At 46.3% G+C, this 288,358-nt stretch overlaps 4 protein-coding genes and 1 non-coding gene across 8 annotated transcripts; 2 read left to right on the top strand and 3 right to left on the bottom strand.

Annotated features, from left to right (window-relative positions):
* Positions 1–58,728: 58,728 nt before the first annotated feature.
* Positions 58,729–58,801, bottom strand: TRNAR-UCG (transfer RNA arginine (anticodon UCG)). The gene has a single exon. It is a non-coding gene; the product is annotated as a tRNA-Arg (tRNA).
* A 224-nt stretch (positions 58,802–59,025) lies between these two features.
* On the top strand, positions 59,026–75,794 carry POLG (DNA polymerase gamma, catalytic subunit). Of its 2 annotated transcripts, none has more exons than XM_069559693.1 (23): positions 59,026–59,200; positions 59,928–60,698; positions 63,533–63,728; positions 64,611–64,769; positions 64,866–65,012; positions 65,161–65,240; positions 65,702–65,884; positions 65,990–66,144; positions 66,359–66,485; positions 67,403–67,639; positions 68,554–68,674; positions 68,827–68,913; positions 69,215–69,322; positions 70,074–70,234; positions 70,935–70,988; positions 71,094–71,211; positions 71,601–71,736; positions 71,836–72,082; positions 73,034–73,156; positions 73,276–73,444; positions 73,568–73,776; positions 74,600–74,760; positions 75,280–75,794. In XM_069559693.1, the coding sequence occupies exons 2-23, from the start codon at positions 60,088–60,090 to the stop codon at positions 75,336–75,338; spliced, it is 3,648 nt and encodes a 1,215-aa protein (XP_069415794.1). In that variant the 5' UTR covers positions 59,026–59,200; positions 59,928–60,087; the 3' UTR covers positions 75,339–75,794. The 2 variants fall into 2 exon arrangements, with proteins under 2 accessions (XP_069415794.1, XP_069415795.1); XM_069559694.1 differs by having other exon boundaries at positions 59,036–59,161.
* Positions 75,016–138,261, bottom strand: FANCI (FA complementation group I). Of its 2 annotated transcripts, XM_069559691.1 has the most exons (38): positions 138,112–138,261; positions 135,399–135,501; positions 130,026–130,098; positions 125,370–125,500; positions 124,784–124,940; positions 124,646–124,703; positions 123,117–123,158; positions 122,671–122,794; positions 122,173–122,258; positions 120,490–120,616; positions 117,261–117,350; positions 116,488–116,624; positions 113,422–113,602; positions 111,993–112,080; positions 106,348–106,478; positions 105,811–105,881; positions 104,902–105,016; positions 103,278–103,400; positions 99,515–99,583; positions 95,797–95,898; positions 94,722–94,892; positions 94,524–94,645; positions 93,840–94,004; positions 93,087–93,266; positions 88,438–88,604; positions 88,035–88,105; positions 86,928–87,044; positions 84,519–84,570; positions 83,568–83,695; positions 83,400–83,468; positions 83,120–83,213; positions 82,649–82,836; positions 81,196–81,249; positions 81,054–81,113; positions 78,628–78,696; positions 77,024–77,119; positions 76,631–76,741; positions 75,016–75,704 (listed from the first exon to the last, which is right to left on the bottom strand). In XM_069559691.1, the coding sequence occupies exons 2-38, from the start codon at positions 135,480–135,482 to the stop codon at positions 75,624–75,626; spliced, it is 3,984 nt and encodes a 1,327-aa protein (XP_069415792.1). In that variant the 5' UTR covers positions 135,483–135,501; positions 138,112–138,261; the 3' UTR covers positions 75,016–75,623. The 2 variants fall into 2 exon arrangements, with proteins under 2 accessions (XP_069415792.1, XP_069415793.1); XM_069559692.1 differs by lacking the exons at positions 135,399–135,501; positions 138,112–138,261 and adding an exon at positions 133,306–133,471.
* Positions 138,262–147,986: 9,725 nt separating this feature from the next.
* Positions 147,987–162,639, top strand: RLBP1 (retinaldehyde binding protein 1). Of its 2 annotated transcripts, none has more exons than XM_069560288.1 (8): positions 147,987–148,239; positions 151,044–151,132; positions 151,381–151,509; positions 153,469–153,673; positions 155,531–155,709; positions 159,856–160,014; positions 161,643–161,753; positions 162,069–162,430. In XM_069560288.1, exons 2-8 carry the CDS (start codon positions 151,121–151,123, stop codon positions 162,225–162,227), a joined length of 954 nt encoding a protein of 317 aa, XP_069416389.1. In that variant the 5' UTR covers positions 147,987–148,239; positions 151,044–151,120; the 3' UTR covers positions 162,228–162,430. The 2 variants fall into 2 exon arrangements, with proteins under 2 accessions (XP_069416389.1, XP_069416387.1); XM_069560286.1 differs by having other exon boundaries at positions 147,989–148,239; positions 151,040–151,132; positions 162,069–162,639.
* A 4,560-nt stretch (positions 162,640–167,199) lies between these two features.
* Positions 167,200–277,524, bottom strand: ABHD2 (abhydrolase domain containing 2, acylglycerol lipase). The gene is made up of 11 exons (XM_069560285.1): positions 277,177–277,524; positions 248,285–248,388; positions 245,107–245,306; positions 206,877–207,052; positions 203,819–203,986; positions 190,953–191,136; positions 182,253–182,345; positions 178,984–179,094; positions 177,094–177,163; positions 175,525–175,609; positions 167,200–173,419 (listed from the first exon to the last, which is right to left on the bottom strand). Exons 3-11 carry the CDS (start codon positions 245,298–245,300, stop codon positions 173,223–173,225), a joined length of 1,278 nt encoding a protein of 425 aa, XP_069416386.1. The 5' UTR covers positions 245,301–245,306; positions 248,285–248,388; positions 277,177–277,524; the 3' UTR covers positions 167,200–173,222.
* Between the last annotated feature and the right edge of the window lie 10,834 nt (positions 277,525–288,358).

Here is a 288,358-nt window from a genome sequence, read left to right as displayed (position 1 = left end):
TCATGTTCCAGGTCCTCACTCCCTGACCTTCCAGCATTTCTGTGCGGGGCTGTGCAGATCTGGAAACTCTGACCCATATAGTCATCTGAAGGCCCAGCCCAGCAGGCATCCAGCCCCTCGTCCTCCATGCCAGGGCCTGCAGGGGGCGACCGGGACACACCCAGGGCCTCGGTCAGCAACTGCTCTCACTCCCGTTTCTCCTTTGCCTCCACTGCCAGGCTCCACTCTGCCAGCCGGGGCCTGCTTGCCACCACTGCAGGGCAAGGGCAGAGGAGGAGAGCCTGCGGGCCTGGGGGCAGGGGTGGTTCTGCGAGGACCTGGGCACAGAGGCTCTACCTGCTCCTAGGGCAGAGGGCCACACTCCAGTGTCCGCAGGGGTAAAATCTTTCCTCTAAGGTCCGCTCACTGCCCGCCAGAATCCACTGGTCCCACCCCCGTCGTCGTGCTCAGGGAGTGCGAAATCAACACAGGTTCGAAACGATCACAACCACCACAGACTTTCTGAGTTAGAAGGAACCAAGAGATTCCTGAAGTTCTCCTCGCTCACTGTGCCAGGGAGAACACCGGCCTCCCTGGGGTCACGCAGCAAGCACGTGCTCCTGCCGCATCTGCTCAGGGCCAGGCTCCTGCGAGGGCCTAAAAGAGGTCTTCTCCGTTATACCCCAAACGAGATCCTGGCCCAACTGTGGGCGGCGGGGGTCTGGGGCCAGGGGAGGCCGTAATGCGATAAGCAGACTGGCCATCTGGCTTGGGGATGGAGGAGACTGGCCGCTTCTGCTGCCTGGTCCCGGGGGGCCCTGTGTCGCGAGAGACAGACGGCCAGATGGACGGGCGCTGGCCCGGGTCTGGGTGGAAGCCAGTGAGTTCCCTGTAGCCAGAGCTAACCAACTCGCAGACATGGCAGGGTGGGAATAGAGAAGGCATGGCCCAGGCGCCGCCAGGCCCCTCTAAAATGGCAGACAGGAAAGCAGGCTGGGGAGCCGAGATTCCCGCCCAGGCACAGAGCCTGACTCCCCAGGTGAGCCCTGACCCAGCTCAGCTCCACAGCCATAAGCAGGTCCCCCTCCCAGGGAAAGGCAAACGCGTCTCCCCTGGCACCTTCTCAGACATGCATGCAAAACTAATTAACATGGGGAGACATGTGAGCAGCCGGCCAGCTCCACACCCTCGAGTCCACGCAAACAAGGCGAGCCCTTGTCCGGGGGACGTGCACAAAGCTTTGTTGCTAATTTAGGCATCTGTCTCTGTCTGGTCTGGTCCTCCTGCCTGCGCTGGGGTTTTTCCCAGCCCCTCGGACAATGCTGGGAACAGGCCTGCCGATCCCTTATTCAAATCACACCCAGGACAATGAGCTCATTGTGCAGGCCACAGAAAAAGGGATGCTGTGGCGGGGGGCGGTGTGTGTCGGGGGTGGGCAGTGGAACCGGGCATCGGGAATGGAGAAGGGTGGGGTGGTGAAGAAAATGGGAACCCAGGAGAGTGTTTACTAACACAGCCCCTGCAGCTGCCTTGGGCCCCGCTCCCTTCCCCCACCAGGCTGGCAGCCTGGGAGAAGTCCTGGGACTTGAATCAGAGGTGGGGGTCCCCACGGTAGATGAGAGGCCTTGAATCTACTGGGCTGGTGGATACAAAGTCTGGCTCAAATCTTTGCCTTGTCGCCCCCTCCCACCTTTAGCAGTCTACAGCTACCTCGAGTGTCCATGGCCGGTGTGCCTCTTGTAACTCGGTTTGGGGGTTTTTTCTCTTACAGCAGAATGTAGAGATCCGGACTGCAGACAAGGAGATGGGGCTGGGGGGAGAGGTGCTGGCGGCTGCTCGGGGTGGGACCTGCTGTCTCGGCTATTGTCTTCAGGCAACATTTCATTTACTCCTCCTTCCCGGCTAATAAATTAGAGAGGAGGCTGTGAGCTTCGAAGGGACAGGCTCCCCACGGACGGCGGGCAGGCAGGTGGGAAGGCAAGTCTGTGAGCTCTTGGCAGATGGGGCTCACCCAGCGCTCGGCTGCTCACGCCACACCTGGTCAGACACTTGCACAGAGCCCAACAATGACCAGCATAAAAATACCGTGTGTGTGTGTGTGTGTGCGCGCGCGCGCGCGCGCGCGCGTGCTCAGTCGTGTCTGACTTGCCCTACAAGCTACAGCCCACCTGGCTCCATGGGATTCTCCAGGCAAGAATACTGGAGTGTCATTTCCTCCTCCAGGGGATTTTTCCAACCCAGGGATCAAACCTGTGTCTCCTGCCTTGGCAGGCGGGTTCTTTACCACTTGAGCCATCGGGGAAGGCCCATATATATATATATATATATATATATACATATATACACACACGTATGTATTTTTAAATGTATGTAAATTTATATACAGTATACAAATCCCCCAAGGTTCCTGAAGGGGTGATCTGGGGCTTGAGCCCTTCGTCTTAACAGTTCCCCAGCTCGTCGTCGCACTGAGCCCACCTAGACAGGCCGACGTAAACAGACATGCACAGCCTGACACTGACACGCAGACATACAAAGAAACACAAACACCCAGAGGCAGCCCCAGACACACACTGACAATGGTGTAATGAATGCAGGACGGCGAGAGCATTCAGTCCAAAGCCCACACCGCTGGTCGCCCAGCACCAGGGTGGCTCAAAGGTTATGGAGCAGCTGCAGGCCACCTCCCCACAGTCTCCTGTCCCAGGCTCTCGGCTCTGCGGAGCTGAGGTGCAACACCATGCCAGGCACCCAGGTGGGAGCAAATGTCTCCTGAGACAGAAAGGCTTAGAACTGGACTCAGCCCATAGTCAGGGCAGTCTGAGCTGCCCTGAAGGTTTTTCTTAACAGTGAAAGAAAAGGTGTTTATTAAACGTCTTCTCGATTGTCCTGCATTTTGACACGTCTTGAAGTTGGGGCAAAGTGGAAATGCCATACAAGATCACCAATAGTTGATCTATCAAAAAGTTTATGATCACAAGATCTATCAAAAAGAAATTTCATATGGGCCAACCTAACAGGAGGAGAAGGCAATGGCACCCCACTCCAGTACTCTTGCCTAGAAAATCCCTTGGATGGAGGAGCCTGGTGGGCTGCAGTCCATGGGTTCGCTAAGAGTCGGACACGACTGAGCGATGTCACTTTCACTTTTCACTTTCACGCTTTGGAGAAGGAAATGGCAACCCACTTCAGTGTTCTTGCCTGGAAAATCCCAGGGACGGGGGAGCCTGGTGGGCTGCCGTCTATGGGGTCGCACAGAGTCGGACACGACTGAAGTGACTTAGCAGAAGCAGCAACCTAATAGGCAACTGGCTGCAAGAACTAGTGGGTGTATTTTCCCTTTTGAAATTTCCTCTCCAGACTGGGTTATTTTATTCTGAAAGAAGAAAAGAAAAAACACACCCAATAATGCAAGCCTCAGATCTACTTTTGGAGCATCTGCCTATAGCCACATAACCATATCATGCAGAGCCGTCACAGTAGCCACTGGAATGACCTGTGAACACACACACGCGCGCGCGCGCACAGCCTGCGGCCTGTATCAGGCCAAGACCCACATCCAGGCTCCCCCACCAGGGCTCCTGCTTCTCCTTCCCCCATTGTCTGGCTCTGGAGCATGTCCTGGGGAGGACGGAAGGAACAGGAGACTAGGATGGCATGGGCAATGGGGCAGCCGCACTACTGGCTTCTTCTCCGGCGAGGTGTCCGGGCTAGCTGAGAGTCTGTGCATGCACTGGAGGAAACACCAACCATACAGCTTTGAGACTAAAGCGTGCACTATCAACTGGCCACCAAGTATAAACCCAACTGTGCAACTCTGTGCATATGACACTCACTCCAACTCCCTGTAGGAGAGCCATGCCCAGGAAACTAGAAGGGTGCAAGGCCACCCAGTGTGAGGGAGGCCCACTCCTTGCCAGCAGTTGAACATTTATGGTCCTGTCGCTCACAGAACACAGAACGTACCACATCTTCCCAAGAAATCACTCTCGCCAATCTCTCTGGAGTTTCTCAGAGGAGGAAAGACGGAAGGTTTCAGAAGCAGAGTCCAGCAATGCTCTGCATCTCACTACCTGCTTCTTAGTTGTCCGGAGAGGAAGGCCTGTTTCACAGATGCTCATCTTGCCCACCAGTGACGGCTGGCCCATCCCTATAGAAGCTGAGAGCAAGATCCTTCCTTGAGAGTCTCCAGGTGACCTGGGATTCCAGTTCCAGACTTCCATGCAGCAGGAAGTCGCATGGTCTCTCTCACACCTCTGACAAAGTACTCTGACCACAAATGCCCTGTAACTCCTAGTGTTACCGCGTTAACTTTCTAAACACATACTACATTAACCTCAACAAGAAAACCACCAAAACACAACCACCAACAGCCACAGTAAGATGAAATCTGTTTGGCCTTCCCTCTCCTGAGAGGCAAGTGAGAGAATGCGAGCCTGAAGCCAGGGCTTGAGAGATGGCAGTTGCATTTGCACGGTGGGCTCCAATCTAGCGGCTACCTGGATGACTCTTCCAAATAACACAAGTGTTGAGAGCAGGTATCTGGGTGCCCACCACTGCTACCTTATAGGCAGGTTCACCTCCCAACCTCTGCACTCAGGGTCTAGTCTGAGCAGAACCAGGAGAGAATTCTGGCCTTGAGGTCCCAAACAGTGTTGGATTTCTTCTGAGGAAAAACCTTCTGCACAAGAATTAGAGGTAATTTATCATTTGATTGCATTTAAGATGTTCTTTACCAATCTCAGGGACTTCTCTGGTGGCTCAGACAGTAAAGAGTCTGCCTACAATGCGGGAGACCTGGGTTCTATCCCTGGGTCGGGAAGATTGCCTGGAGGAGGACACAGCAACCCAACCCACTAGATAATCCCATGGACAGAGGAGCCTGGCGGGATACAGTCTAGCCTCAAATGCAGATCTTGATAGGTGACTGCTATGCTGATTCCTAGGATCAAAGCTGTGTTTTAAATGAAGAAAAGGCAATTGAAACATCACAGTTCTATAAAGAATCAATGGAATCTGGAAAATTAAAATTCTAGGCCAGACTAAATGGCAGCTTAAGGTCACCAAGGGCAAAACATGACATGGCCCCTACCAGGCTCTGGGTGTGTGGAGAGGGGCAGGGAAGCCAGGAAGCTGCAAATGGGTGAGAGCTGTCACACCCCCAGCACCCGCTAATCCAACACCCCCTGCCCAGGGCCTAGCCTTCCAGTCATGAGTGAATAGATGAAATTCTGTATCGCACAAGCTTTAAAGGGCTGGGCAAGGGACTGTGGTTTTCTTCTCTTTATCCTCAAGGCCTTGCCCAGAGCCTGACACGGAATGCTTGGTCAATGAAACTTGAATGAACAAATGAATGAAGTAGAAAAAAAAAAACAGTCTGGTATGGGAAGACTTCCAATTCCTGAGCGCCACGGTTGCCTTGCTAACTGGGGTATGGTTCCATGCACAGCCCTAGAAGCGCTGAAATCCAGGCCAGGAGCCAGCAGAGGTGAGAGGCCCAGGGTGGATGTGTCTACCCGACTCAGGCTGGCCTGGCAGCATACACACCCACCGTGCACAGGGTGACAAGACCACTGCCCTTAGCCTGCCCTCCACTGTCACTGTTCTTGCCTCCACCATCTGACCTATTTTTCATATCCAAATTTCTAGGTCAGTCCTGTAAGACTCATGCCTATACCTGAGCCTCTGTTCAGGGAGTCCTGCCCCTCCTCAGCCCAGAAGACCTCTTTGGCTACAGTGATCCTGCTCTGATGCTCTGCCCCACATAAATCCCTCCTCTCCTGACTCTGATGGCCTGAGTCAGGCTCTGCACGTCTCCAATGTGTGCACCCTTAAGCTGCTTTCTGCCCCGTGGGCTTAGGGGACAGGTCAGGGCTTCTCCTCAGTTCTCTCTGGACCTCGGAGCTGGTGCGGTTAGGACACCATGGCTTACTGTAGACTGGCTGAGCCTGATCCCTTGCTCACTGCATTCCCTGCTGCTCCCCTCATCCCACATGTTTGGCCCACCAGTGAGATGGCTCCCTGAAGAACCTTGCTGGTTCCTCCTCCCCACACACACACATCCACTCCAGGACAGCAGGTGGGGGATGCAAACTGACACTTCTTGAGAGCCACAAGGTTAAGTATTACTATCCTCGGTGCTACAGATGGGAGAACTGGCTGGGAGAGAGAGAGAGTGTGCAGGTCAGACAGACCCCCAAAGCCCACTGAGCCACATGCACTTCCTTACACCACCATGACCTTGAAGCCTGCAATCCAACAGCAGAAGAGAGAGAAACAGACTGGAAACAACTAAAAATGGGGTAAGAGAAGCTGCAGACTCAAAGGGCGGGGATGGCTGTAAACTGGAGACCTCCTCCTGTTTACTCTCAGTCTCCCAGCACTGCCCACATGGCACACCCTCAGGGGCACGCACCACCTTCCCTGTCCTGCGCCGCCAAACTGGGTGAACGGGAAGTGGGTCTAAGGGTCTCTGCTTAAGGATAAGATTAGACAGAAGACGTGGAGACCTTTGCCTTCTCCAGAAGACACAAGTCTGGGACTTCCCTGGGGGTTCAGTGGTTAAAAATCCATGTTCCAATGCAGAAGACAGCATGCCACCTCAGGGCATGTAACAGGGCAGAAAGCAGAGCTTCTATCTTGTCCTGGGGAAGGTGTAATCCCTTGGCACCATGGGCAGACTGGTGGGCTTGAATCCACCCCTGACTTCACAGACTGAAGCATAGCCAGGCTACGGACCACATGGACAAGTAGGAGAAAGTCAGGGCTGGTGGGTTCTTCTCACCCCTCTGAGCACCTCACCAAGACTCCCAGGGGCCCAGCACTCAGCCTTCCTACCTGAATCATCCAGATATAATACCAGCCCAAAACGAAGACACTACAGAGCCATCCCCTGGCAGCCCAAGTGAGCTCCTGCTGCTTCCTAAAGCCCAGGCTGACTCCTAAGGACACAAGGACTCACGGGGGACTCAGGCACCCCCAGGCAATCACCCAATGCCTCTAGCTTCTGCGACACACCTCACGTGAACACCCCAATGGCATCTGGCTTAGAAAAGAAGGGCAGATTCTAGATTACTTTTATCACTCTCTCTGCTCCCCAAGAGACAGGCCTTAAAGGAGATAAAGTATGCAGAGCGTTAGCGCGGAACTTGGCACAACGTAAGTGCTCAATAAATGGCTCCCGTCACCATTATCATGACTCATTACGGTCTCCTGGCTGCCCACTCCTCACCTCCCGGCTCGTGTGAGGAGCCCTCTTTTCATAACCTCGAGGCTTAACGGAGCTCAGAGGCCCTTAGCCCAGCCCAGGGTTTCCAGGGCAGGAAGTTTCAGAGATGGGGAGGTAACTGGGAGTGAGGCTGGACCCAAGGTCAGGGTCCTCCGAGGTGAGAAGGCCCCTCTGCCCTCTGACAGTAGGATGGGCCCAGCGCCTCCCCAGAAAATCTCACTGAAGACTGGAGGCTTGGCAGAGAGCCAGGGCAGGAGGCTTCTCCAAGATGCTGGCTCCGAGCCAAGGCGCATCCCAGAAGCTTCAGCTCCCAGAGAGCAGCAGAGGCGGAGACGAGAAGGGGTCACCAGAAGAGGGGCAACGAGGATCCCTCAAGCCAAAGGAAACCTGCTGCAAGTGGGTCTGGCGTGAACCTGGGATGCACGGCTGTCTGCTCGTGCCCTGAGGGCTCCACACATCTGGGAGACGATGAAACGATGAAATCACTTCGAGGACAGGAGTTGATGGGGGGGGTGTTCCACCCCAGGACCACCCTCCTGTCATCTACATCTGTGCCCCTACAAACTCCACCAGGCACCACTAAACCGCCAAGCAAAGACTCTTCTGGGGTTCCCCACTGGCTCTCTTCTCCCCACCCATCCTAAAACCTAAGAAACACATGCTGCCTGTAGATTCAGGTCTTCTGTCTCTAAGGACTGAGGGGTGAAAAGTGTTAGTTACTCAGTCGTGTCCTACTCTTTGTGACTCCATGGACTGTAGCCCACCAGGCTCCTCTGTCCATGGGATTTTCCAGGCAAGAAAACTGGAGTGGGTAGTCAATCCCTTCTCCAGGGGATGTTCCCGAGCCAGGGATCAAACCTGGGTCTCCTGCATTGCAGGCAGATTCTTTACCATCTGAGACATCAGGTCTTCTGCGTCAAAGGACTGAGGGGTAATCCCCATTTAAAAGGCTGTACCAGCCTCCTGTCTGGCTTTTCCATGCACAGATATCTCATGGCCAGAGAGCTTTCAGGGGTAGATCAGCATTAGTTACTGAGTGCTGGGGCTGGAAGACGTCTTAATTCTCTAGTCTAGCTCAATGAAAATATGAGTGGCATGTATCACCTTAAAATTTCCTAGATACTTCCCTGCTGATCCAGTATATCTATTTCTGAGACTCTGTGCTCCCAATGCAGGGGGCCCAGGTTTGATCCCAATCAGGGAACTAGAACCCATATGCTACAACTAAAGATCCTGCATGCCCCAACTAAGACCTGGCAAAGTCAAATTAATTAAAAATTTCTGGAAGACACACCAAAAAGTAAGAACAGTTAAAAACCAATTTATTTTATTTTTTAAATATTTACTTGACCGTGCTGGGTCTTAGGTGCAGCATGCAAACGCTTAGTTGTGGCATGTGGGATCTAGTTCCATGGCCAGAAACTGAACCCGCGCCCCCTGCATCCGGAGTGTGGAGTCTTAGCCACTGGACTAACAGAGAAGTCCAAAATTGACTTTTATTAAAAAAATTTTTAAATGCAGGAGGCTTTTAATAGTAAAGGGATGATTAATATAAGCTGCATGTGTGCATGCTCAAGTCACTGTCATGTCCGACTCTTTGCAACCAAATGGCCTGTAGCCCATCAGGCTCCTCTGTCTGTGGGATTTTCCCAGCAAGAATACTGGAATGGGTTGCCATTTCCTTCTCCCTAAAATTAACTTTAATAACATATTTTAACTCAGTATTATCATTTCAGCTTGTTGCACTCACTACAACTCATGAGACCAACAGTGGTTAGCACACCGGACAGTGCAACTCTTGACTCCAGCAACTGCCCCCATTTTTGGAGAAGGATGTGGCCCCAGTATCTGAGGAGGGGGCACTGGGTTAGAAAGGGAGGCCCCAAACTCGATCATTATAGCTGGGCCCATCGGCCTTTCCCTTCAGCCTCCTGGTAAATACTTGTGGCCTATGAAATAGATCATTTTATGATAAATACAATCCAAGGGGCCTGCGATTTAAACCTACTTGAAATAGACAAGCTGGAGAGGAGCAGAAATAGATATACTTGACATCACGCGCTCTGCTCCGGAACAAAGACCAACAGGAAGGAACAGACGGGAGGTTCTGGGAGATCTCTGCATGGGAGGCAAGTCTTGATGAGGACCTCTGTGTGTGGCATCCGTGAGCAGGGCCACCTGGCTCCTACAGGCTGTAAATACCCACACTCCAGCCCCGGGTCTAGTGATTCTGCTACCACGTCTCCCTGGAGGAACTACCCACAAAAGCTTCTCTCTGCTTTAGGAGGCAAGAACAAGTCGTGCATTTACCCAGTGCTTCTAGTCTTCTTACTCGGAGTCGCCATGCCAACACACAGTCATAATTACCGAGGAACGCGCCAATAGTGGCAGCATTGACAAAGACACTATATCAGGGCCTGTGAGCTAAGCAAGGTCAGGCTCCTCGCAGCCCCCAGCTTCCTGCCCACTTCCTTTATTCCACTCTGATCCATCTCTTTCCCTTCATTCTTTCTCTCCCACCCAGATGGTCTTTGATTATATTTTCTCTGCAAAGAAAGGCGCTATGGCTCAGTGTATAAAACACTTTTATAGCAATTAGGAGACAGGTTCTCCTTTGAGCCCCGATTTTAACTTGTGGGAAAAGTCACTTGAACATCTAGGCCTCAGTTATTTCTCTGTGAATCGGGAGAATATTTTTCGGACAGTGTCTATTCAGTGGGTGGGCGCCTGCATCTAATTTACCTACTAAATTTAGAGGCTGATGCGTGTCCAGTCAACTCTAAGATCTTCTTTATGATTAGCCCCAGAGGTACCAGAAGCTCAGGGAAACAAAAGAAGGTTCAGATCAGAGAGGGAGCTGGTTCTATCTAATACCCTGAGAACAGCAGGGCTTATATCTCCCCCCAGGAAGGGTGCAAATCTCAGAAAAGGAGCCAGGGGCCGCTGAATGGTGGCCTCTATCCGATTATAAAAAGATGAGTGGGATGGATGAGGACTATCAGACTAAGTGGCAAGCATACTGAGGCCCCTGTGAGAACAGGGACATGCACCCATTTAAAATGAGAGGTCAGGAAAAGAAGGCAGACAGCCATCACCCGGGCCCAGCACAAGAGCGCCCCGATTTCAGAACACCCAGTGCACCAACATCTGAACTTACAAAGGAGATAAATTGGAGGCTGATGATTAGCATCACAAAATGATTATTCCCTTTGTAAAAGGCTTCACTGCAGGACTGCTTTAAATAGTGCATTTAAACCATGATCTGATTTGCTAAATTCGATTTATACACATCTACTGCCTAAGCTGGCGTGCGGCTGTATTTACATGTCTTCCCTTGGCACGGAGAAGGGGAGAGGCCAGCCATTATTTGGGGCCTTTAATCCTTGTAGACAGTAACTAAGCTGGGGAGCTGGACCCTGTTTTTCTTCCACAGCTGGGGCTTTAGCTGTAGACTGGCCTCAGCTCTCCACTCTGCTATGCCTGGGCAGAGCTGGCCCAAACACAGATAGGGTCTGTTGGAGCCTTGCTGATTCCATGGGGGCTCCTCACCAAGAAGCAGACCCCTCCCACTTCCCCTCCAACCCCCCCCCCCCACCACACACACAGGGGTGACAACTTTCTAGTACAAATTTCCAGAGAATCTGGTCTATGACATGCTCACTAAATTTATTTAGCACGAACAGTTATCATGCCAGGGGTGCAAAGGCTACCTTTTGGGAGCCATGGAAATCTGCTAATCTGTATCAGTTCTGGGGATCTGATGAGCCACAGTCTGTGACTTGTACTTAAGCTGCAGGAACCAAACCTGAGCAGGCTCAGAAAGGCTGGCTTTGCACCCAAAGAAGACAAAAGAATGGGTCCACCAGGTCTCATAGCAGCTGCGTGTGCCGGGGCCATGGGAAAACTCTCCTTACTTCACAAAAAGACACTTGCAGGTCTCTCTGATGACATGTCCCTTCAAGAGAGAAATGACCCAGGGACTTCCCTGGTGGTCCAGTGGTGAGGACCCCGTGCTTCCACTGCAGGTGGCACGAGTTCACTCCCTGGTCAGGGAACTAAGATCCCACACACAACGGAGCCAGAACAAAATAAAAACGAGAGAGAAGTGGCCCCTTCCTGTTAGGTCCAACAATGTGATAGGAGCTGGACAACTACCAAAAGGGGGAAATCACCTAATTTACACCATCTGCCAAGAGAGGTCTAGGCAATACATGGGCTCAGGGATGCTCAAGAAACAAAGCCCTTCCAGGGGACTGAAACCAGAATGTCTCTCTACCACCAGATATTCACAGATACCCACAATGAGGAGACCAGCCTAGCACTAGGAACCAGGGCAAACAAATTTATAGTGGGGATGGAGCAGTCACTAAACACAACTAAACCATTGCTGAGAACCCCACGAAAGCCGCTCATTAGAGGATGGAAACTGGACTGGGAATCAGGACTCCTGGGTTCCATTCTTTGCTAAGCAAACTTCATGACTTTGGGGGAAATGAATCTTTCTGGGCTGGATCCTCGTCTGTGACATAAGCCGCTGACCTATGTAATCACCAAGCCTTAAATTTTCTATAAATCTTCTAGAGGAAATAGAAGTCCCTATCTCTAAAAATCCTGATGAGCTTCCTTTTTTGAACAAGGTTATTAATCATCACGCTTTTTTCTTTCTCTTGGCTGCCAGGAGGCTCAGAATCACAATATTAAATTAGAACATCTGTTTTAGGCTCAGACAACAAAGAATCTGCCTGCACTGCAGGAGACCCAGTTCAATCTCTGGGTCCAGAAGATCCCCTGAAGAAGGGAATGGCTACCCATTCCAGTATTCTTGCCTGGAGAATTCCATGGACGGAGGAACCTGGCAGGCTAACAGGACTGAGCGACTAACACATTTAGGCCAAGAGGTTGGGGATGATGGGGTGACAGGAGAGTCCTCTTTTGTGAGCCCTCTTAGGTGATGTGGGGATGAGGGCTTGGATTCAGGACAGGCTTGGTGTGTGTTTGAGAGATGAGACCACAACAGATGAATCCATGAGTCTGCTGTTATTTATGCAAGTGCAGTCTGTGGGTAAGAACTCAGGCTTTGGGGAAGACAGGCCTGAATCCACCTCCTGGCTCTGCCACATCTTAGCTATATACCCAAAATCACGAAGAAGGAATCATCACCTTATGTATCAAGCTGAGACTCCGATGCATGCTTAGCAGCGGGCCAGGCACAAAGCAGGACTCAAACACAGAGAACATTACTGGAATTTCTTAGTCTGCACAAACGCATAAGCGTGGAACCTGCTTTAGGGCAGCGGTAGGACTGAGTTTAATTTTTCAACCAGGTGGACGGGGTTGGGGGTGCATTAGAGCCATAGCTCTGGCTTTGGGGCCGAGACCTGGAGGGGCCGACCTCAAAGTGGCTCCAACTGGCCAGCGGAGGACGCGACGGCCCCGAAGCAGTCCCGGATGATGAGAGCGGTGCCTCCAGGCCCGTCTTGTCCCCCACCACCGCGGCGCTGCGGAGACCCTCCGAGAGACTGCCGCCCCCATCGGCGGGGCTCTCTGCTCCTCAGCCCCCTCTGTCCCTCTCTTGCGCTCCGGCGCACAGCCAGTCCAGGGAAGAGTGGCTACGGTGAGCTCGCCACTCGGGCCTCGCCGTTTCAAGAAAACCGGACGTCAGAAATGAGTGCGAAGCGGGCCCGCGGCTCCAGGTTCCAACATAACCTCCCTGTCCCGCCCGGTCCGCTCCAGCCCTGCCGCAGCCGGCTCGGGCCGAGGGGGAAGGCCGTCTCGGCCCCCGTCTGATGCAGGTTAAGTGAGGCGAGCTCCGGCCTGGCGCCTCTTTTTTCGGCCGCAATGCGCAACCGCCGGGCTCCGCGTCTCCGGCCGGGTGGGAGCGCACGGAGCGGCCTGGGGACCGGGGGAGCCGCGACGGAAGGTCCGGGCGGGAGCTGGGAAGGAGGACGGCGGCCGTTCCCCTCGCCAGCCGCCCCACTCCCCGGGGTAATTAAGGCCCGAGGGCCTGCCCGGGGCGAGCGGCGGCCGGGACGCAGAGGGCCGGGCGCGCTCGACGCGCTTCCCGCTTCTGTGGGCCTGCGGCCCGGCAAGCGCAAGGAGGGACGAGGAGGAGCTCGGCGGGGCCGCGACGCCGCGACCTACCTGGTGCCCACGCAGCCATCTTGCCGCCGCTCCTCGCGCTCTCAAAATGGCCTCCCGGGCCCCGCAGCGCGCCCCACCCGAGTCTCGGCGCCTGCCAGGAGGTCACGGCTGCGGGCTCGCCGCCGCCTTTCCCGCCGACCTCGGCCCGCCCCGAGGGCCTCCCGTTAGCTCAGCCCCCTTCCTCAGAGCCCGCGCTGCGCGGCCCGTGGGCGCGTCTGGTTCCGAAGGCCGCAGGCCCAGGCAGTGCCCCGGGTATACACGAGGTGTGAAGGCTTACAAAGGAGTCTCGCTCAGCTTAGGCTCGCGCCCCGCTGCGGCCCTCGAATCTGTGCCGGGGACTCCATTTTCTTCAGCTGCACCCTTCCCGGGCCAGCCGCGCACTCCCAGGCGGAGGGGCAAGGCGCGGGCTACTGGGGGCCTCGGCCTCCCGCAGAAAGCCGACGGGAGGGGGGGGCGAGACCTGGTGTCCAAGAAGCCAAAGCCAGAAGCGTCAGGGCCGCCATTTACGTGAGGCCTACTGTGTGCTACCCGCCTGCTCTGCGCCAGCCCTGCCGAATTGTATCACAAAGCACCGCAAGCCAGACAGTGTGTTGTTAATGGCATCTCACAGGGCGTTGGGCGTGTGTGTGTGTGTGTGTGTGTGTGTGTGTGTGCGCGCGCGCGCGCCATTGGATCTGGGCTTAGGGAGGAGGGGACGCCTTTCTGGTGACCCCAGGTTAAAACACAGCCGCTCCACCGTCCTGAGCTGGGAATCGCCCAACCCCCAGGCTGCCGGCCGGCCGGCTCTTGGAGACAACTCAGGGCAGAGGTGGGGTGCAGGAGGACAGTTCCTCCTTCCATTCCCTGGCTCTTGGCCACTCACCTTGCCTCCGGCGCGCCCTCCTACGACAGAGCCCGTGCCCACTGCTACTTCGTGCCGGCGAAGAGGGCGCCGAGCGCAGGCGGAACGGCGCCAGGAGGCAAGCGCTTGCAGGGCAGTAGCTGCAAAACAGAGCGGAGAATCAGGAGCCCCCGCCTCCCCTTCTCAACCCATGCCGGCCCAGAAGGGCGCCCGCGTCCACTCGAAGGTCAGGTAGAGGCGTATGCGTCCTCCAGGTCAAGACCACAGCCCAGGGAGGCCTCTGGGCGCTCTCCGCGAGTCTCTCACTTGTCTGCCCAGGACTCAGGAGGAAGACAGGGCGGAGGGGAGGGGACACTGGTGTACCGGCCAAGGGGGATTCCGGCCCGGCCCAGAGCTCCATACGGCCAGTGGGCCAGGCATCCACCCACCAACGAGAGTGCCTTGAACCCCTAGGAGGGTCTCTAAGAGCTGGAGCTCCAGAAATGGAGAATCGTGAGTGGGGCACCTGGGTTAATGCAGAGGCTACAGCGCCCCAAAACACTCCTGGCTCCCCTCACAGATGTTCATGAATCCTGAGATTCAGAATCTGCCAGAGCTGGGATGCCAGGCGCCTACTGTTAGGAATCCCCAACCCCCGAACTGACAAGGACCAATTGGTTATGCCCTCTTGGCGAGAAAGTCAATCCCTATACTGCTCCCTTCAAGTCTGTAGACATTGGTGTGTCCTCCCCAGCCTGCCAAGCTTGGGCCTTTATACCCGGTCTAGCGCCGCGCCCCCCCCATCCCCCAGAAAACTGGGTGCACCTTGGAGTCTTGTTTCGCCTCTTAATTCAGGGGCCTGGGGGCTAATGGCAGGCACTGGTCAGTTCTCCCAGGGGGTTCTGGACATCCACTGGTGCTTTCACTGTCTCCAGCAGGTGGAGGTTTGAATTTCAGATCCAAGTATTCATGTGCACCCCGGTTTGACCCTGAAGGTAGCTATCATTGACTTAGCACCTACATATGCCAGGCGCTTTATTTGTATATTTTACTTAATTCTTACAGGACCCCTGGATGTGTGGGGAATATTATTCCCATTTCACAGATGGGGAAACAGAAGCCCACAAAGATGGTGTGACTTGTCAAGGATACACTTGAGCTGTAATGGCTAAAGCATGTCCTCAAATCCTGCCTCACAGGCATGGGCAGCCCCACCCCACCCGCAGCTGCTGCCCTTCTGAAATCTGGACTGCTGCATTATTAACCCATTCCAGGATAGTACTGAGCCCTCCACCCTAGTGCCTCAACTCAGGATTGTCACGCGGAGGGGCAGAAAGGGTCACAGAGGAGAACATGTCATCCTGCTCTCCCCATGACCTGTGATGGGGAAATTCTGCAACTCTTCTGCCCCCCAGCCACCCCCCCCCCGCCGTCCCAGAGGCATTTCCACCCTCTTTAGACTGGGTCCAGAACCTTGAGGGAACCTAGCAAAGCCTCAGACTGGCCATTAATCCGCTCCTGAGTTTTAAAATCCCAGTCTACACAGTCAAAGAATTGGGTGACCTGTATTATAATCAAGATAATTCAAACAGGAGAAAATGAGATGAAGGGGCAGGAGGGCATGATATTTTTACACATAACCCCAGTGGAGACCTGGGGGGATTCAGGAGCTATAAAGACGAGAGTTATGAGGAAATTCCCCTGTCTCTGTTTATCTGCAAGAGATTTCAATCCCAATTGATAATCAGACAGGAAGCTAGCTATAACTCCCCCAGCCTTCAAGCTGAGAGGTGCTTTTTTCTTTAAATGACGTTAATGTGACGTTAACGTTTTTTTTCTTTCTCTCGTTCTTTTTTATGAAACCTCTACAAGAAACTTCTAATAATTAAAAAATTATGTCCATTGAACCAGAGGTGAAAGAAAGATAAAGCAAAATGGTGAGGGGGAAGTTTGGGCTTTTTCAGAAGAGGACCAGGGAGACAGCCCCACCCTCAGCTGCCTGACACAGCAAAGATGGCAGCTGAAGGTTGCGATGGGGTGGGTACAGCCAGACTGGAGAGACACTAGGGAACAGGGGAAATGGAGGGAACAAGAATCTGAAGTCACACTCTCTCCAGGGGACAGAGGAGAAAGGTTCCTTTCAAAATAAACTCAAGTGGAAGAGTGGGAGACCAGCCTAACTTGGGACAATGGCCGTGGTACCCAGCCCCCCACCCCGGTCCAGTTTGCAGTCCATCCCCACCCTAACAAGACAGAGAAGGTTGGAGAAATGGCACTCCGCACATCCCTGCAACACACAAAGAACCCGGGTTTGGCCAGAGACAGAGGAGAGCAGCTCCACTCACAGTACCTCCTAATTCACGGGGGGACACAAACGAGGTTGCATGCTGGTTGCGGGGCGGGGGGCGGTGAGGCTGGCCAGTGAGGGGCTCCAGCGCTTGTGCAGATGGAGAAAGGAAGCTCTAATTAGCACAAAGCCGGCACCTTCCATTAATCGCTCTCCATCAGCTCCTGGCTGCTACTGATGGGAAGCAAGTTGCAAAGGCAAGTGTGAGCTTCACCTGTCCCCCGTCGTTAACAGACCTTAGGTGAGATCAGGGCTGTCGTGAAGGAAGACCACCCCAATCCAGCTGCCCCACCCAAACAAATCTAATTACAGGTCGGGCTTCTGGACTCACTCAAGGGGAGCGTGTTTAACTTGACACGTCCACAGACATGAAATCTCTAAGAAGTCCTGGCACACACTCTATGCATATGACACTAGATGGGTCAAACAGATCCCTGGTAGGTGATAGCAGAAGAGGGTTGGGCAGGGATTGACTGGGAAGAGGCAGGAGGGAAGTTTCTAGAATGAGGGAAATGCTGTCTTGAGTGTTGGTTACATGGATGTAAATGCACTGTACACCTATAGCTGTTTCAATGTGTAAATTTCACTTCTAATAATATATATGTAGGTGTAGACGTATGTGGCAGTATATCTCAAACATATGCACACAAAGGTCTCAGCTGATGACCGATTTCTCCATAGCCTGTGATCTCCTGGACGTGAATGTTCACACCCTTTTCAAGGGTCACAGTAGAGAAAGGGGTCGGAGCAGATGGGGAAGTGGAGCCGGGCACATCTCCCAGACACAGGGCCTGGGCTGGCTGGGTAGGGAGGTTGAAGGTCTGAATTGAATCAATTAGCTGCAGAAAACTTCAGAAAAGAAGTAAGGCCCTTCATAAAAACAAAGCCCCCTCCTTAATCCCCAAAGGCAATCCTCTCCCCCATTCCCATGGCCATTCCTCAGTAAACAAAGAAATCCCTCCTTCGACATCCACACCTCAATATTCATTAGGAGCGGACGTTAGAGACTGCATTCCAGCCTCCCTGAGTGCCCTAACGACTGGAAACCCAAAGGTAGAGGACTGAGGGGGGTCTCCTCTCTCGGTCTCTCCCTCTGCTTTCTCTCCACAGTTCCTCTCCCCTTCTTACGGAGGTCTGTCCTTTTTCTCCTCCCCTCTCTCCCTTTCTTTTCCTCCTTTTCTTCAAATTAGTGAATCAGCAAATCAAGGCAAAGACATCACTAACTGTACTTTGTTCATTTATTTTGACAAGTGCAGTTTAATTTTAATTATTTATGATAATACTTCATAGTAGACGAGTAAATGTGCTGGGGTATATTTGGTAACATTAATGAAGTCTGCCTAATAGGAACCTTCACTCCAGCACCCTGCCTGGAGAGCTGCCTGCTGGAGAAGTGGGGTGAGACCAGTGATCTGTGATAGGGTTTGCAATTTTTTTTGTGGGGGCAGGGGTGGGAGTGGGATGAGGAACTTAATGGGTTTGAGGATTAGCGAAGGGAAAATTAACCCAATTCTAGAGAAGAGGCAAATATGCGAGCCCATAATCATGTATCGATGTGGACTGTGTATTTAAACACCAAGAGAGCACACTTTGTGATAAGGAAGCCCAGGCATGCACACATCGCACATGCATATTTACACATGAATCTCAAATATGCAAATCAGCAGAGGCCCAAAGAAATTAGGCTCTGGGCAATTAAAAATTGAAATAAAAATGGAAAATGGGATACACAGAGTTCTACATCTCTTCAAAGTATCTTCTTCCTACTTATCCTTCGTTTCAAGTGGGCAAACATGGTGCAAAATGTGGAAAATAATAAGAAAGGTAGAGAGGGTTTCCTTCACTGGTGACTACTTGGGAATATTCCCTCCAGTACACAATGAACCATGAAAAACTGGTCTCAATCAATGCAGTGTTTGAAATGGGAGTGATCTTTTTACGGCTCTTCCTTAACCCTGCTGCCATCCTTAACATAACTGACTGTCATATAAGTGTATGATTCAGTTTACAGATCACATATATACACGAATGGGTATACTGTACACACAGATGTTCAGTCATTTGGTCCACGCACACAGATATCTGGTACACCTCAAGACATAAGCCTCCAAAGCATTTACGTTATTATCTACAATGATGATAGACTTATCATAATACAATCAATGCTTAATTTTTAATGTAAAGAAATAGTTGACCCTTCATTTAAAAATAATAGGGGAAAAAAAAAAAGTACCTCAAGGTTCCCTGTTTCCCATCTCTGTCTTGCTTGCTCATACTCAGGGTGGTGTAAGGACATTTCAAGAGACAGAAGTGGGTTACCTTAAGACCAACTCCACTGCCTGCCTCAAGAAGAGACCAGGATTCTCCCACAGTCTACAGACTAAATTTGGTCCAGCTCTGGGGTCAAGAATGAAAACTCAGCGATTGCTGGTTTCTCTTACTGGATGATTGCAGTGGAAAAAACCAAGGCTGCTCCTCAAATAAGGTGTGCCAAAGGCGCAGATAAAGGGGCGCTTTTTTTGGCATAGCCATGTGTGTGAGAGAGGGTTAGTAGAACCTGCCTGCACCCATGAAATGCCTTATAACAACTCCCTGACCTCCAACCAGAGGGATATCTTGGCCATTAGAGCAGGATCATCAGCTGGAGACACCTGGCTCCCAGCCTTTTCGCCTGGCTCCAAGCTCCTCAAGCCCGTCTCCTTAAAGCCGTGGCCTGGCTCTGGCGTGGGAAAGGCAGTTTGGAGCTTTTCACAAATCCAGTATCCCCTTGAACCAAAACCAATTAGCCTGGCCCAAGGTCCTGTCATTGAGGCCCTGGCCCTCTTTTCAAACCCCTGCGGCTCAATTGCGGTGAGGGGCTGGCCAGTGAATGCCCGGACCACTTAAAGTGGTGCTTAAGCCGAACCGGCCTGGAAGGAAGGAGCCAGCACTATAGGAACTGCAGCGGCCCATTCTCAGAGCCACTGACCAAGGTTTTGTTCCAGGCACAGCCCCCCACCCCCGACTCTATTTTGAAAAACCCTCCCCTCCTCTCCAGTTCCCAGCTGTCTAGAAGAGAGATGAAAAGCTGGCTCTAGGAAGCCAGGAGACACCCAAACTTGGCTACCCCAGACAGAGAAGACATCCCTGAGTTCTGTCCCCAGTCACCTTGCCCTCCCTGCTAAAGAAGGAGGTCTAACATTGATAGAGCTCCTACTGTGCACTATGATCCATCATGAGCCTGCACACCAGCCCACCTTATGGATGACATTAAATCTAAGAGGATGTGACTTGCCCCAAATCACAGCACCTGAGAGCAAGGCAATTTGGAGGGGGGGATCTCTGAGAGCCCCAGAACACCACTCTCTGAGAAAGAGAGACACAGAAGAGGGTAAGAGGTTGACCAAGATGAGAGACAGAAGGGAACACCACCTGGAAGAATGGGAAAACTCCTGAAAGAGCAATTCCCAGCAAGCTCAGGTCTCCACCAAGGCACTGCCCACATCATCCATTCTCCCCCTGCCTGACCCAAGCTGAACTGGGATAGGAGTAAGGATGAGGTGCCACAGCCTTCCTCCAACCCCCACCTGTCACCACCTTCCTGTCCAGGCGGATTGAAGACTCACCCTCTGTGATGGGCGGCACTGCCAGGGCGCCCTGACTGTCGCCATGGTGACGCGCATCCCACCCTAGGCCAGAGCTGATTGGTCACTCCATCCAGGCTGATGGAGGGGGGCTAAAGTCTAGGCGGGATGGGGGACCGAGACACCCCGACACACACACACACACACACACACACGCGAGAAAGACAAATGCCAAGGGGGAACTGAAGGCTATTAAAATGGCGCCGCGGCCTCTAAGGGGCCGCTGCGCTGGGTGCGCATAACCGGGTTGGAGAAATCTGGGCGGTTTTCTTGACCGCGCCGCGTCGCCTGGGACCTGGAGGACGCATAAATCCCGCTGGGGCTGCCCCGGGGCTCGGAGCAGACCACTCCCTGCCTCTCCCCGACCTAGGCGTACAGGACTGCACACCCCAGCTGGCCGGATCCGCTCTGCGCACGGCACGTTCGGGCTGGGCGAGCGCGGCGGATTAGCCCTGAGCCCACAGACCCGAGGGCGCGGGGCCCGCGCGTTTGGGGGTGTGAGGGCGGGGCGGGACGGCGGCCGCGCCTCTAATCCCAGCGCTGCGTGTGGGAGCGGCCGGATCAGGGAATTAGCGCTGTAACTTCGGATTAGTAACGCTCGCTAAATGAGCGCCTAATTCCGACCCTTCATGCTTTTCAGCGTCGCGGCTGGGCCCTGAGAGGCCTTCTGGCCTCGCTCCCTCCGCGCTCAGGTCCCATTTCCCGGGAGGTCAGCCCGCGACCGTGGAGAGCTCCCTGACCACCCTAGATCAGGCCTCTAGCCGTGCCGCAGCCTGATTTTCGGCGGCGCCCAGCGATGCCAGCTTTTCATTCGCTGGGCAGAGGCCCCAGCAGGCACTCTCGGTTGGGAGTTCGTGGACTACTGAGCAGGAAACCCTTTACGTCTCACTCACCACGGCGGCTACCCTGTTCCTTGCCCTACTAGTGGCTTGCCGTGCGACCTTTGGCGAGAAACCGGGCCTTACCGAGCTCGCTGTTACAGATGTCAAATCGAAGAGGTTAGGTAAAGAGCATCTTTGAGACACCAACCACTCCCAGCTTCCAAGCTCCATCTTTAATTGCGTTCTCAGGCTCCCTAAAGCCTTTTTGAGTGGGTAGCAGACATGTGGGGCAAAAATGAAGCCCAAACATGGGGAGCCTAGTGGCCAGAGGAGGCTTGGGGGAAGGCCTCCCTGGGGCATGGGGAGAAGAGCCAAGAAGGGCCAAGGCCCAGCCGGCTCCTCCAGGCCCGGGCAAGCCAGATAAGGTTTGATGGGGTGAGGCATCGATTTTGACTCTGTGCCTCAGGCTTTCAGTGTCCAGAGGGGATGTCAGTATGGCTCTGTTAGGGCCGGACATTCATACCCTGAAGCCCAAATCCGGCAGGTTGGCCTCTTTAGGAGGGGCACTTCTTAGTGGGTGTAGGGTGGGGTCCAGGAGATTAGGATGCAGGCGCTCTCTGTCTGCCAAAGCCCCGCCATGATCCTTTCCCTGACCCAGGGGTTTGCATCAACGAATTTTCGTAATAAGCGGAAAGAAAACCGTATTCTCTCCTGCTCAGACTCCTCCTCCCCTGACCTAGATTTCAGGACTGACCAGAGGGTTTGAGACCCTAGTGTTTAAAAACAAACAAACAACTCATTTGAATTGTGTAGACACAGCTGTGAAGGTGCAAAGCCATCAGGCTACTAGAAAGACTAGTTCTTGCAAAATAGCAAAGGATAGGGATGGTGGGAAGGGAAGATGGAAACCCGGGACCCAGGGCCAGCTGGCTGGGAATGGAGGCAGGAAGGGCTGTTCTGGTTTCTTCCGAAATGGGGTCACAATCATTGCACAGACTCCCAGGTGTGCTGAGAGGGGAGGACCGACCCCAGGGATGCTGCCTGTGGCCTCCAGGATCCTGAAACAAGATAGCCATCCCCTCCCTGCCTCTTCCCAGGGAAAAAGGGGAGACCGGCCTTTAAAAATGGGAGGCGGGTATCACACAGGATCCGTGAAAACCTTCTACCTGGTGATTATCTCTAGGGAGGAGAAGGGGGACAGAGGGAGGATAACTTGAACTTCCCTGCCTAATCTTTTGTTTTCTTCTTTAATTTTGTGTTCAATAACTAACACATTCAAGTGGTTCATAATTCAAAAGGTGATGTAGTGGAAAGTCTCCATCCACCATTAATCTTAGCCTCACAGTTCCTCTCCAGAAGGCCGACAGACTTCCTTTCTGTACTGTTTGAATTTTTGCCTTTTACACATATAACCCATTAAAAAATTTTTTTGTTGTTGTTAAGCAAAGACAAAACAAAAAGGCTTACAGGGATAAAAAATGGAAAAAGATTTCTGTAATTAAAAGAGGACTGGGCAGGTTCTGGGTAAGATGATGGGAATGATAAGCCATATAAACACCTGAGGGAGATGGTCTGGGGAGTGAAGTGGGCAGAGGTGGGAACAAGACCTGGGCCCAGCTCTGCAATTCTGAGCTGGGAGACCCTGCAGGAATCACTCCAGGCCTCCTGATTTGTTTCCCCCTGTATAAAAGGGTAATAGGATGGAGGGCCATGTCTAAACAGTGGCTCAAGTTCATTCCGCCTGCCTGTCATAGCACTCACACAAGTACATTCCTAGAAACCCCCCCAAACCATCAGGAGATCTGAACCCACATTGGCTGCTTTCTTTTCTGAAGCATGGCATGGTGCAGGGCTGGGTCTACAGCCACTCATCCCTGGGAGCTCGGGAGGTTCCAGGGCTTCCAGGACAAGTCAGTTGCCAGGGAGGAAAGTGACCTGGAGGCAGATGAGGACCGCAGGAGGGACCCCAGCGCTGTGTGCTGTGTGGGAGCCTGATACCCATGCAGTGAGCAGGGGTGCGTCCCCACACCCCCACACCCAGCTAAGAGGGGCTGGGAGCCTGAGTGGCCGGGTGTGCTGCATTGGGTTGCCATGGGAACGGAATGCAGATTTCCCCCAATTGCTTTTTTATTTGCTAGACATTGTAATACATCTTATGTTGCAAAGGGGTTGCAAAGGGGTTGCAAAGGGGTTGCGGGGGGGGGGGGGTGCGGGAGACTAGTGGGAAGGCGCCGGGAGCCTGCCTGCACCCTAACCACTCCGGGAAGTTGGGGAGGCGCGGGCAGGAATGGCCGAGCCAGGGCTAGTGCAGAGGTTGGCGGGGTTGAGCTCCGTCCTTCCCGCCCGCTGGCTGGCCAGCGCTCGGTTTGTATGCAGGGCAGAGCCGGCCCGTCGGGGAGGGAGGCCCCCCGCCCCAGCCCCTAGCCATTGAGCGCACTCCTCGCCGGTTCTGCTCCGCTTCACGCTGCACACAGACCCCCCAACTGCACACAAAGGCAGCTGCCAGAGCCCGTGAAAAGTGATCAAATTATCAAGAACTTGACCTCACCGAGGGGCGAGGCTCCGGCAACCCCCAAGCCGTATGCTAATGACGCTCAGGGACTGACTCGTCGAATAATTCGATAAAGGGCGCATTGTTAGCGGCAGGGCAGCCCCCCTGCCCACCCTTTCACTTCCCCCCACTCCCACCCCCTACCGGCCACTGTCTCTCTCGGTCCACATTTGCATCCCAAAATCCCCGTCCGCAGCTCCGGGAGAGGATTGTTCCAGCCTGATTTATGGGGTGAAGGCGAAGGCTGGCGCCTTCCCCGCCAGCGACCCCTCTGCAACCCCAACTCCCTTCCCCCAGCCCGCTCCACTTTGGGGTTCCAACTTCGGCGCTGGGGGATGGGTGGGGGCGGGGAAAGAGGAGGAGGAGTGGGGAAAGCAGGCGAGTTCCTCCAGGGTTCGGAAAGTGTCTCGGGGGACAGCCGAGGTCAGGTACCTGGTCCGGGCGCGGCCGCTCCGCCGGGCTGGAGTCCGCTGGGCCGGCACTGGGCTTCTTCGGGTTCCTCGGGCTGGTGGGGGCCGGGGCGGCCGGCAGGACGGGCGCTCGTCCGCAGAAGTTGTGAGAGTCATTTCTACTTTCGGTTATCTAGCTTTATGACGGCTCTGTGGCACTCATACAGCTAGATAACCAAAGAGAGAAACGGGCCTCCCTTCGCCACCGCCGCTGCCGCGCCGCTGGCCCCACGTGCCGCTGCCCACCGGGCGCGGAAACCGGAGCGGGCGCCGCTCTCGGAGCCGCGGGCGCACGCGGAGAGCCGAAGAGGACCGACAGACACACAGACACACTGACTCCCAACAGCCGAGGCCGGCAGCCCCCGCCCAGTCTCCTCCACCCCTCCCTTCTTCGCCCTCCTAGAGCGTTCCCGCCCGGCTCCCCGCGCTGTCCGTCCGGGCACCGACGCCGGCTGCCCGCTCCGACAGCGCCCCGGGGCGCACCGAGGGCACCCGCGCGGCGCTCGTCGGCAGCCCCGGGCGCCCCGGCCGCCCCCAGCGCTCTGGACTGCCAGTCCTCCTCTCTCAGGCTAATCGCCCCGCGGGGAAGTGACGTCAGTCCAGGGGTTGACCAATCACCGCCTCTCATTCAAATCCCAGCCCCCTTCCCGCGCTCCGTACCACCCAGCCTTACAATGGCCTCGGCGTTCACAGCTTCCCCTCCGCGAGCGCAGGGAGCGCCCCCTCTGCTCTCAAAAGCGCTGGGGCTGCGCGCCTGGGTGCGCACCGTCTGGCCTTTCCCCCCAACTCCTTTGCCTTCTCCCAAGTCCCTAGGAGCCTGGCAGCCACCGCGGACCAGCAGAGTTAGGAAGCTATGGTGACAGGTTTTGGGGACGCGCTCTTGGGGCGTGGTGAAGGTCTCCCTAGAACGGCCAGAGATACGCGCTTGGGAAGCCGATAGCCGAGACGAGGCGCTATTTCACCTTTAACTTCCCTTTCCTTCTCCCACGCCCTGCCCCTCACAGTCGACCCAGCCCACGCGCCTGCCGAGACTGAGTGAGAAGGGAGGGAGGAAGTAAATGTACTGGTGCGCGTGGGTCGGTGTCCCACCCATTGGTGCGTGCCTGGCACCCAGAGGCTCCGGAGCCGTACGACACTTGGGCCAGGCCCTGGCACTCAGTACCAGGCTGCTGGGTCCCTCCTCTCTCTGCAAGCCTGGGAACGTACAACCGATTGTGCCCGACCCCTTGGAGATGTCCCTGGCCCGAACTACGATGCTGGTTACATTTCTGTGCCACTGAAAAATGAAAGCACAAAGCCTTGCCTCGGCTCTCCTTCTAGGACTCTCAGCACCCGCCTGGCCTACTCACTGCAAGTAGCTCCACGGGGGAAGGGGCTGCCACCCAGGACCTCCCAGAGTCACCCCCAAGTAAGCCTGACACAGACCTGAAGGCCCCATTGTAGCCTTCCAGAGGTGCATGGCCAGGGGCAGCCTTTCTCACTCACTCCAGCCATCATCCCTTTCCTCCTTGATGCTGTGGCCACCCTCCAACCGTAGGAACTGAGATTCACCTTCCCACACCAGCCATCCCAGGGAGGCAAAAGATTAAATGTGAAAAAAATGTGTTATATTTGCTCCCAGATACCCCCCAGGGCGGGTAGTGAGTCCAAGAGCTAGGGAGAGATTTGGCAATGGAATAGGCAGGTGGATTCTCCACTTTCAGCAGCCAACACACCAGTTTTCTCTGACCGGAGACTGCTGCCACTGAGCAGAGCACCGGGGAGGTTGTGCGGAGGTACCCATGAGGATCTATTTTCCTAGGATCCAGGGGCGCTGAGCCACTCAGCCAGGCAAATCTCCATAGGATGTGTTCCAAACAGGAGGGCCAAAGAGGTGGCTTGGAAAGGATTTCATGATTTTTCTAAATATCTCTGATCTCCCTGATCTTTCCCTAAAAACAGGACACATTTCCATTTTGCCAAGTTCTCGATTTTGTCAATTCCTGTCGCCCCACCACTTGTCTCATCCTGAACCTAAATCCAAGGCAGCCTGCATCCCATTCCCATCCCAGTCCGCTTTTGCCAGACCAGACCTGGTGTTTACATATCTCCCCCCAAATCCCATTTTGCACATACATCCCTTTTCCCCCAGAAGGTGAACAAGAACTAGACAGAACCACAACGGACGGAAGAACAGAGCGTCTGACAGCAGCCTCCGGGAAGGAACCACCTGAATTTGGGCCTGAGACAGTTAATTTCAAAGGATTACCATAATTGGGAGGCGCCCCTTCCTTCCCCTCCTCCAGCAGCTCCAGGAACCCGCACCATCTCCCCTTCTTGGTGTGTGTGTGTGGGTGGCCTCCAGAGCCCTAGTCCTCTGGGCCACCCCGGGGTGGGAAGGGTGGGGCTGCAGAGGCAGGAAGGGGTGGAGAAGCACTGCTCACCTGCGGGAGAGGAAGGGGAGAGAGGGAGCGTGGGGGAAGAGAGCGAGGAAGGAGCCCCTCGGAGTGTGATTTAACCAGGATGCTGCACAAAATGGCTCCTCAGCGAGGCTCACGGTAACAGCGGCGGCGCCGGAGGCCCAACTGGCCTGCTGAGGGCGAGTAGGGGCTCTGGGAGGAAGAATTAAAAGCCCGATTTAGACTGAGTTCAGATGCGAGAGGTCACTGTCTTCAGGGCCACGTATCTGCCACCCTTTCTGAGAAATTGAGTCCCTTGGCGGGGAGCAGGTAAAGCCAGCCAGCAAAGGTCCCAGGCCCTGCCTGAGCGGGATGCTCCCAGAAGGAGTGACCCCTACACCTCACTTGCAGCTGGCCCTTTGAGCACTGCTCCCAAGAAGGAGGCTACAGAAAAATCTGACCTCGAGGGCACAGGCATTGGGAAGGAGACCACTCTTCGGGGTCAGGGCTGACCGTGTTCTCCTCAGGCTCGTGGCCGGCCTCCACGCACAGCTTACACCGGGGCCCAGGAAACGGTCCAGGTTGGAGCGCATCCGGTGGAGGTGCATTGTGTGGGCCTGACACCGACAACTGAGGTGGCAGGCTGTTGAGCAGGCCGATTCCAAGCCCGACTGGGGAGAACCCCATCTGCCCTGGCCCAGATCACTCTCTTCTCTGCACAGCAGACTGGGTCTGGCATCTACACGCTTTGTCCCACGCCAAGCCCCTGGCCTTGGCCTTATGGGGAAGCACACACTGGGGCTGACTTGAGTGCTGGGCAGGGAGATGCAGGCGGCAGTGGCGCGGCTGGGCCCTGGCCATGGTGCTGAGAAGCACTGGCCGGGTCTCTCTTGCCCCCACTCCCTTTGCCTTGATTGTCTTCAGCCTCTTCCCCCCACCCCACCCCGCCCCAGTCCTAAACCAAGCTCCAGGGACACAAGCAGCTACCAGGAAAAAAGGGAGCGACCCCTGAAGAGAGTCCTGTTGGCAGGTGACTCCTCAAGAGGAGGCTTCCCTCCTAGGCACCTCCCCCAAGGGCCAGAGATTTCATTTTTCATACTTGAGTCTCGTCAAAGGACAGAGAGGCCCATGGGCCCCTCACACCTGCATCTACAGAAATGCTCATTCCTGCTTCAGCCACATGTGCCCTGTAGCCCTGCAGAGCCACGCAACCCAAAAACCCCTCCTCCAAAACCTGGCCCAGGCACCAATTTAGCAGCCGGCCTAAGGCAGGTGGCAGGTCCCTTGCTCATGCAGGCACTTCTGTGCACAAGCGTTCTCATATCCACTGGCAACCTCAGCTGCTAGGGCTCCAAGTCGGCTTTGGCCCAAGCAACTGTTTCCTCTTGGTCGTTATAGCAGTCAGTGCGAGGGCCCTAACCACCCCACAGAAGTGTGACCCCCACGTTAAGACACAGTGAGTTAACTGGTTACATGGAAGGAGAGCGAGCAGTCCTGACTCCAGCCAGCAGCCTGCCAGGCCCATTTTCCTGCTGCCAGACTGGCCCTTATCCAGAGGCTGGGAGCCTGAGACCCACAGGGCTCCCCAAGCTCCAGCCCAGGCAGATGCAGCCACCGGACCTGAAATTCAGCCTGGATCTTGTGCTCCCTTCCTGAGCTCCTCTGGGACTAAAATAGGAGACGACATCCCTGGTCACAACCCAGGACAAGTCCAGAGTGCCCTTTCCGCACTCCCTCCCTTCCTTCCTCCTCCCTCAGGCTCAAGCTTTGATTAAAATGATCTTCCTATTGTCTGGAGTTTGGAAGTCCAACAGTGGACTGCCTTGGATGGACCCAGCTTCCTGCACCCAGGACCTCCACATCACCTTCATGTCCACGTGGTCAGCAGGGCTGTGGTGCTCTCTATGGCTGCCACATCCAGCCTCCGTTTCCTCAGCAGCTAAAGCTTAGACATCCAGGGTGTGGGCGCTGGGGTGACCCAGGAACCCAGAAACAGCCCTCCTGAAAAGATATGGGCAGAGCAGCTCCCCTCTCCGAGGTCCAGCTAGCATCACTGATAGAGGCTCCTGTGGTGGAGCTTTGCATATTACCCCCACCTCAGTGCCCACCTGTCTCACCTTCTGGCCTCTGTTCCTTGATTGAGAGCCAGGCCTCCAAACTTCATTCTCTCCCTCTACATAGCTAGAGAAACCACCTTTTTCAGGGTAGGGGTGGGGGAGCTCAGAAAGGAGTTCCCTTTCAGCCCCAGCATCTGTTTTTCAGTCACAAAGAATCACACTGTGTCTTTTCGGATGCATGTACAGTTCCCATGAACTGGCTGGGAGCCACTCCCAGCTTCTTCTACCTCCCTGCTTTTCTGGAGGGTCAGCCTGGCTACTGCCCCCACCCAGACTTCTCCCAGAGAAGGCCCTCACCAGAGCCTCAACCTCCACTGGCACCCTCATTCTTTCTCAGTTCACTGGAACCCAGGCTGGAGAAGGCTGCAGGCACCCCCAAACAGATCCAAGAGGCCTGTTCTGGGGCATGGAGAAGGGAGCAGAGCAGAAAGGGTTTCCCCACAACTTCCCATTACAGAAGGGGAAAGCCTGCCATAAATCTTGTCTAGAGTGGATGCTGTGGGTTGCAATATTCCTTAAAATATTTTCCCAGGAAACCACTTTCTGGATTGTTTTCTGTGAGATGGGAGGCAGGGATAAGAAGGAAGAGGAGCTTTAGGGGCGGGGTGGGGTGGGGAAGGGGGGGTTGGGGACTCCAGGGAACCTCACTTCGGAAACATTGCCTCCTCTGCTCAACCTGTCGGCCATCCCACAACTTCCGTCGGCCGTGCGCCCCTCCCCTCCCTGCACACCCAAAGTCCTCACCTCTGGGCGCTTCCCACTGCCCCACGACCCTTGACCTTGGCCTTGGTGATTTGTTGGGGATGGAGGGGGTGGGTCAGCCTCCAGAGGCCAATCCTGCCTTCCACCCGCAGTCGGAGCGCACCCCTCACCCCGCCCGGCGCCAACGGGAAGCCTGGAGCCGCCCGTGCTGCCCAAAGGGGCTGAGCAGGGGCGCCTCAGGCCCCTCTCCCAGTCCAGACCAGCTTCTTGAAGCTGCCCTAGGCGAGGCTACCGCCCTGGCGCCCGAGACCACGCTCCCCAGCTTCACTGACACACAGCCGGCAGCGGCACTTACGGACCGGGAAGGGGGCCGGGGGCCCGCGAGGCGGCGGCGGGGGTGGGGAGGCTGCGGGGACGGCGGCTCCGCGGTCCCTGATCTGGCGCGTCCCCGGGCTCAGGCCCGGCTCCGGCCGCTCTCCGGGCGCCCCGGCCCCGGCGGACGCACGGCCAAGAGCCTCCGGAGGCGAGCGTGGCAGCGGTGGTTCGGGGGCTCCCGGCGGTACGCGGCTTCTACGGCTCCGAGCCGCTCTCAGCGCCGCCTCCTCGGGCGGGCACGGCCCGCAGTGACGTCAGCGCGGCTCCCCCCCGTCCCCCCTCCCCTCACCCGGACCAGTGCGGAATGGAGGGGGCGGAGGCAAGCGGCGAGGGGCGCCCAGCCCCGCGCCCCGGCCCTTGCGCCCCCACCCCGCTCGCCTCCCAGCTTTTCCCGGGGAGTCGCGGCGCCATTCGAGCCCTCCTTTCCCCTCACGCCGCCTGACTCGTGCAGAGCCGACAACTGGAGGCTGCGGGCTGGAAGCCTCGCTGGCAGCTCTGAGCTCAGGGACCCGGGGAGAATGGAGAGCTAGGAGGATGGGGACGTCTCCCCTCCGTGCTGGAAGGGGACGTCTTACCTTGTTCCCTACGCGAGTGTGGGTTAGGGTGAGGATATCCACGCTGATAGGCCGGAGCCTCCGTGGGAGCTCATAAGGGATGTTTTAGCATGGGGAAACGTGTCCCGTGCAGAGCTCAGAGAGCCCTCCAGCCTGGGTCCTGCCTCTCCAACGCCCAAGACCTCCGCCTCCTCGTCCCCGCCGGCCCGCCCGGGGCTGTGCACCTACAAACTCCACGCTCTCGGCCGACGGCGCCCCGGAGCCGCTGTCCAAATGCTGAACCCGGCCTCCTTAGAGGCTGGCTCTGGAAGCCTCGTTCCGCTCGCCCAGAGTGCTCACAGGGGCCGGCAGGGGGTTCTGGGACACCCAGCGCGGAGTCCCGGGAAACTTTGGTGCTCCACGGAGAGGTCGGAAAGCTTCGAGGAAGGAGGCGAGCGGTTAAGGAAAGGAGGGAGCCGAGAGGGCCGGCAGAGCCGCGCGCCGTATCGGTCGCCCTGCCCTGTCGCCGAACCGCCGTCTTCCCCCGCGCGCCCTGGCCGCGCGTCCCGGGTCCCCTCTGCTTGTGCGTTTCTCCCGTCGCCACAGCAGGGGAGGTCCCTCCGGCTGAACTTGTCAGCGGGTTTCACCATCCATCACGAGCCAGACAGACAGGCCAAGTTCACGAGCAACGCTGTTAACCCCTTACAAACCGAGCGCCTCCCATAAAAAGGAGCTGCCTGACTGGGGCGCGCTCTCTCCGATTCTAGAGGCATTCATTGCCTCCCCAAAGCTGTGGTCGCCACAGCACTTTTTTTCTTTCCCATTTCTCTCTTTCCTGAATAACTCGGGAAAAGGGATGGAAGAGAGAAAGATGATTTGTCTCCCCATCCCACCACCCCCAACGCATTTCCTGACCATTTTCCTCCGTCATTTTGTTTACTGTTTTGGTCTCCATAACCTCTCCAGTTTCTCTTCTAAATTAATTTGACAGCAGTGTAACTGAGTGCTTTTCTAACTGGCTCCCCCCTTTTCTGCTTTATGACTGTTCATGGTGGGGGGGAATGAGATTTGGAAAAATATGAGATAAAAATAATAATTGGCCCTGATTCCTAACCTAGAGGCCTGACTTTCAAGGCAAAAGATAGAGAAAAAAATATTTTCATTAGAAGAATCTCGATTGCTGGTCCTGTGGGGGCGGGGATGGGGGTGCCAGCGGTCCTGTGAGCTGAGATTGGGAGGAAACCCATCCTTCCTGAAACGGATGGAGAAAGGAAAACAAAAATAAGCTTTCAGGAAAGGATCAGAGAGGAAGACCCCTCCAGATAGAGGAGCCTCAGAGAGAAACGGGGAGGTAGAGGGCTAGACACAGGGACCCAGAGAGAGAGGGTACATTTAGAATCTCTACTGGAGAACAAGGGCGGGGCCCAGTCACTCCATCCCCTCTGCCCACCCTTTGGCCCCCCCGCTCTAGCATTCAAAGTCCAAGAGAAGTTTTTTAGTCTCTCTGGGCAGCCCAGCTCCTGAGTCTGGTCCACAGCGAAAGCCTGGAGTCTGGATCCCTGCACTGGGCAAAGACTCAGTCCTGCTGGGGAACCCTAGCCTCCTCCAGGAGAACTTTCTCAGCCTCTCCCTGCCGTCCAGCAGACTTGGCCTCCCCCCACCCCCATTTCCTATTGAATTCCTGGCGTCTGGTAGCTGGCGGCAGCTAGGGAGACCTACCAACTTTTCCCCTGTGCATTTTCTCACCCCCTCCACCCCCCAGTGCTTTCTTTTCTTCTCCCAGAGCTCTTTGTGAAAGGAGGCACCCAGGCCCAGAACGTGTTCTGCAGTTTAACTACTTCCAAATTCTTTGTTCGGGTCACCCCGGGACTCCATTGTCCGCTATTGAGAGCTGGGGCAGGCGCTCTCCTGCCAGCGGGCCTGAATCCATTAGGCCGCTGCTCGGGTCCCTGCCGCCCATTGAGGCACCCGCCAGACCCGGGCTCCTGGCCCCCTCCAGTCCTCTCCACACCCGCACCTAGCTGCCCTTTTTGGAGCCCTCAGCAGAGTCCGCCCAGGGTTACGTGGGTCTCTCCCCTTCCGGAGGGAATGGGCGCGGATGCAGGCCTAGTATGATTCTTGCTGACCCTGTCCCAGCCTGCAGGTTCTCACCCTGGGGGTTGCCGAGACCCTGTCATCTGCCCTCCGGGGCAGCTTTCGAGGAGGCCGCAGTCTTGGCCTCAGGACTGGGCAGTGAGGGGACAGCCAGCACACACCGCTGCGACTCAACCACCTGCTCACCTGCTCTCCTGCAGCCCGTATTTCCCTTCCTCTCTTTCCTCCCGGCCCAGACCCCCAGCTTCCAGTTGATTCAAGCCTCTCCTGAGTTAAGGGAGTGAAAAAAGGCAGCCCAGTGTTAGAGGAGAAGCACAGAAGGGCACATCAGCTCTGTCCTGTGCCCACCAGGTGCCCTGTGTTCCCTCCAAAGGCCCGTCTCCTCAGCATGACAGGTCTTCTCTCAGATCACTAGGAAAAGAACGAGAGATGCTCCGGTCTGAGGCATGACTTTCAGGCTCCCAGGGTGCCAGAGCAGGCTCCCCAGTGGCCTCACCTCTCCTGCCTCAGGACCAGAGGAGAGAGAGTGCCCACGAACCCCTCCGAGGGCTCAGCTGGTGGTGCGAGCCTGGGAATCGGACTCCGATGCCTAGGCCCTACAGAGCGCTCCAGCGAGTGTCCCTTCCGGTCCTACAGGAAGGTGTTTGCCCTCTGAGCCCCGAAAATCCCAGGAGAGACTGAGAGTTCAGCTTGAAACCACGGGGAAAACCATCGAGATTCCAGAACCGGTGCCCAGGAAAGGGTCGATTTCTGTCAGCATGTCTTTTCCTGGCTCCCTAAGGTTCCCTTCCCGCAGCCCCCATCCTACCCTCCTACTCCAGGACTATGGGGTCCCCGAGTCCAGGGTGAATAGACGCCTGGCCCCAGAGGTCACTGAAACCTCTGGCTCGACCTGCTTCGTCCATTTCGAGGATCGGCACGCCCTTCCCAGGAGCAGAACTGGAGGGAAAGCGGTTAGACGAGCTCATAGGCGGGCCGGGGATAGGAGGACCAGACCTATCGCGGGAGAAGGGCCCGGGAGCGCAGAGGAAGGGCGCTGGATGGTGGTCTACACAGGCCGCGGAGGGAGGGAGGGCGGTTGGGCGGCCTCATTTGCACGATCTCTCCCAGGAAGCCCCGAGACTCGGACCCCGGGGCGGGGACCGCGGAGGGACGCGGAGACTTCGAGGAACCGACTGCGGCCTAGATTGATGGCGGAGAGGCCAGACTAGCGCCCCTGGCGTCTCTGCTGCAGCCCGCGCAATGCCACCTGGACATCCTCCTTGCCACAGGGTTCAAGACCCGAAGCTGGAGAGGCTGAAGCCCGCGCACGCCCAAGACCTGGCCATGCAATGCCAGCACTCTTGCAGGACGCAGGAGTTATGAGGATATCCCGGCCTCCCACCCTAAGCCCTCCTCCTGTTCTTTCCGTGTGTCCGCTGTCCTGTTCACTGTTCTGACCTCACCGCCCTCCGGAGCGCGGCTCTGCGCGCTGTCCAACAACGCCCTCTGGCGGCAGTTCCTGGGAAGTACAGGCGCACTGCGGCCCGGGCAGGAAAGCCTCCAGACCCGCCGGGCGCCAGCCTGATGGTTTAGGGTTGTCTCTTCTCACCCCTGGCTCCTCTAGTCTTCTCAGCCTGCACGCACATCACCCGCTCGCGTGCACCGGGCCCTCTCACGGGAAACAGGCACTCAGGTAGTGGGAACAACAGTGAGGCAGCCAGTCTGCAAGCCTAAAGCTCACCTGTTCTACCTGGGACTGGAGTCTCTGCTATTCTGGCCTCCTTCGGGAAGATCCCATGAAGACTGAGGGGGATCAGGCAGGCTCAGGACCTCACCCCCAGCGTTCTTGCAGCCAGGCAAGCTGTGCCCCTTGTCACTTCCCATCTTTCCCCTCCCCACTTCTGCAAAAACCCTGAAGAATGAGATTAGGTCTGAGGAATGAGAGATGGGCCAAGGGAACGGTGGAATCTGTGGGCAAAGCCTGGGGTTTGGAGAGTCTTGAGTTCCAAGAGAGTTGGAGTTGGAGAGTCTAAGCTCACACCTCCAGTGGTAGGAGCATCTCTGCCCCTGCAAGCATGGTGTTCTGCTTTCTGCCTGATCATGTGTTGATAGGTTCTTGACATGCATTCAGCAGAGCTGAGCTCCAACTACATGCCTCTGGGAACACAATTCAGAGAGGGGAGGTAACTTGCTGGAAGTCACAGCTAGAAATTTCTGGAGCCGGGATTCAGCTTCAGACGCATGCCACCCTACCTCCATCTCTCATCTTTCACCTGAATCATTTCAGAGGTCTCCTGGCTGGGGCTCCTCTTCAGAACTCAGCCCCCTCCAATATGTCATCTACACTTCTGGATGAGGACCCTTCTAAGATGCCAGTCTGGTTGGTCATGTCTCCTCCTTGCTCAGAATCCTTCAGAGGGTTCTGCTACTTTCAAAATAAAAGCCCAAGTTTCTCAGAAGCATTCAAGCTCCCCCCATGACCTGATCTGTGACCTCTCTTCTGGGTTCCCAACACTCCCACCATCTCAGATGTCTTCATTTCCCCAAGGCCCACACTTTTGCACCACTCACTCCCTACATTTGTGTGACCAACCCTTCCCCTGCCTGTAATACTCCTCTCTCCTGAGTATCTTTTGGATTCTAGGCAAATGTCACCTCCTCCATAAAACCTTCTGACTCAGACATAGCTCCCTTCAGATAAAGGACCAGATGGGCCTAAGTGGCCAGCTGGGGCTACTCTCTAGTTGCAGTGTGCAGGCTTCCCATTGTGGTGTCCTCTCCTGTTGGAGAGCCACAGGCTCTAGGGCACGTAGGTCTCAGTAGTTGAGGCGTGTGGACTTAGTTGCCCCAGTGCACGTGGAATCTTCCTGGACCAGGGATCGAACTTGCATCCCCTGCATTGGCAGGCAGATTCTTATCCACTGGTCCATCAGGGAAGTCCTAAGTGGTCACTTCTGCACCTCCTGCATTTTCTTCTCCGTGATGACCCACTGATTATATCAGGCATGGCCACTGGCCCCCTGAGGCTGATTTCTGGCCCAGGTGGAGTCTCTCCTGAGCACTGAAGTGAGAGTAGGCTGAGCAGGTCTGCATGGGCCTGATGGATGCTGTGTCAGCCCAGGCAATGGGAGCAGAGACGCTGAGAAGAGAATGGAGCCAGTAGACAGAGAAAAGGTCCCAGGGCTCCAGGATGAGAGGGCCTGAGACTTTCTCAGAGGGTTTCCGCCCCTCCCTGGCGGGAGAGTCTTGCAATAAGCCTGTATCCATTGGCCTGCTTGGCATAGGATTCTGTTCTCTGCCCCTGACAGCTTCCTGACCCAGAAAAAAACCCTCCTGTCAAGCCTGGCCTTCCTCCCTCGTGTGTGTGGGCACCTCTTGGCAATGGGCACATCTCACGGAAGCGGCCCTCTTGACCACCTGGCAAGAATCACACCTGGCGGCGTAGTGCGGGCGCTTCTGTTGCGCCTGCTGCGTAGCGCCACCGTGTGGCAATTCTGAGAAACACAGCCTGCCGTCCACTCGAGAGCCAGCCCAAGAAAGATGTCCTTATTGATTAACGTTTAAAACGTTTTAGGGTTTGCATTTTTCAGATTTGTTCACGGGGTGAGAATTTGCTAACAGTTAATTGAGTGAGAACAAACCAGTCGATCCTAAAGGAAATCAACCCTGAATACTCATTGGAAGGACTGTTGCTGAAGCCAAAGCTCCGATACTTTGGCCACCTGATGCAAAGAGCTGACTCACTGGAAAAGACCCTGATGCTGGGAAAGACTGAGGGAAGGAGGAGAAGGGGGCAACAGAGTATGAGATGGTTGGATGGCATCATCGACTCAATGAACTTGAGTTTGAGCCAACTCCTGGGAGATGGTGAAGGACAGGGAAGCCTGGCGTTCTGTAGTCCATAGGGTCACATCCAACACAACTTATCGACTGAACAGCAACAATAATTGAGTGAGTGTGCTGTCCCAGCACTTTATGATTAATCTTCACAGCCATCCTTATTCCAAGAGGGTCTTCCTCTCCTCATTCAACAGATAGGGAAACCGAGGTACAGAGAGGTTAAGTCATTTGCCCCATCACAGGTAGTCAGTCAGTGGCTGACGGGATGTGAATCCACAGTCCACCGTCTTTACCACTACGTGACACTGCCTCTTAGTAATAGTTTTGCATTGTCCCACTTCCTGTTCAAATCATCCAAATGTTCTTAAACAAACAAACCAGGCAGCACTTTTTATTGTTGTTTAATCGCTTCAGTTGTGTCCAATTCTTTGTGACCCCATGGGCTGTAGCCCGCCAGGCTCCTCTGTCCACGGGATTTCCCAGGCAAAGTGGACTGGAGTGGGTTGCCATTTCCTTCTCCAGGGGATCTTCCCGACCCAGGGATCGAACCTGCCTCTCCTGCCTCACCTACATAGGCCGGCAGATTCTTTACCTTATCAGACTCGGTTGTACATCTCATCTGTTTGCTCTACACGACTGTGAGCCCAGTGAGGGAAGAAGTCCTGTCTTACTCATCTCCACATTTTCGCTCCTAACACAGAAGACGCAGGCAGCCGCATCTCTAACAAATGACTTGCTTTTTTATTACTCTTATATCGATGGCTGCTCTGGGTCTTTGTTGCTTCTCGTGGGCTTTCTGTAGTTGTCAGCAGGGGGCGCTCTGCACTGCGGTGCGCAGGCCTCTCTTGGCAGTGGCTTCTCTTACTCTGGGACGTGGGCTCTAGGGTGTGTGGGCTTCCGTAGTCGCAGCTCCTGGACTCAGCAGCTGTGGCACACGGGCTTTAGCTGCTCCCACACATGTGGAATCTTCCCAGACCAGAGACTGAACCCGTGTCCCCTGTATTGACAGGTGGATTCCCATTCACTGCACCAACATCTCTAGAAGCTGCACCCTTCAAGAGATAAGAAGCTGCCGAAATGCTCTGCATATTTCTGCTTGTTTTCATTACTCCCGTGGCAAATTCTGGCATTTCTCTTCTGGAGACAGCAACAAGTCTTTGAATTATTGTTTGTAAATTTCCTCACATGGTGTACTTTAGAGGGGGGGAAAAAAAAACTGGAGCCTCCTTGTGGACCACAGGCTGCCCTCTCCTTCTTAGTGCACCCTGAGAGACTAGGACTATGCAAGTCAGAGATTTCAGGAACTTGATCTGCACAAACAGGAAATGGGCTTCCTGATGAGGTAGTGAGCTCCCTGTTTTTGCAGGTATGTAAGCAGAGTCAAGAGGTTGGGGGAGACAGACAGGGATGCCCTCAGGCCACAGTTCATCTGGGGCTTCAGGAACCATGTTGAAGTTCATGTGTTAAGCATCCAGCCGGTGCAGACCCCTCCCGGTTTTATTCTTTAATGGGTTGCTGGTCTCCCTTTCCTTGCTTTCATGCCCTCATTTTCTCTCTGCCAAGCCCTTGTGATTTGGCTGCCTCTCTGTCCCTTTTGGTGATTGAAGTCACCCTCTCAGCGAAGGCCAGGGGATGCCAGCCAAGGCCTGGATACCTCCCTCAGGCTTGAAACAAGGAGTCTCAGGTCCTTGCTCTGGCTTCAGAAGGAGCCTGGCAGGCACTCTTTCTCCCTGTCTGCAGACATCTCCGCCTGTCTTGGTGATTACAGCCCCCACACCTTGACAGTCCAGCTTTGACAGCTTGTAGAGTGGCCGTGTTCAGCTTGGATTTCCTCCCAAGCCAGGGTCACCAGGCACAGTCGCACAGGTTGGGTGCTGCATTTCTCCAGGGGGTGCCATTCATTTGCACCCCAGTGCTTACCCTCCCCAGGGTTGCATATTGCAGAGGGAGGGAAGCCTATCAGAACAACGGTGGTGGTTTGTCACTAAGTCATGTCTGACTCTGCGACCCCATAGACTGTAGCCCGCCAGGCTCCTCTGTCTATGGGATTTTCCAGGCAAGAACACTGGAGTGGGTTGCCGTGCCCTTCTCCAGGGGATCTTTCTGACCCAGGGGTGGAACCCGGATCTCTTGCATTGCAGGCAGATTCTTTAGCACTGAGCCACCAGGGAAGCCCCTTTGCTGCTGCCGCTGCTAAGTCGCTTCAGTCGTGTCCGACTCTGTGCGACCCCATAGACGGCAGCCCACCAGACTCCCCCGTCCCTGGGATTCTCCAGGCAAGAACACTGGAGTGGGTTGCCATGTCCTTCTCCAATGCATGTGCGACCCCATGGACAGCAGCCCACCAGGCTCCTCTGTCCACGGAATTCTCTAGGCAGGAGTACTGGAGTGGGTTGCCATGTCCTTCTCCAGGAAGCCCCTTTAGGTAAGGAGAAATGTCACTAAGAAACATATATCCAGGGTCTTCCTGGTGGTCCAGTGGTTAAGAATCTGCTTTCCAACACAGTTTGAAACCTGTTTGGGGAACTAGGATCCCACATGCCGAGGAGTAACTAAGCCTGAGCATAGCCACTGAGCCCACGTGCTGCAGCTAGAGAGTCTGTGCACCACGACAAAAATCCTGAGTGCTGCAACTGAGACCCGATGTAGTCAAATAAATCATAATATTTAAAATATAAATATATCCATTACTGGGACATAATTACCTTTTCAGAAAAATTAAATCCTTCGTTGTTTAGGCAAAACAACCGTAGAGAGTAAAGGGGAACTAAATCTTCTCTTCTGATGGGGTCTGTGGAGAAGATCTTGATTTTCAGTGGCGTGTGCAGCTGGCAGGGGAGGGCAGGAGACGTTTGTGTCTGTTAAAAGGTGATCAGAGGTTAGGACTCTGGACTTCCACTGCAGAGGGCCTGGATTTGATCCCTGGTCAAGGAACTAAGTTCCTGCGAGCTGCGTGGTGCAGAATGCACCCCCTACCCACCACCAAATAGATCGTAGAAGAATGTTAAGAAATCTGGTTGTCCCAAAGAGTGGACAAGCCCCTGGCTGACACTTCCGAGTGTCCAGCAGGAAGTGAATGCATTTTGGAGGGCACCAGACAGGCTGGGTGGGGGCCAAATGTGGTACAAAGGCAGGGGGCCTGGCCACCAGCAGGCGAGGTGGGCCAAGGGGTAGCTTTAAGCCCCATGTAACCTCCAACAGCCTTCAATAGCACCCCCCCAAGAATACCAATAATCACGATCCCACGCCGTGTAAAGGAGGAGGAAGAAAAGAACTGGCAGGGTGTTCCTGGCAGGGGTCACGTCAGTCTATCCACACTGCATCTTGCGTGCTCCACACCGTTCCAGGAACAGAGTCAGCACTTAGCAAATCAGAGTTGGTTTCCCCTGAGGCCCCTCTCCTTGCGGATGGCTGTCTTCTCTTCCCTGAGTTTTTACGTGGTCTCTCCCCTGCGCTGTCTGTGTCTTATCCCCTCTTCCTATCAGAACAGCAGTCAGACTGGATTACAGCCCACTCTGAGGACCTCACTGCAACCTGATTCCCAGCCTGCTGGGGCCAGTGTGGATTTGGGACAGAGGGGTCATCACCATGCAAAGACCATGCCCACCCGTGTCCTAGGGCGTGCGGTCCACGCCCACAGGTCTTACCTAGTCACCAGGTCACTGGACTCTCTTGCTCCCCCTCCCTGCTGAGTCCCCACCCCCATCCTTGCCTGAAGCCTGGTGTGTGTGGCTCCCTGAGGGACCCACTGTCATTTCCTGGTCCACACCCACCTGTCCTCACCCTGCACGTGCTCAGAAATCCGCCATCGGCTCCTTTTAGCCCTCAAGTCCCACACTCACCCTGGAAACTTGGACGGTTCCAGGCTGACACTGGCCCTGATTTCAGCCTGGTTGAGAAGAGAGGCTCTGTTATTTCACATTCCGCCTGCCCCTTCCCTGCTCTGTGGCCAGCCAGGGCCAGCAGCGGGCCTCGCCTCACTCCTAGCTAGAGCACGTCATAAGACGCCCCCCAAAGGCCTGTATTCATCTGTCCAAAGCCCCTCTGTCCTGGAGACAGGCTGCTTCTAGATCAGGACAGATTTTATGGCATAAACTCGGGCCACATTCCCAGCAGCCTGTGCAGCTGGCGTCCGTGGGTGTTTGCGTCTCAGCTAAAGGGAAAGGCAGCAATACCACCCTTCTGTGCCACTCGGGCGGCTCCCAGCCCTGCTCACGAGTTAGTCATCACCTTGGCAGAGCCCACGGATCCAAATAAACCATCTGGAATGAGGAAGGCCAAGTGAAGCGAGGAATCAGTGGAAAACAGCAGAGTGTCCAGGCAGTCGCTAATATTCGTGTGTAAAGGAATACATGCAGGCACAGAAAAATAATCACTCGATAGTGTCAGATGACAGACCGGGGTGTGGGTGCACGGCTCACACCGAAAATGACAAATGTAGCAACTTCACAAGGTGCACCCACCGAAGCGTCAGCGGCGATTATCTCCGGGGATGGGCTTGGAATATCTGAATTCTCTTTTTTTGTTTGTCAGTGTGGGGGTGGTGGTGAGGACCGGCTTGGGTCTAAATGGGATTCAGACAGCCTGGGCTGGACTTGTGGACTAAGCTATTTGCATGTGACCTCTGGGAACTACGATTCTAGTTCCACAATCCCGCCAACAAGGATTCTTCCTCTTCTTCTTTTTTTTTTTTTAACATCTATTTGTTTATTTGGCTGCTCTGGGTCTTAGTTGCATCATGCAGAATCTTTGTTCTGTGTGTGTGATCTTTAGTTGCACCACGTGGGAGCAAGTTCTCTGGCCAAGGATCGAAACCTGGCCCCCTGCATTGGGAGTGCAGAGTCTTAGCCACTGGACCACTGAGGAAGTCCCCACCAACCAGGATTCTGGTCACTGTTTCTAATGAGTGTAGGGGGTTCCCCCTCATCACCAGGCAATCTGTTGCTCACCAGCTGGGTGTCGTGTAATCCCACTTGATCTGACACTGTGGAGACAGCATCAGACTCCACAAGTTAAGGGCCCGGTCCCGCGAGATCACCTCCCCTGTGGGTGTCCCTTGCAAGTCCATGCCATCACCTGGGCTTCTGACCAACTGGCTATAAACCAGAGGTTTCCATGACCCCTTCCTTGGGTTTGATGAATTTGCTAGAATGGCTCACAGAACTCAGGAAACTCATTGACTCACTAGACCACTGGTATATTACCAAGGACATTAAAGAATGTGAATCAACAATCAGGGGAAGAGATTCACAGGACAAGACCCTGAATAAAGGAGCCTGTGTCCTCGAAAAGTCTGGGGAGTTTGGGGCCCAGCAAGGTAGCATGTGGAAGAGTTCTGGTTCGTCAGCCTGGAAGCTCCCTGAACCCTCTCTTTTTGGATTTTTCTGGCAGCTTCATGGCATATGCAGGATTGATTAATACATTGATCCCTGGTGATTGATTCCTCCTCCAGCCTCACTGTCTTTCCTGGAAATCAAGGGGTGGGACTGAAAGTTCCACCCCTCTGTTCAGTGTTGGTTCCTGTGGCCACCAGCTCCCCATCTCTAGAGGATTTCCCAAAGTCACCCCATTAGCATAAACCCAGTGGTGGTGGAAAGGGGCTTGTGAATGATGAGACAAACATTTCACTTTTACAGCTATGAAGTGATTTCAAGAACTGAGATTGGCTTGTTGATGTTTAGTCACTAAGTCGTATCCGACTCTCACATGGTTCTCCCATGAAAGCTGTGAGCCAGGAACCATGGATAAGGACCGAATGTACATTTCATACAAATCACAACATCACAGGAATCTTCTGAAAGTTTACAAACTCTACAATAATAGCTAACCTCATTGTAAGGGACTAGGTATTTGCCAAGCAGTTTGTTTGATTTTGATGCCTACATAACCTTGGTATCCCTATCTTACAGATGAGGAAACTGAGGCCAAGAGAGGTTGAGCAGCTCATCCACGGTCACACAGTGCTAAGAACCCAGCTTTTAACCATTCCATCCTCATGCTCAGTCACGTCCTACTCTCTGTGACCCCATGGACTGTAGCCTACCAGGCTCTTCTGTCCATGGAATTCTCCAGGCAAGAATGCCAGAGTGGGCTGCCATTTCCTCCTCCAGGGGATCTTCCTGACCCAGGAATCCAACCCACGTCTCCTGTGTCTCCTGCATTGCAGGCAGGTTCTTTACCCATTGAGACATCAGGAAAGCCCCACTCACTCTGACCACCCCTCACATTCCCCCGTGGTTTTGAGAATGACCTCCCTCCATCTTTCCATCAGAGAAGCCCGGCACTCGGGGTGCCATGCTGGGGGCCAGGTGGCATGCAGACAGGCCTCGGTGAACTGACAGACCCGTGTGACTTGTCCTTGAATCCGTGTGAGATGTCCCCAGAGGTTCTGAGGAGTACCTAGGGGTAAGGGCTGGGGTCATGGGTAACCTCATCCATCAGAGGGCAGAAAGAATGCATCTTCCCATACACAGGATGCTAAATTCCTTAACTTGTTACCTGAGCTTTGATATTCAGACGGCCTGCTCCCTTTGTTGCAAACCTGTATATAGCCTGACTTCCCCTCCTGCCTCTTTGGAACAGTTTTCTCAGAGCTACTGAGATGCTGTTTTCCAGGCTTGGAGTCCCAAACATACCTACCAAATAAAAATAACTCTCAACTTTCAAAAAAAAAAAAGAAAGAAAGAAAGAAAACCACAATCACAGAAAACTAACCAAACTGATCACATGGATCACAGCCTTGTCTAACTCAATAAAATGATGAGCCTCACTAGGTAGGGAAAATCAGTGATGTCGGTAATTCCAGCTGTACCCACTAGGTGCCACCACTAGGAGAAAGAGCTTACTTTTTTTTTTTTTTGAAGTTGCATGGAACTTTGTTCAGTCGCTCAGTCATGTCTAACTCCTTGCGACCTCATGGACTACAGCACGCCAGGCTTCCCTGTCCTTCACTATCTCCCAGAGTTTGCTCAAACTCGTGTCCACTGAGTTGATGATGCCATCCAACCATCTCATCCTCTGTCGTCCCCTTCTTCTCCCCAATCTTTCCCAGCATCAGGGTCTTTTCTGATTCAGCTCTTTGCATCAGGTGGCCAAAGTATCGGGAACTTCAGCTTCAGCATCAGTCCTTCCAATGAATATTCAGGGTCTATTTCCTTTAGGATTGACTGGTTTGATCTTCTTGCTGTCCAAGGGACTCTCAAGAGTCTTCTCCAACACCACAGTTCAAGAGCATCAATTCTTCAGTGCCTAGTATTTTTTATGGCCCAACTCACCCTGATCCATCACAGGGCAGACAGAGTGAAAACCACAATCACAAACTAACCAAACTGATCATATGGATCACAGCCTTGCCTAACTCAGTGAAACGATGAGCCGAGCCTTGTGTAGGCCGCCCAAGATGGACGGGTCATGGTGGAGAGTTCTGACAAAGTGTGGTCCACCAGAGAAAGGAATGGAAAACCACTTCAGCATTCTTGCCTTGAGAACCCCATGAACAGTATGAGGAGGGATGGAACTTCAGAAAATTACAAACGTGACGCACACCTCTCATAACAAAGCAGAGGTGTATAAAGAAAATACTTCATCATCCCCTCATCCCTTATTCTTCCCCAGGAAAGTCAGGTTGAACTTCTCCACTCTTCTCTGAGTTCCAACAAACATAAAACACAGAGGTGGAGGATTAAAAAAAAACCAAAACTTGGCTTTATTTGTTTATGTACTTTTTACAATATGGGGTCATCCTGTAGTCAGTACTTTTCAACCTTCAGTCTTCATTGAACTGTCGCGGGAATCCCTCTAAATTAGAGAACAGATCATGCTCATTATCCAGTAGTCATGCTCTGTAAAGACGCTCAAAAACAGAGAAGAAGCGAAGGCTGAACCACCTCTCCTAGGGTAACGTGGAGTTGGATTCTTGCCAACCTTCGGTCACTGCATTTTTCTCAGTGGATCAATAGGTAAGTATATAGCCTTGTTTGGGGGGATGTTTCTACTTAAAGACATCTTTTTAATGTGTACTGCTGGTTCATTAATGTTGCACTCAGGGTCAATAGCTCGATGACTTATGTCTGAACAGAGCTAATTGAATGACCGTATTTTCGCCTTAAGGCCCACTGCATGCTGAGTCCACTTAGGAACACTTGAGGGTACTTCATTCACCTCTAGGTTTGGGGGTCGTTATAGAGACCAAAATCACCTATGAAAAAAATGCATAAATGTGAAAAAAAATCATCCTGTGTAAATTACCAAAAGAACACTTGTTTGGGATCTGAGAGCTGAAAGGAGAAGGCAGAACTCTGTCTTACTGGACCTCAGCTAGAAACACCAGCACCTGGCTACTTAGGTTCTTCTCAGCTCTGCCCATGTTGGAGAATGACGGTGAAAATCCCACAGGTATCGATCTTGGGGGTTACAAGTACATGCTAGAGAACAGGTGAATTCACAAATACAGAATCCATGAGTTACAGGTATGGATTGTGTTTTTGTTTTTTTTTTTTTCCTTTTTTGGCTGCTCTGGGTCTTCCTGGCTGTGCGTGGGCTCTCTCTGGATCCAGTGAGCTGGGGCCGCTCTCTAGCTGTGGCTCGCGGGCTTCTCATGGAGGTGGCTTCTCCAGTTGCCGAGCCGGACTCTAGGTGTGTAGGCTCAGCAGCCGCGGCTCACAGGCCTGCTAGTTCGGGGCATGGGATCCCTAGACCAGGGATTGAACCAGTGTCCCCTGCATTGCCAGGAGGTCTCTTTTCAAAAAAGAAATGTGTCTATTTGCTTTTGACTGTGCGGGTCTTCGTTGCTGCACAGGCTTTTTCTCTAGCTGTGGCGAGTGGGGGCTGCTCTCTAGCTGTGGTGCTCAGGCGTCTCTGCTGCAGAGCACAGGCTCTGGGGCACGTGGGCTCAGTAGTTGGGGCACATGGGCTTAGGTGCTCCTAGCACATGAGATCATCTTGGACCAAGGATCAAACCCATGTCTCCTGCTTTGGCAGGTGGATTCTTTACCACTGAGCCACCAGGGAAGCCTGGCAGGAGGACTCTTAACCACTGGACCATCAGGGAAGTCCTGGATTGTATGCTGATTAAGACACATTTTCAAAAATTTCTACAGTTCATCTGTGGGTTGTTTTTTTTTTTTTTTTTTTAATGGGGAAGGGTGGTAAACAGAGAAAAAATATTGCTTACTTGGCAAAGGTTGGGGGAGTGGGTGTGCTTCACCTCTGCTATTAATTCCATCTGCCACCCTGGTCCTCCATGCAGAGTGAAAGTGGAAGCAGTCGCTTCAAATGGAGGGGGCCCTTGGCTTGGGCTGTGGCCAGCGGGTGAGGGGGTTGGAGGAGTGGGAGGCCACAACTCTGTCCACAAGGCACAGAGAACTCTGACGAGGGCAGGGAGCTGGGCAGTGTCCCAAGTCTTCCACTCCCGAGGGCTCAGCTGGTTGTGAGGGAGGCAAGGAGGCATTTTCTCCCCATTTCACAGATGAGCGACCATGGTTCTTAGAGGTCCCCTTCTGCAGTCACGTAGCACTGGATGTGGCCCACCACTGGCTCAGGCCTTTCACCGTGATGCTTTCTCCTGACATCCATGGAGTCAGTGCTGCTCTGGGGCCTCTGGGGGCTAAGTGAAAGTCACTCAGTCGTGTCAAACTCACTCAACCCCACGGACTATCCATGGGATTCTCCAGGCCAGAATACTGGAGTGGGTAGCCTTTCCCTTCTCCAGGGGATCTTCCCAACCTAGGGATCGAACCAAGGTCTCCCACATTGCAGGTGGATTCTTTACCAGCTGAGCCACCAGGGAAGCCCTTGGAAAATTCTGGGGGCTAAGCCCCTGGAAGATAGTGGGTTTTCCCCTTTCCTCCTAGGTGGGTCTGGCCTGGAGGGCCTAAGGGACTGCCCCCGAAAGCAACTGAGCCTGTAAGCAAGGCCAAGTAGAGGCTTATGAACAAAAGGAGTTTGAACCCTGACACCGCCTGTTGAAGCCGTGTGACCTCCAGAAGAATATGCTGGACCTCCCCGGGCCTGAGCCCTCCTCCCTAGAAGTGGGAAGCCTTGGCTCTAGAGGGAGCTTGTGAGGTTTCACTGCAGTAACAGGGGCTGATTCCCTACTCGGAAAGGCTCTGGTTGTGTTCCCCCTTCTCCTGGCCCAGCGGCAGGGCAGGTGATGGCAGGCTGAGGCTAGAGAAGGTAGCCAAACACCTTTTCGTCATTTGGCCCATCCTTCTGAATGCAGTGTCCCAAGAATGAGCCATTCCACCCAACACAGAGGGGGATGGTCTGTGTCATATCCAGGTCACACCCTGGCTCACTCCAGGGCGCAGGGCGTGGACTTTACAACCTCTGATACCAAAGCTACCAGGACACCCCCCCAACCCCGCTCCCAAGACCAGCCTGTTTAGCCCCTTTATTTTACAGAGGGCAAGACGAATCACTTATAATTCTTTTAGCTGCAAGCACCAGAAACCTGATTCACACCAGTTTTGGCAGACAAAGGGAAAATGTATTGGCTTTCCCAGCCAAACCGCAGAAAGGGAAGGACGACAGGAACCTGACGTCATCGGGGTCTCGTCAGGCTCTCCTCTCCTCTCCTCTCCCTGCGGGTCAGACCAGCTTTCTCCACACTGCAGATGCATGGCTGCAGCAGATCGGAGGCCTGACCCCCTCTTCTGCTGCTGCTGCTAAGTCACTTCAGTCGTGTCCGACTCTGTACGACCCCACTGATGGCAGCCCACCAGGCTCCCCCGTCCCTGGGATTCTCCAGGCAAGAACACTGGAGTGGGTTGCCATTTTCTTCTCCAATGCATGAAAGTGAAAAGTGAAAGTGAAGTCGCTCAGTCGTGCCTGACCCTCAGCGACCCCATGGACTGCAGCCTTCCAGGCTCCTCCGTCCATGGGATTTTCCAGGCAAGACCCCCTCTTCTAGCTGCCGTTTAAAGAAATTCCAGGCAAAGAGCCTGATGGGCTGCCTTTGACTCACCTGCCACCTTTAGATCAGTCCCTGTAGCCAAGGTGGGGCCTGCAGATCTTTACGGACTACCTGTGGGAATCCACGGCTCAAGTGGTAAAGAACCCACTTGCTCGGGTTCAATCCCTGGGTCGGGAATATTGCCTGGAGAAGGAAATGGCAACCCGCTCCAGTATTCTTGCTTGGAAAATCCCATGGACAGAGGATCCTGGCGGGCTACAGTCCATGGGGTCACACAGAATTGGACACAACTGCACACACACAGGCAGATTGTGGGAAGCCAGGTGTGTGCTCAGGGTGGGCGTGAAGTATAGCATGGAGGGACCTGCTTGAGGAACCGTAGTGACTTAACCGTCGCCTGCAGTTACGTCGAATGTATGTTAACCATGGAAGTAAGTGAAAGTCGCTCAGTCATGTCCGACTCTTTGCGACTCCATGGACTGTAGTCCGTGGAATTCTCCAGGCCAGAATACTGGAGTGGGTAGCCTTTTCCTCCTCTAGGGGATCTTCCCAACCCAGGGATTGAACTGCAGTCTCCTGCAGTACAGGCGGATTCTTTACCAGCTGAGCCACAGGAAAGCCCTAACCATGGGAGGAGGTAATAATAATATATGGAGGGGAAATCACTTCTTTTTCTCTTTAATCACTTCTTTCCTTTTAAGTTTTCTTTTTAGTATTATTTTTGAACAATAACAAGTTCATCGTTCAACATTCAAGAGCTGGGAATTCTCTGAAGGTCTGGCGGCTAAGGCTCCACGCTCTCAACACAGGGGGCCAGGGTTCGATCCCTGGTCAGGGAACTGGATCCCACATGCCTCATATAAGAGTTTGCATGCCACAGCTAAAGACGCCACACGCCACAGCTTAGACCTGGTGCAGCCAAATAAATAAATACTTAAAAAAAATTTTTTTTTAATTCAAAAGCTACCGCAGGATTGAAGTGAAGATTCTCCCTGTGTCCCGCCTGGGGGCATTGACGGCGCCAGTTTCTTGCATTCTGGGGGAAGGCGAGGAGCCCTGAGCACTCCCCTCAGGATGCCCAGGGTGGAGGGGAGGTCACGGAGAGAACCAGGCGCCAGGGTTTGTCTCTCCTATCAGGCCCTGGATGTGCCTGCTTTCTTGGTGGACCTGGCCTCCCCAGCTGAGCCCTGGGAGAAGCGTGGCAGACCCTGGCGCTGCGGTGTGTCAGCAGCTTCCTCAACGCCTTCCCCTTCCCACCCCTACCTGCTGGAGGGCTTAGGGTCCAATTTCTAAGGCTGACCTGATCATGGCCTGCCCCACCCCGGGGGCTCTTCACAGCCCTTCAGACCCAGGACTGGCAGGAGGCTGAAGCACCCAAACTGGGTGGCCAGACTCTGCCGTCTACCAGGTACGGGTAGCCGAGGGGACCTGACCCACTCAGGAGGCCCCGAAGCAGAACAGCCAGACCCCACGTGCCTCGATGGGTGAGGGGTGAGGGGCCCTGTGCCGGTGGGTCGGGGCAGCCGCCTTTGCTCTCTGACCCTGCAGTGAGGCCATCGTTTTCCCCTGGGCTCCTCCCTCTCACACACCAGTCACACTTCAGTGGCCTTGACTTCAGGGCCTCTCCATCTGGGAGTCACCAAGGCTCTCTGCAAACACAGGGAGGGGCAGCTGAGCCCTGTCTTCTCTTGCTGTCGTCCTGGGATTACACAGCCTGCCCAGGACCCCCACACCGGGGGTATAGTCCTTGTCTGGGGCCACCAGGCTTCCCCAGCAAAGTATTCTGAATTCTTCTGTTTGCCTGATCCAGGCCTGCCCTCCCGCCCGCTTGTGTCCTCTGCCTTCCAAGAGGTCACTGGTTCCTGAGCTGAGGTGCCTCAGGCCAGGCCTTCAGCTGCTCTTTCCTGCTGCCTCTCGACTCCTGTGAGTAGGGGTCAGGGGTTGGGGGGTGGTTTGCTGGCACTTTTTAGGAGTAGCCCAGCTGTCCCTCTCCTAGATCCTCATTCTTGGGAACCCACAGAAATCTGTGTGAGAACTTGGCCAGAAACCTCAGTGGAGCTCTTGTTGTCCTCAGAGCATGGGTCAGGCCCAGGGTAACGAAGAAACAGCTCCTGCCCTCAATGCTGGGAGCCAGTGTGCAGTTCCCAGAGGACCTTGCAGCTGGGGTTCTGGCTGTAATTTATATTCTGCCTGTGAGACACACATATGAGAGGCTTGAGAGGCCAGGGAGAGGCAGGGACCGCCTTCCTGGGGCCTCCGCACAGACCAGCACGCTCTGGCTGACATGACGGCTGTCGCAGCCCAACTCGGCGTGGCACTCTCTAGTCGCTGGATTCGCATTGTGGCAGCAGCCACAGTGGTAGCCGCGGCAACAGTGGCCTCCTTCCCTCTAGAATCTGGCTCCAGGTCCCCCGCTGCCGTGGTGTGACCTTGAAGCAAGTCACCCGAGACACCCACTCTGCCAGCCCGTCTGCCATCTTTATTCTTGCTGATGAAGTTCCGTACCAAATCTCCTCTTGCAGGAAATAGCCAGAGTGTTCCCTAGTTCCTACTCTGAATGATGTGGCTATGAAGGTGAAAAAGAATTTATTCTCACCGGGGAGATTCATTGGTCCATGCAACAAATACTGGCTGGGCACCTTCTTCCTGCAGGTTCTGTGCTGGGTGCTTGGGATATAAGGGAAACCAGACACAGCTCTCAGTGAGCTTGTGGCTGGGGTGGATGAAGGCAGCAGGGAACTTAAGCACACCATGACCATGTGATCCGTACCAGAGAGTGTGATGGGAGCCCAGAAGAGGGTCCTGGCATCAGTCAGCGTTCAGTTTCAGGAAACAAAGAGCTTTCCAGATATTTTTGTTGCTGTGTTCAGTCTCTCAGTCGTGTTCAACTCTTTGCGGCCCCATGGACTATAGTACACCAGGCTTCCCTGTCTTTCACTATCTCTGGAGTTTGCTCAAACTCATGTCCATTGAGTCGATGACGCCATCCAACCATCTCATCCTCTGTTGCCCTCTTTTCCTCCTGCCCCCAATCTTTCCCAACACCAGAGTCTTTTCCAATGAGTCAGCTCTTCGCATCAGGTAGCCAAAGTATTGGAGCTTCAGCTTCAGTGTCAGATTTTTTTAAATTTAATTGGAAGATAATTACAACATTTTGATGGTTTTTGCCATATATCAATACGAATCGGTCATAGGTATACGTGTGTTCCCTCCATCCTGAGCCCCCCCTCCCACCTCCCTCCTCACCTGATCCCTCCAGGTGTCACAGAGCACCAGCTTTGGGTGCCCTGAGTTATACATCAAACTTGCACTGGTTATCTGTTTTACATACGGTAATGTATATGTTTCAGTTCTTTCCCTTTCCAGATATTTTAATACACAACGGACTTAGCACAGGGAATTAGGTGCTTACAAATCTTGGGAAGGGCTGGAGGGTAGACTCTTATTTGGGCCTCTGGAACCAACTTCCAGAACTGACCCTCCAGCAAAGTGACCCTCCTGCCACAGTCACAGCCAGGCCTGCAATTCTGCATCACTCACAGGGGTACAGCGGTAGCTCTGGTGACCTCGGGCCTCTTGTGTTCTCAGATGAGAATGGCCAGGACCCCTTCACGCTTCCTGAAATAGGATGCATCAGGGACACTTGGTCACTGTCTGGTTTGGATCACCCCTGTGGGCTAAGCCTCACTGCATTGACATCTAGTCTCTTTCAAACCTGGCTGGCCCATAGCTACCTTGGCTGGGTACCTGCCTGAGCCCAGTCAGTCGAGGTCAGGGGAGCACAGCTGGTTTCCTGAGGGGTGGATCTTTGGGCATGGCAAATCTTTGGGCACCTTCTGGCAGGATCCCCTCCCCTGTGGCTGCTGATGCCACCAGACACTAACCTGAGCTGCTTCCTGGTTCTACGCTCTAACTAATGATTACCTGATCACAACTAACCTTGTTCAGTCACTAAGTTGTGTCCGACTCTTTGTGATCCCATGAACTGCAGCATGCCAGGCTTCCCTGTCCCTCAGCATCTCCTGGAGTTTGCTCAAACTGATGTCCATTGAGTCAGTGATGCCATCCAACCATCTCATCCTCTGTCACCCGCTTCTCCTCTTGCCTTCGGTCTTTTCCAGCATCATGGTCTTTTCCAGCACAACTAACCTCTGCCACCTTAAAGTGTTTCTGGGACAAAGCAGGGAGTAAAGAAATAGCCACACCAGTCTGAACTGAATGGCATATTACAATTACCAAATATGTCCGTCATTTCCCCTGAAGGACAGCAGACAGAATCTCAAAACCCTGACGATTAAATGGCAAGGCAGGATGACCATTTCCTTCCAAAAGTGGGGTACTAGAGATGTTCCCCTACATGAGAAAATCTGCTCTCAGAGAGTCTTGCTCTCATTTTTCCCCCATTGAATGAATAACTTAAACCTTGTTTGTTACTGGGATGGGATGGGGTGTGTCCTCTTTCAATAGGAGAGCAAGACTGTCTCTACAAAAATTCTTGGTGCTTGGAATTATAGCCCAGTATGACCCAGAAATCCCATTACTGGGCATATATACAGAGAAAACCATAATTTAAAAAAACATATGCACCCCAGTGTTCATTGCAGCACTATTTACGATAGCCAGGACATGAAGTGAAAGTGTTAGTTGCTCAGCCGTGTCCAACTCTTGGCAACCCCATGGGCTGTATTCCGCCAGGCTCCTCTGTCCGTGGGATTCTCCAGGCCAGAATACCGGAGTGGGCTGCTGTGCCCTCCTCCAGATCTTCCTGATGCACGTCTCCTGCACTGTGGGTAGATTCTTTACCATCTGAGCCACCAGGGAAGCTTTGCCAGGACATGGAAGCAACCTAAATGTCCATCAATGGAGGAATAGATAAAGATGTGGTTCATATATAAAATGGAGTATTACTAAGCCACAAAAAGGAACAAAATTGGGTCATTTGCAGAGATGGGATAAACCTAGAGACTGTTATACAGAATGAAGTCAGTCAGAAAGAGAAAAACAAATATTGTATATTAATGCGTGTACGTGGAATCTAGAAAAACGGTACAGATGACCTTATTTGCAAAGCAGAAGTAGAGACACAGACATAGAGAACAAGTGTGTGGACACTAAAAGGGAACGCGGGGTGGGAGGAACTGGGAGACTGCGACTGACGTATATACAGAATTGATAGGGTGTACAACATAGATGACTAATGAGAACCCTACTCTATGTTTGTGATGACCTGAATGAGAAGGAAATCTAAAAGAAGAGAGGCTATATGTATGTATATATATAACTGATTCACTTTGCTGTACAGTAGAAACTAACACCACTTTGTAAAGAAACTATACTCCAAAAAATTAGCTTAGAAAAGTAAAAGAGTTCAATCCAACATACTCCTCAGGAAATGTCTCTGCAGGAGAGAAATACACATTTCTTTTAATCCCACAGCTTATATTTTGAGCATAAAATCTTTAGAGAGAAACGAACGGCAGGAAACCCATTTGCCTTCTCCGGAGGGCGTGTGGAGTGGCCGCTGCAGGTCCAGGCTCTGTGCCGTCCTCACCCTGCAGGGGTCGCTGCTCACCAAGCCAGGCCAGGCCGGGAGCTAACAGATTAGGAAGTGGGATTTGTAATTTTGCAGCTGGCAAAACATGCCACAGGGCCTTTGCCAGGGCTCAGAGCCCATGGATATTTCAATCCTTCAGGAACTGAGGGTTTTGCCCTTCTCTGTCTGGAAGGACACACGGCACTGATGCCATGACCCCTAGGATGGATCCTTGTGGGGATTTTTTTTTCCCCCCAGCGATTTGTAGCACTGTCACTTCCAGAAGTTGGCATTTGTTTAGTGTATGAAGTATGTGTAAGGATGCTAATGTCTGTCAGAGAAGGCAGTTCGGTCGCCTTTCTGGTGGTGTGCACATGTGGACTGAGATGCCTGGAGCTGATGAATATTACCATTTTATATGTATATATATATATATGAAATGAAATTGTCTTGTTGACCCAGAACCTCCTCTTTATTTTAAGCTAAGCTATGTTAACTGTCTCCTTTCTGCAGAGTGTTCGTAACATTTCATTCTTCTGATGGAAGAACTTACTTTCAGGAGTGGGTTTATTTTTTTTAAGGATTTAAAAACTAACTTTATTTTTGTCTGTGCTGGACCTTTGCTGCTGTGAGGCCCGCTCTCTAGTCGCGGGCCTCGGGCTTCTCATCACGGTGGCTTTTCTTGCTGCAGAGCACAGGCTCTAGGGCACAAGGCTTTCAGTAGCTGCAATGAGTGGGCTCAGTAGCTGTGGCTTCCGGGCTCTAGACCACAGGCTCACTCGTTGTGGCACACGGGCCTAGTTGCACGTGGGATCTTCCCCAATCAGGGATCGAACCTGCGTCCCCTGCATTGGCAGGTGGATTCTTTAACCACTGAGCCGCCAGGGAAGCCCTCAGGTGTGGGTTTTTGTAAATCAGTTGAATTTCTTACTGGTGTTTGTTATTTTAAAATTGTATATGTTAAATTATAATTCAATGTATTTTAAATATATAAATTAGCCATTATATAGTCGTATATGTTGAAATTATATTTATGACGTGATAATTTTCAGCTTATGGTAGGAATAAATAGTTTTCTTTCTAAATGCTTCTCTGTATCAGAGATAGCTCCAGTATCATAAATTGCTGTGCAGCTAAGGTGAAATTAACAGCTGCAGAGCACATTGCAAATGGAAGAATCTCGTATACTGGCCTGGTGAAATTTACTTCAGTGAAATTTAGCTAAAGGTATATTTTTTAAAAAGCTCAAGCATTTATTCAGCAAATATTTAATGAGTGCTCAAGCCTGCTGGTCGAAACCACGGAGCCCCTGTGCCGCAACGAGAGAATCCACGTGCTGCAACGAAAGATCGGACACGATGCAACAAAACCCTGCAATGAGACCCGACGCAGCCAAGTAAGTGATTACTGAAAGCAGTTGCCCCTCTGAAATATGAAGCACACTTTGAAACTAGCCTATGCGTGTCATCCCGATTTTTACATCCATGCCAGGGTGATCCCACATGAGGTAGACAGAGACCTGGGACTCCACAGGAGCTGACCCCAAACGAGCACTCGACTCCCTTTACCATGTGCTTAGAAACAGCTCAAGAGAGATGGTTGTCTTCTGCCTTCTGAAGCCTGGAAGTGAAGGCCTTGTTATTTCAGGGACAGATGCCCTGGAGGTGCTCATAATGCTGGTACAGCTTTTACGGAGGTGCTGACGTAAGAATAATCACACACTGTATTTTGTGAGCGATTACTCTGGGCCAGGTTCTGTTCTCAGAGCTTTACACTTAGAACTCATTTGACCCTCACAGCAGATTCATGGTGCTGATGCTATAACTGCCCCGGTTTATGTATGAGGAGGCCCATGAACTGCATAGTAAATAATATTTGGTTAAGACACCTCCCCTACCCACTGCTTCATCCTGTTCCTCTCGTTCAGCTCCTTGGGGGGGTCCCACTGGTCAAGCACCAAGGAGGCAGTCTCATGAAAAATATTGCTACATTCACATGTAGTACACACTGCTGTATTTAAAATGAATAACCAACAAGGACCTACTGCATAGCACAGGGAAGGCTGCTCAATATTATGTAACAACCTAAATGAGAAAAGAATTTTAAAAAGAATAGATACATGTATATGTATAACTGAGTCATTTTGCTGTACACCTGAAACTATCACAACATTGTTGATTACCTATATCCAATATAAAAGAAAAAGCAAAAAAAAAAAAAAGACCTATATCACTCAGATACAAATGTAAAATGTTTTTGAAAAAATAAACTCACATTTGCTTTCCGACAAATATCAGAAGGCGCGCTATTGCTGTGACCTGGGATCTTACGCCAGTCACTCGGGGGCGGGATAGTAGCAAACCCAGGATCAGGGCTGACTTTTTGTCTTTTCAAACTTGCTTTCTTGCCTGTGGGGTGTTTAGTGGGCTCGAAGAAATGCCTGGTGGGTTGGGAATCATACGGTGCTTGGGTCCTAATCCAGGCCCTGCACTGACTATATGATTTTTGGATAAGTGAGTCAACATCATACTTATTACTGGAGACTTTCTTTTCTCCTCTGGTTCTCTGAGATGACCTAGAGGGGTGGGACGGGGAGAAGAGAGGGAGGCTCAAGAGGGAGGAGATATATACATAATTATAACTGATTTACATTGTTGTAAGTCAGAAACCAACACAACAGTATAAAGCAATTTCCCTGCAATTGAAAAAGAATTTTTTTTTAAAAAAGCAGAAATTCTGGGTATTAAAAAGAAAAAAATAAAGAACATCAACCGTACCTTTCTATTCTAAGATTCAATTAGTCCAACCCCAAATTATTACTTTAATATAATTAATATTAATATAACTATTATAGTAATATAATCACCCTAATAAAATAGTTAATATTGAAATAAACTAGTATTGTGTGCATGCATGCTAAGTTGCATCCAACTCTTTGCAACTCCATGGACTGTAGCCCACCAGGCTCCTCTGTTCATGGGATTCTCCAGGCAAGAATACTGAAGTGGGTTGCCATGCCCTTCTCCAGGGGATCTTCCCAACCCAGGGACTGAACCCAAGTCTCTTATGTCTCCTGCCTTGGCAGGCGGGCTCTTTACCACTAGTACCACCTAGGAAGCCCCATAAATATAGTTAAAAGAAAAATCAAATAATAATAGTACCTATGTGCTAGTGGTAAAGGACCCGCCTGCCAATGCCAGTTAGACATGAGAGACACAAGTTTGATCCCTGTGTCTGGAAGATCGGCTGGAGGAGGGTATGACAACCCACTCCAGTATTCTTGCCTGGAGAATTCCATGGACAGAGGAGCCTGGCGGGCTACAGTCCACAGGGTCAGACAGAGTCGGACACCACTGGAGCGACTTAGCACTCGCACACCAGTAGTACCAAAGGGGTCATTGGGCAGATTGAAGGAGATGCTACTCTAAAGCGTTCAGCTTGGTTCATTTGGCAGTGGTAGCTTTTGTTAAAGGCAGAACAGTGATAGTTTCTCTCTGAGGCAGAAACTGCTGAAGCTGGGCTTGGCATAGATGACACAAAAAGGTCATCAGGAAGGAAGCTCCCTAGAGGGACCGTGGAGGAGAAGGCAGTAACTGGAGAATCCCTTAGTCAGCAACAGTGATGCAGTCGCCCCAGCCTGCATCTCCAGCCTCAGCCTATGTCTGGCCCACAGCCTAGGAGCAGGGGTCCTCAGCTTTCAGGGTTAGTGGGTGGTCACCAAGTAATACAGTAGAGCAGGTCTCCCTGGGTTCAAATCTTGGGGAAGCTCTACTACTTATATGCTGTAGGGCTTTAGGCTCCCTGCTTTATCTCTCTGGGCCTCAGTGTCCTCATCAGTAAAAGGGGATAATAACAGAATCTCTATCCTAGGGTTAATGCCAGGATTAATTAATTTAGATGCCACAATCTGACATCTTAATATATGCTAATAGTTATTACGAAGCTCCAGCCAGGTCCTGGAGCAGAGCATCCAATGAGACACAAGGTCAGTCTTCCTGGGTATTTAACAGCAGTGGAAAGGGGAGATTTAAAAAAAAAAAATCAGCTTCTGTTACACCTGAGATTCGTGCTCTGCAAGAAAGTACAGAGTGTTTCCCTCTGGGCAGGGGGTTTCTAATGAATTTGTCTCTTGCTCTGTGGGAGGAGAGGTCCAAGGAATTGTAGGGAAATGTATGTGGTTTCTCAGGTATTATTCCCTTGGACAGCAAGGAGATCAAACCAGTCAGTCCTAAAGGAAATCAACCCTGAATATTTATTGGAAGAACTATTTATTGTGAAGAATTATTTATTGTGTCATCTATGCCAAGCCCAGCTTCAGCAGTTTCTGCCTCAGATAGAAACTATCACTGTTCTGCCTTTAACAAAAGCTACCACTGCCAAATGAACCAAGCTGAATGCTTTAGAGTAGCAACTCCTTCAATCTGCTCAATGACCGCTTTGGTACCATTGAAATTGAAGCTCCAATACTTTGGCCACCTGATGAGAAGAACTGACTCAATGGAAAAGTCCCTAATGCTGGGAAAGATTGAAGGCAGGAGGAGAAAGGGATGACAGAGGATGAGATGGTTGGATGGCATCATTGACTCAATGGACATGAGTTTGAGCAAACTCCAGGAGATGGTGAAGGGCAGAGAAGGCTGGCATGCTGCAGTCCATAGGGTCACAAAGAGCTGGACAGGACTGAAGCTACTTAGCACACAGCACAGTATACATACTAAATACGTCTAGAACAATGTATAAACAAGGTTTCATACTTAAAACTAAAGAAAGGGGAAATGTATGGAAGGATCTAGGTTCAGTGCTACTGTGCAGTCTTCAAGCCTTGTTCTGGGGCTTCTCACTGCCTCCCTGGGCGCGATCAGTTTGCAGGACCAGTGGGGCAGCGTGTTTTCCCCCTTGTTCAATGGCTAAGTCGAATGGGACTCTTTGTGACCCCATGGACTGCAGCGCACCAGGCTCCTCTGTCCTCCACTGTCTCCAGGAATCTGCTCAAATTCATGTCCATTGAGTTGGTGATGCTCTCTCACCATCTCATCCTCTGCTGCCACCTTCTCCTTTCCCTGGGTGTCCCCAAACCACACCCCTGAAAAATACTGAAGTCCCTTTCTCAAGTCAGTCAGTTCAGAGTGTCCTGGCACACCTATGGCCTAGGAAGTGGGGGCTGACTTTCTGCGAGGCCTGAATTTTGTCCCTAATCAGCTGTGTGTCCTCAGGCGTGTCTCAAACCTCTCCCAGCCCCCTTTCTTCATCCATGTGGCCGAGCCTCCAAGATCCAGCCTCCAGGCTCTCGTCGTCTTCGTGGGCCTGATTCTCTGCAGCACTTTACAGTTTATCAGAGGTACCTGGAGCAACAGGCGGTGGATGCAGACAGGAGACTGCGAAGATGGAAGGCTACCTCTGGTGACTCCTCCGGCAGGCGGGGTGAGCCAGATGGGTTGGCTGCTGTTGCTGCTGCTAAGTCCCATCTGTCGTGTCTGACTCTGCGACCCCATAGATGGCAGCCCATCAGGCTCCTCCGTCCATGGGATTTCCCAGGCAAGAGTACTGGAGTGGGGTGCCATTGCCTTCTCCTCAGACACGTTGGATGAGAGCTTAATATCTGGCGACAGATTCAGCTTCAAGGGAAGGCAGTATTTTTACTCATCAGAATTGACCAGGATGAAGAGAGGGAAGGGGCTTGCCTTCAAATGTGAATCTCTATGATTCCCACTTATCAGTTCAGTTCAGTCGCTCAGTCATGTCCGACTCTTTGTGACCCCATGAACCTCAGCACGCCAGGCCTCCCTGTCCATCACCAACTCCTGGAGTCCACCCAAACCCAAATCCATTGTGTCGGTGATGACATCCAACCGTCTCATCCTCTGTCGTCCCCTTCTGCTCCTGCCCTCAATCCTTCCCAGCATCAGGGTCTTTTCAAATGAGTCAGCTCTCCGCATCAGGTGGCCAAAGTATTGGAGATTCAGCTTCAAATCAGTCCCTCCAATGAACACCCAGGGTCCAGTTGATTTAAAATCGGGGTTTCCCCAAAGGATGCTCCTGCTTCTCTACCAGTGTGAGGGTATGAACACGGATGGTACGTTTTTAGAAATGGACCACCACTTCCGCTCACCTCCATGTAGCTGTAACAGGTAGAGGAAGAGTTTCACAAGGACACTGCCGGGTGGGATGTAGGTACAGTTACTTCGTCTGATTTGAGTGTTCCCAGATATCAACGAGGGGTGATAATCGGCAACAGTGTTTCCATACGGTTCTCTTACTTAAATTCCTAAGAAAGGATAAACCAAAAAGCAACTTTTCCCATCGCGACCGCGGCAGGACTCGAACCTGCAATCTTCTGATCCGAAGTCAGACGCCTTATCCATTAGGCCACGCGGCCGCCCGCTAACTAGCGCTCTTTGGACAATCTAAAAAGCATTATTACCGCCCACCAGCTTGCCTGGGACCAACCCACCTGCTTCTTGAGCAGGGGAGGTTGGACCTTGGTTCCCAGAGTTCCGCAGGGGAAGGTCCACCCGGAAGTCCTTTTTCCCCCCCTACGGGCGGACCGGTCTACTTGTGGCTCTCCTATTGGTCGCGCTAGGAGTCTCCCGCCTGCCTCTCGGGTAGCCGCGGGACCTAGCGGGGTACAGACGGGAAGTTGCCCCTGCCAGCGAGGCGGCTCGCTCGGGTGGAGGCCACGCGCCACCCCGAGGCTGCACAGGCCGCGCGGAGGGAGCCGGGGCGTCGCCAGCCTGGGGTCGGGAGCCGCAGACCGGGAGGCACCGGGCGGACTGAGGTTTCCGGCGGGTTCGGCGCTGGGGGGCAGGTGGCCGGGTCGCTGAGCGGCGGCGCGGCCCCTCCCTCTCCAGTCTGGGAGCGCGGCCCTGGGCTGGGCGGAGGCTCGTCCCAGCGCGCACCGCGGCGCGACCGCCGGGCTCAGGCTGGCGGCCGAGGGCTCCTGCGGCGCGCTGGGCCAGGGCTCCGGCGGGGGTGGGGCTCCCGCGGGACTGCCGCCCCCCTGGCGGGCTCGAACCCGGGCACTGGCCCCTAAGGGCGCTAGGCCCTCGGGCTGCGGCGGTGGGGGCACCGGCAGCCACCGTTTGCCGAGCACTTGCCGAGGGCCGTGCCCCGCGGCAGGTTCGCCCTGTGTGTCACCCGAACAGCAGTCCTGTATGACCGGTAGAACCCAGTCACCCCAATTTACAGAGTAGGGAAATGGGCCCAAGGCGCTTGCCCAAGGTCACACATCTCGGAAGAGCTGGAGCCGGGATTCAAACCCTCGTCCCCACCAGAGTCTTGCGCTCATAACCACTACCGTCTCCTTCTCTGATGAACTTAACCTGAACCTCGGTTTTCCGAGGGGTATTGGTATTTCCCAAGGTTGCTTGATTAACTGAGAACATGCACCTAAAGGCGCCTGGCACCCTGCTTTGGGACGCAGGCAGGGCTCGCGGAAGGAGGGCTGTTAAGATCGCGGGTGCTTTGCATGTAGTTGCTAACACTACATCATCTGTCTCCTTTAGGATTTGTGGGTGGAAGGCAGGCATGGTCAGAACCGTTTCCCTGGCAGGAAAGCGGAGACAGGACGTGTCCCTCTCCACGTCTCTCAGCCAGTGAACGCTGCCAAGCTGGAGCCCAAAGCCAGGTGTCCTGACGCCCACCGGGGGGCTCCCTGCACCCACCATGAGCCGCCTGCTCTGGAGGAAGGTGGCCGGCGCCACCGTCGGGCCAGGCCTGGTTCCAGCTCCGGGACGTTGGGTCTCCAGCTCCGCCTCCGACCCCGTCCCCAGCGACGGGCCGCCGCCGCCGCAGCCTGTGCCATCCTCGGTGGGCGGGCAGCTGCGGCACAACCCCTTGCACATCCAGATGCTCTCGAGAGGGCTCCACGAGCAGATCTTCGGGCCCGGCGGGGAGAGGCCCGACGAGGCCGCGGTGCGCCGCAGCGTGGAGCACCTGCAGAAGCACGGGCTTTGGGGGCAGCCGGCCGCGCCCTTGCCCGACGTGGAGCTGCGCCTGCCGCCCCTCCTCGGGGGCAGCCTGGACCAGCACTTCCGCCTCCTGGCGCAGAAGCAGAGCCTGCCCTACCTGGAGGCGGCCAACTCGCTCTTGCAGGCGCAGCTGCCCCCGCGGCCCCCGAGCTGGGCCTGGGCGGAGGGCTGGACCCGGTACGGCCCCGCGGGGGAGGCCGAACCCGTGGCCATCCCCGAGGAGCGGGCCCTGGTGTTCGACGTGGAGGTCTGCTTGGCAGAGGGAACCTGCCCCACGTTGGCGGTGGCCATATCCCCCTCGGCCTGGTGAGTAGGGAGGGGCCAGGGTCAGGGGACTTGAGCCCACGTGGGGGGCCCCCACTCTGTGTCTGGCGGGGGAGTTTCCAGGGACTGCAATCAGCTCGACCCCAGCTTTGATAGAGCTTACTTTCTGGTGGGGAAGGTGTAGGATGATAAAGGACACCCTAGCAAGTGTCAGGTGGTGACGGGCTCAGCAGAGTCCCAGTAATATGTTGTACTTGAGGCTGACTGGGAGACCAGTTGAGATTACCTTGATTTGATTCCTTTACCCCTTCCCCTAATAGCTTCCTGAAAAGTTAGTCTAAGACATTTGAACAGTGTTTCTATTTGGGGATGTCAGTGGTTATTTTGGGCAGGAGAAACTTCCCTTTGATGGGAATGTCCCAGGCAGTATAAGACACTTAGCGTCCCCAGCTGCTCCCTTAAGTGCCAGACCAAATCCCGCTCCATTTCAGTTTCCAAATACCCCTCCCCTCAGGTAACACCTTGCTGACCACCCCTAGCTGAGAAACACTTCTTCCATCCCCCAGCCTCCCAAGTAGGCCTGCAGGCATTTTGGTCCCCCAAATGTATATCCAGTCACTCTTTTCTTTTTGAGTAACTTTCTAAGTGCTACCCAAGTTTCTTTTTCAAACAATGATGGCAGTACTGTTTCTCCCCTTTTTTATTCTTCATTCCAGGATTAAAATACTATTTACAACCTTAATGCTTTCAGGCATGGCCAGCAAAAAAAAAGTTGGCAGTTTCTTTATTCCTATTGGAAGCTACATCTTTGTAAAGAAAGCTGCGAAATGTTAAATATGCAGTTGAAAATGGTGAAAACATGGCTAAATAGATAAGGTAGGCATTAACGGCTGAAAAGAGCAAAACCAGATGATTCCTTATTGATTAGTTCCAGTTAAGATGAGAATCTTAGAGCTTACTATGTAACTTGATGGTCAAACTAGAGGGAATACTGTCCATCATTTGAGAAAATAAAGTAGGCTGTGGTGGCTGAAAGGAAATTAGGAAACCAGTGATAAGAACTGTTTTTCGATCTTTGGGTCATTCTTGGTCAGTTTACCTCTAGTCCCCTTTTTCTTGTCTCTTCTTCCTCTGCTGACTGTTCACCTCTTTCTCTTCCTGTCCTTTCCATCATCCTCTCATTCTCATACCATTCTTGCCAGTGGTACTGGGGGGCGCCGCTCAGTTTGCCTGGCAGTGGAAGTCATTACTGAGGACCGGGCTCATACAGGGCCTTCCTCCTGGGAGCCTGACTGTGGCGGGGAGTGGGAGGCTGGGGCCCTGACAGCAGCCCACTTAACTTCGGCACATCCCTGGCACCTGGCTGTGTAACGTCAGATGCCTGAGCAGCCCACAGATTCCAGTGGAAGGGAGAAGCCTTGCACAGGCCAGAGGGCAGCTTCCCAAAGGCTGCAGGTGAGGGCTTTGGTCATCAGACCGGAGGGACATTGCACAGGCTGTCAGTGGCAAGCTGAGGCTCACAGGGAAAGTGTAGTGTTGGTTGGTTCTGACTCATCTTAAATATGCCAAAGGTGTTTGCATTTTGGCTTTCTTCTTTTTTATCACAAAAATTTAACAAGATGGCTCTCATGCACAGCTGCAGACCCCGATCTTGGCACCAGTCTGGCTTTTTATTGCAACCAAAGTCCCTATCATCCCCGTAGCCTCTGATATTTGACATCCTTCAGCCTTTTCTTCCGTGTTATTAAGGGCTTTGACATGCTGAATTGAGAGGGAAGGAGGTTGCAACTCGAATTCCTGAGTGTTTTCCCATCATTTGGGGTGTGGGTTAGGTCTCACCAGGTTTAAAATTAGGAACCACTTTTTGCTGGTAATGCCCTCCCTGAGAGAAACTAGTTTTATGTTTGTCATTAATTGTTGTGACAGATAACCCCTCCTCCCCTCCATAGGGACACAGGGAGCTTGTTTGCAGCTGTGGTGGCCACACAGGTGGCCTCGTCACTCACTTTGGTGCTGAGTGGCCTTGACCCTTTGGCGTGATCCATGGTTCACAAAGGCTTTTTGCTCAGTGGCCGTTTCCCCACACTTATCCTTGTGGATCTTGAGCAAACTCCAGCCTTTTCTCGAGTCAGTGTCAGGCCCCCAACAGACAGCACTCACCCCCTGTCCACCCCACCCCCCAGCTCCAGCACATACTTCTAGAACATGTGCATACATCTCCTCCTTTCTGGCACTTTCCTTGGTCTGTCACTGAGGGTGGTTGCTCAGAGGCCCAGCACCTTCTACAAGGTGCGTGACTTGCTCTTCGTCCTTCAGAATCTTCCAGCCGTCAGATGATTCATCCTGTACACATGTGCAGCATTTGTCTTTTTTTTTTGCCACTTTCAATTAAAAAAAGTTCCACTTTGGAACTTTATAATTTTATAATTGTAAAAGTTACAACTTTATGATTGTCTGTCCCCTTTATTAGCTCTTTGAACATGAGCTGTTTAGTGCTCATAGATGTGAGGGGTCGGTAACATTCATTAAGATACTTCAGAGCCAAGCACCGACTTGGTGAGCCCCGGACCTAACAGACATCTTGACGGCCAGGCTGCATGCCCGTCCGGGACACTGGGGACTGTGGCGCGTAGCTGCCTTCCTCTCTGTGGAGGTGGAGAAGTAAAGAAGGCTTTGTAACTCCTCCTCACTCCCAGCACGGCCCCGACAGCCCCCCACCTGACCTCCAGCCCTGTGAGGGTTAGGAGACCTCGTCCCCCTTGTGTCCCCAGCTGCTAGTGCAGGACCTGCATGTGGTGGAAGGTGTGCGCAGTGGGGCTTGTGGAGCAGGGCGTGCACGTCTTTGGGCTGAGCCTGCCCGCCTCTCACCTCCTCAGGTATTCCTGGTGCAGCCGGCGGCTGGTGGAAGAGCGTTACTCTTGGACCAGCCAGCTGTCGCCGGCTGACCTCATTCCCCTGGAGGTCCCTGCCAGTGCCGGTGGCCCTGCTCAGCGAGACCAGCAGGAGCGGTTAGTGGTGGGGCACAATGTATCCTTCGACCGAGCCCACATCCGGGAGCAGTACTTGATCCAGGTGAGGATCCTAGGGCTGAGTGCAGGTCCTGGCTCAGGGTGGGCTCAGAGCCCGGCTCTCAGTGGCTGGGGAAGGACTGCATGTCCTGGCTAGTGCCTCCATCGCCTTTGTAGCAACTTCAGGGACCCCTGTTGACCAGCCCTGCCCATGGTCCCTGTGCCCAGCTCTTGGGTCCCCAGGATCCCTGGCACAGGACCTGAGCTGTCACAGCACTAATGGCCCTTGTCTGTGTGCGGCATTTTAGAGCTTGACCTGGGCTTTGGAGGCCATGGGCCCCACAGCCTGGGCACACATCCTGTCTCAGCCACTGGTGAGCAGCATGTGCTTCTTGACACCCCTGAGCCTCAGTTTCCTCTTTTGTAAAAAGAGGGAGATAGCAGAAGTTACATCATAGAATTGCTGAGAGTTTGAACAGTGCACATGTCAGAACTATAGTGGAGGCACTTCTTGAGTTTGTGGAAAGTGCCCCAGGAGAGGTGGGGCAGGTGGGAGCAGCCTTTGCCTCCAGCTACAGATGCTGAGGCTTGGACAGCCTTGTTAACTTGCCCAGGGCCTCATAGCTGGTGAGTGGCAGGGCGGGGCAACCAAGCCTGATAGCTCGGAAGGCTTGGTTTAGGCCCCTCTGTTCCCAAGGCGCCTCTCAGTGCTGTTGCTGGGAAGGGCCTTGTGTTGGGACTGAGCCTGGCCTATGCCTTCCAGGGTGGCTAGGATCTAGAAGGCAGGCCCCTCACAGGCGGAGGAACAAGCACGAGCAAGTTTGAAGACACTGCATCTTGAGCATCCAGCTGTGTGCTGGGAGGAGGGTTGTGGTGGGGCTGGTGGGCTGAAGCACTGAGGTGAGGTGGGCAGGCCCCTCTGCTGCAGCCTCTCCCCACTCCTCAGGGTTCCCACATGCGCTTCCTGGACACCATGAGCATGCACATGGCCATCTCAGGGCTGAGCAGCTTCCAGCGCAGTCTGTGGATGGCCGCCAAGCAGGGCAAGCACAAGGCCCGGCCCCCTGCTCAACGAGGCCCGAAGAGCAGAGCCAACGGCCCAACGGTGAGGGTACAGTGGGCGTGGGGGGACCCCGTCACAAGCCTGCCCATCTGGCTCAAGGCCACGCTGACCTGCCATGTCCCTTGCTCTGGCCCCCAGATCTCGTCCTGGGACTGGCTGGACATCAGTAGTGTCAATAACCTGGCAGACGTGCACGGCCTCTACGTGGGGGGGCCTCGCCTGGAGAAGGAGCCCCGTGAGCTGTTTGTCAAGGGCAACATGAAGGACATCCGTGAGAACTTCCAGGTATGGTGGGGGGTGGGGGTGCTCTGGGGGTGCGGGCAGGGGCGGGCCCCAAGAGACCCTGGGAGTGTAGCTGCCACACCTGACCCTGGGCCCCAGCGGCAGCAGTGGGATGACTGCCCACCCTGCGCCTTCCTGTCGCCTGTGCCAGGACCTGATGCAGTACTGTGCCCAGGACGTGTGGGCCACCTATGAGGTTTTCCAGCAGCAGCTTCCGCTCTTCCTGGAGAGGTGAGGGAGTGCCCCTCTGGGAACCCCTGGGGGTCAGTGGGTTCCCGGTGGTACCTGGGCCCATTGTAGCCAGGTACCGCTGGGCCTTTCTCAGGCTGGGGCCCTCAGCCTTTCTGGCCCGAGAGCATAGAGCTGCTCTGTCCAGGGCTGGCCACCTGGCCCTTGGACTCTCGGGTGTCTAGAGTCCCAGAGGGGAGGACCCAGGCTGTGCTTATTCATGGTCCGCTCAGCGCCCTCTCTGAACCCAGAGCCTGAGCTAAGGGCTTCACGTCCATCTTGGTTATGTGTCCTAGGGAGTCAGTCTGATGATGCGGTCATCTGAAATAGAAGAGAGCTGGAGTTTAAACCCCTGTCTCTCTGATGTGGGTGGTTGGGTTGAGGATTGCCAGGCCGGCTCAGGGCTTGAGCCAGAGCCTTGCCTTCCGTGGTCATTTATGGCAGCCCTGGTGTTTGTCCTGAAGGTGTCCCCACCCGGTGACTCTGGCTGGCATGTTGGAGATGGGCGTCTCCTACCTGCCCGTCAACCAGAACTGGGAGCGTTACCTGGCGGAGGCACAGGGCACCTACGAGGAGCTCCAGCGGGAGATGAAGAAGTCGCTGATGGACCTGGCCAACGACGCCTGCCAATTGCTCTCGGGAGAGAGGTAGCCAGGCCCTTGGGTGGGCAGAGTCCCCCTGCAGGGGCCAGGCAGCAGGAGACCTGGCCTCTGGCATGGCCTTAGCCCTGCCCTGGTGAACTGGCTGTGCAGGTACAAAGAGGACCCCTGGCTCTGGGACCTGGAGTGGGATGTGCAGGAGTTCAAGCAGAAGAAGGCGAAGAAGGGGAAGAGGAGGGAGCCGGCTGCAGCCAGCAAGTTGCCTGTTGAGGGGGCTGACGCCCCTGGGGACCCCAGGGATCAGGAAGGTGGGGAACATGGGCGGGAGGCGGGGAAGGGAGGGGCCCTGGGAAGGGCCTGGGACCCGGGGGTCCCTTGGCAGTGGTGGCTCCAGCCTTCCAGAGGAGAACCCATGCCCCCTGCAGTGGAAGCACAGAATTCAAACCACTGGACTGGACCGCTGGGCAGGTCCTGGGAGGGTCTTTCTTCCCCGGTCCTGATTGTCCTCCCCGCCCTGTGCAGACCCCGGCCCCCCCAGTGAGGAGGAAGAGTTCCAGCGAGGCGTCACAGCCCGCACCTGCTTGGAGCAGCTGAGGGGGACCACAGAGCTCCTGCCCCAGCGGCCCCAGCACCTTCCTGGACACCCAGGGTGAGCCCTTACCCTCACATGGCCAGAAGCCCCCCTATCCCTCCCTCCGCCCCGAGACAGCCGTATTCCAGGCCCCAGCACAGCGGGTAGCATGCATATGCGCCCCTGCTAACATGCTGCCATTTGTCCCTGCCTTCTCCCGGTCCTGCTCTCACCCCCGGGTCACTGGGCTTGTTCACTACAAGTGCACTAAGCGCCTGCTGGGCTCTGGGCCTTACTGCAGCCTCTGAGGGGCAAGGAGAAGCACAACTCCTTTCTAGTAGCTTCTCCCTGGGAAGAGCCAGCCTGTGCTGGAGTTGAGATCCATCATAAGACAGGAGAGTCATCAGTGTCGAGGCAGAACCTAAAACTCTGCCTGGGGAAATCAAGGAAGGCTTCCTTGAGGAGATGACCTTCATTCTTGCCCCACAAAGTGGCAGAGATGGGAAAGTAGGGGCATCCAGACTGAACAGCAAGGGGCCAATTTTGTGTTTCCCTGAGAGGAGGCCTTCTTGAATCTGTGCCCTGAGTGCCTCACTTGCCTCGCTCTGGCATTGGCTCTGGTGAGCAGCCCGTGAGGGATGGAGCGCTGGAGGCCCTGGTATGCTTCTGGAGCAGCAGACGTCGGGCAGACCGGTGCACTGCTCTGGGCAGTTTCCCTGGTGAAGTGGAGTTTGCGAGGAGTCCTGCCCTGGGCAGTGTGTATGGGTCCTGGAACAGGGGGCTGACAGAGGATCTGTCCTTGGGGGATATTTGAATTATTCTAGGGGCCTCCATGGGGGGTCCTGGCTGAGTCCCAGAGGGAGGGGTGGTGATGTCAGGCTGAGGTCACCAGCAGGCCTTGGGATGGGTGGGCATTGTCATGGATGGAGAGAGCCTTCCTCGGTGCGTGCTGTCCCCCCCTGACTGCTGTGACGCGCTCTCTGCTGGCGGTGTAGGTGGTATCGGAAGCTGTGTCCCCGGCTCGATGACCCTGCGTGGACCCCTGGCCCCAGTCTCCTCAGCCTCCAGATGCGGGTCACACCTAAGCTCATGGCGCTGACCTGGGACGGCTTCCCCCTGCACTACTCGGAGCAGCATGGCTGGGGCTACCTGGTGCCCGGGCGGCGGGACAACCTGGCTCAGGTGCCGGCCGGCAGTGCCCCCACATCAGCTGGGGTGGCCTGCCCCCACACGTAAGGCTCTGGCTCGGGGAGGAAGGGGCTGGCATCTCGGGACCCTTCCCCTTGTTGGAGAGGCCAAGCCCAGCTCAGGCTAGGGTGAGGAGCCTGAGTCGGAGCGTCTGGCTTCTAGTTCTTTTTTGATGGCAGTCTTTCTGTCCAGGCCTCCGAGCCCTGTGGAGTTGAGGGCGTGGGGTTTGAGTGGGAAGGGCTAAGGCCCTGCTAAGGAGCCTGCAGCCCGGCTGCCCGCACAGGAACACGCAGAGGGCAGGCTGGAGGGCTGTTGAACGTGATGGGTCCACGGACTTTGTGTGCCTCCTTTGAGTATCATGTATTGAGCACTGGTTATATTCTGTGTTAATCCTTTACGGTGCTTCCCTCGTTTGTTCCCCAGGCAGCCACATGAGACAGGGTGGTTATCTTCATTTCAGAGCTGGCAGAAGAAAAGGCCATGGGGAAGTTAGTTTCTTGTCTGAGAACCCAGACCCTTGAGCTTTTGACAGGCAGGTGCTGGGGAGAAGCCGTAGTGTGTGAAGTGGCCCAGAATTAAAGGTCCTGGCTTGGCAGGGCAGTCTGACCCGCCTATGGGGCCTGAGGACAGAGGGATGGGGGTCGCCTGCGCCTGTGAGCTGAAGAGTGGGTGCGCGCGCAGGAGCCAGCCTGGGGCGGGCCTGGCCCTGACTCCCTGCTGCCCTGCTCCCCACACGCTCTTCTCCTGAGTCGGCCCGGGCCTCAAAGCCCAGCCTGCCAGCAGCGCGCTGTCGTTATCAGCTTGTCACTCGCTGTCTGTGAGCCAGGGAGCATGCTGTCCATTCCTGCCTCAGATCCGCTTCCGGGGACTGAACGGGGAACGGTGGAAGGCACCCAGTGGCGGCCTGGCCCGGAGGGGGCCTGCGGTAATCAGGCTGCGGCTGCCGTTCTCTGCGCAGAGCCATCGAGTCCCTGTACAGGAAGCACTGTCTTGAACAGGGGAAGCAGCAGCTGGAGCCGCCGCGGGCAGACCTGGCCGAGGAGTTCCTGCTGTCCGACAGCAGCGCCATGTGGCAGACGGTGAGGGTGGCTCTGGCTCCAGGACGGGGCAGCCTCTGGGTGGGGGCCAGGCGCCAGAGGCACTCGTCTGCTCACTCACCCCAGAGTGGGGCTGGCGAACGTGGGCCAGCCCTGCCCCCCGCTGTACTCACTTGGTACCTGGGCCCCTCCAGGTGGAAGAATTGGGCTGCTTGGAAGTGGAGGCTGAGGCAAAGATGGAGAACTCGCGAGAGGCAGTTCCAGGTCAACCGCTAGCTCCGGTGAGCTGGGCGCCTGCTCAGGGCTTCTCTGGGTGGGTGCTGGCTGGCCACGTCCTCCTCTTGAGCCCAGGTAGTGCTTTCCCCCTCAGTTCCCAAGGTTTTGCGGGGCTGGGAGATGACCGCCATGCCCTTGGGCAGCCCCACCCTTGTTGGAGGCCCGAGAGGGAGCCTGAGACCGCGTGGCCATCCTGTCGTTTCCCAGCTGCATGCCGTTTCAGGCCCTTTTCCCACCCCTACCCCATGGCCCTCGCTGAACGCAGGTGCTGGAGCAGGGCCTGATCTAGGTGTGTGGCCCCCACAGACTGCTGCTGGTGGCCCCAAAGCCAGCCAGCCAGCTTATCACCATGGCAACGGACCCTATAACGACGTGGATATCCCCGGCTGCTGGTTCTTCAAGCTGCCTCACAAGGTGTGTGTGCTGGTTCACACCCTGTTTTGTGGTGTTCTTGCTGCACTTGGGGCGCATAGTAGGCCTGCAGAGTGACTCAAACCAGGAGACGGCCTTGCTGTGGGAATGCCAGGAGTAGAGGGGCAGAGCATGATCTCTGACAAAAGTTGCCATCTCTGTGAGCCTTTGTTTTTCTTCTAAAAATTGGGTGGCAAGGGGCCTGGTTGGCAGAGTTAAATGACATAGGGCTAGAAAAAAGAGAAAAATGACATCGGGCATCTCTTTGTGACCCGCCAGGCTCCTCTGTCCATGGGGTTCTCCAGGCAAGAATACTGGAGTGGGTTTCCATTTCCTTCTCCAAGGGATCTTCCCCACAGGGATTGAACCTGGGTCTCCTGCACTGCAGGCAGATTGTCATCTGAGCCACCAGGGATGTCTTTGAGCCTTTTTTTTTCTTCTAAAAATTGAGTGGCAAGGGGTCTGGTGGCAGAATTACATGACATAGGGCGAGAAAAAAGAGAAAACTGGCATGGGGCGTGTCGGGCCTAGTGCCACACCTGGTGGCTGGTGGCTGTTCCTGGGAGGGGCTGGGTGTTCGCCTGTGTGTGGGTGTGTGTGTGTGTGCGCGCCTGTGTGTGTATGTATGTTGCAACCAGGGATTTGCCCCAGACTGCTCTGCTCTTGGGGCAGTCTGGGCTCGGTGTCGGGCAGTGCCTCGGGCACCGGGGATCTGCCGCACGCCTCCAGACCCCACTTTCTTTGCCCTCCACAGGACGGCAACAGCTGCAATGTGGGCAGCCCCTTTGCCAAAGACTTCCTGCCCAAGATGGAGGACGGCAGCCTGCAGGCTGGCCCGGGAGGCGCCAGCGGGCCCCGGGCCTTGGAAATCAATAAGATGATCTCATTTTGGAGGAACGCCCATAAGCGTATCAGGTGGGCTGTCGGGGAGGGCAGAGACTTGCTGCTATCCATGCCTCTGACCAGGTCACCGCTCTCCTGGGATCCCTCCCCGCCCACCGCCCCCCAACTCCTGGCCCCAACAGCCTGTACTACAGTGCAGGGCTCGCCCAGTCTGGAGGCCAGGCTCTCTGTGGTCCTGGTGCTGTGCGCCCGCGGGCCGGGCTCTTCCTCTCCAGCTTCAGTTTCCTTGTTACGTAAGAAGAGTGGTACTGTAGGTCTCCGAAGGCCCCTCCCAGTCCTGTGAGGCGCCTTCTGTGAAGGGCTAGTGGCCTGTAAGCTGTGTTGGGGGCTGGATCCCAGGCTGGGAATGGCAGATGGGTCAAAGTCTAGTTCCACGGCGGAGGTGGCTGCCAGCAGCACGCTCCTGTGAGAAGAGTCTGGCAAGGGCTGGTGACGCCTGCCCTGAGCGTGGAGGAGGCAGTGGTAGCAGGGCTGAAGCATGGTGCCTCATGGTCACCCCAGGATGCGGGCAGAAGCGGCCTCAGCTGCCTGGCCATCTCCCTGAGGGCTTGTGCTCCTGGGTGGTAGATGGCAGGGCCCAGCCCAGGTCAGGTCAGTGGAGAGGGTTGAGGCCGGGCACGGAGGGCATGCAGTAGAGCAAGGTGGTTGAGAGCTGTGTCATGAGGGGGTGGCTCCTGCCCCCGTGGTTGTGCTCAGCAGCGTGTCCCCACAGCTCCCAGATGGTGGTGTGGCTGCCCCGGTCTGTGCTGCCCCGGGCCGTGACCAGGTATGTCCTATCGGGGTTGTGGGAACAGGAAAGCTGAGTGAGGCGGGTCCTAAGACCAAAGCCAGCTGCGGAGATTCAGGTCCTTCCCCCCCTACACCCCCACAGGCACGCCAACTACGATGAGGAAGGCCGCTACGGGGCTATCCTGCCCCAGGTGGTGACGGCCGGCACCATCACTCGACGGGCCGTGGAGCCCACGTGGCTCACTGCCAGCAATGCCCGGGTGCGTGCTCTTTGTGTGTCTGGTCTCCCAGGCCTTCCTCTCCTGTCTCGAGAAGCTGGGGTTGCAATGGGCCTGTACTAAGATCTGAGTCTGGTGGGACTCAAGACCAAATCTGGCATCACAGCCCCTCCATTTGTTGGGCAGATAAGTTCTGGGCACCTGCTCCTGGCCAGGCATGCGTGGCACAGCTTTTGTGGTGTCTCCATGGGACCGAGTGTGAGCCAGGCATGGGGCAGGGGATCTTTACCTAGAACTGGCAGAGCTGGCTGCATTCCCTAAAACCACGCCCTAGGGAAGGGCCACCACATCTCAGTCTAGTCAGGCCCCGGGGTGAGCGAGAGGAGTCTCACCGGCCACCTACGTGGGGTATGACCTCCCTCTTCCCACAGCCTGACCGCGTAGGCAGTGAGTTGAAGGCCATGGTGCAGGCCCCGCCCGGTTACGTCCTCGTGGGTGCCGACGTGGACTCCCAGGAGCTATGGATCGCAGCTGTGCTGGGAGACGCCCACTTTGCCGGCATGCACGGTAAGCGGGAGCCCGGGCTGGAGCAGCGTGGAGGCGGCCTGATGTCTGGCCGGCGGAGCACTTCCAAAGCCGCCTCTCTCGCTGTCGCCCTGCCCCCAGGCTGCACGGCCTTCGGCTGGATGACCCTGCAGGGTAGGAAGAGCAGGGGCACCGATCTGCACAGCAAGACAGCGGCCACCGTGGGCATCAGCCGCGAGCATGCCAAGATCATCAACTACGGCCGCATCTATGGGGCCGGGCAGCCCTTTGCTGAGCGCCTGCTCATGCAGTTCAACCACCGACTCACGCGGCAGGAGGCGGCTGAGAAGGCCCAGCAGATGTATGCGGTCACCAAGGGCCTCCGCCGGTGAGTGTCCCCCCGCCACCGCTTCTCCATCCCTGGGCCTCAGGCTTGCTTTATTGTCTTTGCTGCACCTGTTTTTTTGACCTTCCCGTTGCCTGAGCCCTCATATGATCTCTGACCTAGCTCCAGGTGGGTTGTCCTTTGGTTGTGATGTTTGCTCGCTTCACAGTCCGTTTTCCTGATAAAGCTATGCATTTGTTATCACTGAGTGGTTGCAGGGTGCCTGTTCTGCTCTTGTAGAATAAACAGTAGTATGGGGTTTGCAAACCCACAGCCTCACAGGGCATGAGAGCAAGTGAGAGGGGGAGCAGAGTGTTGTCCAGGGAGGTGAGGGGGGAGACGGCGCTGGGGGGATGCACTAGGGTAGCGCAGGCAAGGCAGTGGCAACAGAGACGGCTGGGTCTTAGTCATGGAGACCTTTGAAGACTTCATGGTGTGGACTGAGGGTGGGTGGGGAAAGCTTGTGGCACCTCTGAGCAGGTGAGTGACATGACTGGCCAGCAGGGGGACTAGCCCAGTGTCGTCTGAAGCCGCAGTGAAGCTGGGAGTCTGGGCAGCGGGGACCGAGAAGAGTGAGCCAGGCCTGGCTGTATGTCCTGTCTTCTGCCTTTCTAAATGCTCTTCTCACCCCCACCCCAAAATGCAGGGTGGTAGCTTTCGCTGCCTGCTGGACTGACATGCCCTGTTGGTCACTGGGCAGTGCAGGGTTGAAGATTTAGGCAAGTAATGGTCCCCTGTCCTTTATCGGGCTACCCTCAGGTAGCCCATAGAATCCTGGGATCCTGTCTAGGCTCTGCTTCTGCCTGCTGTGCGATCCCAGAGTCACTTAGCATCTCTGAGCCTTTTGACCCCAGGGCGGTTGTGGAAATGGAGTGGTGTTGAACATGCCTAGCCCAGGGCTTGGCACAGAACAGGCATTCCCATGGGAGTGACGGTTGGAACGCTGCCTCCCAGGTACCGGCTGTCAGATGAGGGTGAGTGGCTGGTGAAGGAGTTGGACCTCCCTGTGGATAGGACCGAGGATGGCTGGGTTTCCCTGAAGGATCTGCGCAAGATCCAGAGAGAAGCTTCGAAGAAGTGAGAACCTTCTGTGTGTTCACGTCAGTGGGAGGGTTTGGGCTGGCCCGGGGAGAGCTGGCGTGCGTTTGCTCTGATAATGGTGGAACACACAGCTTGCCCCCCTCTTCGTTCCCCAGATCGAGATGGAAAAAGTGGGAGGTGGTTGCTGAGCGAGCCTGGATCGGGGGCACAGAGTCAGAAATGTTCAACAAGCTGGAGAGCATTGCCACATCTGACATACCGAGTACCCCGGTGCTGGGCTGCCGCATCAGCCGGGCCCTGGAACCCTGTGCTGTCCGAGGGGAGGTACCGCTGCCCTCGGAACGGGGCAACGGGGGCCTCAGGGAGGGCAGGGCTCCTGTGCCGCCTCCTGCTCCGGAGGGAGCTGCTTGTGGTCTGGCCCTCCTCACCTGTGCCTTCCCTCCCCAGTTTATGACCAGCCGAGTGAACTGGGTGGTGCAGAGTTCCGCGGTGGACTACCTGCACCTCATGCTTGTGGCCATGAAGTGGCTGTTTGAGGAGTTTGCCATTGACGGGCGCTTCTGCATCAGCATCCACGATGAGGTTCGCTACCTGGTGCGGGAGGAGGACCGATACCGCGCAGCCCTCGCCCTGCAAATCACCAACCTCCTGACCAGGTAGGCAGGGCCCATGGCTCCTCCGGCCTGAGCGTCTGCCAGATACATGGGGCTTGGACCACACTGAGCACAGTCTGAACTTTCATCCCCCCAGGAATAAGTGTTTCCACTTTTATCTCTGATTTTTAAAAACTGAGAAGTCTTAAAAAGACTGGCTCAATATTTAGAAAAGATTTTTGGAGACTGAAAGTGTATTGCCAGACTCGATCACTCGGGTGGTCAGGAGGTGGGAGAGCCCAGGGAGTAGGCTGAGAGTTCTCAAACTGTGCTCCCCTCAGAATACAACTTTGTTTTGAAAATCAAATGACAGGCTTTTCTCAACTCACAGAAAATTTAGATACTTTTTCATTTGTAAACATTTATTCTTAAGTGCCAAAAGTTTGTTACTGTTAGTAAACAGAAAACATTGTTAACAGGGAAGCTCAAGTATACATATTGAGTTGAATTTTCTTGTAGTAAAATCTCTAGTTTATATGGTTGGATTAACTGATGTTACAGTTCCATGTTGATCTGCTACTAAGAACCAGTTTGGGAACCGTGGCCTGTCCTGATTAATGGGTATATAATGAATGTTTACAGTGATCACTGCTGTTGCCCTCATCTTCTGACCAAAGTGGGAAAAAAGGTGTGTTTTGAGTCCACAGTTGTACACGAGTATCTCAGCAGGAGGTGTTGGGCTGCTGGGTGGAGGGCCGTGCTAGCCCTTCAGCTTTCTTTGCTTGAACAGAGTTGGCTGGGCAGGCCCTGCAGGTCATCTCCTGGAGAGACGGGCCTTTGTTATAGCAGGGACACAACTGTTGAAAGGAGATGGGGTCTCTTTCAGGTGCATGTTTGCCCACAAGCTGGGCCTGAATGACCTGCCCCAGTCAGTCGCGTTTTTCAGTACAGTTGATATTGACCAGTGCCTCAGGAAGGAAGTGACCATGGATTGTAAAACCCCTTCTAACCCAACTGGGATGGAAAGGCGATACGGGATTCCCCAGGGTGAGCACACCACCTTCCTTCCTACACATGGGATGGGAGGCGGACTAGAAAGTGGTCTTGGACAACAGAGGCTCAGGGCACTAGAGGATAATAACCCTCCTCGTGTGCTGTGTGCTGGGCTGTTTCGGTTTTTAGCAGACCCTGAGTCCAAAGTGCGCATAATGTTTGGATCACAAAGGCATGTGTTTCTAGGAAGGTGTTCCTAGTAAATGAAGTGTTTTGACTCTGGTTTCTTTCTTCAGCCACACACACACAGAAGATTTAAACAAGATTTATTGTTTAAAAGTCACAGTGTGTCCTTAGGTGACAAAATTATGCTCTGAATGCCAAACAAGTAAATTAGAAAGCTTAAAGTCTATTTAAAATGTATCTAAGACAAACTTATTTTATAAAGAAAACAGACCCTCCCCAAATATGACCCTACCATTCTTGGCAATCCTTTTTGACCTTAACATTAAGCTTTTCTCACTTCTGACTGCTTCATGAGGGGGCATCCTAACAAACTGCACTATTTTTCAGGTGAAGCGCTGGATATTTACCAGATAATTGAACTCACCAAAGGCTCCCTGGAGAAATGAAGCCAGCCTGGACTATAGCCCTACCTGGAGGCTCTGTATTTGCTCCCATGGAGCTTCATCGGGGCAGCGCAGGCTCCTAAAACTCAGGCTTTCAGCTCTGCTTTTTGCAAAAGGGCTGGCCTCAGGCCAGCCATTTTTCAGTAGCAGGGCCTGCCAAGAATGACTGCCTCTGAACTGAAGGTGCAGTTGAGTTCAGAACCAAGATGCCAACGAGGTGCAGGCAGTAGGACAAGAGGGCATTGTTGCTTGTTGGGTAAAAAGAAAGCAGAATCCCCAAAGTTCACATTAACTCAGGCATTTCTTTTCTTTTTTCCTTTTCTTCTTGGCTGGTTCTTTGTTCTGCCCCTCATGCTCTGATGCAGTGCCCTAGAAGGGGAGAGAAGTAACGCTGTAATGTGAGAAGCCTGTTCAGAGGCAGTGGAAATAAAAGCAGAAATCCTTTATCTTCTCATCAAAGCCTGTGTTGGTCATGCTTTCTCCCCTGCCCCACTCACGGGAGGTGACTTGGTGATGGGGCGAGCTCTGCAGTAGAGCAAGGTGGTGCTGACTCCTTCCCTTTGGGCTTCTGTAATGATGCAGGGAACACGGTGACAGAGAAGGGGCATCAAGATGCTGCAGAACTCCCCTGAACTCAAATGCCAGGCAGGCAGAGGCAGTGGACAGGGCCAGGTATATTACAGCTTAAGAGTGTGGTAAACGGAAGAATGTGGATTCAGAATTTTTTGAGAAGCTAGAAATCCAGGGTGGTTGATGTAAACTTCCAGTTTATCTTGGATATGCGTAAGGTGATAGAAATTCTAGGCACCAGAGGTAAGGAAACACAGGGTTCTGCTTCAGAGATGCTGCAGGGCTCACGGCGTGCCGTTGGGACAGGTCTGTTCCTCTCCCTTCAGTCTCAGCAGAGGGGAAAGGAGGCTAAGAAATGTGCTGACCCTCATTCAGAGTAGTGGCCCTACTTTGAGAGCACGGTAGAAGAGGGAAAAACTGGTTTCTGAGCCAGAATGCTTAGGCTCAATTTTCCAATGGTTTAAAAGGTTATGGGGAGAAGACCCACAGTAAGACCCTGTTTTCAACATCCCCTTCCTGGAAATGTCCATCCTAAAGGTATACAAGCCTGGGAAACTTCTTGTGTGGTTCACTGTTTACAACCTTTCTCTTGAGAACACTTAGTTTTGTTTTTGTCTTTGACCACCTTTTGGCCCTTTCTCTGTGGCTGCTCCCGGACAGGCTGCTGACAACCGGCCAGGAGGGCAGCTGAAGCCTGCTGCACGCCAGTCAGAGCAGGCACTGACCTCTTCATTTTCATCCTCCTCCTCCTCCTGCCGAAGGACTGTGTCCAGGACGTTTCCCTTGATCTTGAAGTCTCGTGAGGTGCTGAGCTTTATATGCTTCATCAGGTTCACCTGGGACAGGATTGTAAACACAGGCACAGTTTGCTACCAATAAAACCTGCCCAGGGCGGCCTGAGCCATCACTGATAAACCCTAGAGAAGCAAGCACACACCCACTAGACTTCACATCAGGTTCCCTGTGTCAGTGTTTGACTTCAAGCCATCAGATCAGAAGTAGCAGAGACAAAAGAAACGTAGTCGACCCCCGACCCAGTGCAGTTGTGTTGCTTCAGTTTGCCAGGTCCCCTCACAGGGTAAGTGGAAATCAGTAGAAAAACAACAGAATATGCTTACCTTTGACCTCTTAGAAAGGTGGATGAGAAACTTTTCATACTGTTCAATGGCAAAGATGAGATTAGGAATTGGCTTGGTTTCCCGAAGAGCTCTGGCCTACAGGGCAAAGAAGAGGACCTAGATTTGGGGTTCAGGGGTGGTGAAGTCTTCTGAAACTGCCGTAGCAGAACTGCTCGTGGCTTTGAGGGAAAGACAGTCTGACTGCCAATGAAATGCAGTTTTACTTACACACCAGTCATTAAAATTTTTTTTGACAGTTCATCAAAGGACCTAAATGCCAATGGAGATGGCAATTAATCCTTCTATCTGTAACTCCTAAACCTGTGTTTTAGAGGCTGGCTGAGGGAAGGGCTGTGTCTGGGTGTCTGGCTGCCTCTCTGACTTGGGATTCTTGTGATGATAAGCCCACTCTACACTGGCTCTGTTTCTGCTCTAGTCTACAGAGGCATTTTCATTGCTGCGATTCTCTTCCCCCTCAACTTGAATTGTAGCTTGTAGATCCTTCCGTATGTTTCTTATGCATATAGACATGTTTTTATATTTTTTAAACTACAAATGAAGACACTGTTCTCATCTTTTTTTTCTTTAACATTATCTCAGAATTTTGTATCTGAACATTTAGCTTTGTATTTTTTCATGTCTGCATAGTGTTCTACAGTATAAATATACTATAAAAGCCAGCTTTCTATTAGTGGGCATCTTAGTTTTCCCAATATTTCACTTTTACTTAAAACATTACTAGGACTGAATATACACAGGCCTTTACAATTTCTCTATGCTACAAGTAGAATTGCTGCATTAAAGACTGGTGCATGTCAACAGTTATTGCCAAATGTTCCCCTTGAGAGAGGACTCAGTTCTTTGCCAGCAGTGCCCTGGAGAACCCACTTTCCGGCACCAATCTTTTACATCCTTTAAGGGGTACCTTTTGCACTCACTAACTTTTCCTAAAATCAGCTCCTTCCCAGTGGTTATCATAAGCTTTTTCTATTTTTGAATAGCTCAAGATTTCCTGGTACACTTCCTGAATCGAGCATATACAGAGAAAAGATGTTCCATCTGAACAAAGTCCATGAACTGAGAAGCAGCCATACACAAATAAGCCCATTTCCTCCAGCTTTACTGAGATGTAATTCACATACCAACTAGTTTACCCATTATATTGCATACTTTCTTGTGTGTTTTTGTGCATTCACAGAGCTGTACAACCATCACCATAACTTTACAGCATTTTCACACACCCTACCCCACAAGAAATCCTATACCCATTTTAGCAGGCACCTTCCCAGTTTCTCTAACATCCCCCTAACCACTCCTGCTCCCCACTAATCTTTCTTTTTAGATTTGCCTTTTCTGGGCATTTTATATAAATGGATTCATATAACACATAGTCTTTGTCCGATTGGCTTCTTTTACTTCATGTATTTTCAAGGTTCATCAGCAACCTTGTTTTTTTTTGGCTGTACTGCATGGCATGCAGGATCCTAGCTCCTTGACCAGGGATCAAATTGGTGCCCCCCCCGGAAGTGGAAGCACAGAGTCCCAACCACTGGACCACCAGGGAATTCCCAGTGGCCACGCCTTGATCACTGTCAGCAACTTACCATGGCTGTGGGGCCGGCAGCGGTTTTCTCCTTTTCTCCTGTACATTTTAGGCTCTTACTGTGTTTGTTCTAAAGAAAAGGAAACAAGTCCTCTCATTCCTGAAGGTTTTTCTATAGAGCTACCAGGCTAGTGGTAATTTTCTAATACGATGATTATAGCAGTAACAGGAGAACTCGTAAGGGGGCCAAGTCTGGGTGAAGAGATTATCCTGAAGCAGATGCTGGACAATGGGAAACATTCTGGGACACTTCATAATCCTCAGATATTTTTCTGTTTTTGTTGTTGGGAGATTTACAGTCTTGCTCTTGGACAGGGCTATCACATGGAAGTGAGGTTAGGACCCACCGTTATTTACACTAGGGCAGCCAAGGGACTCGTGAGCTACGAAAGAACTGTCAAGGGGGGAGTAGGACTAGGTGTTCCCTACTGGGATGTTCGCTAAAAGGGCTAGAGAGAAGACAGGAAGCTGGAGAGGTTGTTCTCAGAGCCATGTGTCTCACATGACAGGTGGTTACAGGCTCCATAAAGGTTTAAAGGTCATAGGAACACTTTGTTTCCCTGCGTTGCAGAGAATCAAAATAAAGAGCTCCTGGAGAAAGGAAGAATCGAGAAGGGGACCAGGAAGCACAGGATTCTGAGCCGGCAGGGGAGCAGAGCCACATGAGGCAGAGCCCACCCACGTGTGAGGCGCACAAACAGGAACCTCCTCCTGGAAGGGGAGTTCTGTGCCCTCTAGGAGTGACAGGCCACGGCCCATGGGACAGCTAGCAGAGTTAGAAACAGAGGCCTGCAAGTGGAGAGAAACCACACTGCCACAACCCTGTGAGGGAGAGGAGGCTTGGTCCACATGGCATGTTCTGGGAAATAAGAAAATGTAGGGATCCCAGAGATGCTGGTGTGAAGAAACTTATTTTCGGCCCTGGAAGGCAGGGTGGAGGGCGAATACTTGGTAGGGGAGGGCTGAGAGGCAGCACAGGCAGTAGAACTCATGTGACCAAATGGGAAGTGAGCCATCTTCCTAAAAGTTGTACCCCAGATGGGACCTTGTTGAAACTCCCTAAATCAATCCCAGCTACGGCCTGTTTCTGCTGATTTAGGCAGGACTAAAACTGTAGTGGGAAGAGAACTATCTTTGGAAGGTATACAGTCCTAAGCAGGATGCTAAGCTACGGGTTTTGGAGCAATGGCTTTCACTGCTTTCTTCTCACTGAGATCCAAGGCTATGGGGAAAAAGAAGGGGCTAAAAGAGAATAAGCAGCTCTTTGAAAGATGTGGCAAATGCAATCCAGATTTCTAGATCAAAGCTCCAGGGAGTTAATGGAACCATGGGCTCTTGACTCATTAAGCACACCTCACAAAGACAAAAAGTGCCTGTGGATCAGCTGACTTGTCGAATAAGGCTTTAAGTCAAGATCGAGAAGGGGAGAAATATCCAAGGAAGAACACATAAACCAGTTTTTATGTAATGTAGGAAAAAGATAGTCTAGAAGGTGCCTAGTGAAAAGCAGAAGAAAAGCTTGAGAATGGGTCAAACACAAAACCCCAAACCTCCCAGCATTTTACATGTCAGTGAGTATCAAGTATGGTTCCAGAACAGGGGCTGGCCAACTACAACCAAGAGGCCAAATCCAGCTCACTGCTTGTTTTTCAAAAGTTTCACTGAACACAGCCAAGATCATTTATTGTATATTGACTATGGCTGCTTTTATTTTACAATGGCAAAGTTTAGTTGTGACAGTTGACTCTATGGCCTGCAAAACCTAAAGCATTTACCATTTGGTCCTTTGCAGAAAGTTTGCAGACTACTGTCATGGAGTTAAAGAACCCAGTTCGAACCTCAGCTTTGCCCCTTTTTTTGGCTGTACCACACGTCACGTGGGATATTAGTTCCCCAACCAGTGATCAAATCCACGGCCCCTGTACCAGAAGCTTGGAATCTTAACCCTTCTGGTTTTGGCCTTATGTCTGACAGCTTGGGAAATGATGCTCTAAGGTCATGTTCATTTTATTGCAACAGCAAATATTTAGAGAATACCTGCCTGGTGTTGTGGTAAGCACTTTCTACAAGGCACCTCATTTATCCTCACTGCCTGCCACTACTTCACTCACATTCCCAAAGGAATGGGTTTGGAATCACCCAGAAATAAACCAAGTCACCGAGCCTAAGGATGCGTGTTTCTCCTCTGCTCCGAGTGCAAGCATACCAAACACTTTTTCTCTCTAAATCACACTTTTTTTTTTTTTTTTAAAGATTTTCCTGCTGCAAAGACTTCAAGCCTTGGCGTGTTCTCAAATGGACACCTCTGGCTTATTTTAAGTAGAAGAAACTTTATATACGCTCAGCTCAGGTGAGTGATCAGTCCCCTGGGAATATAAGGAGCCCTTTCTCACTTGAAGATACATTGTGATACAGACAATCACTTACCTGTACATACGAAATAAACGAATAGCATAGAGGGGTCAGATGTGAACCAGACAGCTTCACCTGCAGCAAAGGAGGAAGAAATCAATATAACTGTAGGAATAAGATGCTTTCCCCATTCCTAGGAAAGGCATTCTCAACTCACCAATTTTTCCATATTTTTCGGAATTCCTGTGGGGCGCTGATACACCTGGAGATACTAACAAAAGATTCCAAGATTCAGTATTAGGCAACGGCAGGATGCCCACTTCTCTCAAAGGTTTCATAAAGTTCTAGGGAAAAGTGTTGGACTCTTGCATGCATGCATACTCAGTCACGTCCAACTCTACGACCCTATGGACTGTCGCCCACCAGGCTCCTCCGTCCATGGGATTTCCCAGGCAAGAATACTGGAGTGGGTTGCCATTATCTACTCCGGGGGATACTTTCCAGCCCAGGGATTGAACCCGCATCTTGTACGTTTCCTGCACTGGCAGGCAGATTCTTAATCACTGAGCCACTTGGGAATCCAGATTTAGAATGCTATTCCTACATAGATGTCCCATGAAACTACAGGAAGTGCCTCAGTGAGCACCTGGTGTATGACTATTGCTCTGGCTGGAGACAGGAAAAGAAAATAAGCTACCCAGATTCATGGAGAATCTTAAGACTCCAGGCTTCCTTTTTTTCCTCTCCTAAGCTCCAAACCTTCCCAGACAGGAAGCAATGAAAGATTTATGTTTCTGACTTGTTCCATTTATTGCTTTAAAAATCCTTCAGGGTGATAGTCCCTGCATCTAGAAAGCCAATGACTTTTGCTGTTTTTCTTTTAGAAAAAGCCAATAAAGATTATAGAGGTTCTCAGTATTTCTACCACAGAAGCTAGTTAGCCACACGCTATAGCCAGAACTGCACCTTCTCAGAAATGGCAGCACTGCTGTTTGGGTACATGGTGTGAGGCGGTCCACCATCTTTCTTGGGTTGTCTGTGCCTTCCTAAGTAATGTGGGTCATTGCTAGAGTCGGAACTAAATTACGTGGTTCCTAGCACTCTTGAATGTCTGCTGAGAATCAAAATACTGCAAATACAAAAAAACTTTCTTGTTAACGGATACTAAGAAGCATTAACTTAAACTCAGGGCAAGTATACCTTGCATTTTCAAAAAATAAACTTATTCCCTACTCGTGTACCTGACCTGTGAGGCATTTAACACCTACTTGTTAAAGGACAAACACCCTTTCGGTGTCCAGACTGGTCTGAAATTGTCTAATTTTTTGTGTAATTGGAATCAGATTAAATTCTAAAACTAAAGTTTAGACTGAGTCTTAGAAGGTGTTTGAAAAGGCATTTACACTCAATCAAGAGGCATTTACATTCATTATACTCAATCATATGAGCAACATACTCATATGCTAAAGAAATATGGAGCTCTAAAAACAGATTTAGAATTATGCCTCAACTGTTATTTCCAGGCCTGTGGAGAAACCTGCCATCTACTGGTCAAACTGTGACCTGCAGAGATGTAGACACGGGCTCTGCACTAGGGTGTTCAGCACCAGGGGCAGTGTCCTAGCTGGGTGGGGCAGAATGATGGTGGTGATCGATTCTCCGATACTCACATATTTGACAAGTGCTGTAAGAGTGGTGTACATTTTGCAAAGGTCCTTTAACAAGGTGTCCACACAGCTGCCTGATGGCAGGGCTGTCTGCACCAGTTCATGGAAAAATGTGAGCAGAGTTCCCAACTGTATGATGGTGGTTTTCTCCATTGGACCGTTTGTTAGGGCTGCCTGAGAAGAGGCCTCTTCTGAAAGGAAATGAAGTTAGCACTTTCAAACCCAACTGACCTTATTTTCTAGTTCAAGTCAAAGAGATTTAGAAACCAACTAGACCTCATTAACTAGGAAGTCTGGATGCAGAATACATTAATAATTACGCTGTCATAAGCCACACTACCTTCTACTTTCATTACTTTGGAAATCTAGCACAAACGAACAGAGCTCAGGGGCTCTGCCTTTAGGTTTCCTCCAGTTCAGATTTTAGTTGACTTTGATCACAATTCCTGGAACCCCTCCCTCAACTCATGTTACCTGATACGATTTTTTGATTTGCTTGTCCCTTAAGCTTGGTGATCAGCCAGTCCACTTCTTCTAGGACCTTCTCAGCTTTACTCAGAACAAGCAGCTGTGAAAGAAAAAAAACGCCTGGCATGGCTCATTGAACACAGCTGCTGGTGTAACATGATAGCCACGGCCACCCGTGGGTGGGTTACAGGCCTCGGGACTTTAGCCACTGTAATTCACTCCTCACAGGGAATAAAATGGAAGGGATGACAAGGCTATTTGCCAAGTGTCAAGGATCAACACTTACACAGACAGTAGGGGCAGCTGTTTTCAAATTCACCAATGCAAAGTTGTTTGTTTTCTCCACTTCTACATCCTGGGAACGGAAAGAGAGGTGAGATGTAATGACACTAAGGCTGTTCCCCTGGCCTCTACTCCCAACTCGGGGCGCCATACTGAAGGCTCACTACAGTACCTCGTCTATGTCTCCAAGATGTCCATGGATATCCTGGGACAAGTCACGCAGCAGACTAACAGGACTCTTATACGAAACATGGAGGTTGAAGAGCAAACTTAGCATGCCCTTGCAAAAGGAGGCATCCTCTAGGAGTAGGAAGGAAAGAAAATTCATTTATAATCCAAGTCAGTCCTGCAGCAGGTGGGGGTGCCTAGCTGGAATGCTAGCCTGTCATGTTTCAGGCACAACATCCCCATATTGCACACACTCCAGCCCAGGCAGCTGGCCCACAAAGGTACACTTCGACCCACAGGTGCAAATGAGGGGGATGTTTCCCATTTACTGGTCACTATCATCACATAACTAGCATACAGGTCAAGAAATATCAGCACCCCAGGACACCCCTCCCCTCACCAAGGAAACTGTCATTCTGCCTGTACCCTCACATGGAGTCCTGTCTGACTTTGCACTCTATCTAAGTAGCATCATGCAGTAAGTACTCTGTGTCTGCCATCTGTTGAATGCTGTGTGCACCAGACTCCTCCATGCCGCGAGTCAGTGGAGGCTGTTCATTCCCACTGCCGCGGTGTCCCACTGTGTGCATGTGGCGCAACCCCCTGATCCACTCGACTGCTGACAGATGTCTGGGTCTGGTTTTACCTATTAGAACAGTACTGCTGTGAGAATTTTCCACCTGTTTATGCTAGGAGTAGAACTGCTTGATCGTAAGCCTATGTTTAATTTTAGTAGTTAAGTATTGCTAAACAATTTTCCAGAGTGGTTATACCAACTGACACCTCCAGCGGCACTGAATGAGAGGTTCAACTGCACCGTATTCTTACCAACCCTTGGGATTGGTTTTGTGTATTTCTTCCTTTTGGCTACTCTGGTGAATGTGTCATTTTCTAAATGTTGTTTGGTGCTGATCATTTTATATAAAGCCGAAAAAGGAAATGGCAGGAAACTTACCACAACTGTTTTCCGTGCAAATCTTAGATGTCCAGGTTAACATCTGCACAAACTAGAGATCATTCAGATATTATAGAAACATTCAAAAGACAGACCTACCTAGTTTGCTATCAGACTAAAAGAGCTCTGCTAAGTCACTTCAGTCATGTTCGACTCTGTGCGACCCCAGAGAGCAGCCCACCAGGCTCCCCCATCCTTGGGATTCTCCAGGCAAGAACACTGGAGTGGGTTGCCATTTCCTTCTCCAAGGCAGGAAAGTGAAAAGTGAAAGTGAAGTCGCTCAGTTGTGCCTGACCCTCAGCGACCCCATGGACTGCAGCCTTCCAGGCTCCTCCGTCCATGGGATTTTCCAGGCAAGAGTACTGGAGTGGGGTGCCATTGCCTTCTCCGAAAAGAGCTCTAGGCCTTTCCAAGTCTAAGCAAATCACCTGCTAAAACTTGTGCCTGGATCTAAAGTGGTACTCTACTGAAAAACAGCATAAAAAAGTCCAAAGTTATGAGAAGAATTACTGATTCTTTTCTTAAATATAGCCTATGACTCAGTTCTCAAATGCCCTCATTAAGGACCAAAGGTCCTGGGGTCTGGGCTATTATCTGAGCTTCCTTGGCCCCTCCCGCCATGGTTTGGGGCTAAAGTGTCCTTCTTCCCCTTCCCATGCCTAGTACTCTCTGCATCTGAGACATCTTTTAAGGACAGTAAGCTAATAGAGGCATAGAAGAAGATCCTGGCCACAGTGACAGTCAAATTAGCCTTTAGGAACCAAGAGGCCACAGGAGGTTAAAAGGGAGCAGGGAAAAAAAAAGAAAAGGGGCAAAAGAAAAGAGCTGGGGAAGCTTAAGGCCTTGGACTAGTAGGTCGTGTTTCGCTAGACACACACTCAGCTTTCTGCTTTAGCAGTTGTTTGGGATAGGCTTCTAGCCACCAAGACACTGAAATGCAGTGATGTTTAAAGGTAAAAATGACCAGTAAGAATTCAGGTTTTGATCTGTCAGGGAAAAAAACTTCAGAGGCTAAATGAAAATTCTCTGTGAACTGATACAAAAATATTTCCCCTAATACAGTGATTACTGTAGAATATAGATGTCCAGAATACAGTGTTAAATGTAATAAATAAATAAAGCAGGATGCTAAAAAAGCTTTTGTGTGAAGAGGGTAGGGTTGGGCATAAGAAGCTATATTCATATTGCTGTACAGGAATAAAAGAACTCTTTACACAAGAAACTAAAAGATATTTACCTACTGGGAGAGAAGAACTGAACAGATGGAGGACATGGATAGAAAGGTGACCATTTCCTGCAAATTTTTTTATAATGTCTGGTTTTCAAATCATTGAACTTTATTACCCAAAGTTAAATTAAAAAATTTTAGACACACTACCCGAAATTATGAGGGGTGGTAAAATTTTAAAAATTCTTCTTTATATTAGCCTTTCCAAATCTATTTTCCTTCAACTGTCCCCATGTTCCAACTCCCTGTGTTTCTTTCCTAGTCTTGGGCTCTTTGCAGCAAAAGTAGCAATATGAAAGAATGAAGCTGAAAGTAAAGTGTTGTTCCAATCTAGGATAAGATAAGTAGCAATGCGGATTTTCTTTGGGCTACCTGGAACTAGGACAGAAAATGAAGTCTACTTTTTCAGCGCTCAAATGTCATAACATACCAGGCTGTAGTCCAGCTAGCTCTTCCTAAAAGCAAGGGCTCACACAAGGAGGCCTGCACCTCAGCACTCTCAACTTGTCTCCCCACAGGTCAGGAAGTAGTTATGGGAGGACCACACAGCCCTAGGCTCTCAAGGACTCTCTTTATCATCCTTTAGGAAAATTACTCCTGAATGGAACAGACCCACAGAATATAGCTTATTTCACGTGTCAATGCTCATGTGGGTACATATATTCTTCGTGTATATGCGCAGACTTAAGAACATATACCTAAAATCTATCTGGGTAGAACAAATTCTATTTTAGGACTATAATCATGCTTTCTGACTTATCACCTTTTGTTGAATATCCCCCAAACTCAGAATCCACTAATTTTGATGAGAAAGTTAACTGCTGAATGTCCGCTACCTTGATAATTAACACACTTTCATCTTAGAAGGGGGTAGGGAAACACCAGAAGGTTTAAGGCCCCACAGATAAACAAGACTTTTTTTTTTTTTTTTTTTTACAGTGATTATTGTTTACCCTCGACAGTGGCCAAATAAACAAAAGCAGTAACTACATCATGGTAGAAACAATATGTATGGGGCAGGGCGGGGGGTACATCCTACAGATCTTATATTAATTCAGGAGCGTAACTGGATACATGATTTTAAATGAGCCAGATTTCGAGAGGACATTTAGTTGTACACTGTAAAATGCAGTATTCTGGCCTCCTGGGGGATGCAGAGTGGGACTGACTGGAGCTCGTACCTCAGCAGAAATGGGCTTCAGCAGCTTGGACAAGCTGGTGAGAACAGTGGCCAGAAGCAGGGCTTCTTTGCTCTTAAAGTCTTCCTCTTGGCTGCTAAGTAAATTCAACAAGGACCTCTGAGAAAGGATACACAGAAACATTAGCAGACATGATACTAGCAAAGAGAAGAGACATCTAGCCAGAGATTCTTAAGGCTGGGACAGAAATGACTCAAAATTACCAAAAATCCAAGAGGATAAAATCTGGAAATAAGACCTGGATCGATCAGGTAGTCTCCTACCCTGTTTGCGATCAGACGTCTGAGTCTTCTCTTGGGCGCTATGGACTCCTCCAAAGCCCTGCCACGTGTACATTAGGAATGAACTGTGCACCCCGTTTTATTTATTTTGGGTTGCACCACACAGCTTGTGGGATCTTAGTTCCCTAACAAGGGACAGAACACGGGCCCAATGAAAGAGCTGTGTCCAAACCACTGATCGCCACAGAATTCCAGTGCACCCTGGTCTGGGTGGTTCACAACTTCCTGAGGCCCATTCACTGACCTGAGGGCTAGACCACACCCCAGCACTGGCATTCCCTACACACTTTCTGTTTCCCCTTTCTCTGTTCTTCTCTCACCACCCAAAACAGTCTTTGGTCCGTCAGTCTCTTCCCACTACCAACGTAAGCTCTGTGAGGGCAGGGTTTTGTCTCATTCCTTGCTTTATCTTTAGCACCTGAACAGTTCCTGGCACATGATAGGAACTTTAACATTAAAGAAATCCTCTGGGATAAAAGATCCTGATACGTGACTACTAGTGGTTAGAACCATCTGACAGACAAAGCCAAGTTACACTCCCTGCACGAGTGGGCTCCTGGCCAGCTCTTTGCATAATATCAGCTCAAACAGTGATTCCTAGAGGCAATGAGTGCTGCAGATTGGGGTGGCTTGACACACATCCTTCCTGGAATGCTTTTAAATGCATTATCTTTCATTCTCAGAGCTGTCAAGTTGCTTGAATGACGACCCAGAAAAAACTGCTGTCCTACTTGTGGACGGTCTGCCCGTTCCCACCAGCTGTCCTGGGTAACAGTCCCAAAGCACAGCAGTCTCCTAGGTGTCTCACCTGAAACTGCCGGATCTGGAAAGCTGCTCTCTGACTGACACTGACTTCCTCTTCTTCCTCATCTGTGGCATCTAGGAAAGGAAAAGAATGCTATCTGCTTTGAAAGGGGCTTGTTTTTTTTTTTTGCCAAGCTAAAATTTTAGGAGGCCAAAAAAGTCTGGAGGCAGCTTTAATTATATTTCTAACATTCAGCAGCTTCTTAAGGCTATGTTCAGTTTCCCAATCCCATCTGTGGTTAAACGGAATCCAGTGAGTGCCAATTCTGAATCCACTAGATGTCACTCCTTAGCCACACTGGGACTCTTCGCAGGTGTCCTCTGCTAGGCTAACAACTGGAATCGAGAGGTTTGGTTGAGAAAGAGAAACTCAGATCAAGCCAAGTTATCAAAACTGAAATGCCCACCCAGAGCCTTGAGAAACTGATGACACTTGGGCTGGTAGAACTGCTGCACAGCACTGAGTATCTTCTGTATGCCCTCCAAGCACAGCAGCGAGATGTTCTTTCCTTTCTCTTTCTTTCCCGACTCTTCCACTGAGGTAGGGATTGAAGTGTATCTCCAAAGCAAGACCCTGGGGAAAAGAGATTTTATTTTCAAAGTCAAGTTCACTGAGATAGTTTACATACAGTAAAATTCCCATCCTCTAACTGTATGGCTCTGCTGACTCACATCCACAGTCCTGTACTCAACCCCCTCAATCTAGGTATTTCCATCACCCCAAAAGTTCTCATGTGCTCCTTTGCAGTCAGTTCATTCTCTTTGTTTTCCCAGGCAACCACTGATCTGTTTCCTGTCCCAGTGGTTTTACAATTTACAAACTATCATATAAAAATGGTATCATTCCTTACGCAGCTTTTAGAGTCCGGCTTTGCTAACAGCATGTAGCTCTGAGGTTCACCGATGCTGTTGCATGTACCGGCAGCCTGTCGCATTTCACTGCTGAGTAGTATTTCACGGTATGAATGTGCCACAGCTTGCATAGTCACCGATTTATCATCTTTAGGTTGTTTCCAGATTTTGCTATTACAGATAAAACTACTATATACAAACTTTTATAAGAACATCTGCTTTCATTTCTTTTGGGTAATTACCTAGGAGTGGAATGGGTATATCGTATGATAGGTGTGTGCTTAACTTTTTAAGAAATTGCCAAATTATTTTCCAAAGTGGCTGCACCATTTTACATTTATGTCAACAGTGTATCAGAGTTTAAATTCTGGGCATCCCTGGAGGCTTAGTGGTAAAGAATCCACCTACCCATCAGGAGACATGGGTTTGATCCCTGATCTTAGAAGATCCTACATACAGTGGAGCAACTAACTACTTGAGCCTGTGCTCTAAGGCCCAGGAACTGCAACTACTGAAGCCTGTGTGCTCAAGAACCTGTGCTCTGCAACATGAGGAGCCACTGCAATGAGAAGCCTGGGCACCTCAACTACAGAGTAGCCCCCGCTCACTACAACTCGAGAAAAGCCCGCACAGCAAGACCCAGGACAGCCAAAAACAAATACATAAATGAATATTAAAAACCAAAAACCAAGGAGTTTAAATTCTTCCACATCCATGACAACACTTTGGTATAGTCAATCTAAACTTTTAGGCATTTTAATAGGTGTTTACACCGAGGAAACCAGAATTGAAAGAGACACGTGTACCCCAATGTTCATCACAGCACTGTTTACAATAGCCAGGACACGGAAGTAACCTAGGTGTCCACTGGCAGGCAAATGGATAAGAAAGCTGTGGTACATATACACAATGGAATATTATTCAGCTATTAAAAAGAATGTATTTGAATCAGTTCTAATGAGGTGGATGAAACTGGAGCCTATTATACAGAGTGAAGTAAGTAAGAAAGAAAAACCCCAATCCAGTATATTAATGCATATATATGGAATTTAGAAAGATGGTAACAGTGACCCTATATTCGAGACAGCAAAAGAGATACAGATGTAAAGAACAGTCTGTTGGACTCTGTGGGAGAAGGCGAGGGTGGGATGATTTGAGAGAATAGCACTGAATCATGTATATTATCATATGTGAAATAGATCGCCAGTCCAGGTTCGATGTATGAGACAGGGTGCTTGGGGCTGGTGCACTGGGATGACCCTGAGGTATAGGATGGGGAGGGAGGGGAGGAGTTCAGGATGGGGAACACGTGTACACCCATGGCTGATTCATGTGAATGTATGGCAAAGCACCACAATATTGTAAAGTAATTAGCCTCCGATTAAAATAAATAAATTTTAAAAAGAAAAAAAAAAAGGTGTTTAGTGATATCTCATTGTGATTTTAATTTGACTATGCCAAAGCCTTTGACTGTGTGGAACACAAGAAACTGTGGAAAATTCTGAAAGAGATGGGAATACCAGACCACCTGACCTGCCTCTTGAGAAATCCGTATGCAGGTCAGGAAGCAACAGTTAGAACTGGACATGGAACAACAGACTGGTTCCAAATAGGAAAAGGAGTGCGTCAAGGCTGTATATTGTCACCCTGCTTATTTAACTTCTATGCAGAGTACATCATGAGAAACGCTGGACTGGAAGAAACACAAGCTGGAATCAAGATTGCTGGGAGAAATATCAATAACCTCAGATATGCAGATGACACCACCCTTATGGCAGAAAGTGAAGAGGAGCTAAAAAGCCTCTTGATGAAAGTGAAAGAGGAAAAAAGAAAAAAAAGAAAGTGAAAGAGGAGAGAGAAAAAGTTGGCCTAAAGCTCAATGTTCAGAAAACGAAGATCATGGCATCTGGTCCCATCACTTCATGGGAAATAGATGGGGAAATAGTGGAAACAGTGTCAGACTTTTATTTTTTGGGGCTCCAAAATTACTGCAGATGGTGACTGCAGCCATGAAATTAAAAGACGCTTACTCCTTGGAAGAAAAGTTATGATCAACCTAGATAGCATACTCAAAAGCAGAGACATTACGTTGCCGACTAAGGTCCGTCTAGTCAAGGCTATGGTTTTTCCTGTGGTCATGTATGGATGTGAGAGTTGGACTGTGAAGAAGGCTGAGCGCCGAAGAATTGATGCTTTTGAACTGTGGTGTTGGAGAAGACTCTTGAGAGTCCCTTGGACTGCAAACAGATCCAACCAGTCCATTCTGAAGGAGATCAACCCTGGGATTTCTTTGGAAGGAATGATGCTAAAACTGAAACTCCAGTACTCTGGCCACCTCATGAGAAGAGTTGACTCATTGGAAAAAACTCTGATGCTGGGAGGGATTGGGGGCAGGAGGAGAAGGGGACGACCGAGGATGAGATGGCTGGATGGCATCGTGGACTCGATGGACGTGAGTCTGAGTGAACTCCAGGAGATGGTGATGAACAGGGAGGCCTGGCGTGCTGCGATTCATGGGGTCGCAGAGTCGGACACAACTGAGTGACTGAACTGAACTGAACCTAGTGACTAATTATCTTGATCACCCTTTCGTGTTATTTGCCATCTATACATCTTATTTGGTAAAGTCTCTGTTAAAACACTTTATCCATTTTCTCAACTTGACTGTTTTCTTAACAAGTTTGAGTTCTTTATATACTCTGGTTACCAGTCCATCATCAGACACGTGTTTTGCAAATATTTCCTGTTAATTTGTGGCTTGTATTTAAATTTCCTTAGGAATGTTTTTCAAGGAACAGAGTTAAATTTTTAAAAAATATTGATTGTGCTTCTGGTTTTATACCTAGGAAATTTTTTTACCTAAAACAAGGTTGCAAAGGTTTATCTTGGTCTTCTAGATGTTTTACAATATTTGGTTTTATACTTATGCCTCTGATTCATTTCAAGTCAATATTTTGTTATAACATGAGAAACGGATCAGAGTCCAATTTTTTTCACATTAGTTGCTCAGTCGTGTCTGACTTTGTGACCCCATGGACTGCAGCACACCAGGCTTCCCTATCCATCACCAACTCCCAGAGCTTGCTCAAACTCATATCCATCGAGTCGGTGATGCCATCCAAACATCACATCCTGTCTTCCCCTTCTCCTCCTGCCTTCAATCTTTCCCAGCATCAGGGTCTTTTCAATGAGTCAGTTCTTCACATCAGATGGCCAAAGTATTAGAGTTTCAGCTTCAGCATCAGTCCTTCCAATGAATATTCAGGACTGATTTCCTGAATGGAGATCAGGATGGACTGGTTTGATCTTGCAGTCCAAGGGACTCCCAAGAATCTTCCTCAACACATCAATTAATTCAAAAGCATCAATTCTTTGGCACTCAGCTTTCTTTATAGCTCAACTCTCACATCCATACATGACTACTGGAAAAACCTTAGCTTTGACTAGACAGACCTTTATTGGCATAGTCATGTCTCTGCTTTTTAATATGCTGTCTAGGTTGGGCATAGCTTTTCTTCCAAAGAGCATCTTTTAATTTCATTTTTCCACATATTCCTGTACATTGTTCCACAAACACCTGTTTGAAAAGACTTTTCTTTCTCCGTTCCATTTCCTTGGCACCTTTGTCAAAAGTCCAAAGACCATACTTGTGTGGATCAGTTCTAACCATCTGTTCCACTGATTCTGGCAATACCTCACTATCTTAAATACTTATTTAATGTTCTATAAATATTGATTAAAGTCAAGCTGGATGATAGCGTTGTTCGAGTCTTCCACATCCGTCCTGATTTTCTAATTCTACTGATTACTGAGAGAGGTAATTATTTGTGTATTTCTCCTTCAGTATTACTGTTTTTGCCTTAAGTATTCTGAAGCTGTTACTCGGTGCTGTTAAGTACATGTACATTTAAAACTGTTCTGTCCGCTTGATGAACTATTTAGTCATTATGTAATATCCCTTCTTATTCCTGGTATTAGATTAACATTTTATATGTGGCCAACAATCCACACCAAAACAGGACTAGGAAAAAACCCCAACATAGTGAGTGACTGCACTTCCACCTTTGGGTATGCCCAACTTCAAATCACCTTCCTCCCCACCCAACTTCAAACCACCTTCCTCTCCCCACCCCCCCTTGTTGATTTCCTCTTCTGGAGATGCCACAGCAAGTGGAACAGGTCTCTAAGGGTGTGTGGGGCTTACCGAGTTATGTCACAGAGGTTCTGAAAGACCTTCTCTGGGTTTTGGCCATCAGGGCCACTCACATGCCCTGTTTCCTTCAGTTGCTGGACCTTCTGCAGAGCCACATTCACTGCGTAGCGCATGAACTCATTGCTGGACCTCAGGACAGACAGGCTCTCTTCATGACTCTGGGTACTGTCCCTAGACAGGAAAAAAGAGACAGAAAGATTCCCCTGCTACTGGGACCTGAAATTACGTTTTCTAGGGACAGTTCACTATAGCACCCAACCAGCTCTAAAAGACAGACTCCGGCAGCCCATGCCCAAGTCACTGCCAAGGCTGTCTTTCTATAAATATTTATTCTCAGTATTAGCTCCCTTTCTCCCCCTTCCCTCAATCCTTTAACTTTGATGAAATTTAAAGGTCAGTCTTAGTTAACTTTCTGTGATTTTTTTTCGTTGCCCCCCCCCCCCCCCCGTTTTAAAAATTCAAGCTTTTCTTTCCCCTTTTTCATGCTACTTAGGTTGATTTCTTGGAATCTATCCTGTCTTTCATCTACTAGTTCACTGTTTCTGATGTTCCCTTTAGTAATTCAAAGCATCTCTTTAAATGCCTGTGTGTTCTGCTTTCAAGAAAATTACAACCCCCTTGACTTACTTTTTACTGTATAGATGCTAAGAATTGTGAATCCAAACTAGGTCATATCAGTGACCCTCAGTAGGTGTTTTTACCTTCACCATAAGGCTGTCTTTAAGCTCTTTGTTAGAACCTTACCTGAAGAGAGCTGTGAGAAGATCAGACACAAATTTCATGGACAAAAAACTATCAGTTGTTCGGTTGGCCATTTTCGTTTTGCCTTTACCAGATTTTTCGTTAAGGATATCAGAGAGCTTCTTGTAACACATAAATAAGCTTAGAATCGTTTCAAACTTAGTCTTACTGTATAAAAGGAAAAAGAGACCACCAAGGACAGGTGTCAGAATATTATGGTTTACTTTCAAAACAGTAATAAGGAAATCACAATACTTCTTTAGATGTCATACTTTAGACCCAATATTACAAATGAATGGATCTTCACTATTAATACAGTACTCCTAGGTAATACCAATCTGGGTCATTTCTTTTTCTCCTTTATTTGTATCAGTCATTGCAGAGAATGAAAGTTCAATACTACCACCAATCAAAATTTCTGTATTAAAATCAGGGGTTGTTATGTTCAAGGTCTGGGGAATGTTCAATAAAGTAAAGCCTGATGGAGAGACAAAATTTACGAGCCTGTCTGACATGTGCTTTGATGTTCCCTGGTAGAAAGAACATAGTTTGGTCTTAGGCTAGAGGTCCATCTAAGAGACAGTGTCATGGGTTGTGGTCTTTTCATACCTAGCCTATTGTTAGTGTTAAGAAAACATACTCCCACACACAAAACGAACTATAAGTAGAGTTACAGTAATACCCTACCTGAAATTACTTATGAAGAAATTATATTCTATTAGAACCTCACAAATTCCCATAACAAGAGAAGCGCAGATATTATTTTTGATGCCAATACCAGTGCTCTGAGAAAAGTCTGCTGATTTGTCCTAAAAGACACAAGATAAAAATTAATAAGCTACTAAAAACCTCCATTACTCAACACAGCTTAGACTTAGCAATTACCAGTTCGAAGTCCTCTAGTTCACTCTTAATCATTCTATTCGTAATCGACTCCAACATATCATCTAAGTATTGGTAGAACCCCTCTTCCTCCTCCTCCTCTTCTTGCTGTAATGGTATCACTCTGCTCTTATACCAGGCCAAACAGTGTTGAATACAACATAGCAGATAGTCCTGTAGAAGAAAATATAATAACTGAATATTCTTGTTAAAGGATAACCTATCAAACTGTTGATAATTGACAAATAATCCTTATCTATAAGGCTAAATAAGTTATTCATTAGCATCACAAATTAAGTCAATCTGGAGTTCAAAACAAAACAAAACAGAAAAAAAGAACTAACAGAGGCATTGTTTTCTGGCCTTTCCCAAAGGCACTGGCTTCACAAGTAGCTGACACCTAAGAATGTAACATCAATGTGCTATCTCTGATCTGGTACAAATACCAAGGAGGCAGGCTGTGAAATTAAATCCTCTCCAGCACCTTTGAGTCCCAGAGGCTATTCTAAACATATGAGTTTAGGTTGAGGGAATCTTTGGGAGACCACCATAGCTTCTCTGACCTAGGCTGAGGATATCTGTTTTAAGTCACTCAGGAGTTTCAGTTTCTATCTTTCTTCCCTGTCTTTCTGAGGCTAGACGAGAATAGAAAACCAACCTGTCCCAGTTCCTCTGAAGGTTCAACAGAATGCCAGTTCTAGCTCAGCCTAAATCATATAATCCAGACTAATGAAGCAGATCTCCTGGGTTCATCTGCTTCTGGGTGACCTCCTTCTCCCAATTCTAAAGTATATCTATTTAGTACTTGCAATCAAAGAGCCATTAATGGGAGGTAAAATGCTCCTTGGGAGAAGTGCTGGATGCCTTGATTATTAGTCAAGTGTTGACCTGCAGATATCTCGCCACCAGAACCAAGGTGGTGATGGATCAGGGAAGAGTCAAGAGTAGAAATTCACTGGCAGTACCAGGTATTTCACAGAGAAGTCATCTCTTTCTGAAGCTCAACCATATCAACAGGGCTGGTAGTTTTACTTAAGAGTAAAAATAATGGTTATGGGAGGAGGAAAGAAAGGCTCACCAGTGGTTCCTGTAGAGAGACCTGATCTCCTTGGGTCAGAATACAAGCTTCTAATTTCAGAGGAGGCAGTACATCAGGTTCTGGCTCATAGAACTGTTTCAACTGTACATGGGAAGGAAAAAGACATCACAGCTCATGAATGCTTTTCACTTTCTTAATTGGTCAAGCTAACAGCAACTTTAATGTCTAATGTTTTCTAAGACATTATTTCCCAACTGTCCAAAGAACACTGCAGGAAAATCTGTTGCTTTGGCCCAACGCTATCCTTCCTTTGCCCCTGCATCAGGCAGTGCTCTGACAGATCTTTCCTAGTCCACTTCATCACCCCTCCTATAAAACACCATGCTCTCTTACACCAGTTACTTAATTGGTATAGACTATCAAGCACTTTCAGTACAGCTTGGTTGTTAAGAATAGAGGCTCCAGAGTCAAACTGAATCTAAAATCCCAGTACCACTACTTATTAATTCAACAAAGGTAGATGTCTTGGTTCCTCATCTGTGAGATGAGGATATTATTAATATAAGCATAAACATTTGTATAAGATTAAATGTGCTAACACATGTAAGGAGCTTCAAATACTATTTAGCAAATAACAGAGCTCAAAAAAAGTTAGTTAACTCAGCCATAAGAAAGAATCAAATGATGCCATTTACAGCAAAATAGATGGACCTGGAGATGGCCGTACTGAGTGAAGTCAGACTGAGAAAGGCAAACACTATATGCTATCGCTTATGTGTGGAGTCTAAAACGGTACAGATAAAACTTATTTGCAAAGTAGAAATAGATCCACAGACCCAGAAAACAAACTTACGGTTATCAAAAGGGAAAGGGGGTGGGCAAAGGATAAATTAGGACTTTGGGATTAACATAAACAAACTATTATATATAAAATAGATAAATAAGACCCTACTGTATAGCACAGAGAATTATATTGAATATACTGTAATAACTCATAATGAAAAAGTTTATGTAACTAAGTAACTTTGCTGTATACCAGAAACAAATACACTGCAAATCAACTATACGTTCATAAAAAAAAATGTTAATTGCCATTTTCCTCTTTCTAACTTTTGGAGTCTATATAATTTTACTGGTCCACATACTAACCTGAGTTGGGAAGCACTGCTCTACGCTTTCAGTCATAACTTGCCATGTTAACGTGCAAATGTAGATGCACTGATCATTAGCTTGAAAGATAAAATATAACTAACAAGATATAAATTTTATATAAGATCAGGTCCAATGCCCACTGAAAAACTTTTGATAAATAGTGTAAGACCTTCCAATCATTTCTCCACTTTCAAATGGAGCTTCTTTAGCAGAATTAGCACAAACCAATGGCATAAAAAAGGAGGAAGAGCGAGAGGGAAACAAGTTCCATTTATAGCAAAATGGCGGACTAGGGTTTAGAGAAACCCTCATGGTAAAGAACAATAAAAAAATACTGCATTAACATTTTTATATAGATACATTTATTAAATAGATAGCTAAGATGAAAGAAAAGTAAAAGGAATCATGAAATTAAAGACAGAGCCTAGGGTCCACATGGGGTTGTATCAGAGGTTGTATCTAGATTGTATCTGAGATTGTATCAGAGACCTTCACAGAAAGCTGGAATTCTCAAAAGCGGATATCCTTAGTGGATGAACCTAAAAAATAAATCCACCACATGGAGGAAGATAGTGGGGCGATATGTACCTACCTACCTCCCTCTGACTTCAGGTGAAGGGGGAAAAGTCTCCTCAGGGACTTTCTAACCAAGTTAGTCTCCAAATGTAGCTGGGGCTAGAATTCACATGACTTCAAATATAGGGTTATTTTACAATTAAGATTGTCCAAATCATTAGACATAACAGCTGAAAGTTTAAAGAAAGTGTTTAATTTTGAAACAAGTAAGGGAGGAAATGGAATAAAGGAAACTTCAAACTTTACATAAACCAGAAAAAGAGGGAACATCCCCAATCACTTTACTAAGCTCATACTTAACCAAAGAAATTCAGTATGAAAAATGAATTATAGGCCATTCCTTCTTGTACACATATATGTATATCCTAAATGGAAACCAAACTCAGTAATGTATAAAAAAGATAATATAATCAATTTGAGTTTATTCTAGGAATGCAATGTTTTTTTAAAAGATCAAATAATATAATTCACCATGGTAACAGATTAAAGGAGAAAAATCATATGGTCATCTCAACAGATACAGAAAAGCATCTGATAAAATTTAACATGCATTCAAGAGTAAAACAACAACTGAAATGGCAGAAGAAAGTAAACTTGAAGACAGATTATGAGAAAATATAAAATCTGAAGAAAACAGTGTAGAAATATTGAGAAAAAATGAACCAAGTCTCAAAGATCTGTGGAACAATATCAGGCATTCCAATATACATACCACTGGAGTCCCAGAAGGAAAGGAGAGAAAGAGGGGATAGGAAAAAATAATCTGATGAAATAATTAACAGACATGTCTCAAATCTGGTGACAAGCATCAACTTAAAGGTCCAAATAGCTTAATCAACTCCAAATAGGAGAAACACATGCTTTGGCTCTTGAGCCAGAAGATCTGAGTTCAAATTCTAGCTCCATCACTTATTAACTGTGAGACCCTGGGCAAATTAAATTACTTAACCTCTTGGAGCCTTAAAACACACATCTGTAAAATGGAACTAAGCAGTTATTTCACAGGATTTTGTGAGGACTAAATGAAATCACCTACCATACACCATTCATAAATTGCTTGGCCCTCTGTTAAGTGCTAAACATCAAGTACTGCTGTTATTACTACTGGTACATAATAGTCTCTTGAACTCTCTCAACATGTATTAAAAAAAAAAAAAATATATATATATATATATATAAAATCATACAATGAAATACTAGTTAGCCATAAAAAAGAATAAATTACTGATGAACCCTACAATATGGATGACCCCTGGAAACATCATGTTAAATGAAAGAAGTCAGTCATAAAAGACCACACATTGTTTGACTCCATTTATATGAAACGTCCAGATAGGCAAATCTATAGAGACAAAAAGGAGACTGATGATTGCTTAGGGGTAGAAGGTTTGAGGAAGGATGGGAAAATTAGAGGGGCGGGTAGCTAAATGGTGTGGTTTTTTCTGAGATGATAAAATGTTCTCAATTGACTATGGTGATGGTTGCGCTTTGTGAATACACTAATTCAAATAAATAATAATAAATGTCAAGAGTAAAAAGGTCTTATTCACATTAGAAACTCTTCAGCTAAATTCTTCTCATCTTGATGGTCCTCTGAAATTATTTCATAATTTGCAGCTTTTTAAAAAAGCTGAGAAATACAGAAAATAACCTAATAAGACACTCATGAATATGTCACTCAGATTAAGAAATGTCAATATTTTACTGTTTTCTCCAAATCACTCTTCTTTATCAGAAATAAACATAACAGATACTACCACTGATGGCCTTTGTATAAATGGTTCTACAAAATGTCCTTCTGACTTAGGATGTTAACTGAGGTTAATTGTCAGATGATGGCAATATGGTAGACAGATAAACAGTGATTAAAATAAAACAACATGAAATAATAGCATCATGTACCCTAGGCATGTTTGCAATGTACCAGTGGACTAGTTGGGAATTATTTTATATTTTGAAAATTATGAAAAATGTCAATTACTTAATGCCTTGGTACCTGTTCCCTTATATCCATGAAAATATAATTTACCTGTGAGAGCAGAGTTTGCATGACTGAATTAGCCAGCTGAGAATTCCTTCGAAGGACATCATAGAACCCCTAAAAGAAATCAGAGGACAAATAAGCTATCAGAGTTGCTAGTGATTTGGACAATCTTAACTTTAAAATATCTTTGTATTTCTTTACCTATTCTCAGCTCCCTGAAAAAAAGATGGAGGCCATATATGCTAGAGGGAGAAATAATTCAGAAAGTTTAGGTTATTGGCCTACACTAAGGTGAGATCTCTGACAATGAGAACTGGATTATCAACTGACCATAATCTTCACAACTGTTAGACATCAGGTCTCGTCTGGCTTTGGAGTACTTTTCCCCTTCTCAGACCTCATTTATTCCTCTTATCAGACATTAGCAGCCTTCCTTTTTAGGGCACTCCCCCTAGTCTCCAGTGATTCAAAAGTGCCTCCTGGACCTAAGCACCCTAATGTGAATGACTATGACATTTCTTCCCATCCAAAATTTCCCAGTCTTATTTTAAAATTGCTCAGATTAAAATCCTGGGGAGGCTTTTCTTTTCTGAACCTGAGAAAGAGGTTACACAGTTCACCAGTGAGAAACAGAAAATGAGAATTGACATCCCCCATTTTGTTTTAAAAAACAAAGGATGATCAGCCCTAATAAGTATTAGGATATTTTATAAAAGTATAAAGGTAATAAAAAGAAAGTTGTGGTCCTGGCACAAAAATTACAGAAAAATAAAGGCATAGCATACAAACAGAAAGACTCAGTACACATCAAAGAGGCAATATATTATATCTGAAAAAAGAAATGGCTAATCTGGGGAGAGTTGGGTCTTTATATATTAATATAAAAATTGCACAAGAATTAAGTAGTTAAACAAAAGCATTAAAAAAATAGAAGAAAATGCTAGTAAATATTCACTGGAAGGATATGGACTCTACACAAAAGAGACAGTAGGTATCTCAAAGGTAAAGATTACAACCAACCTGTAAAATCTAAATTTCTAGCTCTAAAATGATTAACATTAAAAAAAAAAAAAAAAAAGCAAATGGCAATCTGGCCTGTACTTACAAGTATGACAAAAGGTATTTATGTTAATAATACATAGAGTTTTTACAAATCAAAAGTACTGACTTAAGTCTTTGATGAATAAATGAATACCAATATCCTAACAGATTTAGGACTATGAGACATTACAAGGTAATTTTTTAAATTTGGAGCTAAATAAGGGTTGAGGGTTTCTTCTTTTTAACACAGATGACTGTGGAGAAGAGTTAACTTAGTAGTCTGAGACTGCTATCCTTGGCTGGTGGCTGTGAATCTGGCTGATAAACAGTTTCTTATACTGATATAAAACTCCCGAAACAGTGAGAAGCTTATTGTGCCTAAACTGTATAAACAATATAGTTTATGTTCTTAAAGAGGAATCTGGTTTCCTGAGGACTTTACTCTATGAGCCTCTCCCTTGTGCTATTTTTTGCTTCGTATCCTTAACTATAATCTTAGTCATGAGAACAAATATATGCTGTTTTATGACTCCTAAAGAAATTTTTAAATAGAGGTGGCTTTGGGGACCACCCCCCCAATACAACAATTGTTCCAGCATTGTTTGTTAAAAAGACTATCCTCTTTCCATTGAATTACCTTGGGATCTTTGTCAAAACTCTACTGACCAACTTTATATTTTTCAATTGTGCTGTTCATCTTAGAGGTGGTTTACATTCCATATAACTTTTAGAATCAACTTCTTAATTTCTACCAAAAAAGCCTGGGATTTCACTCTATTTACAGATCTTTCTGATACTTAAAAATATTGACAATATTGAGCATTCTATTCTGTGACCATTGCATATCTTTCCAATTATTTGACTCTTCTTTCTCTCAGTGATATTTTGAGGTCTTCAGTGTACATATCTTGCATATACTTTGTGGAACCTCTCCTTAAGTATTTTTCATCTATTATAAATATTACTTTCAATTTTGAACTGTTTGTTGCTAATAAGCAGAACTATAATTGAGTATTACATGGTTACTAATCTTGTATTCTACAACCTCACTATATCATTTTTTGTAGACTTACTGTATCATTTTTTGTATGGTCTATGTACACTATGTGAATCAAGACAGCTCTACTTCATACTTTCAAATCTATGAGCCTTTATTTCTTTTTCTTGTCTTGTTGCATTGGATCAGACCTTCACTTCAATGTAGAACAGAAGTTTTGTGAACAAATATCCTGTTCCTGACCAGAGGAGAAATGCATTAAGTTCTCTCACTATTTAAATTAGATGTAGGATTCATAGACACCTTTTATTAAATTCAGAAATTTCCCCTCTAATCCTCATTTGCAAAGAATGTCTGAGATTTTTCATCACAAATGTTAAAACAAAGGTATTTTTAATCATTAAAAAAAAAAATTCAGTGCTTGACAGCATATGCTATAGACTTTAAAATGTTCTATCTTTAACCCACCAATGTGGTCATTCACAGCGGTACATTACTGTCATTCAATGTGGTACAACAATATTCATAGTGAAAAACTGGAAGCCATAAAAATGCCCCCAAAATAAAAAAAAGTTAAATAAATTACTGTATACATAAAGAGCACTTTTTAGCATTCAAAATTATGTGGCAAAGAACATTTAATAAAATAGGAAATGCTTACAGCATAATATTAAGAGATAAAAAGCTAGAGAAGTCTATGATTCCAATTTTGTGTAAGTATGCATATGAGTGGTAGGACTAGTAATAATCAAAATTTTTTTTCAAAGTACTTTCTATATTTTTTTTTACAATAAACCTGAAAAATCCAATGTCAGATATGGTGCTTGGCCACTACAGTAGCTCAATAAATGCTATTTTAAAAAGGCCAAATGAAAGTATAGCTGTTCTCTGAAATGACTTGCACTTAATCTACCTGCTAGATTATCTAATGTTCTCCATCCTATGAAATATGCGTGCTGAAGCACAAAGCATACTAAATGCTAGAAATTGTACTGCAGTCTCCCATGACTGCAGGTTTTTGTTCCACTGGCTGAATTATATCCTAATTACAAGTCAGTAGTAATATTTGTTCCACTCATTTTTTGCTAATTGTACTGTCATTATGTAATCTACTCAAGACATTCTGTAAACTGTTGGAAACCAAGAGCAAAATGACAAAGAAGCTGTCTGGGGGAATTCCCTAGCAGTTCAGCGGTTAGACCTCTGCTCTTTGCTGAGGGTGTGTGTTCGATCCCTGGTCAGGGAACTAAGATCCCACCAGGCACGCAAGCATGGCCAAAAAAACCCCAAAACGCACTAAAAACACAAACAAAAAAACCCCAAGAAGTTGTTTTTATGAAAACTAAGTTGAATGTTTTGGAAATATTTAATAAAAATATCTGTAAAACTAATTTCTGATGGATTGGGGGAGGGGTAAGACAATTCTAAAAACAGGGAAAAAACTGAACACATTTAGAGGATTTCTCTACTAAGATTAAACTGGAGTATTTTTCATACTCAAAAGCAAAAGAACTCTTCCTTAAAACAAAATGCTGGTAAATTAACAGTACATTTAAATATATTTCAAATGAAAACATTTAACATGTTTCAACTATTCTTTATGCTTCCTCACCTTCAATGAATTTTTGGCTAAGCATCAACAACTAGTAGTCCTCACTGCACTAAATAAGAGCATATCCACTGTACTCTGATAAGAAAAATTATTAAAATTAAAAGGATCAGTGGAGTTGGGGAGCGGAGTACTATATCCCTTTCACCCTACTGATTTACCTCGTAAAGCATGAGTCGAACATCAGCCTGCTGACCTAAGCATCTCTTCAAACTATCCATGATCTCAAGGCAAAAGGTCTCATTGGCGACAGAATTGTAACGGCTATGGATATCCACGTGGACCTGAAAGGAAGAGAGGTCGGTTCATGTAGATCTTACCTGAGTAATAGTTCCATTAAGGGGTAAAATGAGCTGGTATTTTTGGTCAAAGAATCTTACATTTAGCTTTCCCCATATGGCAAAACCCAGAGCTGAGGCAGACATTATAATCATTAGCAGGCCACGATAAGTATCTTATTCCATTTTGGAATAAGAATTTTCAAGCACTTAAAAAAAATTAACTTTCTCATTCCTTAAGATTTTCCTTGGCAATGTGGTACAACAATATTCCTAAGTCACCTACTTAGGAAGGCACACAGATTATTTCATGCCACTAGAATTTAGTAGTCATAATAAACTTGATTTTACTTAAAAGGCTAAGAATTGAGCTCTTCTGAGGGTTCCATGAACTCCTGAGAGGTTTAGAGGCAGGTAGTTTTGTTTAGATATGGACATGACAAAGAATAATACTGCCTGTTTGATTTACATAATAATTTCAGCAATTATAGACCAAGAACCCTAATCCTTACTTCAGGCATCTTAGTGAGGTAGTTAATACTGACTGAGGTCAAATCCTAGTTCTACACTTTACTGGCTATATCACTTTGGGCAAATTATTTAACCTCTCTCAGTCTCAGTTTTCCTATACTTCAAATGGGGATATTAACCATACATAAATGATATCCAGTGTTCCTAATATTTAATCTATGGCATAAGTTATAAACAAAAGTGGTGAGTTGCTGTAACAACAATAAAGGATTCCTAAAGAAACTGCTATACAGATGTCTCTTATTTACAAATCTTATTAGTACTGAATTTAAATAACAAAGACAATTTTACTGCTGCAAAGCCTAGATTATCAAATTATTGTAAAAAGCTTTGTTTTCTTAGATTACAGGTTTTATCAGGTGTGCAAATAAATAAACTATTAAAACTGAGGACAGTAACAGTATTAGCTAGAGGACTGCTGTGACAGTTAAATGAGAAAATAAATATAAAGCACTCAGCACAGTGTCTAGCTCAGTGCTGTCCATTAGAAACACAATACAAATTACAAATGCAAGCTGTATATATAACATTAAATTTTCTAATAGCCGAATCAAAAGAGTAAAAAGAAATTGGTGAAATTTATTTTAATATTTTACTTAACCCAACATAGCCAAAATATTATCTCAACACATCATCAAAATAAAAAATTATGAGATATTTTACACTTTTATCTCACACTAAGTCTTCAAAATCCAGTGTGTGTGTTTTACATATATATACAGCACAACTCAATTTGAACTAGCCACATGTCAATCAACACACAGTTCAAGAGCCAACTTGAGGCTAGCAGCTACCATACTGAAAAGCAGTTTAACATACAGCAAATTTGCCATCAGTTAAGTGATGGCTGATATTATCATCGTCAGACCCTCAGTTTCAGGATCATCTGTACAACCAGAACACAAGTAAAAAAATCTTTACATCATCAACTCCTGCATCAGTGCACACATAAGCTGGTATGAAAAAAAGTCCTTACCTGGCTAACACCGATAGACTGACTGCACTGAGAAGACGACAAGCTGCCTAAAACTTTAAAGTTCTTCAGTAGCAGTAAAAACCCAGCAACTGCAGATTTTCGGGCATCAAGCTGGCTAGCTCAGGAACAGACAGAGAAGAAGTTACCAAACAGTACTGATTTCACAGGAATAGGCTTCTGTGTCAGAAAAACCCAGTTAGTTTTCAACAGAAAAAGAATGTGTATTAATAATGAAGAACAGAGCAAAATAAACATACTTAAAATAAGGCATAGCTGTTCACATCAATTTAAGAAGTACAGGAATTCAGCTGAAGTTTTCATCTACTTAACCTCATGACACCATCTCTACTCTTCTCTATCCTGCTGACCAGCCTTTGTGGGCAGTGAGAACAAGAGTCCTGAGAGGCTGCACAATGAGTCGATAACTCAAACATAAGTACTAAACAGCAAAGGAAATTGTTGATTTTCTGAGTCTAAAGGAGACTTCCCTTCTACATAGAGGAGTGCAGTGCTTGGCAACTTATAAACCCTCCATCCAGAGAAACGATTCATCTTACTGAGACGACAACATACAATGCTGGCCTATCACACACACTTTTGGGAAAGGACTAACAAAAACTGTCAGCTCTACAACACGGATAAATAGCATTTGGCTGCTTACTAGCTGCTCCTCTGAATACCCATGAGTGTACTATAATATGGACAATGTGATAATAATTTGGTATTTTATCCTTAAAGTAGCAAATTCTTTCCAAAGTACTCATCTCATAAACGCTTTAAGAGATGGTACTGTCATCTCGATCGTGCATTAGGAATCTGCATGACTGCTGTACTAGAGGTAACTGCAGAGAGGACTTTAGGTAACATTAGAGAGCGTCACTTCCTAGGATCTCAGGGGATGCTACATACCTGGCAAACATGGCTTTCCGAAGGACAAGTATCAAGGAGTCTCTTATTGACATGCTGACTTTGAGAAGGGGCTGAAAGAGGAAGAATCAGTGTTAAAAACAGCAATCTGTTTATTAGCCTTAGCACATTTCTATTCAATACTGTTACCATTTGGCTTAAGAAAGCTTGGTTCCGTTTTATAAACATGCTGCAATGTTTACTGCACTTAGTAATAAGGACAGTTAATACTAACGCTAAATTGAAACTAGTCATGAATACCTTTATATCTATTGTCTTCAATTAATAATTTCCTAAGAGCCTTTCAATTACTTCACTGATTCGAAACAGAATCAAAGGAGAGAGAATAGTACTATGAAGAGGGGATAAACTTGGAAAACAGACCCTAGCTCAGTGCTTCTGCTCTTTTAATAGAAAGTTCTGTCTTAGAATCAAGGGAAATAGGATTTCTTATACATATGTAATTATGAAGAAATACATCAGACTTCCACTGAACAGTTCAACCTTGCTCATGAGCTACTTTGGAGTCAAAAGACTTACCTGCACTGCCTTCAGCAGTCCTTGTACGGTTTGAATGGGCAGAAAAGACAAATAGTCAAAAGTTTCTATAACTTTAGATGAGCAGCTTTGAAGAACTAACGGTGAATACTTGATGATATCTGAAAGTAGGTCTGAAAAATGGAAGCTATGATCAGTTGCCTCAAATAACTAAAGAGGTTTTAAATAAAAGGAACATAAATATGGAAAAAGAAATGGTAAAAAAGTTTTTTGCTCCTTTCTCAAGTAAGTCAAGTAATATACATTTCTGCTGATCCTATATACTGAAAGGTCAATGGTAACCAGATACTTTTCAAAAATTTTATGTCTAAAAGAAAGGAAGAAACTCATTATAGTGCCTGAACAACCAGCACACATTGTCTTCATATTTCCAAGCTGAAATAAATCAAATATTTATTAATTTTTATTATAAACAAGCATAATTATATGGTCCTACAAGGAATATACAGAAATACAAAACATGGTCTCTCTTCCTTCAAGAATGATAATTTAGCTGAAAATCAAGAAAAATTTTTTTCTTTTTTTTTTAATTTTATTTTTAATTGGAGGTAATTACTTTACAATATTGTGCTGGTTTCTGCCATACATCAACATGAATCAGCCACAGGTATACTTATGTTTCCCCACTCTGGAACCTCCCTCCCACCTTCCAAGAAAAAAATATTTTAAAAGAATGAAAGAAGTAACAAAATCATATCAAGTATCTAATAATTCCAAACATTGTTCACTGTCTATGAAACAGTAGAGAATTTAAATAGGAGTGTAAAGAGTGATCATTATGGGATGGTATGCTTTAGGTGAGCAAAGAAGAAAAGGAAATTTAAGTTAGATTCTAAAGAATGCACAAAGAAACAGGAAAAAGTCCAAGTAAAAGTACAGGAAGGTAAGTCAGTATAAGACATATACAAAGGATGGTGGGGAACTCTGTGGAGGTGGGATGAAGGATTCAGAAAAGTAAGTAACAGAAGTTAATGTTGGAAAGTGAGGTTCAAATTGTCAGGGACTTTTTTGGGTTTTTTTGGCCATGCCTTGTGGCATCTGGGATCTGAGTTTCAAAACCAGGGATGAACCCAGGTTTACATCAGTGAAAGCACCAAGTCCTAACCATCGGACAGCCAGGGTATTCCATCAAGAACCTGAAATAAGAGGATAAAGACCTGGTAATTTATGAAAGAAGGTACCGGTGATTTCTGGGTGACAGATGTTTTGGGAATACTGTTCTGGTAGTAATTTGCAGGGTGAACTGCCGCAGAAAGAAAAGAAAGCAGGGAAACCAGTTAGGAAGCTGTTGCAGTAGTCTAAATGGAAGGTTATAAGGCTGGGAATTAGACAAATTGATGTCTGTGTGTGGAAGGGAAGGTATAAAAAAGAAGATAAAAACTATGAGGGAAAGAATGAGAGAACTTAGGTACCAAATGTATTTCAGAAGATTAAAAGAAATTCTAGCCCCTGGGACTCAGACATCCATGTTTCACATAACAGAAATACAGACAAAGGAAAGAGGAGGTTGTTTGAAGGAAACAGTATTACATTTGAAATAAAATTAAAAAAAAAAAAAAAAAGCTAAATGGAAAACAGCTAGCAGGAATGAAGGCACTCAGGCACTGAACTAAACAAATAGTCCTGACATAAAGATTTGGGAGCCACTCCCACAAAAGCCCACCCCCACCCCGCAAAAAAAAAAAAAAAAAAACAACCTGAAATCATGAGAACAGAGGTGATGATATCTACAGGTAAGAGAGTGTATAAAAAGAGAAAGAGACACTTTCTACCACGATGGAGTAACACTAACCAGAGTTATCTTCACTTTAAACACCTACAACAAAACAAGCCTAACTATATGAAACAACAATTTTCAAACACTAGATAATAAGCAGTACAGAAAATGATCCCTGAGAGTGGGAAACACATGAGGAGAGGCTTATAATTGTCCAATGTTACTGCCTGGAGAGCTTCTAGGCAGGAACACAGAGAAGAGAAAACTCAGAACCCAGTGGTTTTCCTGAGCTAAAGAGACAGAGTTGAGAATTCAGGAAAGCCAAGGCAGCTAGCACTAGAAAGGAAAGGGCTGCAGTGAAAGTACCTTGGAGATGTGCAGGGAGCTCTCCCTGTTTGTGAGCTGAGTGCTAGTCAGTACATGCGTGTGAAAAAACGACCTGAGTAAAGCTAAAAGTTACTGGCAAGGAGTAGGCACATCCATTCTCTGAGGTCATAAAGGGCAGGAAACAGTTCACATTCACAACACCCACACTGTACACACCTCATAATACACAAGGAGCGTTGCTTTAATTGTAGCATCAAGTTGGCCCTAGATTAAAAGCTGTCTAGTCTTTCATAACACAACATAGAAATAATCATCAAAAGGATTAAATACTTTCCAAGAAACAAGTGAAAGTGAAGTCGCTCAGTCATGTCCGACTCTTTGCGACCCCATGGACCGTAGCCCACCAGGCTCCTCCATCTATATAATTTTCTAGGCAAGAGTACTGGAATGGGTTGCCATTTCCTTCTCCAGGGGATCTTTCCAACCCACGGATCAAACCCGGGTCTCCCGCATTGCGGGCAGACGCTTTACCATCTGAGCCACCAGGGAACTTAAAGCTCAAGAATATTTGAAGGAAAAAAAAATCCAGCAAATCAACAATGTGAAACTCACAAAGTCTGCCATCCAATCAAAACTTATTCATGATGCAAAGAAGCAGGAAAACAGAACTCATGATGAAGACAACATAAATCAACAAAAACATATCAGAAACAACACAATGATAGAATTTGCAGACCAAACTTAAATAACACACTTCTAAATAACCCATGGGTTAAAGAACAAATCACAAGACAAATGAAAAAGTATGTGGAATGGAATGAAAATAAAACACAAAATTTACAGGATGCAGCTAAAGCAAAGTTCAGAGGGAAATTTACAGTGTAATGCCAGTATTGAAAGAAAAGAGAAAGACCTCAAATTAATGACACACGCATTTAAGCAAAGGTAGCCCAGACTAAACCCAAGGTAAGAAGCAGAAAGGACCCAAAAGAGCACACAAATCAATAAAACTAAAAACAGGAAAACAACAGAGAAACTCAATGAAATGAAAAGCTGGTTCTTAGGAAAAAAAAATCAATAAAACTGATAAACTTCTTGCTAATACAGTATTCCAATACTATTGTATTTTATGGACTCTGAAATCTAAAATTTTCATGTATCAAGAAATATTCTTCTTTTGATTTTTTTCACCCACTTTAAGAAAGCAAAATGAACCCAATGCAAGCAAGAGGAAAGAAATAATAAAAACCAAATTTGGTGAAATTGAAAATAAAAGAACAACAGAGAAAATTCAAACTAAAATCTCATTCTTTCAAAGGCTGTAAGCTGACAAGTTTCTAAGCCAAATTGATAAAGAAAAAAAGACAAATCACTGATATCAAGAATGCCTGAGTTTGCAGATAACGTGATTTCTATGTAAAACATCTTTAAGAATTGCTGAAAAGCTACTAGAACTAATAAATGGGTTTACCATGGCTGCAGGCGGTAAGGTCAACTTTAAAAAAGCAACTATTTCTACGTGACAACAGTTAACAATCACAAATTGAAAAAACTTTTAATACTATTTACAACAGTGTCAAAAAAATGAAATAGGGATCAACTGACAAAAGATACACAATGCACGCACTAAAAATATAGAACAGTGTTGAAAGAAATTGAAGACCTAAATAAATGCAGAGATATATTGCATTCATGAGTTAGAAGACTCAATATGGTTAAGATGCCAATTCTCTTCCATATTAATCCATAGATTTGAGGCAATCTCCATCAAAACTTGAGCAGACTTTTTATAAAACTTGACAAACTGATTAGAAAATTTACTTGGAAATATAAAGGACCTAGAATAGCCAAAATTATTTTGAAAAAGAACAAAGTTATAGGACTTACACTACTGATTCTAAGATTCAATATGAAGCTATAGCAATCAAGACATAACATAGCTCACTGGAATAGAAGATTCCTAAAATAGATCCACACATTATATAGTTAGTTGATTTCAATAAAGATGCCATAGTAATTCAATGAAGGAAAGATAATTTTTTCAAAAAACTGTGCTGGAACAATTGGATAGCCATAAGCAAAAGAATGAACTCTGTTATATCACACCATACACAGAATTTAACAAAACTGGATCATACATCTAAGTACAACAGATGAAAATATAAAGTTTCTAGTAGAAAATATAGGAGAAACCTTAGGGACCTTGGATTTGGCAAAAAAATTTTTTAAATACATGACACAAAAAGCAGAAACTATACAAAGAAATTGATGAACTGATAAAAATATTTGCTCTTCAAATGACATTGTTACAAAAATTAAAAGTCAAACCACAGACTATGAGAAAATATTTGCAAAACATGTATCTGACAAAGGATTTGGAAAAATCTCAAAATTATGCTGAAAAAGCCAAACCAAAAGGAAAAAGAAAAAAAAAAAAGGTACATATTGTAGGATTCCATTTATACAAAATGTTTAAAATCTATAGTGACAGAAAGCAGACCAGACTAGATAGGAGGTCAGGGAAGGAAAAGAGATGCAAGAACAAATCAGAAAAAGGTGCCAGGGAACATTCCTGGGAGACAGGGAGGGTCATGGGCTTCCCCAGTGGCTCAGCAGGGGAAGAATCTGCTTGCAACGCAGGAGATAAGGGCTCAACACCCAGGTTGGGAAGATCCCCTAGAGGAGGGCATGGCAACCCACTCCAGTATTCTTGCCAGGGAAATCCCATGGACAGGGAGCCTGGCAAGCTATAGTCCAGGAGGCTGCAAAGAGTTGGACATGACTGAAAACTTAGCACACACACAGATATGTTCTTCTTGACTATGGTGACAGTTTCCGTTTCACGGGTGTGCACATACACCAAAAGTCAAACTCTTACACTATAAACATGTGTGCATTACTGTACCTCACTGTATTTCAGTAAAGCTGAATGTCAAGAAAGAAAAGAAGTAGAATGAAATGTCAAGCACAGAACTTTGGAGAACCTTGACACTTAAGGACAGAAGAAAGGATAGAAGAAAGAAAACCAATCTCTAAGAAGAAAGAAAAACTGAGCACAGGCAGGATAAAAGATGCAAACTATTACAGTTATCAGAGACCTTCAGGAGAGTTATAAGTAGTGTAGAATGAAAAGGAAATTAAGAAAGCCGGTGATTAAGATGAGTGGATTTAGGCATTAGGAAATATGTATTAAAAAAACAAAAAATTCAGAGGTCACCAAAGAGACCAAAGAGGTCACCAAATGGCTACTGGTCACTCTGACCAATGAAGCCAGAATGTCAAGGGTTAAGAGAGTGGGAGGTCAATAAGTAGACAGCAGAAGGACAGCACTCACTTGACAATTATTAAAACAAAAAAGAGAGAAAGTTGATGCAAAGTAGAAGTTTCACTCATTAGTTATATGCTCCTTTCCTTCTTGACAACCACAGATAATATAAATGAATTTATATTTTACTGGCATCATAATCAAAGATGTTGCATTAATCTACTAGATCATTAAGGTTTTTTCCCAGGATCCAAAGTATTATGACATTTAAATAAAAATATTCCTGACAACTTTTTCCACCCTTTCAAAGTTCAATACCTAGGAAATGACTGATGGGGGAGGATGCTCTGGTAACAACCCTGTTGAGGACCTGCTCCAGAATTTCTTGTCTGATCATCTCATGGATCTAAAAGGAAAGAATCAATAAAATATTCCTTGGTGACCTTCAGCTTACAACTGTATTAATATCTATTAGGCAGAATAAAGAATAGTTTGAATATGGGTAAAACTGGACTGCTTATTTCAAAGACAAACATTATGTGGATCATCTGGAAAGAATCATTCAATTCAACTCTCATCCTATATTCAAATGATTCATTAACCAGGCAAACTTTTATTAGCCAAAAAGAGAGATCACATGTAAGGTCCAACAGCAAACAGGAATAATTCTACCTAGGTATCTACTATATGTCAATGTCCATATTTCTGACAGTATGCACAACTTTCATATTAAAAGCCCATAAAAAACCCTGAAAATCTAGAAAATCTTCACCAACCCTGTCCTCAGTTTCTAGAAGCAGAGTAGTTGCCTTAAAAAAGATCTGTTTGAATTTTTACTTGAACTTTAGCTAAATTTCATACCTGAACTTGATTACTTTCAGTAGAGACTGATTTCTTTCAGACTCTGGACTAATAATTTGATTATTAGTAAATTCTACGTTCTACCGACACCGTGACAAAGCCAACAACTGTGTGAACCAAGCAGAACCTTGATTTTAAAAAAAGACTAATTTTAAAACAAAAAATATTAAGTCTCTTATTCTAAGAATGTTTTAAAATCAGATTACTGTTAAACAGTCATGTGTATCTAACACACAACCCTCAAGGACTATTATATAGTATTCACTTCACTTCTGAATCAGAACATCAGATTTACATTTAAAATGACCTCCACATAACACTGTTAGCAGATACTTTTGGTGTGTAGATACACTGAAGAATGGATGTCAAGATGACTTAGAGAAATCACTAGCAAAGCAAATTTGTTTAGCCTCAGATATGATCTTACTTAGACTGAGATAACAGTCATAATATGGTAATGAATTAAAAGAATATGAATTTCCCATTTGGGGTTCTTCAAAAACAATAAACCAATAGGCATGATTCTTCAAGTTTGATGTTCTACAGTGACCTAAAATATTATATTTTGTGTAAGGGAATAAAAAAAAATCCAGAAATGATTTACTGCTAGAGGAAGAAGAGGAAATCATAAGGAAGTTAATCTATATTCAAACTTCTAAGAAATGGTCAGAAAGAACAGAAATTAGAATAGATGAAAAACTCAGATAAAGAGTGAGAGAGTATTTCATCAAACTGCATCTATTAATGTTTCAACTATTATCCCAGTTTCTGTTCTGGGAAACTGCTACGTACTCAAATTGTCCAGTCCCCCAAACTCCCAGGTGAATGCCCTATTTATAATATAATACAACAAAACGAGGGAATGGTTGCTAAACTCAAGTCTCACCTTGAAAGTTTCCAATAGGATATCAGCTCCCAGCTTACAAGCATGCTGGTTTGGCATTCTAGAAAGACCTGAGCTGGTTTCAGCAGTTTTTCCATCAGGAATCCTCTTTGGCCCATAGGAATCCATTAAAAGGAAGCCAAATTCTACCAAGCCCTGAGTAACATGATCCCAACTATGAACACTGCAGGAAAACAAAGTTCAGTTAGGAAGAAAACCTTTACAGAATACCTTACCTCTACATTCTTTGCCATGTTAAACATTTCCCAAACTTGACCTGTATAACCAACACTCCACATGAGTCTTTCCTTTTCATGTACCCTTAATCTGGCAAAAATCTGAATTTTTGAAGGATCAGTAATGGGGAATTGGTAGGCAAGCAATCTCTTCCGACATATCACCATGAAAATCCAGAAACCATGGAACATGAAGCAACATATGGAAGAAACTGGAATATTTCAGTGTACAGATCATTAGAGACTGCCATTCAAGATTTCATGACTACATGTTAATTTCTGCTTCTACTATTCCCCTCATGCCAATAACAACACTTATATACATATGCTTACAAGTTTGTCTTCCTCTCTAGATTGAGATTCTCTCAATCAGTGTGGATAGCACACTGTAGTCATATTTTTGCTCATAGAGCCTAGCACAAATTCTGGCATATAGAAGGCACTCGGTAAATATTTATAGTAGGAACATTTATATTCATATTAATTTCATATTCATATTTATAGTAGGAATTGGACTGATGAATGACTAGATTTCAAAAGCATGAAATAAAACTACAACCAACCTTTGGAAAGCAAGAGAATCCCTGGTGATTTTATACCACTTAATGTTACCCACTATAGTGGAAATCATGTTTATAATAACCTTTATATCATTACATCTACCTGCTAAACAGCAACAAATTATAATGCAGCATTAAAGAATAATCCCTAGTCACACTCTAGGGATCTGGGATCAAGACAATAAAATGAGTACATGCTCCATTTTTCCCAACCTAAATACCCACAAATGACAGAAAGGATAGATATAACCATGTGTGAATGTCTATATGTGGTGCATACATACAATCCATGATAACATGGAAAAATCAGAGGTGCTTTGACTGTCCAGAAATTATGAGGAACCCTTAAAAAATGAAAGTATCAGAAGGAAAGAAGAAATCATAGACAACATTATGCAGACTGAAAGGGTGCCTCCAAAAGCAGATGCCAAGGGCAGCTATGCTGGGAACTGGAAGGAACCCTGGGGCAACTTTTGTGGTGACTGGCTAGGATACCCCTGAATGAAGTTCAGTACACAGCCGCCTTCTCCACCTTCTTCTCCAAAACCTCACTGCATCTGAGGCCTGAGAGGCAGAGCAGCACTCTGAGAGGATGACAACATGCTGGAGGATTAGGGAGACACCATACCTAGAAGATTAGCCCCTGGTACATCCTCCTGCTATCCTCAAATCACTGAGGTAAGAGTGTGTTAAATAAATACAGCACTCTCAGACAAACTAATGGGGAACATCAAGTACAATAATAACGAAATAAGCAATCACCAAATACAAGAAAATAATACCACCAGGAAAGAGAAACATCAAACTCAACAAAGAGAACCAACCCTACAGGAAAAGATTAATGGAACAAATAGAAGATTTTAAAAGTCTAATGAATATTCTCAGAAAAAAGAGAATATTATTGCAGGAAACAAAAAAATAAACTGTTATGAAAAAACAACCAGGTAGAAATTTTGGAAATAAAAAACATGATGGATAGAGTGAAAACCTCAACAGATGGCCTAAGAATAAAATGCGCAGAACTGAAGAAGTAACTAAAAAGTGAACTAAGGAGTTTTTATTTTATTTTGGCTGTGTCAGGTGTTAGCTGTGGCATGCGGGATCTAGTTCTCTGATTAGGAATCAAACCCAGGGCTCCTGCATTGGGAGCATGGAGTCTTAGCCACTGGACCACGAGCGAAGTCCCAGGAATTTTTGTAGAACTTGACATAAAAAGACAAAAATACAGAAAGTATGAAAGAAAAATTGAGACACAGTATACACAGCAAGACATTCCAAGAGAAAAAGGAGAGAGTACTCAAAAAAAATAAAAGAAGAAAACATTTCAAGAGGAAATACATGAATCCTTACAGCGGAAGGGCATACCAAACACCAAGCAGAAATCAGATGGGCCAAAGTATAAGATTCAAAAGATAAACGTAAACAAAGAAACCAGTAAAATAATGAAGTCTAAGTAAGTATTGCTTGTTAGTAATAATGTTGAACAAGAAGGAAGTGGAGAAATTGTGCTATGCACTAAAGTTCTCATTTTGGAGAGAAGAGGCAGTTACAATCCGTTTTGCTACAAAATGTCTTAACTGTAACGTGAAAGAGTTCACATGTGACTGGTACAGACGGGAGTAAGTATAACCTAGAAGTTGTATCGGTTCATAGGTGATTTTTTTCCTAGTACATTAATGTTTTGCACCTTCCAATTATCTGCAGGTAAGCACAGAAATTGTCAACAGAGCTAAATTCAGCAAACCAAAACCACAAAAAAAGCATGACTCAGTAAAGACTGTTATAACAGCTGATGTATATTCTGAAATACAACATTAACCATGAAAATAACAACCAGGATGGTAACCAGTTTTTTTTTTCTATTTGGTTAAAGATAGATTTGCCTAAAACTGCTAATCAGTTGTCTAAAACTACTAATTCAATTCCATCCATCAGCCCCAAACTCCAACAGTTACAGTAAACAAAAATGTTTTTTATTTACCTAAAAACCCAATGAAGACTTAGACCAACCGAGTAGTAACAGCATGAAAGGAGCAAGGGTACCTACTTCAGTTTCGTATTCTTGCTAACAAGGTGGCCAAGAAGTTAGGCCTTGGGATTTAAGAATCTGTTGATACAGGGAAGTCTGCTTGATCAATTTTAAGGGATTTAAACCTTGATATGTGAAGTCAACAGCTACAGTCAACAGTTTTCTCTGATGGGCCATAAGTATGGTACCACACTGCATTTTCTAGCACTAAATAGCTTACAAACCTTATGGTTCATAAACTTACCTATTATTTACCACTTCCAAGATCATGGTTGAAATACAATATCCATGAGGAAATAGATTCTGAATATATTTTGAGCCTTGGAGAAGCTGAAGATCCTTAAAGCTTTTTATAACTGAAGACTTTAAAAAGTCAAACACCTAACATAAAGAAAGAAATAGGAAAATGAAGCAAAAAATGTATAGCCCATACTAAAGAATCTTAACCCTGTAACTGTTCCTACTTGCTGCCACACACTCATATCCCTACAACTGTTTCACTAGATGAGCATGATGCAAAAATTATAACTTTCAGTGAGAACTTCAAGGAGCTGAAGACATGCCTGACTTGATAGAAAAACGGCTAAAAATCAGTATTACCCACACTCAGGGAAACACATATGAGAAAAAAGGGTAAAGGATTTTATATTTTCATTCTTGCAAATAACCTATTCTCAATAATTTCAACTTGGTCAAGGAATATTTCTTAGAAAGCTACAACATAATATGACTGCTATGAATACCCAGCTAAACTTGCCATTCTTGCTACCTGGACTGTGTGATGTTCCCACTGCTATTCCCATCTTAGGCCCTGGCTTGCCACATAGTCAGAAACGGAAGTATAAATCAAGTATCTGAAGAAATCTTCAAGCAGCTCCCAGAGAAGAGTGTGGGCCTACATTCTTACAGGGGAATTTGCTGCTGGCAGGATGCGAGTGAAATTGTTTAGGCAAGGATAAACAGGCTACTATACTCCTTATCAACTACAGAAGGAAATCAAAAGTCACTCATAAATACCTGTTCCTCAAATCTTTGGATTCTTGTTACAGAGAGCAAGAGGGCGATGCTGAAAGGACAAATACTGCTGAAATCTCCTTGCTGTGCTGCCTAGAACAGATAAACCGAAAAGAAGTCATAACTTACATCTGAAAAATACAACATATCCTACTTAAAAACAGGTCCTTAAGTGGATCAGAAACCTAAACCTAAGAGCTAAAACTACAAAACTTTCAGGACGTCCCTGGCAGTCCAGCAGTTAACTCTGTGTTTCCAACTCAGGGAGTGCAGTTTCAATTCCTGGTTGGGGAACTAAGATTCCACATAACACAGTATGACCAAAAAAAAAAGCCTATAAAAACTTTTAAAAGGAAACACAGCAGAAAATCTTCAAGACTTTGGATTAAAGATTTCTCAGATACAATGCCAAAAATATAATTTATGTAAGTAAAAAACTGATAAACTGGGCCTCATTAAAAATAAAAACTCTGGTGCTTCAAAAGAAACACCATTAAGAAACAAGCCAAGGACTGAAAAAAATATTTGCTAATTACATACACGGTAAAGGACTTGTACCCATAATATGCAAAGAAATCTTAAAACTAAGCCATGCAATCAAAAAATGGGGAAAAGATTTGAGTAGACATTTCATCAAAGATCGTTGTTGCTGTTCAGCTGCTAAGTCATGTCTGACTCTGCAATACCAAAGATATTAGAATGGCCAATAAGCTGTTTTATAGCTATTAGAACAGGTATAAAAAAACAGTAACAAATATTGGCCAGGATGTGGGAAAAAAAGGAGTCCTCATACAGTGCTGGTGGCTATGTAAAATGTTGTAGCCACTTTGGAGGACAGTTTGGTAGTTTCTTTAAAATATAAACATAAATGTATTACAAAACCCAGAAATTCTACTGGTAGGTATCTATCAAGAGAAATGAAAAACATATGTCCCTACACAAAGACATGCATTTGGCTATTCACAGCAGCATTATTCATAATAGCCAAAAAGTAAAAACAACTGCAACACCCATCAACTGGTGGACAGCTGATCAATGGACACACACACACACACACACACACACAGTGGAAGACTATTCAACAACAAAAGAGAATGAAATACTGATAAATGCTACAACATGGATAAAAACCTTGAAAAATTATCCTCAATGAAAGAAGCTATACACAAAAGATTATATATTAAATGATTTCATTTATATGAAATGTCTGGGAAAGGTAAATCTATAGAAACAGGCATGAAGGATCTTACAAGGTGATGAAAATGTTCCACAATTGAATGATGATGATGATTGTTGCACAACTGGGTAAACTTATGAAAAATCACTGAATTATACTTTAAAATGAGTGTATTCTACATTACATAAATTATAACTCAATAAAGTTAAAAAGTAGGTTTTTGAGCCCTAAAAGAAATGGTAGACAACAAAAGAAAAAATAAATCAAAGATGAATAAAACAGAAAACCAACAAACAAAAATAAAGCAGTAAACAAATACAAAGCTGGTTCTTTGAAAAGAACAGTTACTAGAAACCTAAATAAAAAAAGAGTAAATAGACACAGAGAAGATAAAGGAGCTTTAAAGGCTACTTTTCACGTTTGGTCTTTAAATATCTTCTCCTACAAAAGGGACCTGAGGCTCCTTGGAGAAATCAGATGCGATAAAGAAAGTACAGGTGTGTTTTGGATAGCTTATGCCATGAAAGTGCTCAAGACTAACAGGGCCATGTCAGAAGGACACATAAGCCAAACCTCAGGGATCCAAATGGCCAAATATGGATCATTCTGGGTACTGTTTATGAGTACATGGAATTTTAAAAGGTTCATGGTTGCATAACAATATTCAAAAAAATAGAGGGAGGTGTGGGGCTCTTTTCACAGAAAACCAACTAGAAGGAATGACCAATAAAAACTTCTGATTTTAATTCTACCATTTGCAACTCCCAGTATAATTACTGATTTAGGACAAGAATCATTAATAGATGGGAAAACAAAATCCACTGTGTGAAAGGTTGCTAAGGAAAGGATTTTCACATGTCTCAAATTATGACCCCATGGATTAATTTCTAATTACAAAGGGAAACATTTATCTTTGCAAGTGAAGAAAACTGCTGGTCCTTGTCTTAATAAAATGATTTCGCTAAGATTGCCTGATACTATAAGCCTTTTGACGTGATGCAATAGAATAGTGATGGCAAAATAAAGCCTCTGGGACAAATCTAGCTCACCACCTATTTTTGTACAGCCCATGAGCTAAGACTGCTTTTCATGTTTTTAATTGTTGAGGGGAAAAAAGTCAAAGGAGTAATAGTATTCCATAACACATGAAAATTAAATAAAATTAAAACTCAGTGCCCATATAGTTTCACTGGCCCACAGCCACACTCAAGCATTCATGTGTGGTCTCCGGCGGCCTTCTTGCTACAAGAGTGGTGCAGCGGTGACAGAGGCCATGTGACCCGCAAAGCCTGAAATAGTGTATCTGGTCCTTCAGAGAGAGTTTGCTGACTCCAACAAGAGAAAAAACACAACAGCACTTGTGACATATTCTCACCAAAAATGTTTAACTTGAATCTAATCATGGGGAGACAATGAGACAAACCTGACAATGTGAGACACAAGAAAACTGGGCAGGATTCTTAAAAAATTCAATAAAAAGGTATTAATCCTTATCTTACGAGACACATGGGGAGATATTCAGGCACTGAAGTGTCACTATTTCTTCCTTTAAATGGTTCAGAAAAAATATACTTGAGAGAGGTGAGATAAGGTAAATGTAGCACAATAGAGTTCAAAACATTTCTAATTTTTACCTTACTACTTCACAAAAATTTAAAAATGACTTAGCTCCACAAAACTCCATGATTTACTATGAGGAGGAGACAATTTCCCCAATTCGCAGATAAGGAAACAGGTCAAGAGTAAAGTTCATATAATAATGGAGCTAAGGCTAAATTTTGAGTTTCCTACAGAACAGTCTTCATCTTTAAAAAAACAAACAAAAACACTAGAACACTTAAGGTTTGGTTTTAAAAAGGGACTTGCTTAAAAATGTAGTGGTATCATGTATCTTCCACTTTCAAAGTTAAAAAAGAGACCCTCTAGACCCAGGGTCATTCTACAGTATTTCTATGTATTGGTTTCCAGTCATTAAACGGCATAAAAAGAGGCTTGAGTTCAAACGTCCTTGTTTCATAAAGAGATCCTGGATCACCTTAAGAGTCTGGTTACTACCTTTAAGTGTTTCAGGAGTTCTCTGCCTAGCTCAAAATCCAACTTGATGGCAAACACAATGTGTAGAATAATGGTGCCTTCCACGTGACGAAGTTCATCCAATGGTACAGTAACAAGATCCAAGTACCTAAAAGATTCAACAGAAAGGTTTGAGCTATAGCTTGACCAAGAGACAACGGTGCATTTGCTCATATGAACGAATAGAAAAACTCAGGCTGAACTAACAGGATCACTGGAGGCATGCAGAAAGTACAAAATCTATTGTCTTATTGTCTGCTCCTTCTCATGAAACTTCTTGAATGAACTGCCTATGGTCATTATTTCCACTTGTTTACCTCTCCCCAGTTAAATCCAACTCAATTAGGCTTCCGTGCCCTCCCTAACCTCCCTTCCAATGCTATTTGATTATCCTTGCAAGGGCTACAAATGGCCTCTACGTTGTCTAAACCAATAATCCAGTCTCATCCTAATTAACGCCTCAGCAGATACGACACAGTTGGCCCCCTTCTTTCTGGAAACATGCTCTTCTCTTAGTTCCTGGGGCACTGTCACTGGCCTCAAATTATTTGTGCCGGCTCACCCTTCAAGTGGTAGAATGCCTCTGAAAGTTCAATCTTGGGTTCCTTTTCTCTTTTCACAACTTCCCCAGGGACCCTAAAGAGCCTGCAGGCTTCAGTTCCTTCCAATCTGTATCTCTGGTCCCAACCTCTCCCTGAAACTCCAGACTGTCTGCTCAGCACCTTCATATAAAATACTAATACATATCTCAAACTTATATGGTAAAAACTGAGCTTATTCTCCTCTAAACCTGCTTGTTCTGTCAGTCTTTCCTAACTCAATACACAAGAACAACTTCTCATCAACTGCTCAAGTAAAATAACTTAAAAGTTATTCCAGGTTAGTAGACTAAGATAGGATTAAAAGCACAAATGTTGCAGACAAATTGCTTGCATTCAAATCGCAGCTCCATCAATTTATGGCTATATAACCCCAGGAAATCCCTTCTCTCTCTGTGCCTTGGTTTCTCCATGCATAAAATAGAGACAAAATGAAGTTGCTGTGAAGTTTAAAGTGCTAAGAACAGTACTTGGCACACAGCAAGCATTCTACAAATATTTGCTTCAGAAACTCTTTTCCAGCCATACCATGCTGTGTCCTGCCTTTGGACTAACTGTTCCACTGAGAAAGTTCTTTTCCTTGAGCTATATACTACGGCTCTTATCCTCCAGGCTTCCAGTAACACAGCACCTTCTCAGAGGTCTCCCTGACCACCCAACCTAACGTAGCTACGCTGTCACTGTCACATCATCCGCTTGAAACGTACGCATAGCCCTTTCCACTCTAATACTTTTCTTGCCATTTCTTTTCTTTTCTCTTCTCATTAAAATTTCTCCATGAGAGTAGGAACTTTGACTAGTTCATCACTGTCCCAGGTCCAACAGCTTCTGGCACAGAATAAACACTTAATGCCTTTGAAGTCTGTAACTACAGAGTCATTAATGCTGTTTTCCAGGAAAGATTAAAATAAAAGAGTTGAGGAGACTACACTATTTTTAAACTTTTTACTGATCAACTAAGGGGACTAGCAAAATTCTATACTGAGGGGAAGGTAGGGACTGAAGAGTTAGATAATGAGATGATGAATTTGGAAAAATGATTTTATTTCTATACTCTTTGACTCACTCATCATCACTTTTTTCCTCATTGTGTTGCTGATCTAGCTTGTTGAAGAAAGCTATGATTCCTCCCAAGACCCTCTTTCGGCTTCCCTGAAAAAGAATAAAACAAAATAAATAAGGGCAAGTTAAAGTACTTTTCAGCTTGAAGAATTTTCGAGTATGAATTTATATAAATTATAAGCTAGACTCACACTAAGAATTTAGAGAACACTTTCATAAAAACACTTTTTGAAATTGAGTTTGAAATACATCTTAATATCAGACTCTCAGGGGCCTACAATCCACCCTTTCAGAGCTCTTCACCCCTCTTCCTACCACACACACGAGACCAGAGATAATACACATTCACTCTGGCTGAGGACCATGACATTTTTAGTAGACCAAATTGTCATACGTGAAATGAAAGTTTCTATGTCCTAGTACATAAAATAAAGAGTATGAATAAGCTGAATGGTACTAATTGGTCATTATACCAGAGTTTAAAAAAATATTTTATTTATACCTTTGAGGAGAGAACCAGAAGCTGATAGACCAACGGTGGTATTTCTTGAAGATTCAATTTGGAGAACACCTTAAACACTTTTTCCACCACGAATTCCACTTCTTCTGCAGTCAGAGGGACAGCCCTGTGGATCAAAGATTCTAAAGGTTACAGACTAATTTGGGAGATATCAGAATATTGTTAATTGCCTCTTTTGATTTTTCTCTAATGGAGAACCTTAAAGGAAACCAATAACCTTACCTCAGCAAAGTTATCTTGGAAAAAAAACATAAAGTTATACTTTAAATAAGAAATTAAAGCAAAAAAGGGTGGGGGGAAATCTTGTAATAGAAAACAGAGGTATCAAATACTCTTAGGAAGAGTGGTATTTGAGCTTACTACATTTCAATTTCTAGCAGGTAAGTTCTCACAGCAGGATTAAAAAAGAAGGGAATGATGATACTTACTTGAACATCGAGGTGAGTCGGATTACATACTGATGGTCCCATCTGATTAAAAATGAAAAAGAAAAGTTTACATTGTTTTAACTTATTTACATGTTACTTTGTAAAATTAGCAAGGAAGAAAAGAATTAGGGCCATTTCAAGTTTGATTTGCTGCCACTGGGAAATAACATCAAATAAATGACATTTAAAACAATGAAATAACAGCTTTTAACCTACCGGACTGGCATAATCAAAGCTTGATGACATTCAACGCTGGTGAGATTTTGGTAAACAAACACTTCACATACTATTTTGTGGAACATACACTGATATAATCCTTCTGGGAAGACAAGTTGGCAATACTACTTATCGACTTTAAACATGCACATAACCAAAGAGCCACCCAGTTTACTATTAGGAATATATCCCATGTACATGCTTATAAAAGGTCACCCAGACATAAAAGAATGTTAACTGCAACATCTCTTATAATAGCAAAACCCAAATAGCCAATATTATTTATTGGCAAAAACTAAATAACAATTAAGAGATTAGCTAAATATCAGAATACTATGGAACTATTAAAAAGAATGATGTAAAGCAGGATATGCTGACATGAACATATGTGTTAAATGAAAAATAAAAGGTACATTACAATATGGAATGAATAAACTTTTGTGTAATTAAGAACTAATAAATGGATAAACATACATGAGTTGATACATGCTTAAAATTATTTCTGTAAGAGACCTTATGAACCATGAAAGCAGTTATCTCTGGTTTGGATAATCTAGTTCCTTTCAATATACTGAAGTATAATCACAGTATTATGTAACTTAGTATTCTACTCATTTCAGACTATATATATATATATATAAAAGTATATATAAATATGTATTAAGGATTTACTATATATATACATATATACACAAAGATCTTTCATCTTCGCTATATGTCTTTATATATTTCATTTTTAATGGGTATAAATTGCATGGAGTGGCTCTTTCATAGCTTACATACCACAACTTACACATTTCTATTATTGTATCCTTAAGTTAGTCACAAATTTCTGTACTGAAATGTTCATGTATGAAGACTTTCTTATACAATGCAGTTTTTCCTTAGCGTAGACACTCGTATTTCAGGTTTAAAGATACAAATACCAGGTTTAATGATAAAAATATCATTAAAGATACATTCAAAAAATATATATATAAAAAAATATCCCCCCTGCCCCCAAATAAAAGATAGTGCCAAGGTGACTTTCTAGCTTTGAAGACCCTGGGACTCCAAATAATACTATAGGGCTAAATTGTTGCGTTAAGATGGACAGTTAAGTAAGTAGAGACTATGTGTATAATGTTAGAACAAAGAATACAGCAAATAACCTCTCTCAAAAACTGATCACAGACTAAATGGTTTTATAGCAGCAAATTATAAACGAAAAAAAGGACTAAAACTTCAGTGATATAAATTCTCAAAATAATGGTATTCCTTTTTTTGGTGACTTGTAGTCCTGAGAAAAGTTCTTCATATTATTAAGGACTTACCTGCCAGAACAGAGGGTGTTAATCAACTGCTTCTTACATTCTTCCCCACTTAGTTCACCTAGAAATGCAAAATACACTGAAGAATAAACTCGATTAAGTGAAGAGAGAAAAAGCCACTAAAACCAGAAGAAAAATTACCTTTTCCAAAAGTCAGATTTTCCTTTTTGGTACCAAGGGCAGTGAGAATGATGGGCAACAGCTCCAAAGATTTTCCATTTGTTAGCTTGCCTTCATTGATAGCACTAACAAACTCATTGGCTAATTCAACCAATAACTGTCCTGGAAAACGGTGAACCTAAAAGTTCATGGGATTAAAAAAACATTCAGCAATATTTAGATGTTTGATACCTCTTTCCAAAACTCAGTCTTTTGCTGAGTTGACAGAACTGGCACTGAAGCCCAAAACTGGTTCTAAAAGTGATTCAGGGAATCATTCAGCTCTGGTAAAGGATTTCAAAAGGTCAGGATCTTCTATCAGTTCCCTGATGTTCTTAGATATTCCAGCTCTCGAAAGAGACACATATCCATGATACCGGAAACGTAACATAAACATCTAGGTGGTTTATGGCTCCTTCATCGGCTATGTTGTTTTAAAACGGTAGTTCTTACTTATAAGCACGAACTATGGTGGGTTTGGGACATTTACATTTTGCCTCCCTCAATAAATTACCAACCCCACTCCAAATCCAACCAAAACCAAAAAAGTCTTTGTTTTCCATCTCACCTCCAGCATTAGCAATCCTATGATTTCAGATGCTACTTCTTTCTGTAAATCCCCTGATTCCAACAACTGGATACAACAACTGTATATCTTAAGTCTCTTAAGAGCTCCAGCTTCCTCAGAACAGGGTAAACCTTATCGTTTTAAACGGGTAGTACAGAAACAAAGAAAGAAAAAAGGAAGAAGTCTTACAAGGTTGAAGGGCAAACAGGAATAACAAACAGCTTTGCAGTTGAATATAGAAACAGAATTATCAAAATACTTACTATGGTACTTAAAACAGCAATATTTAGGAGCTTTGAAAAAGTCTTTTAATTTAGACAGAAAACTGAAATACCACCTTTTCTGTACACTTCCATCCATGCCATTAATTTTTAAAATAATTTTATAGTGCAGAAGAAGGAACACCTTCTAATATTTCTTAAAGCTTTTCTGGGATCCAGTAACCCAAATTAAGTAACATACTTTACTTCAAAACATCATCACTGGGTGAAGTCAGCAAGAAAATAGAGAAAAATACCTTGAGACAAATGGGAAAAAAAACACATTCCAAAAGTTATTGGCTACAGCTAAAGTAGAGCTTAAAATGAAACCTATAGTTGTAAATACCTACATTAAAAAAGATCTCAAATCAATAACCCAAACTTCTACCATAAGGAATTATAAAGAGATGAAACTAAACTCAAACCAAGTGAAAAGAATATAAAAATAAAAGCAGACATAAATGAAAGAAAGAAGAATAATAAAAATCAAGGAAACCACATCTTTTTCTTTGAAAAAATAAACAAAATTGAAAATCTTTAGACTGACCACGAAAAAAAGGGAGAAGAATCAAATTACTAAAATCAGGAATGAGAATGGCATTACTAATCTTGCAGAAATAAAATAAAATAAAGTAACAGAATAAACAACATACAAAATGAACAAATTGCTATAAAGACACAAAGTTATCAAAATTGACTCAGATAATAGAAAACCAAAACAGACTTATAAACAGAGACTAAATTAGCAATAAAACCTCTTCTACAAAGAAAAGTCCAGAACCAAATGGCTTTACTGGTGAATTTACCAAACATTTAAAGAATTAGCAGAAACTCTTCCAAAAAAAACAGAAGAGAAGGTAACATTTCCAGACTGAGTCTATGAGGTCAGTATTACCTTTATACCAAAACTAGACAGACATTCTAAGAAAACTATGAACGATAATCCTTGTGACTACAGATGCAAAAATCCTCAACGAAATATTAGCAAACTAAATTCAGCAACATAAAACAAAGACTGTACTCTCTAACCAAACTGGACTTAACTCAGTAACACAATACCGGTTCAATGTATGAAAATCAATTTCATATACCGCATAAATAGAATAAAGGATAAAAATCACATGATCACCTCAGCAGATACAGAGAAAGCATTGGAAAATTTCAGTACTGTTTCATGATTAAAAAAAAAAAAAACACTCAACAAACTAGGAATAAAAGGAAAACTCCTTAACATGATTAAAGGGCATCCATGAAAAACCCACAGCTAACAACATACTTACTAATAAAAAACTGAAAGATTTCCCCCTGAAATCAGGAAAAAAAACAAGGATGTTCACTCTCAGCATTTCTATTCAATATTGTACTGGAGGTTCCAACTAAGGTAATTGGATTAGAAAAATAAAAGGCATCTAGATTGAGAAAGAAGTAAAGTTACATATATTTAAAGATGACATAATTTTGTTTATAAGGGATTCACAAAAAAACTACTAGAACCAATAAACAAGTACAGAAAGGTTGCAAGATATGAGATCAATATACTCATCTACTGTGTTTCTATACACTAGCACTGAACAATGAGAAGACTAAGAAAAGAATCTCATTTACAATATCACTCAAAGAATAGGTCAGAAAAAATTTAATGAAAGTAGTGCAACACTTATACTCTGAAAAGTACAAAGTCTTGTTGAAAGAAATGAAAAAGAACCTAAGTAAATGGAAAGATATACCATATTTATTAATGGAAGACATATAAAGATAGCAATACTTTTCATAGATAGATTTAACATAATCCCTACCAAAAACCCAGTTTCTGTTTTTGCAGAAATTGACAAGCTAATGTTAAAATTCGTATGAGAACTCATGGGACCCAGAATATCCAAACTAATTCTAAAAAAGAAAACAGTGGAGGACTTACACCTCGCAATTTTAAAGCTTACCACAAAGCTATTCTAATTAAGACAGTGTGGTGCTGACACAAGGAGACACACGTAGATCAAGAGAATACAACTATGAGTCCAAAAATAAACCCTTGCATTTATGGGCAATTGATTCTCAATAAAGGTACTACTGAAAATGGGAAGAGAGATTTCCCTGGTGGTCCAGTGGCTAAGACTGTGCTCCCAATGCAGGCGGCCTAGGTTCAATCCCTGGTTATGGAACTAGATCCCACATGCTGCAACAAAGACATTCTACAGCCAGATAAATAAACAAATATTTTTTTAAAAATGGGGAAAAATGAAGCTGGACTCCTACCTCACATCATATACAAAAATTAACTCAAAAATGGATCAAAGTTATAAAGGTAAAAGCTAAGATTATAATCTTGAAAAGAAAACACAAGAAATCTTTTTAAGAAATCTTGAAAAGGTATAAATCTTTGTAACTTTGAATTAAGTAATGATCTTTTAGATAAAAACCAAAATCACAAGCTACAAAAAATTAAGTAGACATCAAAATTTAAAACTTCGTGCATCAAAAGATATCATTAAAAAAATGGAAAGAACCTAAAATGGAAGAAAAACTTTGTGATTCACACATCTAATAAGGGACTTGTATCTAGAATATTTAAATATTACAACTCAGTAATAAAAAGACAACCCAATTTTTAAAAGGTCAAATAATTTGAACACACATTTCTTCAAAGACATACAAATGGTCAGTAAGCACAAGAATAGATATTCAATATCATCAGCCATCAGCAAAATGCAAATCAAACCCACAATTAAGATACCCCTTCACACTCACCAGAGTGGCTAGAATGAAAAAGACAATAACAAGTGTTGACAGAGGATGTGGGAAATGGGAATCCTTATTCAGTACTGATGGGAACATGATGTAGCAGCTTTGGAAAACAGCTCATCAGTCCTCAGACACTTAAACACAGAGTCACCACGCAGCTGCTGCTGCTGCTGAGTCGCTTCACTGTGTCCAATATGACCCAGCAATTCTACTCTTAAATATTCACCAAACAGAAATGAAAATGTGTTTACACAAAAATTTGTAGCAGTATTCGTAATTGCTAAAAAGTGTAGATAACCTAAGTGTCCACCCATTCATGAATGGAAAAGTATGATCTATTCTGATAATGGAATATTATTCAACAAATAAAAAGAAATGAAATACTGATACAGGTTACAACATGGATGAATCTTAGTAACCTTACAGGAAGTAAAAGAAGCCAGTCACAAAGGACACATATAGTATGATTCCACTTTTATGAAATATCCAGAACAGGCAAATCTATAGACAGAAAGCAGATAAGTGGTTTCTAGGGCTGGAGTGGATCAGGAATTTAGGAGGTGACAGCTAAGGAATGTAAGGTTTCTTTCAGGGATAATAAAAATACTCAAAAATTGTGACAGGTGTGCATCTTGGTGAATACATTAAAAGCTACTGAATTGATATTTTAAGTGGGTGAATTTTATGATGTCAATTACATCTCAATAAAATAATGTATACTTTAAAAGGGTGAATTTATGGATTATATCTCAATTTTGTAAAACATCATCATTAGCTAACTATTGGTCCTTCACAGCACTGATTTAACAGGATTAAAATAGTTATGAGGCAGTTTCCATAAATATTTGATAATTCATGCTACTTTGAAACTCAGATTCCCAAATCTATGATTTTAAATAAGGTAAAAATAAGGTTAGTTACAGACGTGGGAGCCATGATCATCTGTTCCCAGTTTTACTCTTATAACTTTCACTTAGTATACACAGGCAGCAGCTCCTGATTCTCCGTTACTTCCTAGTCTCTGATATTTCTACAAAACAGTCATTTAAAAAGCTTCCAAATTTTAAATATGTGTTTTTGAACCCTTGCAAGGCAAGACCCAATTACTTGAGGGGGTAAGAAAAATAAAACAAGTTAAAATAACCTGCTAAGAGTCTAAAGCCACTTTTAATTTGTGCTTATAGAATTTTATTCTACTACAATTTATAAAATGATTGTGAGTTACAATCTGCACCAATATAAAACTGGCCCTTGTACAAGATACAGAAACAAATATTCCCCACTGGGAATTAAGCATCTCTAAACAAGTCAACTACGACATTCCATTTTGTTAACTCAGAGCTCCCTAGCCTCTTGTTAAACACAGATTAAGTATTAAACATTGCCATTCTCCACAAGCGTAAAAGCACAACTAAACCAAACCATATTTTATGAAGTACACCCTTTACAGGTTCAAAAACTAGCAATACAATCTCAGATAGCCACTTCTACCTGCCTTAGAAAAATTATTTAAGTCCACAAAATAGTGCTATTGATTCTGTAAAATCCCCCAAACAGAAAAGCTTCAGTGGGGCTTCAAGCAATACGAAAAGTAGCAACAGGAGCCAAAAGTAGACCAACGTACCAGTGAACCCCGAGAGAGAAGTAGCATTATTACCTTTGAAGATGGCTTTCAGTAGTGCTCCAGCAGCTTTTCCTTTCACTGCCTGATTCTGAAGGAGGTCAGTCAGCTACAAAGAAAGGACAGAAAAGGTACAAGTCTGGCAACAATTTCCCTATTTGAATGACCTAAACTCACAATATGAAAAACACTCATCTGTCAGAATCATATCTTTCAGAAGTTCCAGGCATCAAAAATTCACATACGTATTCACATTATAGCAGGGTGGATTGTAAGATGATACTGGGCTGTCAAAACGAAATTTATTCATACGTTCATTCTACAAACATTTATTAAGTATTTAATCAGCACTAGGTATTGAGCCATGTTCTTGGGGATATACATTCATTCAACAAATACTCTGAATATGTTCTTCTTCCTCAGCATTAGGCATACAATGCTAGACAAGACATGAACAAGACAGACATAGTCTGACTCAGTTTACAGTAGGACAGAAGGAAAAAGGGTAACAGGACAAAAAATCAGAAAAAGAAATGGTTGAAAAGCCTGAAACAGACAGTAATTGAGGAAAGGGAGGCAACTTCCACTAGAGTAGTCAGGGAGAAAGCTTCTCTGTTGTGGAGCTGAGGTGGAGGACATTTCCATACAGAGAACTGGAGGATGAGAAAAAGCTGGCAGTGCAAAGTGGGAAAAGGAAGACACTTCAGATGAAGGCACTGTTACACGCAAAGGTCCCGAAGGAGCAAGGAGTTTGGCAAGTTGGATGGCCTGAAAAAATATTTAGAAGACCAATTTGGATGAAAAGTAGTAAGGAAGAGTGGCACAAGATGAATTTCGAGAGAACCAGATGATAAGAATCTTGTAGGCCATGGTAGGAAGTTCAGACTTTTGTCGAAATGCAACAGAAGTAACTAAAGAGAAAAGAGGAGGGGGACATGGTAGATGTTTAAAAAAAAAAAAAATCAGTCTTCCTCCTGTGGCAGAAAATACACTGTGGAAGGGTTTAAGAGTGAAATAGAAATATGCTAGGAGATTGCTACAGTGATCAAGAGAGATAATGGCCTACATTGACGTCATCAGAGAAGTCATGAGTTGAATTGTGTTCCCCTCCAAAATTGATGTTTAAGTTCTAATCCCCAGCACCTCAGAATGTGATTTTATTTGGAAACAGGGTCATTGCAGGTGTAATTAGTGAAGGTGAGGTCATATGGGTAGGCCCTAATCCAGTATGACTAACGTCCTTAGAAGAATGGGAAACCTGGGACAGAAACACATACACAGCAAGAATGCTATGTGAAGATGAAGGCAGAGACCACGGGTGGGTGACATGAGGCCAGGAATGTCAAAGATTGTCAGCAATCAACCAGAAGCAAGGTGAGAGGCGTGAAACGGATAAGCACAGCTCTAGCAGGAACCAACAATGCCAACACTGTGATCCTGGGCTTCTAGTCCTCAGAACTGTAAAAATAAGTAGCTACTGCAGTTTGTAGTACTTTTAAGATGAAGTACAGGTGGTCCCCAACTTAAAACAATGGATCAACTTAGGATTTTTCAACTTTACAGTGGTGCAAAAGTAATACACATTCAGTAGATATTATATATCAAATTTTTATCCTTTCCTGGGCTAGTGATCAGCTTTGGAATCACAAGGATAAACAACCAATACACTTACAATGATTCTGCACCCATGCAACTATTCAGTATTTCACTCTCAGAACAGTATTCAATAAGCTACATGAGATATTCACTTTATTAAAAAACAGGCTGTTGGATGATTTTACCCAACTGAAGACTAATCTTGGCACATTTAAGGTATGGTTAGGCTACAATGTTTGGTAGGTGTATTAAATGCATTTCCGATTTACCATATTTTTCAATGTATAATATTTTCAACTTAAAATGGGTTTATTGGGATATAACTCCATCTTAATTTGAAAATCGGTACACTGAAGATATATTTGAGAGCTTGATCAGGAGGACTTTACTGTGGTCTGAATGTTTATGTCCCCCAAAATTCACGTGTTGGGACTCTTCAGACCCATTGTAATGGTATTTGGAGGTGGAGACTTTGCCAGGTGAACAGGTAGAAGGACGAAACTCCCACAAATGGGATTAGGGCTCTTATGAGAGATCCCACAGAGCTCCCAGGCTCCTTCTACCATATGAAGGTACAATGTGAAACCTGAAATCCAGAAGAAGGCACTCACTTGACCATACTAGAACCATCATCCAGGACTTTCGGTCTCCAGAACTAAGAGAAATAATTGTTGTTATAAGTCACCCAGTCTACTGTATTTTGTTATAGCAGCCTGAATGGACCAAGACAAAGACAGATTTCCTCGTGGTTTAGAAGTGAAATGGCTGTGGTGATAAAGGAAAAAGAGAAATCAAGGAGAACTCAAATTTCTGGGTTAAGCAATTAACTGGGTAGATGGTGACACCATTTACTGACATGGTGAAAATTTGGGATTAAGCAAGCATCTAAATCTTCCAGAGGGCTTGTTAAAACAGAGACCTCCACTTGCAGTTTCTGATTTAGCAGATCTGATGCGGGGCTCAGAACTACTATTCTAAGATATCCAAGTGGAGATGTCAAGTTGATAACTGGATATGCCAAAGTAGAGCTCAGAGAGGAAAGAGGTCAATGGGAACATGTAAGATCATCCAGGGAGAAAATGTAAAGATAAAAAAGCACAAACATTCGTGATTAACCAGCAGCAGCCAGCAAAACCTGAGAAGATGAGGTTAATAATATCCAGACAAAGGACTATCATAGAGGCCAAAACCAATAAAACAGTGAATTTGATCTCTTCTACATGTGCCTGGTCTTTCTGACTGGATTTCATCTCTCCCTTCTTAAATACTTAATAAGGAAGTAACTGACTGCTCCGCCTAGAACCTCCAATAGCCCTTGACATAACCCTTATTAGAGAGAGGTTCCCAACCAGGGGCAACCCCCTCACCCCCCACCCTAGGCAGGGTATGCAGGGCAATGTCTGGAGACATTTTTAGTTGTTGTAACTGGAAGGGTGCTGTCACCTAATGGGTGTAGGCCAGGGATGCTATTAAACATCCTACAATGCACAGGACAACCTCCCTCAATAAAGAATTAGCCACTCTAAAATATACAGAGTGCCAAGGCTGAGAAACCCTGACTCTTCTTGAAAAAATTCAGTTTTAAGAGAAGGCAATGTGGCATATGGGGAAAAAAACTGGCCCCAGAATCAGAAGACCCAGATATGAATCCTCACTTTGCCATACATTAGCTTTACAACCTCAGGTTATTTAACCTCTGTTATGTGTGTTTATTCCTTACCTCAAAGCACTGTTAGAAGGAGTACATTAGATGACAGGTAGAGAGGACGCTGCACAGGGCTAGTGCACAGCAGGTTCTAAACAAACGTTAGCTCTCCTCCACTCCTCCTCCCTCTAGTTAAATGATCTGCGGTCTTCGTTTTTGACCTTATTCAGTCACCTTTTCACTGCATTTTAAAATGCAAAAGTAAACCAAGTGTATGTTAGTCACTCAGTCATGGCCGACTCTGCGACCCCATGGACTGTAGCCCACCAGGCTCTTCTGTCCAAGGGATTCCCTTAGGCAAGAATACTAGAGTGGGTTAACCATTCCCATCTCCAGGGTATCTTCCCCACCCAGAGACGGAACCCAGGTCTCCTGCACTGCAGGCAGATTCTTTACCATCTGAGCCACCAGAAAAGCCCCAAGTAAGATTAAGTATCCTTGCTATGTTGGAAGGCTTAAAATTTTTTCGTTTAGTGGACAGACTGGAACTACCAAGTTAATGGCACCGTCAAAATAGATTTTTATAAGACAGGACATTTCTCATTTTCTGTTGTCTGATGCTTCCTCATGAGTAGACTGAGTTTATGTATTCCTGGCCAGAATACAAGTCATACTGTGTCCTTCTTGGAGTATCACACCTGGAGGCATGTGATACCATCTGTCCTTCACTGGCAGTATGAGTCTGATCACCCAGTCAAATGTGTTGCCTGATTTTCCCACTTTATAATTATTTTTTCCCCTCCCTTTGCAACCAGTATGCAGTTTGTGGAAGAAACTTTAAGACCATGCAAGTATCATGTTCCTCATCTAACTTTCTCTTGTATAATGAAAAAGCCCAGCAGCAACCTCTGATATCAGGTTCTCAAAAGTCAGCATCACCAGGTATGACACATCACAAGCCCGATGATACGATGCAGTGAAAAGGCATGGAGCCCTTTCTGTGGTCTTTTTGCTAAGGATGCATGTCCTGAGTCCACCCATGAGACACATCAGACATTCAGCAAAATAATGGATCAAAACTCTTCAGTGTTCTCAAAAGACAGAGAAAGACTGAGGAGCAGTTGCAGATTGCAGAAAATTAGGGGAAAATGACAATTAAGTGCAGTGTAGGATCCTGAGTGGGATTCTGGAACATTAAAAAAAAAAAAAAAACAGGTATCAGTGAAAAAACTACCAGGTAGGGTTCAAATAGTCTTTAGCCTCACTAAAGGTGTTGTACAAATATTAACTTCCTGGTTCATAAAATTTTACTGAAATTATTATGTAAGATGTTAACACTGGGGAGAGAACTATATGGAAACTCTACTATTTTTACAACTTTTCTGTAAGTCTAAAATCAGTTCAAAATAAAAAGTTCAAAAAACTTCTCCCTGGATTTAGCATCCACTGCAGCTTCTGCCTGATCTAATCTTGATCATGACTGTTGCCAAATGACGATTTTCTAACTTTATGGTGAGCAAGAACCTCTCTCACCATTTATTTATTTTTATTATCAATATGGACTCACAGATTTATTATTTCAGTGGTTTATAATTCATAACTGAACTTGATTATTTTGATGTTCACATTTCACCAATGGAAGCCCCTTCAAGCTGTCTTTATCAGGTTTAGGGCATCAATGTTATATTTTATAAAAAGCACTTAGAAGCTTCCCTTATGTATGTACATACATTATGTAATATATATGCTCTAAAACAATTTGTGTAGAACTGGGACTATCTAGCTCTTACCTCTGATCTCTAAAGGTTTGGTAGCAGCCTCCTGCAAAACTATCTGGGCCTGGTATTTTTGTTGAGGTATAACTGCTAACTTTTTTTCTTTAGGAAAACTGATCTGTTTAAGCATTCCATCTCAAATTGGGCTGATTTCATTAAACTGTATGTTGCCAAGAAATTATAGCTGTATAAATGTACACAAATGCCCTTAAGTAGTCCATATCTCTTCCTCTCCCCCATTTCTTTACATCTATGAGTTGTTATCAAATAAACCCTTGTCTCCTAAGGAGAGTGGGGGACAGATGAAGTGGCAGAATTAATTCTAACACGTCCCTTGCATCTGTCATCATGCCTGGCATCTGCTTTTGGCAGAACTTGCTTCTCAATACTCACATCATCTTCTTTCACAGTTTGAAGAAATTCCTGTAGGCCATCTGCTGTTTTTTCTGCTGCTAGAGATAAAATTTTCTGGTCCATTGTTGCACACAGCAAGGAACTGAAAAGGAAAAATGTCAAGAGCTGGATAAAACTACCAAAAGTAAACAAAATTTTGATTTTTTCCCTTCTCTACTTGTTAACTGAGTATTTCAAATATGTTATGTACACAATGGGTACTCAACAGGCTAAGGACTACCAACTGTAGGAGTAGGTGATTCTTAGCCAAACCAAAGAATCTAGAGAATCCCCTGGAATTTCCTTATTAGAAAGCTGTAGTCTAATCAAGTCGTCTCATAATTCAGTTGTTCACATTTTCTTTTTTAGTATCTACCCATTATGCTACCTAGAACAAAGCTGTCATTTACCAGTACTGCAAATATATACAATTATCTACACATACACAATAAATGAATAAAGCAATAGCACTGTAAATGCATTTATACCAATTAAATGGTATAAAAATAAATGAGAAGTTAACAAGGCTAAGAAATAAATGTGTGCTCAAACATCAAGCAGGCTTCCCAGCAAAGGAAACCTTGAACTGGAATTTGAAGATTAAATTTAGATAGTCACCAGAACCACATGGTGTACATTACTGGGAAGGAAAGTACTGTCAACAAAGGCATTCATAAGAGAATCCGAAAAACTTACTTGGGGAAAATGAGTACGTATCCTGAGGTAGAGAGTTCAACTAGGGGAGCAGTGAGAAGGCAGGCTAGTAAAAGGGTGGGGCTAAACTGTGCAAGATCTTAAATGTCGAATTAAGGAAGTTAGACCTTATTCTGTAAGTAATAGTGACGAAAAGTTCTGGAGTAAAAGAGAATCTGACAAGACTGAAACAGTGTTTGAGGAAACTAAATATGGCATCAATGCGCAGATTAAAGCAAGGAGAGAATAAGGAAGAAGAGCAGAGGCTAAGAGGCTACTGGGAGCTATTTTAGTGGTAGTGACAAAGGCTGGTGTTGGGGGCTGACTCTGGGGAGTACAAAGGAAAGGGTGAAATGGAAGCACATTAGGCAGATAGGATTTAGTGAGTAGTGCGTAGCTATGGGAGTATTACGAGAAGAGGGCAATGCAGACTGGTGGAAAGAAAACCTCCTCCTTTATTTCCTGCTGTTTTCAGTCTCCCTAAATTATACCATCATCCACCCAGTTGCTGAAACAAGAAACCTGGGCAACATTCTTAACCACTTTACCTTCATCCTTCACATCCACTACCAAGTCCTATGTCCCCAAACATCTCTCAAGTCTACCTCTGAGATCCAGTGCTGCCACATTATTCCAAAGTCACCATCATCTCTCACCTGAACTACTACACAGCTTCCTAACTCATTCCCCACCCAGCAGCTAAAATGTCTTTGAAACACAAACCAGATTTGTGATTCATCCTCATCTTAAAAATGATTTGGTGGCTTTCCATTATTAGTCCAAAATCCTGACATCAGGATATAACGGTCTGGTCCATGTTAATTCCCTTTCATCACTCTATATTCCAGCTACAATGATCTGCTCAGTCCTTCAAACCCCCAAGTTCCTTCTGCCACAGACAATTCCACATGATTTTTTGTCTGGAATTTATATAAAAATAAATACCCCTTGTTTCATCCCCTGCCCATCAATCTTTTTATTGTTAATTCCTAAAAATCCTTCAGGTCTCAGCTCAATCCTACACTCTTTTACAAGCTCAGTCTAAACACTCCCCTAATACATTCTTTCAAAGCAACTGTAATCTCTCACCATCACCACACTTTTAACATTACACTTATTATCAGATTAAGAACTACATCTCCCACTCCATCACAAACTCCAGGAGGGCTGGGGGCCATCTCTGGTTTTGTTTATCACTCAATCTCCAAGACTTGGCACAGTACCTAGCTCATAATAGGTGCCCAATAAATATTTGTGGGAAAAATGACATTGATCCTCACACCAGTCCTCTGAGGTTGGTGTTATTACTCCCAATTCAGATGAAGATCTTTTGGGATTCAGAGAAATTAAGGAACATCCCCCAAGGTTAGAAGGCTAGTAAGTTGCAGAAGTAGAACTGAAACCTAAGTCTGTCCAACTCCAGACCCCAAAACCCATGCTTTTACCTACTACTGGGGACTCTTACCTACGATTAGCCCCTCTATTAGGGGCTGAGTGGTAGTAGAGGATTCAGAAAAGACATATCAACCAAAAGAGACGTCCAGCCCTAAAGGGAAGATGCTGAACTCCTATCTCAGCAGGTACATTGCTAACTTAGTCCTAAAACCAGAATTGAGTAGCAAACAGATAGGTGGCTGTTAAGTCCCAGTGCGGATAGCAGACTCCTTGTCAAGAGGCCCTAAGGTTAGTGAGGCACCGCGGAAGGGAGACGCCGCGGGTTTAGCACCCGGGCTTCTCGGAGAGCGAGAAGCGAACACAGAGAAACTACAAAACAAGGCAGCTGGTCGCTGTGACCGAGCTACAAAGGCGAAATGGGTTTAGAGAAATGTCTCAGACGTAGAAGCTGAACGCTGAAGGAGAGGAAGAATTTAACCAGAGGGCCAAGGGTGTAGGCCGCCCGAGGAGCGGGAAAAGCTAAAGGCCGCAAAGGGAGACCCCAGGGCACAGACTCTTTCGGGCCAAGGAAAACGCCAGAACGCCATTCGGAAGGGGCGCCGTCCTGTCCTCCCGGACCCGTTACCTCCCGGGAGCTGAGTCCCACGTCCCCTGCAACGCGCGAAGCTCCTCTAGCTAGTCACTTCCACCTCAACGCAGCCACCGAATTCCAAAAAACCCGCTCAACCTTCAGTTTCCGTCCTTCCGTTACCCTGAGCAACGGGCCCCGCCCCCCGCGGCTTATTTCCGGTACCCGGGAGCTCGTGCTTGGAGCGTACCATTAAGACAACTGGGGAGGGGGGGAGCTGTGGCCTCCTGGGACGTTCCCACTCAAAGTCGTGGTGGGGGGCACAATCTCCGAACGCTAATTCGGGACCTCAGAACGAGCAGGGAAAGTGTGGCTTGGGCATAGTCACCACGATGTCTTGACCAGTTAAGGCCTTCTTGTATACTACTGGGGAAAGAGTCAGTGAGAGAGGCAATGAATCAAGTACTGGCTTGTTGCATGGAAGTGCCTGGAAGGGAGAGAAAGGCGTCCTACTGCTTGTGCCAGAGGAGACGCCAGTTGCCCCTGTAAACGAAAAATAAATGTCGCGTGCAATTCCTGTTCTGCAGGAATCGAGTCTGTAGCCACTGCAGTCTCTGGTCTCAGTGTGCCTGAGGGGAAAACAGGAAACGTTCTGTGTTTGGAATGTACTGATCCTTAGATAGTGAAGATGCACGTCTGAGGAATAATTTAAATGCATTCATTGGAAGGACTGATGCTGAAGCTGAAGTTCCAATACTTTGGCCACCTGTTACAAAGTACCGATTCATTGGAAAAGACCCTGATGCTGGGATAGATTGAGGGCAAGAGAAGAAGGGAATAACAGAGGATGAGATGGTTGGATGGCATCTCTGACTCAATGGACACGAGTTTGAGCAAACTCCAGAAGATACTGAAAGACGGGGAAGTCTGAGGTACTGCAGTTCATGGGGTCGCAAAGAGTTGGTCGCGATTTAGAGACCCAACCGGATTCTTGCATCTTCCTACACAGAGAAGAGCATTTAAGTCATTAACTTGAAATGGCTGGGGTTTTGTGTATGATCTGTTATCTTTCGACGTTCAGTTTGATGGATGGATTTCCCGCCCATCCATCCGCTGCAAAAAAATCTCATATATATCCTCCCTTAAGGGCTAGGTTGTTTCCTGGGTTATCGTTCTATGTAAGGTCCCTGGATAAAACTTAACTCACTTTTAGGTTGTGTATTTTTCTTTCAGTTGACAGCCCTAAAATGTAAGTCCCATGTGGCTAGGGGGGTTATTGCATGCAAAACCTCAGCATTTAGCACAAAGTCTGAGCTACAGTCTATGAAGTTGCAAGAGTCAGACAAGACTTGCAACTAAGCCACCACCACTGGCAAAGCAGTAAATATTTGTAAAATAACCAACTGACAGTAGAACAAAGAGCAGTGGAGGAGAGGTTTGAGAGCCTGTGTTAGGTTGAAGGGACAGCTTGTGCAAAGGGTCCAATGGCAACAAGCAAGCAAGCCCCCGGCTGGCTCAGGAGATGCAGGTGTTTTGGATGGAGGTGGAAAAGCAGTCTTTTTCACATCAGGAGCAAGTGAGGAACAGCTCAAGGGGAAGGGCATTATTGTATTCACTTTGCGGAATGATATTTCTGGCAGGTGAGTGATGCAGAGATTATTCAAAAGAGATGATGAAGGTGAGGAAGACTGAAGTCAGGATCCCCTTGCTGCTGCTGCGTCACTTCAGTCGTGTCCGACTCTGTGCGACCCCATAGACGGCAGCCCACCAGGCTCCCCTGTCCCTGGGATTCTTCAGGCAAGAACACTGGAGTGGGTTGCCATTTCCTTCTCCAATGCATGAAAGTGAAAAGTGAAAGTGAAGTCACTCAGTCGTGTCCGACTCCTAGTGACCCCATGGACTGTAGCTTACCAGGCTTCTCCGTCCATGGGATTTGCCAGGCAAGAGTACTAGAGTGGGTTGCCATCCCCTTAGGAGGCTCTAAATTGTCCTAAACAAAGGTGGTGGTGGCCCAGGCTTGGGAGAAGGTGGGAGGGGTTGAGGAATATTTAGGCTTGAGTGACAGGGGTGGAAGTGGGTGATACTGCCAATGAACTGACACACAGGGAAGGATGCAATTTTGAGGGTGATAATGTGGCTTTTAGACTTGGACTTGCCAAGTGTGAGACCATGGGGTGGCATTGGAAGGAATGCTAAGATGGGGGGGGTATTCAGTCTGGAGACTGACTCTCAGTCCCCAGGGGTGAAATGGATCTACTTGGCCAGTTCTGGAAGAAATATTGCTGCTGGAAGAGAACAATGCCTCTCAGCTGTCTACTACTTGCTCACAGCCCTTTGTAAGCACTTTATTACTTCTACCATATCCCTGGCCCAGTGTTGAACTGTGATGTGTGGCTAAAGAGGGCTTCCCTGGTGGCTCAAACGGTTAAGAACTCACCTACAATGCAGGGGACCTGGGTTTGATTCCTGGGTTGGGAAGATCCCCTGGAGAAGGGAATGGCAACCCATGCCAGTATTCTTGCCTGGAGAATCCCATGGAAAGAGGAACCTGGCAGGCTACAGTCTGTGGAGTTGCAAAGAGTCAGATACAACTGAGCGACTAAACACAAACACATGTGGCTAAAGCACAGCAGCTGAGTTGGAAGATTATTCCTGAGGGGACTCCCTTAGCTTTCCAAGGAAGAGAATTTACCTTGTGTTCTCCCCACAAAACCACCCTTCCAGGATGCTTCTGGGGAAGGGCCAACAGCCATGAATTTGTGTGTCTGTGTAGCTCAAACAGGCTCGTTTTCAGCTTCTATTTTTGCATTCCCAGGTGCACTTGCTGCATTGCCTGTTTAAGTATTTACCTACTGGCATTGACAACTAGAGGGGCTTGCCTCCTCTTTTTGCATGAACGTATCATCTGTATTTCCTATTAGTGCTCATGGGTGTTATGTATGCAAAGGACGAGAACAGACTTAGACTCATGACAGTTTTCCACCCCGGTGCAAACTTCCTTACTAAGCAACAAATCTTACCCATCTGCTTCAACCGCCTAGACTCCATACACTGGGCAGCTAGGCATACACTGATTCTAGAAAATACAGCCAGTTAAACACAGGTTTGCAACGTTGGAACTACATGTTTTGCAGACCTGGTTCATGTTTGGGTAATAATATTATAGCTGCTGATATTTGCAGGGCTCCAGAGAAAAAGTACAAATGGAGGCCCCCTGTCACTTCCCACTCAGTCCTGCAGTGTAAGGGCCTTCATATGCCTGCACGTGGACACTCAGTCTGAAAATCCACACATCTCTTCCTGAAAGCTGCCCTTGGCTACCCTTGACTACCTTTGGGCCCAGGGCTGTACACACTAACAGGTCCCCTCCGGGAAGGGTGAACTTAGGAAGAAGTCTGTATAGACTGAGCTTGGAGATGTTTGGGAAGGTATCCCAAGCATGGTCTAAAGAGGGTATGTGGGCTTCAGAGGATATACCCTTCAAGTTCCTTGGATTCATCATCATCAAAGAAGGGGGCCATTGAGGCACCACTAAGCCCAAGCACTCCAGTTGCCTGGGTTTAAGGATGACATTGCTTCAGGGAATAATCAAAGTAGCACATAAAAAAAAAAGTTTTTTTTTAGAAGAGGGAGCTTCCTTGGTAGCTCAGTGGTAAAGAATCCACCTGACAATGCAGGAGATGTGGGTTCAACCCCTGATCCTGGAAGATCCCACATGCCAGAAAGCAACTAAGCCAGTGAACCAAAACATTTGGACACCCAAATGTCCACCAACAGATGAATGGATAAACAGAATGTGGTATATCCATAAGCTGGAATACTATTCAGCCTTAAAAAGGGAATGAAATCCTATCACATGCTACAACATGGATGAACCTACAGGACATGTTAAGTGAAATAAGCCAGTCACAAAAAGACAAACACTGTATGATTCCACTCATATGAGGTATCTGAAGGAGACAAACTCCAAGAAAGAGAAATTAGAATGGAAGGGGCTTCCCTGGCAGTCTGGTGGTTGGGACTCTGAGCTTCCCCTGCAGGGAATGCGGGTTCAATTCCTGTTTGGGGACCTGAGATACCACATGTGGTGCAGCACACACACAAAAAAAGAAGGTAGATGGTGGTTGCCAGGGGCTGGGGAGAGGGGGGATTTGGGAGCTGTTGTTTAATAGGTGTAGAGTTTCAGTTTTATAAGATGAAAAACTTCTGAAGATCTGTTTCTCGACAATGTGAATGTACTTAACACTACTGAAGTGTATACTTAAAAATGGCCAAGGTTTGAAAAAGATATTACTATCTGGGAAGTTCAAAGGATTATTAAGAAGAACCAGCTGACTTCACTCTGAAGAAATTCTGATTTAGAAGGGCTTAAGTTCAGAGATTTAACAGCTCACTGTTTGTATTCCCAGTGTCTAGAGAAGCGGCACATAGTGGGTGCTTCAGATATTTGTTAAATGGGTGCAAAGTTATGAACACATCCTTAGAAAAATAGGTTTTTTAATTATTTCAATGAAATAAATTTCAAAATGAAAATTTTGACTTAGGGACTTCCCTTGTGATCTCTTGCGTGTGTAGTCACTTCAGCTGTGTCCAGCTCTGCAACCCCAGGGACCATAGCCAGCCAGGCTCCTCTGTCCATGGAATTTTCTCAGCAAGAGTACTTGTAGGTTGCCATGCTCTCCTCCAGGTTATCTTCCTGACCCAGGGATTGAAAGCTTGTCTCCTGAATTGCAGGCAGATTCTTTACCACTGAGCCACCAGGGTAGCCCCTCTGGTAGTCTAGTGGTTAAGGACTCAGCTTGCAATACAACGGGCACAGGTTCAATCTCTGATCGGGGAACAAAGATCCTACAAGCCTTGCAGTGTGGCAAAGAAATAAAATAGAGTTACCATAAAATCCAGCAATCCCACTCCTGGGCATACATCCAGACAAAACTATAATTCAAAATGATACATGCACCCAGATGTTCATTGCAGCACTATTTATGATAGCCAAGACATGGAAGCAAAATATATGTCCATCAACAGATGAATGGATAAAGAAGATGTGGTACATACACATTAATACAGTGGAATATTAGCCAAAAATAGAATGAAATCATGCCGTTTGCAGCAACATGGATGAATTGAGAGATTATCATACCAAGTTAAATAAGCCAGGCAAAACCAAATATCATATGATATCACTTATATGTGGACTCTTAAAAAAAAGTTTCAAATGAACTTATTTACAAAACAGAAGTCGACCCACAGACGTAGAAAACTAACTTACAGTTACCAAAGGGGAAAGAGGGAGAAAGGATAAATGAGGAGTTTGGGATTAACATAAACACACTACTATACACAAATAATCACCAAGGACCCACTGTATAGCACAGGGAATATATTCAGCATTTTGTGATAACTTACAAAGGAAAAGAATTTGGAAAAGAAATGGCCTATATTTGGCTTATATGGTGGCTCAGTGGCAAAGAATCCACCTGCCAACACAGGAGACACAAGTACAATCCTTGGGTTGGGAAGATCTGTTGAAGAAGGAAATGGCAACCCACTCCAGTGTTCTTGCCTGGGAAATCCCATGGACAGAGAAGCCTGATGGGCTACAGTCCACGGGGTCACAAAAGAGCTGGACATGACTTCACGGCTAAACACAGCAATATATATATATATATATATATATATATATATATATATATATATATATATATATATATACATATATATATATATATATATGAATCACTTTGCTTTACACCTGAAACTAACAGATTATAAATCAACTATTCTTCAATTTGAAAAAGAAAAAGCCATTGTCACCAATCTCAAGGCTTCAACACAGCCAATCTTCCCTAATTTAGTTTAACCATTTTTTCTTCGTGAAGATAATTTCAAAGTTTCCTATCTCCTCCTTTATGCTCAGCAGATGACCTGAACTTTATACCAAATCTTTAAATTCACGGTCATCAGCACAAATTCTTCTCTTTGGCTTCTTGTAGTGATGGGAGAGTGTTCAACCAAACTGGCTATATCTAGTACTTCTGCTGGAGCACTGAATCCTTTTCTCGTTCATCTTCTCAGCAAGAAACTCACTTACTGTCACTTCTCCCTCTCTGAACTTGGTCCTTGTTGTTGTTCAGTTGCTCAGTCGTGTCCGTCTCTTTCCCACCCCATGGACTGCAGCACACCAGGCTTCTCTGCTCTTCACTATCTCCCAGAGTTTGCTCAAACTCATCTTTATCCTCTCCCTTTCTGTGCCTTCCTTCCTATACACACTGCCATGACAAGATACCATAGACTGGGTGGCTTAAACAAGAGACTTTTTTTTCTCTCTCACAGTTCTGGAGGCTGAAAACGTGAGATCAAGGGGCTAGCTTGGTCAAGCTCTGGTGAGGACCCTCTTCCTGGCTTGCAGATTGGCCAATTTCTCATTATGTGCCTGAGGCCTTTCTCCACGTATTCACAGGGAGAGAGAGCAAGCAAGCTTGGCCTGGGTCTCTTCCTTTTCTAAATAAAGGCATTAATCCCATGACAAGGATCCCACTGGCAAGATCTTATCTAAATCTGATCACCTGTCAGAGACCTGGCCCTTACTACCAACACATCGAGGTTGGGACTTCAATGTAAGAACCTGGTGGGAGACACAAACATCCAATCCATAGCAAATACTTGTGTGTTTCTCTTTAGTGGTGGAAGTTAAAATCGACCTGCCATCTGAAAGCACCAATTGGTCTTTCCCTGTATTGTCGTGTTGCGTGCGTGTTCAGTCATGTCCGACTCTTTGAGACCCCGTGGACTGTACCAGGCTCCTCTGTTCATGGAATTTTCCTGGTAAGAATACTAGAGTGGGTTGCCATTTCCTACTCCAGGGGATCTTCCTGACCCAGGTATCAAACCCAAGTTGCCTGCAACTCCTGCATTGCAGGTGGATTCTTCACTGCTGAGCCGCCACATACTGTTAAACCTACTAATTTGAAAGTCTTTGAACAACATATTGGTTGATTTCACTCTTCTACTTCTCATTACTTTCATCTCTGGCACCTCCTTCTCCTCCACTGCCACAGGGCAGACCCTTTTTCATGGGATGAATGAGCATGCCTCTTGGAAACACCGGAGCTTTTTTTAAATAAAGATTTTAAAGTTTATTTTTAATTGAAAGATAAATGCTTTACAGAATTGTGCTGGTTTCTGCCAAACATCAACATGAATCAGCCATAGGTATACATATGTCCCCTCCCTCTTGAACCTCCCTCCCACCTCCATTCCCATCCCACCCCTCTAGGTCTTTAGAGAGCCTGGTTTGAGTTCCCTGAGTCAAACTGCAAATACCCATTGGCTATCTGTTTTACATATGGTAATGTATGTTTTCAAGTTACTCTCTACATACATCCCACCCTCTCTTCTTCCCCGTGTCCATAAATCTGTTCTCTATGTCTATGTCTAAGTGCAGGAGCTTTTTATTATTTATTTTAAATTATTATTATTATTTTTTGGCTACACTATGCAGCTTGCAGGATCTTTAGTTCCCTGACCAGGGACTGAACCAGGGCCCACGGTAGTGGAAGCATGGAGTCTTAACCATCGGACAGCCAGGGAATTCTGTGGAGCTTTTTAGAGCACAAGGTGACTGCCAGTCCTTGTGGGTCAGCCCACACTAGTTGAGGGACTCTCATCACCACTGTGTAATTTTAAGGAAGATGTAGAATGTCCCTCAACCTGGGTTTTCCCACTTCTCAAAGCTGGGGGGGTTGAGGCCTGGCCACTCGCTGGGGTCCTCCTTGGCCCAGGGGAATTAGTACTGACCAAGAGAGAATGGCAACGACCAGACTCTTGTCCCCAGAAGCTGCTCCCCAGAAGAGGAGGCCACATCACCTTCCCCAGGAGCTGGGGGCAGGTGTGACTTCCCTGGGCCGTCACACCAGTGTCACTCTCACTTCTGGAGAAGAGGGCAGCCTTATGCGATGAATAATGAGAGGGCTTTAGAGGAACCAGGACTTGACTCTTTTCCAGCTGTGTGGCTTTGGGCAGGTCCCCTCACCTCTCAGGACTCAGATTTCCCTGTTCTGTGAAAAGAGGGGATTTACTCTCTACTTCACATCAGAAAGGACTGGATCAGATAATGCTGCTAAAGCCCCTGCTGCAGTACAGAATGGGGCACGGCGAATGCAAGCCCCTCCCTCTGTGCCTCTAGCCTGGCAGAGAGAGCCAAGGAGCCCACAGGGTCTGCCAGTGCAGCCTGTGCAGGGCAGTGTCCCCACTCACACAGCGGCACCATTGTTCCAGCCAGAGAGGCTGGACGTGAACGTGACTCTTGGGAGCGGGGAGGGGCAGGGCAGAGGCACAGAAGGGCTGTGAGCAGAAGAATGCCACAGAAAGGTCTGCTCCTCACACAGGGCCTTGTGGCCTGTCGGCATCCTGAAAATCCCCACTCCGGTCAGGGCTGTGCCATCAACTCGAAAGTGTTCTTGGTAGAAAGGAATATTCCTCATGATGGAGTCCATCACCCAGTTTGTTTGTTTGTTTTGTAATTTGTATTATTATTTTTGGCTGTACCATGTGGCGTGCAGGATCTTCGTTTCCCCTACAGTGGAGGTGTAGAGTCTGAGCCACTGGACTGCCAGGGAAGTTCCCATCATCCAGCTCTGACACAGCCTCTTCTGCGGTCTCTGGGCTTCCCGGGGGCTCAGTGGTAAAGAATCTGCCTGCCAATGCAAGAGACTCAGGTTCGGTCCCTGGGTAGGGAAGAGACCCTGGAGAAGGAAGTGGCAATCTGCTCCAGGATTCTTGCCTGAAAAATTCCATGGACAGAGGAGCCTGGTGGGCTACAGTCCATGCGGTCGCAGAGTCGGACACGAACTGAGCACACATGCACGCTTCCGGGGTCTCTATGTTTCCTTCCCACTGGGCGGCTTGAGCTCTCACCACCGCCTCCTTCTATTATTGCCCTCACACTTTGTGAAGTGCCTGGGGGAGAAAAAGAAATCCAAGGACACATCTCTATCAGTTTGCTAAAGCTGCTGTAACAAAGTACTATAGACGGAGCGGCTTAAACAACAGAAATTCATTTTCTCACAATTCTGAAGGCTAGAAGTTTAAGGTCAAGATGTCAGCAGGGCTGGTTTCTTTTTTTTCTTCTTCTTCTTCTTGGTTATGCCACATGCGGCTTTTGGGATCTTAGTTCCTTGACCGGAAATGGAACCTGGGCCCTCACAGTGAAAGTGCAGAGTCCTAACCACTGGACTGCCAGGGAGTCCCCAGGGCTAGTTTCTTCTCAGACTTCTCTCCTTGACTCGCAGCTGGCGCCTTCTTCCTGGGTCTTCACGCCGTCTTCCCTCTGTGCGTGTCGGCGTCCGCGTTCCTCTTCTTATAAAGACACCAGTGATTTGGATTAGGGCCCACCGTGATGACCTCATTTTTCCATAATTACCTCTTGTAGCTCCAAATACAGTCCCTTTCTGAGATCCTGGGGAATAGGACTTCCTCTAATGATCTCCACTTCTCTGAGGAGGAAACAGAGTCACTCAGCGGTGAAGTCTCTTCTTGAAGCTAGAAGGTGCTGGAGGGGGGCAGTTTGGTTCCTAAGCAGGTTCTTATCACTGCACACCACTGCCTAGAAGTGGGTCAGCCTGGTCTTGTCCTTTCCCCATGAAGCCTTAACCAGTTTCCTTCCCCAGTGGGCCCTGCTCCCTGCCCTACCATGCTAGGCACTGCTGGGCTCAGGGAGAGGGTGACCAGCCCAGATTCTCTGCCACTGTCATTTCATCAATGATCACATTTCAATTTTCCCTCCGTCTCCAGCATGTCTTACCCTAGGGAGTGCTTCTCAGACCCCCTCTGCAATGAGAGAGAGGAAGGGGAGGAGAGAATGGGACTGACCCGGATCCCACCCCCATGGCCCGGCTTCCACATGGCTGAGCAGGAACTCCAGAGCAGTCACACACAAAGGAGGGCTTTGAGGGAGCTCTAGCCAGGCCCAAGCTGAGCCCCTCTCCCCCTTGGTGCGTCACTTGCCCCAATCTGGGCCTCCCTGTGAGCCTGATTTAAACGGAAACTGTGGGCCCTGAGAAGTTCCTTGTGACCCAGTAATCCCAGCCTGCTGACTGGACCACGCCCCCAGCAGAGGCAACCTCCAGGCTCCCGGAGGACACAGGCACCAGGTGTCCCAAGGAGGAGCTGCTAACTTGTCAGGTAAGTCAGTACCAGGGACCTGGCTGGGCCAGGAAGCTCAGGATTAGGGTGAGGAGTTTGTGGTGGGGAGACTACATTCCAGGCTGCCCCCAAAACTGAAACCAACTGGCCATTCTTCAGGTTGAGTCCGACCAACCTGATGGCAGATTTAGCAAATAAAAATATAGGATCCCAGTTAAATGTGAATTTCAGATGAACCACAAATACTTTTTTAGTGTAAGTATTTGTGTTGTCAGTCTTTGTAACCCCATGGACCATAGTCTGCCAGGCTCCTCTATCCATGGAATTTTTCAGACAAGAATACTAAAGTGGGTTGCCATTTCCTACTCCAGGGGACCTTTTCAACCCAGGGATTGAACCAGGGTCTCTTGCATCTCATGCATTGGCAGGTGGATTCTTTACCACTGGGCTACCTGGGAAGCCCTTTTTAGTATAAGTTATGTCCCAAATATTGTATGGCACATACTTAAACACTTCAGAACTTTTTTGTTCATCTGAAATTCATGTGTAATTGGACATTCTATATTTTATCTGGCAAGCCTAGATGGCAGGGAATAGCTTTAACATGAAGTGAGGGGTGGTTTTTTTTTTTCCATGTATACAACTCATAAATCAATAGTTTAAAATCACAGTTACTAGTTTAGACATATTTTATTTTTAATTTTTTGACCATGCACAGCATGTCAGATCTTAGTTCCCCAACCAGAGATCAAACCCACATCCCCTGCATTGACAGCGCAGAGTCTTAATCACTGGGCCATCAGAGAAGTCCCCTGGGCATATTTTATTTTATTTTTTAAAAAACCTTTTTATTTTGTATTGGGGCATAGTCAACTAACGATGTTGTGATGGTTTTAATTGAACAGGGAAGGAACTCAGCTATACATATACTCGTATCCATTCTCCCCCCAATTCCCCCCCCCATCCCTGGGCATATGTTAAAAAGAGTTGCTGTACTGACTTTAACCCTTCATTTCTAAGACCCTTGATCTTGTGATGATCTGCTTAACTCTCTGGGGGTGTCTAGCTACTGTCTCTCCCATCTGAGCCTCTCGCTCAGGGAGTTCTATTAGCCTTGCCATTTCTGTTCCAGCAAAACCGAAGTGAGAGCACAGTCGCATTTCAGTCTATCTTATATATCTTCCTGCATATTTGGAAGTCTATATCTCAGAAAGTTGACTTCGATTTTATTCCTGTTGGTGGATTACCGCCCCCCAGAACTTCCCTGTTCTGCTGGGGCTGTGGAGTGGGACAGGCAGGAGATGGAAGATCCTCAGATACTCCCTGGAATCTTCTAAGCCTCTCTCTGCAAGCTGGGGTAATGATCAGGATGGTGCTAAGAAAGAGAAGGGGAACTATGTTTCAGAGCAAAACACTGTGCTAGGTACCCTACAGAACTTATATGATCTTCATTACTACTCTGTTTGGTAGGTGTGGCTATTATCCCCAATTTGCAAATGAGAAAATGGAGGCTCCAAAAGGTTTTATTTGCCTAAAGTTACATGGGTGATAAATAACAAAGGCTGATTCAAACCTGGGTCTCTCTGACTCTAAAGTGTGGTTTTCTGTGACACCTGCTGTCCTAAGAGTTTGCCTGGAGATGTCTTGGCTCTAGGTGTCAAAAAAAAAAAGTCTTGGTGTCAGGCAGACATAGGTTCAAGTCCCACCTCTGCCACTAATCAACAGTGAACAGGTGACAGAACTGACCGACAGGAACCTGGTCGGAGGCAGGAGTGGAATGGTGATGGGCCTGGGGATGTTTAGGTAGGAGAGGGGAAAATGTGAAAATAGAATTGTCTCCAAAAATACTCAGCGGGATGTCATGTGGGCAAAGGATGAAATTTTTTCTGCTGGCCTCCCACTGCTTCTGTGTACATTATTTAATAAAATCTTCATAACCTTCTACCTCCCCTTTATAGGGGACAACCCCAATTCAGGTTAGATCACATCACTTGCAAGTGGAAGGACAGAATTTGAACCCAGATCTGACTTCTGCCACAACAGGCTGCCTCTTGGTGCTGATGGAAAGTAACAGCTTGGTCTTGAGTCCTGATCCCTGGCTATATCTGGCTGTGTGACCTTGGACAAATCACCTACTCTCCTGGGCCTGTTTCCTCTTATGTAAAATGGATATAATAATGCTGGCTCCCAGACAATGGATTTGAAAAGTGCACCACAAGGCACTGAACACACATCCAGTTATGGTTATATAACTAGCTATCATCCCTTCAGAGAGTGAATTCACTGGAATGAGGCCATTCACTAGGATGGGGAGTTTCTCAGGTGCCCCCTGGGACTGGAAAAAGAGGGACACAGATGGGAAGAGGGATTGCCTTATCCCTCAGTGACCATGTAACCAAGAATGGAAGCCTGTTCTAGTTTCTCCCTGGCTGGGCCATCTCATTTTAAGAACTGAAGTTCGAGGTATATTTGTGAGTGTTCCTTCTTAGAGGGGTGTTTCCCAAAGTGTAGCCTAAGAACCACCTTATTCAGGGCCACTGGGGGTGCTGCTTTGTTTTTTTTGACTGCACCACATGGCAGGTGGGATCTTAGTTTCCCAACCAAGGATTGAACCCGGGTCCCCTGAACTGGAAGCGCGAAGTCTTAACCACTGGATCATGAGAGAAGTCCCTGGGGTACTGCTTTAAAATACAGATGTCTGGTCCCCAATTCAGAGTCAGGCACACGGCCGAGGCATCTGTATGCTTAGCAAATGCCTCATGTTACTCTGATGCACTCAGAAGTCTGAGATTCATTGTTCTGAGACAATAACAGAAGAACCTCTCCATGTCTCCCCTAGAAAGGAGGCTGTCTTGAGAGGCCAGGACGGACGAAGTGGGCTCCTTCTTTGTCTGCAGCACTCCCATCTTCCAGAGACAGCATGTCAGAGGGGGTGAGTACCCCCGTGCCCTGGGGCTCCCCTCTGTCCACCTTCGCTCCTTCCTTCTCTTCCTCCCTGTTTCTCCGTTGTCTGCTCTCCTCAGGGTTATGGGCAGTCACCCCTCAAACCTCTCGGTGGTCCCTGACCCCCCCTGCAGGGAGGAAGTTCAACAGTGACCTTGGGCAAAAGCGCTAGCTTGGGGTCTGAGCAGACCCATTTGGCTGGCTTGCTCAGGCTGATGGGGGCTTCTCCCTCCTCAGGCGGGCACGTTCCGCATGGTCCCTGAAGAGGAACAGGAGCTCCGTGCCCAGTTGGAGAGGCTTACTACCAAAGACCATGGACCTGTCTTTGGCCCGTGCAGCCAGCTGCCCCGCCACACCTTGCAGAAGGTGAGGAGGCCTGGGGGTGTGTGAAGGGACAGGTAGGGAGGCAACAAGGGGGAATATATTGATTTATTTATTTGGCTGTGCCAGGTTAGTTGTAGCGTGTGGGATCTTTAGTTGTGGTATGCAGGAGTTGTTAGTCATGGTATGTGAGATCCAGTGCCCTGACCACGGATCGAACCTGGGTTCCTCTCATTGGGAGTACCAAGTCTCAGCCACTGGACCATCATGGTAGTCCCAACATAAGGGAATAGTGATAACATCCTCTCTCCTGTAGAAGGGGTCCAGTACCAGCCCTCTGGGTCATTCTGGACCTAAAGGAGTGACTTGTTCTAGGGGCTATTCTGAAAGTCAGGGCCATGGTAGCAATTGGGTCGACCAGATATCCAGGCCACCCTATTCTAAGACTATGGCATCTATAGCATTCCTTGAAACCAAGGCTGGGACATAAGGCTTCTGGACCAGGGATCATCCTGGACTCAGACATGAGGAACCCTGATTTGCAATGGCCTTAGAGAGCATGGACACAACTGCTGCCCCCAACTGAATAGGAAAGGGCCCAAGTCCTAATATCACAATGACTTCCAACTTGTTGTGTGATCTTGAGCAAACTGCTTTCCCTCTTTGGGTCTTGTCTTTGGTATCTATGAAAGAAGGTTGTCGGACCAGTTCAGAGATGATCAGACTGTGGCAGAGCTGGCCTGGGGTTGAGCTGGCCCTGGGCTCCTGGCTTCCATCTCTGCTCCCTGGGCATCTCAAGGGAAAGTTGCTTCGAGTTCCCCCAGACCTACATTCGCCCCTCATGCCATCCAAGGAAAGAACAGCCCCTGGCATGCTAAGGATTTCTCCAGGCTCATCCAAGGGGAGGAATGTGAGGGAGAGGGCAGGCTGCCATCTGACTGGTATCTTTAATTGTTTTTGTTAATTAATGGTATCTTTAATTTTGAGAAGATCAGAAATGAACCTGGGATGCAGCACAGTGAAGCAATTAACAGTTCAACCTGATCAGGAGTTTCGACTTCAACTCTTTTTACCTGGGTGATCTTGGGCAAGAATATCTCGACCTCTATGAGCTTCAATCTGCTCACCCTGAGAAATGAGGGATAAGAATACAACCTTCCTGTGATGGACTGTGGCCAAGATTTAAAAACATCATGTATTGGACTTCGGGGTCGTCCAGGGGCTAAGACTGCCCTCCCAGTGCAGAGGAACGAGTTCTATTCCTGGTCAAGGGAACTAGGATTTCAGATGCCCCAACTAGGAGTTCGAATGTGTGTGTGTCAGTCTCTCAGTCATGACCAACTCTTTGCAACCCCATGGCTCCTGAGGGCTGCAACTAAGACCCAGAGCAGACAAATCAATACATTAAAAAAAAAAAAAAGTATCTACAGGACTTCAGTTCAGTTCAGTCGCTCAGTCGTGTCCGACTCTTTGCGACCCCATGAATCGCAGCACACCAGGCCTCCCTGTTCATCACCAATTCCCGGAGTTCACTCAAACTCGTGTCCATCGAGTCAGTGATGCCATCCAGCCATCTCATCCTCTGCCGTCCCCTTCTCCTCCTGCCCCCAATCCCTCCCACCATCAGAGTCTTTTCCAATGAGTCAACTCTTCGCATGAGGTGGCCAGAGTACTGGAGTTTCAGCTTTAGCATCATTCCTTCCAAAGAACACCCAGGACTTAGCAGTGTGCTAATTCAGGGCTCCAGTAAGCATAGGCTGTTGTGGTTAGAAACATTTAGACCTTTGGCTGTCTCCTGCAAACAAACCCAGGATGAGCAGTTTGACCTAATTTTCTCCAAATATAATGGACAGTCTGAGGGGCTGCCAGTGCTGATGCTCTCGTGGGCAGAGGAGCGATGGCACTACCTGCCGTGCCCTCTGCCCGTCAGCCGGTCTGGCACCGGAAGGAGACTCCCAAACCGCGCCTACCTGACTTTGTGCCTGCACCCCGCCCCTGCTCCAGGCCAAGGATGAGCTGAATGAGAAGGAGGAGACCCGGGAGGAGGCAGTGCGGGAGCTACAGGAGCTGGTGCAGGCGGAGGCAGCCTCGGGGCAGGAGCTGGCCGTGGCCGTGGCGGAGAGGGTGCAGGGAAAAGACAGCGCCTTCTTCCTGCGCTTCATCCGCGCGCGCAAGTTCGACGTGGGGCGCGCCTACGAGCTGCTCAGAGGTGAGGCCCCAGGAAGGTTGTGGGGGTTGGGGAGTGGGAGGGGAAGGTCATGAGGGTGGCGTGGACCCTCATCCAGGCACTGAGGAGACTGGCCACTCCACCTCCCTCCCATGCTCTATGAAGTGACTGTATCTGAGCCTCCTTCTCCTCATCTGTAAAATGGGTTTGTGAACTGAATAGTCTCGAGATCCTTTTCAGTTCAGACAAATGCGTGAGTCTGGCAGGACCAGATTCCTGGAGATCCGGCCCCTCTTTCCACTCTCAAAGAGTAGAACTTAGCCACCCAAACTGGGAGCCCAAGATGCGAGAGCTTCCTCTCCAACCCCTGCTCCCTCCTCGCCCCCACCGGCCCCTCCTAGGCTTTGGCTCTGGAGTGCTGCATGGAAGGTGGGTATGGGCCTGATTCCTCGCAGGTACTCAAACCTCGCAAAGAGTGGAATCGAAGATGGTGCCTGCCCTGGGAGTGAGCCTGGAGGAGGGAACCTCCCTGGCCAGGACAGTGTCCTAAGGGAATCAAGTCTTTGGTGCTGTTGGAGGGAACGGTGTCTGAGCAGGCGCTCAGCAGCCTAATGATTCTCCTTCTTCTTAAAAAAATTTTTTTTCACTATTCCTTTTGGGTTTTTTTTGGCTGTGGGATCTTAGTTCCCCCCCCCCCCCCTCCATCCTAGATATCCACCAGTGCCCCCCTGCAGTGGGAGCCTAGAATCTTAACCACTGGACTGCCAGGAAAGTCCTTCTCCTAACTCCTTCCTTCCTTCTACAAATGTTAATTCACTGCTGCTCTGTGCCAACAGCTGTTTCAGGCCAAAGGATGCAGCCGAGAACAAGGTAGACAAGAACTGTCCGTCCTCGTGGGTCTGATAGTTTACTGGTAGAAATAGCAAACCAGACGAACAAAAATATACAGAGAAAAACAAGAGGTGGATATAAAGGATTGAGGGGTTGAAGTTTTAGGTGAAATGATTAGGAAGGCTCTAGTGCAAAGGAAACTTTCAAAGAAAAACTAGAAAGAAGTGCGATGCCCGAGGAGAGAGCAATAAGGCAGAGGGTACAGCAAGGACAAACACTAGGTGGTGGGTGCCTGGGGTGTTGGAGGAACAGCAAGGAGGTCAGTGGCTTTCCCTTGGCAAATGCCTCCCAAACTCCTCTGTGGGCCTGGCACCTCCAGGGTCTGGTGGAGGAGACAACCGCAGAGAAGAAGGGACCCATTCAGGATGGCTCAGGATGGGGTTGGTGGAAGTTCCGCTGAAATTAGAAGGGACCTCTGTGTCCTACCTGGGGTTTGGATTTTATCTGGGGGTCATTTCCCGACCCCTGCTCAGCTAACCCTGTGCCCAACTGAAACACCTGTGCTTCTACTTGTGGGAAAGAGAAAAATAACCAGTAGCAGCTGTCCTATGATTTAGGATTATACCTTACGTTTGTACAGTTTACTAATGGCATTCATACCTGGAAAAATTCATGCATTTTTTCTCTTTTTATTTTGTATTAGGATATAACCAATTAACAGCATTGTGATAGTTTCAGGTGGTCAGCAGAGCAACTCAGCCATCCTTCCCCCTCAGCTCCTCTCCCATCCAGGCTGCCACACAACTTTGAGTATAGTTCTCTGTACTAGACTGTAGTGTACCTGGAATCTTGTTTGATTACCACAGCAACTTGGCGAGATAGGCTAGTATTATCCTCCTATCTTTTGGAGGGGAAACTTGGGGCACAGAGAGGTTGAGTACCCTGCCGGGTTATATACAGCATGTAGATGAGGAGCCAGGCAGGAGCCCAGGTCTCTGCATGCCCACCATGTGCCACCCCGGGAGGGGCTGGCTCCCTGAGGGGCTTCCTCTGCTCCCCCTCTGCCAGGCTACGTGAACTTCCGGCTGCAGTACCCAGAGCTCTTCGACAGCCTGTCCCTGGAGGCCATCCGCTGCACCGTTGAGGCTGGCTACCCTGGTGTCCTCTCCACTCGGGACAAGTATGGCCGGGTAGTCATGCTCTTCAATATCGAGAACTGGGACTCTGAAGAAATCACCTTTGATGAGGTCAGTGGGGGCTCGCCTGGTTCCCTGCCACCCTCTGGGTTGGGTTCCCTTCTCTAGATCTGGTCTCCACTGGAACCTCATTCCCGGCTCCCCAGGAGGCAAGGTTTGTGAGGGAATGTCTGGTAAACTCATGGCACCAAGCCCTTTCCAGGCAGGAAGAGAAGTCCGTGGATGTGCCGTGGCAGCTAGAAAACCCAGCAGCTTTGCAGGCAGGGCCCACTGGCCAGTACATGGCTGCCCCCTGCATCCCTACCGAATGGGAGTGACAGTTGTGGGCCATGAGCTGGGACCAACCCTGCCAAATGCTGAAAGCTGAGAGCAACACAGAGAATAGGGCTTAGTGGACTGTGGATGGGAGAGATTCTGGAAAGCATGGGTTCCAATCTGTTAAGCGCCTGAGTTCTTTGCATTTGTGTATGTGTGTGATTTCACTTGCCAAGCCCTTAAGAGAGCTGTCATAGTTGGGGATATAGGGTTCATCTGGGGAGGATGTTGGCATGTGCCACCAAGCCTTAAAGAAAATGTACAAACTTATTTTAGAAAATGCCATCTAGTTGTCACAACAACATGTATTTAAAAGTTCATCTTTCCCCCCAGTGACTTGAGATGCCATCTTTATCATATTCTGCATCTTCATAGGTACTTGGATCTAATTCTGGACTTTCTACTCTGTACCATCGGTCTGTCTTTTCATGCTCCACACTACTTTAATTATAGAGACAGTATCAGCTCAGTTTAGTTCAGTCACTCAGTCATGTCCAACTCTTTGTGACCCCATGGACTGCAGCATGCCAGGCCTCTCTGTCCATCACCAGCTCCAGGAGTTTGCTCAAACTCATGTCCATTGAGTCAGTGATGCCATCCAACCATCTTATCCTCTGTCGCCCCCTTCTTCTCCTGCCTTCAATTTTTCCCAGCATCAGGGTCTTTTCAAATGAGTCAGTTCTTCACATCAGGTGGCCAAAGTATTGGAGTTTCAGCTTCAACATCAGTCCTTTCAAAGAATATTTCAGACTGATTTCCTTTAGGATGGACTGGTTGGATCTCCTTGTAGTCCAAGAAACTCTTGAGAGTCTTCTCCAACATCATAGTTCAAAAGCATCAATTCTTTGGTGCTCAGATTTTTTTTATAGTCCAACTTTCACATCCATACATGATTACTGGAAAAACCATAGCTTTGACTAGACGGACCTTTGTTGGCAAAGTAATGTCCCTGCTTTTTAATATGCTGTCTAGGTTGGTCATAACTTTTCTTCCAAGAAGCAAGCATCTTTTAATTTCATGGCTGCAGTCATCATCTGCAGTGATTTTGGAGCCCCCCAAAATAAAGTCTGTCACTGTTTCCACTGTTTCCCCATCTATTTGCCATGAAGTGATGGGACCAGTGGATGAAGCACAAGCTGGAATCAAGATTCTGGGAGAAATATCAATAACCTCAGATATGCAGATGAAAGAGCCTCTTGATGAAAGTGAAAGAGGAGAGTGAAAAAGTTGGCTTAAAGTTCAACATTCAGAAAACTAAGATCATGGCATCTGGTCCCATCCCTTCATGGCAAATAGATGGGGAAACAGTGGAAACAGTGGCTGACTTTATTTCTGGGGGCTCCAAAATCACTGCAGATGGTGACTGCAGCCATGAAATTAAAAGATGCTTACTCCTTGGAAGAAAAGTTATGACCAACCTAGACAGCATATTAAAAAGCAAAGACATTACCTTACCAAGAAAGATCCATCTAGTCAAGGCTATGGTTTTTCTAGTAGTCATGTATGGATGTGAAAGTTGGACTACAAAGAAAGCTGAGCACCAAAGAACTGATGCATTTGAGCTGTGGTGTTGGAGAAGACTCTTGAGAGTCCCTTGGACTGCAAGGAGATCCAATCAGTCCATCCTAAAGGAGATCAGTCCTGAATGTTCATTGGAAGGACTGATGTTGAAGCTGAAACTCCAATACTTTAGCCATCTGATGCAAAGAACTGACTCATTTGAAAAGACCCTGATGCTAGGAAGGATTGAAGGCAGGAGGAGAAGGGGATGACAGAGGATAAGATGGTTGGATGGCATCACTGACTCAATGGACGTGAGTTTGGGTAAACTCCAGGAGTTGGTGATGGACAGGGAGGCCTGGCATGCTGCAGTCCATGGGGTCACAAAGAGTTGGACACAACTGAGTGACTGAACTGAACTGATGGGACCAGATGCCATGATCTTAGTTTTCTGAATGTTGAGCTTTAAGCTAGCTTTTTCACTCTCCTCTTTCACGTTCGTCAAGAGGTTCTTTAATTCTTCTTCGCTTTCTGCCATAAGGATGGTATCATCTGCATATCTGAGGCTATTGATATTTCTCCCAGCAATCTTGATTCCAGCTTGTGCTTCATGCAGCCCAGCATTTCTCATGATGTACTCTGCATATAAGTTAAATAAGAAGGGTGACAACATACAGGCTTGACGTACTCCTTTCCCTATTTGGAACCAGTTTGTTATTCCATGTCCAGTATAGAATGTTTAATATCTGTTGGGATTAGGTCTGTCCTTAATGCTTCTCTTTTTCAAGTCTTTTCTAGCTATTCTTGCATGTTTACCCTCCCTAAAACAATTAGAATTAACTTGTTTAGCTCTAGGAGAAATGTCAGGAGATTTTTATTGGAGTAACATTAACATAAATAACAAACGAGGAGAATCAGTGTCAGTATGAAAGCAACATCTATGGCCAGTGGCACCATCCACAAAAAGGGGGTGCCTTCCCTTTTATGAATACATTTTGAGCTTCCAGAAGTTTTTCAGTTTTCAATCCTTACGCACATTTGTCGTTAAAGTATTTATTTTACTGTTTTTGCTATTAGTCAAACTTTCTCTGCCATGATATCTCCTACTTGGTTATTTTTTGCATCTATGAAGATTATTGTTTTTGTCTCTTAGTTTCATATCCTAGTATTTTTACTGAATTTTCCTGTTACTTATGTTAGTCATATACAGATTTCCTAAGAATGTTATCATAATATCTGTAATTAGAGGAAATTTTTCTTTTCCTTTTCTAGTTCTTATGCCCCTGAATAAAACAAAAACAAAACAAACCAACAATGAAAAAACTTGAATGCATTGGTCAATACTTCTTTGGTGGGGGAAGTAAGCGTGCTTATTGTGTTCCTGATCCTGCTAGGAATGCCTGTAGTGTCTGCTACTGAATAAGATATTGGTTTTAGGACTGAAGCATACATGTATTGTTAAGGAAGAGACTTACAAATTTTTTTTTTCTGATTACATAAGTGATACCACTCATTTTAGAAAATACAAAAAAAAAAATCACAAATTTAAAATCATCCAGAATTCTACCATCCAGAGATTTCTACCGCTGACATTCTTCCAAGTCTATTTTTTGGAGAAACCTAGAAATATACACGCATGCAAATGCATACAGGCGTACACATTTTTTCTTATAAACATGGATCGTATTCTACAATAATATACCATGAATGGATATCTTTCTGTATCATTAGTCTTATATATCACTGTTCCAGAATACCCCGTGGTGTGAATATACCATAATTTCACCAGTCCCTTATTGCTGGACATGTAGGTTGTTCTGCTGTTGCAATGGTATAAGGATAGACACTGTGGCATCTAACCATGGATATGATGCTGAAGATTATTTGATTATTTTCTTGGGATGCATTCAGAGAGGTGGACTGTCCCAGCTCCAAGCCTGTGACAGATTACCTCTAATTTGCTCACTGGTATAGCTCTTCCCTTAAGACCGTTTTAAAAATTTTCTTTCTTTTGGCTGTGCTGGGTCTTCACAGCTGTGCAGGCTTTTCTCTAGTTGCGGAGAGCGGGGGCTACTTTCCAGTCGCAGCGTGCAGGCTTCTCATTGCAGGGGCTTCTCTTGCTGTGGAGCACAGGGTCTAGGCGCACAGGCTTCAGTAGTGTGGCTCCCGGGCTCTAGCGCTCAGCCTTAGTAGTCATGGCGCAAGAGCTTAGTTGCTTTGTGGCAAGTGGGATCTTCCCAGACCAGGGACCAAACCTGAGTCTCCTGCATTGGCAGGTGGATTCTTTACCACTGAACCACTAGGGAAGCCCTCCTCTTAGGACCTTGAGTCTTAGCTGTCCTTATGGCTTGGATCTTACAGCCCATTCACTTTGTGCCCAAGATCTTGCAGGCATACTGCTTCATCCTGGAGAAGCTACTGGAGAATGAGGAGACTCAAATTAATGGCTTTTGCATCATTGAGAACTTCAAGGGCTTCACCATGCAGCAGGCTGCCGGACTTCGGCCTTCCGATCTCAGAAAGATGGTGGACATGCTCCAGGTGAGGCCTCAGAACTCTGTCCTGCAGGAGCCTGTCATGGGTCGGGAGACTGAGGCAGGGCCCGGTTTTCTGGTTTAATGATGCTGGATAATCACAACCCCAACCACAAACACTTCACTGTGGTCCACACTTTGCCACGTATTCACGTTCATCAGTTCATTTACTCTTTAAAAACATTCTCTCCCTGTTTCGCTGCTTCATTTTACAAACCTGGAAACCTAGGCTCAGAGATTTGAGTGACTTCTCAAGGTCACACAGCTATCAAGGGCAGAGGTGGGACTTGAACTACACCTTCTGACCTGGAATCCCCTTCTCTGTCCCCTTTTGTCATGCTGTCTCCCTCTGCATGTGACTTTATCCTGAGAAAGAGACAGCACTAATGCCCCATGACAACTCACTCCTGTATACTGTTGTATCTGAAATCCTTTTTTAGAATGAAAACATTGACAGACTTTATTTTCTCGGGCTCCAAAATTGCTGCAGATGGTTACTGCAGCCATGAAATTAAAAGACGCTTGCCTCTTGGAAGAAAAGCTATGACCAAACTAGACAGCATATTAAACAGCAGAGACATTACTTTGCCAACAAAGGTCCATCTAGTCAAAGCTATGTTTTTTCCAATAATCGTGTATGGATGTGAAAGTTTGACTGTGAAGAAAGCTGAGCACCGAAGAATTGATGCATTTGAACTGTGGTGCTGGAGAAGACTCTTGAGAGTTTCTTGGACTGCAAGGAGATCTAACCAGTCAGTCCTAAAGGAAATTCATTGGAAGGACTGATGCTAAAGCTGAAGCTCCAATACTTTGGCCACCTGATGTGAAGAACTGACTTATTGGAAAAGACCCTGATACTGGGAAAGATTAAAGGCAAGAAGGGAAGGGGACGACAGAGGATGAGGTGGTTGGATGGCATCACCGACTTGATGGACACGAGTTTGAGCAAGCTCCAGGAGTTGGTGATGGACAGACAGGGAGGCCCAGCGTGCTGCAGTCCATGGGGTTGCAAAGAGTTGGACACGACTGAGTGACTGAACTGAACTAAACTGAATCTAATCTTAAATCTGCTTTGCCTTGGAAAGGAGAGATGGGAGGTAAGGGTCACGGGAGGGGATGGAGGACAATTGTTGTTCAGTCACTTAGTCATGTCCAGCTCTTTGTGACCCCATGGACTGCAGCTTACCAGGCCTCCCTGTTCCTCACCATCTCCCCGAGATCATCCAAACTCATGTCCATCGAGTCAGCGACACCATCCAGCTATCTCATCCTCTGTCGTCCCCTTCTCCTCCTGCCTTCAATCTTTCGCAGCATCAGGGTCTTTTCCAATGAGTCAGCTCTGCGCATCAGGGCAATAAGGTACGACAATAGCGTCCCTCTGGTCTATCACAGCTTGTAGTCTACTCAGCAGGCAAGTGGATTTGAAAAAACTCGGTCACCTAAAAGCCAAGCAAGGCTACCTTTCCATTTCCACTCCACCTAATGACAGTCTTGTGCATCAGCAGGAAGAGGGTTGGGCTGCTTCTGGGGCATCCTTCTGTCCTGTGTCATGGGGAGGGGCAGTGTAGTGGGAAAGTGAGTGGGAACCTTTGAGGTCATGGGGCTGTGTGGTGGGGGTGCTGTCTGTCCCTGCAGGATTCCTTCCCAGCTCGGTTCAAAGCCATCCACTTCATCTACCAGCCCTGGTATTTCACCACCACCTACAATGTGGTCAAGCCCTTCTTGAAGAGCAAATTGCTCCAGAGGGTGAGTGCATAGCTGTACAGGGAAGGTGCCCACTGATCGTCTGGTGTATGGGTGAATGAGTGAATGGGCTTGTAGCAGGAAAGGGTTCAGGAGACAAGAGGGATGAGGGTGGGGGAGGAGGGAACCCCACCTCCTTGGGCTCTGTATGAAGATTCGGAGCCAAGTGGATCCCATGGACAGCACAGCAAGGAGGACTTTTGAGGATATCACCAGGCAGAGATGGCATGCGTGCCTTTGTCCTCCTGTTCCTCTTCTCCCCCACCCTCATCCTAGGGTACCCCCTTGCTCAGACCCATTTCCTCTGCTTCCTTGCAGGTATTTGTCCATGGAGAAGACCTCTCTGGCTTCTACCAGGAGTTTGACGAGGACATCCTGCCCTCCGACTTTGGGGGTACGCTGCCCAAGTATGATGGCAAAGCCGTAGCTGAGCAGCTCTTTGGTCCTCGGGACCAAACTGAGAACACAGCCTTCTGAGAACATCTCCTGCCATCTGACCTGTAGTTAGCATCCTTAGGCCTCTCCTCAACTGCCCTGGACCCAGAATGCTGTGAAAAAGGGCTTCCTGGGGTGACTGTGGTTTCTCTGAACCTTCCTAAGTTTGGGCGAACTCAGATGTCATTCTCCTCCCAAGCTGGGGGCCAATAAAAAAAGCAGGGGAATTTCCTGAACATGAAAAAGTGAGGATAGTTCTATTTCTACTACCCCTGAAGCTTTAGGACAGACTTGGTATGGGGTTGAGTTTCAAAGACTCTAATCAAGCTTCTGAATGATTTCCTTTGTAATAGAGTTTTACTGTTTAGGATCTGTGAAAATAGGCAAGGAGTCTGGTTTTAAAGGTCTCTTCCTCCCTAAAAATACAAAAAATAAAAGACAAAAGAGGAGTAAAGTAAAAGTGTTAGTTACTCAGCCCAAATGAGGAGGGATATGAGTCCAGAGGATCTGGCAAGTATAGTGACCTTAGTGGCTGGTAGGCAGGTGAAAGGTTTTCCGTGTTGAGTTATGGGGTGGAGGCACTCTTGACGTGGCTCCATTTTGGGGTGGTTGGGTCCTCCTCCTCTGATGTATGCAGTGATGGTCAGGAGCTTGGACCTCCTTCCAGGGTGGCAGTTGTGTCCCCCTCCTTCTGTCTGTGGAGTCCCTCCACCAAAGCTGTCTGTTCCAGACCCCTTGCCTCCACGGATGGTTTTGCTTAGATTTACAGATAGTGTCTTCTCTGAGCACTCTCCCAGTCCTCAAGTTATATGGTGAAAGCTCTTCTTTGTCTGCAGTCTCACCCTACAGCAGTGAGCTTCTACTTTCAAGCTTTGCATATTTAGACAAGCATAAATGCTTTTCTTTCTGTGGAGCTGGCTTTCCTCAAAGCATCTGGTGATTTCTGAATGTGTGCTGGGCATGTTGCACCCTCCTGGGGAAAGTCTGGCTTCTTCTGGGCATGGGGCTCAGAGGCACTGACTGATTCTTCTCCCAAGGTCCTGCACTGACCTTCCCACTCAGACAGACCCTTGTTCCTGTTATCCAGCTTGTGGTGACGGGTGAGGATCGACTGGCCTGGCTGTTCTCACTGAGGTGCCTCAGTGCTCATCCCAAGACTGCCTTGCTCCTGCTCCTTCTGAGCACGAATCACCCTGGTGTTGTACACACCGTTTGGTGCAGGACCGTCACCTGTGGGTTCAATCCAGTGCCCTCTGCTTTCATGCCTTTGGAAATTCCTCTGGAGCCGCTGAATTCTCTTTCTTGTTTCCCAGTGTGGCTGTGTACATGTACCCCTATATGTGGCTGTGTATATATATGCATTCAGTCCTTGTATCTTTTCTTTCATTTCTGGGGTTTGTAGTGTATACTCATCACCCGAGTAACTTTCTCCTTTATCACTTTCACAGTCAACAATCTCTATTTTCTTAAATGATATACATATAACCTCAGAGCTGGAGGAAGAATCTCAGGAAGTTATTATGGGTGGCTGACCAGTGAAGAGGGTTCCCTGGTGGCTCAGTGGTAAAGAATCTACCTGCAATGCAGGAGACCTAGATTTGATCCCTGGGTTGGGAGGATCCCCTGGAGGAGGGCATGGCAACCCACTCTAGTTTTCTTGCCTGGAGAATCCCATGGACAGAGGAGGCTTGGCGGGATACAGTCCCTGGGACTGCAAAGAGTCAGATATGACTGAAGTGACTGAGCAAGCATACACGACCAGTGAGGATTTCTCCCAAACCTTTCTTCAAATCCTTTAAAACCTTTGAAGCCTTTCCAAATCAAACTTTACATGGAACTCTAGTATTAAGCCTGAAAAGAGTGGAGCTGCCCTGATGATTGAAGAGGGCTCTGCAGCTTCATCCCCAAGAGATCTAGAATATCTGGAGCTAAGAAGGCTGTGTCCAGGGTGAGGACAGAAGCATACTGTGGGGGGCAAGTGATAGGAGAATGGGGCTTGTATTTGCCAAGATAGAGGGCACTGGTGAGTCGATAGTACAGGGGTTGGTAGAGGCGGGGAGAGGATGAGGCTGAGCTGAAAAGATTAAAGGAATGAGCTTAGTTAAAGCTTTCAAGCTAAACTTATAATTGTTTTGCAGAAGACTTGTGTCCCAGATTTGAGGAAAACCCTGGCTGATTCCTCTTGGATGACTCCCTTCTTTCCCCTGGTCCCTTATTGCCAGAAGCCCTCCTCGCCCCACCCTAATTGTGGGCACTCTAATTTACAAAGGAGATCAGGATATGGAAACACTGCAGGCAGAGGTTCTTGGGGGCAGCTTTGGTTCTTCAGTTTAGTTCAGTTCAGTCGCTCAGCCGTGTCCGACTCTTTGTGATCCCATGGACTGCAGCACGCTAGCCTTCCCTGTCCATCACCAACTCCCAGAGCTTGTTCAAACTCATGTCCATCGAGTTGGTGATGCCATCCAACCACCTCATCCTTTGTCGTCCCCTTCTCCTCCTGCTTTCAGTCTTTCCCAGCATCAGGGTCTTTTCAAATGAGTCAGTTCCTCACATCATGTGGCCAAAGTATTGGAGTTTCAGCTTCAGCATCACCTTTCCAATGAATATTCAGGACTGATTTCCTTTAGGATTGACTGGTTAGATCTCCTTGCAGTCCAAGGGAGTCTCAAGAGTCTTCTCCACACCACAGTTCAAAAGCATCAATTCTTCAGTGCTCAGCTTTATGATGCAACTCTCCATACATGACATTTGGTTCTCACATCCATACATTTGGTTCTTACTCAAATCCAAATGGGATGCTGGAGTCCCTGCTAAAGTCAGCAGGGCTAGAGACTTAGCTTAAGAATGGTTTGACAAAAAAGCCCCTGGGGTTTTCTGAGGAAGTCGGTTCTGACTGTGGGCTGCCGCCGCCCCCTGCTGGCCGTGCCCTGATACTGCTCCTCCATGTCCATGGATGTCCATGGCAGTCCTGGGCAGGGGCAGGCTGAGCCAGACCTTGCCAGGAAGGTGGTGCTGCCTTTGGGAGCAGGTGCCTGAAGACCATGAGTGTTAATGTTAAAATCTGATGTGCTCAGTTTCCCAAAATCTGAGCTGCTGGATTCCTACAAGTGACTACCACCCCCCTCATTCATGAGAAAATTAGAGGGACAATAAAATACTCTTGAAAGCCACCAAATATGGGAAAGGGGATAACAAAACCTGACTTTCATGACAACCATTTGCTGCTCAGAACACCTTCCTTCCGAGACATCTGGGATGAGGCAGGGATTCTGCACATGAAAGTAATCTGAGCCAAGCAAAAGTTGGGAGGGCTTCCCAGGTGGCTCGGTAGGTAAAGAATCTGCCTGCCAATGCAGGAGTCGCAGGAAACTACGGGCTCCATCCCTGGGTCAGGAAGATCCTGTGGAGGAGGAAATGGCAACCCACCCCAGTATTCTTGCCTGGAGAATCCCATGGACAGAAGAGCCTGGCGGGCTACAGTCCATGGGGTCGCAAAGAGTTGGACGTGGCTGAACACAGCAAAACAGCAAAGTCGGGAGCTCACAGTGATGCATCATGTGGCCTTTTGGGGAAAGGCCTTTTTGCAGATGGAAGTATTTGTTAAGGTGAGGGTGGAGGTCTCAGTAATGAAATGGGCCATCAGCTTCAAAGAATCTCTGAGCGAGACCAGCCACTTCTTAGAGTCTCAAGTTTACCTAAGGGATGCTGCAGGAGGCTAATGCTGCCGGGTGTCCTGGCAAAGTCTTCCTGGAAGAGGGATGCCTGGCTCTTAAGTTAACCTGGGAAAGCTGAGGAGTCACCTTCAGTGTGAATTGGACCACCTTTTATAATACTTTCCATTGTGGGTGTGGCTCTGGTGTTGAGGTTCCTTAGCAGTACAGGGAGGGGAAGCTCACAGGATACCCGGGAGCCTTCCTGCTCAAAGTGCGGTCCCAGGAGGGGATGTCTGTTCCACTTGGGAGCTTGCCAGTGATGCAGAATCTTAGTTCCCCCCACCCCACATCTGTTGGATCACAGTCTGCATTTTAATAAGATCCTTAGGGGAATGCACATAACCAATCAGAGCTTCCAAGGCAGGGGTTTGCAACCTCCTTGCTGATTGATTCTCCTGGGAAGCTTGATGACTTGCTCAGTTGAGTCCAACTCTTTGCAACCCCATGGGTTGCATGGGCTGTAGCCCGCCGGGATCCTCTGTTTGTGAGCATTCTTGGATCTTGCTGATGTATGTCCCCCAAAAGCAACTCTCCTCTCCCTACTTAGTTTGTCAAAGGTTTTGCAAGACCAAGGAAGGAAGAAGATTAAGTGCAAGGTCCTTGGGGTGGGGGAGCATGGACCACCACAACTCTCCTGGCTGGGCCAGTACTTGGCCCTGGGAAACCCTTAGCTTTGACTCAGACAGATATAAAGAAGAAAACACCACTGTTACTCAACCAACCCAATATCATCTTAATTTAGGTCATGTTCACCTGGTCTTTTCAAAGAACACTATTAGAAAAGCTTGTGAATCATGTGTGACAACTATCACTTTGACATCTCTTCCTACATTCTGTCTACATGGTTCACTTTATAGAGCAAGTGTTTAAAATGCTGATTATCTCACTCTTCCCAGGCCTTGGCTGTCTTCCCAGAGAAGATGGGCTTGTAAAGACACCTGTGGGCTGGTCATTTCTTTGGTATTTGCAAGCCCGGGTTAAAGTCAACTGTGATGAGAATTTGGTATTTTGCCCACTTCTTTCAGGCTCGTGCTTTGGTGAAGACATGGGAAGAATCCTTTTATTTATTATTTTTTTAAATTTATTTTAATTAATTAATTAGGCTGTGCCAGGTCTTCGTTGCAGCATGCAGGGTCTTCTAGTTGCAGTGTGTGGGAGCTAGTTCCCTGACCAGGGACTGAACCTGGGCCCCCTGCATTGGTAGCGTTGAGTCTTAGCCCATTGAACCACTAGGCAAGCCCAAGAAGAATCCTTTTATTCACAGATAGAAAATCTCCACTACAAATGACTGCACAGCCAGGTCACATTTTTAGTCTTTTATTTATTTATTTTTTTAAGTAAAGAAATTCCACTGAATCAAAGATAACAAAATTACAGCTTTTGTTTGTAATGATCTTTGTTTACCACCACACAGAATCAAAACAGAACCAAAAGTAATTTATGAGAACATAAAATGATCAAGGACACCACTGTTTAGTATAATTTCTTAATAAAGGTAAATATCCTCATATTTAGAAAAAATTGCATTGCTAGTTGCAAATCTTAAACACCTCAGTGCTGGAGGATCCTACATCCTGCCCCCACCCCCACCCCCAAATCCAGCAGCACAGAGGCCTTCAGAACACGAACTCAAAAATACATTATTTTCAGGGCAGCATTTGAAGTTTCAGAAAATTAACAACAACAACAACAAAACAAACCAAGAAACCAAAATCAAACAAAACAGAAATTTAGGAATGTGTAAGTGATGGTTCTCAAAAATCAACCTGGAAGCACATCTTGCCAACAGAAAGAAAGTGGTTCATGGGAGTCTAACCAGGAAAGGGGGGAGATGCAAACTGGCTCCCCCACCCCCACACCCCCCCCAGCCCCTGGTGTCACTAAGGCAGCTGCAGTGGCAGAAATCAGAAGCTCAGGTACAGTGAAGGTCTTCCTGAGGCGGTGGGCAAGACCCAGATCGTCTGAGACCGGTGTGGAGAAGAGGGGACAGGAGTCTACAAGGACTTGTGCTTTAGGAAGACTAAAGAGGCCCCAAACAAAAACCAAAGGAAACCTAACTCCCATGCCTGCCCAGGAACTTGGTCCACCCCCCACAAACAGGCTGGGGAGGAGGTGACTGGCACTGGGACTGGGGCACAGCCGTCGTGCTAGGGGACTGTTGGCCGCGGCACGTGGGTGGCCTGGAAGGAGAATGCCCCACGGCAATGAAGGGCATTTCTGCAGGTGCTATATAGGTGGTCGGTCCCTAACTTGCGGCAATGGATGTCTTGGCTAATAGGGACACCAGGAGGGAGGGAAGGCAGGTTATAGGCTTCGTTACTAATTGACAGGAGTTGAGTTACAAAGACAATCCAGCGGTTCAAAATTAACTTCAGCTTACTCATTAGAGATAGATGAATGTTTTATCCACATACATGCTGGGAAAAACATGGTTCAGAAAACATGATGTGTTGGGAAGGAGGGGCTGGCTCCTTCAAAAGGGGCAGCTGTCCGCTGTCCTGGGGTCTGAGAACCACCGCTGAGCCGGGCTCTGCAGCCTGCCTCTGAGGGCCACTTGCGCGGCAGGGGGTGCTTGGGGTACAGCGGCCGAGGCAGCAGCAGCAGAGAACACACAAGAGGAAGCAGCTTTAGTTTTGGACAGCATTCCAGTTCTCACTGCCTGCTCCCCTTCAAATACAATTTGGCAAAAGCTATCTTAGTATATGAAGGGGGTTGGTGGTGGCTATTTTCTTCTGTATTTTTTTGGCCATGCTTGCAGTATGCAGGATCTTAGCTCTCTGACCAGGAACTGAACCTTGCCCCTTGCACTGGGAGTGCGGAGTCTTGACACGGACCACCAGGGAAGTTGCGGGGGCGGGGTGGGGTGGCGGACAATTTCCTCTGCTTTGATAACATGGGGAGAACACCTTTCCCTCAATTGCTTGGCCACTAAATGCCACACGCAGGCTTCTGCCACTTTTCATGGCTTTTGGAAGCATCCAACTAACTACAGAGTGAGGCCAAAAAGGAAGAAAGACATCAGAGACCAGGTGTGTGGCCAGGTCCAGACTGCTCTTGATTGTCAAGGTGTGGGAGGTGCCTAATGTAACATTCTCTGGTTTGCTGTGGCTTTGATGCAGACTTATATAGCAGGAGAATTTCAATTCTGCAGCCAAATAGCATTGTCCTACCAGGGGATATTCTAGAGGCAAATTAAGGCTTTCTGGGCAAAGAAAAATGATTCCAGCTGATATTGTGAGCAGACGCTGCAGCAAAATGCTTAATATGATAACTGTCCTGTCCTACCTCAGAGGACAAAGACCAGAGTCCTTTGAACTCAAGGGGATGTTTCAGTGATCTTCAGCGCTAAGTCAGAATCAGTGCCATGGGAAAAGAAAAGCCCTTCAGAGCTCAGACATCTGCTAGCCTGGCAAACACAAACAAGAACACATGTATTGTTTCCCGGGCGCTGGCAAAATGGATCATGAGCCACACAGTGACAAAGAGAGCTCTCATTCAGATGCCAGGCAGACGAACTCAACTATCCAGAAATCTCAGCTCTAATGAAGGCTGCAGTTTGAGAATGGAAGTCTGAGCAGGAAGGATTCCTACCCTGGGAATGCTCGATGCTTGCCCAAGTCTCACAGAATGACGGGGATATTCGCTTTGTTCCAACGGTCGGCACCTGTCCCTGTCATAAGACTGCCCTCGGGACAGAAAGGCTACTGGGAGGACAATGGAGGCTCTGAAGAGAAGCCAGCTGGGGACACGGGGCTTTGGGCAAAATCAAGGTTCTTCACCAGCAAAGGCTGAATGCAGTAGCTCATTCTCTCTCTCCAAGTCCCCTCAAGATAGGCCCGAAGCCTTGACTTATCTGTGTCCACTTACAAGGGCTGTAGAAGGCCAGTTGGGAATGTTCTGGCAAAGGACGTGTAAACAGATGAAGTGGACTTAGAGATGGTCTAAGGTGAGGTAACCGAGGCTTAGAGAGGGGAAGAGATTGTCCACAGACCAGTGTGAATTAGAGACAGGAGAAGAATCCAAGTGTCAGGACCCTGGTTACATTAATACCAAGTCAGGAAAGGATGCTCCTCTGGCAAGTATATTCTCATCCTAAGGCATGTGGGAAATGCTCGCCGGAGGTTCAAGGAATACAGTGACAACAAATAACTTTCTGTCTTCATTCTGCCCTGGAATCATTGGTACAGACTCACATCAGAGAAGGTAGGAGGTTTTCTTTAAGACTGTTAAACTCGCTACTGATATAAGTGCATCAGGAAGACCTGAGACCATTTTTCAAGTCAGATAATCCTAACTTGGGCTTCCCAGGTGGCTCAGTGTAGACACTTCACCTGCCAATGCAAGAGACACAAAAGACGGGGTTTTGATCCTGGGTCAGAAAGATCCCGTGGAGGAGGAAATGGCAACCCACTTCAGTATTCTTGCCTGTGAAATCCCATGGACAGAGGGGCCTGGCGGGCTACAGTCCATGGGGTCGCAAAGAGTCAGACAGGACTGAGTGACTGAACATGCACAATCCTAACTTGACTGGGATCAGTTACTCACTGTTGTCTTCAAAACTGTTTACACAGGCAGGGAGAAAAACTTGGAAAAATGTTGCTAGAAGCCTGCTTGGTTTTTTAACATGCTCTTCCAGCAACAGAATTGTCTAGGCCATTGCAATTTATGTCCTTAAACTGATTTTAAAATATAATATTCAAACACTCTGAAAATTCAGCCTTGTGTTAGCCCCAAGAGGACCTCAGGAGCAAGAAGAGCTGCCACATTATCATCAGAAATGAACAGAAAAGCCAGGCAAGCGGGAGGGAGGAAAAAGCCGACCGACATATAAAGTGCTCCTCCTCCCTTGTTTATCAGGCTTGAATGCCTCTGTGCTCCCATTCAGGAACAAACAAGAATTTTCCTGTAAGATGGCCACAGTTACACTCTCATTTCCATGCATGAGAGCCTGAAGCTCGAACAAAAGGCCTCAGTTGATTTCATGTGAGCTAAAAAGTGCCATTCAGAGTCACACGCTAAAAAGACTTCAGCTGTGCATGGCCCCCCACGGTCGTGTGGGGTAAAATCCGGTTGTCCAGCAACAAAGGGAATGCTCTGAGCCCTGCCTCTCCTGCGTGGGTCAACAGAACTGCCGGGCACACCAGGCTCCAGGGACTCCTGTTCCTGTCTCTGCCAAGTGTGTGACAACTGGACTGTTTTCTCCTCCTGAATGGAGCTGGTACCTGGCTGCTATATAGTTGGAACAGATTGAGGGGTGTGTCCTAAGGCAAACGAAAAGGAGACTCTTGCTTCCTGGGATGGTGGTTCAGCCCCGTTAGGTTATTGCTTCGTTTATCTGATTTCACAAAAAGTCTTGAGTCAGGAAGGTAGGAGCGGGAAACATGACTGTGAATTTTCTAGATTACAGCTGCGGTTGAGGGTTGGAGGGAAAAGTAATAGAGGGGGAAGAGACGAGCTTCCAAATCGAGGGGCAGAAGATAAAGTGCCGATCTGTGCTGAAAGCACATGAACGAGACGTGCACTTGAAAAATAACAACCTGGGGGGAAAGTCATGACGATGAATCTGTGTGTGTGTGAGACAGAAACTGAAGCCAAGTCAAGACCAGAGAAGCCTCAGTCTCTTCAGATAACAGCGGTCTTTGATGTTGCCGTTTAGGATCACCTGGTGATGGTCAGAAAACAACACACGACTGTCACGTGACTAGGACCGATGCCCAAACTACAACCACCTGTGACCAAGAGGGTCCACACCCAGGCCCTCATATGGCTCCCTTTACCCCTTAAATATCCACACACAAATCCACTATTAATATTCCTGTCTGTCCTAGAGCAAAGTAGAGGAAGCAGGGGGGGAAATAATTTTTTTTTTTAAAGTATCTAGGTTATTTCACTCATAATTCTGTTCAGTTTCAGATAGCAACTGCTGATTATTTCAAAGTGCAGGGTTTTTAGCTATTCAAGTACTGCAGGATTGAAGGAAAGGAGTACTTGAAACACTTTTCATTTGAGAAGACACACTCTGGAAAGACCTACCCAATAGGCTACAGACATAAGTTATTCAATTAAAAATCCGGTTTCCAAAATCACACCCTCTTCAGTTGAAAAGTGATTTCTCCAAACTCAGATCCAACCTTTGAACTGTTTGGTATCAAAAGCCAGAGTTGGAGAGAACTGGGTTAAAAGAAAATAAAATGAGTACTTTAAAAAACAAAACCAAACCACTTTATATGAAATGAGGGACAGGAAAAAGAAAAAGAAAAGGCAAATGATGATATTGACATGCTTAGAATAGCTCCTGGGCTCCCTTGGAGAGGAGTTCTCTCAAACATCAGTAAACTGAGTTTGTCATTGAACTTTAGAACTGGTAGTGATCTCGGCAACCTGCCTGGTCCAGCCGCTCCTGCATTTTACAGGTAAAGAAAGAAAAGTTCAAAGGGACTTGTGCACGGTCATATAGCCAGTGAGAGGCAGAGGCAGGCCTGAAGTCTCCACCACCAGCCCAGGCCCTCGCTGAAACTGCTCATGGCTATCACATCAGGGCAGGTGCACTGCTTCAGAGGCTCCGGGGAGCTACGAGACACCATGAGCTACCAAGACGTTTCTAATTTAGAGGTTCTGCACCACTGGGTTTCTTGGATTTGCCTGGTGATAAGGATCACCTGGGGCACTTGTCAAAAATTAAAATCCCAGGCCCCTTCCCAGCCCCACAGAAACACCTCCAAGGGGAGGGACGTGGGAGGCTGAATTTGTAATAAGCGCCTCAGGTAACTCTCATCGTTAGGAGTGCGTAAGGGAGAAACTTGGCCTCTGACTCAACGGAATTTTGCCATGTAAGAGACCACACTCTTGGCAGGGGGCCTGCCCCCAAGCAGAACTGTAGCTACAGCATTGGCTCTATTTAGGGTCTAAGTCCAGGACACAGACAACTGCCACAGCGGAACATCCATCCTTCCCTGCTCTTGGGGAAAATTTGATTGGCAAAGCAAAACTGCTGTTCAGACACGCTTTTTAATAGGGAAACTAGATGTAACTGGCTTGAAAGCAATCCGATGCTGACACCGGACAGCAGGGTGAGAACCCTGTCGCTTGTCACCATGGCTAACAAATGCAATGGACAAAACCAGTAACTAAGCACAAAAATAGCCTGGAGCTCCCAGGGACGGCCACCCACTTCAGGTTGCGTGTGTGCCTGGCGGGTGGTCCCCGTTGATGGTGTGAGGTCAGATCCAGGTCGCTGAGGGAGATGGGAGACCTGAAAACAGCCGGTGAGGGATGAGAGTTCCAGAGGAGGGCGGCTGGAGCACGCCAGAGTCCGGGGGGTGCCTCACTCCAGGTCGGCCTCCACCAGCTCCGTGTCGGAGCATTGTGACTTGTTGCGTTCCCACTGGCAAATGGCATTGGCGTACTCCACCACCAGCTTATCCATCCATGTCAGGGGCTCAGGGAACAGCACAGAGCCCTCAAAGAAGCCCAGGTGGCCCCCGTGCAGGGGCAGCACAAACATGACGTTCTCCCGTTTCTCTGCAGGAGAAAGGCGGCTGAATGAGTCACTGCCCTCTGACCGGCTCCGGGGCTGGAGGTGGGAGGGTGAGCTGGTCAGGGTGGCCCAGGCTTGCCCCACGGGCGCAGGTGTCCCCCTCTAAGTGGGCATCTCCATCCCCTCCACTTGGTGGGGGCAGGCAAGATGGTGAGATCAAGCAGGTTTGGGAACAGCAGCTTAGCTTTGCGGTAGAACGGGTACTGGCTTAGGTTTAGTTGCTCAGTCGTGTCCGACTCTCAGTGACCCCATGGACCATAGCCCAGCAGGCTCCTCTGTCCATGGGATTCTCCAGGCAAGAATACTGGAGTGGGTTGCCATCTAGGACATCCTTAGAACTCTAAGTGGTTCTCAAACTTGGCTGCCTATTAGAATCACCTAAATTTTTTTTTTTTTTTAATAAAGGTCCCTAGGTTGCACTCAGACCAGTGAGATTCTGATGTGAGGGCAGGGGTGGGATGGAACTGGGGGTTGGTAGGTGAAAGAGGGAGGACCCAGGCACTGGTGTTGCTAAAACTCCCAGGTGACTCAACCGTACAGCCAAGTATTGGGGTGGCCAAAAAATTTCATTCGGATTTTTCTGCACCATCTTAAAAATCTGAACAAACTTTTTGGCCACCCCAAATCACCCAGGCAGTTGACTTAAAATGCAGGTTTGGCTTTAACAGGCCTGGATTTAAGGAGCTGAGACTCTGTGGTTCTCACAAGCTTCCAGGTGATGCTGATGCTACTGGTAGGGCCCAGACTTTGAGGACAGATTCCTAACACACTCTTATTGACCGAAGAACCAGATGAATTCAATGGAGCCAATGATTTTCCACTACAGAACTTTATCTTGCAAGACTAAAACATAAAGCTACAAGTTGTGTTAAAAGCTGCCCAGGCTCTCAACCTCACGTGATAAATGGTCATCCGAGAATTATAAACCTGGAGCTTGACTTTATGAGTCTGTGTTTAAGCTAGTCCCACATGGGCTAGTAAAGCCATTACTGAAGACGTGCAAAAACGGGCAGCCGGGGGCATTCAGGTACCACAAAGAGCATCTGTCTTCCCAGGGGGACGAGTGACAAGGGGCCCCTTGCTGGCTGCTCCAGGCCTCTGAGGCGCTTCCTGGCACCTGCATTTCTGGCTCTGCAGGGCTCTTTTCTTGTCTGATCCCTTTATTCTTCCCTTTTGGCTGCTGTTTCATCAGTTTCTGTATGACAGCGCGAGCGCTGTGAGTGTTACTTTAGATGTGCAGAAGGAAGCCTGTGTCCTGCTGCTGCCAACATGGCTGTTTTTGTGCAGGGAGCCTGTGGTTTGACAGGCGGTCGACAGGCAACAGCTTCTATCACATAACATGCCTGCGACACATGCATTCGCTCTGAGTGGAGAACAGAGCTCTGTCCGGACATTGGTCCTTTGTCCGCTGCATTATCTACTCTCTAACTGGGGGTCATGAGAGAGTCAGATGTACCCCTTTCCCTCTGGTTAACACTGATGTTTGTAAGAGGAAACAATCACAGAGGATGGGGCAGGGAGGTCTGGTCCGAGGGATCTGAATGACAGTGCACAGTTACTGTGGTTTGTGACCCAAGTATTTCCTCTGCTTCCCTCTTTCTAGTTCTTTCTGTCGCTCCTACCTAGCAAGACATGAGGTCGTGCCAGCCTGAATGAGTGACCTTCTCTACTTTTTCAATGGCTTATATTTTTATCCTCAAAGTGGACAGGGAGGCTGTCTGTCACAAGAGGCAGCAGAACTGACTTTTTTTTTTTCCTTTTCAGGTCAAAGTTTTAAGTCTAAATATCTCTTTAAGTCAAACTCTCAGACCTAATGGAGTCACATCCCTGAGGCAATAATTTCATAGGATACCAGGAGACTCCCCCAAACTCTGGGTTGTGGTTATAAATGAAGATCTTGTCTCTTGCACTAGAACAGAACATGAAAGGCTCAACACAGGCTCTACCACAGCCCCAGGCCTATCAGGCTAGACTAAATAAAAATACTGCCATAAGATGCTCTGGTATCCAGGAGATGTCAGCATGGTGAAGGTGATGTACTGTGGTAGTTTGCTGAGTGGTTGAGAGCGCGGCGGGAAGAAACACTTACCTGAAAGAGATTTTGGAATGGCTAGAAGACTTTCGTGCACTAAGGGGTCATCGGCTGCATTCACCAGCATGAGAGGTACGTAAATCTGAAACAAGGAAATAAGAGCAGGATTAAAATGATCAATTCTCTTTTTTTAGATCCCGCTGATCCAAGGCTGAAATATACTGCTGGACATGTTTCTGAGGCAAAGGGAAGAGGATCTGCTGAAGGATGGACTAAGGATGCCTGGTGCTCCCTGGCAGTGGCCGCTGGACTGCAGCCCTGGCAGGCACGCACAGGAGCCGTGCGCGGTGTCCTAGGTGACCCACATGCTCTGATGGAGCAAGGCTCAAGACTCTACAGTACTCGCCGGCAGGTAACATATTTCTGATCCTCTTCACAGTGTCTCAGGTTAGCCATATCTTTCAGAAAAACGACTTTACAGAGTTATGTACATGGTCATCCAATTTATGCTGTGGGGAGAAAGAAAGGAGTCTGCTTCATTGCAGACAAAGGAGCCTTTCTAGAAGAATCTAAGGTAGGAAAACAGGAGCAGGCTGGTAGATCTTGGGAGGCTCTTGGCAGCTGTGCGTTCAACATCCACTTTAGCAAAACACCCAGTAGTGTCCTTTTTCTTCTTAGCGGAGATGGTGCTGATGGGGGTGCTCAGATATTACTGAACAGCCATGCTCACGAACTGTAACGACTGGCTGCCTCACCTGGAGGCCCCTGACATTGGCTCTGGACAGTTCCTTGTTTCCGTAATGGCTTAAATGAAGACGTGAAAAGCCTAGATGATGATGCTAAAGTATGCGGGGTGGCTGACATGACACGATGGCAGAGCTGCCGTTCACAATGGGCTGCTTTAGCTGGGGGAGTGGTGGACCAGACTAACAGGTGGACATTGACAGGCATAGATGGGAAGTCCTGTGTTTGAGTAAAAAGAGCAGTTGATCAAAGACAGAAAGGGAGACACTGGTTTGGTGGTGATTCAGGTTAAAAAAGCATAGTGGTTATGATCGGCCACAAGCTTGATTTAATACAAAGTTCATCGTTGCTGCTGACAACTCCGTTAATATAAACCAATCCACTTTGACCAAGACATGCTTCTCTACCATTTGGATACAGAAAGACATCTGTTTTGCTCTGTGCTTGCCAGATCAGGGCAGGAATTTTGAGTTCAGTCCTGGGCACCACACTAATGAAAGACACAATGACCCAAAAGAGTCTAGGATTGTAAGAAATCTACATGGGCTTCCTATGAGGAACCACAGTAGGAACCAGGCTGGATGACACTATCAAAGGAGGACATATGGAAAAAAATGTATGTGGCAGTGACTATAAGGGCTTTCACACAGACTGGGGAGCAGCCTGGGCTAAGGGACCGCTCTGGGGTTACTACTCAGAGGCCACAGAGGGGCAGGGCTTTGTTCGATAATAAACTCAAGTCAACAACTAGAGCGGATGGAGCCAGATGCCAGCTGAGCTTCCACCAGGGAAGCGGAGGAGGGAGGGTTGTTATACAGTGGGCGGAGCTGGCTGGAGTGATGCGAATTCTGAGATGCTGCTCTGTGAGTTGCGGCCACTCACCCTGTGCAGGTATCTCATGCAGCTTTCCTCCTCGTAATATTCCTTCAGGGAGTTGTAGCCGTGAAACTTCCTGGAACACACACACACATACAAGAAAAAGACAAAACAACACTTGGAATAAGCCTGGAATGCTGAGTTGATATGTTACTGTGCCGGTTCCCACACTAACACATCATATCAGTAGGATACACACAGGTACCAGAGTTAGGGGTTAAGAACACCCAGCTATGGCATCTAGGTTCAAGTTCTGGTTCTGTCACTTACTATGTGACCTTACACAAAGGGCTTAACCTCTCTGAGCTTCTCTGTAAGTGAAAGTTGCTTAGTCATGTCTGACTCTCTTCGACCTCATGGACTGTATAGCCCATGGAATTCTCCAGGCCAGAATACTGGAGTGGGTAGCCTTTCCCTTCTCCAGTGGCTCTTCCCAACCCAGGGATCGAACCCAGGTCTCCTGCATTGCTTCTTTACCAGCTGAGCCACAAGGGAAGCCCTCTCCTCTGTAAAACGGAGCTAAAGAGAGCAGCTTCTCCCTAAACACTCTCTTTTGGACTTAAATTTAGAAGATGAATGAAATTTATGTAATATTTTTTTCCCTCATTAGTATAGTGTCTGAAAAGTGAAAGTGTTAGTTCCTTAGACGTGTCCAACTTCTTTGCGGCCCCAAAGACTGTAGCCTGCTAGGCTCCTCTGTCCATAGGCTTCTCTAGGCAAGAATACTGAAGTGGGTAGCCATTCTCTTCTCCAGGAGATCTTACCAACTGAGGGATTAAACCCCGGTCTCCTGCATTGCAGGCATGTTCTTTACTGTCTGGGCCACAGCGGAAGCCCCAGCATAGCTGCGCACGCCATGGTAAGTGAGCGTGGGTATAATTCATTCTTGTCTGTTGAACATACCAGCAACCTCCATTTCCTCTGAGTAACTGGGCATATTCATGGGCATATTTCAAAGTTACTTGGTGTAAGAAGGCTACTAAACCTCATAAGGAAGGTAAGTACAGAACCCATACCCTCAGGTTAATATCTAATTTGGATGAACTTTAGGCCACATCTGAAGGCATCAAATGACCATTAAACAAAAAGGATGATGTTTTTAAAAGAGAATGATGAGGTCAGAGATCAGCTTTACCTTTCCAGTTGAGGCTAACCTCCCTCAATCAGAAACCACTGGTGCCGGGAAAGAAGACACTGTCAAAGGGGTGACCTCAGGTGCCTGGAGAGGGTGGGGCAGGGAAAGGGTCCCTGAGCGAAGTGGGTGAGGTTTGGTTTTACACTCAGAGAGAAGTGTCTTCATGCCCCTAAAGGAAGAGGCTCTGTCCATTTTTCTTGCAACACCCAGCTCTCTTGGTTTACTTCTGGTTTTTCTGCTTTGGATAGAGACATGGGCAGGTACAGGTACAGGAAATATTTCCATCTCCTTTTACTCCATTGCCACATGCCGTTTATGTGACATCTGATCTCCATCCCAGAGTTGAGGGCTACGGACAACTAGGGTGCACACACCCTAGCTCTCCTGTTTACGCTCAGCTGGGCAAGGCAGGAATGCAGAATGAGTGCTCAGAGCATCCTCCTATTTTTTAAGAGACATTAGAAATTTGGATTTCTCTGTGAAATCTTCAGGGTTTTTTTTTTTTTTTTCGGCCATGCTGCATGGCATGTGAGATCTTAGTTCCCTGAACAGGAATCAAACCCAAGGGGCCCCCTGTAGTGGAAGCCAGAATATTAACCCTGGACCATCAGTGAAGTCCTGAAATCTTCAGTTTTTAAACAGTGGGCATTAAAAAAAAAAAAAACACCTTAACACCAAAGTGTGCAGAGGAAACCCCCGGCGCCGGGCAGTGCTGGCCCGCCACCTCTCGCCTGGCACCCCACCCGGGGCCATGGGCACACCTCATCACATTGTCGTCAATCTGCATCAGAGATGTGGCTGTGTAGAGGCGGCTCAAGTCCGTGTCCTCCAGGCTCTGGGGTTTCTTCACATGGTCTCCAAAAAGAGCTTGCCTAGAAGGAGACAAACGGAATGAGAAGCAGATGTTAAATCAGCACGCTGTATGACGAAACAACTTACCGTTTTGTCACTTATACCTCTGTAAAGCTGAAAAGAAAAATGTTTTTTAAAGCACATGATAAACAGCCACAGCTGAGCCTGCTTCCTGGCCCAGACGTAAGTCAGGAGAGAGTCTGTGACAAAGCGGACGTGGATAACTTACAAATAAATCCCTTCAGCCGTCAGAATGTCCCAGAGGATGAGCTTATTGACTTTTGAAGACCCGGAGAACAGTGAATATCAAGACCTTATTTTCCTTGTGAGGGGCAGTTAGACAAACTAAGGACTAGGCTTCAGCCTAGATGACTATTTCAAAATTGGCCCTGCAGAGAGATCTCAGGATGGGCTCTGTGGCCTGGGGTGGGCTGTCAGCCAACCAAAGGCAGGGGTGGGGGAACCCCCAACTTTACACTGGTATTGCCACTGCTCCCTTCGGCAGAACCCCTTTCCCTTTGTGAGCTCTTGGTGTCACTTAACAAGGAAGATAATGGTTAACCCATTCAGCACTTGGGCAAATCAACCACTTTCCAATGTGTTTTAGCTAAAAAGTGAGTGTAGGGACTTCCCTGGTGGTCCAGTGCCCAAGACTCCACACTCCCAGTGGCAGGGGCCCAGATTCGATCCCTGGTCAGGGAATTAGATCCCATAGGCCAAAATGAGAAGATCCTGTATGCTGCAACTAAGACCCAGTGCAGCCAAATAAGTAAACAAGAATAAATATTAAAAAATTTCCCCATCAAACATTCATCTCACAGTTTGTTTTTTATATAAAAAGCTAATGTATACTCTGAAGTGGAGGACAGAGGAGCCTGGCGTGCTGCAGTCCATGAGGTGCAGAGAGTATGACATGACTTAGCGACTGAACAACAACAACGTATCGGAAGACTAATCATTTCTAGTTAAGAAAATGATCCATCTAGAGAGGGTGAGCATGAAGATGAGTATAGTGAGCACATTTCGATGTCCATTCCCAGCGAAAGCTGTTACTCACACAGCTAAAGGAAGACTGACTGAGTTTGTTTTGAGGTTTGGCTCCACAGTGGGAAAAATTCATTATAGAAACTAAATGTTCTGGTAGCCAGTCACCACCTCTTCCCAAGGAAAGGAACCAACTTCTTAAAAGAAAAAAAAAATTTTTTTTTAAAGAGTATTAGGAAGATCATATAAAGGATAGAATTCCCAATTTAAAGTGTGTTCTGATAAAACTAGGAAAAAATTTTGAGAAAGGAAAGATGATGCTGGTGGGGAGAACAAAAATTCTAATGAAGGGTCCTGAAAATTTCGAGATGTTTGACTTTCTGTGGTAAGTTTAAAAAAAAATTTAAATACACTGAGAGCACATCCAAAGGACTCTCCCAATTTGTTAAGAATTACATGATGGCCTTTCTGGACTCATTAATTAATGGCAAGACTGGGCCTGGCTGCAAAACAAACGTTCCCTGGGAGGAGCTCACCTTCCACCCCAGAGGTGTGGGAAGCCAGACAGAGGCCTTGGACTTGGGGTCTGATGGCCTGCTTTCACCCCTTGTGGATCCTCAGCAAACCCCCGGACCCACCCAAACCTCAGCCGAGCCACACCTGACTCAGAGCCTGGCACACAACTGATGCTCACACACCAAGAGCTGAGCGGAAGGCCAGCCTGGGGCACGTGCGTGTCTGTGGGTCCCCGCCCACCCAACACCACAGCCTGGGGACACACCTGGCTGCCTGGCTGCCCAGGGGCCTGTAAGTGCTACCCCAGCCCAGGCGCCATGGGAACCCCACCCACAGAAAGCCCAATGGGGTGCCTGGCTGGCTGGACAGCACAGCATTTTCTTTTAACTGCTGAGAAATAGAGAATAAGAAACTGATCATTCAGACAGATTGCTTTTCCTAGGATGGCCTCAGAACCCCCCTAAGATGGTACTCTTTGAGTGCCCATTTGTGTACCAGGCTCTGAGCGAATCAAAACATGCCCGAGCCCTCCCGTGCTTTCCTGTTTGGTTCATGGGTGCAGGATTCACACTGGGGGAGAAACAACAGAAAAACAACTAGTGGGAAGGAGCCGGCTCCACGGAGGCAGAGACCAGAGATGGACCTCAAAGGTGTGCGCTGGTTTGGACAAGCAGAGGTGATGGGAAGAGGGTCGGGAGAGGCCTGGGGGCACGGGAGGTCTCTGAGTGGCCCACTCCAGCTGGAGGGGGAGGGAGGCATGTGGGGGAAGGGGGAGAACCCATATGGATAAGGATAGTCAAAGTGATGAAATCATCACTAATATTCCTTGAGTGCTACTGCCAGCCAGGGGCTGCTCTTAGCACTTGTCAGGGTCTAACACATCAAAGCACTCTGAGCAGGAGATGGGCAGGCAGGGTGTGGAGAATGTGGGCACCATGCTTGGCCCCAGTGGTGGGATCCCCATCCCACTGCTGCTTGATCAGAACCCCAGAGCCAGCAGAGAACGATTCTGGGTTCCCCCAAGCACAAAAGCCTCCTAAAGAGAAACATTCCTCCACAGTGACAAGCCACCCTCAGGATGGCCCTCATTTTTTAAAATAATTAACTTTGCTTTTTTAAAATTAAAAATTAAAAAAAATTGGGGGGCTACATGTGGAATCTTAGCTCCCTGACCGGGGATTGAACTGTGTCCCCAGCATCGGAAGCTCGATGGCTTAACCACTGGACCATCAGGGAACTCCCAGGATGGCTCTCATTTGGGAAAGAATGGTATGGAAATGGTTTCTCTTCCTTCTTGAATTTTTGAAAAATATGGAGCTTCCATGGTTAATTCGGGAGCTTGGGACGAATTTGTTTCTAACCAAATCACGAAGCAGCCAGCAGAGAATCTGTACCAACCCTGCCTTCTTTTTTTTTTTCCCCTAGAGAAAGAGGAATTTTGGTGTTTAGTGAAATAAGCTCAGAAAGGCACTGTCTGGGGAACTTCCCTGGTGGTCCAGTGGCTAAGATTCCACGTTCCCAATGCAGGGGGCCTGGGGTTCGATTCCCTGGTCAAGGAACTAGATCCCAAATGCTGCAACTAAAGATCCTGCAGGCTGCAATGAAGACCTGCTGCAGCCAAAAAAAAAAACCCCACAAAGGTACTGTCTGTCTCCCGAGGGAGGGGAAGTTGCCTCACCGGTGCGAGAGAATGATCTTCTTCATGTTGTCGGCCATGAGGAAGTTGTAGAAGCGCCGGCACTGGTCCCACTGCATGAAGGTCTCCTGGGCCCTGGAAGAGCCACAAGGGAAGAGTGAGAGGCTGGGGCTGCCGGGGGCAGGAGGCAGAGCTCCTGCCCCTGGAGGGGGCTGGCTCCCTTGGCGGGAACCTGGGCTTGAGCTCGTGGTCCTTAGACTAAGGGCAGAGCCGCCCGAACACTAAGTGAATGAACGCTGCTCAGCGAGAGGCCCCAGCCCAAGTGGTCTCCGGGGCCACGGGCTCTGCCGGCGACACTCCTCACCCCTCTTCCATCTCTTAGGTCTTTGTCACAGGGCCTGCTTTGATTGTCATTTGAACAGCTTCTCTCCTCAGCTTTCTACCCTGCAAGCAAGTTCTTCTGGCTTAATAACAGGACTGTGCGTAGGGACGGGGTGTATGGAGCAGCTAAGTGCGTGGCTAAACCTAAAAACGCTTCATTTTATCACTTTTGTGTGGAATATATGAGAATACAATAAACTAGCAAATAAAACTAAAAAAAGCAGACTCACAGAATAAACGAGTGGTTATCGGTGGGGAGAGGGAAGGGGGACGGGCAATATGGGTGGAAGGCTTATTATGGGATTATACGAAATCATGTGTGTGAAACTTTTAAAATTAGTTTTTACTGCGTATAGTTGCTTTACAATGTTGTGTTAGCTTCTGCAGTACAACAAGGTGAATCAGCTGTATGTACATACACATGCACAATTTTTTAGATCTCCTTCACATTTAGGTCACCACAAGAACACTGAGTAGAGTTTCCTGTGCTATTAGAGCAGGTTCTCACTAGTTATCTGTTTTATACATGGTAGTGTGCATGTGTCAATTTCAATCTCCCAGTTCCTCCCACTGCCCCTTCCTCTTTTGGTGTCTGTAAGTTTGGATCTCTACATCGGTATCTCTATTTCTGCTTTGCAAATAAGGTCATCTCTACCACTTTCCCAGATTTCTACGAATAGGTGATATTCTATGATATTTGTTTTTCTCTTTCTGACTTACTTCAGTCTGTATGACAGTCTCTAGGTCTATCCACGTCTCTGCAAATGGCACTTGAAATTTTTTAAATTGTAAAGCACTAGAGAATTTAAAGAATCATTCAACACAATTTTTAAAAAATGGAAAGGGAAAAAAAAAACCCACTTCTTTTGTTGCCATTTGCAAGGCAAAGGAAAATCATATAAGTTGAGCTTGCTTTTGATTAGTCTTAGAATATTTAAGGGGCAAGGAATGGAGGGAGAAGTATCGAGGCCCTCTGCCCCCTCTAGGCATGGCTGCGGGGGTGGTCTTGAGTCTTTTTGCCTCCAGAGCTAGTGTGTGGTCGGCAAAGCAAGGCCTTCTGATGTAGGGTTGGGGGGTCGCTGCTGCTGCTGCTGCTAACTCGCTTCAGTTGTGTCCGACTCTGTGCGACCCCATAGGTGGCAGCCCACCGGGCTCCTCCATCCCTGGGATTCTCCAGGCAAGAATACTGGAGTGGGTTGCCATTTCCTTCTCCAATGCATGCATGCATGCTAAGTCGCTTCAGTCGTGTCTGACTCTGTGTGACTCTATGGACTGTAGCCCATCAGGCTTCTCCGACCATAGGATTCTCTAGGCAAGAATACTTGAGTGGGTTGCCATTTCCTTCTCCAGGGGGGTCGCTAGACAGGTAATATCCCCACTTTCAGATCAGGAGACCAGGGACTCAGAGAGGTCCCACCACAGCAGTCAGGTATGGCTGAGTGTGACCCAGGCTGGCGTGGCTCAAGTGTCCCTGCTCAGATCACCAACCTGTGTGGTGGGAGGAGACTGCAGGGCCAGCCTCCTCTGCTCGCCTCTGTGGCCAGGTTTCCCTGCCCACATGTCAGGTGAACAAACACCAAGGTGGTGATTCCCAGGCTGCCAGTCAGCCCTCCCCACTCTGGGCTTTCTTCCCTTGGGTGTGAACCCAAACACAGCTGCCATGGCGTCCTTGCTAACCTCCATTCTGCAGATTTCTGGTCTCAAGGCCTGATTCCACCCTGGGAATGAATCTGGGTGTCATTATGCCCACAATAGTCTCATTTCCCAGATGGCCAGAGAGAGGACTCCTGAGAGAAAGGATGGTTCATAGATATTAAAAAAACAAAAACAAGGATCATGTTGATGTATGGCAGAAGCCAACACGATGTTGTAAAGCAATTATCCTCCAATTAAAAATGAATAAATTTAAATAATAAAAGCAAAAATATTGGTAATGGCATGACCAAAACAATTTACAAAAGAAGCTGTGATTAAATTGAAAAATATCAAAGAAATACAAATAAAACATTTTCAAATATATTTATATATATGTATATATATATACATATATAAACCCAGAGAGTTATGAAAGTTATTTCCCAAAAGCTGTCACACTTCAGTTCTGGCATAGCAAACACTCCCCATAACATCACAGTTGAAAAATAAGAGCTAGTGGGAAGTTAAAAGTGAAAGGGTTTGTGGGTTTAATGGCCTGTGATGCGCTCATAAAACACGGGCTAAAGCACACAGTGAAGACTAACATTGCTTTCAAAAGTCAAAAGGTCACTCCATAAACCCACGGGGGGCTGGAGGCGGCCCCTCGAACACTTCATGAGTAGAAAGGATGAGCCAGATCACCTCAGGCAGGACCCCAGCTACGGCAGGGCTGCGGGCACCTGCTTCTTGGTCTGTGAGGGTGTCACAGAAGGGTGTCACCCAGTCTCTGAACTGCAGCCTGCTGCCAGGGGGGGTTCCCCTTCTCTGACGTTGGACCCAAACAGCCCCTTCCTCAGAAAGCCAATAGTCTAGAAATGAAGAAACAGTCTTGCCCTCGTCCCTTTCTCCCTTTGCTGACCTTCCAACCATTTTTGTTAGTATTACTTCATATTAGAGGGACGACAGACGTGGGGAAGGGAGGGGGCACTGATCATAAACCTGGGCTATGAGAAGATGCTTCAGTTCTGTGGGTTTCTTGGTTGAATAACCCCAAAGGTTCAGTTCAGTTCAGTCCAGTCGCTCAGCTGTGTCCAAGTCTTTGCAACTCCATGGACTGCAGCATGCCAGGCTTCCCTGTCCATAACTAACTCCTGGCGCTTGCTCAAACTCATGTCCATCAAGTTGGTGATGCCACCCAACCATCTCATCCCAACCCGAGAAACCACTCACTGTAGGCTCTGGGGACTCATGGGGGCCTGGGGCTCAAGGAGGGACTGGGATAAGGATGCTGGGACCAATGCTTCACTCAGTGAACACTGGCCAACAATGATTCTTGTATCTTTGGTTTATCATTCAATATATTTAAGGGATAACTTTTGAGTATAAATTAAGGGACTGAACTTAATTTTATATTAGTTTAATAAAGCATGCTGCTGCTGCTGCTAAGTCACTTCAGTCGTGTCCAACTCTGTGTGACCCCATAGATGGCAGCCCACCAGGCTCCCCCATCCCTGGGATTCTCCAGGCAAGAACACTGGAGTGGGTTGCCATTTCCTTCTCCAAGGCAGGAAAGTGAAAAGTGAAAGTGAAGTTGCTCAGTCGTGTCTGACTCTTCGCGACCCCACGAACTGCAGCCCACCAGGCTCCTCCATCCATGGGATTTTCCAGGCAAGAGGACTGGAGTGGGGTGCCATCGCCTTCTCCATAATAAAGCATAATCGAGATCAATGTATTACTAAAAAAAAAAAACAAAAAACATTCATTTCATCTCTTTAGAAAAAGACCTGACTTCTTCAATACCAGCACCAACAACAAACTGAGACGAAATTAAAGAGAGGGGAACCTATAGACTAAAAGAGACTGAAGAGACAAATTGATAGATGCAGTGTGTGGACATAATGGGGATTCTGATTCAAAGAAACTGTTAAAAAACTTCTGTGAGACAGTCAAGGAGATCTGAACACTGACTACAAACAGGATGACATTAATATTCAGAATTAATAATCTTTTGGTGTGATGACGATATTGTGATTATGTTTAAGAAAACGTTCTTCAAGAGAAAAACAAGTATTGTATATTAATGCATATATATGGAATCTAGAAAAATGATACTGATGAACCTATTTGCAAGACAGAAATAAGAGACGCAGACATACGAAACAGGCTTGTGGACACAGCAGGGAAGAAGAGGGGCGGGGCAAATTGAGGGAGTAGTGCTGAAACATACGTGATCACACATAAAACGGAGAGCTAGTGGGAAGCTGCCGGGGAGCTCAATCCGGTGCTCTAGAGGGGTGGTAGGAGGGAGGTTCAAGAGGGAAGGGACGTAGGTACACTTATGACTCTACCAGGTTTAGCTGTATGGCAGAAACCAACACAACCTTGCAAAGCAATTACACTCCAATTAAAAGTAAAAAGTTCTTAGAGTCTTTTTAGTGCTACCAAGTGAAATATTTACAAATGATATGACATAATGTCTGGGATTTGCTTCAAAATAATCCAGCTTACAGGGGAGTGATGTGTGGATGAGGTGCAGAGGAAATAAGAGTAGCCAAAAGTTAAGCACGCTTGAAGCTGGTAGTGGATATACAGGGGTCCAATACCCCATCATTTTTATTTTGTATATATCTAAAATGTTCCATCATAATGAAGAAGGGGAAAGAGAAGAAGTCAGAAAATATAAAATTTTTTGGATTATGATCTCCTGAAAATTATCTACCCTGTGGAGGAGAGCTGAAGATTAAAGTCAGTTTTAACCATTAACCATGAAACTCATCAACTATTTCTTAGAGTTGAGGAAAGATCAGCAGTGGTCTGGAACCACTGTACACACAGCCCAACAAGAACCTCACTGGGAACTTCAGCTCCCACTGAAGCCAAGCTCCAATTTATATGCCATGTTTCTGCAGTGAGAGAAGGGAGGGGGCAGAACCAGGCTGCAGGGAATGGGGCTGGTGATGGGATGAAGGTCTAACAAGATGTTCAGGCCTCCCGGTGGGCATGAGTTAGCACAGAGACTTGGAACTATGGCCCATCTGACCCCACTGGGTAGTTCACCAAACTCTGCGGAGGCCACTTCACCTCTCCAAGCCTCCGTGTCCTTATCTGTCAAATTAGGAGGTTGAATTAGAGAAGCAATGTCCACACCAAGATTGTTCTATAGGTGAGGTATGTAGGCAGTTCCATCTCAGGCCTGACAGAGGTCGCCCTGGGAGCTTTGGCGGTGGTTTCATTGCTTCTGCTAGTGGTTGAAATTCGGCAGACAAGGGTACATGTAGTGAGTGGAGAGCTGGCCAACTGGTGGTGTTAAGAATGGGTCTGAATTCTGGCCTCAGCTGAAGAGGTCTGGGGGATGGGCAGGCTCCTGGGCATGCATCTCATGAAGATAGAGAATGGCAGCCTGGGAAGCGGATGGCTCCAAGAAGTGCTTTACCCATCCATATATCTACCTATCTCAACCAATAAAGTTCTTTCAAGATGCCCCAATTTCTAATCAGGGGTTTCCCAGGTGGTTCAGTGGTAATGAATCTGCCTGGCAATGCAGGAGACATAAGAGACGTGGGTTCGATCCAGGGGTCAGGAATATCCCCTGGAGAAGGAAATGGCAACCTACTCCAGTATTCTTGCCTGGAAAATCCCATGGATAGAGGAACCTGGCGGGCTACAGTCCATGGAGTTGCAAAGAGTCGTACATGACTGAACAACAGGGCACGCAGCATGTCTTCTTAACAGCGTTAAATGATTAATTAAACCAGAGAGTCAGGTTGAGTCTGAACACACACATTTCCAGGGCTAGTTGGCAGCTGTTTGTGCTGAGGGAACGAGTTAAGTCTGCTGGATACAATGTAGTCTGGGGACATCTGTCATCCTCCTTTGCTGGTTCAGCACCTCATCAAGCGTGAGCTAGTTTAGCAGCAGCTAGACTCTGCTAACTACAGCAAGCGGGGGCTGGCTTCTGAGCCTAGAACAGGCTCTAGCTAGTGGGGAGGTGCGTTACGGGATGAGAAGCCAGAGGGAGAGGATGGATCACTGACGAGCGGTTCTGGAGACTCAACTAGGGGAGGGATTTACCAGAAGCATGAACTCCTGTGTGGCCCCTGCAGCAGCAGATGGGCCCTCCCCGCTTCACCTCCGTGTAAAGGAAGCATGGCTGCCATCATTCCAGTGTGGAAAAGGCTCACTGCCCGCAAGCCTCGGCAGGAAAAAAAAGGTTACGCTGGTTGAAAGTAAGGCATTGTCTCCTGGCGAGTAGATCTCATTAAAACGTTGAGGGGACCTGAGCCTGAGCGGCCCCAGCACACACAGGACGGCCGTGTCTCTTTGATCTGCCTCCAGTTTTCCTGTGCGTAGGGTGTAGGATCTTAGCCTGGATCTCTTTGCTCCAGAGGATAAAGTTGCCTGTTTCTCTCCTCTTTGCAGATGACTGATGTGAAAATGATTATGAATATGAAGATCTCTAAGGCCTCAAGGAGAAGTGGTGTGGACCACGTCTGCAAGGTGCATAGAGCACCTCACAGATGTTGGTTAGCTTCCTAGCTTAAACCCACACCTGGGATCCTCAATTGTGCGAGTCGTGTGCGTGGCCAACAGCAGATGGCGCTGTTGCAGTAAAATGAAACAAGGCTGTTAATTGATGATTCTGTGCGTTAAAAAACGGGGAAAACAAGCCTGTCCTACTTTCTCCTTCCTGTCAAACCCAGTGCTCTCTGAACACGAAGTCAGTGTTCTAGTCACTTGACAACGCTTGGTTTAGGAAGGGACTCTGATTTTTACAGACACTAGAAGCCTGGCCAAAAACTGGACCGCTAGTCAGACGAGAGTTGGTCTCCCCGGGATCCTGGGGCGGGGCCCTCTGCTCATTGCTTTAAGATCCCAGTTACTGGCAAGGATGGGGCTTTGGGTAACTCTGGTTACATCATGGCTGAGAATCGGGAGTTGGGTATTTCTAGCCAAGTCAACACAAAGGAACATGTCCCGGTTCAAACCAGAGTGTAGAGGGGAATTTAAAGGGAGGATTCCCAATGGGAGGATGAGGAGACTAACCTAGCCTGCAATAGAGCTGGAGAGACCACTAAGGTCCCTGGGCTTACGACTGCTAAACGTGTCTAACACCTCAGGAGTCACTCGTGAAATGTGTCCAAAAGCAGATTCCTGGCCCCATGCCCCAGACTCATGAATCAGGATCTCCAGGGCTGGGGCCTGAGAAAATGAATTTATTTTTATCATGATCCTCCAAGTGATTAGTTCTCTAGACTGGTCTTTGTGATCCACTGATGTAGCCCACTTCTCATTTCACAATGCATAATGGCGATAATTGGTAGTTACTGACAACTTTCTACGTGCCTGGCACTGTTCCAAATAGTTCATTCTCATGAACTCATTTGACCCTCACCAAGGCACCACAGGGTAGGTTCCAACTATTATCACCCCCATACTGCAGGTGAGGATAACTGGGACCCAGGCCTCACCCCTGGAACTCAGGAAATGTTCCAGCAGGGCAGTGTTTCCTGCCTATTTTGGGGTACATTTAAATTCTCCATTTTGGCCAAGCTTTAAGGCTTGGGCAGAGTCTGAATTCTGAGCCAGCATTTGCCCTTTGGATTTGTTGATTTCAAATTCCAGTAATAGATATTTTTAGAAATAGCCCCTTATCCATTAGAAAATGACAAAATAGGTTTAAACGATATCGAGAGATACAGACGAGGCAGTAAGTAAGGATTGTCTACAAGGACTGTGGTATTAGATTGAATCAATCAGGGCAGGGAGTTTGTTATTTTTTTGTGTGTGATTTTAGATTTCTTCATGAACCATTTATAATATAAAAGACATTATCATGAAGAGTATAGGAAAAAATATGAATGCATTTAAAGAGTGTGGAGAGATGTGTGTGTATATGAGTGTGTATGTGTGTGAGTGTATGTGTGTATGTGTATGGGTGCGTATATATGAATGTGCATGTTTGTGAGTGTGTATGTGTATGGGTGTGTGTACATGAATGTGTATGTATGTGTATGTGTGTGTGTGTGTATGTGTGAATGTGTGTGCGTGGTGGCTCTGGAGTGATCGAGGACAACACTGATCTGGGCAGGGAGGTCAGAGCAGACAACAGTGTCCCCCAGGACTCATCCTGCGGGGCTCTGCTGTCGGGACTAAGGGGAGAGGTAAACCCCTACCCAGCAGGTCATCTCTTATGTGTGATCCTGCGATGCTGAGAGAGATGACTATTTGACTGTGAGGGCACGGATTAAATGGTTTCTACAGATCCCTTCCAGATGCCATCTGAGACTCAACTCTCTGGCATGTAGGAGAGGTTGGGGTCATAAGGTGGTCCAGCTCTCAGACTCTGGTTTGCCAAGTCTCCTGTGTTCTCATAAACCCACAGTCCTACAAAACTCTGGAACATGAAGAACGTAAGTCATCTCAGAGACTCCAAAGGGAAACAGCAGCTATTAGAGGAGGGAGCTTTGGCTTACTGTTACAGATCTGACCCCCAAAATACAGCTGCATATCCCAGGTTGAAGGGGTCTGACAGGACCGCTCCAGTATATGATGTGGAAGCAAAGCAAGGTGAAACCAAGATCCAGAAACTTCTGCTTAGTCTGCCCTAGCATTTCCCCAGGTCTTCACGGGCCAGTGTCTGGTGTGCTGGGGACATCTCAATAAATGAAAGCTAACTGGAGGACCAGTGGCAGGAGGAGGTGGGGGCACGTGGCCAGGATCACTCACCTCAGTGCACTGTAGCCCTGGCACACGCTGACGCAGCACAGAACCTTTTCTTGGTTGGCCTGGGTCTCCCCCAAGTATTTACACACAATGTTACCGCCCAAGCTGAAGCCCACGACCACCAGCTGGGTTAGGGGATATGTCTTCTTGATGTAGTTTACCATGGCTCCAAATTCCCAGGTGCAGCCTGTGGACAGAGAGGTAAGAGGACTTGGTTATTTCAGACGCAACAAAGTTTGGAGAAAACGTGAGCTGGGAGGGTTACTTAAGTGGGTGCCAAAGCATTAAGAGAGAGAGAGACAGACAGACAGACAGAAATGTAAGTATACAGCCCATCCCCTGTATTTGTGGGTTCTACACGTGCAGATTCAACCAAACACAGATCGAAAATATTTGGGAAAAAAATGCCAGAGTTCTAAAAAGCAAAACTTAAATTGGCCATACATAAGCATAGCATTTACACGGTATTATCAGGTGTTATAAGAGGTACCAAGGGAACATTTCATGCAAAGATGGGCTCGATAAAGGACAGAAATGGTATGGACCTAACAGAAGATATTAAGAAGAGGTGGCAAGAATACACAGAAGAACTGTACAAAACAGATCTTCATGACCCGGATAATCACGATGGTGTGATCACTCACCTAGAGCCAGACATCCTGGAATATGAAGTCAAGTGGACCTTAGAAAACATCACTACGAACAAAGCTAGTGGAGGTGATGGAATTCCAGTGGAGCTATTTCAAATCCTGAAAGATGATGCTGTGAAAGTGCTGCACTCAATATGCCAGCAAATTTGGAAAACTCAGCAGTGGCCACAGGACTGGAAAAGGTCAGTTTTCATTCCACTCCCAAAGAAAGGCAATGCCAAAGAATGCTCAAACTACCGCACAATTGCACTCATCTCACATGCTAGTAAAGTAATGCTCAAAATTCTCCAAGCCAGGCTTCAGCAATACGTGAACTGTGAACACCCATATGTTCAAGCTGCATTTAGAAAAGGCAGAGGAACCAGAGATCAAATTGCCAACATCCCCTGGATCACCGAAAAAGCAAGAGAGTTCCAGAAAAAACATCTATTTCTGCTCTATAGAATATGCCAAAGCCTTTGACTGTGTGGATCACAATAAACTGTGGAAAATTCTTCAAGAGATGGGAATACCAGACCACCTGACCTGCCTCTTGAGAAACCTATATGCAGGTCAGGAAGAACTGGACATGGAACAACAGACTGGTTCCAAATAGGAAAAGGAGTATGTCAAGGCTGTATATTGTCACCCTGCTTATTTAACTTCTATGCAGAGTACAACATGAGAAACGCTGGGCTGGAAGAAGCATAAGCTGAAATCAAGATTGCTGGGAGAAATATCAATAACCTCAGATATGCAGATGATACCACCCTTATGGGAGAAAGTGAAGAGGAACTAAAAAGCCTCTTGATGAAAGTGAAAGAGGAGAGTGAAAAAGTTGGCTTAAAGCTCAACATTCAGAAAACGAAGATCATGGTATCTGGTCCCATCACTTCATGGGAAATAGATGGGGAAACAGTGGAAACAGTGTCAGACTTTATATTTTTGGGCTCCAAAATCACTGCAGATGGTGACTGCAGCCATGAGATTAAAAGACCCTTACTCCTTGGAAGGAAAGTTATGACCAACCTAGATAGCATATTCAAAAGCATAGATATTACTTTGCCAACAAAGGTCCGTCTAGTCAAGGCTATGGTTTTTTCAGTGGTCATGTATGGATGTGAGAGTTGGGCTGTGAAGAAAGCTGAGCGCTGAAGAATTGATGCTTTTGAACTGTGGTGTTGGAGAAGACTCTTGAGAGTCCCTTTGACTGCAAGGAGATCCAACCAGTCCATTCTAAAGGAGATCAGTCCTGGGTGTTCTTTGGAAGGAATGATGCTAAAGCTGAAAAGCCAGTACTTTGGCCACCTCATGTGAAGAGTTGACTCATTGGAAAAGACCCTGATGCTGGGAGGGATTGGGGGCAGGAGGAGAAGGGGACGACAGAGGATGAGTTTGAGTGAACTCCAGGATATGGTGATGGACAGGGAGGCCTCAGTTCAGTTCAGTTGCTCAGTCGTGTCCGACTCTTTGCAACCCCATGAATCGCAGCACGCCAGGCCTCCCTGTCCATCACCAACTCCCAGAAACCAGTCCCTGGTGACAAAAAGGTTGGGAACCACTATTTTAAAGTACACAGGAGGATGTGCCTAGGTTCTATGCAAATACTATGCCATTTTATATAAGGAGCTTGAGCATCCGTGGATTTTGGTGTCCAAGAGGGTCCTGGAACCAGTTCCCTGACGATGCTGAGGGACGGCATGTATTTCGGGTGTGTGTGTAGAGAGACAAGCCAGACTTCTCTTTGGCTACTTGCAGAGAAGCCCGAGTGCCAAAGAACTGATGTTTTTGAACTGTGGTGCTGGAGGAGACTCTTGAGAGTCCCTTGGACAACAAGGAGATCAAACCAGTCAATCCTAGAGGAAATCAGCCCTGAATATTCACTGGAAGGACTGATGCTGAAGCTGAAACTCTAATACTTTGCATACCTGATGCAAAGAGCTGAGTCATTGGAAAAGACCCTGATGCTGGGAAAGATGGAGAGCAAGAGGAGAAGGGGGCGACAGAGGATGAGATGGTTGGATGGCATCATAGATTCAATGGACATGAGTTTGAGCAAACTCCAGGAAGATAGTGAAGGACAGGGAAGCCTGGCGTGCTGCAGTTCATGGGGCTGCAAAGAGTCGAACATGACTTAGCAACTGAACAACAAGAGAAGCTCCCAGAGGCCCCTCAGTATGAGGAAATACAGCATAAGTAGCGCCCATGAGGGAAGGGACAGTTTATCAAACGCACATGCCATGCTCCTTCAGAGGTGGGCGCTGAGAAGCCCCTCCCATACTCACTGAAATCAAAACATACATTCAAGGTGTGCATGAGCACCTCGGTTCGCACACAGAGGAAAACAAAAGCAAGAGCAATACTCTTAGGGATCAGTGTCTGAGGCTACAAAACAGGATGCTATGCCCACGTGTACAATGATTCATGGTGTTAAGAAAAGCACCAAGTAGATGTTATTTACAGGATCGCCTTGCCAGCGGGGAGAAGGAAAGACAAACTTCAGTCCAGAGGGACGGCCAACATGTTCTGTGGGATCAGGGTAAAATGTTCTTGGTGACGTAGGGACAGGTGTCAAGGGAGGCAGACCCATTCAGAAGCACAGAGGAGACTTCTGAATGGAGAGGGCACTTGGGCCCAGTGTGCCCAGGAGGGATGATAGCAGCTGGTGGCCCCTAGAGAAGCTGGTGAAGTCAGGACTAAGTAAGACGATAGAGGTAAAGGGCTTAGACAGGGTATTCTGTTAATTCTTTTTTTCTTTTTGAAATATCATATAAGGACACCCATGTTCATGACAGCTTTATTCACAACCACCAAAAGGTGGAAGCAACAAAAGTGTCCATCAACAGATGAATGAATAAACCAGATGTTATACATGTATCTGGTGGAAGATTATTCAGTCTTAAAAAGCAAGGAATGCACGGGGATGATCCAGAGAGATGATATGGGGTGGGAGGTGGGAGGGGGGTTCAGGATTGGGAACTCATGTACACTCGTGGCTGATTCATGTCAATGTATGGCAAAACCAATATAGTATTGTAAAGCAAAATAAAGTAAAAATAAAAATTTTTTTTAAAAAAGCAAGGAAATCATGACACATGTTGTGACAAAGACAAACCTTGAGGATGTTATGCTGAATGAAATAATGTTGTTTAGTCGCTCAGTTGTGTCCGACTGTTTTATGACCCCATAGATTGTAGCCTGCCAGGCTTCTCTGTCCATGGCATTTCCCAGGCAAGAATACAGGAGTGGGTTGCCACTTCGTCCTCCAGGGGATCTTCCTGGCCCAGGGATCAAACCCAAGTCTCCTGCATCAGCAGACGGATTCTGAGGAGCAGTTACAGCTAATTGTGTAGGTTCTTTAGGAGCTGCTGCTGCTGCTGCTAAGTCGCTTCAGTTGTGTCCGACTCTGTGCGACCCCAGAGACGGCAGCCCACCACGCTCCCCCGTCCCTGGGATTCTCCAGGCAAGAACACTGGAGTGGGTTGCCATTTCCTTCTCCAATGCATGAAAGTGAAAAGTGAAAGTGAAGTCGCTTAGTCGTGTCTGACACTTCGCGACCCCATGGACTGCAGCCTACCAGGCTCCTCCATCCATGGGATTTTCCAGGCAAGAGTACTGGAGTGGGTTGCCATTGCCTTCTCCGTTTAGGAGCTGCAAGTTCATTCAATCCAAGCACTTCTGATGTGGATAAAAGGCCAGGCCTGCGTAATCCTGGACAAGCTGCTGGGTGTTTGTGCAGGGCTGCTGTCTCTCCCAGGCAAGGGAAAGGCAAAGACATGGTGTCTGCCCACCTCCAGGATCAGCGTTTGGGTAGACACTGGGTCCTCCCAAGATCTCCACCCGATGTCAGTTGCCAAACACTCTCAGTTCCTCAGTGTCTGGGAACCCCTTCCTGGGTGTGTTTACGCTGGCTAGAAAGTTCGTTCGGGTTTTTCTGTAACAGCTTATGGAAAAACTTGATCGAACTTTTTGGCCAACCTGGTGTTAAGAGCTACAGCAATCTGTTTTATTTTTTATTTTTTTATTTTTTAATTTTTTTTAGTTTTTTATTTTTTAAATTTTAAAATCTTTAATTCTTACATGCGTTCCCAAACATGAACCCCCCTCCCACCTCCCTCCCCACAACATCTCTCTGGGTCATCCCCAGCAATCTGTTTTTTAATACTAGGAAGATTTTAATGCGATTCTACATATTTAATCCTTAAGGGATTAGCACCAGTAACAAGATTGAGGTCTCTAATCTTGTTGCAATTTTAAGACACAATGAAATATGAGACACTACTCTGGCCTTAGGACTTCCCTGTAGCTCCATTGTAAAGAATCTGCCTGCAATGCAGGAAACCCAGGTTTGATCTCTGGGTTAGGAAGATCCGCTGGAGGAGGGCATTGCCACTTCAGAATTCTTGCCTGGAGAACCCCATGGACAGAAGATCCTGGCGGGCTACAGTCTGTGGGGGTCACAGAGTCAGACACAACTGAGCGACTACCACTACCACCACCACCCTGGCCTTAGAGAGATGAGTCCCACAGGCCCATCTTTGAAAGGCCAACTGTGGAGGACAGGGAAGACCCTTTTCTTATACCTCCCACCCCTAAACAGAGACGAGGCTAAGGCAGTCTGAATGCTACTATTTCAAAGCCATATTCCCCCAAAATGGCACCGACATGACTCAGTAGGCTGGAATACAAGAACCAGACTTGGTGTTCTTTGTGGATGGAGACGTTGAGTCATCTGTGAACTCCATGCTAGGCACGTAGTGGGTGTGCCACAATGTGAACTGGGTAAGGAGGAAGTCTGAATCATTTGGAATGAGAGCACACAATAACACCCGGTGTGACTGTACGGGGGATTGGGGAAAAAGAACCTAAATATCCTTCCCCCTAAATTTAACCCCCGAGTATGATCTGGTTAGCCAGCAACACGGCTCAGCTGGCAGGCAGCTAGGAGCCTCACAGTCCCTAGCATTTTCCTAGTGAAGGTGTGTGAGTCATTTCTTTGAGTTGTGGGCAAGCTACTGCCAAGTTGAGTCAGCCAGGGAAGAAAAGAGCTGTAGAAATAAAGTGAGAGCCCTTTTGGCCCACCATGTTAATTGGCCTTGTCTTTCTCTCTCAAACAAAGATTTTCACGCATGAATGCTCTTGGCTTTGTTTCCTTGGGTACAGGGTGCTGAATATGGCTCTCTTCCAGCTGAAGGTTAAATATTTAGATCTCATCCTGAAAGTGCAAATGGGATGGCCCCGAACACATCCCAAACTCTGGCCCCTCCCTAGGAACTCTCTTGATGCTCGAGTCCTCTCAGCAGATGGTCTTGTCAGATGTTTTACTGAGATGCTTGACTTTCTGCAAATTCACTGCCTTCACTTCCTCATCCTCTGTCTCTCTTCACCCCGCCACCCCATGGCACCCTCCTGCAGTTATTATACACAACTGTACCACAGGCAAAACAGCTCTGGGTTATCATCTGGAATCATGAATACGATTGAGAACAGTCTGCAGCAATTGAAACGGTAGGTAGGAGGAACTTATGGAAAAGTAGAAGTTTCTTAAAAATCACTATCTGCAGGCTTCTCTGCTGGTCCAGTGGTTAAGAGTTCGCCTGCCAATGCAGGGGACACGGGTTCAATCCCTGGTTCGGTAAAATCCCACATGCCCCAGGACAACTAAGCCCCTGTACCACAATGAAGAGTAGCCCCTGCTCACTGCAACAAGAGAAAGCCTGAGTGCAGTAACAAAGACCTAGCACAATCAAGAATGAATAGATAAATCAATAACAATTTAAAAATATAACAGGAAATCACTGATCTGCAAGTCCTGGTGGCAAGTTGCATTGGATCATGGGTGATCTCTACAGCTTGCTATATAGGAGGGTTTGCCTGAGAGAGACCTCAGAGTTTGTCTGTTATTCTGATGCAGTTATGAGGAAAGTTCTCTTTCACTTTCAAAAGTGACCCAGTTGGGATGCTAAATTATACGGTCGCCCTAGGTACAGGGCCTCCCTCCCTTCTAAGATGGAAATACTGTACTCTAAGTAAGGCACAGCTTTCTGATCTTACATTGAGATTACAAAAGATAGTTTTAAATACAAAAACAATTCCAGTATTAAACCCAAATGGACATTAATGAGCTCCCTCTCCGAGCAATAAAACATGATGCTGCGGTTTTAGCCACCTCTGCTCACCTTGATGCTAATGCAAGAAAGCCAAGTGTTTAGAAATAAGGGAAGAGCCCACTTCACTGTTAAAACTCACAGGAAAAGGCAATGTAAGTAGTTTGAGACCATTTTTAACGCCAAAATGTCCTAGGTCGGTGTTTGGTCATAAGTTCTTAGGAGGTTCATGATTGTAAGAGACTTGGTCACCTTATGCGGGTTATTATTTTGATTCTTTTCAACATACGATATAGAAAAGACTTTTTAAAAAATCCCATTTTTTTTTTCTCTAATCAAGATCAAACTCATGGATCCTTTGTTGCTTGGCTCTTAACTTTCTGGTCATAACATTTCCAGGGTCAGTCTTAGAAATGGAGGTCAGAATAACCACAACTGGATCATTTTGGTTTTCGGTTTGTTTCCTTGGCTGGTGGACTTGATCCAGCTGTACTCTGCTCTGAATGTGAACACTGGACTGTTGGGATACGGCCTTCAGCCAATGACAGCCCACATGTCCACGACTCCTGTGTTCCAATTAAAGACTAGGCTCTGTATGATAAATACACTTCAAAAAATATTCATGACTTCTAGGTGTTCCTTGATTTTCAAGTGTTATTCATTGATCTCATTCAGATGACAGGGTTATGGACCCAGTCTGATCCAGTCCTATTTAAATAAGAAATTTAAAAGATTGATAAATTTTACCCCTGTGGATTCTACTACTCATCCTAATGGCCTCACATTTTGTCTTTGGTCAGATCAGATAATGTCACTGAATTTAATTCTTCAAAAGGGAAATTCTGCTGGTTTAAAAAAAAATCTATGAACTATTCTGAGGCAAGGGATGAGGAATTATTTTTAAAGAATGAAAATAAATTTTAGAAAGTTAAAATATAGCTAAATAAACATATACTACAATTGGGGCTTCCCAGGTGGAGTTAGCAATAAAGAACCCACCTGCCAATGCAGGAGACACAGAAGACTCGGGTTCAATCCCCGAGGTGGGAAGATCCCCTGGAAGAGGAAACGGCAACCCACTCCAGTATTCTTGCCTGAGAATCCCATGGACAGAGGAGCCTGGCAGGCTCTTGTCCATAGGGTCACAAAGAGTTGGACATGACTGAAGCGACTTAGCAAGCACGTACTGCATGTACTACAGAACAAGCCAGTAACACGGAGGTGTGTGACCCCCACATCCACCACCACCCCCCTCCACCCCCCATCCCCAGCCCTAGCCCACCAGATTTGGCAAGGAGCCAATTCTGAAGTTTACGCCGCTGGAACGCAAGCACTGCATGCTTCAAAATAACTACTGGGGCCTTGCCATCCCCACATGTACAAAGAGTCAGAATTCAGGCCAAATTCAAAACAGAAATTTATGCTCCGTAAGCACAGCTTCTCAAATTGGCCCTTGTGAGCGTTCACAGGCGGTCAGCTGACCTAGAGGCTAGGCCTTTTAAAGGTTCCAGTGAACTTCCACCTTTTCTCGTCTACGAACGCTCACAGAACACACAAATTTAGAGCGAAAGGCGGAAAAAGGCAGTAACATGGCCATGTAGTGGTATTTGCTGGACCCCATGCTGTGTGCCTTTATATTACTGCTGACTTCCCCAACTGGGGAATGCAGACTCTGAAACACTGCCTTCTTCCGCAGGCCTCTCCTGAGCATCTCTAGTGATCCTATGTTAATCTCCTGCACCTTTCTTTAGAAAAAAAAATTTTTTTTTGTCTATTTATTTCATTTTTGGCTGTGTCAGGTCTTAGCTGTGGCACGTGGGCTCTTCCTTGCAGCCTTCGGGCTTCTCTCTAGTTGTGGCGCTCAGATTCCTGAGCGAGAGGGCTCAGTTGCTCCATGGCGTGTGGAATCTAAGTTCCCCCACCAGGGATCAAACCTGCGTTCCCTGCATTGGAAGGCGGATTCTTAACCACTGGACCACTAGGGAAGTCCCTACACAGCCTTTCTGTGTAAGGAACTACATCCTGCCGATACTTCTAAGGAGTAAGGAAATAGTTCCCAGTCGGATATATTTTAGATTTAAAGCAAAAGAACAGCGAGAGCTTCTCAGAGTCACAGAAATAGGCCTGGAGGACCTCCTCACTAGGTGCAGGAGATTAACATAGTATGAAAATTAAACACAGAAGTCTGGCTCCTGTCCTTAAAAAGGGTGCGGTTTAGTAAATGTTCTTTTTGGAAAAGCCCAGCCAGCAAGCGCAGCCTGACTGGGACTGTCTCCCAACCTCTTCCCTCGACGCTGAGCTGTTACTCACTAGATGGGGAGCTTTAGGAAAGCAGGGGGCTTAGACTACCATCTGTATTCTCATCTCGGGGTCTGGCCTCATGAAATGTCTGTAGGATGTGAGATTAAAAAAAAAAAAAAAAAAAAGGACCTCAAACCCACCAGGCCTATTTCTGTGACTTTGCCACCCCATGGAGTGCAGCATGCCAGGCCTCCTGTCCTCCACTGTCTCCCGGAATGAACAGCGCCTATGGAAGCACTAATGCTTTCTCAAAGCCACCAAAGGTGTTTCTGTTTGGATTTCAACAAAGCACTGGGGTTCTGGATTTTTGACGTAAGGTCACATTTGTTTGACCTTATTAACTGATGGTTAAACAATGCATCTGAACAGGTCAAAGATGTACTGATAAACAAAAGAACTAAATAACACAGCTAGAAAAATCACCCATATCTTCTAGGTCACCTGTCTTTCTGAAATACTACTAAAATATAATACACTATAGGAATTTACTTCTAAAATTCTGATGAAGCAAACGGTGACAACAACAAAGAAGGAAACAGTTAAATTTTTATGAAAAACGTGGGGGCTGAGTTGGCCCTACAAGGACTCATCTAACCCCATGGCTCTTCCTTTCTGATGGCCAGCCTAGGTGTGTCATGCTCTTAAAAGCAGCTGTACCAGTAGCACTGTACTACTACTGGTTTGATTCCTGGGTTGGGAAGATCCCCTAGAGAAGGGAATGGCAAAACCCTCCTCCAGGATTCTTGCCTAGAGAATTCCACGAACAGAGCCTGGCAGACTACAGTCCATGCGGTCGCATAGAGTTACTGTATGTTAGGCACATGCTGTTAACTGTATGTTAGGCACTCTAATCCCATGGCTCTTCCTTTTTGATGGCCAGCCTAGGTGTGAAATGCTTGTAAAAGCAGCTGTACTACTGTTTCCCCTACAGCTCTTCCCTCTATTTATGAGCTGCAACCATCCTCACCATTTTTTAAAAATATTTATTTATTTGGCTGTGCCACGTCTTTAGTGGCCGAATGTGGGATCTAGTTCCCTGACCAGGGACTGAACCTGGGCCCCCTGCATTGGGAGCATGGAGTCTTAACCACTGGGCCACCAGGGAAATCCCCCATCCTCACTTTGAGGAGCCAGTTCAAATGCTTTTTCTGGGAGAACACTTCCTTCCACGAATGACTCCTTGCCTACAGAAAAAGAGGCTGGTTTCCCCACACTGTGGTGGTGTGCCCACCAGACCCTCTCTAGTGGTTCACTCATCATACTGTACTGTAATTATTACTGACACTCCCATCTGCCCCTGGAGAACTTATTTATCTAGGCCACACAGAGCACTGCCAATCTCTCACTAGCATTAATGGATCTTCAAGTATCTGAGTAAGTCGAACATTTAATAAGCTGTTACTGTATGTTATGCACTCAATTGCTGGCTAAGTCCTTGGTAACCCACGTTTAATTGTAAAATTGTAATCTTCACTTTGCCGGTGAAGAACCTGGAGTTGAGGTTAAGCAAACTCAAGGACACATGGCCAGCCAGTGGCAGGGCCGGGGTGGCCGCTCTGTGACCACATCCCACACTGAGCACCTCTTCTCTTCTCCTTTAGCCACTAGACTTCCGGACATGGGTGTGAATGCCCCTAAGCTAATCTCCTGTCCCTGTGGCTCAGCACGCTGTGGGGCAGGGGCCTGGACCACACATACCCAGCTCTCCTCCGAGGATTCTGGAGGCTGGGGCGGCCAGATCCAGGCTCTCATCTTGCCTGTTTTACTTACTGCCTCTATCTCTCTGCCTGAATTACCTAGCCTCTCTGGGCTTCAGTCTTTCCATCACAGTCTTACTAACCGCCTCAAGGGCTGCTGCGGAAGTGGGAAGGATTCTGTCCAAGGGAAATGGATGTTTCCCTGTGTTGGGCACGTGATCAGTGTTCTCGAGGTATTTCTTGTCTTCTTGGCACTTCATGCTTTTAGCACTTCATGCTCCCATCCCAGATCCTATGGCCAAGCAAGCCATACATCCCCATTCTTTACTCGTGAAGTTGAATTTGTATATCCAAGTACAGGATCTTATTTTTTTTTAAGATATTTTTTTTTTGGATGTGGTCCAGTTTTAAAGTCTTTATTGAATTTGTTATAATATTGTTTCTGTTTTATGTTTTGGCTTTTTGGCTGCAAGGCATGTAGGATCTTGGTTCCGTGACCAGGGATTGAAACTGCACCCTTGCATTGGAAGGTGAAGTATTAACCACTGTACCACCAGGGAAGTCCCAGACCTTATCATCATTCCCCACTGTTTTCATTTTTGTTAGATTCTGTTTCTGTCTTTTGGACCCAAACCTGTCTCCCACTTACTCACTATTCCCCATGTGCCTATTGTTCAGTTGCTAAGTTGTGCCCAAGGCTGTGACCCCATGAACTGCAGCAGGCCAGGCTTCCCTGCCCTTCACTATCTCCCGGAGTTTGCTCACGCTCCTTGAGTCAGTGATGCAGCCATCTCATCCTCTGTCACCCCCTCTTCCGCTCCTGCCCTCAATCTTTCCCAGCATCAGCGTCCCATGTTCCTGTCTTATGTGTAAATCTGGGGTTTCTCCTATATCTTCAAGCCACTAAACAAACTGTTGTACAGAAGAGAGTGTGTAAAATGGGTGTCTGTAGGTGGGAGTGCACACCGAGGAGGAGCGGGATGGGGAGCCCCTAGCCAGGCACAGGGCAGGTGAACCTGCTCACGCTTCCCAACCTGCCCTTACGTGCCACCAAATGCAGAATAAACTGGAACAACCTTGCTGGAGGACAATCTGACAATATGTATAAACATGCATAAGGAACGCTGACTCCAAAATTCTACTCCTGGAAATTTACTCCCAAGAAGTCATTAAAGAGAAGAAAAAGATTCTATGTAAAAGTATTCATTGCTTCATTATTTAAAATGCTGAAAAACTTTAAATAACCTAAATGACTACAAAGAGGAATGGTTAAATAAACTATAACGGGGTAATCACAGCAAGGTGGCTCTTTAAAAAGATTAAATGACTATGCATCTTTATGTTAGTGAATATAAAATTATTTAAATTAAGTCACCATAGATATACACCCTATGACTGCACTCAAAAACTGTACACGTAGATCAAAGAATGGGAGGATGAAGAAACAGAAAATTAGTTATGGTGAGATTATAGATATAATTTTCATTTGTTTCCCATGAAAACACATTATAATTGATTTACTTATGAACACCCCACAGGTTGGTACATATATACAGACACATATTTTAAGAGTTTATTATTTATGAATGTTCACAGTTAATCTGAAGGGAGAGTTAAGTAAGATTCAAGAATGAGCAGTCTATAACACAGAGCCTTACCTAACATAGGACTTCAATTAAAGGCAAGAAGCATGTATCTAAATATGAGATTTAATTCCTGTCCTCAAGCAGCCTGAAAGCCACTGGGTTGTTAAGCTACCAGATTCCCTTCCCACTGGCATCCACCAGCCTCATCACAATGCTTGCCCGCCAGTCACAGGAGTCCTGAGGGATGAGTGAAGGGCGTTAACTTACCAGCAGGGGGCGCTGTGCAAGACCTTCGCCTGTGAGTTTTAGCTTCTGCCCCTGAGATGGGATGAGAGGAGGGTGGTTCCAGGGCCCCCCGAGCTGCTGTTGGGAGGCATAGCTTCTTAAATGCCCTGCTGTTACAACTGTGTGCCTCACCAGCTCTTGCACATGGGCACAAACTCTAAACTCAGAAAAGTAAGGCAGAGGCAGACGCAGCCCCACACTTGCAGTGGGAAGAGAAAAAATAAAAGGTTGGGGGGACTCCGCTTGGCCGTGGCCCCCGCTTACCGTAGGTGAACATGCGTGGCGAGGTCAGTTCAATGTTGGGTAAGGCGCCCAGGTGGTTCAGCACAGCGCACCGATAGCCGTTTTTCTGGGCATAGTCGACAAAGGTGCGGATGTATTGCTTCTCGCTGTGATTGGCAATTCCAGGGCAGATGACCATGGTAATGTCATCTGCAGGGTGGAGAAGGAGATTCCGAGATAGCCAATAAATACTGATGTGGTAAATGGACACAATTACACTTTACTGGCTTAGAAAACAGTAGGAGAGAATTTAACATTCATCTTTTCACTCTACTCTCTGAGACAGAGTAACTTTCCCTTCTAGCTGAAACTGTCTACTTCAGTGCTTCTCAAATTATTTACGGTGAAGGGTCAGTTTTTTAAAAGTTCCAATCCATAAGGGCAGATGCTTTTGAAAAATAAAATACAATAAAAATTAATTACTAGAAAAATAAAATGAAGAAATACAAATCTCAGTTTTTTAGTACTAGATTCAATGGATATAAAATTCCTCTGTCAAACCACCATACAAATTTCTGAGCATCACTCTTAGTTTCTATATGAAATTCTGTATGAATGAATCAATGAACAGAAAAAATAAAAAAACTGTGTTTGCACAGACTTCTTTGATCCAACAATTTTACTTTCAGGTATTAATGCTACAAATATATGGTACATACACAAAGCAATACATCTGCAGTAACGGCAGAAATCTGAACATAATGTATATGTCCAGAAACAGGGGTCTGGTTAAATAAGGTTTTGCATATCCAAATGAAGAAATATTATGTAGTCCTTAAAAATAAAGAGACATTTTTATATACACTGCTAAGGCAAGCTCTCCAATAAGTATTAAGTGGAAAAGAGCAAGATGCAAAAAAAGGCTATGCTATGCTATCATTTAGGGGTGGGAGAAGACATCTATATTTATAAATGCATCCACTAGCTCTGGAATCATACACATGAGTCCTAACAGTTGGTACCACTGGGGTGTAAGGGTGGGTGGGAGAGAAATTTACACTTTTACTGTATGTCCTTTAGTAACTTTTGAATTTTCTACCATGAGTATGAACTACCTACTTGAAAAGATGAATAAATATTTTTCTTTAAAAGAAAAGTGATATTTAGGTCATTAAATTTAATCATAAATTTTCCTTCTAAAAGTTGAGACAATTTTTAAATTCTTATGCAATAATGTATAAAGAACATTAAAAGTTTTAATAAATCTTGAAATTCCAATTTTTGGAATCCTGCCTTAAATTTTATGAATAAGTATGCTTATCAAAGGATTACTTAAGCATAACAAAATTATAAGCAAGCTAAATGTTCAAAAATAGAATGATTAAATTATGTCATGACCACATGGCAGACTATTAAGCAATCATTAAACTTTTGTTATTAAAGACATTTTAGACTTTTAATGATATGGGAATATACCTATATAGTAACTGAAATTTTTCAGTTCTATTTTACATAGAACTGAAGGTAAATGGAACAAAATGTTAACAATGGTATGCAGGGTGTAGGATTATTGATGATTATTTTCTCATTTTAAAAAAAGTTTCTATGTTATCTACATTTTTTAAAGTGAGTATTTATTCCTTTTGTTGTCAGAAAAAAATCAAAAAAGGGGGGGGGGGGGAAGGGCTGCTTTCCTTAAAGCATTTCTTGGATGCAAATACTGCTTTCCAGAACTACCTTTATCAATTCTTTCTGGGCACAGGGGTGATAGAAAGACAGCGACAAGGTGAAAAAAAAGAAAGAAGAAAAGTTTTGTCTTTTTCAGCTTTCCACCTCTGTCCTAGAAGAGCAGACTGGTTAAATTAAATTTTGTGCTTCAATAGTAGAAGTCAGAGCATTAGATACAAGGGGAAAAAATACTTAACTGGGTTTGGTAGAGAAGTAAATATTTAAAAGCTCAGCTACAAGACCATAAACACACTGTGAACGCCCAACTTATTCTTATTCATTCCTTCTGTGACTGTTTATTGGACTCTGAAGGATTCCAACATTCTAGCAGACAGATAATAGACAACTACACAAATAAGTTTAGAGATTGGCAGGTACCATGAAGAACCTGAGCAAGAAGGTGTGATGGATTTCCCGGGAAGGATCAGAGACCATCCCTATGAGGAGGTGACATTGGAGCGCAGAGCTAAGTGACAAGGAAGCAGTCATGTGAAAGTCTGGGACAAGTATTCCTGTCAGAGGGAACATAAGCTACGTTGTTACTAGCTACTCAGCAGTTCTAAGTGCTTTAAATAACTGAGAGCTATAATAATATACTTACTGGAATTTACCCCTAAATATTTACTGAGCTCCTATTAAAAAAAAAAACAAACCAGGTGCATTTGAATACTATAGAAATCAAAATATTGTTCTCTTCTGGTAGAAACAACATTCAGAGGATGCTGCCATGTAGCTCCACTTCCTCAAAAGTCCTCATTGTGAAGCTTTTTAATGCCTATTTATTGTGCACCCTGGACGGAACAATGAGAGTTTTATCAGCAGTAGAAACTGCGGTTGTTTCTGAGAAATAGGTGTCCCAGACCCCTGAAAACCTAAGCAGAGGCTACCTGAGAGCCTTTGTTACCTGCTGTTGTCCAACAAAGAAGACTAGCTGCACTGCATCTATAAGCTTTGGTTTCCTCATCAGTAAAGTAGGGATAATTAGGCACTGACTCTTCAGGGTGGTTGTAAAGATTAAATGAGATAATAGTATATATGAAACACTTAGACTAGGCCAGCTTCTATTGCTGTTATCAAACCAGAGATCTGATCCTGGGCTCCAAGTTCTTACACAAACCTTTCTATTTCACAAGAGGACTAAAAAACGGTATTCAACAATGCTCTCTGCAGAGCCCTACAAGGCACTCGGCCAGCCCATGCTGGAGCCAGTCCTTGCAGGCGGTAGCTAAGTGAAGCACCTCAGCTGCTGTCCTGTGGGCCCCCTGGATGCGATGGTGACAGTCAGTGGCTTGAGCATTCATACCAAGCTCCCTCAGGGATTAATGCTCTCTCCCTGAGTGCTGGCCCAATCCCACAACCTGAACTAGCTCACCTCCCACACAGTGCTCAGCCAAGGGCTCGAAGAGGTCAAAGGTCGAAGTGGCTCCATCAGACATGGTGATGAACTTCCGGTGCCCATACGGGTGTGGCGACCTCACCCTTCCCATCTTCCCATACAAGGCTGTTTGGATGTGTCCACTTTTCCCCCAGATCAATGGTGGGATGTATCTGAGAAAGAAGGAGAGGAGAGGTCAATTTTCCCACACTCTTGGAATAACGCTCTAAAAAACTCTTGGAACAAAAGCTTTTCAACCTTTTTCCCCTACCCCCAGCAAATTCTGTCCACTAAGCACAAATAGGATATTTTTTTCAACCTTACATCCAGGCCATGATTTACTCCTTTTCCCACTGATGCATCAGATTAGCTTTAGAAATCAACCAGGACATGCTTATATAGACAGGATTTCAAACTGAAGGTGTTAATTAATTCAACATGGGTTATTTCCATAATGTAGAACAGAAAGAAAGCAACTAGTACATTTTGAACACATGCTACTTGACAGGGTTAGCCTCATTATCAACTGAGCTAATGTATATAAAATAGCTAGCAGGCGCCTACACACACTAAATGCTCACTTCTTTGCCTTCCCCTAATAAGGCAGTCACAGCTGCAGGGGTGACCCCATGAACACAAACCTGCTGCCTTTGTTAAACCGGCAAGGGCTGCAAAGCTCCTGAGAGTCTGTCGAGTGCCTTGTGCGTGTCTGTGTGTGTTGGGGGGGGCAGCATTGTATGCTCCGGAGAATGTGCTGGAAGGGCAGAGCAATGTAAATATTTGTTGGATTAATGAAGGATAAAGTCTTGTTAGCACAAGCAAGGCATGACACCACCCTAACAACTGTCCTTCGTGAAAACAGAGTGACTCTGGTCGTCAGAGGGAAGTGCAAAAACCACAAACTAGTTAATTACTGGGAAAAACAAGGTGCTCCAAGTTACAATTAAGAAATGATTACAGTTCATAATCACAGTTTGCAAGATGATCCCATATCCTGAAACTGCTATCTGTTTCTCTTCTTTGGCTTTGAGCCCCAGCTTGATGGTCAAGCAGGATTTGGTACTGACGTCAATCCATCTCCGTAGCGTATCACAGTGGTGAACATTTTAAGAATTTACCTTAATGTTTGTTTGCCGATTCGAGACCATCTTTTTTATCAGACCAGATGATCCTAGATCCTCTCCTTAAACCAGATTTACTCTTTTTTTTTTTTCCTGGTAATTCATTAACTGTTAATTAATTCATCACAAGGTTTAAGAGAAGGGAAGTTATCACCTTAAGCAAGCCAGTTCCCAGACATGCTTCTTTTGTGGGGGCAGGGAGGACAAGAAAGAGTATTTTAAGACCTAAGGACATGAAATCACTTGCCAATGTCACACCACAGGTGCAAATCTCAGTGCAGAGGGCATGGCCTTTGGAAAGCAGGCAGAAGCATTTATAAGAGATGAGCGGATTAAGCAACAGAAAGCAAGCCTATACAAATAATGTCAATTGGACAGTTGAATACTATACAAGATTTAGATAATATAATTTATGAAGGGTTTCAGACTACTTAGGGGCTTCCCAGGTGACTCGGTGGTAAAGCATCTACCTGCAATGCAGGAGACCTGGCTTCAAACCCTGGGTTGGGAAGATCCCCTGAAGTAGGAAATGGCAACCCATTCCAGTATTCTTGCCTGGGAGAGAGATCCTGTGGACAGAGGAGACTGGCAGGCGGTTGCTAAATAGTCAGACATGACTAAGCAGCTAAACAATAAAAACCCTGTTGAAAAATGATGAGGATGACCGTCAGCCTACTAAATTGGACGATAAATTGTGCATCGGGGTGGGAGAGTGGTCCAAGAAACTAAACTTCCAATTGCTCCTGGAGGAAAAGTTGGGAGAAAATTTTGTTTATAATGTAAATTAAAAATGGAAATGTTCTGAGGTTAAAAATGTCAGAAGAATGGGTTAAATTTCATCCACTTATTTTCTGATCTTGTTTGGAATAAAAAATCTTCTGATTTTGTTTGGAATACAATATAATCTTAGAGAAGATGACAAAAGAATAGAATTTCCATTTGGCTAGTCACAGATTTCCTGTATAATCACGACACATGTGATGACCCTGAGGCCATGCTCCAGATTCGAGGTCCTGTCAGCACCTCTGAATCTTGGCATCTGCCTCCCTCAAGTGGCCTCTTAGCCTCTAGTCTTGTTCCCGCGACTCTGGCATCCCCCAACCAGTAGAGGGATAACTAACACATAACCCTGGCCACAGTCCTCCATTGCTTGAGTCCCAGTAGCTTGGCTTAGGAGGCCCGCCACACTCTGGTGCCTGCCCACCTTTTCTGCCTAAGCTCCAAAACACCTGAACCGCCAGCCCAGCTCCACCCAGGAGCTATTTGTATCCCAGCTACCTTTGCTCAGGCTGTTTCTTCTGCCTGGAATGCTCTCTCCTTCTCTCTTTTAAATAATTATTCATTAAAAAATTATATTTATTTATTTTTGGCTGCGTTGGGTCTCAGTTGCCCCAAGCAGGCTCTTTGTCGCGGTGTTTGGGCTTCTCTCTAGTTGTGGTTTTTGTAGTAGTTGTGGCACGCGGGCTTAGCAGCCCTGTGGTGTGTGGGATCTTAGTTCCCTGACCAGGGATTGAACCTGCGTCTCCTGCATTGGAAATACCTCCTTCTCTCTTTTTAGATCCAGTTTTTTTCTCCTGCCCAGCTACTACCTGTCTCTCAAGAGTCACTTCCAATCAGATTGTTGGGGGAGGTGCCTCTTCTCTGTGCCCCCTGGCATAACTCCATTCCCGCACTCCTGAGGCTTCATTAAAATACACTCTTTTCAAAAACACTCCTGCCTGCCACCTGCAGGAGCCAGGCTCATTCTCCCCTGTGTCTGTCCTCACGGCACTAGACACACAGTAAACATGTAGGGAGGACTTGCAGATGAAGAGTACAGACCCACTGGTGTGAAAAGTGAAAGTCGCTCAGTCGTGTCCGACTCTTTGCAACCCTCTGGACTATATAGTCCATGGAATTCTCTAGGCCAGAATACTGCAGTGAGTAGCCTTTCCCTTCTCCAGGGGAATCTTCCCAACCCAGGAATCAAACTGGGGTCTCCTGCATTACAGGTGGATTCTTTACCAGCTGAGCCACAAGGAAAGCCCTCTGAAAAGATAAAGATACGATTAAAATATCATATGCATCAGAATAACGTGAACTTGGCTGTGGCACGATTGGTTTGGCTGCTGATCTCTTTCGAGGCTACTTAGCACTGTTCTCAGACTGGGTTGGGATGAAATTCTCAAGTCGTGTGTGCGTATGTGCATGCGTGTGTGTGTGTATGAGAATAAGCGACTGCCTCAGGGTCATCTGGAACCTTCAGTGTAAAGTCAATTGTGCACAGAGGAGGTTTCATAATCTATCATTTTATGACACTACCACCTACTGATGAAACACTGTCTTTAATTAACTTCACGGTAACACAACACGAGGGCTTACAAAATTGAGTTTCTGCATAGCATTTACTCTAGTGGAGCTTTACTGTGTGTTTCTGTTTGTTTATATAACCAATCCACAGATCATAAGAAAAACATTAAGAAATGAAAAGCTAGAATAGGTGCCTCGTTACATGGTTTAGCTCAGTGAAGAAATCTGGACTGAAACAATGGAACATTTGAAATGTGTATGAATATGGAAACATTTAAGAAATGCTGCTGAAATAATACATGGAGGAATATGTTTTACTCTAACTACCTATGGGATAGTTCATCCGAAAATATGGCTGCCAATAATTCTACCTATTCCTGTCCCCGAAAGCCACTCTTCCCATTAGGAGCTAGAAACATCTGCACACGCTGTGAGTCCAGCTGGGCCTGTGATTTGTTTGGACCGGTAGGATGTGATGGGAGGCCTGCTGCCCAGATCTGGGCCTGGCCCTTAAGGAATCTGGCAGCTTCTTCTTGTACCTCCTTGGAAGCCTGGTGCTATGTAATAAAGAGGGGCTTCCCTGGTGGCTCAGACAGTAAAGAATTCACCTGCAATTCAGGAGACACAGGTTCGATCCCTGGGTCAGGAGGGTCCCTGGGAGAAGAGAATGGCAACCCACTCCAGCATTCTTGCTTGGAGAATTCCATGGACGGAGGAGCCTGGCAGGGTACAGCCCATGGGGCACAAAGAGTCAGATGTAACTAAGCGACTAAGCACAGCATGTGCAATAAAGAAGCCGGGCCTTGACTACACAAGGGGAAATACAGAGGGGGCCAACAGGATGAGAAATAAAACCTAGAGCTTGGGACTTCCCTGGTGGTCCAGTGGCTAAGAATCAACTTTCCAATGCAGTGGCCTTGGGTTCGATCCTGGGTTGGGCAACAGAAATACCACGAGCCACAGGGCAACTAAGCCTGAGAGCCACAACTAGGATCCATGGAAGCCAGAAATAAATAAATATTTAAAAAAACACACACGAGAGCTATGTGCATTTTAAATGTTATTGTATCACCAAACTGCCTTCCCCAAAAGAGGGACAAATTTACATTCCCATCAATTGTGTATGAAAGTACCTGTCTTCTTCACTCTCATCAATAATTGGTGTTATCAATCTTTCACATTTTGGCTACTCTGATAGGCAAAAAATGGATATTTCACTTCAATTTGTGTTTCTTAAGGTTGATCCAATCTATGGCCAAAAGTTTCTTATTTGAATTTGCATTTCCTTGATTCATATGCTTATTAGCAATTTGGATTTCTTTTCTGGGAACTGTTTATTCATATCCTTCATCCATTTTCTATCATACTTTTCTTTTTTCCTTTTTGTCATCCCTACATTAAGTCATTATATATATTATATTTTACAACGGTTTTCTCCCAGTCTATCCCATTTATATGTGTGTGTGTGTGAATTAACTTCACAAGCATGTGCTCAGCACCTACTGCAGTCATCATGAGGTGACTCTCACAGCCATGGCTTGGGATGAGCAGAGGCAGAAAGGAGAGCTGTAAGGCCCAAGCCCCACCATCCCCACCCCCCGCCCCGCCCTTTATGGAGGGGTTCAGGGAGGAGAGCTAGTGTGGAAGTGGGAAAGGACTAGTCTGGGATCTTAACACATGAAAACATCTCCTTTTTTCTTTTAACTACCATGTACTTTATTGCATATTTTAATTTTGTCTTTCACCTTATATAAATTTTGTGTGTTGTGGTTAAATCTGTTAATTTTCTCTGTTAAAACCTTTGTGTTTTGCACTTTGTTTAGAAAGAAACTATTCCAACACCCAATTATAAGTATATTCCCAATACTTCTTTCTGTTATTCCTATAGTTTTTAAAAATGTATTACTCTTCTAAATCCACTTATTTTTGAAAATGATGTGAAAATTTCATTTTTTTTCCTGATAGCTAATTGTCTTTACACCATAAATGGCCCATCCTTTCCCTACTGTTTTTGACTGTCATTTTATATATATACCAAGTTCTCAATGAAATATTTGGATTTGTTTCTGCATTTTCTATTCTGATTCATCGATTTCTTTGTCTATTCTTGTGCCAATATGGTATCCCTTTAATTAACATAGCTTTATGGAGTGTTTTGTGAGTTGATAGTACAGGCCTACCTCACTCAACATTTTCTTGGCAGACTTTTGGCATTTTAGTTTCCAGATTACCTATAGGATTAGCTTGCTTTATGAAAAATTTAGGATTTTTAAATTGAAAACACACCAAACACATACTACTTTGGGAAGAATTGACATCTTTACAGTTTGACTTGCCTCATTCAAAAACATGGTGTATCTCTCCATTATTCAGGTATTTATTGTCTTATAGTAAAACTTTTATAGCTTGCTTCATGTTTCAATACTGAGTTTTCACTATACAAATCTGCATTCATAACTACATTTTTAAAAGTTACTCTCAAGAGTTAGCATCTGGGCATGTTTTCCTCCTGACCCCTGGAAGCTGAAGTGATGTCTTCTACTTCGTTACTTATCTAGATGGTATTTGTCCAATGTTGTGCTGTGGTCAGTGGTTAATGAATCCTGTTACTAAGAAAGAAGCTGGAAGACCACAATAAAATCTAGAGGCCAGTATGTCTTTATCTTCTGAACATACTTATAATCAACATCTGGCTATACTAACAGAATTGCCCAAAGGAAAAGCCCTCAAGGGACAATTTAGACCTCCCTCCCACCCACATCCCTCCTGACAGGCACACACACACACACACACACACACACACACCATCTTTGGGCAGATGGAGTTCACATGAACAAGGACAGATGGTTGCTGGGCTGTTTATAAGACAGTTGGAAAAAAAGCTGACTAATGCTCATCTTTGCCCTAAATCCGTGGGTGACCGATTCTTCCTTATGGGACTTGGGTCCCTTGGATGTATTAATAGATCAAACCACTTTATAGCTATGGGACCTAGACTTAGCTATTATTCCCTTTGATTCTCTCCAGCACCTCTCTACCAAGTTGGCTCCAGGCTTGGCACACAATAGATGTTCAGGATATGTTGTCTGAGATTAATTCCCCCACCAAGTCTTTCCCAGTGAACCAAATGCCCATTAGCAGTTACTTCTTGGCGTTTTATTTTTGTATCAAACAGGATACTTTGGTTAAAGCAACAACCCAGTCCCGACTAACTTAACTCCTCTTATATTAGAGGGATGCTGGGATGTTCCCCAAATGGACGAGAGGCTAGAGCAGGCTTGAAGAGCGCAGATCCAGGAAGGAAACCAGGGGGCTGCTCAAGTAATGTGCTTTTTACACAGTCAGCAGTATCACTCCCTGCAAAGAGCCAATGTCCCAGGAGGCAGATGTCTAGAAGCACGGAATTTCAGAGTGGGTGGGCAGGGCACCTTGAATTACTACTTATGTGCATTGTGAGAGAAGAACGTCCCCCAAAGGAAATGTGTGTGCCCTTGGAGAGGAGGAATGGATGCTGGGCGACAGAAAAGTGACAAACATCATTTTCAAGGCTTTTAGCTGGACTTGTCTTTGCTTCAAGAGCTTTTTTTCAGGGACTTCCCTGGTGGTCAAGTGGTTAAGACTTTGCTTTCCAATGTAGGGGACATAGGTTCCATCCCTGCTTGGGGAACTAAGATCCCACATGCCATGGGGCAACTAAGCCCATGCGCCCCAACTACTGAGCCTACCTGCTCTGGAGCCCACACACCACAAGAGAGACACAATCAAATAAATAACATTAAAAAGGAGGCTTTTTCAGTGCCCCTGACACCCCACAGCCCCCGTCAAACCACAATGCTTCTTCTAGTTCTCCCAAAGTCTCCTCTTTCTTTTTGTTCCTGTTCCCCAAACCTGGTCCCAACTCAGTATTTTCCCATTATTTTCAAATGTATCTACTTTGAAGTATCTGCTTCACTTATGACATAGCATAGCTCAGAAACAGGCAACTTGCTCAAGTGTGTTTTTTCCCACACACACGTGTCTTTATAAAAGCAAGTATCATATATATATAAAGTTTGTGTTGTTTTCTTTAAAGGAGACATCAAGTAGAGTTTTTATGACTCCTGGTCAGTGATTTTACTGGCCTTAAATTAATACATGTTACATAACCCGTCATTTTGCCCCCACTATCTTTCACCGGGATTCCCTAGTAGCTCAGCTGGTAAAGAATCTGCCTGCAATGCAGGAGACCCCGGTTCGATTCCTGGGTGGGGAAGATATGTTGGAGAAGGGATAGGCTATCCACTCCAGTATTCTTGGGCTTCCCTTGTGATTCAGCTGGTAAAGAATCTGCCTGCAGTGCGGAAGACCTGGATTCAATCCCTGGGTTGGGAAGATCCTCTGGAGAAAGGAATGGCTACCCACCCCAGTATTGTGGCTTAGAGAATTCCATGGACTGTATAGTCCATGGGGTCCCAAAGAGTTGGACACAACTGAGCGACTTTCACTTTCATCTTTTTGACATAAAATTCACACAACATGGGATTAACCATCTCAAAGTCTATAATTCAGTGGCATTCAGTACATTCATAACATTGTGGAATTATCACCTTTACCTAGTTTCAGAGCATTTTACCACTCCATAAGGAAATGCTACACCCATTACATAATCACTTCCTCCCCTCCCCCTGTCCCTGGCAACCACTTATCTGTCTGCTTTCTGTCTCTATGGATTTGTATAGTCTGGATATTTCACATAAATGGAACCATACAATATGTGATTTTTTGTCTTGTGACTTTTCACCTACATTATGTTTTCGAGGCTAATTCATGTTGTAGTATGTGTCAGCACTTCATTCCTTTTTATGCCTGAATAGTATTTCATTGCATGGCTATATCACACTTTGCTTATCCATTCATCTGTTGATGTATACTTGGATTATTTCCACCTTGTGTCTATCATGAACAGTGCTGATATGAATATTTGTGTACCAGTTTTTGACTGAATACCTGTTTCTAATTCTTTGGGGAAATACCAAGGAGTGGTATTTCTGGGTCATCTGGTAATTGCATGCTTAACTTTCTGAGGAACCTCCAAACTGTTTTCCATGGCAGCTGAAACACTTTTACATTCCCATCAGCAACATACAAGGGTTCCAATTTCTCCACATCCTTGCCAACACCTGTTATTTTCCATGAGAAAAATTATTACAGCCGCCCTAGTGGGTATGAAGTGGCATCTCCTGTGGTCTGATTTGCATTTCCCTAATGATTAATGGCACTGAAAAGCCCTACCACTTTGACTCCAGGCTATTTCCTTCCATTCCATCTCTGCTTCTATCTCTATCTCTAATATTAATCATAATTTGGCTACTACCAGTAGAAAGAATCAAATCAGAGTAAAATTGGTAATAGTTAAAATGGCATGTGGTATAATTTAGTATTATGTTGGATACTACATTATGCTGAAGCTGAAACTCGAATACTTTGGCCACCTGATGTGAAGAGCTGACTCACTGGAAAAGATTCTGATGCTGGGAAAGACTGAGGGTAGGAGGGGGCGAAAGAGGATGAGATGGTTAGATAGCATCACCTACTCAATGGACATTAATTTAAGCAAACTCTGGGAGACAGAAGCCTGATGTGCTGTAGTCCATGGAGTCGCAGAGTGGGACATGACTTAATGACTAAACAACAACAATAATTTAGCATTGTCTAAATTTTGACAAAAGAACCCGTTTTCATAAAAGCATTTAGACTTGCAAAATTTAACCTAGAGAATTGGTCTTGATGAAAAGCCACAAGAGAGCTTTCTATAGAGGAAGCTATGGTCAGTAACACATAATATGAACAAAAAACTGAATCCAAGCTTTGTAGTAAAAGTTAAATGGAAAATAAACCTGATGGAGATAAAATTCAATTGTATTATATTTTAAAAAATCAACATGAAACCAAACTGGTTCAGTAGAATTTGTTCCTAAAGATAGTTTCTCTAAAATTCTTTCATGGTAACGTAACTCTGATGAAAGTACTTGCATTTAAAATGTCCTTGGGTTCAACCTCTGCTGGGCCTTCTCCCTGCGGGAGTGCAGGCGGTCAGAACCCAACTAGAGGTCCTTCTTCCCAGCTCGATCCAGACAAGACCAGAACCACCAAAGCAGATGATATGAACTGAAAAGGAAGGAGGCAGTGAAGACAAGATCCCCAGTGCAGGGTCCACTTGGGGGCCCTGGAGACCGTGGGAGTCATGGGAGAAGTCTTGCTTCTCCGCCATCATAAGGAAGTAGGAGGGTCAGCGATTTCACAGAGAAAAGGGAAGCGGGAGGGAAGAGTCATAAGACTCTAATTATCTGCAAGAACGAGATGCCTGTGGAGACAGAGGTCTGGAAGCTTACTAGAGCAAAGAAACATCACTAGGACTGAAACCCTCCATGACTTCAGGCACATTAAGGATCCTCCCCCAAGGCTTTTCCAAAGGAGTCAGGAATATCTGTGGTTCCATCACCACATTTATTTCCTGCTTTCAACGCAGAACATTTCATTTACTTTCAGCACTTCACAATTTGTCAAAATCTTTTCTGTACAGGATTTCACTTGCCTTTTAAAATTTTATTCTTAAGAATAATTGTAACTGTTTTTTTATTTATGTTATCACAGGGCTGTTTGTTATTTAAAAAAAAAAAGTTTTTTTTTTTTTTTGGTCATTCGGTATGTGGGATTTTTTCTTCCCTGATCAGGGACTGAACACATGCCCCTTGCATTGAAAGCACCACAAGACTGCCAGGGAAGTCCCAAATTAAATAATTTTTAAAAATTAAAGTATAGTTGATTTACAATGTTGAGTTAGTTTCTGCTGTACAGCCAAGTGATTCAGTTACACACATATACATGTATTATTTTTCATATTGCTTTCCATTATGCTTTATTACAGGATATTGAATAGAGTTCCCTGTGCTGCACAGTCCGATCTTGTTTTCATTTGCCTTTGATCCCAAGTTTGTGCAATGAGTCGCTGTTGTCAACCATGGGGACCCTGACGCCCAGAGTTTAGCCATGGTCACTGTGCTAATCAAGGGCAGAGTCGGGACTTCGACTGAGACCTTGATCCACTGTATCTAGTGCTGATCTGGATGATAAAACAGGCATGATGATGAAAAAGAGATATTTTCATTCCAGATACTCCTATGACTCTTTTAGTCATCCTTTAAAAATATTACAGTTATCGAGAACTAGTGCAAATGAACCTTAACATATCTTAGTCAACAGGCACTCTAGCTTTAAAAATACATCAAATTAGCATATGCGTATTCCAGAGTTGTCGGTTTTTAAGGCTATGGCCAATCAGTGGCTTCTTAGCAACACGGGGAGCCCTGGTAGCTCCTCCTGATATAAATCCACTTGTTGAGTCAGAAGCTGGTGACACCCAGGAGAAAGGACAAAGGCTCGGACCACATGCTGGGTCTTCGGAGAGTGCAACAGTCATGGCAAAGGGGTCATTCAGAAGTGATCCCTCCTGTTTCAACTTTGCTCTCTCCTCCGCAGGCCATTCTGTTAGTGTAGTGGGGTCACGTCTCACCCGTAGTCTGATTTTCAAATTAAACGTTCAAAGCACCAGCTACAGTCAAATCACCTTCTGAATACCCTACAGGCAGGAATACACTGCTTGTCCATGAAGTCCAAGCAGCTCTCGTCCACTGCCGGGCGGGTGGCTGGGATGGCATTAACACAGATGGCCCTGGTGACCTGAGGTTAGGGTTGTGTTGTGAAACCAGGAAATCACAAATGTTTAAACACAAGGACATAGCACGATGCTCCTCCCTTGCAGGAGAAGCACACAGGCCCTGCCACTGCTGGTGGGGCTGTGAGGCTCCCAACCTACACAAGATGGGGCTGAGTGCGTCTGAGTAAAGAAGCTGGCTGCGGGACCAGCACAAAGGAAGAGTGTGCGTGTGTGTGTGTCTGTCGTTCTTGACATAAAGAGCTGAATCTACGCAAGTTGAGTTATTGGACTGGCCAAAAAGTTCATTCAGTTTTAAGTAAAAAGAAAATACATACTTTTTCATATGCACCAAGAACTGTATTGAACAACATATTCACTATCTGAATGAATTTTTTGGCCAACCCAATATATATGATACAGCTCCAACTGAAGAATAGAAAGCATATCGGAGTAATAATTTACATATTGCAAACAACATTTTTCTTTCTAAGTAGTAATTCTGTTTGAGCACACTCAGTTGCTAGGTCATGTCTGACTCTGTCAGCCTATGGACTGTAGCCTGCCAGGGGGCTACACTGTCCATGGGGTTCTCCAGGCAAGAATACTGGAGTGGGTTTCCATTTCCTCCTCCAGGGGATCTTCCCGACCCGGGGATAGAACCTGTATCTCCTGTATTGCAGGCAGATTCTCTACCATTGAGCCACCTGGGAAGCAGTAACTTAGTTTACTCCCTGCCTAAGTTCCACACACTGAGCAGATCTGTCTGCAGGATTCTCCCAGGCATCCACGGTCACCTTGGGGCTTCACCTAGAACTTGCTCTTTAGGTTTAAAGGGTCATCTGTGATGACCTAGAGGGGTGGGATGGGATGGGGGTAGGTGGGAGGTAGCTCAAGAGGGAAGGGATTATATGTATACATAAAGCTGATTCATTTTATTGTACAGCAGAAACTAGCACAGCATTTTAAAGCAATTATACTCCAATTTTTAAAAAAAAGGTCATTTGGTAAAATGAATGACACCTTCTCAAGGGTTGGTGACTTTTGAATGTCAGCATCTGTGAACACAGCACTTGGCTGGAGGCCCAACCCGTCCACGGCCCTGACTGCGTTCCCAACCCAGCGGCTCACTCCACAGACTCCAGTCTGCCCTCAGCTTCGCTCTCCTTCTGCAGAGCCCAATCCCGGGGAACGCCTCACTGGCAGGGGCAGAAAGGGAGGGGTCATGGTGCCTTGGGAGACCCTCCCAAGGAACGACCTCCCCTCACATCAGGCCCACAGGGCACTGCCTCACAGCTGCTCCTGTTTCTCTCTTGGGAACCTCTCATTCGAGTGGCTGATAATGTCCTTCCTTGGTCCCGAGCCGAGATGCCGGCCAGGGGTTGGGGCAGGTGCTGGGGCCCTTCGCTCAGCCTCTGCAGCGAGTGCTCTTCTCAACAGGCCCTCAGAGCACAGCCTCAGGTAAAGAAAAACAAATTTTCCATTTCAGCAAAAATATTTGACCACTGAGAAGAGAGATGACCTTTATTCTGACCAAGAGATTTGTTTGGAGAGTGAGCACATGGACCAGAAATGGCTCTAGGAGCCCGTGGCTGGTACTTGGGACCCAACCAGAGACGTCATCGAAACTGAGCCAGCCGCGCCCTACTTTTTTTTTTTTGGCTCTTACATGTTGAGTCAATACAGTTCAGAGATTAGCGAGACACAGTGCCTGACCTTAGAAAGCTCACATCCTGGGGGTGAAAGCACATGAGGGAAACATAGACAACTACTCAGAGAGAGGAGGCGTGGGCACCGGGGTCAGAAAGGCAGGATGGGGGATGTTTGGGCAGACTGAGTCACATGACTGAGAAGTACCAATTTAACTCAGTACCTGATGGGGAGTGTTAAGGACTGAATGTTTGTGTCCCCCTCCCCCACAACATTCACATACTGAAGCCCTACCTGGCTCTCCTACCACCTGTGTTGGTATTTGGAAGTGGAATGTTTGGGATGTAACTGGGCTTAGACAAAGTCATGAGGGTGGAGCCCCTATGATGGGATTGGTGTCCTTATAAGCAGAGGATGAGAGACCAGAGCTTGCTCTCTTTCTCTCTGCCATGCAAGAACACAGTAAGAAGGGGTCACCTGCAAGCCAGGAAGAGAGCCCTGGAAACAAATCAGGAAACAAACCAGGAAACAAACCTGCTGGCACCTTGATCACAGGCCTTCCAGCCCCTGGAACTTTGAAAAGTAACTATCTGTTGTTTAAGCATCCAAGTCTATGGTATTATGTTACAGCAGCCTGAACTAAGACACGGAGTCTGTTTTCAGAGAGTGGGCAAGTTTCTGAGCTTCCAACCTCTGGTCAAGGACTGGGCTGGTCATGTCTTGCAGTGTTTACAACATCTCTGAGTGATGGTATCGCCCCCACTTTACAGATGAGAAAAATAGAGGCTTGACCTGCTTGGCATCAGGAAGACAGGATTAGAGCACAGACCTCTGCCTTCTGTCCAGAGCTGTTCTTACCATGTCACACTCCAGACGGATCAACTCCCCCAGTTCAGTCCAGTTCAGTTGCTCAGTTGTGTCCGACTCTTTGCAACCCCATAAATCGCAGCACACCAGGCTTCCCTGTCCATCACCGCATCGAGTCAGTGATGCCATCCAACCATCTCTTTCTCTGTCGTCCCCTTCTCCTCCTGCCCCCAATCCCTCCCAGCATCAGGGTCTTTTCCAATGAGTCAGCTCTTCGCATGAGGTGGCCAAAGTACTGGAGTTTCAGCCTCAGCATCAGTCCTTCCAATGAACACCCAGGACTGATTTCCTTTAGGATGGACTGGTTGGATCTCCTTGCAGTCCAAGGGACTCTCAAGAGTCTTCTCCAGCACCACAGTTCAAAAGCATCAATTCTTCGGCACTCAGCTTTCTTCACAGCCCAACTCTCACATCCATACATGACCACAGGAAAAACCATAGCCTTGACTAGACAGACCTTTGTTGGCAAAGTAATGTCTCTGCTTTTGAATACGCTATCTAGGTTGGTCATAACCTTCCTTCCAAGGAGTAAGCGTTTTTTAATTTCATGGCTGCAATCTGCAGTGATTTTTGAGCCCCCAAAAATAAAGTCTGACACTGTTTCCACTGTTTCCCCATCTATTTCCCATGAAGTTATGGGACGGGATGCCATGATCTTCATTTTCTGAATGTTGAGCTTTCTCAACTCCCTCAACTACAAGTTAAAACACCGAACAGTTTTGTGTCAGCTCTTTTCTCTCTGATCAACTGGCAGAATGTTAGGTTAAATCATGTTTTTCCAATCTGATAATTGAATTTGTTGGGACTTTTCTTTGGTGTTCTAAGCACACATTAAACAAACAAAAGAAATTTCTTTGATTTTACATGTTTTTCACAACTGTAACCAACTACGTCAGGTTAGTGAAGCTTTTTTTCTTCCTGCAGGAGATTCATCTGGAGGGTAATTAACTTGAATACTCACATGGATTATTTCAAGATGAGACCAGAGTGTTAATAAACTCATACTGATTATCTCCCCGAAGATAGTGAGACCCAGGAGAGGGATGGTAGAGCAAGAGGCTGGAGGTACTTCTGGAAAGGTGAGAGGTGTCTGGTTTGGGGAATCATTTTTACCTTCTTTAATTGAGTGAGGATAAATTAATCAAGACAAGGATCACTGGGGCAGGTGTGGGTGGGGTGGGGGGAGGACATGGGGAGTGAAGATTTGTGGCAGCTCCAGATGTCAGAACATTGACGCCAGGCCTTTGTGTGTAAGCACCTGTGTGTGTGCACAAGCCTGTGTCCACACAGAGGAGGGGGGAAGGGGCAGAGCCCTTTAGAGTTTAGGAGAACATCCTACAGACACTTGCTCTGGATCCTGAACTACCAGAGCCTCTCCTTCACAGACCCTGAACACAGAACTGCTGCTGCTCCTACCGCAGAGCCCTTGGGTCCCCCCTCTCTTTCTGCATCCAGCCTGGCTGGCCCGAAGCCAGTAGGTCTTCTGTGCTCTCCCCACACTGGACCTCACCCTTTTCCACTAGGACACAGCCCCCTGGAGGCCATTCTTTGCAGGAGGCCCAGACGTGGGAGACCCTGCCCCACGTGACACCAGTACTGCTGGGGACGCGAGGCTGAGGCTGGGAAGGGACTTCATCACTGGCTTTGGAAATCAACATCTTGGGCGTTTTATCTCAAAATGGCACATTCAGCTTCCCCAAGCCCCATTAATAGGCTCATCAGCAGTATGCTTGGAACACAGCATTTTCCCCCACTGGAAGCGAATTCCTCTTCACAGCTGTCACACGCTACATTTTTGAAACGGTTGTTGCTCTGTTCCTGAATTACAGGATGGTGTGCAGAAAAATTCCACTGCAGAGAGGGCTGTTTTTGCCTGAAGTGACCAAAAGTGGCTGAAGAAAACAGAGAAATCGGCTTCCGTTCCTAGGCCTGGTTTCTAAATATATACAGGACCTTGGCACATCTCTGGACCACTATGTACCTTGTGCAAGCCACGAGGAACGCATGTTAGCAGGAAGGAGCACACGAGCGACAATGTGTGTGCACGCGCGCTCAGTCGCTCAGTCTTGTCCAGCTCTTCGCGACCCCATGGACCGTAGCCCACCAGGTTCCTCTGTTCACGGGAATTTCTAGGCAAGAACACTGGAGTGGGTTGCCATTTCCTCCTCCAGGGACTCTTCCCAACCCAGGGATTGAACCCGAGTCTCCTGCGTTGCAGATGGATTCTTTACCACTGGGCCACTGGGGAAGCTCATGAGTGACCAAAAACTCACTTAAAAAGAAACCACACATTTTTTTACTCTGATGAAAAATAAACTCAATTTTAAAGTCCAAATAAAACCAATTAAAACCCCTCTGAACTGTACTCACATGTTAAATGTCTCTGGTCCCATTATCTTCCTGCACATTTAGCTCTGGTCACCAGCCTCTGTGCATAGAAGGGAGGAAGCTCAGCCCTCTCTCCTCATGTATATCTCGACCTGGTTTGGACACTGTGCTCTAAGTGGGCTTGTAGTTTATCAGGAGGCTTGGGGGTTCCACCAACAAATATCACCTATTAAATAACTAGTCCTGCAATAACCAGTCAAATATTAGTTACTTTCCTGGTGGCTCAGATGGAAAAGAATCTGCCTGCAATGCAGGAGACCTGGGTTCAACCCCTAGGTTGGGAAGATCCCCTAGAGGAGGGCATGGCAACCTATTCCAGTATTCTTTCCTGGAGAATCCCATGGACAGAGAAGCCTGGCGGGCTATAGTCCATGGGGCCGCAAAGAGTCGGACATGATTGAGCAACTAACACTTCCACTTTTCTGCTAGGAGACTACATCACAGCTCCTGGAGTCTGGCACCCAAGATGCTAAACTGTTCCCCCACCTCATCTTTCTCATTACTAAATCGTGGATTTTAAAAAAACCGCCTCTGGGAATTCCCTGGCAATCCAGTGGTTAGGACTCCACACTTTCACTGCTGAGGGCCCAGGTTCAACCTCTGGTGGGGGAACAAGATCACATAACCCATGCAACGTGGCCAAAAGGGAAAAATGAATAAATAGCTCTGGAAAAGCCGCCTCTGCTGACCACACTGGACCTGTAGTGACACGCAGCACACGGAACACTTTCCTTTTGCCCCTGACTTCCCCGGTCACCCGTCATCTGTCTGAAGGACAGGCACAGAGATAGCAATAGTCTGCTCTTCGCCCAACCTCTTTGTTCACATCTCAGGCCAAGGTCACCTCAAAATTTATGCCAGGGCTAGACAGGAGGGAAGATAAGAGCTGAAATGTCACATCGTATCTGCTACTATTCCTAGTGTGGGGGGAACTGGAATACCGGAATGTGAGATTCCTGGATTATCTACATGGAGTGCCCTTTTAGGAGCACTTTAATCAAGAGATTACTGTAAGAATTAAAAGTATCAACATTCAACAACAGCATGTATTTTGCCTTTCCTTGATATGTAGAAAATAATTCAAAAAATCGCAAACTGACATTAGAAGAAGACAGGTTCTTAAACTAGTTAATTAAAAATATGCTTTTTTGGGGTCAGCAATATACATATATCATTGTTACTACCCTACACTCAAAATCTGGCTCCGTTCTTGTTCCCAGGAAGTTCACAGACATGAAAAGGAGATAATAAGGAAAGTGTATGAAGCTCTTTAGGGCTTTAGGAAACAAGAACAAATGCGCTTGCATGGGAAAGCTCAGCATCACAAATATGCCAGTTCTCCCTAAATTATCTATAAATGTCATAGACACACAGTAAAAATAGCAGGATTTGTATATTTGGAATTAAACAAGCATTCTAAAGTTCATATGGGAAAAAAGAACCAGCTGTAATAGTCAAGGTGACAAGGCACTAGTACCAACCCCTCTGCCCACAGCAAAACGTACCTAAAAGCTACAAATCTGCTAATGATGTATATTCAGGATTATCAACAGAGTGGAACAGACTGGAAATATGCCTAAATGCATCCAGGAAATTTAGTAGGAGAGGAAGGTGGCACTTCAATAAATGGGGTAAAGATGGCTTGTTCAATAAGTGGCTATGGGCAAAGGGTAGCCATCTAGAAAAAAATTAAGTTGGAGTCACCCTTCATATCAGGACAAATCCCAGAGAGATCAAACACTTTAAAATAGGAAATGAAAGAATACATGTGCCCAAAGAAAGATTAGTGAAAGAAAAGAAACTATTAGTTTCTCAGTCATGTCCAACTCTTTGCAACCCCCCGGACTGTAGCCCACCAGGTTCCTCTGTTCATGGGATTTCCCAGGCAAGAATACTGGAGTGGGTTGCCCATGCCTTTCTCCAAGGGATCTTCCTGACCCAGGGATCAAACTCAGGTCTCCTGCATCGCAGGCAGATGCCTTATCGTCTGAGACACCAGGGAAACCCCAAAGAAAGTTTGGCAGTTTTTAAAATCATCACAATGAAGAAGATCTTTCAAAGGAAAACAGAAATCCCAGAAGCCAAAGGAAACGATCCAAAGATTTGACTATGCAAATATTAAGAAAAAAAATCTGCATGGCAAATACCACCATGGGCAAAGTCACAAAAACAAATGGCAGACTGAGAACAAATATTTGCAACCCATACCACAAAGGGCTAATCTCCATCATACATAAAGGATCCATTACAGAACTAGGTTCCATTACCCCACCCAAAGATCTCTGGGCTAAAGTAATACAGAGAAAACTAACAGGAGTTAAAAAATACACTTTAAGTGATATTATAGGAGACAGAGGTGTCCCTTCCCCCCAGAAATAAAAGGATGCATGGTTAGACTACAGAAGGAAAATATTTATACATTCTAAAAGAAAAGGAAGAAAAAATATATTTTTTCAAAACAGGAGCCTGTCTAGGAGATTTGATAATTGAAAAAGGTATGATCATCAACTGTCTTCTAGATTGAGGAATTTATATCAAAGGTAACTACAATCACACGTTAAGAACTTGTTTCCACTGTTTTGTATTCTATTTGCAGATTTTTTAAAATGTTGTAAGTACCATTGGTATAACCATTATTGGTATCACCAATAATTTGAAAATAAAAATCTTGCCCAAGTAAAAACAAAACAAAAATCATCTTTTCAGATGATTCTGAAGAAACCAATGACCACTGGAAGACTGGGCAGTGGCTACCAATAGAAGGTCAACAGAAAAGGAAATAAAAATAGTTCTTAGATGTAAAAAAAATGCACAGCCTCTTTGACAGGAGGAATACAAATTAAAACACACAGTGAGAAAATACTTTTTTACTCATCAGATTGGCAATACTAATGGAATACTGAGCAGCTGAGACCTACACGGAGGAAGTTCTTCCTACATTCATATGGAAGAAGCTCTCGGTGGTATTTCATGAAGAAAAACCAAGTGTAGAAGAGTATATAGCGTACTACTTAGTTGTGCAATAAGAGGAAAAGAAGTGTGTGTCTGTGTAACTGTTTTTGCATAAAATATGTCTGGATGAATTGAGCAAGTAGTACTGACAAATATACAGTACCGCGTGTAAACAGAGAGCTAGAGGGAAGTGCCATAGAGCCCAGGGAATGCAGCTTGGTGTTTTCTGTGATGACCTAGAGGGGTGGGCATCAGGGGTTGCGAAGGAGGCACAAGAGGGAGGGGATATATGAATACTTAGAGCTGATCCACATTGCTGTGCAGCAGAAACTATTACTAATACAACATTGTAAAGCAACTATGCTCCAATTAAAACATAAATTTTAAAAATATGTCTTGAAAAACAGTCAAGAAACTGGAAACATCGGTTGAAGGTAACTAGATGATGTCTGTGGGAGTCTCTTCATGGGGATGTAACCTGTCTTTTAAAAACAAATATACGCTACCCAGGAGTTAAGGATGCTTCTGATGCGCGTGACTGTTATAAATTTACCCTGATGCACCTCAGAGCCTACCGATGGCCAGGCAAACACTGAAGGACAGAGCGAGGTCACGGACGCTCCTGGGTGATGAGAGAACGACCGGGAAACGCAGACACTGCTTCTTGAGCAGAAATGTAAAAGGAAGGAAATGATGCAGCTGCCCTGGAGCTTTCTGTAAGAGGAACACGGTTCCAAAGAGCTGAAAGAGGCCACTGTTGAGGGCTGTGGTTTAGCCCTGATGAAATGGCAGCTCTTTCCTATGACATGAGAACAGAAAAATATTTCCTCAGCTAGTCAACAACTCCACCCTTGTGAAAACTCACGGCAACTTAGGCACTGAACCTTCATTCTTGCCCGCGTGACAAGAGAGCATCACAAAACTGTACAGATAAGCATATTCTAGAAAGTTCTGCTAAAGCAAAGCACATCTCTCTTTACACGTGAAGGACAGATTCATAAGACAGTGGCTGGCATCACTGCCTATCCTTATTATTAGCAAATGAACCACAAACGACTTTCAAAACTATGGAGGATGAAATGTATACTCACAGTCCCTTCATTTTATTTCATTATCAATTTGAAACAGTTAGAAGAAACCAAAAGTTAAAAAAAAATCCATATCCTCACAACCCTTACAGAACAAGAACTATTTTAATTTTTTTCATTTCCTTTCTACCTGTATCTGTTTGAAGAGTATTTATATAATTATAATATTGGTCTCTTGATATATAACTTTATTAATATCTTCTGCCTTCTTCACTTAATCCCTGTTTGTACATATAGTTATAACACTAAGTTTTGAATGGCTGCATACAGTTTTAACCTGTTTATTAGCTGTAGTTTAGGGAGCAAACATTTATCTTGTACCTTCTATGGGCACATTTACATAATACAATTTATCCTTCACAGCAACATTTATTATCAGGACCTCTCCTTGTAGTCCAGGAAACAGGGTCCAAAGATACAGTAGGCAGCAGACCTTGCATTTGAACTCTATGTCTCTTAACCTGATACCCCACGTTCTTAACCCTGCATTATAGTGCTTCTGCTTCCACTGGGGATGCCTTTTAAAACACTATTTATTTATTTGGCTGCGTTGGGTCTTAGTTGCAGTATGGCGGGGGTGGGAGGGTTGTCTTTGATCTTCATTGTCGCATGTGGGATCTAGTTCCCTGACCACTGGACAAAGATATCAGACATCACCAGTGTTGCTTTCTCCTGGAGACACTGTTCAAGGAGCTCTCTGCCCCCATACCCCTTTGAAAGGGCCTCCCTTTCCTCCATCCTGTGAGGCCTCTTGACTTCTTTCCTGCAGTAGGGATGCCATGGCTACTCTGCCTTCGTTTACTTCCTTCTTTTGGTAGAGGTCAGCTTCGACTAACAGCTTCTATTAACCTAGTCAATCCTAAAGGAAATCAACCCTGAATATTCATTGGAAGGACTGATGCTGAAGCTCCAATACTTTGGCTACCTGATACAAAGAGCCAATTCATTGGAAAAGACCCTGATGCTGGGAAAGACTGAGGGCAGGAAGAGAAGGGGGTGACAGAGGATGAGATGGTTGGATGGCATCACCGATTCAATGGACGTGAGTTTGAGCAAACTCCAGGAGACAGTGGAGGACAGGGTAGCTGGCGTCTGTAGTCCATTGGGTCGAAAAGAGTTGGATGCAATTTAGAGACTGAACAACAATAGCTTTGACTAGTTTCTTACAAAAAAGTAAGTTGGAGAGAAAAAAAAAAACCTTTTGAGACCAACTCACCATATCTGAAAATGATTTAAAAAAAAAAAATTATTTGACTGTGCTGGGTCTTAGTTGCAGTGTGTGGGATCTAGTTTCCTGACCAGGGATTGAACCTCGGCCCTTTGCTTTGGCAGCACAGGGTCTTAGCCACAGGACCACCAGGGAAGTCCCTGAAAATGTCTTATTTTCACCTTCACAGTAGGTTTAGTTTGGCAGGTATGGAAGTCTAAGTTAAAAGCCATTTTATTAACACCTCAGGAGTTTGAAGCCTCGATCCTCTGTCCTCCAGCTTCTGATCTGCCACTGAGAGCTGGCGTCATGCTGAGGCCTGGTCCTTACGTGCGTCCTGTTTCTTTTGTTGTTGCTCAGTCGCTCAGTCATTTCTGACTCTTTGTGACCCCATGGACTGCAGCACGCCAGGCTGCCCTGTCCTTCACTGTCTCCCGGAGTTTGCTCAAACTCATGTCCACTGAGTCGATGATGCCATCCAACCATCTCATCCTCTGTCGCCCCCTTCTCCTTCTGTCCTCCATCTTTCCCAGCATCAGAGTCTTTTTCAATGAGTGGGCTCTTCGAATCAGGAGGCCAAAGTATCTAATTCTTTACTCTCTGCAAACTTTGGGGATCTTGCTTTAGTGGTTCAAAATTTTACAAAGAACCTTGGTTAGGTCTTTTTCTCTGAGCTAGAATTTTAGAGGCTCTTTCAATTAAGAGTTTTTAGGTCCTTCCCTGGCAGCTCAGATGGTAAAGCATCTGCCTACAATGCAGGTAGACCCAGGTTCGATCCCTGGGTCAGGAAGATTCCTCGGAGAAGGAAACAGCAACCCATTCCAGTATTCATGCCTGGAAAATCCCATGGATTTTGGAAGCCTGGTGGGCTACAACCATGGGGTCACAAAGAGTCAGACACAACTGAGTGACTTCACTTCATACTTATAGGATACTGGGATATTTCTTTGATAATTTCTTCCCCTCCACTTTCTCTCGCCTCTTTCTGGAACTACTATTATTTGGATATTAGATTTCTTGGACTGATCCTCTAATATCTCTTCCACTTTCCATCTTTTGTCTTCTTATTCTACCTTCTGGGAGAGATCTTCCTTTATTCTTCCCTAATTCCTTTATTAATCTTCATTTGTGCTCCCAAAGCTCTTCCTGTTCCCTGATGTTGCAATTCTTCCTGCCACAAGGATGTACATTTTCTCTTCCCTCTGCGTATGCTCATTACAGGTTTTCTCAACTTTACTTTGGTTCCTTCCCATTGTGTTTCCTCCCTAGCCTTTCATCTGCTTGCTTTATATCTTTGGCTTTCAAGATTTTCTTCGAATGTCCAGGGACTCTTGGTTGTGTCTGCTCCTGTGGCAGGAAAATTGATGCCTAGCTATCTGTTTACTTAAGCAGGGCCTGTCAATCTGTGGGTGCCAGCTCCTTTGTTAGAGGACCCCCAGATAAAGGTCTTTTGGACTTATCTCTTGGGCAGGTCAGTTTCCCTAGAGGGCAGTCCTCCCAACTCCTTGGGGAACCTAGGCACGGCTGGGACTTTCTGTGGGCAGACGCTATGACCTGGCACCTCACTCCCGCTCTCAGTCTGCCAGCCACCCAACAGGCAGAGGCAGGGTGCTCACTTGGCTGCGTGGGATAGGAGGAGACTGGGGGACTCTCCATCAGTCTTCGTGGTTTCAGACATATTTCACACCCCAACCTCAGAGGTGCCTCTAGTTCCTGAGCTTTCAAATCAGCCTGACTCTTGTGGAGTTCCCAGTCTGCAGGCTTGGGCTTCTGACTTAGTGTCCAGCACTCGTCTGTCTCCCTTCCACTCGCCTGCCCCCATCCCCCCTCCTAGTCTCTTCGTTCTTGAAAATTCGTGCCGTGTTTTCCTTTGCTGTCATTTTAGTGGGGATTCGAGAAGAGGTGAAGGTAAATACATGTTCAATCTGCCACTTTTAATCAAGCCTTTCAGCACTTCTCTTTGTTTATCTAATTTTTAAATATTTATTTGGCTGTGTTGGGTCTTAGTTGTGGCAGATGGGACAGGTGGGCTCAGTTGCCCTGAGGCATGGGGGATCTTAATTCCCTGGCCAGGGATGGAACCCATGTCCCTTGCATTGAAAGGTAGACTCTTAATCACTGGACCACCAGGGAAGTTCTCTCTGTGTTTAAATGATTTCTTTGTGTTAGATTCGTAGCAGTGGAATTAATATTTTTGCTCCTTTATTTGTGATCTGTGTATTCTTGTTTTCACTCAGTAAACATTTGTGGAGCACCTACTATGTGTTGGACACAATACTGGGCAGTCATGACACATGGCAGAGAGAAAACAACAAGAACCAGGTTGCCAGAGAGACCAGGGTCCAATCTCATTCCTGATAGCTCTGCAACTTTGCTCAAGTCAATTACCTTGTTGAGTTGCACTTACTTATGAGTTAAAAATTGGAGGATAGAGGTAGAGAATAACAACAGTCACAGCAATATATGCTTATTGACTTCTTACACATGCTAAACAGACTGTAAACCATTTCACATGCTGTTTCTCATACTGAACCTATGAGACAAGTGCTAGTTAACAAATGAGGAAACAGAGACTCAGCAAGGGGAAGTGGCCCAGCCAGGCAGGGGAAGAGCTGGCATGAGAACCCAGGTGGTCTTGCCACAGAGCTGGGCTCCAGAGCTCCATGAGCAATAGCTGTTAACTTCTCCCTCTGCCTGGCACCGCAGCACCCACCTTCCTGATCTTGGGGAAGACCTTCATCCAGTTTGGCTTCCTCCTCTAGCTTCCTAGGATTAACCTAGTGGCTCAGATGGTAAAGAATGTGCCTGCAATATGGGAGACCCGGGCTCAATACCTGGATGGGGAAGATCCCCTGGCACAGGAAATGGCAACCCACTCCAGTATTCTTGCCTGGAGAATCCCATGGACAGAGGAGCCTAGTGGGCTGCAGTCCATGGGGTTGAAGAGTTGGAGACAACTCTTTTCACTTTTTAGCTTTCACTTGAAAGCTAAAAGTGAAAGAGTGACTTTACTTTCGCTTTTAGCTTCCTATTCCCCCCTTCCTCTCTCAGCTTTGGTTACCACACTTGTTTTGTTATTGTTGTTTCTCCTGCAGTTTCTATGAACTGACTTCATTTCTGACTCTACTACTGAAAACTCAGCCTCGCACTATGTGGTCTGTTCTAAATGGGAAGGAAACCCCAAACAGAGGAGATATATGTGTATGTACAGCTGACTCACCTTGCTGTGCACCAGAAACCAACACAACATTGTAAAGCACCTATGTTGTTCAGTCGCTAAATCCTGTACGACTCTTTTGGGACCCCATGGACTGTAGCCTGCCAGGCTCCTCTGCCCATGGGATTTCCCAGGCAAGGATACTGGAGTGGTTGCCATTTCCTCTTCCAGGTCAATTCCAGACCCAGGAATTGAACCCGAATCTCCTGCATTGGCAGGCAGATTCTTTACTGCTGAGCCACCAGGGAAACCCAAAAGCAACTATACTCCAATTAAAAACAAACAAACAAAAAAAAAACAACCCCAAAGAAAGAAAACTCATCCTCAAATATCCCTGCTTCTTTCTGGCTGAGCCCCAAGGTCTTTGGTCAGCCCTCCCTTTTCCTGCCTTTTTGTGGCTTCTGACATGGTCTGCTTCAAAGTCTTCCTTCTCTGGCTTCTGTGACACCTGGGGCTCCCGGTACTCCTCAAGAACTGCCCATCTCTGGTTCATTCACTGGCTCTTCCTCCCACCCTCACCTGCCACGGCCATCAGTCCTCAGCTCTCTCCCCATCTGCCTTTCTCTCCCCTGTTGATGGCTGCTCTGGACTTTGCATGCCTGGCCTTAAAGTGTTAGTTGCTTAGTCGTGTCCGACTCTTTACGACCCCATGGGGTGTAGCCCGCCAAGTTTCTCTGTCCATGGGATTCTCCAGGCAAGAATACTGGAGTGGGTTGCCATTCCCTTCTCCAGAGGATCTTTCCAACCCAGAGATCGAACCCACATCTCCAGCACTGCAGGTGGACACTTAACCATCTGAACCACTTGGCCTTAAGCTCACACCTAAATTTCGTTGCCCAGGCATGTCCCATAGACTGTCCCAAACTAAACGACTTTCCCTGAGAAAGCAGCTTCCCCATTGGACTCCTTTATTTCTGTCAATGGCTCTATTCTTCTCTCAACTGCTCAGTAATCTTGGCATTTTCTGTTACTCAGCCCTTCCCTCCAACCACTCAAGGCTATTCCATTATCTACCAGCACCTATTGATTCTACCTTGAAAGGCCTCTGGAGCTTGTCCCATCCTTCCCTTTGCTCCCTCCACTAGCGCTCATGGGATCAAGTGCCAACACTTCCTTTCTGGGAATCTGAGACTCCTCTTTCTCCCCTGGTGACCTGGGGCTGTCTGCTGTAATCGGAGAGCTCTCGTCACACTGGATCACGGCATAGGGATCCAGCAAGGAGCTTGCCAGGAAGCAGATATGGAGATGAGGCCAGTGACGGGGCCAAAGCACATTAGCAAACAAAATCCAGGGCACAGAGAACAAAGGGCAGAGACAGCAGCAGGTCCAAATGCTAAACAAAGAGCATCAAAGAAATGTTTGGGAATCGAAAGACAGATGGTCCAAGTCTAGCCAAATAAAGATCCTGGAACATGGGCAACAGGAGAAGAGAGGCTGTGGGGGCAGGGCAAAAGTGACAGTGAGGAAACAGGCCAAGTCGGTGGCGCGTCCATCATCTCCTTACACAGGCAGGCTGGCTGGAAGGCCAACAGGACCAAGGAACAAATGTGGGTGGGTGAAGAGCGTTGGCCTGGGGAGCAAAGGCAGTCTTCTACCGGAAGTACCTGCTTAAACGATGGCTTTCACTGGCTCATGATCATGCCAACCGCTCTGTCTTCTTTCCAAACCAACTCATCTTTCAGGATCCCACAAAACTTCACCCAAGCCGCCACAGCATCATCTCCTTCTTCCTCTACACTCCTTAATCACTGATCTGAATTACTCATTCTGACCCTTAATCACCTGGGTTCCTACCAAAACGACCTATACGTGTCAGAGTGCACTGACTCTATGCAAAGCAGAGGCCATAGAGAATACAGAAAATGTTAAGATGGCTTCTGCCCTTAAGCCTCTCAGAACACAGCTGAGGGTGAAGAGAGATACACACAGGAAAAGATATCATTTATAGTCCTGCTGATAAGTAGGAGCCAAAGAGACAGAAGAAGGGTAAAGGTTAGAGAATGCTGGAAGAGCTAGGATGTGAGGAGGCCTTGAGAGATGAAGAGGATTTTGATAGACAGAGGAGACAAATATGAGCAGAAGGATTCTGCATGGAAGGGAAGGGGTGAGTGTGGTGTGCACACAAAAGAACAGACTGGAAGAGCATGTTATTCTATATTAATTGACTAACTTAAAAAAAAAATATATATATATATATAAATCTTTGTGTATCCACTGAGAAGAAGAATTGTCCTTTATGGAAATACTAAGGAAGGAAAAGTCTGCATTGTTATGGCTTGGTGGATTTCAAGTTTAAAATATTCCCGGGTGGTCCAGTCATTAAGACTCGGCTCTTTCACTTCTGGGCGCTAAGGTCCATCCCTGGTCAGGGAACTAAGATCCTACTTGCCTTGGAGCAACTAAGTCCAGGAGCTGCAACTACTTAAGCCCACGCGCCCTACAGCCTGTGCTCCACAGCAGGAGAGGCTGGAGTGCCACAACTGGAGAGCAGCCCCTGCTCGCCACAGCTAGAGAAAGCCGACACAGCAACGAAGACCCAGGGCAGCCAAAAATAAATCAATCAATAAAACTGCTTTTAAAATCTTAAAAAAAAAAAAAAAAGGAATTACTGTTCAAGCTTTTGCTATCTGGCTGAAAATGCCAGTGTTGGAGAATTTGGTACCACCGTTCAATAAGGAAGTGGGGTTGGTTGGCAATGGCTTTAGTACCCAGTGCAAAAGATGGAAAACACACAACCTGCCACCTCTCATGGACCTCTCCCTTCCTGGGAGGGATCAACTGCTGACCTCCGGGCGAGAAGGTTTCCCAAATGCTCCGGCTTACAGACTCTTACTGGCCACGTCACAAGTTAAGCCGTCCAACTTGCACCCACGCAGACTGGGTCCTCACTCTATGATTAGAGACGGCACAGGGTGGAGACTAGGCTGGTTCATAAGCTGCCAGGAGGGCTGACTCATTTCCGAGGCTCATGGGGACGCGGTACCACTGGGAGTCACCTTGGGCAGAGGACGCACTCCCAGAAGGACATGGCCCTTGGGCGATGGCGCCGCTCAGTCTGGCAGACCGTCACTTGGGAGTGGTGACAGGGTTGGCATCTTATCCAACCATCTGAAACATCGATTAGTCAAGGACTACAGTTTTCTGTAGGAGTAAAAGCTTCACTTTCCAGAATTTCACAGAGGGATAGGTTTCCTTAAAAACCCTGGAAGATGGTTACCTTGAATTAATATTATACCACTTAGCAGATTCTGATCCTAAAACCCCGTCCCCCCAACAGACTCCATTTGCACAGAAGGCATCCTCGAGGTGGCTGCAGAGGACTGGGCTTCCAAAATTGGTTGCTTCACTTGCTGCTGCTTTGTATGAAGATGAAGTAAAATGGCAGTCAGTTCTTTACCCTCCACACCACTGAATGTTGATGAGGGCAGTTAGAGTTTAGAAACCATATTTATTAACCCTCCAGAGGAGGCTTCCCTGGAGGTGGCTCAGACAGTAAAGAAACTGCCTGCAATAAGGAGACCCTGGTTCAATCCCTAACTTGAACCCTCTAGAACATGTTTTTAAGATTTTTAAAAGTCTTTATTGAATTTGTTACAATATTGCTTGTTTTATGTTTTGGCTTTTGGGCCACTGAGGCATGTGGCATCTTAGCTCTCCAACCAGGGATCGAACCCACACCCCTTGCATTGGCAGGTGAAGTCTTAACCACTGGACCACCAGGGATGTCCCTAGAACACACGTTCAAAATCAAGTTGCTGTCTTAATTATACTTTATTAATAAAGCGTACGTAGTATTGAGTGTACTGTCGCAGTGAGGGGAGCTGTGCCAGGGAGCTGGCAGAGAAAAGGAATAGTTTGAGATCAAAATTCGTAAGCAATAAATTTACAGGATCAATAGAACAAGAAAAAACTGACAAAAGTTGGCTACGCTTGGAAATTTCACAGTTTCTAGAAAATGAAGCCTGTTCCTACTCCTGGATGTTGGACCTGTTTTCAGTCAACTATATATTGAGAAGGACCACAAAAGTGGATCTAATCCCAGGCAAATCCTATAGAGGAAATTAGGTTTAAAGTAGTTTAAATAAAATTAAGGCTGACTGATGGTCAAAGATTGACCCTGGAGCCTAGTCTGGGAAAAAACTGAAAGAGAAAGTGACTTGGCAATGCAGCCAGCCTTGCACAAAGCAGAGGCCCACCGGCCCATCCAGATGTGCTGGGTCTGACACCATGTGATGGACTCAGCTGTAGCACGTGCTTCTTTTCCCTTTTTGAAGGCATGGTAGGGCCCCGAAGGATAAACTCAAGCATGATGAACAGGGGAACAGGTAGGTAATACATTCTTAGAAACTGAAAATGAATGCTTTTAGGGAGTGGATGGCACATAGAAGATGTTCTTTCCATCTGAACCAAATCAAGAGAGTTTCAAATATTCTAGATTCTGAACCTTTTAGAGCTTTCAGCAATTCTTCCATGAAGGCACAGAGTCTCTAACAAGAGGCTACAACCTGTCCCGAGGTTAGAGGAAGGCGGACGAATCTCTCCATGGTCTCACAGTTTTCTCGTCTTAAGTCAATACAAGAGGCCTCAGAGGCGGCAGCACTTTCCTCCTGGTCTCTTGGATAACTGAGCTGCTAGGGCAGAGACAGTACAGGTGGGCAACATCCAAGGGTTAAATTACACTTGACCTCTGGCGAACTAAACACTTACCCCTAATCGCACCCACTTACGAAAACCTCACCATCTGGTCACAGAAGACAGTGACAAACAGGTAGTGACCGACGCATCCCTGTTTATCTGGTACTTTCCCAGGTTTTAGTGGGAAAGTTCCATACTCTGGGAACCCTATCAAGTCCCAGGAAAATCGGGATGTTTGGTCAGCCTAATGACAGGACAGTAACCCAGCTTTAGCAATCCAACTTTCTCACCTTGACAGCTTGGGTTTGAGCCACTGTCATCAAAAACACAAGCCATTTTAAGATGAAGGCCCCTGAAAAGGCGACCTCACGGGAGCTAACCACCAATTATCAGTCTCAACAGAGATGCTTTCTGAGTCTTTCATCTTTCAAGGACTCTCTTGCAATGTAAGTTTCTCAACAAATGTGCTCTGAAGGTCTGGTGCGTACATAGTAAGCCCATCAGAGCGCGCCAGATCCACTTATCAATTGTTAATGGTTTACCACAAGCATCTAAGGAAATATTTGCACAGTTCTTAAAATGGGTAAAATCAGGTCAATAGAATTAAGGCTCCTGGCAATTAGGAGATTATCCTATAAAAAGGACAAAGCTTGAGTGTGCAGCCAAGAAGGAAAGGATCTAAATCTGATTTGGAATGTCTCTGTGAACAAGAAGGAATTAAGAATTTAAGTCCAAGATAATGAAATTCTTTTCATCTTTAACTCACTATAAATAAGCCATGCTGGCTCCGGAATTTCTACCCAGGAGGGGCCCAGGGATGGCAATGTGACCGGAAGGGAACGTGCGGAGCTGCTTTTGCATGATTTCCTTTAAGACTGAGAAAACACCAATTGTTCACATCCAAGATTCTTGTCCTAGCTTCCTCTGTGACACCACCACTAAGAAGAGACGGTAAAATAAAAAGGAGGCAAGGCAGGAGACGGAAAGGGGAGTAGGAGTTTACACACTGAGTCCTTTGCTCTTTAGATCTGAAAATAATTTCGTATATTGCAATATCAGACTGATCTGAATTAGTGCTTTTCTGTTGAGTACTTGTAATTTTTTTAATATGTCCTTGGTATACTAGGAGATATATATATATACACACACAGATATATACATGTGTGAATGGCTTCCTTGGTGGTTCAGTGGTAAAGAATCCATCTGGAAAAAAAAAAAAAAAAACAATCCATCTGACAATGCAGGATGCAGGCTCAATCCCTAGGTTGGAAGATCCCCTGGAGTGGGAAATGGCAACCCACTCCAGTTCTTGCCTGGAGAATCCCATGGATGGCTACAGTCCACGTGGTCGAAAAAGAGTTGAACATGACTTAGCGACGAAACAACAGCAACTATATATATATATAAAATATATATATATGGTATTTTTATGTATAGAAAAAGGCCTTTATTGGGGATAAATAAAAGAAAAGTGAGTATTACTGATAGAAAGGGAGTGTGAATGCCTGCGTAGAGAAAGAACTGGTATTGCTTCTGAGAAGAAATAATTAAGCACAGGTATGCAGAAACCAATAAAATTTTTTGTTTCTGTTTTCTGGCCATACCACGTGCCATATGGGATTTTAGTTCCTAGACCAGGGATGCAACCCATGCCCTGCAGGAAGAACAGAGTCCTAACTACTAGACTGCCAGGAAAGTCCCTAAAAATTTTTTTTCCCCACAATGAAATGGCTTTAAAATAAATGATCTTTTGAAAATACCTCCCAACAACAGAGCCTCAGAGAAGTAAATCTTCCGATGTTCATTAACCCAGACTAATGAATGACCACTGGCAGGAAACTAAAGATAGGGGCTAATTACGGTGAGAACAACATTTCCATGGGATTCTTGTTTGGAGTCTACTCTCGTGAATGAGGAGATAAATAGAAAAGAAAAAAAAAACACAGAAGATGAACCCACTACAATCCATGGAAAGGTCACAGGGTTTCTGCTGTTGTTTGATGAGTGTCTGAAGCAGCTTCAAAGAGGAAGTGCTCAGAAAGGGCACCACTGGCAGAGATGAGTCAGCTAGTATTTTTGGCTTGGTGCTGGAATGGGTGTGATCCTCTACTCCAAGTTTCAGGTGTCTCTCAAACCCATGGAGAGTAATAAAATCCAGATCTTATTAATACAGGCAGCAGTGGGTTACAGAAGGAAGCTATTACCTTTTCTGCCTCTGGGGAAGAAAGGACCCACAAGCATATGGTTGATGATTTGACCTCACTGTGTCCCTTCACTAGACTGTGCAGGGCTTCACAGATGCCTCTTGCATCTCATAAAAACACCTCGGTCATCTGTTTTTAGGCTTGCCTACTAGCTAAGTGCTCCATCACAGTCTTCTTAGAAGCCTTCATCTTCAGCTCTACCACGATCCATACTGACGAGCCCACTACTGAGTGAAAAAGTGGAAGCCTGGCTTCTCACAGGGAATGTATGCATTTTAATAACAGCTTCCAGAGACAGGGCGCCTGCTTCCTGTCTTCACTTTCTAAACCAGGGCTGGTGATGGGAACTACAAGGGGAGGGCGGAGGCTGCAAACAGCCTTTCTGGATATACCTGGGTGTGCCCTGACTTAAGACCAAACAACCAATCCATCCTCTTTCAGAGACAGCACAGCGACTTCCTAATAAGCAAAACTTGGTCAGAGCTGAGAAAGTGTTAGTCACTTAGTCATGCCCAACTCTGCAACCCCATGGACTGCAGCCCACCAGGTTCCTCTGTCCAGGGGATCTTCCAGGCTAGGATACTGGAGTGGGTTGCCACTTCCTTCTCCAGGGGATCTGCCCAACCCAGGGACTGAACCTGGGTCTCCTGCACTGCAGGCAGATTCTTTACTGACTGAACTAAGAGGGAAGCCCTAAGCTCAGAGCTGAAGGTACACCTGATTCCCTGAAGCGCCCCTGAGCAGCACTGATTGCTTAAGCTGGAGTGGGAAACCAAACCAAACCAAAATGGGAACATCCCTCAACTACACCTGTCTATGGAAAACAAGGGGCAAGGTCAACAAGCAGCATTATATTTAAGACTTGGAATGGCTTGGAATCCTGTTCTGTCTGGTCAAGAATATGGATCCTGATTTGGGGTACATATATTCCACTGGTGAAGAAAAGAGACAGGTATGAACCTCTACAGAACAAGACTGTTGTTGTTTATCACTAAGTCATGCCCAACCCATTGCCCATTTCGTTTTCGACCTCATGGACTATAGCCTGCCAGGCTCCTCTGTCCGTGGGATTCTCCAGGCAAGAATACTGGAGTGGGTTGCCATTCCCTTCTCCAGGGGATCTTCCCCTACCCAGGGATCAAACTCACATCTCCTGCATTGGCAGGCAGATTCTTTCCCACTGAGCCACCAGGGAAGCCCTACAGAAAAAGATGAAATATGCTGAATGGACACAGAAGCTACATGCTGGGGAAACTCGGGCAGGAAGAAGCAAAGGAGTTGTCTGGAGTCTACTCTCTGCTCATTCACGAGAGTAGACTCTAAACAAGAATCCCATGGAAATGTTCTCATTCTGACTGAAGAGGAGCTGGGAGTAGTCAGGCAAAGTTTCTCAGAATAGAAGCTATTTAAGTTTTTTCTTTTTTTATGACATACTCAAAAAAGAAAAATGTATTTATTTGGTTGCACCAGTTCTTAGTTGCAGCGTGTGGGATCTAGTTCGCCAAACAGGGAATTTGGCCCCCTGAATTTGGAGCTCAGAGTCTTAGCCACTGGACCACCAGGGAAGTCATGCTAGTTAAGTTTTTCTTGCAGGGTAAGAAGGTATCTTGGTGGAGAGAAAGAAGAGATTTGGGGGGGACAGGGACAAGTGCCTAAGGGGCAGGCACTTAATGGGCAATGCAAAATGCCATGGGTGGTGAGGCTGGGATAGGCTAGGGTCACAGTGTTGCACTCTGGGTGCTGGCCTGCTTAAAGAACCCAACTCAAGTGGTAGAGCGACAAAGTGGGTCAGAGGCAAGAGGTGACTTGGGACATTCCTGTAAAGCACAGGGGAGTGGCAGTTACATAGGTAAATATATATGCAAAAGGCCCTGAGCTGTATACATAGGGTTTGTGTATTTTACTATATGTAAATGATAGCTCAACAAAGTCCTTAAAAAAGCAAAGGTCCAAGGGGTCCAGCGTCCCCTTGTCCTAGAGCAAAGGGGGTGAGAATGGTTAGGAGTGGGCAGATACACAAGAAAACCCTTCTCTTTGAGTTCCTGTCCTTACCTGGTCGCTAGGGCTCCCAACCCAGGGTCCTTCTAAGAAACTCTTTCAATGCTTGGTGATGACGCAGTGGTCCTAGACTCAGAGGATGTTGGCGTTGAAAGGGTACCGCAGGAGAACGGCCAGTTTCATTTTACTCATTTATTTTTACTTATCTTTTTAGCTTAACTAACAGAAATTATTTCTCACAATTTTAGATGATGAAAGACCAGGATCAAGGTGTCAGCCAATTTGATTCCTGGTGAGAGCGCCTTTCCTGGCCTGTGGAAGGCCGCATTCTTGCTGTGTCTTTATATGATACGGACAGAGCACTGGTGCTCTTCCTTTTCCTATAAGGGCACTAATCCTATCATAAAAGTCCCACCCATACAACCTTATCTAGACCATATAGTCTCCTAGAGACCCCATCTCCAAATATCATCATATAAGGAGTTAGGTCCTCAATATATGAATTTTGGGGGGACACAATTCAGTCCATAGCACAACTCATTTTCCAAGCCACACAGGGATGCTTCAATCTGAGTTAGGATGGGAGAAAGGGCAGGAAACACAGCTAGAATGATGGGGTCAATTGGCCCTGTTTTTTCTCATGCATTACAATTAAAGAACTACCATAAGAAACATTCAGCCTTTTCTTCACAGCTTAAAACTAGAGATATATGTAAAGCAGAACTCTAGAATGTTTATCTCTTCACACCCTCTGTGACTTCTAGTCATTGAGTCATTCACCCCAACAAAAAGCTGGGGCATTAGAAGTCTATGTAGTGTGTGTCACATGTATAAATTTAAAAAAAATTGATGCTTTCTTAGATAGTACTGTCTGGTCATACCTTCATGATGAGAAGGGGCTTTGTAAGACTGCTTCATTTCACACACAAGGAAACCAAGGACCAGAGGGCCTGTCACGTGGTCCAGGGGTCCCCCTTGTTTAGAAGAAGATCTCAGTTTGCATCCTAATCCACATTTCAGATGAAGGCTTTTTCTCTGCACCACTGTGGCCAACAGCCATTAGGACACTTGAACAGTTGACAGAATTCTGAAGCTGCTAAAAATCAAATGTTAGAAGATATGTAGTAGTGTAGATAAATGTCCACGGCGTACTGTTTTGTTTTTTGTTTGTTTTTAAATTCTTGGGCCGCACCATGTGGCCTACGAAATCTAAGTTCTCCCGCCGGGGATCGAACTCTCGGCTCCTGTGTTGGAAGGGGAGATTCTTAACCACTGGACCACCAGAGAAGTCCCCGTGGTATGCTAAGTGTTAAAGCAGGTTACCAAATGCTACGTATGCCCCTGATTTTGTTGGGGGAAATGATCTGCAGCAGCAGAAACCCTGCAGGCGTGATGACCAACGTAGTAGTGATGTATATCCCCAAGGAGGAGACTCACAGATGATTTTTGTGTTTCACCTTATTCTCCGTTTAGAAGAAAACAAACATGCTTTAAATTCTTTAAATTTTTTATTTGAGAAAAAAATGGACATCTGTATCACCATCTAAATTTTCTCATAATCCTGATTCGAGCTTTTTAGTCTGCCTGTTTCACTGAAATCGAACACTTTTTGAGAACAAAAATTGAACCACTAGGTAAATATTGACCTGTTGCTAAGTGAACAAGAGACTTATCACCTCACCTTAGAAAAGTTTCCCTCGAGACATTGAAAAATTCATTTCTGATGTATCTTTGGGTAGGTGATCTCAAGACAGACTTAAAAACTGACTGTAATGCTGAAAAGAGGGGGGAAAAAATCCCTGTTCTCCTAACATGTTTTCACTGTTCACCTTTCACCGACTTTTTTTTTTCCTGCACCAGAACATCAAAAGGCTATGTCCGTGATTTCACACGTAAGTCATGATTAACTGGCTGCTTTCCGTCAGGGTTACTGAATAACCCCATCAGCTTGTTTTAAATCAGTTAAGTGAAATCTTTAGCCGAGACAGTTGTTTGTGAAGGCCGTAGACAGGCTTCCTGTAGGAAAAAAAAAATCTTCAAAGTCCTGGAAGAAGCACTTTTACCCATAACAGATAAGCTTCCTGAGCTCGGCTTCAAATACACGAAAGGCTGTTGCCAGAAAGGCCACACAGAAAAAACATCAAGGCCACCAGCTTCCAACAATGATTAAAATAGCAAGAGGGTCATGCAGAAATTGGAAGGCCACTCCAGGGCTAGCCCAGCTAAAGACTTTTGTCTCAGACTGGCCCCTTACTGCTCTCTGCTTCCCGTCCCTCGCCTGCACCCTGAGAAAGGTCACTGTTCCCCCTCCCTGTGGACAAGAAAGGAGCCAGCTCTGGGGTCACAGACTTGGGTCCAGGCTCTCCCCTACTACTCCTCATCTCCCCATCCTTAAAATGAGAGGAAAACAAATCCAACCTTGAAGTTCGATAGGTTCATCAAGAAAGTGTACAGGAAGAAGAAAAAGCAAAGAGAAACTGTTGGACTTATGTCTCCAGGCTGTTTTTCAAAGGAAACCAAGAAACCAGGTTAGGAAAAACCTCGCCAAAAATCAGGTTTTTTTTTTTTTAATGCTTTGAACAATTAGTGTGAAATCAAACCTAGGAGACTCAGGAGACTCGGGTTTGATCCCTGGCTCGAGAAGATCCCCTGGAGTAGGAAATGGCTACCCACTCATGTTCTTGCCTCATGGACAGAGAAGCCTGGTGGGCTAGAGTCCATGGGGTTGCAAAAGCGTCAGACACGACTGAGCGACTGACTAACTGAAACTTTACATGATGTTTTCCAAAGAGCCTAGAGGGGAGAAGCTTTCCCAGGGCTTCCTCTAATTACTCAGGAACTGATGCTGGGTGGAAATTTGTACTCATCTGCCTATAATCTCGTAGGGCTTTTAACACCTTGGTTTTTCAAAAGCTCTCTACAAACAGAGACCCAGGAACTGGATCCAGCTGCATCCCACCCCATCTGAAAGTAGGGGGTGCAAATGTTCCTTGCCAGTTCAGATGAGTGAATTATCTAAATTAAACATGGAAGAAAAACGCTGGATGATTTTGAAAACACACCAATGCTGTGCACACTCCTCAGAGAGGAGAGTTTCCATGGCAAACACTGCTTACTAAGAACACCACGCTCTTGATCATAGTTGTGGAGCCCACTATGACGTGGAATCCCCTCAGCAGGGACGGGTCCAAGTTCACCACGATTTATATTGTACGTGGCAGTTCACAGGTATTAGGCAATATAACTGAGCTATAAGTCTCCTTCAACTTGATGACAGCTTTTTAAGGTCACAGCATTATGACTAACAAGCAAACTGTACACAGACACCCAAAATACCCATAGCCCACAGCTCTTTACTCTTGGCTGTGGAAATGAACTAGACAACCAAAGAGGACAAAGCAAGAGCCCAGACTCTCAGGTGTCTCTGCTGCCCATCTGCTCTTTGAAGAGAATCATTCAGGAACGTCTCTGGTGGTCCAGTGGCTAAGACTCCGTGCTCCCAATACAGAGAGCCCAGGTTTGATTCCTGGTCAGGGAACTAGATTCCACGTGCCTCAATGAAGATCCTGTCAAATCCGTCTCCTGGAAATAAACAGCATGTGTGGTGTGGAACACAGATTCTGTCTCTTTCACAACTACTGTTTCACTTCTGTCAGAAGCTGTGCTCACCCCTGTCACCTCCAAAACACAGAGCTGGGGCTTCTGCAGGGAAATCTGGTTAACTTGGAATGAAAAGACGCTTACTCCTTGGAAGGAAAGTTATGACCAACCTAGATAGCATATTAAAAAGCAGAAACACTACTTTGTCAATAAAGGTCCATCTAGTCAAGGCTATGGTTTTTCCAGTGGTCATGTATGGATGTGAGAGTTGGACTGTAAAGAAAGCTGAACACCGAAGAATTGATGCTTTTGACCTGTGGTGTTGGGGAAGACTCTTGAGAGTCCCTTGGACTGCAAGGAGATCCAACCAGTCTATCCTAAAGGAGATCAGTCCTGGGTGTTCATTGGAAGGACTGATGTTGAAGCTGAAACTCTAATACTTTGGCCACCTGATGCAAAGAGCTGACTCATTGGAAAAGACCCTGATGCTGGGAAAGATAGAGAGGAGGAGGAGAAGGGGACGACAGAGGATGAGATGGTTGGATGGCATCACCGACTCAATGGACCTGGGTTTGGGTGGACTCCGGGAGTTGGTGATGGACAGGGAGGCCTGGAGTGCTGCAGTTCATGGGGTTGTAAAGAGTCGGACACGACTGAGAGAATGAACTGAACTGAACTGGAATGAAAACCTTCTCTTAGAGTGGATTCTCTTAGCTAATGTATATTTTTCAATAGGGCAGACCAAAGGTACCCAAGAAACCTATGCTTTTTTTTCTCATTAATTATTTGGGGTCAGGAAGACTTCCATCTTAGAACTGGCCTCAGGTGATAAAGAATCTGCCTGTAGTGCAGGAGACCCGGGTTCGATTTCTGGGTTGGGAAGATTCCCTGGAGAAGGAAGGGGCAACACACTCCAGTATTCTTGCCTGGAAAATTCCACGGACAGAGGACCCTAGTGGGCTACAGTCAATGGGGTCACACAGAGTCGGACATGACTGAGTCCGCACACACGCAAAATACTGTCCAAGTTTTCTGCATCCACCTAAAAACGACAACAGTTTTCTGCAAAGTCCTTGACGTGGTTGATGACACCGCACTGTGGAAGAAAGGATGACTTCAGGCAACAAAGATCTGAGTCGTCCCCTACCCACCAGGATTCAAGCGCCAGACTTCTACAGAGATGGTGGCTATTTTACCATCATTGACACTAGTTCACATAGATGCCTTGAGGACCCATGGGGAGAAGGTTCTTCTTTGAACAGTGTAATGACAGACAGATCAGCAGGCAGGTGTACAGGTGGGTTTGAGGGCTACTCACTCTTTGGTCAGGAGAGGACAGGACTTGAGCAGGAAGCGCGAGAGCCCCGAGTCCTGGAAGTAGAGGTCGGGCGGAGCTGTGGGGCTCTTCAGGTTCAAACACCGGACAATCACGTACAGCACGGCAGCCACCGCGGCCAGCTTCACCCCGTCAAATACGGCTGGGAGCTCGGAGGTCTCCATCATGGCGTTCATCTTGATCTGGGGAGCAGGGGCACAGGTGGGTTTAGAAGCATGTGTAGAGGGAAGACCTCACCACACAGAGACAAAGTCAGTGGGGAACGGCGACAATCCAGAAGGGCCCACAGAACCCACCCTGACTGATTCCTATCGGTGCCCTTATAGCCGCCAATGAACTGGCAACAACCCAGGTCACAAAAATCCTGAGCACTGATAAACTGGGCTGGGTGTTGGCTTTCAAACTGTGGTGCCAAAGAAGACTCTTGAGAGTTCCGTGGACTACAAGGAAATCAAACCAGTCAATCCTAAAGGAAATCAACCCTGAATGTTCATTGGAAGGACTGATGCTAAAGCTGAAGCTCCAATTCTTTGGCCGACTCACTGAAAAAGACCCTGATGCTGGGAAAGATTGAGGGCAGGAGGAGAAGGGGGTGACAGAGGATGAAATGGTTGGATGGTGTCACAGACTCAATGGACATGAGTTTGAGCAAACTCTGGGAGATAGTGAAGGATAGGAAAGCCTGGGTTCTGCAGTCCATGGGGTCGCAAAGAGTCAGACACAACTTAGCAACTGAAAACAACAAATGAACATTTATTTCTAAGATGGGCAAACTGGAAAATGCTGAGAATAGCATCCTGCTGAGCGTAGGAGAGGACTTCCCTGGTGGCCCAGTGGTTAGGAATCCACCTTCCAACATAGGCAGTGCAGGTCTGACCTCCCTGGTCTAGGAACTAAGATCCCACATGCAGTGTGGCAGGACCAAAAGTTTAAAAAAGAAATAAATAAAACCTGATGAGAGCAGGAGAAAGAAGTCCAGCTGGAAAGGCACAAGAGGGACCAGGAGACCAGCTCTGATTTCTGTTACCAGGCAGCCTTGACTTTCCTCAGACTTCACCTGCACCTGGTGCCCCGGCCGTGCATCAGGTGTGGTGTTTACAGCCTTGGACCGACGTGAGATGGGACTGCGTGGCCACCAGGTGTGGCTGTCATGCCTGTGGGCCCCACCTTTGTTTTCAGAGCAGGAAGAGCCTGATTCAGCCACCTGCTCCCTTGGAGGCAGTCCTGGCGCTGGAGTCAAGTTCAGACTAAGCTGAGCTCCCAGAGGTCTTTACTCCTGGGAGTCGCAGGCGGTGTGAAATGGAACTCAGTCACCTTTTCCCCCTACTGAAGGCAACTGCCTACAGTCATTAGTCTCCAAAACTGGGCTGAAAGTGGACCACCATTCAACTGCTAGACCAAAATTAAAAACTGGAGTATGGAAAATATACACACATATCTAGTTTTTCATCTTTTCAGGTAGCTTTATCTTGTACACAAAACACATACACACACACTCACATATATCCCTCCAAACTTTAAAAAAAACAAACACCAACAACAATAACAAAAATCCAGTCTTTTCCTCGCTGCACTGCAGGAAATCAGAGCGTCAGCCATTACCTTCAAACTCAGGGAAACCACAAGCTAACAAAAAGAAGAAAATGGTAACTCCTGGCAGCCAAGGTCGCTATGGCAACAGCTTCCCCTGGAATGGTTTCAAGTAGCCTCTGCTGAAAACAGCAGGACAAGCCCAGTGGCCAGCAGTACAGAGAAAAGAGGCAGGACAAAACGATCTCTCAAAAATGTGTTTGGGGCAGAACCAAACGAACTCATCTGAGACCCACGGTCAGGCCAGAGAGGTCTTGGAAGCCCTTTGCTAAAATCAAGGCGATTGTGGCAAATACAGGGCAGACCATCTCTGGCAGGGGGTTCCAACTGAGTGAGGAAAGGCAATCAAAGATCCCACAAATATCTTATGACATCACTCATATGTGGGATCTAATTTTTTAAAAGAAACAGATAAACTTATTTACAAAACAGAAGCAGACTTACAGATACTGAAAACAAACGGATGGTTACCAAAGGGGAAATGTGAGTGGGGGAGGGATAAATCAGGAACTTGGGATACACACACACACACACACACACACACACACACACACTACTATATATAAGATAACCAACAAGGATCTACTTTATAGCTCAGGGAACAAGACTCAACATTCTGTAACAACCTAATATGAGAAAAGAATCTAAAAAATAATGAATGTATGTATATGTATAATGGAATCACTTTGCTGTACACGGGAAACCAACACAACGCTGTAAATCAACTATAGTCCAGTTGGAAAAAAAAAAGAACCCAGTTCCTTAACTCACCATCAGGACAAGAAAATAATTTTTTTTAATTTATCTGGCATGGTTTAGAATCAAGGCTGAACCTCAGAATATACTTTTCAGCTGCATCAACCTTTGACCTTTTATGAGCTGACGGTTTCCTTAAAACTTAACTTCTGGGGTCATGTCTCTCAAAGGCTGTTCCCCAAACCTTTAAAACAAGGATTCTTTTAACTTGGGATCTGTAGGTCCCCTATGGGTTTCTGGGAACTTCCTGAAATTATGTGTGAAAGTGTGTGTGTTTGTACAGTTTTCTGGGAAGAGGGCTTGCAGATATGATCAGATTCTCCAGGAGGCCTGTGACCTAAGCAAGCACACAGCACCACACTCAAAGATGCTCTAGCGGTCCCACCTGTGTCCTTGTCCTCATATCTCCAAAACCCGGCCACCTGCCAGTTGAACCAACTCGAAACAAATATCCAAGATGACACAGCTTGCTATTTACTGAAGTACAGTTGATTGAAATAGTGTTGTCTTAATTTTCATAGAGACTTTTAAGTGTAGTGATTAGGGGGCTGAAATCAAAACCTAGGAGGATTTCTAGTTTTTCTGGCAGGATGCTGGTGATATGAAACTGAAATAGACATCCTCCTTGTCCTCTTAATTGCAAAGAAAGGAGAAGGTGCACTGAGTGGCTTGACCAGATTTCTGGCTGATCTAGAGTAGACACATTGAATTAAAAACATAAAATAAATCCCTCCACCCCTACTTTCACTCACCACTTATGAATGTTGGGAAGGTAGGGAGAAGAAGCAAAAATAAGAGTTTCGCCAATACGTACCTACGTCACCAGCTCTTCTCTGCTGCGAATACAAATTGATCTTGAAGAAGAGTTGAACAGCTGGGCTGGTCAGGTCAGATCTCTTATTCGATTTAACCTAAAAGCTGAAAAGATTGGATAGTGACATTTTACAGGTTGAGAAAGAAGCAATTTAATTGAAATATAAGCATAGTTTAAGTTTTTTGCATTTAAAGTCGTTAGAAAAAAAAAAAAACCCAAAACGATTTCTTTAATTAACATATGTGACGCACTCTTGGCCAGACCTGCTGGGGGAAATCTTGGTGAACCCACAGACTGGCAGGCTCTGTGGTTTCCAGGACGAGTTATCTGCTGCGTTCACAACTCTGGCTAATGTAAACTCATGCTGCTTCTGTCCTTTATCTCATAACATCATTTCCAGAGATACCCAACGACGACAAGGATCATCTCTGTGTGACTGATGAAATAATTTAGCCGGGTTTAGGTCGAGATAGCAGGCAGCTGACTTGTTTCATCTCTTCCAAATATACAGAAATGACAGAAAAAATAGGAGCTGAGAAAAGTAAAAGGGCACAGATGGGCTCAAAAATGCAGTTCCAGAAATGGAACAGAACTGAAAGTAATGAGTGGGGAGCCATAGCACCTGCCAGATCTGGGGCTTACTGCGGGCTGGAGGCTGGCTGTGCTGGGCCATTCAGGGCTGAAAGCGCTCACTGTGAGATGGGGAACCAGAGCCGGGCCCTCTGTGTTAAAGACCCGTGGCTTCCAAAGCAGCAGAGAAAACAAAAAGAGAAACGGGAAGGGGGAGAGACAGCAGTGTTTACAGAGCTCCCCTTATATTTCATGTAAAGCGCGTCCTGATGCTTTTAAGAGTACCTCTGAGGTAGGTACTATTATTATTCCATTTTACAGATGAGAGGACTCTTGAGAGTCCCTTGGACTGCAAGGAGATCCAATCAGTCAATCCTAAAGGAAATCAACCCTGAATATTCATTGGAAGACTGATGCTGAAGCTGAAGCTCCAATACTTGGCCACCTGATGGGAAGAGCTGACTCACTGGAAAAGACCCTGATGCTGGGAAAGACTGGAGGCAGGAGGAGAAGGGGGCAACAGAGGAGATGGTTGGATGGCTTCACCGACTCAATGGACATGAGTTCAAGCAAGCTCCAGGAGATGGTGAAGGACAGGGAAGCCTGGCGTGCCACAGTCCATGAGGTTACAGAGTTGGACATGACTGAGTGACTGAACAACGACAACCGATGAGGAAACTGAGCCGTGGAAAACTTGAGTGACCTGCTCAAGGTCACGCAGGTAGCAGGTAGAGAAACTAAGACACATATCAGGCTCCAAAGAACGTGTTTTTAACCACCACGCTGTGCTACTTGAAAAGAGGAAAAGTAAGAAAAAGAGAAACAAGAACAAAAGTAGATGGTAGAGGAAAACACAAATGAGACACCAAGAGCTTGCAAAAAATCATGAAGCTGTAACATAGTAGAGCTGGGATTCAAGCCCAGTTTTTCTTTTCTGATTCCATCAAACCGAAATGATTTAAAAAGAAAATGAAAGCCAGTTGGAGGGGAGATTCAATTAACCTTCAGAGTAGCCTTGCTGAAATTCAAATATTTATTATTTTTTCCTATTCTGAGACAAATTAGAATGGCTTTGTTGGGGGCAGGGTACTAAGGAGCATGTCTCCAGCCACATCACAAGCCACCTGACCTTTCCAGGGCTTGGCTGTCCACTAAAACACAAGGGATGTGCCAGATCAGAGACCTTAAACTGGCAACCCATGGGATGGCACTGCATTTGGTTGGCATTTTTTTTAAATTGAATTTACTAGCTGCTAAGTTGGTCCCATGACTTCATGGGAAATAGATGGGGAAACAGTGGAAACAGTGTCAGACTTTATTTTGGGGGGCTCCAAAATCACTGCAGTTGGTGACTGCAGCCATGAAATTAAAAGACGCTTACTCCTTGGAAGAAAAGTTATGACCAACCTAGACAGCATATTGAAAAGCAGAAACATTACTTTGCCAACAAAGGTCCGTCTAGTCAAGGCTATGGTTTTTCCCGTAGTCATGTATGGATGTGAGAGTTGGACTGTGAAGAAAGCTGAGCGCCGAAGATTTGATGCTTTTGAACTGTAGTGTTGGAGAAGACTCCTGACAGTCCCTTGGACTGCAAGGAGATCCAACCAGTCCATTCTAAAGGAGATCAACCCTGGGTGTTCTTTGGAAGGAATGATGCTAAAGTTGAAACTCCAGTACTTCGGCCACCTTATGCGAAGAGTTGACTCATTGGAAAAGACTCTGATGCTAGGAGGGATTGGGGGCAGGAGGAGAAGGGTACAACAGAGGATGAGATGGCTGGATGGCATCACAGACTCAATGAACATGAGTTTGAGTGAACTCCGGGAGTTGGTGATGGACAGGGAGGCCTGGCGTGCTGCGATTCATGGGGCCACTAAGAGTCGGATACGACTAAGCGACTGAACTGAACTGAACAAAGTTATATAAACACCAGGAGTTTGCAGATAAAAATCTGAATCTCTGGTTTCTCTTGAGAAGAAAAAAAAAATCCAAAGGTTTGGGAAACTGATGCAGCATTCTCACATGGCAGCAATGAGTGGAGTTGAGTGGGGCTGACCCTCTAGACAGAGTGTGCTCTCTCCAGGTGGCCAGCGTTCCCACATGGTCCTCAACAATGATCTTTGACCTCCTTAATCACTGATGGTACCTGAATGGTTGCTATAGGCATCCGAATATGCAACCCTTGGGGAAAGGGTTGTTGTTGTTTAGTAACTGAGTCATGTCCAGTTCTTTGCGATGGTAAGGACTGTAGCCCTCACCAGGCTCCTCTGCCCATGGGATTCTCTAGGCAAGAATATTGGAGTAGGTTGCCATTCCCTTCTCCAGGAGATCTTCCTCATCCAAGGATTAAACTCTCATTTCTTGCACTAGCAGGCAGATTCTTTACCATTGAGCCACCAGGGAAGACCAAGGTCCCTACTAGCCCTGAATAAGTCTATGTTGATTGATTATTCAAAACATACACTATCAGTATATGTATAAATGATAATACAGAAGAATTATGGAAAGGCGTATTTTATTTTTATTTATTTATTTGGCTGTGCTGGGTTTTAGTTGTGGCATGTGGTTTTTTTTTTTTTAATGTAGGATCTTTAGTTAAGACAAAAGAACACTTAGCTGGGACAAGTGAACTGTTAGTTGTAGTATGTGGGATCTAGTTCCCTTATTGGGGATTGAACCCAAGCCTCCTGCATCAGGAGCACAGAGTCTTAGTCGTTTGACCACCAGGGAAGCCTCCTGCAGTTTTACTCTTTCCACAAAGTATTTGAGATAGCTTCAAGTGAATACTGGATGGACGTGCGCAGAGAAAGATTCAGAAATGCAGTTAACTGCTGAGTGCTTCCCAGTAAGAAGTCCCAGGACTTCCCTGTCATGTCAGTCCAGTAGTTAAGACTCCATGCTTCTAAAGCAGGGGACATAGGTTCAATCCCTGGTCAGGGAACTAAGATCCCATATGCCCTGTGGAGTGCCCGGAAGAGAAAAGAACAAAAGAAGTCTCTGCTTTCTTCGGAACAGAAACCTAGAAAACGTGCCTAGCTAGGAAAAAACAATTACAGATCCCAACTTATGTTGTAGGTAGGAGAGTCCACGTGACTAAATGTGGGCCTGTTCTGAAGGGGCTGGTCTGCTTTCTGGGGAGATGCCTAGAAAGGCAGGGCATTAACTGTTCTGCCTTTTCCCCTCCCTGCCTCCCTGGAATGCAGGCAAGAGGGCTGCAACTCCGACAGCCATCCTGGGCCACGAAGGGACCATGAAGTCGCTCCAGGAGCCACACTGAGAGGACAGCAGAGGAGAAAGACAGAGGCCGGGGTCCCTGATGATTCCATGGAGCCACCACATCAGACTTAGACTGCCTACCTCAGGATTTCTTTTCTGTGAGAAAATAAACCCTTGCACGTTTCAACCACTGTTATTTCTAGACTCTCTCAGTCTGTAATTTCTAATTACACAGGAGGAATTACTATCTCCCTAAATCTTCATGGATGTTACCCTGGCTGGGTTATTATTAAAGCACAGGCAAACTTTTCTTTCTCTTTTCCAAAATTCATAATGACTACAATTTCTTTTATTACCAAAAATAGCTTCAAAATGGCAATGAACAAAATCTAAAAAGAAAAGAAATTCTGAACAAGGAAAATACCTACGTCAAGATATATAAAACTGAGCATGTGACTAAGTCTAGACTGTATCTGAGCTTTCTGACTGCCAGGGGGAAAAGGGAAACCTAGCTAGACTTGAGAGTCTCCAAAATGCACATATGTTACACTCTTATCTCCCAGGAAGATACTCAGAGAAAAGAGGGATTTTTCTGGCACAAATTTATTAAAAAAAAAAAAAATTCTTCAAGACTTTACATAAGGGGACCTTGAGTAATGTGACAGGCAATGTCCTCCTACAAGATTTTTTAATAGCAAATGCAGTAGAGAATTAATTTCCTCAACCCTTGAAAAACACCAAGGGTTTAAAATTGGATTTAATTTCTGAAGGTAATCCTATGAGAGGTTTCTAATTATTATGGTCCAAATGCGGAGCCTTGAGCTGAAGCTCCGAGAAGCAGGGTGGTTCTACTGTACATGGCTAGGGCCACCTTCCTTGAACTCCAGGGGACTTAAAGACCTGAGGACCTATGTACGGTGTGCCTGGAACTGTGCTAAGCATTGTGTAGAACCACAATCAAATAGAATCCTCATTTTAGCTGGGGGGTAAAGAAGTCTGCATTTGGGCTACACTGACTTTAGAAACTTGGGGACAAGAGTAAGTAGTCCAGGAAAAAAAAAAATACGTGGGGAAAGGACTTATGGCGCAGCTAGAATTAGAACTGGGCCTTAGTGAAGTGTAGGTTTAGAAGAAGTGTGTGTGTCAGTCTGTGTGAGGGAGATTCTTTATGTGTGTGCATGTGTACACGTGCACTGTATACATTAAACCAGGAATTAACTGGCAGTTGTGGACTAACTTTTTGATATTCATGTTCATTTCTCTCACTGCATTTTATTTTATGGTCTTCTTTCTTTCTAAGTTCGACCTGCCACTAAAAATTAATATTCTGCACTTGTCTCAGCCATATCAAACTTAGCTTCTAGTGAACTTTTGGTGGCTTCCCCGGTGCCTCAGGGGGTAAAGAATTGGCCCGCAATACAGCAGACACAGGAGACACGGGTTTGATCTCTGGGTTGGGAAAATCCCCTGGAGGAGGAAATGGCAACCTACTCCAGTATTCTTGCCTGGGAAATCCCATGGACAGAGGAGCCTGGTGGGCTGCAGCCCATGGGCTCGCAAAGAGTAGGACACGACTAAGCACATATGTACTTTTTGTGTGTCCCCTCTCCCTTTCTGGGCAAGTGAAATCCAGTTACCATGGGCCTCTGGCAGCCTAGGGCTGAGTATGCATTAGACGGAAAGCAGACATTTTCCCTTCCCCACCCCACCTACGGGTGCACCTGATCAGTGCTTCCTTCACTCCAAGCCCCACATTTCTCTGCTCCCACCACAGTCTTTTTTCTTTTCTATTTTTTTTGGCTGCGCCACACATCATCTAGGACCTTAGTTTCTTGACCAGGGATGGAGCCCATGCCCCCTGCAGTGGAAGCTTGGTGTCCTAACCAATGGACTGTTAGGGAGGTCCCCTAACACAGTCTTTTTATGAGCGGGATTTTGGTGCTGTAAATGATAGTTAAAATTCCATCTGTCGTCTTGACATTTAAAAAGTAATCCAAGGTGTTGCCAAAGGCTCAACAGGAAAAGAACTTTCAGTATCGTCTTTGGTCTCTAAGACACGCTGGGGCACCTCCATCACCACCGGTGCGAGGGCCTGTGCTTCTCACTGCTCCCCCATGACGAAGGGCGTTATTTTCAGATGGAGGCACAGATTCCAGGAGAGATATCCCAGTCTGGGACCTGGGTCTTTGTGCTTGCTCTGCCCCTTCTTCTTAGCTGGTGACCTTGAAGAAGTCACTTAACCTTGCTGGGCCCTAAAGAACTCATTTGTAAAAGGAGAGGACTAGATGAGAAGTTGATGATGCCAACGGTCTCTCTCAGCTCAAAATTTCTGAGATTCTGAGGGATAGAGTTGCAGTCCTTGGCTTCAGAGCACAGGAAACACTCTCCCTGTGCTTGGTAACAGGAGACAGCCCTGTTTTCAGTCTACTTTGTGGACCATTAAACAATGAAACTCATAAGAACTAACAACCCTCAGGGCCTCTGTTCTTCCTGCAAAAAAGTTAAACAGTAATATATTTTCAGCTGTGCCATTTATGCCAATAATTCCATCCTATTCATTCCAACTCCATGAGTGGGGTTTCAGCCTTGGAATACTAACGTTTACTGAAAACCTAAAACTTACACTGAAGAAAAGGAGAAAAGCACCAAGCAGAGACCGCACACGTAGAAGACTCAATGGCTGGTAATAATGGGGTGAACACCGTTCCCCCAAAATCCACAGCCACCAGGAAACTGTGAATGCGACCTTATTTGAATATAGGGTCTTTGCACATATGATCAAGTTAAGGTGCAGTCACACCGGTTCAAGTGACCCTTAACCCCACAACTGGTGTCCATGAAAGAAGAGAGGCATGTGGACACAGGACACAGAGGACAGGCCACGTGAATGAAGATGAATGTAGACACGAGGGTCATGCCTCTCTGAACCAAGGACACCAAGGATTGCCAGCAATCCCCAGAGGCTAGGGGCGGGGCAGAGGGAACAGATTTCCCTCAGAGCTCTCAAGAAAAACCTGGCTGGCTCTCAGAACCTTGCAACAGGGAAGTGGTTGTCCAGTGGTTAGGACTCCACGCTTCCAATGCAGTGGCCACAGGTTCGATTCCTGGTCAGGGAACTAAGATCCCACTTGCTGCATGGGGCTAAAAAAATAAAAACTCATTTAAAAAAAGAACCTTGCTGACACCTGATTTAAGACATCTAACCTCCAGAACTGTGACAGAACAGGTCCAAAGCACCTCTCATGACTCAGCTGTTCCACACCCCTGTCCTGAAGAGGTGGACGAGAACCATTGCCACATTCTTTCCAAAGTCACCCAGACAAGTTCTAACTGATACAAACCATAATAAAAACACGATACTCCCAGGCTACTTGCATAACGCACGACAAATTGTACTCTGGGCCCAAGTGTTCACTGGCTTGGCCTCATTGCCTCTGAGATTCAGCTGTTAGGACCATCCTTTCCTCTTCTGTTCTAGAGAAGTGAAGTGAGGGAGCCCAGAGACGAAATATCACAGGCTGGGAATGGAGGGCTCCCTTTTCCCTGCCATCCAAAGGACCTGACGAGCAAACTTCAACACAGACATGGGTCCCGCGTCAAATACACCTCAAGGAGAACGAAACCAAACTCTTACAGGATTTCTCTCTTTCAAATCCAGTCTGGTTGAAGTAGGTAATGCTTAGGTTCATTCCCTGGAGTAAGGTGACCCAGTGTCAAACCCTGACCCTCCCAGGTCTGGTGTTTGTCTTTGGGCCACATTTCTTCCCTCCTGTGGGCCTTGTCTGCAAACCAAAGCTGTTAATTTTAAATCAGTCCCTGACACACAGTAAGTTAAGTGTCAGTTGTGTCCAACTCTTTGCAACCTCATGGACTGTAGCCCACCAGGCTCCTCTGTCCATGGGATTTCCCAAGCAAGAATACTGGAGTGAGTTGCCATTTCCTTCTCCGGGGAATTTTGCAGACCCAGGGATTGAACCTGGGTCTCCTGCATGGGCAGGTAGATTCTTTACCAACTGAACCACCAGGAAAGTCAGTATACAGTAAATGAACCCCAAATATTAGCTACCCCACCACCACCATTAAACTCTCCTCCATCTCGCCTTAGTAAACACTAATCTGACAGGTAGCAAGTACCACGAAAGATGTTCTTTTCCCAACTGACACAGAGGCCTCATCAACAATGAAATAACTAGTGGATCCACTGCCTGGGCTCTTCCAACAAGTTTCAAATTAATCCCAGGACACACTTTCGATTCTTCTAATGCAGAATCGTGTTACACACTTAATAAATCACTGGATAGTAAATGTTCATCACCAAGGTTCATGAACAGTTCCAAGGTGCATTTTCGTTTATGCTGAAAGGGTCTAGCAGTCCACAGCCTGGACCTCTGCTTCTGACACATACGCCCTCTCTCCTGCCAAGGGACCCCTCCTTTCCCACAGAGACCATTCTTCCAACTGCATCTCCTTCCTGCCTGTAAATCTACTCTTGCTCGGCTTTCATAGCAAACCTCTTCAACGCCTTGAAATAAAACCCCATGCCAGCACAGTAAGCCTGGGGCAGGCTTGCTTCCTCCAGAAGGCCCTGTGAGTAGTATATGAGAAGGCAAGGGCCATATCACATGGTGGTCAGGTCATTCTAATCTGTCCACCTTTTGGTGACAACTTAGAAAAAAGTTGTTCAGTTGCTATGTTCAGTCCAGCTCTTTGTGACCCCAAGGACTGGAGCCGGCCAGGCTCCTCTGTCCATGGGATTTCCCAGGCAAGAATACTGGAGTGCATTGCCATTTCCTTCTCCAGGGGATCTTCCTGGATCAGGGATCAAACTATGTCTCCTGCATTGGCAGGCAGATTCTTTACCACTGAGCCACTGGGAAGCCCTTAGATAAAAGCAGTCAACTCTAAATGGAGGCAATATGACATATTTGGGGAAAAAGCAGGGAGGAAAAGGGCCAGTTTCTCCCTACTTTATCTGCCATTTAACTAGGAAATTGGGGCTATTGTACACACCACACACAATCACACAGAAGGGGGGAAACACGCGCAGAGCAGATTTGCTGGGACAAAGCCTGGCCACCCCTTGGGAGCTGTTTCTCTGCACTTGTTAAGTGCTCAGTGACTCAGGACTGAGACGGAAGGTTCTAAAGTGTGTCCTAGTCAACCCAGAGGTGTGCACGCTTGATAACCCGAGCTGATTTCGGCCCCATTCTGATCTCACAGTGAGATTTCAATTCTCTGGGTCAGTGCCTCGGCCAGCAGCTCAGAGAATTGCCTCTCAGCACAGCCAGGCTGTTCCAATCCTGTGTGTCCTCCTCCCAGGGAGAGTTCTGTGGGCTGAGTCTTCAGGGTAACCCGGTTTTGAAATTCCGCCTCTCACCACTGCCACCACCTCAAGCCTCAAATTGATGGAGAACCCTGGCAATGACAGGGGTAACTGTATTTTCCAGATATGCCAAGATGCATTGATTAATTAATTGATTGATTTCTGAACACTAAGCATGGAGTACCCAGGCCCTTTCCTTCAGCATATCAAACCAGGGACCAGCTCTGGCACCCTGGGACCAGGTTATGGTGCTGGGGTGTGGGTGGTGGCAGGAAGATCCAATTGCTAGTTCCTCACAAATCAGGTCCTATGAGGGGAAGGGAATGCTCTGAGTCACATGCAATTTGGTAAAGAGAAGGGGATTTCCAAATGATTAAATACATTTAGGCTAACCTCACTCTCAGTTGCGTTCAAAATGGAGAGCTTGAAATTGCCTTTTTGTGAAAACTCACCCAAGTGATAAGTTTCGTTTAACCATATTCTTCCACAAAGTCATAAGCTCATGCATTCATCCTGCTGCAATTTCAGAAGGTGTCCTACAAGTGTCTAGTAAGAGCAAAGTCATCCTATGAGAGAAAGTGTGAACCTTGTGCCTAAGTATCAGGAGTGACTACTAACCCATAGGTTTCACAAAAGAAAGTACGTCAAGGCTGTATATTGTCACCCTGCTTATTTAACTTCTATGCAGAGTACATCACGAGAAATGCTGGACTGGAAGAAACACAAGCTGGAATCAAGATTGCCGGGAGAAATATCAATAACTTCAGATATGCAGATGACACCACCCTTATGGCAGAAAGTGAAGAGGAACTAAAAAGCCTCTTGATGAAAGTGAAAGAGGAGAGTGAAAAAGTTGGCTTAAAACTCAACATTCAGAAAACAAAGATCACGGCATCTGGTCCCATCACTTCATGGGAAATAGATGGGGAAACAGTGGAAACAGTGTCAGACTTTATTTTGGGGGGCTCCAAAATCACTGCAGATGGTGACTGCAGCCATGAAATTAAAAGACGCTTACTCCTTGGAAGAAAAGTTATGACAAACCCAGATAGCATATTCAAAAGCAGAGACATTACTTTGCCGACTAAGGTCCATCTAGTCAAGGCTATGGTTTTTCCAGTAGTCATGTATGGATTCGAGAGTTGGACTGTGAAGAAGGCAGAGCACTGAAGAATTGATGCTTCTGAACTGTGGTGCTGGAGAAGACTCTTGAGAGTCCCTTGGACTGCAAGGAGATCCAACCAGTCTATTCTGAAGGAGATCAGCCCTGGGATTTCTTTGGAAGGAATGATGCTAAAGCTGAAACTCCAGTACTTTGGCCACCTCATGCAAAGAGTTGACTCATTGGAAAAGACTTTGATGCTGGGAGGGACTGGGGGCAGGAGGAAAAGGGGAAGACAGAGGATGAGATGGCTGGATGGCATCACTGACTCGACGGACGTGAATCTGAGTGAACTCCGGGAGTTGGTGATGGACAGGGAGGCCTGGTGTGCTGCGATTCATGGGGTTGCAAAGAGTCGGACACGACTGAGCGACTGAACTGAACTGAACTGAACCCAGAAATAGCTGGAGACTGTGTCACCAGTTAAGCAGGCATGTTGATTTGAGCCCTTTTACATGCACTTACTAAATTACCGAAAGGGAGCTGGCCTCTCCCATTAGCAAATAGCCTTCCTCAAAGAGTAGCACTTTCTATTGGAAGACAATGAATAAAGCACTTAATGAAATTACAGGAAAATTGTTTTCTCTACAGTCAAGAAATCATTCAATGCCAACCTGAGGACAAACCCAAAATTCAAACCCAGGGGTCTCCTCTACGGAGATCCAATAGTTTTCTAATATGACAGGCATTTTAATGGAGAGATTCGGTAACTCCAACATTGTATTTAAAAACATATACTGTGGGACATCATTGGTGGTCCAGTGGTTAAGAATCTCCCTGCCAATGCAAGGGACACAGGTTCGATCCCTGGTCCAGGAAGATCCCTCATGCCATGGGGCAACTAAGCCCATATGCCACAACGACTAAAGCCCGAGAGTCCTAGAGACCATGACAAGAGAAGTCACTGCAACGAGAAGCCTCACATTGTAACTAGAGAAAACCCACGCACAGCAACGTAGAGCCAGTGCAGCCTAAATAAATAAATAATTTTAAAAACACTTAAAAATATATATATACCATAATTCAAGTCTGTAATATCAAAAGAAAACCTCAGTTTATCAGAAACCAACAAACCCAACTGCCTAGTACACTGGAATTTTTTTAAAGATTTTTTTGAAGTGAACCATTTTTAAAGTCTTTATTGCATTTGTTGTAACACTGCTTTTATTTTATGTTTTGGCCAGGAAGCATGTAGGATCTTAGCTTCCTGACCTGGGATCGACCCCTGCTTTGGAGGGTGAAGTCTTAACCACTGGACCACCAGGGAAGTCCCTGGAATCTTTAAGACATAGGTACAACTGAAGAGAAGGGCATCTCCAGATTTATTAAACGGAAGAAACTTCCAGGGCATGTGATGGGAACGGCAAAGATCCCACCCAGCAAACAAGCTTCTAGATGGAGGAAACTAGGGATGGGGTGGGAGGGCAAGACCTAGTGCCTGGCACAGCCCTTGGCTGAACAGTGACTGACCCTGGGGCTTCCCTGGTGGTTAAGAATCTGCCCCTGCAATGCAGGGAACGTGGGTTTGTTCCCTGGTCATGGGACTAAGACCCCACATGCTATGGAACAGGTAAACCTGCATGCCACAATTGGAGAACCTGTGTGCTGCCAAAGAAAGATCCCACATGCTGCAACTAAGACCCAATGCAGCCAAATAAATAAATATTTATTTAAAAAGAAACTCTAGGTTCTAACTTATTTAAAAAAAGAAGAAGAATCATTGACCCCAGGGAACTCACTAAAACAGAGAAGAAAGTTTCACCCAGACCTGCAATACAAAGCACTTACAGCCACCTTCAGTTAAAGAGAAAATAAAAATAATCAGGAGTCCCCATTCCTGAGCATTCTGTCCCAAAGGCCCCAGAGCCAGATTGGTGCACAGTACTTGGCTAAGACACACACTTTGAACCTGTAATAGGAACATGACGACACCGTGCTGCCCTTTATAATCCTCATGCTTGCCTGTCACCACGCAGGCAGCAAGAAGTAGGTCTGTGAGGAGAACCAACCCACAGGTCAAGCCCCTTGCCCCTCCCCTAGGATGAGACACTTCTGCCCACTCGCCTGCCCACCGGGCCAGGCTGGGCTCATCCAGTCCTGGCCTCTCCCAGCTCTGGGCTCTGATGATGAATTCTGCCCACTGTTGTTGTTCAGTCGCTCAGTCTTTGCGACTCCAAGGACTGCAGCACGCCAGGCTTCCCTGTCCTTCACCATCTCCTAGAGTTTGCTCAAACTCATGTCCATTGAGTCGGTGATGCCATCCAACCATGTCACCCTCGGTCGCCCCTTCTCCTCCTGCCCTCAATCTTTCCCAGCATCAGGGTGTTTTCCAATGAGTCACTTCTTCGCATTAGTTGGCCAAAGTACTGGAGCTTCAGCTTCAGCATCAGTCCATCCAATGAATATTCAGGGTTGATTTCCTTTAGGATTGACTGGTTTGATCTCCTTGCTGTCCAAGGGACTCTCAAGAGTCTTCTCCAACACCACAGTTCAAAAGCATCAATTCTTTGGTGCTCAGCTTTCTGCCAGTAGTGACAACAGTAGCTCCCCTCAGGGCTTGGCCTAGAAAGCAAGAAAGGTTCTGGGCTCCCTGTCCTTCCAAGAGGGAGAGAAGGTTCTAGGGGCAAGGGTATGCAGTATAAGGCATGCTTTACTTACTTCTGTTTTATTAATATATACCTCGGGCTCTGGGACTAGACACAGGATCTCCTGCAGGCTTGGAGCAGTAAGCTTAAAGATCACATGGATTCCACAGAGACAAGTGCCCAAGTCCCTGAAGACAAAATCCACCAGCTAAATGCAGACCCATAGGAAGCACTGACTCACACTCAGGCCTTTAGGCTAAAAATGAAGGACAGGGTATCTTGAGACAGTCACCCTTCTGGGGCTGCACAAGCCTCCAGGGAGCCCCTACCCAGCCTCTGCCATCAGTTCTGCTGTTTCTGAGAGCTAAATAGAGCTTCAGCCCCAGAGTCCAGGTCACAGCTCAAGTGGAAGGACCCAGATGTGCTGGATTCTGGCTCTCAGAAGAGGAAGGGGATCCCATCCCATTGGCGTCTCCACACGACGTACTTCTGGGGGTAATGTGGTGTTAGTCCCTGCTCTGAGCATGGGCTGTGCTGTGCAGCTCTGAGTAGATCACTTGCCCTCTCTGGGGATTTTGAAGTTTACCCTAAGAGCCACTGTGGTATAATCAAATGACAAAAGATTTTTTTCCCTTCCATTTATTCTTTATTGAGATGTATTGGACATACAGCACTGCGTATGTTTAAGGTGTACAGCATAATGACTCGATTTACATCATGAAATGATGATGGCGATAAGTTCAGTGAAGCTCCATCACCTCATACAGAAACAAAAATTAAGAAATAGAAAAAAAAAACTTTTTCTTTGTGATGAGAACTTTTAGAATTTACTCTCTGAACAACTTTCATATATTATGTTGTATATTACACCCCTAGTGTTTTTAATCTTATGACCTTTGTTTGTACCTTCTGCCCTTCTTCAGTCAATTTCCCCTCCTCCTGCCACCTGCCTCTGGTAAGCACACATCTGATCTCTTTTTCCATGAGTTTGCCCATATGTTCTTGAAGTAAAACTGACCTGTAACACTATATCACTTCCTGTTATACAACCAAGTGATTCAATATGTCCATACTTTAAAAAAATGATCACCTTAAATCTAGTTATGATATATCACCACATGAGATATTAAACAGTCATTCACTAGGTTCCCCACATCGTACCTTTCACACCAGTGATTCATTTATTTTGCAACTGGAAGTTGGTACTCTTAAATCTCCCTCACCTATTTCTTTCTTCCCCCTACCTGCCTCCCTTCTAGCAACCACCCGTTTGTTCTCTTTATCTCTGTTTCTGTTTTGTTTCTTCATTTGTTTTGTTTTTTAGATTCCACGTATGAGTGAAATCATATAGTGTTTTGGTTTTGGCTGACTTATTTCACTTAGCATATTTCACCCCTCTGGGTCCATCCATGTTGTTGCAAATGGCAAGATTTCATTTTTTATTATGGCTGAGTACTATTCCACTGTGCATTTATACTATATCTTCTTAATCCATTCATTTATTGGTGGGCACTTAGACTACATCCATATTTTTGTTGTTTAGTCACTAAGTCATGTCTGACTCTTGTGACCCCATGGACTGTATGTAGTCTGCCAGGCTCCTCTGTCCACGGGATTTCCCAGGCAAGAATACTGGAGTGGGTTGCCATTTCCTTCTCCACGGGATCTTCTTGACCCAGAGATTGAACTTGAGTCTCCTGCATTGGCAGCTGGATTCCTTACCATTGAGCCAGCAGGGAAATCCAATTGTAAATAATGCTGCAAGGAACATCGGTGTGCATATATCTTTTCTAATTAGTGTTTTTGTTTTCCTCTGATATATACCCAGAAATGGAAATGCTGGATCATATGGTAGGTCTATTTGTAATTTTTTGAGGAAACTCCAACTGTTTTCCACAGTGGCTGCACCAGTTTACACTCCCACCAACAGTGCGTGAGGATCCCCCTTTCTCCACATCCTCCCCAACATTTATTTGTTCTCTTTTTGATAACAGCCATTTTGACAGGTGCGAGGTGATGTCTCATTGGGACTCTGATTTGCATATATCTGATGATTAGCAATGCTGAGCGTCTTTTCATGTGCTTGTTGGCCATCTGCATATCTTCTTCGAAAAAAACGTCTATTCAGAACCTTTGTCCAGTCTAAAAAATTCAGTTCAAATGACACAGATTTTAGAGTCATAGGCCTTGGGTTTGAGTTTAGGTTGTTCCAAGTGACTTTGAGTGAATTGCTTACATTTCATGAAAGTTCACTTTTTCTTCTATCAAGTAGGGGAGGGGAGATTACCTTACAGACTATGGAGGGAGAGAAGCTGGTGAAATTATGTTGGTTAAGAAAATGCTTTGTAGTTATAAAATACCAATACACTCAAGACATGGTTCGCAACATGCTTAGAGCTTTTTACAGGAAATCTGCCTTATTATATATTTCAAGATTATAAGAATGTAAAGAAACAGCTCGAGGACTTTCGTGGTGGCACAGTGGATAAGACTCCGCCTGCCAATGTAAGGGATACAGGTTCGATCCCTGGTCTGGGAAGATTTCATATGCCGTGCAGCAGCTAAACCTGGGCACCCCAACTACTGAAGCCCATGCTCCTAGAGCCTGTGCTCTGCAACAAGAAGCCACCACAAAGGGAAGCCCACGCAAGTAGGGGCGGCACCGTCAAAAATAAATAAATACAATTGTTTAAAGAAAGAAAGAGCTAGGGAGTTCTCAACATATGAGGAACAGGGGAGTTGGTCCCTAGGCAGTCTTCAGCTTGACTTCGTCAGATCTTTCTACCAAGGACACTGAAAATCTAGAAGAATAAAAATTCAGAGGCTCTGACATGAAAAAGGCAGCTCTCTGGGTTGATATATTTTGGGGTCTTAGCTAAACAGAAACAGGAGGAGGCTCACATCCTCAAAAGTTCCTGCCTCCTCGTCCATCCAGCACAAACGTCCCACTGTTGCTCTGCACTCTCCTCCCAGTCCTCCCACTAAGCAAATGAGAGTTCTCTGCCTTCTTTAAAGCCTGAAGGCAAGTCTCCACTGTTATTCCTAGTCGCCCAGCAGCCTTCCTCCTTCGGGTTTTGGTTAAAGTTTGCCTGTTCAGGCAGGCATTTGATCTGAGTCCACCTCCACCTCCACCCAAGGCAGGTGAGCCTCCCAGGGAGCAGAGACTCAGCCACGAGCTCGGTTTATAGGCAGTTTTCCTCTGCTGGGCTTTCCCTGTGCCTGTGTGATGCCAAACATTAGTTTCCTGGAAGGTAAGTTAGATTTCACTGGAAATGAGGGAAATGTTTCTCCATTATTGGGAAAGTGATCCCATTTCCCCAAAATTTATTTACTTGTATAAGCTGGATGCACCCTCAAGGATAAAGCAGTGGTTTGTAAAAGTAGGGGCTTCCTGGGTGGCTCAGACAGTAAAGAATCTGCCTGCAACACAGGAGACCAGGCTTCAATCCCTGGGCCGGGGAGATCCTCCTGGAAAATGGAATGGCAACCCACGCCAGTATTCTTGTCTGAGAAGTCCCATGGATAGAAGAGATTGGCAGGCTACAGTCCGTGGGGTTGCAAAGAGTTGGACACTACTGAGCGACTAACAATTTCACTTTTCACTTTGTAAAAGTAGGGGACAGACACCCCACCCCCACCACCCAAAGGGTCAATATCACTGGGGGAGCTATTTGTAAAACTACATCCCACTTCTGACATTCCACTCTGCTCCCCACAGGTACCAAAGGCATCAGCTTCATTCTAAGCCCTATGGGGACTATGAAAGAAGTACAATACATGGCATCCGGGAAATAATGAGCAAACAGTGCAAACCCATATATAATGAAGAATGAAATCCTAAAGTTCCAACTATGAATACTGGAGGAACTCAAAGGGGGCAAGAAGAAGGAGGAGGGGGACTCAGATGGCTAGAGAGCCATCCAGGGAAGGGAGGGGACAGAAAAGAGGGAAAGGAGGGGTGGGTGCAGACCTCAAGCTGGGCTCAGGAGTGGAGCCAAGGCCTGAACACGCTGGACAACCAGGAAATTGGCAGGCAGGGCGGGAGGAATGGGGCTGGGAGCAGTGGGAGTGGGTCACTGTGGAAGAAGCTTCAGGGCTTTACTTCCAGGGGGAGTTCCAGACAACAGCTTGGAAGGTGGCGCCCTGGTGGAGCCCAGTGGGCTAGCCCACTGGGGGACGGATGTGCCTCGGTAGATATGAGAAGCCCTTGTTTGGGTGGGTGTAACCCGACCCATAGGATGTTGGACAAGCATTGTCATTCACCTCGTGTACATCACCCCAAGCTGCCGTGACATCGCAGTAGTTTTTGGACAATCTGCTTAAGTATACAGGAGTCTTCAGTTGAGGACCATCCCCTCCAGGCCCTCAAAAAGGTGCCATTTCCTACCTTTGTGTTTTGCATATACTTTTTCATGACTAGAAAATCAGCAAGCCTCACTGTCACATAAAAGTGATGATTCATGTCCCTTTGATCTCTGCTGGGGATTCTGGTCCATGCCCTGCTAATTCAATCCTCAGTGTACAATTCTATACAAGTTTCAATTCAGAGTGTGGAGCATGGGAGCGAGGGAGGGGGCAGCACTCTGTAAATATTTATTAATGGATTGAACCTGGGGAAAAGGGCTAATGCATCACCTTTCTGGTCCTTGAGCAGAATTTTTCCATGAGATTATTACATTAGGTTGAGATATAGGCCAGTATGAGTAACTTCCATACCACAGGGGCTTCCCTAGTGGCTCAGTGGTAAAGAATCTGCCTGCAATGCAGGAGACATGGGTTCCATCCCTTGGTGGGGAAGATCCCCTGGAGAAGGGAATGGCAACCTACTCCAGTGTTCTTGCCTGGGAAATCCCATGGACAGAGAAGCCTGGTGGGCTACAGTCCATGGGGTCGCAAAGAGTCAGTCAGGACTTCACTGCTGGGCACACAGGCATGCACGCCATGCTACAGTGGGTCAAGAGAAAAAGCTCAGTGTGACGTGGGCTGTCAGGAGCTTTTGGATATTTGAAAGAACACACTTAAGTTCAGGAAAATAATTATCCATTTAAGTGAAAGTTTTCCATTTTCGTCACTCAGACATGCTAATGTCCAACGCCATGCTTCTCTTTATGTCTCTCCCTGTTTATCTAAAGGTTCAGAGAATTATAAATCTACTTCAGAAACTGCTCATAAATAAGGAAAAAAAGAGAACTCAAAGCAAAACAAACAAACAGGCTGTTCTTTGTAGTAGAAGAAAGGACAGATGCCCAAAGAGAAGGTAGGCAGAAAACTACCCATTAATTGTTGGCATTCAGATAAATACTGAAATACCGTTAGAAGACTCATGGCTCCTGTTTCTTACTCCAAAACATCCAATGCAACAAAACTGTGTATGTCTTTTGCCAACTGACATAAGCTTATTTGAGCTAGAAAATTTAAATCTGAATACAATTAATCCTAAGGTTAACCTACATTGAGAGGTTGATGGAATTTTAAAAAATAGGGATCTTTTTTTCTTTAGGCTGTTCCCTATGGCATGTGGGATCTTAGTTCTCTGACCAGGAATCTCTGACCACTCCCCCTGCATTGGAGTGCATGGTCTTAACCGCTGGACCACCAGGGAAGTCCCCAAGATCATTTTTAATATCTAAGAAAAATGGAAAAATGCTTCCTTAAGCATCTGTGACATTTGGAACAGGTTTGTGTAAATAGGTCAGAATAAGTCTTGTTACAAAGATTTCTGCTTCATGGAGATGCTCCCATAGGTGTGTAGGGGTGGCGGGGTAGTGAGGCTGCTCACAGTAGGGTGACAGGCTTTGGGGGCAGACAGATCTGTCCAGAATCACAGTCCTACCACTAACTGGTTGTATGACTCTGGGCAAGTTTCTTAACCTCTTTGCACCTCAGTTTCCTAACCCATTAACATGGGGCTGATAGAGTGTCCTGCTGTTACCACAAAAACGTTAGATGCAAACACGATGACTTGGCAATGGTGTGTCCACCAGCTGTGGCAAAAGAGGGAATCGATTTATCCAACTGGACTAGAGGGTCCCAGCGCAGAGCCCAAAGTGTGGGTCTCTTCAAGCTTGATTAGCCCAGGTCCTGAACTTGCCTGTGAGCAATCACCAGCAACCCCAATTTAACCATCTCATGCAGGTGATGAGCAGATCACAGACCTTCTACACATTCCCATACCCATTCCTGACCAGTAGCTTGTCTACCAGCTCCCCCAGAGAGTTTATAAAGTTTATGATTCACAGATTAGGGGTCGAAGACCCTCACTCTGAAATCCAGTAAGTGCTCTCTGGCTAATTCTAACTAACAAGTCACTGTCTCTTCAAAAGGAAGGAGCAGAACCAGATGAAAACAAAATTCCTATTTGTGTATCTCTACAGTTAATCAAATGCTTGGGAGCTAAATATTAATACATTACATTGGTTAATCCTCAAACAAGTCACAAAGTGCACCGGTGTCGACAGTGGAGACCTAGATGGAATTTATTGTTTACAGAGGGCGTCCTCAGACATTACCTCACTTGGTGCTTACGACAGTTCTGTGAGTTATTACTAATGCCAGGGAGGAGGAGTCTGAGGCCTGGAGACCCACCCTGGGCCAGGCCTGGGAAGGGCTCTAGGAATACAGAGAAACAAGCCACCTGTCTGTCTTGGAGAGCTTTCACTGAGCTGGATGCATCCTGATCCCTCTGGCTCCACTGACAGCAGCTCTGCACGTCCTCTCCCATTCAAAGAGGGCCTTCTGGAAATCTGCATTCCCCTCACAGGCTCTGTGGTGGCAAAGTCAAGATTTCTCTCGCAATTTCAGGGTAACATCCAGCTTTCTATGCAGAGGCAATAAATAGAGTGATGGGTGACATTAATGACAGACCAAGTGAAAGGGACTGACTTTTCTAAATTGGGAAAAAAGTATGCTTGACTATCATCTCCTTGGCATTTTCCATCATCTTACTATTTAGAAGGGCACATTTTTCAATGTCACTGACAAAAGTGAGCAAACACTTTATTTACACGATCAGAATAGAAACGGGAATTGCAGCTGCGGGATTCGGAATCTGAGAAGCTGAAGTCTACAGTCCAGGACACACAAGAAGCTATAGCTGGGAGGAGCTGGAAGCTCAGCAAGCATTCATGGAAATCCACCTCTGGGCCAAACAAGAGGCCAACAATGGGGCAGAGGGTGTCCTCCCCAGAGAGGAGCCTGGATGGTAGAGGCCCACCAAAGAGAGGGTTCAGTAAATGTTTATTGAAAGACGCCAGAGCAGGGACGACCCTGAAGATCCAGTGGTTAAGACTCCGAGCTTTGAAGGGAGGGGTGAGGGTTTGATCCCCGGTTGGGGAACTAAGATCCCACATGCTCTGTGATGTGGCCAAAAATAAAAAAAGACTTCACTGCAATCACGTCATCCTGGGAATACTGTGCTTTCCTGACTTTTTTGAGAGCAGTAATGTCATAGCTGCTGGACAAAAGTGAACATACTGGAGAAAAGTGAACAGGATGCCAAACAATACATGCAGAGATTTGCTAAAATGCATTGCTCCTCGTTAAGTGAACAACGCAAGGAACAGACTTAAAGGGTATTTCTAAAGTGTTCAACAAAAGCACATGGAAAGGAGCCATGCATGACACAAACATGACTGGAAACCTCTGTCATGAGGTTAGATTTCCACTGGGGTATTTCAAACTCAGGGGCCACGTGGCCCCCTCTATGGGAAAAAAAATAGTCCTGCCTTTGATTCGACTCTTATATTAAATTGCTTTTTTTTCTTTTTTAAATGCAGGGACCCCAGAAGAAAGGAGCTCTAATTTATTTATTTATTGGACACACTGAGTAGCATGTGGGAATCTTAGTTCCTCGACCAAGGATAGAACTCGAACCCTCTGTCTTGGGAGCCCAGAGTTTTAATCACTGGACCGCCAGGGAAGTCTTTACATTAAATTATTTTATTCAATTATTATTTCCTGTACTATTCTTAAAATATATAAACATAAAACCAGACATAAATTTACCTTAGCACTTTTCCAATTATGGAGACTAAAATGAATGTACAAATAAATACAAATAAAATTACCCAAAAAGTATAATTCAGATTGACTATACTTGACTACACTACTTTCCTCTGCTGGAACCCCTGTGTCAGCCTTCATTTGCACACTTGGCTTCACCTGACACTATCTTTTCTCCACTAAGTTTGTCTCTGTGTTTTTCTCACAGTAGGTTAACCTGGCTCTAACTTATCAGAAATTTACACACAAATGGCACTGAGGGACCTCCCCGGTGGTCCAGTGGCTGATTTTGATTGTTTGGTTGTTTAGTTGCTAAGTCGTGTCCGACTCTTGTGGCCCCATGGATTGCAGCCTGCCAGGCTCCTCTGCCCATAGGATTCTCCAGGCAAGAATACTAGAGTGGGTTGCCATTTCCTTCTCCAGGTCCAGTGGTTAAGAGTCCAGTTAAGACCTGGTACAGCCAAATAAATAAATAAAAATAGAAATTTTAAAAAATTTTTAAAAAGTAATAAGAGGCACTAGGGTGGCCTGGCTGGACCCTAATATAATATGATCATCCCAGTGATCCAGGCATACCTTTAAAATATTACCAATTATCATTAACATGAACTCTAAAAGTCTAAGTGTTCTTAATTTAAGGAGAACTCAAAGAAAATCAAGGACATATCCTTGGTCTTGGATTGGGAAATATCCGTAACCCAGAAGGAATGCCACAGTACTGACTGCTGGAGGAGAGCAGAGGGTACCATGGGGACGCAAATAAAAAGTCACATTGCATCTCAGAAACAATATGAGCCACCCCCTGACATATTACATCAAGAATTTAATATGTGTAAGCATATGCTTTGAAAGACATCACATCAAAGGGCCTCATTCCAAGCTGTGGAGGTCCCACCCTGGCTTCCCCCACGCCTCATCCTTAAGAACTATAACATGGCACTTTATTACTGTGTTTTTGTTTTTGTTTTCTTTTGCCACAGCTTACAGGATCTTAGTTCTCCAACCAGGGATTGAACCCAGGCCCTTGGCAGTGGGAGCGCAGAGCCCGAAGCAGTGAACTACCAGAGAACATATGGAAGGCATGAACGTACCCTGACTCCCATGAGTCAGCTCGCGTCACTCTGACGGCACCATCGCATATTGACACTGTGTGGTCTGTATCCCCTCAAAGAAACTGGGCACAAAACTCCACTAAATGATGCCACAGCTAGGTTAGCTTAAGCGAATGGCCTTGTTTCCCAGCAGAAGAAAAGCTGGCGCTGTTTAAGGACACTGAAAAAGTGGAACCTTCCTTGAATAGAATCCTCTACTTCAGACCCTCTCAAATGCCATGATTCAATTTCCATTAGCAAAACTGTTTCAAACAATTATTTATGTATTTAAACTTTTGGCTACACTGGGTCTTCACTGCTGTGCGCAGGCTACTCTCGAGGGGAGCTTGGGCTTCTCACTGTGGTGGCTTCTCTCACTGTGGCTCATGGGCTTAGCTGCCCCACGACATCTGGGATCTTCCGGGACCAGCAACTGACCAGTGTCCCCTGTACTGGCTTTCCTGGTGGCTCAGACGGTAAAGAATCTGCCTGCAGCGCAGGAGACCCAGGTTCTATCCCTAGGTCGGGAAGATACCCTGGAGGCGAAAACGGCAACCCACTCCAGTATTCTCACCGGGAGAATCCCATGGACAGAGGAGCCTGGTGGGCTACAGTCCATGGGGTCGCAAAGAGTCGGACACAACTGAGCAACTAACACACACCGCTGCACTGGCAGGCGGATTCTTATCCACTAGGCCACCAGAGAAGCCCTCCACCTTTTTAATCAATCTAAATATGTTCTGTTTAGAAGGCTGCTCCTTGGAGAAGGAAATGGCAACCCACTCCAGTAATCTTGCCTGGAAAACACCATGTACAGAGGAGCCTGGCAGGCTACAGTCCGTGGGGTCACAAGAGTCAGACACAACTTAGCAACTAAACCATCCACCACTACAAAGTGAATATATGCCTAAAGATAATGTGTGAAAAGGATATTTGCCATATACTAGCTAGTGTTTTGGTGGGAGGGTGGGAGTCAAGGAAGACTTGGGGTTATTTTTTCATCAACTTCCCATTTTATACTTATTTATAATGGCCATTGTTTTTTTTTTTACTAATACTGTAAAACTATGAAAATGAATAAAGTACTAAAAGTTTCATATAAAAAAAAAAATAGAAGGCTGCTCTTTATTCTGGGAGGTGGACCCTCCCCCATTTTTGGTGTTAAAATGTCTTTTCTTAAATGATGGTGATGATGGAAGAGTACAGAGCTTTTTTATTTCCCTGTTTGAAAAGCAAAATTTGGCAATCCTGTGTTGGACTTCCTGATTTTTTTTTAACTGCTGTCACTGACATGACTAAGTAAACGGTACACAAATTCATGCCTAGAGTGACTATGCAAAATGGGGTGGTTTTTCAAAGCTTCTAACTATTCTACCTCCAGAAGCTGACAGATAACATCACCCCCTCTCATATTACATCACACAGCAGCTATGGCACAACTGATTGAGAACGTGGACGCCTAGCAAGGAGCAAAGACCAGAATGCAACAATTCTCCGTTAGACTGGCTGACTGACATTATGAAGATTCAAAGCATGGTCAAGGTGACTCTAAATTAGATTTGGAGGGAAATAAAAACAAGATGAAGATTAAGGCACATTTTAAAGAAAAGGGAAAAATAAAGCAGCAGGCAAGATGGAAGCCACTAAGGACCAAAGACCATGTTTAAATCAGTGTGGTTATAAAAACATAATTGCAGCCAGAGAAAATTCAAACACAAAGACCCCCTAAACTCTCTTAAAGTAATCAGCAAAAGCCTAGCAAGGCCATGTGAGTCTGAGGCCTTGGAGATGACAAAGTGATATGGAGAATGGGAAAGACTTCTGAGGAGAGAAAAAAATTATATTCCCAAATATTGTTTGGGAAGGATGCTTCACAGAGGCACAGGTGTGAGGGCTGGTTTTTCCTGGGGTGAGAGAAAGGAAGGGCCGGGGCTTAACAAAGCTGACCAGACAGGAAGTTGTGTCAAGAAGGGAGGGTTCCTCTTCTGATGCCTAAGGCGAACACAGAGCTGGGGCTGGGGTGTGGGAGACGGATTAGATGTGGTAGAGATGCCGAAAGGCCGATCAGGAAGGCCCAGAACTTTCCCTGGAGACCACATAAAGCACAGCAAGCTTTCCCAGGTGATTCCAGCACATTCTGCCCAGGGGGCAGGCCAAGGGCCTAAGGCCCAATGCTCATTTTTCAGTGTTCCCCACTCTCCCTTCATAGGAGGACCTTCAGGAGAGGCCCTCCCCCTCACCTAGCCTCCTCTAAGGCTCAGAGTTATAGGACATAGAGAAGAAAAATATTTGCCCTCAAACATCCACAGAAATGCCTTAGGATCTCCATGTGAAGCTGTTGCCTAAATAAGAATGGTTCTTAGCAGCCTTGGAAACAGAATTGAATATTTAAAATAGATCACCTTTGTGAAAAAGGATACTGAAGCTCTTCCCGTACTGAAAGAAACACTAAGTGGAAAAAGGCAGGGTTCCAAATATCGTCTGCTACCATTTGTGTAAAAGGGAAAGATAATCATAATGGATTTGCTAATAGATGTTATAAAATATCTTGGCTGTGCCAGGAACACCTCTGGAGGATGAAAAAACCAGTAACAGTGGTGCCTCTAAGGGATAAAACCAGGTGGCGGCAGTCAGAGACGGACAGAGATGTAGTTCCTGCCTCACTTTTGTGCCTTTCGAATGTTTTCTTTCATCACGTAGATGCGTTACCTACTAAATTTTTTTTTGCATTAAAAACACTGAAAAATCTAAAATAATAATAATAAAAAAAAACACCAGAATAGTCTTTCTGCAGCAAAACCAAACACCCTTGTTAATCTGGACAGCTGTCTTCCCGGCACACACCAGATGCTCAGTTTGTTGAACTTAATGAACCTCCGCTTAAAAGGAAACAAAAGAAAATCAGAAACCAGGCAAACCCAAGGGTATCAGTTCTAATTCTTTAATAAGCTCTTTACCTGGCTGTTACTTAACTACTGCAAAAGATCAGAAAACAGGTCCTTGGGTCATATGCTCTGCACCCAGCCGGGTCCAGTGCGCCAGCCTCATGGGTAACAATAGGTCTGGTGGCCTGTCCACACCAGCCCTTTTATAAATAGAAAATGTATAATCCAAAAACCTGATGCCTTGGAACCAAGACCACAGAAACAAACGTGCAGATAGGAAAAATGATCCTGAAGGGAGATGTCAGCACCTGCAGGGTATCAGTACAGAAATAGCAGCTTGTGGGTTAAAAAACGTCAAGCACCAGCCAAAAAGGCTAGAACATGCAGAGCCGCTATGAAATCCTCATGCCGGAGCACAAGAATAGGTGGCCTGAACACCCTGTGCTCTGTTTCTAGGGACAGTACAGCCCAAGATGATACAGGAAGGCTGAGACACCCTTGCCCCAGTCATCTATACTCCTGAATTGGTCCAAAAGTACTCAAAACCCACATTGCAAAAAAAAAAAAAAAAATCTGACTGTAAGCAGAAGGTTGTAGCAGAAATTCTGCCACACGAATTCCATTGTATTAGAAGGCTCTCTCTCCTAGGGCTTTTCAAAGAGCCAGGTTTCAGGCAAAGAATAAGACAGACTTCACCACAATCTTCCCTAGGACCAAAGAAATTATTTTGAGGTGTGGACAAGAGCTTGGGACAAGGGTGGTAGGGAACCACTGTACCCTTCATGGTCCCTGCCAGAGATTCCCAGAAAAAAGCGGAAATGGAAGAAGGGAATGGCAACCCTCTCCAGTATTCTTGCCTGGACAATCCATGGGCAGAGGAGACTGGACGGCTTCAGCCCATGGGGTCGCAGAGTTGGACGTGACCCAAAAACTCAGACACACACACACAAGAAACAACAGCAAATGAGAAGCCCTTTCACCCAGATGTTATGAGAAAAGAAAGCAAGAGAGAAAAGGGCCTATATTAATACACAAAGAAATTACAATAATTATTCTAAGATGGCTGAGGTCCAGAATGTCCTAAACAAAATAACTCAAACAAAAACCCAAACTCAGAATCAACTGTAAGGAAGGTGCCAATAAATGAACAATGATCATCTTTGGTTCATTCTAGAAAACATGTAAAAACAGAGAAGGGAAAAACCAAAAGTGACCAGATTCCTGCAAGAAATAAAGATGACAGGTTATCTTCCGATGAAAAGGGAACTGGCTGGCAGATTGAGAGTAGATATTTATCAGACCTGTGAAGCTGATAAAGTAAGTAAAGGTGAAAGCAAAGAAAAAGAAAGGGGATTTCCCTAACTAACACAAGACGAAAAGAACCATTCCACTGCATGTGCCATCTGGTTTATTTCAAGCTCAAGAAAAGAACAGGGAAAACGCAGTGAAATTAGCGAAAGAGCTAGATTACCAGCAAGAATCAGTCATACACTTGTGCTTCTGCCAGGGAAGGCAGGCGCTGCTGGTGCTCTCCCTGCTCCCATGACTAAGTAACTTACTTAAATGCATTTGACACACGATCCCTGAACTTCCAAAAAGCACTTAATACAGTGGCTCATGAAATCTTAATCTAAAAATGTTCACCCATTTATAATCACGCTGCATCACACTGACAACTGGGACGAAGGGCCGAGCAGAGGGGAGAGATATTTGGAAGAATGCCGTGGAGACTGATATCATCAGGGACTTTGTTTATCACTTTGGGGGGGTTTTCTCCCTCTTTTAACAAGAACGAGATTTGGAGTCTGAGAAAGAGTATAATTACAAGGAGAGGACTAACAGAGACAATGAATTACCTGATTCAATAAAAGACAGAAAAATAAGCAATAAATAAGAAATAAAATGTGATGTGACTTGGAAAACCCCACAGACATCTGTGGTACAATGAAATCTGGAATATGTTTAATGAACGGGGTGAGTGGAGGCAGAGGAAAAAATCAGTGCCTGATAGAAAATACTGGAGGGTAAGTATGAAGAAATAAGGATTAAAAAGACAATAGAAGACCATATTTAGCAAATCCAAAATGCTTATTGTGTGCCAGGCACTGCTCTAACTGCTTCTGATATCAAAACCTCAAAATAACCTCTAATCTAAGTACCATTATTTTTCTTGTTTCAGAGGTGAACAAGCAGAGGTACGGGCTTCCCTGGTGGATCACCTGCCAATGCAGGAGATGTGGGTTCGATCCCTAGGTTGAGAAAATCCCCTGGAAAAGGAAATGGCAACAACCCACTCCAGTATTCTTGCCTGGAAAATTCCGTGGACAGAGGAGCCTGGCATGCTACGGTTCGTGGGGTCACAAAGAGTCGAGCGAACAACAAACAGGGGCACAGAGAAGTTAAGTGACTTGCCCAAGGTGATAGCCAGTAAAAAGCAAGGCTAGGGTTCAAATCCAGGCACCTTGGCCTCAAAATCTGTGCCCTTAACGTCTCTGCACCCCACCCCTAGAATTTCAACTCAGAAGAGTGAGAAAAGTAGCTAGGAGTGAAACACAAGTCACGCACGTGCTAGACCCAGGGTCAACAGATCAACCTTTAGTCATGGTTCTGTGATGACCAGTCAGTCCTGAGACCTCCCCAAGCTTTCATTCCCTCACCTGTGCATTGGGAAGGCTGATTAAATGAGCTCTACCTAAGGTGTCTTCAGCTCTAAAATTCCACAAGTCCATGCTGACAATCAGCAGTGTATGGACCGGTCTGCTTTCTGACTGGGTTAGTCAAAGGCGAATTCACCCTAAAACAGGCAGCACACTTGCTATTAAGGTTCCTCCTCTGTCTCCTGACCTTCAGAAGATTATTATGTCCTCTCCATTCAGGCAAATGAAAGAGGATAGTGAAAGGGAAGCTGTATGGTCTCTTCTGGACTCTGCTTTGTGTGGTTGCAGTGAAATGGCCCTCAAAAAGCTCTGGGCCAGGTCACATTAACTCTACTAAATCTACTGTCCCTCCCACCCACCATCTCTCAGGAGTCTGATCTTGGAGCCTGCCTTTGGATCCAATTACTGGAACGCAGGTGAAACTGACACACTGGAGCTGAAGCGACCAGAGAGGAATCAGGAAGATAAAGAGAGTTCAAAGGAAGGAGTTTCGTGATGTCTAAATAAACCTTTATCTTCTGGCTATGGTCTGTTCTCTTTGCTAACATCCACTCTTGAGAGTGAGACCACCAGTTCATTAGGAATGAATTCAACATCCTCTTTCAAACTAGTGAGCCCCCAGCAGTATTCTTCTGGAGGTAGGCCTTCAAAGTCAGAGTGCATCTATGCATGAAGAAGGGCCTTTACAGGTCGGTGGCACAGTCCTCCCTTGCAAGTCCGGTCTAAGCATCCCTGGCAGGTGGCTGTCACTTGGCCTCTGCCTGGTCACTTCCAAGGTCGAGATGCCGGCTGCCCCGCCTAGCAGGGCCTGTGCTGCTGGACAGCTCTCACTGTGAGGAAAGACCACGAAGCGCCTAGAACAGTGCCTGGCAAGGAGCCGAGCTCAGTAAGTGCGCCTCCAAGTGGGTCAAAAGCTGCCTCCTTACAACTTGAACCCATCAGTCAGGAGTGTGCCCCAGGAGCCCCCAAACGCAGAGACCCTTCGTATATTCGGGCTGTAATCAGATTCCTCGGCCCTCTCCTTACAGATGCGGATGCCAGATCTCCATCACAAAGCCTGGCAGAGCCCCCTCGCCAGACCCCCCCAAGTGCGCACTGATGGACCAGTGGCCGGTAGGGAGGCCGCAGTCGGGGATGTCCCCAACCTCGGTATCTGAAGCTTCAAGGGACAAAGGGCTTTCAGAAAGGCGTATCCCACCCTATGTGATCCAGACTGCCTCCCTCCCCACCGGCCCTAGGGACCCCCGCAGCGCCAGGTAACAGGCTCTCTGAGGATCCGGGGCTCTCAGGCAGCTGCGCGATGGGCCGAGCCAGGACAAGGGATCTCGAGGCTCAGAGGTTTGACCCAACTGATCGCGAGCTCGATCGCGGCAACGCGGAGCTAGCTCGGCCGTAGCTTTACCTGCTCTTGGTTGACTACAGCGGCCCAGCTCGCCCCCGGTCGCGCTCCCGCAGCTCCGCGGCGGCCGCCGGCGGTCATGGAAATGCAGCCGGAACCCCTGGCCAGTGCAGCTCCCGCCGCTACCGGCCCCGCCCAAGCAACTGCAGCCACGCCCCTGACGACCGCTTCTGCCACGCCCCTAGCCGCGGAAACACGCCTGTTCATTGGACAGCCCAGCGGCTGCTCTGCTAGCCCCGCGCTCTCATTGCACTCGGAGGGCAGCCCATTGGTCAGCGGACCTGCTCCTCAGAGCGGAGGCGGAGCCCTTAGATAAGAACTCCAAGACAATTGGTTATTTTTGACGTCTTTAGCCCATGGGCCAAGGAACTATAGGATAAAGCCAGCGCGGAGGGGGCAGGGAAAAGAGAGGAGGGCTAAAAGGTGGGTCTTGTATGATGCTGATTGAGGCGGGGTGCAAAAAGGGACGCAATTGTGACCACAAGCTGGTTTGCTGGGCGGGGTAGAGTCAAGTGTCGTCTGGGTTTGAGAGGAGGAAGGCACGCTGGGTCCGAAGGCTTCAGGCCGACCAATGGACTCACCTGTAGTCCAGGACACCAGGGCAAAATTTGGGGTCGTGTCCCACGAGAAAGGAGGCAGGTTAGTCACCAAGCCACAAGGGGAGGAAAGGATGAGGAGGCAGCCGTCTTTGGCCTCTTCTAGCTAGGGAAGTGTGATTGGGACATGCGGGGCAGTGTGGATCTCAGTTATTGTCCCACTGTTCTTTCTGTCCTTAAGACGACCCTCGCCCAGTTGAAGGCAGCCTGGAAGAATGTGGCCTTTTAAATCATAACTAGAACTCTGTGGGTATGTGCAGGTTACATGGCCTTGAGCAAGTCATTTAACCTTTCGGCTTAGGTCCAGATTTTTTGCTTTGGCAACTGAAATGAACAGTAGTTAATGAGAAGATTTAATAACTCTCCACTCCCCAATCCCCTGCGCTCCCCTGGTAGCTCAGTGATAAAGAATTTGCCTGCCAACACAGGAGGTCCTGATTCCATCCCTGAGTCAGGAAGATCCCCTGGAGAACGAAAAGTATTCTTGCCTGGGAAATCCATGGACAAAGGAACCTGGAGGGCTACTCACCAGGGGTTGCAGAAGATTTGGACTTGAGTTAGTGACTAAACTTCAACAGCAAAACACTAACAGTACCTGGCACTGAGCAGGCAGGCATTCAGGCAAGACTAGTTCCCCACTCACTGACACATCTATGGAATTAGATGGAACACATCTATGGAATTAGAACCAGTTCTAACATTCTATGAGTCTGAAACTGCTTTTGCATTGGCATGTGCTTTTACCAAGAATAGAACACTTGACTGACTTGAAAGGCAACTATTCTAGGGCAGACAGGGCCACCCTACCAAAGCATCATAGAGCTGGAAGAAAGAGAGCACAGGGTGAGATGGGAATGGTGATTTAGCCAGAGATGGGCAGTGGTATTTGTATCGATGTTAAATTTTTTCTGACACATTTCAGGATTAGGACAAGGAAAACTGGAGCTTTCTTTTTCCTATTCACCCATTCAAGCATGCAATGGCTCATGTTTCATCCTTTTGAAGGCTAATCAGCACTGGATCCAAAACTGCTGCATAAAATCTGTCAGGAATTCCTGAAGCCCCTTGCCTATTCTGAAGGTGTGGAAGTCCTAAAATGTGAACAGAAATAAACCTTCAAGCCTGAAGTTAGCCCCAGATCTTTGGGTCTGCCTTTGAGAGAACTTACATATAGGTTGAAGGAAGAGAAAAAAATCTTTCACTGATGCTCTATTTTTCATTCCGTTGTCATGCTACCTAAAAAAGTGTTTTAACCTCAACATTTATTTATTCCTCTATATTCTTTTCATTTTGGGAAAGGAAAACTCAAAGGATTATAGTGAGGGACCACCCCCCCCCATAGTTCTAATCCTTGTTAATTGTTTGTGCCTCCAGCAATCTGGATGTACATCAATAGATAAATGGATAAAGAAGCTATGGTACATATTTACAATGGACTATTACTCAGCCATAAAAAGGGGCACATTAGAGTCAGTTCTAATGGGGTGGCCTCTAATCTCACTAGAGGCTATAATAAGCTAGAGCCTATTATACAGAGTGAAGTAAGTCCAAAAGAGAAAAACAAATATCATATATTGACACATATATATGGAATCTAGAAAGATGATACTGATGAACTTATTTGCAGGTTAGCAATAGAGATGCAAACGTAGAGAACAGAGAACAGACTTGTGGGGAGGAGAGGGCGGGATGAATGGAGAGAGTAGCATGGAAACATATACACCATCATATGTAAAATAGATAGCCAGTGGGAATTTGCTGTATGATACAGGGAGATCAAACAAGTACTCTGTGACAACCTAGAGGGGTGGGATGGGGTGGGAGGTGGGAGGGAGGTTCAAGAGGGAGGGGACATATGTATACCTATGGCTGACCCATGTTAATGTATGGCAGAAACCAACACAATATTGTAAAGCAATTATCCTCCAATTAAAAATAAAATAAAAATTTTAAAACTTTGTGCTTGCAGGAAAGGAGCTTTAGACCTGTGGCCAGTTGGATATGTGTGTGTGTTCATGTGTATGTGCACATGTGTGTGTGTGCTCTTGGTTCTGTTCCACAGTTTTCCAGTTGTTGTGTCTTTAAATAGTACTGCTTGGTGGCCATACGTATGTCTGCACGTGTGCTGGGGGAACAGGTTTGCTCCTGCTGGTGTTTGCTGAAGGAGATTGAGATGTTTCGTTAGGCTCTGAAAGGCATGAAGTGGCTCCCAAGATCCGGGAAGACTTTTCCAGCTTGGTTTAGAGCCACAGATAGCAGCTGTTGGGAGTAGATTGCAGATAGACTTATCATTGTGCAAATGGATTTTTCCACACAGGTCAGGAACAAAGCTTCAGCCAAGAGTTCCAGAAAGGGATATCCATCCAGTTCAGGAATTCTAAAGCACAATTGTGTCACTGAAGCTCCAAGGGAGGTGCAGAATGAGCCCAGGCAGAGAAGAACAAGGGAAAGGACATGACCATCTTTTCCTTTGCAGCTCTGGCTGGTTTAAGTAATGATCCATTACTATTTGCAACAAATAGGACTGCTTTCTTATTGGTCTCTGGTTTCTGTTTCCTCTGCTCAGCTTTGGCTCTTGCCATATTCTGTCGATTTCCCTCTATAAAGCTTTTCTGTGGGAGGCCAATTAGGGGAAGAGAATGGACTCAGTTTTGCCTTTAAGTTTAGTAGCCTGCTGGGATTGAGAATTTGGGATGGCTTGGTTTGCGGTAACCATTGGTTAGCACGTGGCTATGAGATGCATTTCTGAAAGCATGAGAGTGCCTTGTTATAAAGGGAATGAGGGAGAGGGTGTGCACCCACTCACATTCCAGAATGACTAAAGCGCCATCACTTTACTGAAGGTGAACTGACTCTAAACTCACCTGGGGGTCTCTCAGCAGGATTTGTGACCAAGTTGCTGAGGTCTTCAGAGAGATATAAGGCACCAGAGGTCAGAGCAGGTAGTGAGCTCTATTCATTCTCTTATGGCAGTCAGTGATCCACTCAGTCTGTCCTTTTCATCATCCTGTATCCTTAGTGAATGATTGAGAGCAGTGGGATTTGGCATCTATTCCCCTGGGACTTGAATCCTGGCTCCTCCTTTCCCAGGTTTGTGACCTTGGGCAAGTTCTGCACCTCTGTGTGTCCACTTTTTTTTCCATAAAATTCAGATGACGGTATTTGTGCTTCCTTCATGGGGTGCTGTGAGGAGCAAACAAGTTAATACATGTAAAGTGCATCAAACAGTGCCTGTCACATATTTAGCTCTTAATAAATGTGTGCCTTATTTATTTATTAGCCCAGAGTCTTAACCACTGAACTGCTAGAGAAGTTCCTGCCATAGTTATTATAGGAACTCACTTAAGAACACTTCTCTAAGTGCTAAATCATTTTTCAAGTTCTGTCCCTCAAAAGTAGTGGTCACAGAATTCAGGATCCATGAAGTGATGGGGAAACAGTGGAAACAGTGGCTGACTTTTTATTTTGGGGGGGCTCCAAAATCACTGCAGACGGTGATTGCAGCCATGAAATTAAAAGACGCTTACTCACTGGAAGGAAAGTTCAGTTCAGTTCAGTCGCTCAGTCGTGTCCAATTCTTTGCAACCCCATGAATCCCAGCACACCAGGCCTCCCTGTCCATCACCAACTACCTGAGTTCACTCAGACTCGCATCCATCGAGTCAGTGATGCCATCCAGCCATCTCATCCTCTATCGTCCCCTTCTCCTCCTACCCCCAATCCCTCCCAGCATCAGAGTCTTTTCCAATGAGTCAGCTCTTTGCATGAGGTGGCCACAGTCAGCTTTAGCATCATTGCTTCCAGAGAAATCCCAGGGCTAATCTCCTTCAGAATGGACTGGTTGGATCTCCTTGCAGTCCAAGGGACTCTCAAGAGTCTTCTCCAGCACCACAGTTCAAAAGCATCAATTCTTCAGTGCTCTGCCTTCTTCACAGTCCAACTCTCACATCCATACATGACCACTGGAAAAACCATAGCCTTGACTAGACGGACCTTAGTCAGCAAAGTAATGTCTCTGCTTTTGAATATGCTATCTAGGCTGGTCATAACTTTTCTTCCAAGGAGTAAGCGTCTTTTAATTTCATGGCTGCAGTCACCATCTGCAGTGATTTTGGAGCCCAAAAAAATAAAGTCTGACACTGTTTCCACTGTTTCCCCATCTATTTCCCATGAAGTGATGGGACCAGATGCCATGGTCTTCATTTTCTGAATGTTGAGCTTTAAGCCAACTTTTTTACTCTCCTCTTTCACTTTCATCAAGAGGCTTTTTAGTTCCTCTTCACTTTCTCCTATAAGGGTGGTGTCATCTGCATATCTGAGGTTATTGATATTTCTCCCGGCAATCTTGATTCCAGCTTGTGTTTCTTCCAGTCCAGCGTTTCTCATGATGTACTCTGCATAGAAGTTAAATAAGCAGGGTGACAATATACAGCCTTGATGCACTCCTTTTCCTATTTGGAACCAGTCTGTTGTTCCATGTCCAGTTCTAACTGTTGCTTCCTTACCTGCATACAGATTTCTCAAGAGGCAGGTCAGGTGGTCTGGTATTCCCATCTCTTTCAGAATTTTCCACAGTTTATTGCGATCCACACAGTCAAAGGCTTTGGCATAGTCAATAAAGCAGAAATAGATGTTTTCTGGAACCCTCTTGCTTCAGATGTTGTCAATTTGATCTCTGGTTCCTCTGCCTTTTCTAAAACCAGCTTGAACATCAGGAAGTTCACGGTTCACATATTGCTGAAGGAAAGTTATGACCAACCTAAACAACATATTAAAAAGCAAAGACATTACTTTGCCAAAAAAGGTCCATCTAGTCAAGGCTATGGTTTTTCCAGTGGTCATGTATGGATGTGAGAGTTGGACTATAAAGAAAGCTGAGCGCCAAAGAATTGATGCTTTTGAACTGCGGTGTTGGAAAAGACTCTTGAGAGTCCCTTGGACTGCAGGGAGATCCAACCAGTCCATCCTAAAGGAGATCAGTCCTAGGTGTTCGTTGAAAGGACTGATGCTAAAGCTGAAACTCCAATACTTTGGCCACCTGATGCAAAGAGCTGACTCATTGGAAAGGACCCTGATACTGGGAAAGATTGAGGGCAGAAGGAGAAGGGAATGACAGAGGATGAGATGGTTGGATGGCATCACTGACTCAATGGACATGGGTTTGCATAGACTCAGGCAGTTGGTGATGGACAGGGAGGCCTGGTGTGCTGCGGTTCATGGGGTCGCAAAGAGTCGGACATGACTGAGCAACTGAACTGAACTGAACTGAGACTTTATTTTTTTTTTATGTCTTTACTAAACTTGCTACAATATTGCTTCTGTTTTATATTTGTTGGATTTTTTGGCCATCAAGCATATGGGATCCCAGCTCACTGACTAAGAATTGAATCTATACTCCCCAAGTAGGAAGGTCAAATCTTAGCCACTGGATCACAAAAGAAGTCCCAAATAGACTTTATTTTGAAAAATAGTTTTGGGGACTTCTCTCGTAGTCTAGTGGCTAAGACTCTGAGCTCCCAATGCAGGAGACCCAAGTTCAATCCCTGGTCAGGGAACAAGATCTCACATGCTGCAACTAAGACCTAATGCAGCCAAATAAATAAAAATAAAAAATAATTTTGGATTCACAGCAAAATTGGACAGACAGTACAGAAAATTCTCATTTACCCATCACCCTAACACATGCAGGGTTGGTTTTTTTTTTTTTTTTTTTTGCTAGTTTTATCTACCACCTGCCACATGGTAAGAGAAGGTTTTCCTTCAGACTCTCCTTACCAGAGAAGGTTCAGAGGACTGAGCTAAGGGGGGTTTTCATCTTTCTTTCCATTATGGTTTATCACAGGACATTTTTTAAACGACTTATTTATTTACTTATTTTGGCTGTGGTGGGTCTTTGTTGCTGCATGAAGTCAAGCAGGAGCTACTCTTTGTTGCGGTGTGCAGGCTTCTCATTGCAGTGGCTCCTCTTGTTTCAGAGCACAGGCTCTAGGCACTGAGGCTTCAGTAGTTGCAGCTCGTGGGCTCAGTAGCTGTGGCTGGAGGGTTCTAGAATGCTGGCTCAGTAGTTGTGTAGGCTTAGCTCCCCCACGGCATATAGGATCTTCCAAGACCAGGGATTGAACCAGTGTCCCTTGCATTGCAAGACAGATTCTTAACCACTGGACCTTCAGGGAAGCCCTATCACAGGATATCTAAAATAGTTCCCCATGTTACACAATAGGATCTTATTGTTTATTCATTCTATATATAATAGTTTATATCTGCTAATCCCAAACTCCTAACCCAACCTTCTCCTCCCCTCCTCCCCCTTAGCAATCACAAGTCTGTTCTCTGTGTCTATGAGTCTGTTTCTGTTTTGTAAATAAGTTCATTTGTGGCATATCTTAGAATCCATGTATAAGTGACATGTATCTGTCTTTCTCGTTCTGACCTACTTTGCTTGGTATGATGATCTACAGGTCCAGCCATGTTGCTGGCATTATTTCATTCTTTTCATGGCTGAGTGATAGTCCGTATATATGTGCCCCATCGTCTTTATCCATTTCTCTGTTGACGGATATTTAGGTTGTTTCCATTTCTGGGCTATTGTGAAGTACGTCTTGGCTATTGGGCTGCTATGAACATAGAGGTGCATCTATTTTTTCAAATTATAGTTTCGTTTGGATATATGCCCTGGTGACTTAGATGGTAAAGCATCTGCCTGCAATGCAGGAGACCCGGGTTCAATCTCGGGGTCAGGAAGATCCCTTGGGGAAGGATATGGCAACGTACTCCAGTACTCTTGCCCGGAAAACTCCATGGATGGAGAAGCCTGGTAGGCTACAGTCCATGGGGTCGCAGAGTCAGACACAACTGAGTGACTTCACTTTCTTTCACTTTGGATGTATGCCCAGGAGTGTGATTGTCGGATCATTGCTGTTGCTGCTGTTTAGTCGCTAAGTTGTGTCCAGCTGTTGTGATGGACATGTTGGATGGAACCCATGTCTCCTGCATTGCCAGGCAGATTCTTTACTGCTGAGCCACCAGGGAAGCCCTTGCTGGATCATATGGTAATTCTATCTTTAGTTTTTTGAGGAATTTCGATACTGCTTTCCATAGCGGTTGCACCAGTTTACATCCGCACCATGAGTTAACATTTTTGAGACTAGATCTCATCAGCATAATCCCTCTGAGGGAAAGGTGAAAGCTTGTGGCTGCAACCTGGGTGTTCCTGAGATTCCCCTCAAGGCCTGAGGTAGCTCAGGCTCTAAGGACTCCGACACTGTCATTTTATTTTCATACCCAGTGCTGCCTGTGTGTAAAGTCTGGGCAATGTGTTCAGAATGCCCCAGGGCCAGGCCTCCTGACTAGCTTCTGATTGATAACCCAGATGAAGTTTGTTTAGAAGATCTAAGTTCCCACACTCAATAGTTCCATGAGGACAAACTATGGTGAAATTCAACGATTTAGCCTCTTCTGTTATCAGTGAAGCTTCTGCTGGCTGGTTGAACAAGAACCCTGTCTGTGATTTGGACTGCTTCCTTAAACTTACTTGTGAAGCTGTCTGTGGTCAAATCACAGGGTGCTTTTATGTCCAGGACAATCTTGGTTTTATGCCTGCTGCCTCAGTAGAATTTTAACTGTGTTGTTATCCCCCAAATCTTGGCTTTCTCTGCCCACTGAAGCCAAATTTAACAATTACAGAGACAGAGTTTGGAGGAAAAAGAAAGGTGGCCTTAATTCTCAGCCAGTGGAGAGGAGTACGCAGCAGGCTAGGGTCTCAAGAACTGTGCTCCCTGCCCCAAGGGAACCGAGGAACTTTCCATAGCCTGGGTCTCTGGTCTTTAGATAAATGATAAGGCTCAAAGTAATGAAGGTTTGCATTTTTTTGTTCTTGCTTTGTTTCAAAACTCTTATCTGGCATCAGATAGCCCAGAAATTGAGTCTGGCAGTCCAGTGTAGCCTAGTAATTGGGTCTGTTTGTCTCTGGATTTTTGTACTGTGGCTTTCTGGCTAAAAATGCAAAAAGATAAAAAAAAAAAAAACTACAAAAGGTGGTCCCAGGTAAAGGTGAGCACCAGGTACAGGATGCAATTAGCACAGAGTTAAAGGATAACAGATGCAGAATGTAAGTCATGCTGAGTTAAATGCAGGATGTAAATTACATAGTGTCAGGTTAGTTTTGAGAAAAGCAAATTTAGTTACAAACCACAGATTAGGAATAGTTAAAGTGAAAACTAAGAATGATCAAGCCTGCTCACTGTTCTCTTTATCTTCTTTGTTCTCAGAAAGGGAAAGAAAAGAAAGAAAAACTCATTCCCCTTTTTTCCTTTTCACTGCAACTGTGTCCCCCGTTCACTCTCAAATGGTCTCAATTTGAATGATAAATAGTGTGGTGACACTTGTACTTACATACGTAGGACCCAGGACTGTAAATGTTTACGTAACACACACACACACACACACACACACACACACAGATGAAAAGCTGTTTCAGCGTTATAATCAGATACATAATCAGAGTGATTAATGCAGGTGATTGGCTAAAGATGACTTCTTAGTCACTGTGCATTCCTTTCCTTGACGTCATCCTTAATTACAGTAATAAAAATTGAGCTGTTCATGCTGCTAACTCCAAAGGAGTCAGTAAAACTTGTGCATTAAGTAAGTGCTTTACAAGCCTTTCCTGAATAATTTCATGTTCTTGAGCTATTTTTAAGCTGTTTACATCCTGCCAGAGATCCCTATATGGTTTCACCATATATTGGATTTAATAACAGAGCAAATATTTTTACCAAGCAAGACATTTAGTATTACAGAGAGAGAATCAGAGAGCCCAGTCCTGTGTAGGCCAAAGGGGAAATACTTGGAGAGCTCACTAAAAAGGACTGAGTAGTGAGTGATAAAGTGTAATCGATATCATGAGCAATTATTCCACAGAGGGAACAATTTCTTCTGATTTTGATTCTTAGACATATGAACTGGGGCTTGAAGGTCTGTGGGCTGAGGTCAGGGTGAGGGTGTCATGGCACTCGGGGAGTGGGGAGGACACGGGGACAGAGGCCTCTAAGTGGAAGAATGCAATTTGATTTGTCCAGAGCAGAGTCCAAGTGGAAAATCAATAGGAGAGAAGGTGAAGAGATAGAATGGGCCAGGGACAGAGGCTGGTTACTCTTTCATCGAAGTTGATGGCTTCATCTTCTCTGCCTGAGGATTTGGTTATCCTAGTTCAGCGCAAGTCGCACCTCAGGCATCCTAAACTCCAGGCACCTGCATGGCGCCTTGATCATGTTGACCCTGTCTCTCTGTCTTTTTTAAACTTATTATTTTGTATTGGTGTATTTCCAGCTAACAATACTGTGATTGTTCCAGGTGAACAGTGAAGGGACTCAGCCATACATATACATATACCCATTCTCCCCCAAACTCCCCTCCCATCCAGGCTGCCACATACACGGAGCAGAGTTCCCTGTGCTGCACAGTAGGTCCTTGTTGGTTATCCATTTTAAATACAGCAGTGAGTACATGTGTGGGGATCGAACCTAGGTGACCTGCATTGGGAACATGGCGTCTTAGCCACTGGACCACCAGGGAAGTCCCTGAACATTTTTTAGATAAGAAGCTTTAAAAAAAGAAGAAGAAGAAAACTAACACTCAATGCCCTGGCAAAGAAATTGATTCCATGGGTTCATATTTTTAAGTTTGTATTTCCGTTGAGAGAGAGACAGGAGAGAGCAGGCGTGTGGTCACAGAGGTCAAGCGGGGAGGGGTGGTCTCGCAATGCCCACTGCCCTAGTTCTAGCTCTGCCCCTGCTGCTCCACTGGACGGGCTCTGACAAGGTCACTATTGCCCCCATTTACTGCCACGTCTTGCAGTCAGTTTTCAGACACCCTTTCTCGACTTCTTGGTAGCCTGGGACTCTGGTGGTAGGCACCCCTGTTTTCCCTACATTCCCTGTTAGCGTGTATGGTGGACTCTTCTTCCCGTGTCTGACTCTTCAGCCACAGTTCTGTCCTCAGCCTTCTGTTCTTCTCTCCCATATACTCTTTCCAAGTGTTTCATCCTCTTCTAGTAGCTTAAGTGGCTGCCAGGCTGTCTTTCAAAATGCACTCCTAATCAACTGATTCCCTTGTTAAAATAAAACCCAGGAATGGCTTCCATTACCTGAGTGATAACATTCAAACTCTTCCTGGAGGCACAGGAGGTTTTTCTCAGCATCTCTTTGCACCTCCACCTCCTAACCACCTTCCATCCCAAGCCTTTCCTCCTACCATTCCCCTTTGTAACTCCATGTCACCCAGTTACATCATCGCTGTATCTGGAATGTGCCATGCTATTTCTTGCTCCCACACCTTTGACCCCAGCTGGAACACCTAACTCCACCTGGAAAACCTTACTCATCCTTTGGGACACTGCTTGGAGGTCACTTCATTCATAAAGCCTTCTCTCACCTTCCTGTGGAGTTCATGCATTCATTCAATCATTCATTCATTCATTAAAAAAAAATTTATGTTCAAGACCCTGAACTAAGTTTGAGTGCTGAGGTCAAGAATCCTCACAGTTCACACTTTATATCATAGTTCTTATCTCATCAATACTATTGACCTAT

The sequence above is a fragment of the Ovis canadensis genome, chromosome 18 (assembly GCF_042477335.2).
Source record: "Ovis canadensis isolate MfBH-ARS-UI-01 breed Bighorn chromosome 18, ARS-UI_OviCan_v2, whole genome shotgun sequence".
Taxonomy (NCBI): Eukaryota; Metazoa; Chordata; class Mammalia; order Artiodactyla; family Bovidae; genus Ovis; species Ovis canadensis.
This window is presented reverse-complemented; position numbering and strand designations above follow the sequence as displayed.

What these genes read in the sequence shown, in the direction of transcription:
- POLG (XM_069559693.1), top strand. Translation starts at nt 60,088, where the DNA reads ATGAGCCGCCTGCTCTGGAGGAAGGTGGCCGGCGCCACCGTCGGGCCA. An exon ending in GCAGAGCCAACGGCCCAACG is followed by an intron (nt 64,770 to 64,865) that starts GTGAGGGTACAG and finishes TCTGGCCCCCAG; the next exon opens with ATCTCGTCCTGGGACTGGCT. An exon ending in GCGATACGGGATTCCCCAGG is followed by an intron (nt 74,761 to 75,279) that starts GTGAGCACACCA and finishes ACTATTTTTCAG; the next exon opens with GTGAAGCGCTGGATATTTAC.
- FANCI (XM_069559691.1), bottom strand. Translation starts at nt 135,482, where the DNA reads ATGGACCAGAAAATTTTATCTCTAGCAGCAGAAAAAACAGCAGATGGC. An exon ending in CCCCATCAGTCATTTCCTAG is followed by an intron (nt 106,479 to 111,992) that starts GTATTGAACTTT and finishes TCCATTTTTCAG; the next exon opens with ACCTACTTTCAGATATCATC. An exon ending in TTGCACGGAAAACAGTTGTG is followed by an intron (nt 83,696 to 84,518) that starts GTAAGTTTCCTG and finishes TCCTACTCCTAG; the next exon opens with AGGATGCCTCCTTTTGCAAG.
- RLBP1 (XM_069560286.1), top strand. An exon ending in AGATGGTGGACATGCTCCAG is followed by an intron (nt 160,015 to 161,642) that starts GTGAGGCCTCAG and finishes CTGTCCCTGCAG; the next exon opens with GATTCCTTCCCAGCTCGGTT. An exon ending in AGAGCAAATTGCTCCAGAGG is followed by an intron (nt 161,754 to 162,068) that starts GTGAGTGCATAG and finishes GCTTCCTTGCAG; the next exon opens with GTATTTGTCCATGGAGAAGA.
- ABHD2 (XM_069560285.1), bottom strand. Translation starts at nt 245,300, where the DNA reads ATGAACGCCATGATGGAGACCTCCGAGCTCCCAGCCGTATTTGACGGG. An exon ending in CAGGGCTACAGTGCACTGAG is followed by an intron (nt 182,346 to 190,952) that starts GTGAGTGATCCT and finishes TGGCTCTTCCAG; the next exon opens with GGCCCAGGAGACCTTCATGC. An exon ending in CATTCCAAAATCTCTTTCAG is followed by an intron (nt 173,420 to 175,524) that starts GTAAGTGTTTCT and finishes TTTCTCCTGCAG; the next exon opens with AGAAACGGGAGAACGTCATG.